Source organism: Lonchura striata, chromosome 9 (genome assembly GCF_046129695.1).
Source record: "Lonchura striata isolate bLonStr1 chromosome 9, bLonStr1.mat, whole genome shotgun sequence".
NCBI lineage: Eukaryota > Metazoa > Chordata > Aves > Passeriformes > Estrildidae > Lonchura > Lonchura striata.
In genome coordinates, this window is record NC_134611.1 from 25506871 (window position 1) to 25764055 (window position 257185).

At 38.1% G+C, this 257185-nt stretch overlaps 2 long non-coding RNA genes across 9 annotated transcripts; one reads left to right on the forward strand and one right to left on the reverse strand.

Annotated features, from left to right (window-relative positions):
• Nucleotides 1-7001: 7001 nt before the first annotated feature.
• On the reverse strand, nt 7002-161002 carry LOC110479824 (uncharacterized). The gene is made up of 7 exons (XR_013340481.1): nt 160923-161002; nt 101386-101474; nt 33327-33466; nt 20332-20397; nt 17617-17722; nt 11319-11433; nt 7002-7175 (listed from the first exon to the last, which is right to left on the reverse strand). It is a non-coding gene; the product is annotated as an uncharacterized LOC110479824 (long non-coding RNA).
• Nucleotides 159814-221552, forward strand: LOC110479805 (uncharacterized). 8 transcript variants are annotated; one of them, XR_002466995.2, is made up of 9 exons: nt 159814-160255; nt 189957-190068; nt 195809-195927; nt 207252-207572; nt 216503-218277; nt 219715-219803; nt 220458-220532; nt 220616-220687; nt 220772-221552. It is a non-coding gene; the product is annotated as an uncharacterized LOC110479805 (long non-coding RNA). The 8 variants fall into 8 exon arrangements; XR_002466994.2 differs by having other exon boundaries at nt 220458-220687; XR_002466991.2 differs by having other exon boundaries at nt 220616-221552.
• The last annotated feature ends 35633 nt before the right edge of the window (nt 221553-257185 follow it).

Below are 257185 nucleotides of genomic sequence, written 5' to 3' on the forward strand. Positions count from 1 at the left end.
CTCTGCTTTTTTTTTTTTTTTTTTGGATGCTGCTGTTCTATGGTTATCTGTTGCCTCTAAGGGCAATTGCTCCTCACATGCTATTGACATAAATCATCTTGTGATGGAGATGGTACAATGCTATACTGAAGGTAACTGGTACAGTGGCAAAAACCATGGGGCTTGTCCTGTCTCACTACCAACTTCATTAAATTTCTGTGGGATGGATAGTTGAGTGAAATCAATGGACTTTTTAATGCACTATGAATGTTATTGACAACAAACTAGTAATAGAGAGGCTCCTCCTTCTCCTCAAGTTTCAGCATTATAGAGAAGGAGTAGGTAACATGGCCTGTTTTAAAACCCTGAATATCTTGGAATATTTTATTATTTTGAATGGCTGTAAACTAATAAAACTTCAGCTTTCTTATATGTCATTGGAAACAATCAAACCAGAAATATTTTGTCAGAAGGAACGTTTGCAGACAGCAAGCTAAAATATTTGCTTGGTTGTCTTTGGTACTCCTAGTATTTAAATGTGGGGTGTTCCAGGACTGTCGATATGCACAGGACTCTTAACAGGAGTTATAAGCAGAGATCAATAGTTCTTCCTACAGCAGGTCATCGGGCACATAACTTACTGAAATGGAAGGCTCAGTGCTTTTGACCTCCCTCCTACCTCAACAAATAAATCTGGGGTAGGGCAAACATATTGCTTGGGGTCTTCTGGAAGTCCCTGCATTAAGCAGAGCCCCTTGGGGAAAGAATTAATTCGTTTAACCGGGTTGGGCACTGCGTCTGCAGACGAAGCACGAGGAGGCCTCTGGTAACAGATGGTTGCATTCAACAGAGGATCCGGACTCTGCTCTGCTCCCTGAGGTAGATCTCTGCTACCCTTGGGGGCAAAATTAGACTGGGAAATCTAAGAAGGTGTCTTAATACATGGTCTAACATTCAAGAGAATCAGCCTCCGATGGGGAAACTTTCCCTCCTAAAGCGCCCCTTCCTTCTGATGAGCCTTTGGAGGGCCAGCAGAGCCCGTTGCTCAGCAGCACGATGGCAAAGCAGCCATAGGTGCTGCAGCTTTACATTATGAATTCAGCCGTCTCCCGCCTCCGCTGTGCCGCCAGGGCTTCGGCCAAAGCGGCGCTCAGGTACGGGGCAGCCCGGCGGCTCCTTCCTTCTGCTTCATGCGGACACGAGCCCGCCGCTCCTGCTGGCCCGCTGCCTGCGGCGCAGCGCGGCTGCCGGGCCGGGCTCGTCCCGTGGGGCCCATCCCGTCCCCTGGGGTCCATCCCGGGCCGTGGGTTCCATCCCGTCCCGTGGGGTCCATCCCGTCCCCTGGGGTCCATCCCGTGCCGTGGGGTCCATTCCGCCTCGTGGGGTCCATCCCGTCCCGTGGGGTCCATCCCGCCCCGTGGGGTCCATCCCGTCCCGTGGGGTCCATCCCGTGCCGTGGGGTCCATCCCGTCCCGTGGGGTCCATCCCGTCCCGTGGGGTCCATCCCGTCCCCTGGGGTCCATCCCGTCCCGTGGGTTCCATCCCGTCCCGTGGGGTCCATCCCGTCCCGTGGGGTCCATCCCGTCCCGCCCGCCCCGACGCGGGAGCGCAGTCGGGAATGGGAGCGCTGCGGCGGGCGCGGCCGGCAGGGGGCGCTGCCAGCCCGCGCGCCTCGGCTCGGCCCCTCGGGAAGCGGCCGGGAGCAGGCGGGAATGGGGAGTGGGGAACGGGGAATGGGGAATGGGGAATGGGGAACGGGGAATGGGGAACGGGGAATGGGGAATGGGGAACGGGGAACGGGGAACGGGGAGTGGGGAGTGGGGAACGGGGAATGGGGAATGGGGAATGGGGAACGGGGAATGGGGAACGGGGAATGGGGAACGGGGAATGGGGAGTGGGGAATGGGGAACGGGGAACGGGGAGTGGGGAGTGGGGAACGGGGAATGGGGAATGGGGAATGGGGAATGGGGAACGGGGAATGGGGAGTGGGGAATGGGGAACGGGGAACGGGGAGTGGGGAGTGGGGAACGGGGAATGGGGAATGGGGAATGGGGAATGGGGAATGGGGAATGGGGAATGGGGAATGGGGAGTGGGGAATGGGGAATGGGGAGTGGGGAATGGGGAATGGGGAGTGGGGAGTGGGGAGTGGGGAGTGGGGAGTGGGGAATGGGGAACGGGGAGTGGGGAATGGGGAATGGGGAACGGGGAGTGGGGAGTGGGGAGTGGGGAGTGGGGAATGGGGAACGGGGAGTGGGGAATGGGGAATGGGGAATGGGGAGTGGGGAGTGGGGAGTGGGGAGTGGGGAACGGGGAGTGGGGAATGGGGAACGGGGAACGGGGAATGGGGAGTGGGGAATGGGGAATGGGGAATGGGGAGTGGGGAATGGGGAGTGGGGAATGGGGAATGGGGAATGGGGAACGGGGAATGGGGAATGGGGAGTGGGGAATGGGGAGTGGGGAATGGCTGCATCCGCTCCTCCCATCCCGCATGGGCCTGAGGAGAGACACGAGCACCTGGACTTTAGTTCCTGATGAAGAAAAAGGTATCGAAGAAATAAAGTTTAGAAGGATCCTGACCTCCAATTTCTCTGAGATATTAAAAAAGACCTGTCCTGGAAAGATTTTAGTTGTTTTTTGTACAAAATGAACTGCCATTCTTCGATTTTCTACAGTTTGCGATTGGCCATGGCTTGCCCAAATAGACACTAAATTCAAATATATTTTCCCCCCTCGGATTTTCTTTTCTCCTTCAGCTCAGAACTTTTATTTTTGTTTGCTTTCAGGGACATGCTGAATTTCTCATTCTCCCCTTTTCTGTCTCCCCAAATGACTCATTTCTTTGTTTCCTACTGTGCTTTTGTGGGAAAGGGGGTTTGAAAAGGGAGGGACCCTTTTTTTCGGAGCTGGACACATAGGGTTTTTTTCCTAGTTTGGTTATTAAGAGTTGAAAATAATCCCTTCAACCCACAGCATCTCCCAGTCCCCTGATTTAGCAACCTCTGGGGGTCCTGGGTGCTTTCTGTTGCAGATCCATTTAAAATATTACATTTATAATATTTCTATATTCTTTGATTCCTTAATATGAAAGAAACTGAATGAACCATTTAGGCTTACCTTTCCATGCTTAAAAAATAATGAAATACGGCAGCTTATGGCTTTTCTCCTCTGGATGGCAGTAACTCCTGCTTAAACATTCGTGACCTGTGACTGCAATATCCTGCAGCAAGGGATTTCCTTTTGTTTGTCGGTGTGCTATCCAAAGTAAACATTTAATTTAATTCCTTTCATGTATTTTTCAAATCTAAATTTGAAAGCTAAGTAAGCTTTCAAAGAAAGAATCTGTTTAATGTAAACATTTAATTGCACAGGTTATGTATAAAACCAGAATAGGAATCAGAAGAAAAGGATTGGTGCTGCACATTAGCATTTACTGTATCTAGCTGCCTGTTTCATAAAAATTACCCGATGATGTTGAGAAAATCAAGTGCCTTGACATTAAACAATGAAACAATACCAAAGAGACAGAAATGTCCTGAGAGGGTACTAGAACATCTGCCCCTTTAAAATGCTCTGATTGTAACAGCACATCTGGATTTCTTGACTGTTCATTACAACATGAAATTTTAAGACAGAAAATACATCTTGTGAAGGTGATTTACAAAGACCTACTGTGCATTTATGCAAGTTAAACAAAAGGTATGAACAGGAATTAAGCCCTCCTCCCTCAACATCTGAGCAAGTAACACTTCTCCAGTAACAAAGCTGGACTTATGTGTAGGACTTGTGTCTCCTCACCAGCCAGGACTAACTCTACTGCCTTGTTTTACTGCTGGTGCAAAGGAGGCAGTTCAGAGCAGCAGTTTTCAAAGATCAGTACCTGTATTTATGCAAGTGAATCTGCACTTCCTGCTGATGCTGGCCAGCTGAGGTCTGTCCTTCAGAGCCAGAGCGAGCAGCCCCATTTCTGGGGTGCTGTAAGGGCAGTGCTCCCCAGCTCCTGGCTCAGCAGCAACACCATATGGAACTTCTGTATCCATATATAGATATATATAAATCTATCAGACAGCAATTACTGATTTTAGTTGTGCATTCAGTTTCTAGTCTGTGGACTGAGATGGCCAATGGGCCTCTGGTTTTTGGTAAGTGGGTGTTTTTCTACCAGGAGATTAGTGCGGCCAATTCCTTTGACAAATTATCTGTTTTCATATGGAGAAAAATTCCTTGACTCCTAGAAGTAAGGAAAATATTCCTGCTCACTTATTTTTCAGTAGAAAGAACCAAATTTGGCAAGTTTACATTAATATTTCCAGACTCAAGACATTATTTATATTTTCCCTCCAAATTGCTAATGCTCAGGAAAAGTAACTTACCTTAGACAGCCCTATTTCTACAGCTATTGTCCCAGTCTTCAACAGCCCAGTGCTGCCCTTTTGCTTGTCCTGCCTACATCTGAATGAGGAAGCAAAGCAGTTCTGTGGTACATGAGCCAATCCCATAAAAGGTCCTACCCAAGCACTGGAAGCTCTCTTTTGTGACAGAAACATCAGTCCAGCACTGGAAATGAAATGCTTTGGGACGACGTCTTGTCTCCTGAGTTTCTTCAACAGACAGGGGAGCAAACTTTGTTATGGTCCTGCTGGAAAAAGAGTAGCACCTACCTGGTGACATGAATCCAGCTCCACAGTCCAGAGGGAAATGGAATCACAGACACACCATGTTTGTACAGCTTTGTTGGGGTCATTTTCTTGAGGGGTGTAGCAGAGATGCTCATGAAGGTATCAGTGGGAGATTAACTTCAGATTACTCCAAGCTAGTGACTTGGGCTCTCTTTTTGGAATGTAAGGAAACCTGAAAAATAACAAAGTGGGTGCAGCTAGAAAGGTGATTTTACAGTTTGCCGCAAAGCTGAATTTTCAGCCTTTCAGAAGATGAGCAAAAGTAGATAAATTGTGTTACTCTGGTTTCACTGCAGGTCCACACCCTTGAGATCCCCAGATTTGCTGAAAAATTTTCTCTGAAGACTTCATTAAGTTCTGGCCCTGACACCAATTTGTCAGCAAAAGATAAAGCATGTTGAGAAGCCATCCCAAGAGGCTCCTCCTTAGCACATTTGTGAAGGCCAGTTGCTGCTCATACTGACTTCTGAGCCCAGGGTAAAAGAAATAGCAAAAAGAGGGATGGCCCCCACCATGAAACAAGTAGAGGGAAAATACGTGACTGGTGTCATGCTTTTTGTCCTATGAAACACTGCTCTGTCCCACTGCAGTGCCCAAGTTTGCCTCTGTTCACCATGGTAGTAGATAAAGGAGGGACAGGCATGTAAAAAAAAAAAAAAATTAAATTTGATTAAATGGTCAGCTGCAGATTCATTTTCACTGTATAATTTTCTAAGTATAAGCTTTGTCCAGGATGGAGGAGGAATGCTTCTGCCATGCAACAGTGGCCTACCAAACACCTCTCTCAGCCCTGTGAGCAATTTGAGCAGCATTCTGCATGGTCTGCTTTTGAAAAAGATGTAGTTCATAAACCCCCCCTTTCCCTCAGCTCCAAAAAATATCTGTACCAGTTTCCTAGACAGTGATGTGTACACATGGTGTAGTAGAAATAGAGACAAAACACACGCAGCACTGCACGTGTTTCAAAAACCTGTGTTCTTCAGCTCCCTGGTATATCAAAATGGAGTCTGATGGAAAACCAGGATGCTTTCCTGCGTGGTGCTGGGAGCCACTGCGACAGCTGAGGTCAGGAGAGAAGGCATACAAGAACATTTCTGGCTGAGTTCCAGAATAGAGAGATTTCAAGTTTCTTGTCAGGACAGAAGAGCACTGTGCACTTGTATTTCTAGCTGCTGGCACTCCAACTGTACCCAGCTAGTCAGAAGGACCGGTTATAGCTAGAGCTCAGTTTGAAAGGACATTTCAAATAGATTAAAAATTCCTATTCATTACAAGCTTCTAAACTAAGTAAAACTCACTGAAAGATGGGTTTCCTTCTGAATATTGAATAATTCTTTACATTGTGATCAGGAAATAAGGTTAATTTGGACTCTCAGTTTAGAAACACATGCATGGGATTTATGCTAGCACTCATAATGCCCAGAATTACAGAACTGTCAACAGTTTGTCAAGAAAAACACTCACTCTCACTCACTCTGGACTTTTTAAAGAGAAAAACAATTTAAAAATCTGTTTGGGACAGCATCCCTGTCTCTCAGACTTGAAACATCTTGCAACTGTAGGAGCACAAATATAAATGCGAGATGACCTGCACTGTGTGCAAGGTATGTGAAGTTTTTCTGAAATGCCTCCTTCTATTTCCCCACACTAATTAGCACGTGCAACCTTTCAACAAGGCTTTCTTGCTTTCTCATGCAAATGCAGTAGCAGCAGTGATGTACAGCACAGCCCTGGAAATGAGAGCAGGGCTGCCCTTTCGGGTCCCTTCTAGAACTTGCTGTCTGTGTGTGCTGCATAAAGCTCCTGCAGTGTTACATGAACAGACAGCACAAATAAACTCCAGCATAGTTACCACTATTTTCAGATTTGATTTACCTGAGCAAGGTCTCCTTGGCTTGTCTTTCTGTGTAGCACCAACTGCTGCTTCGACCTGCAGGAAACCAAAGGGAGAAAGTTTTCTGTGTGGGTTACACACTTTTTTCCAAAAGAACCGTTGTATAAAACTCCCTATGCTTTCTGTGTTGCTGGAGTTGCCTGAGGCAGCTCTGTCATTGTTGATAATACATTAAGCACAATACATCAGCATGCCAGAGAAAGAGATTTCCCAGGATCAGCTATGTCCTTTGTGGAGCAGTAAGCAAGAATGACTAAGGTATAAAAGGGCATACTGTGGCGAAGCTTTTATGTGAGTGGGGACTGCAGGAGCAGAGAAGACATTAATGCCTTCTGCAAGCCATGAAGAAATTAGCAAGAAGTATAAATGGGAAATCAAAGACAGTAGAACAGTCACACATCCAAAAAATCACCTGGACAACAGAGCTGAGTAATTGAGAAGCAAGAATCCTGCTTTCATGTGATGGCCCAACTGGCTGCAGAGATGGGGTTAGTTTGGCACTCATGGGCTCCTTCCTGCTGACACTGTTGAATCAGAAGAGTTTATTGCAGAACAATCTGAGCAATATCTTGAATCTTTAACCCCAGTTTTGCATAATTCAACCACAGTGGTTCAATGGTCAGGACTGTAAGTGAAAAGAAAGGATAGAGTCAGTTTGCAGGAAGCAGATGTCCTGTGACAGATGACCAAATTATCTTTAAGCTGATACATAAACTGGTTCCTTTGCAAATCAGCAGAATACAATACCCAGCTGCTATAACCTCCCCAAGTGTAATGTGTGCATCTGCATTTTCTGCTTGATTTCCTCTGCCCTGTCCCCTGCTGTACTCTGTGAACTTTCTTAAGGTTACAAAGGATCTTCCAAGTTACAAAATTGTCCCTGACAAAATTGATACCATAGTGGTACATTTTGATGAAGCTATTAGTAAACCCAAATATTCCACAGTTCTTGTGTGTTCCAGCCAACTCTTCATGACTAAGACTGCGACAGATGAATTTGATATAATAAAAAAACCAAACAATCTCCTCCTTCCCTGCCCCCCTACTTCCCCCACGCCCCCCAAAAAAAAAAAATCAGGCCTATAATTATTCTACTATAATTAGACTGGTGAAGCATCAGACTGGTGATTCAGTAGATCAAAGACATGAGGATGCAAAACTTTGTGTGGGCAAATATGCCCAGAGTCTTTAAAGTTATAAACTTTGCAGTAGCAGTTAAAATCTATTTAACAGTTTTTATTTAACCAGAATGCCTTTGTAGAACTTCTTACATATGGGAAAGCTTCACTTATTTGAGGGTAATCAGCACATCACCTTCTCCTTTTCACATTGTTTACATTCTTACAAAATTACTTATCCCAGTATCATTCCAGTTAAATTTTAAAAGCATGTAATTGCTCCTATCTCCAGTACAGCAATGGTCCCTCCATCTCAGAGAGGTGCATGTAACAGGGTGTCTTGAGTTGCACCCCTGTGGCCAAGGCTTTGAAAAATCATTTGAAAGGCCAGAAAGTGCCAAGGTATATAGAGACTGTCAAGGTTGGCTAAGGGGGGTGCCACCCCTTTGCTTCAGTAATCACTCAGCTTAAGGGTGTAGGGGCTGCTAGGGCAACCCAGGGCCATCCATCAAATCCTTCCTGAAAGGTGTCTGAGAGCTAATCTGCATTTTACACAGCAGCTGCAAAAAGGAGCAGTGATGCTAAATCAAGGATCAGCAAGCCACTTATGTATCTAGCAAACACCTTTCTTAGAATTTTCTCCAAGATTAAAGGCTTTCCTTTGGTCATCTTTCTTGGCAATACAGAGAAATTAATGTAATTTTAAAGAATGTCTTTTGTTTAAGAATTACTCCCTTCTGACTGATGGAAGCTGTTTGCTGCATAAGGATTTGAAGGAAATGACATGATTTGCTTAATAATAATTAACATGGGAGGTTTTATAAAAAATAAGGGATTGCATTTTATTTCATATTCTTACATAGCATTAATCAAAAGTATCTAGAGGCTAAATAAAATCATCCTTCTCCTCCCTGAATGTGGTTCCCTATTGAAAGCCTGGGAAGAGAAAATTGCAGTTGAACATCATGCCAGAGATTTGTCCCCAGCTCAGTCCTGATGGCCTTTTTTCTACTGTTTCTGCCAGAGTGAGATGATTCTCTGCAGGGAGCACCTGAGAAGCCTTCAAAGGATTTGCAGGGCTGGAGAAGAGCAGCTCAGAGCACTCTGCCCTGCTCACATCACCACAGCAGCTACAGAGGGAAGACACTCCTGCCACGGCATTTCCTAATACCCAGCTCTGTGGGGCCAGCTTCCAACAGGTGAGTGAAATGAAGAAAGAATGGGGCTTTTTTCATATTGATAAATCCAGATGCATTGTGAGCATTCCTGAAAGTGTGCAAGGCTCTGATAAGAGCTTTATCAAGCATGTATTACATCAACTGGCTGCCACCCTGGCCCCCTGATCAGCTGCTTTTCCTAGCAGCAGTACCCAGACAATAAGCTCACATCTCTTGAGGGAGCACTTCACTGTCAGGGGAGGTGCTGTTACAGTAATTCATGCTTGAGACCAGGTGTAAAGAAGGACAACCACACCCCAGGCTTATATACACAAAGATGCTGGGAGAACTGAGGATCTTTTAAAGATCCTCTTCCAACTCAGACTTCAGTTCTGCCCATCTGAGAGTCCCTCCATCTTCATAAGCAGCTCACTGGGGAGTCAAGAGAAATAATTGTTGATAATTAAACACCAACTTGTGAGAAATGTAATTTCCAGATGTGTTTTTAATACAACATGTAATTAACAACATTAACAAGGTTTATTCAGCTCTATAAGAACTTTGCAGAAAAGCTTTAGTGGGAAAGTAGAGGACAGAACACTTGATCTAGAAAATAAAAAAATGCCCATGAATATTATTTCTTTTGTTACAATGAGACTGAGTTTGTAATTTCTTGGATTAAACTCGGGCAGACTTTGAGAGTCTGTCTCTCAAAGAGCTAAGAATTCTGAGAGACTTCAAGCATTCAGATTTTCATCACTGACAATATTAAAATCCTGGCTAAGAATGTTCCTTGTCTTGTACTTACATGAATAAGGACTAATTCCACTTAGGAAATACAATACCTTGATTTAAAGGGAATTAATTTTGACCATAAGAAGTGGTAGAAGAATATGCCTCATATTGGAAATAAAAGCCAGCTGCCCATGCTGCTTTCCATATCTGTGTACCTCCTCTGAAAGAGGTATGATGTTTTTTCCTGAAGCTATCCTGGGATAATTGTATCTTTGTCCTTTATAAATTCACATATATTTTTATAAGCAAAGCAAGGGTCCCAGTGGTGCCATTAGAAATAATTCTTTAAGAGATTTCCAAAGATATGTCTTGTTTAACTTCAACAGAGAGTTAACTAAACACTCTACAGAAATTTTGTTTTTCCTCCTAACCAACAATAGATCCCTGTAAGTGTCAAAGTCAGTCATACACAATCAAATGTGCTGACATAAAAGTAGTTATGCTCTCACTCCTATAAAAAGTAAATAAATGATGCCAATAAAGACATGCCAACATGTGGGAATAAACCTTTTGTTTTAAAGCACATGTAACCAAAGAACATAGTATAAGCTTTTAAATTCATTAGACTCAGGTCTTGGCTGTTTGGGAGTGTTTCTCAGTGACTGGATCACCAGAAGACTATTTGTGGTGAATTTTCATGCACAGATGCCACAAAACACTAAAATGCTTAGTTTCCCTTGAAAGTGCATTCTTACTGAGTTGTCACAGGAAAAGAACAGGAGTAAATTTCTCTTAGTCTGTCATTATCTTGCAACACTACCCACTGCAGCTAGCACTAGGAAATATTTGCTTTTCCAAGTCCGAATGCACAGTATCAGAATGTAACTGAATTATGCTTACCAGGAATGGACTTATACTTCCCACATAATAAAAATTACTTGTCTCAAAGTATCAGAAAAAGGCTGCACACCATGCAATACCTGGATAGACTTGCCAAATCATCTGAACAAGGATTATTAGTAGGAAAAAGGTGAATGTAGTGCTTTTAGTAGAGACTTCATTACCTCACAAACTAAGCAACAGTTGTTTCAGAAAATCAAATAAGCCCCATGGCTGATTCCTCCATTTTTTCCATCTGCATCACTTTAAAATAGTCACATAAAAGTGACATATTTGAAAAGTTGTGGTATTTTTTAACAGAAGAATTTAATTCTTATTCAGTGTTCTGTGAACAAAAACTTCAACACTTCTAAGAAATTTAAAAAGAACGTGGTGAGCACATAAGGTTCTTGCTACATCTGTTAGGAAGCAGAAAAAAATCACAGAACCCCAGAAATGGGGGGAGTGGAACAAGAAAAGTGGATAAAAGAGTGGCATCCCAAGGACAGGTAGATGATGACTATGAGTCACAAGAACTTATTCCCAAAAAACCTCAGAGTGCCTTATAATGACATGATAAGTAAAGGATGGGCTGTACCTTTCTAATAAAGTATTTCAGAAAGCTCCACTGAACTTTTTCCTCCTGAAATACTTTTTTCAGGGTCCCTAGGCAAAGGGAATGATATAATCTAATATATTTCTCTGCCACTAAGACAGGGTGTAAGACATGGTGTTCAGCCAGCGGTGCATTAAGAGGATCCTGTATCCAACTGATATAAAGCAACTCTTATTTCTCAGAGGACAGAACCTCATGGCTCAATTGTGAGAGTCGAGATTAAAAGATTTACAGTACATAAAATCATTATAATACTGTCTTACCTGGAGTGTGTGTCTTCCTCCATGGCTTCAGTGATAGGATTTCTGTCTCTGGTATTAATTTCTACTGGTTGGAGCGGGGAACATTTCTTGTTGAGCTGTTTGGCAAATACAGATCCTAGATATTTCAGAAAACAGTAAAATATGGTTGCTTCATAAGGGATATGCTGATTTATTAATCTAAGTTTTGAAGAATGTCTATGTCTAATAGTCTCTTATTTTAACATGTGGAACTATAAAATAATTTACTCAGGCTCTGAAGGCTTTATTTTCTACCTGGGTATTCTTTGCAGTGCTCAGATCTGACCATGTATTGTTATATGTTTATCCACCTTGTGAACTTCTCCAAAATAATTAGCCTGGTTGGTTTTGGCCTTTTTCACTTTGCAAACCTCTAAATGATTCCAAGTAAGATTATGAACCCTCTCTGCATTCTGAATTTGAGGTAATGGGTAATAGCATTGCTTTCTTTTGTTACTTTGGAGGGATTACTTGGAAATGGTCCCTTTGCAGTGCTTACAGGCCAGAGGTTCAAAACTATGTGTAATCTCATGGCCAAATTCACAACTACAATAACTTGGCATAATTCTGCTGATTTCAAAGGAAAAACCTTCTGATAGCAGCAGTTAGAATAATGGCTAGTTTACTGTACATGAGCTGAGGAACTTCCCTTGCCTTTAGTCCTCCTCTTAGATTTCACTGTGACTAAGATTGAGCTCCACCTCAATGTCATTGTATCTCCTTTGTATTCCTTGCTTACTACTCAGACTAGAACACACTGAAGAGCCCAAGAGGAATCTTTACAAAAATTTGCACAGGAAATCTCATCAGAAAAGTCCTACAGTTTTGTGTTATGCTTCGTCTCAGGTGCATCCTAGATAGCTAGTTTTAAAGATGGCTCTTCATTCAGGAATTACCTTCCATCTCAGTGGTGCAGTGTAACACATGCACAATTCTGATAGAAATTATACAGTTAGTACATAAATTATACAGTTAGTAACATATTTTTTTCTTGATTTCTCTCTTCAAGTAGTTCTACTGTAAAATTCTTGAGTGAGGTATTTCTGAATAGAGTTATGCTGATTTATACCAGTTGATCTTATGCCCAATTTTTTGAATATGCTTCAGGCTCTTCAGGAGTGAATGCAAAGGAAATAATGTTCCTGTTTCTTCTTATGAAAAAGAAAAGCACAAATAGTTCAGCACATATTAAGAAAAGTAACAGTTAGGTCTGAAATATTTATAACTAACTAATCTTCTTTTCTGAAGATAGAAGTATTTACATTTAAAAAACAAGAAAATCTCTGAAAAAAATAGAGAAAAATGGAAAATTGTCTCTTATGCTGTTGCTGTGTAGCTCACTTTGCAGCTCCATCACATGACAACAAATAAGTAAAGAAAACTATTATTATGCAAACTGCTCCAGGACAAAAGGGTATTACATATCTCATACAAAAGGGGGTTTCTTTAAAAAGCACAGCACATTCAGTGTTTAGGGTTTGCAGTTGAAATTCATGGCCTTGCTTGCCAATATTATCATGCAGCTGGGTATTATGCTATTGCTTTACTCTGAGGGGAGAAAAAAATCACAATAAACATTTTCAAATGGGCTCCTATTAAACATTTGTATTTTCTTATGTGACAATATCAGTTTTAATGATTTTTAGTGTTTCTTCTCTAGTGAAAAGGTTACAATAAAGACTACCATAGAGAATTTGATTGCAAAGAGAAAATGCCAAAAAGGTGCTTCTTTTGACTTACAAAAATTATCACTGGAAAATGAGGCATTATTAGGCATTATTTTAGTGTTGAGAACTGATGGGACTAATCCTAATTTTTCTCTTATTTAACAGCTCTGAGATAGAAGTCCATCTTTCTGTAGAGAAGGCTGCTCACAGAATCTCTTGTATTTGTTCTGCAAAACAAGAGTTTATTTTTAAAATTTTAATTCAAATTAATTTATTATCTTTCCAGAAAGTCTCTTCTGTTTAAGTAAAAACAAATCAGCTGACTCAAAACATTCCTGATGAATAAAAGATTAAGTGTAGTATCAGAAATCTTAATTTCTTCATGACATGATTAGTCAAGCACTAATTTAGATGAGTAAATCACATCTATCTTTACATGGGTGGGTGTTTCCTGCACCTTCTATATGCAACTTTAGTCATATGATTATTGTGAACTGGCTTATTAAGCATCAAAAGTTTTTCCTAAAACTCTTCTAAAGGAAAATAATAGCAAGTCACAAAGTCCAAGTCAAACAGTTGCAGAAGAACAGCTTAAACTGTTTTTCATTTGCATATGTCACATTTCTTCTCTGGCTCTTAGATGCATCCATCTCTGGGTATCTCCAGCTGTGTTTTCAAGTCCTTATTTCTAATTTTGTTTTCTGTGTTTCCCTGAGTTGCCTGAGCTTTGTCATCATAGACTACTGAAAGATATGTACTCTCAGTGATGATATGCACTAAGATACAAAGGAATGGCACAATTCTGTGGCATAGGAAAAAAAAAAAAAAAAAAAAAAAAAGAAGGTATAAAATTGTTGCTTGGCAGGAATTAGTACAGAAGCCAGTCTGAGATGCTGAGCATGCTATGGCATCCAAACACTAACTTCATATTAGCCCTGGGTGTGCAACAGAGTTAGCAAAACAGAAGATGTCTTTGAAAAGCTCTGTAGCAGTCAATCTACAATTTGAACATACCTTATTTTCCCTTTCATTAATCAAAAGTACAAAAGATGCCACAAAATACTGCCCCAATCTCACTTACTTACAAATAACTGTTTTTTTTTTTTTTTTTTTTTTTTTGTTTTTTTTTTTTTTTTTGTCTTTTTAGGTATCAGGTATGTTAGGAAAAGTAGTGGTGACAGAAATCTAATCCCAAATGAACACCAAATGGTGTACTGAGATGTGTCCAGGATCAGCATTGAGATAGATGTTATTTGCACACCATTTTAGTCCTAATCTATGTATAAAGAACAATTTATTGAAATTTACTACACATGATTAAACATTTTGATATTCTCTCTTCTATTTTCTTTACTAATGGTTACTAAAAATACAGTACCAAACTTATGTGTCAAACAGACATCAGGAATAGACGTGTGCATTTTGCAGTCATCAATGGCATGGTACTTACGCTCTCTACATCACTGCTCATTGACTGAGCTTCCAGCTTTCAGAAACTAGAAGGAGATCAGCAATACAGACCTGTATTCTCAGAACACTGTTCAGCACCGGGGCAAAATTCCATAGCCCTTTTAAAAGAGTCAGACAGATTATCCCTGTTTTATCCAAGGGAAGATTTGGTCACAGATGCTTGAAGAAATTCAAGGTGTGAGGCAGATCTTTGCAGTGCCATAGCTGCCGTATCACCATGTGGAAAGTCTGCACTGCTCCAATGATTTTGATGACTGAAAATTTTTTTTTTGCTTGTAAGACTGCTAGAAGATGAGCCATCCTGACAGTTTTGTTTATTGGCTTTAATGGAATGTAAAAATTATATATCTGTCCATAATGGCTGAGACTCCTTCTGGGGAAATACTGACTTGCCAAGATTTCACTCTGCTTTCACTGTGCCATTCATAGGATTAGGAGAAGAAGAATTTTGTCCAAGAGGGGAACTGGTTTGGAAACTATGTTTTCATTCAGAGGGGAGTTCTGCTGACACATTGAAATCTCTTTTCTTTCACTGAAGAAAAAAGTCTGAAACTTAAAAATTTAAAATAACAAAACTATCCTAAACATTTGAGTACAAGTAACTAAAATGAGTCATTTGATTGTTCAAATGATAAAATACTTCTGTAAACAGTGAAGCTGTAAACAGTGAATTTGTGGTGCCCTGATACAATTTGTAGCTGTAATAGTCTCACAAAATTAACTTAAAGCAGTAATGTGGGAAAGTCAGGCTTGACTTTTTACTGGTGGCACTCAGACAAGTGGTACCATTAACCACTTTAAACAAGTGGCAATTTTAGCAAATCAAAGAAAATGTCTACAGGAGCAGAATCACCTATCTTCACTTCATGAGTTACTGAGACATCTCCGAAATATTTACCAATCACTTTCAGAATTCATATCTTGGAGGTGATACAAAGTCTTCCTCCTCGTGCACGATAGTCACTTTACTCTATTGTCCCATCACATTTCATGAAGGAGGGAAGGAACAGATCCACTGTGCTTCCTCTGCCCTGTGCACCACTTTGTGTAGGACAAGCTTTGGAACATATGACTTTGGGAACGCTGTAGAACATTCCATGAGACTGGCTGGATAGTGCCCCTATACAACCTTGCATAAATACTAGTTTGTTAATGCTTCCATTTCAGTAGGATTTGTGGTTTTTCCACATGGAAACATTTTGGGTTTTTTTTAAATTCCTGTTTTTTCTGGAACAATCTGAACAACAATACAAGATTAAGAAAATGCATTAAATGAGACATACAAATTGCTAGCTGTGATTAATTCATGATTGTAAGCCCACCCACATACATAGCTTCAATTGCTAGTAATTTACTTGCATAAATTCAATAGAAGCAGACAAATTTCAAAATACCTCAATCACTATTATTTTAATTGACAATTTCTCTGTTGTAACTGCTGCAAAAAACATTTCTTAAATTGGTAGGAGACACAGTAGGATCCTGTTGCCTAGACCGATAAGGGGCCTGAAGCCTACCCAAAGACGTTTAGTCAACACTCAAAATAGCTTTCCTTGCTACGTTTTGCTTTCAGCCTCCCAAAAGAGTTTCTCATTTACTTGTCTGTAGCAAAGGAGAGGATTTATTGCTTTGTTTTCAAGCATTCTTCAGTTCCAATGACAGGAAGCCATTCAAGGCCTATGTCAGAGTCTTGACCACTTGGGGAACTCTAATGTGATGGCTTCCTAGGGAATTAAGCCACATGAGCTTAATGGCACTTGGGCTTGTGGCTATCCCTGGTAGTAACTCAGGACTGAGCTTCTCATGCTACACTGGGACACTTCTGCCTACTGCAGCCTCATGCTCTTGCTGCTCCCCTCAAAACAGATCTGTCAGACATATTTTTGCTTCAAAATACAATTTTAAAAAATTCTTCAAATCTTCTAGGCCATGTTCTTAAAAGTCTTTGCGTATTGTCTGTTAATTGTTTTAATTCTGCTGAAAGGTGAAGGTCAATTCTTACAAAACAGTATTTGCAATTACACTATCACTACTTAACATTAACCACAAGTATTAAACCAGGGCATGTGAGTGAACATAGTTTATCCTTTCCTTAAACCATCAGTGTGGCTTTTGAACATGGTTTTTAAATAGCATTAGCTAAAAAAACCTCAATGTTATTAATCACTTCTTACAAGACCTTTAGAGTTTCTCCCTTTTCCTGTTCATAAATCCTCAATCTTTGCATTACATTTTCTCTCAGACAGGAAACAGTAACAATTGATTTACATGGACAAAATCAGCTTTTCTCTGTTTTCAGTCCAGTTTCCTCTGAGATCTCATTGACCTCTAACGTTCAACTTCTTCCAAGAAAGTTTTCTTTGGGATTAATAGCCTTCAGCATCAAGTCATTGAGTGCCATAGACATTGCAGTGCTATAAGTAAAGCTTCAGCCTTTCCACATAAACTCTTTTGGAGGTTTATAGTTTGGCTACAAAAATACAGTTTTATGCTGAAACTTAGTTTAAAAAGTTCAGTCTGGAAATTATTTCAGTTTCTGAGAAATCTGCACAAGTGTGGTTGTTTTCAGACTGAAATTCTGACCAAGACTATGACTTGCAATCTACATCCCATTGGTGCCTGACTTTCTAAAAGTGCAGACCCACTCCTGAAAAATTATGGAAAGGCAAGCTAAAAGGGTGTTTTAAAAATGGTTATCCCATATGTTAAAGATTTGCAAATTGGATCTAGTCCCTGCTTCTCTGGAAGACAGTCTAATCACTTGAACACCACAGCATTTTTCAGAGTATTTCAGCCAGACTGAGATGTGAGCCCAACTGCTCCGCAGTGATGGAGGGCTCTCAAGGTTTCTCTGAGTGCCTGCATGCAGAGTAATGGAGGAGCCTGCTGGTCCTGCAGCAGTTGGAAATGCTGATGAATTGGGGGATGAAAACCTTGTAGAAAGGATGCTCAAGAAAATCTGAATTGGCAACTTTGGGGAAACTGGTTCTTCCTGCTTTTTCAGGAGCCATGGGAGTGCTCTGATGGCTGGGGCTGAGTGCCAGGAGACACAGGTGAGGGAGAGAAGGAGGCAGGCACCTTTCCAGCACCCTGAAACAAAATCTTCACCATAATTAGAGATGAAACCAACAGAACTAACTTACATGCTGGTTTGCACAATTGCCTTCAGAAGGGATTTGGAGGCACCATCTGGAGGGAAGGATGACAGAGAGATGCTGTGGAGTTTCCAGTTTCCTTTGTAGGTAATTCCTGTAAAGGGATGACTTGGTCCTGAGTTAGTGCTGCTGGAGATGAGAATACAGACACAACACACCATGCCAATGTGTTCGAGGTCAAAGCTGAAAATGTAATTGCTTCAAAGCAAAATCTTCTCATCTGAGATGGTGACCCAGTGAAATACTGCTTCTTGTGACCACTCATTCTTTCCACAACAGAAATTTGAACAAGGCAGAGGCAATATTCTGCCCCCAACTTCCCCCAAACTTGTCACCACAATTAAAACTATCCCATCAATATTTCCACAAAAGTACAGCACAATTTCCTATGCTACACTTGCCATATGAAGGAAAAGGCAAAGGCACCCTCCCTTATTTCAGACGTGTTGCTCCTAAAATCCAGACATATCACCCTTATATTCATCCCGTGTTTTCAAATGGAAATATATTTCTGCCCAACAACAGCAAGGGAACATCCTCTGAAAAATGAGGCACCAGTAACCATGCAGAATTTACAGTGTAGCATCTGAGTAGGAAATACCAATCTTCATCTCTTTGGGAGTGCTCCATTTGAAGCTGATCCAGAAATCTTTTTTTTGGCAACTGCTCATTATAACTAGACAAATTCAGTCCAAACTCTGAAACTTCTTTTGAAGGCATAATGGCAGGGGAACCTCACAGACAGGATTAGAAGGAAGATAAGGAGGTAGCTTTACAGATGTCTGAAGGAGCACTTTCCAAATGTAAGGAATGGCATGAGATAAAGCTTCAGACGGAGAGACTGAAAATCTAAGAAGTCAATGGAGGAGGCTGGCATCATGGGCTAATCAGTGAAAGAAGTGATTTCTTGATCCTGCATGAGAGATGATAGGTATAATGAGGTGCAGGCTTTGAAGGTGAAAACAATCTGCTTATATCTGATAGAAAAAGGGTGTTACATTTGACAGCCAAAGTGATGGGCTAGGCAAATGATCTCTGCAGTGCTATGATGTATAGAAGCATGCTGCAAAATTACATTTTTCAAACGCAGAGGAATGGCTGTTGAAATCATCAAGAGAGCTTGGTAATTACATACATATATATTATTCTTACATAGCAATAATCTCTAAGTTCAATAACTCACTTCCATAAGTGAGTTAAATGATGCATTTTATATATATTACATTATTTTAAAGTATATTAAATTATTTTGATTTTTTTTTAAACTTGAACAAAACATGTTGCATGGGAAGGTGGGAATTTTATTGGATATTTCAAATAACATTGTTATTTCTAATATCATTGTTTTGTGTCAGCATTTTCATTATAGCATTGCTTTAGAATTTCTATTTTATAAGAGGAAAAAAAATTACTTACTAACAAGTCCTTTTTACATGCAAGTCTTTTTGGTTTTGACTAAATCTTTTCATTTAAACACAGCACCTGAGGTCATTGAATGCTCATATCCATGGCAATTACATAACGCCTTAGCTGGTGGTCTTGGTTTATTCCTCTCTGGGCTTTGCTAGCAGAGGAGAGCTTGTCCATTACTTGGAGATGACTCTGGAAACTCAGTATGCTGGATTACACAGACATCAAGTTGCTAAATGCACCACACCTCTGAGACATAAAGATTTAACAGCACTTCTCCACTTTGTCTGGCAGTATTACACTGGAGTGGTTCTTTCCATAATACATATTAAATTAATTTTATTCCCTGTTGTAGCGTATCCTTCATTTCCCCAATGCAGACTGGTGCATACACATTTTTCCAGGGCAAGGCTTTTCCTATTAATAGACATTTTGGCTCCACACACTGAGATGAACGAACAAGGTTTGGAGTGCCTAATTTAAGGGACCATATGTCATAAGCTATAGCATCCTGTTAGATTGGAATGAAATAAAGGGAGAGTGAGAGGAAAAATAGCTTCCTACCATTAGCTGACCTCAGACTGAAATTTTTGAAGATGTTTATCTAAGTGGGCTTAGAACTATTTACTTACTCTGTGCATCATATAAAGTTTTGCATATTTCTAATGTATTCTTGATGGGGGTCCTCTTCTGCCTCAGAAAAAGAACTTCTGACCATTACCACAAGACAAAAATAACACAGTGATTCTGATTTTTTTTTTTTCCTGGAACTGCATTCAAAGTGTGGCTAGATTCACATTTTTCTGCTTTGACTTTCCAGCTTGTAAAAGCTGGAATACAGTTGTTTACTGTTTATTTAGCGATCTGTGTTTGTAAGATATTGCAATTTTTCATCTGCTAATGTAAAATACACTGGTGGATGAATGTTCTTTCTTTTAGGAAATTGCATTAATTACTATTATTGTTTAACCAGCCCATCTGAGCTGCACAGTTCAAAGAAATGTGCTCTTTCAGACACTCAGGGTTGTTATATAAGCAACAGTCCTCACAAATATTTGAATGATTAGAGCTAGAAATCATATTTTTCTGGCAAGTTGTCCACTTTTGGGTGCAAACAGAGTCAGAAATAGAAAATGTAAAAATCAGCATTTTCATTTATTTCCTCCTGCTCATCCCATACATTTCTACTTCTCCGCTTAGTCTTTCTCTAAATATCTTTTGAAAAGTAACATTTCCAGATTGTTTCATTCAGGTAAGGGAATGGGTAAGACTGTGACCAGCTGACAGGCATACCTGTTGCACTTCTATTTTTAGGATGTGCCATTCCATACTTCCAGCAGAGTTCCAACTTCCATTCTCCTTATGATCCAAATTGGCAGTCACAGGTTTGTGTTGGCATGAAAAACAGAAAGGGAAGACATTTCTTAGCTAACATAACTCACAATTTAATTGTTTTCTTCTTACACTCCTTGTGACCAAAAGCAGCAGGATAAAATTACTCTATTTACTGTATTTATGAAAGGGAAAAATGTTTGGAGAGAAAAAATTATTTGGACTGAGGAGGAATTTTGTGCACATATTTTAACCAGTGATTATTTGGCTGCCTTATGAATCAGTAATGCTGAATATTGCCTGCATTCAGATGCTCAAAAAACAGAAATTAATAAAACTTATCAAATAAAAGCCACATGCAGGGAGAAAAATATCATTACAATAACTTATTCACATTTGCAAGTAATACAGGCACTCCTCACCTTTCTTTTTGTCTTAATTTAGTTGGCAACATAGAGTCAAAGGTGATGTCTGGAGTTAATAGCCCAACAGCTCTGGGAATAGGGAATAAAGCTGATTTTAATCAACAGCAAAAGTTATGCAATACAAAGGGCTGTGATGTAGCACACTGCCCTAGAGAAAACATTCCACTGCCCCAATTCAAAAAACCCTTTGGTGCTTTGTGCCTGTGGGAGGTGTCCATGAGGACCAAACCCATGTCTGTGGAAACCTATCTCTAAGGGGAAGAAGAAAAATCGAAATGCAATCTTTGACTGCAGGTTAAACATCTCAGTCCTGCTGTATTTCAGTGGAATACAGCACCCTATGACCTGGGAATTTCTGGTCATTTGGCTGTTTGGCAGCTCACCAAAAGGTAGATCCTCTCTGTGCTCCAAAGCAGAGCTCAGGGCCAGAAGTCTGACACTCCCCAGGCATATATGAATAGGTTCACCTGCATCTGTGCCATGGTTCCTGTACATTTGGCCCACGCTGCCCTTGGGCTTTCCAAAAGGGAAGGTAAATATTTTGGTATTTGTGTTTTAAAAGGTCAGGAAAAAGAGTTTGTTGTTTAATGTTTTCTCTTTTACTTAGAATAGTGGAGGTGTAATTTAAGGAATCATAACGGCATGTGTCACTGCAGTCTAGCAAACAAGGCTCTGGAGTTGCACTGCTGAATATGTTCAATGCAAAAGTAAAACTGAAAAGTCAGACTCTGGCTAACTGTGTGCTCCCTTTGAAGAAAGAATTGTGATTATTGGCAGAGGAAGTAAGGAACTAGAACAAAACAAGGAAGGGAAGAAGTTGTTTTTTTCTCTCCACCAGTCAGTTCCTTAATTTTTGCTGCCAATATTATAAGTCTAATTTACAAGTTAAACATAAATCTATTTATATATTATTTCAAATTAAATTACAGAAAATTACACTGCTTGTGTGTTGAAATCTTTGAGTATTGAGAGAGGGGAAATGAGGCAAATAAACATATGAAGCAAAGGTCATTTTGCTGTCAACAGAAAATAGCCCCAGTCAGAAAGAAAAAAAATTCCATTCACATTTAATATATTTTCAACTCAGTGCATATTTCATTCCTTTGTAATGTCATTTCTTATTACAGAGATATAGGCATAAATGTAAAATACTTAGGTCTACAACTTTGGTGTTTCAATCTCTAAATAATTAAATACACCAAAAAATATATCCTTGATAATGAAGAGTGAAGGAAACCTCCCTGTAGTCCTTCTTCAACAGTAGATTTTGGCTATAACGTGGACCATAAGATATCGAAATAAAAGTATTATCCAGAGAAATGTGTTAATTGCCCCATTTATTTCATATAACATTTCTTAAGATTCTTCATGGTACTAAAAGGATTGATGTTAAAAGCTGAGTTGTTTAGGATCTTTTCTGCAGCATCTCTTACCATCCCAATAACTATGAGCAAATTCTGAATATATCAAAATAATTTTCTAATGTCCAGCTGAAAGATATGCTTATTTTTTTAATAATGAAAGAGAAATTACACAGGGATACCCTGTTACAAAATGTAACCAAAAAATTATAACTTGTTTCAAAAATGAGTTGGGCAAATTTCTCATAGGAAATAAGGGAAAAAATATTTGCAAGCATAAAAAACATTGCACTACTTTAAAGTTGTCACATTATAGTTATAGTTCTCACCTCAAATAAAAGTAAGAATTCAGACTTTTGTATAAACAGTCTCTAAAGCAATGGAGGCCTCTGAGATTTCCAAGAATCACTTTTAAACTGAAAATAGAAAGAATCCACTTCTGCAAAATCTGTCCTTCCTGCAGTAAAATTGCCAAAATAAAACATTTACAAATGGGACACAGTGCAGGAACGCAGCTAAGAAACCTGTAGCAAATTTAGGTAGAGGTAGAAGATAAAGTTTCCATTTGACCCCATTTCCACTGATGTAATGTCTTTCATTTATTGGAAGAATAAACCCTTCTATTCATTACATAAAAATTCAACCTTCCTTCTTTTTATTACATAATTATGGTACTGATTCTAAAACAAATCTTTTCTCAGCCACTAAGGAACACAGGTGGAGTAGTGGGCCCATGCCTAGAAATATATTATGAAAAATCTGTGAAAATAAAGAGTGAACCTTAGGAAATTAAGTAACATTTCAAAGAAAATAAAAATTAGGCAGCTGGACCTTGTCTTTAAAATTTTGGAGTTTTGTTAAATTATATCCCAATAAAATCACATGATAAACCAGATTTTGGAGTAAGCTGTAGTTTTAATATTTAGGCTAAAAAATATATGTGACTATAAATGTAGTTCAAAACCTCACATGAAATCATATTACCATAAACATTAAGGTGGCCCATTCTCATAACCAAAGTGCAAGTAGGAAAGAAATCATGTCAGTCACTGAAATCTTCATTTCAGTTGCAAAATACCCTCAGCTACAACTTCTTTGAAAGGGCACTGAAGGTATTGAGCCCTCCACAGAAATTAGTCCTTACCCAGGACTAAAAAAAAAACCAGTGCTGCAAACATCCAACAGGCTTTTCTGTAGTTTCACCCAATTTCCTAATGACAGTCAGCTTTATTCTAAACCTCTGGAAATGATTGCGATCATCAACAAATAAGACACTGGGATTTTACTTGGTATGAGTTTCTGCAGGGTGAAGAGCCTTGCAGGATCTTCCAATGGAAGATTAAAATGAGTGCATGTTTATTGCAGTGTTTTTCCTCAATAGGATAACTGCATTACTTGGTTGCAGAGGCTGTGATGCTGCTTTGCTAAGTGGTGCTAAGCACGAGCCCGAAGAAAGAGCAGCTCTTATACTTCCATGGTGTTTCTTTCTTGATCCAAACAGAGGACAGTAATCTCACAAAGAGAAAGGGATCAAATCAGTATTTGATTTATGGTCTCTCTGGAAAAAGGTCATCTTACTGTGGGATCTGAGATTGAATCAAGGAGTATTTAATTTTTGGTGGGAAAGAAACAGCCCTCCACTTCTCCAATACATAAGAACCTAGCTGAAAAATCCAGTTCTCTGAAATATTCAAGGGTGTCAAATCTGTAATTAAAATATTAAATCTTTTCTCTGATCCTTTTTGGGCAAGTATCTCCTCTGAAGACAATGTCTGGCACGCCTTAAAACCTGTACAGCTCAACAGCCAAAGAAAACAGGAGTCAGCAATAGCTGAGAAACTTCCTACTCCTTTTCACGTGGTGGGACTTAGAATCCCACAGGATCAGGTAGTCTCTGAGGAAAGCACTGCGTGGTGGAGAAAACAGGTTTATATTCTTGACATTTTTGTCAGGAAAAAAACACCCACAATTTTTTATTATTACTTGGGACCATTAAATTTGAAATAATTAATTTTTTAGACAACAGTGTTTCCCAGCTGATGTGTATCCATCAGGAAAATGTCCTGCCTTTGTGTGTTTTACTCGACTGGCGCTGTCAAATGGAAAACTTCTGCCCTGGTGCAGTCTGAGGACTGAGTATCTGATAGAAAAAGATTTTGGAGGCAACATCCAAGTCTTAATGGCTCTACCAGAACTGATATTTGAATAAATACATAAAACCTAAATCCCTGCTTGGAAGAAGGGATTCCTTTATAAGGAATCAGAACTTGTAATGCTTGTTGTATGTTTTTTTCTTTCCATCCCAAACCCAGATTTGCAATTTTACCCTGAATCTGACCAGTGTCTGGAAGTATCTGGATGCTCATGTCTCTTGTTCCTGAAAACATATTTGTTCAAAGGTGATTTAAACTCCTCCTTTTTAGTTACATGAAGTTTCATGAGAAACCTTCTGCTGCTGTACACAGACCTATTAGGGAAAGTGAAAATTGAACAAATGCTCATGATGTGTAAGTCATTGACAGCACATTTCTGTTTTTAACCTTTTCATAAGAGGAAAACCTAAGACATGAGTCACAAGACATTACATTTTAGTTTTTCAAAGTATTTGTCATTTAATGAATATTTAGGTCCAGTCAGGGCCAGAGTCCTGGTGAAGTTTCACTGAAACCCTTGCTAGCAGCTGAGAACAAAGCCATGGGTGGGCTGGTAAATCTTTGTTTGGGGCACTGACTGTGACCAAGAAAAAGGGAATTACAAGGAGCATATGGGATCACTGCAGTGTATCTAGCAGGGCCTGTGCTTCCACACACTGTTCTTACTGTAGAAGCAGTTCAGTAGCAGCATATTAGGGACATTTCCTGAAATGAATATCCACATCTCCATCAATAGGGTCCTGAAATATTTGGAAAAATAACTATTAGCTGATCTTTGCTTTATTTCTGTCAGGTCTGGACAAGCTCACTGCTGTGATGTTGCCTCTGGATTCTCCTATCGCTGACAATAACCGAGGCATCAAACCCCACTGCTGTGTGTTCTGCAGGGGGCAGTCTGAGCAAAGCTTTTGTTTTCTCCTAGGAAAGGCTGGGAAAAGCTGTTTTGCCAAACCAACATGTAGAACATTAATGATCAATGTCCAAAATGTTTTCAGTGCTGGTTAGCTAGAATTATTTTAAAATTTGTCTAGCAGAGTATTCAGAATGAGTCATGTAGGAATGACTATTTATGTTCCCTCTGACCTCAAACATTTGTGGCCTTGTACAAGGTCACATAAGGAGACTGTGGAAAGCTTCCACATAACTTCTGGATAATTTCTCTTCTTAGTTCAGCAAGCTGTGTATGTGATATACAACACATGGTTTTTGGTGCATTCAGAAGCACTTTAAGTTCTCATAAAATTCAGTTTATAGCTATTTAATTGTGAATGATGATAACTGAAAATATAGAAGGAATGTTGGTGCAGGGAGACAAATTGCAAGGGACAGCATTTTGCTGTTGCTGCTGAGGTTATTTTTAAATCTGGCAATGATTCAGTCACTGTTACACACACTGTTTTACCCAAAGATATTCTGAAAGCAGCATAAAATTCCCAATCCAAAACCTAAGAATTTCAGAAAAATAAAATGCAAAGGCAGCTGTCTAAGTTTTTGAAAATTTTCTTGGATCTCCTAAAATTATTTTTCCAGAGTGACTGTCTTCTGTGTTTTCCAGACATATTTAGAGTTGTAAAAATATTTCTGTGTGGTGGTTTAACCCCAGAAGGCAGCTAAGTACCACACAGCCTCTCATCCCAGCCGCTCATCCTCTAGGAGGAAAATTAACTCTATCCCAGCCAAACCCAGCACACAGATACAAAACCACATATTAAAGAGCATGATTCAGTTCAGAAGGACTGATCAGTCAAACATGCATGCAGAAACATAATGAAGCAAATGACAGGAAAAACTGAAATGGCTGTAAAAGGATTGCCTTAAAGCCTGATTATGAGAAACTCAGATTACACTGAGTATTGTGTTTCATACAGGGAGTTATTTTGCCACTTGAAAATGTGGACTAGCAGGCAGAACCTAGAATGATGAAATTCCAGTACCTAAGAACCACAGACATCTCTGGAATTGTATGCAGTTCTTAGCAGCAACATGAAGAAGTTCAAAACTCACAACTTTCTAGCACTACATTTTCAAATGTCAGACTGAAAAAAAACTGTCCTGCTACAGAACGAACCTTCAAATACATGACTGTCTAGAGTGAGAATAATACAAATACCACTGGAACGAACATTCTCAGATAAATGAAACATTATGAAAAATATAATAAAAGTTACATTGGTTGGAAAAAATTGGGGGGATTGAAAAGGATGGAAAGCATTAATTCACCTGTGTTATCTTGGAGGACAAACGTGATGTTCTTTGTTTATTAGGTTCCATTATGAATTTTCGGTTGCTCTATTAACCTGAGGCCAAGGCAGTAAACAAGTTTTTTTTTACTTTCTACTTTTGAATCAATTTTTAAAGGCCAGTAGGATTGAGTTAAGTAGGAACTACTCCTAACAGGGCTGCACCCATTTATACTGGCACAGAATTTGGCCCACTGCTGGAATAATCAATTACGTGATGACTTTATTAGTCAGAAAAAAGGGTGAAAATGGTGTTGAAACAACCTCAGGATGCATCTTTTATTTACTTAGGGGTGGGAGTTTTTGTCTGGGGGGGTTTCTGTTTGGTTTTTTTTTGTTTGTTTTTGTTTTTATTGTTGTTGTTATTTGTTTGTTTGAGGTAAAGATAAAAAAGGAGGGATTTGATTGAGACACTCACTAACAGTGTGTTTGGGTGGTCTCCATTCAGCAGCCACAAGAGAGAACTCTGCTCAGGAGCCAGTTGGGACTGAGGGCAATTTCCTGACTGCTTCCTGAGAGTGACAGTCACAGACCTGGTGTAATTGTGTCACTGTTCATGTCTTCCCCTCCCGACTGATGCAGACACAACATCAGCAGCAGCTCAGGGTTCTGCAGGGCCATGGATGGGCATAAAGCCTTCCCTCTTCCTTCCTAAGACATAGTCTGGGATCTTTTACTCCCTGAACAACTGCTCCTTCCTTCAGGAATAAATGCAGAGTCAGTGGAAGCACCTTACATACTGGATTCAAGATTTGGGCCACCAGCTAGCCCTGCCCAAGTCTGTCATTGAATAGAAACCTGATCTATTGATAAAAGTCCCATTACAAATGCAGAAAGGATCCCAGAGTGGGAGGGAAGGGATAAAGGAGGAGCCGAATCCTCTTGGTACACTGACTGAAACTGAGCCTCCATTTGATTAGCTGCAAAAGAGGGAATTCCAAACTACTTGTTTCAGGCAAAGTATTTTTATGCCTGAAACTACAAATGTTTTAAACCATGTAAGATACCTCACAGCTATTAAAAAGACTTCTGTTTTCTTCCACATTCATAAGGCCTATGGCTATCCACTGTTCAGCTGTATTGCAACTCTCATTTGTATTCTTGTTATAATCTGAATCCTTGTTATGCCTAACTATTAATCTGTATCAGCATAAGAATTGCAAACTATCGTGTAATTAATTTGTTCAAGTGAGATAGTTTTCCCAGCTCATAAAAACCATTACTTATAATGGCCATATTAATTACCTACAAGAGCAAGACCAACTTGAGGCTTTGTTCGGCATTCACTTTTCTAAGAAGAATGTTGTCAAGTGCTGAACTCTCAGGATCCTTTTTTTCACTGTGATTTCCTACTGCTTTCAGCATCAACTAATCTTACACGCCTTCACAGACCCAGAACATAAAATGACAGTGCTCCTATAGGATGCCCCTCTGTACCACAGTTCCCTGAGACTGCCAGGTAGGTATTACAGTTTCCCTTTTTTAGAATTCCTTTCAGAGAACTCCTACAGATTTCTAGATATGAGATTTTTATAAAGGCTTACTGAATTTAGGAAAATACACTAATCTTCTAAAATTGGGTCATTTCACTGAAATATGCTTGTTATAGAGTTATCAAATCCATCTTCCACGAAAATTGTCAGGTCTCAATAACAGCACTTAGTCACTCTTTCACAGCATGACTCCCACCCTTAATCATCATCAGCAAAGCTGGGGCTTGCCTATTTGATCCTGCTAGAGAAGTTATTAAACCATGTTATTTCAGCTGAGCAATATCTTAATGGGGAAATACCACAAAATGGAAAACTGAACTAAATGTTTTCCAAACTTAAGGTTTTAATATAATGAAAGAAAGCTTCTAAATAAAAAGAATGGCCCAAAATTCAAACTGGAAAGTAGAGTCATTCTTATTTATTCCTGTGTATCATCAACATGGAAGAAATAATAAATGGCATAAAAGCCTGAAGACCTGAAAACAGGGTCAACATCAATATTGTCAGATGCTAAGGAGTGCGACTTCACCAATGAATGCTCTCATCGTCCGTAGCCTGCCTGGGCTCTTGCCTGACCAGTTAATGGCTGTGCGTGGCTAATGGATAGCAGGAGAGGCAGGAGGGGACCTGGCACCTCGGCTCTGGCTCCCAGGCCGTGCGGGGCCCGGCGGCTCGGCCACGCCGCCCGTGCAAAGGCGGCACCTGCGAGGCCGCGGGAGCGCGCTGCACCCCAGGGGGAGACTCTGGACGGTGGATGGGTGGCTCAGGGGTTCTGTAAACCATTTTCACATTGTTAGTTTTAATGAGGCGGTACCCCCTGCATGTCTTCACACAGCCCTGCCCTTTCTGGCCTCTTGGAGCACAGCATTTCAGGCTCTCAACCAGGCACTATTCTGTAGCTAATGCTTCCTCTACACATCCCTCATCCTGAGCAGATCCAGGACTCCAGCATGGGTCTCACAGAAGCAGATGGCCTACCAAAGGGCTAGTGTGAAATGCTAGTGCTCTTGTTTCTCAAACAAACACCAATGAAAGGAAGCAAAAACAAAACAAAACAAAACCCACTCAAATAACCACCCAAAAACCCACCAACCCCAAAACCCAAAGACAAATGACTCTGACTTAAAACTAACATTGAACAGAAGCAGCATCTGATCAAAACATATCTAGAATAGGAAAGAAAGGTAACACTGACTGAAGCATGTGCTAAGCAGTTCATAAAGGCACTGTGAAACAAGTAAACAGTGTGCAATCTGAATATTGTCATCTGAATGTCATTGTGATGCAGCAAACAATGAAATAAACCCACTGCATCAAAACAAAATAAGAACCAGACAATCATACTATGTAGTTAACCCCTAGTTTTAATCTAGTGATAATTGTGGTAGAAAGCATAGGTATTCTCTGAAAGAGAGACCAGTATACATTTTTCTCCTTTCTTTCCTCTGTGTAGGCGAGTGCTTTGAACAGTAAACCTTAGAGTCATGTTCCTTCTTGCTTCCTCCTATCTGTCTTAGTTTCCTTTCTGCAAACCCCATCCAGGACTTGGAGAAATAAAAAAGTCATAAGTGCCAAGACTGAGGACAGAACTTAACAGCTTGAAAAGATGGAAAGTCCCTTCTTACATCTTTAACTGAAAGCATAATTGTAAATTTATCTTCCAAAATGTTAAAGGGAAAATGTGGTGTGTTTTATTTTTTTTTTCTTGCATAGGTTTTCCTACATCTGAAGACATTTTTTCCTTTCACTACATGTTCAAAAGTAGAAAGACAAGGGAAAAAAGCCCAACTACTATTTTTTTTACTAGCATTTGCATTCCATTGACAATATTTGCATTGGGCATGTTTAGACATCTCCTTTTTTTTAGTTTCCCAGTTCTCAGAGCAACCACATTCAGCTGTTGCATCAGTTCAAGACTAGGTAAAAAAGATAACTAAAATCTGAAAAAAATTTCTTCTCACTTGATTAGATTAACTAGTTAGCTGATCTGATTGATACAAAAGTATTCAACTCTTTTCCCCCTAGTTTCCTACATTCTGCTAAAGAAATTTGTAGTGGTAGTAGGTGAGAATAATTTCGTTCTGAATGCATGAGTGTAACTTCAATAATACAGTAACATTAATTTTTAAGAATAGCTGTATTAAATTTAAAGCTAAATACTTTATAGTTCTAATATGTTTAATAAAAGTAGCTTAAATAATTACAAAAAACTAATGGATTAATATTTTCTTCCATATATGCTCCTGGAATTGAATATTACAACAGAATTAATATTAAATTGGATTTTATATATTATTCAAGACAAGTCTTTGGCCCTTTTGACTAGATAGCAAGCAAGCTGTGGCTGGATGCTGTTTCCTCTTAGAGGGTTACAGCATAAACAAGGATCCGGTCACAGTGATTAAAGGGATTGTGAAAGTTACAAGAAACTTTGCAATCAGGCATGAAATTAATTGGTAGATCAGCTACACACTGACTCCATAGGAGAGCAGAAGTCAGCTTCTAGCAGCAAAACAAAAATCAACTAGCTCTGGGAACTAAATCCTGGTGATTTCAATACCAGTTGTTTCTGGAACAAAAGCAATTACTGCCAAGAGGGGCAAAAGAAGACCTGGACCTGCAAGTTTGGCCTCCTGTTCATATCAAACACTGGGATGGCATGCACTGAGCAGGGTCAGGGGGAAGAAACATTATTCCTCCCATTCACAGACAGCACAGAGCCTGTGGGAGAAACTGTCCACTTCTGCTCCTAGTGAGTGCAGCAGAAGAGCTGCTTTTAGTAGCCAAACTAAATTCAGTCTGTCTCTGTGCCACAGACATCTCCTAAATGAATTTCTTAGGCAGGGACAGAAAACAAACCCAGTCAGATGGTCTCCAAAGCCACTGCCTTAACCACAGCTCCCTTTCCATTGCCCAAATCTGCTGTTTCCTGCTGCCCCTCTCCCTCCATGGCCATGCTGTCAGAGGGGATTCACACAAGAGATGTAAAAATGTACTTTGTTAAAAGACCATGCTGTGCAGCTCTGTTTTCCTTGCTTGTGGATCACTGGAGTGTTCAAAATTCTGCTTTTATCAGATTCAATCATCCTCTGTTAAACTCAGCAGAATTCCTCTAAACTACAGAATGACATTTCCTATCAGTTTCTTTATGTTTCACTAAAATAGTATAGCTACTGTATGGAACGTGCAATTGGAGATTATTGAGGCACATCCCCAGAAGCCAATTAGAGAAAATACCACACTTGGCGATCTCTTTTGGATATAAAGAGAGATTGGTTCTGCCATCTTGCTGTAGTGGGGTTAAATATACATCAATATACATACAGGAGACACTCATGGCTGTAACAATAACAGATCTGAGTGATAAGCACTGCAATTCAACAATATAGCACCACTGTCATCTTTTGAACTATGGATGAAAAATATCAAAGAGCATATTTGCACTCTATTATGAAATAATGAACACATATAATTCATTTCACATCTCACAGCTAGAATAGTGCCTGTCAGAAGATGCACTTTGATTTTTAAGTGCAAAATCCACATTTTTCCTTGTATGCCTTTTAGGCATACCAAGCCATAGCACAGGGTCCACTGGGAGCTATGTTGTTCTAAGAGAATCATGCAAAAAGCAAATATTTGTGTCTTGGAGGGTGTGGGGGTAGGAATGGGGTTTGGATTTCCTTCTCACCATTCCAGGTCTGATCACTTTAAGTAAAATAAACCAGAGCAATATCCTTGTGTTTCCTTGCCCTGTCTTGATAGGGTTGAAACAGGGATGGAAATGCAAATGTTACCATTTTTTTTTTTTGCTGCTTACATAGATCCTGAAGTGGCTAACAGCTGGAATCTGAGATTCTTTTTTATTTGAGTAAATTACAGTAAAGAGAGCCAGACTAGACACTTGCTCTGACTCTTTGCTCTGTTCAGAAGATCCCTGTAGGTGGCTAGGTCCATAGTCACTGGAGTGTAAAGGGTACCAGCCTATTTCATGAGCCTTAACTCCTCTTGGCACCACCACTACAGCATCCTCTTTGAGACTTTTGGCAACCAGATAATGTGAGTAGTTGATCTGGTCAGGGATGCTGAAACAGCTTTCCTTGCACCTTCCCTCCTCCTCAATACTTGAAACACAGAAACTCCCTTGTATTCAGACTAAGTTTTATGATAATTAAAACAGCTAGACAAATACAATATTTAAATTCCACATTTAAAAAGAAAATCACGATTGTCATATACAGACAATCTTGAATACATGGTACTCAACCAGCATTTCTGTTTCTCTGCACTTAAATGTGTTGGTCATAAAACCTCTACAAGAGAGAGGATACAGGTGCTATAGATGATTGCCTGTATAGACAGAAATAGGCAGGAGCCTGCACATTATATTTATTGGCTTGGCTGTTTATCCTTTAGGCTAAGGTCGTGTGCATTAACCTAACCACTTCCTAGGTTTATTTTAAAAGGAAAAATAAAACACACGCCTAGAAATGCTAAAATGTAAATGATTCCAGGTGTGGTGTTCAGTGATCAGTCAGTTAGGCCTTTGTTAAATCTTTTGTAAGAGATTTAACTTTGTTTCTGCGAGGCATTGGTGGCTGAGCCATCTGCAGAGGTGCAGCTCTGAAACGGATGAGACCTGCACAAATGGCAGCTGAAAAAGTGACTTCACATGGCACTGGTACAACACACGTTCACAGGCTGTTATAGGAGCAGCTCTGGCTCTGCCAGGGAGGGCGAACCAGGGGACTGGAGCAGGGATGGGAGTCAACAAAGGCACCAGCAAGGGACACAGGCCCAGGTCATGTTGAGAGGAGAGTACTGCAAAGCCTTGGAGGACAGGGCCGTGAAGAGAGCAAAAAAGGCTATGTTAGAGAAGAGCTATAAGGAACATTTAGGAAATCAGGGCAAGCCACACCTCTTTCCTTTCCCTGAGCCTCTTTGGTAGTGCTCAGCTGTGTGACAATGATGGCTCAGCAACAGCAACCACTTGGTAGAGGGCTGCAGTGTAAAAGTAGGGCAAGAAACCAGAGGAGCCTGTTTGTACTAGGGAGAATCCTTGAGTTATTTGCAGTAGAAAGGTAGATGTTTTCAAGATGAACACATAGAAAGAAAACATAGGAATTAACTGAAAGAATTGGAATGAACGTATCTGAAAGGAGTGGGAATTGCAGTACATATTGATAAATATTTTAGTTGATATTTCATTAATTTGTTTTTGCAGGCTTGGACTAGACATTTAGAGGTTATTTAACAGCAGTAAATGATAAGGTATACAACTAACCTCATACTGTATATGTGGAGAGAGGTTGGCAAATGGTCATAGTTCCAGTCTTCTGCCTGTGTTGTTGGCTCAGAGACAGCTTCTAATTGGTTGTGTAAAGCATCAGTTGCATAAGCATCATCACATAAGAAAAACTGCACCTGAATGTTGTAGAAAGAAAGAGTGAGACATGGAAAAGATCACAGGAAAGAGCAAGCATTTTAGAGAAGACAAAATCACAGGGTCCACAAGAGCATGAATTATAATGACATTTTATTTTGTTTGTATAAACGACTTTTAGACTAAGGCACTTGTATCAGTTTTCCCAGAGCTGTATTAATTTTCCAGTTCTGTCACCAGCTTCCAAGGTACCTTTGAAAACCACTTACTCTTCAAGAATATACAAAATATATGTTACTGGTTTCTAGAAATAAAAATGAGATCATCAGAGTCCTCTCCTCCCAAATCCAAACTCCATGACCCTCCTGGAAGTAAAGCTCTTTTTGAGATTTCAGTATTCTGAAAATTGCTGAGCACTGCTTAAAATCCACGCTATCTTCTCCTCTGGTGCCTGGGGCCATCTCTTCCCACCCAGCTCACAGCAACATGAGGACAGTGCTTGTACATTAGTTTGCTACTTTCACTGTGGTGGACAGAGCCTCACAGATACCCTCTAAACAAAAAGGTTGAAAACAAGTTGCATTTCCATAGGTGTGGCTAAGGCATATAACATAAACAGACCTCATTTTTGTCTGCTTTTCTTTTATCCCTAGGAAAAATACTGCCAGGTTATATTTAGTATTCTAAACCAGTCACGAGAAGAGCACTGGGCGGGGCTCGTGGTTTTTCAAGCACTCATCGGATCATACCATCTTGGACAACTCATTTATTCTGTGTATAGTGAATTCTCTGGGTTTGCTTCTATTTAGAGGTCAGTAGAACTCCTTTTCTCTGTTCCCCAAGACAGAAAACCTTACCTAGCATGACACCCAGACTCAGCCAGGACAAAGCGTGCCTGGCAGGTCTTTTGTTCTCACCTCCCAGGCCAGAGCTCCTGCACAGCCAGTTCTTCAGACAAAGAAGATCAAAAGTTTGGCACAAGTTCTTTCCCATTTTAGCTACTCTCCAGCACACCCAGACAACTATATAGGAAGCAGATACGTGGTCTGTCCCCAGACAGTGCAGCAGGACTGTTGCCCATGGGCAAGGGAGCTACAGGGGAAGCACAATGACACCAGGTGACCCTTCCAGGGTGAGGTGGCTCCAAGGGCACCCACAGCAGCACTTACAAGCCAAATTTATTCAGGAACCCTTAATAACATTATTTAAATGTAGAGCTAATGAAAAAACAAAAAAAAAAGCCCTAGGGATACATCCCATACACTGAGGTTCCTCAGGCTCGCAATCCTCTAAAGGGGATTCCTCACTGTTTGTATCAGCATATTTCTCCCAGCAGATGGGCCATCACTGCTATAGTTTAAGGGATTCACCTGTAAAACCAAAACAAAGCCTGTTAAGGGATTAGAGAACTTCAAGAACAGAGAAAAGAGCAGCTGTTTCCCTTTGTAGGTCAAGATGAGAAACATATTTTTACTTTCAGGAAATGAGATTAATTTCTAAATACCAAGGAAGAGTATGAATCCTTTTGTGACCAAAAGCAGGCTAAATATCTTTCTGATGTGGTATATTGGTACCAATAAACCAAAGGTACATTGGTATATTGGTAGAGGTAGTCTCAGTAATCAGTACAGGGCCATCTTAATTTTCTTTCTTGGAGCAAAAAAGAACTTAATTATCTGTAGTTGAGGTGGAATTTCTTGAAATAGACATCAATAACTACTACACAAACAGGCCAAAAAAGAATGAATCTTGGGGAATGGGTTGAAATAGTGAGATACATCATGAAATGTGATTAATGAAACCAAGGGAAATATAAAATAACATGTTTCCCTGGAAATGGACTGTAAGTGCACAATGTCTGCACAATATTGTACATCTGCAGTTCTCTGTCCTGCCACCTAATATCCAAATTGTCTGCCAGTATAAACACAGCTGCTAAATGTCTTCTACAACTGCAAAAATAACAAATCTCCACTATTCTCCCAGCTATTGAAGTATATTTTTACAGAGACAAATGCAATGTTTACCCTTGTTCAACAGGAGAAAATGCCAATGCCCAACATATATGTCTTATTAACACATGTTGAGAGTCAAATATCATAGATCAAATAAATGGGATGGTTGTTTTCTAGTATCTGGAGATGAGCTGAGATTTAATGGGTTTGGCCTGAGCAGTTTCTCATCTGGTTTCCACATAGACATATGCCTACCCATGAACATAAAATCACCATTTTAGTTGGTTTTGACCATCACTACAACAGAATCTGGCAGGATTGCAAAGGATGAGAAATCTTCTTTTTGTAAACTCTGCTTTCCACATTGTGGATTGGCCTGCAGACTCTGCTGGGGAAGAGCTGTGCTCAGCTTCTCCCCAGCCTGGAGACATAGGTCTGCAGCAGCTGGGGGTGTGGGAGACTCTAAGTAACAATTTTCATGTTATAATACTATCCTGGACTGTAAGAAGTAATTTAAGATAATTTACTAGGTTGCATTTACTGAAACAACTTCTTTTCAGAAAATATAACTAAGGAAAACCCAAGTAAAGGGAAAATGATAGTCAGGATTTTCAAACTGTACTCTGCTTGGACTTTGCATAGATGAAGAGAGCATAAATGAGAAAAAGAGAATGAGAGAAAAAAGAAAGAAAGAAGGCTCCATAAACCTAGGAAGGGTACCAATCCATTTATACACTTCCTGGAATGCTGAGAACATTTAGTCTTACTGGCCACAAGAAACCACTTTTGTTGTGCAAAAGGTTTCACACATGGACTGAAGCCAGAAGTTTTTTCATGGCACTGTGGGAAGAAAAAAACATTACTGTACAGTTTGGTGAACTACAGACAGAAATTGGTCTGTAGGCCTGCCTGGTAAAACTTTATGAAGCCACTGTCATTCCTCTCAGCCTCCTTCAAATCACAGGCTTGAAATGTACTTCTTCTCTTACAAGAACAGAAAACTGGCACCTACTCATGATTAGGCAAGTAAGCAAGGTATTACTGCTATTCTTGATTAGCTAAAAACTATGAACACACTTGTTTTTTGGCAGTTTGTCTCTCCCAACCTATATTCCACTTTTATCTTATTCATCTGTTAAACCATCAGCTGGCATTCTGTAGGGGAAGGAATATGCTTTTCTCTAGGCATGTACAAGAACTAGCTTCAGTCCACTTTTCCCCTGGCTGCAATAGAAATGCCAAGGACACTAACCAAAGCATAACTGTGAAGGTTATAATTTTTATCCTGTGAGAAAGCAAGATATAGCATAAATTGTAATAAAATTATAGAAAAAAATTACATAAGCAGTCATTAATGACAAATTAGGAAGATTCAGTTGCTCAAACCATCATGATAAGGAGTAGGATGCAACTTTGATCCTTTGTTCAAAATTCCAGTTTTCTTTCTCAATTTAAATTATTTCTTCCAGATATTTAATTGCAGACATTTTCAACCTATTATTCTGCCAGGCAGAACACAGTTTTTGGATATTACTTTGCCAGTGATCCCCTGTGATCTGGAGTTGTGCTTGACAAAGCTGTGATGTGGATCAGACTGTTATATTGGGGAGAGGGGAGGTCTGAGACCTCTATAAACAATCTTTACAGCAGGTAAGTATTTCTGCACCCTTGCATCTGGATCATGGAGTACTCTCTTTGACCATTAGAAGAAAACAAACTGAAGTGGAAATCCAGACTCTCTTGGTGCCAGACTGCAAAACACAATTGGATCTACAAACCCAGCTCTCCAAGCTAGTTAGGTAGGAGTTTGAGCTCCAAGTCTTTGTATTTCTGTTTAATGGCTTCACATTTTAAGTAAAGGCTAGAGCAGAAACAAACAGTTGCTCCAGCTGAGAGGCTGTGTTTGCATGCTGTTCCCATCCTCTGGGCTGGCCCCAAGGAGCAGAGCTCAGCAAGCACGCAGCACTGCTCTTCCCAAGCAGCATGGCTTGGGATGCTGCCTCACAGGGGTGGGATAAGGTCACAGTGCTAGGTACAGCTGTCAGATGTGCTGCAGTTAAAGCAGGCTGATACCTTTAAAATCTGTGAATTTCTTCTATCCCACAGTTATTCTGGCAAAAATCACAACAGCCTTTTGACTACAGCAGCAATATGGGAAGAGGTGGGCACAAAATACAATGAGGACAGACATGCTGAAGACAGTGTGTGATATTGTGCCCCAAAGGGAGGCAGGAGAGCACAGGAGATGAACAACTCAGAGCTGAGTGTCTCCTTTGGACATTCTGCCTGGAAAAGCAGCAAGAAGTGGTCAAGTACCAATAAAGAAATATAATTGTGCTCTCATGTTTTTTACACAAGACGCATCCATATCAGATCATGAAAGAAGTGGGGAGGGTTGCCAGCCTCATTTATATTTCCCTTATTCACTCTACTTTAAAAAAACCCACAAGTTTCCCACGTTTATGAATCTGCTAAAACACACGGCATTTCACAAAAATAGACAAATATGTTTGCAAACTCTAAAGGTAACAAAGAATGCTTGGATAAGGATGCTGGTCACTGGGAAGGCATCACTTACTATGAAAATGTTGCAGAGGAAAAGATTACCAAATGCAATTGAAAAAATTAAGTGGCCTGATCATTACAAGAGATCAGTGTGTGCAATTCCCAGCCACTTCAGTGTGAGTCACTCATAGGTAATGTCCTGTGATGGTTGGACCTGAGGGATTCTAAAGAACCATGAACAGAAAACCAAACCCTAGACCTAGCTCTACATCCCTTGTAAGGCTACAGGAGAAAAACAAAACAAAATAGGAGAAGTAATTTTCAACAAAACTGTCCTCTTCCTGCCTTAACATCATTCTTGTTGCCAACAAAACAAATCCAAGTGATCACCACAAGCACACACCTCTCAGGAAGTCTGCCCTCACTGCTGGCTTCAAACATTTGCTGGGTTTTTACAGTGCTGAAATTATTCCTGCATCAAATCATGGAATTACAGTGAGGCACCACCCTGTCTGTGGTTACAGGCTGCACAGACAAAGCCTTGAAGAAAATGCTGGGTGCTTCCTCTGGTGAGGCAAGGGAAAGGGGGCTCCAGCTGTCCTGTGCCCCCCACGCGTTCCATGGATTTGCCCTCCTGCCTGGGAGTGCCCTCCAAACCCCAGGGCTGCTAGCCTAGGCAGCCAGGACGTGCCAGGGATGTGCGTGCAGCTCCTTCCTCTCCACTCATCCTCACTGCAACCTGTCATCTTTTCCATGTAGCCACACAACATTTGAAAGAACAGAACTGTGGGTAGGATACCTTTCATAATAATAAATAGGAATAGCAATGCTTTTGTGAATTTAGGTCAATGCATCACCCTTAGAGCGCATTATAAATTCATCAGAATCACAGCCTGAAGAAAATTTTATTCCCTGGCACCAGCTGCTTTTAGCCATGCCACAGATCTTTAGCAGAATTTAAACTCCAGATTAAGTATTGATTGAGTTTAAATAAATTATAATATGTTATAACAAGAGCTAGACTCTGACTGGTATAGATGGTTTCCCTGTTTACCTCCTTTCTCACCTCAAATATTAACAAATGTATTCACTGCACTTTAACTGCACTGAACAGCCAATTCAGATATGAATAATACCAAAGTACTAATTTAAGCAGCACCTTCACATACTTGGCATAGGAATGAATAGAAATTTTAAACTAGGTACAGAATAAACATATCAACTTGAAGGATTATGTGAATAGGAATGAATTCCTAAAGAATTAGCTACAGGGGGAAAGTAAATGCAAAACTGCAGCTTATATTAGCATTTGATTGTATTTCAGATGCTTTGTTCCTTTTTTAAGGTTTGAAACTACCTCTGTAGTGATGGCTACCAACAAGCTGCAACACTACGATCCACTCTTGTGTCGTGCTCAGTAGCATCAGCTGCTTGTATACCCAGCATGTTATTTCTGGATGCCTAACAGATAAGCCTATCACTTTAAACTATATTTAATAGGGAATGAAAACTTGCATGAGCAGGTATTCAAAATGTAACTGTGATACAGTTACCATAGCCAACTAAGAAACGCAATTCCAAATTTTACAGAAAAGAAAACAACAACTATCTTCTGTACTGCTAAAAGAGGACAAGAGGACACATAAGGACATATAGTTTTGTGTTTGACCTATTTTGGTTGATTTAATTTTCAGATTTTGTAAGCCAAGCTCCAGTGAGTTCCTGAGGAAAAAATTCTAACTGGCATTTTACTGTGAGTCAAACCTCACACAAAAAGTGCTTTGTGAATCAAGATAACATTAGAAGCTGTCTAGCTGCACGTACCAAAGTACCAGTCTGGACGAAAAAACAGAGCTGTAATGGGCTTCTAACAGCAATAATATTTCACACTTCTGAATTATGTTTCAATTTGCGATCTCTAAGTGTTTTGCAGTGTGTGACAATTAAGTTTATCATTTGGAAACTTCAGTAGAAAACAGTTGTCATAATTTTACTGATGAAGAAACTGAGGTATAGAGAGGTTGAATGATGTTTATAAGATCTTACAGCAAACAGGATGTCAGTGCACCATCAGCAATGCCAGGCAGCATTTTGGAACTCCATCAAGGGCACTAACTCCTATTTCCAAACAGCTGATCTGCTGTATGTTTCACTAATATTTCACCAGCTTTGTGAACAATAGAATTAATGTCTTCATTTAGAGGTAGCTTATTTCCTGGTGCTGTTCTTACCAAGCTGATGACAGGAACAGTAATTCTTTTAACAAGAGTGCAGACAGTTTGGGATATGACAGCAATCCAGATAACGTCCACTTTGAGATGAATGAGTGCCTGAAATTGCACATAGCACCACACTGCATATAGACATAGAATGATAAAATTGAGTCTATTTAACATGGTTAGCAATCATCCATTTCAAGAGACAACCTAGAACTTTACCAGCAATATTGTCCTCAGAATATGCACATAGCAGGGTCATGATAATCTTTTCTCTCCTAAGTTCTCAACTGTGAATAGACATAACAAGCTTTGAGTCTGACTGTTCTTTTCTAGTTACTGAGCAGCTGTGTTATTTATTGCTTTCTTTCCATTCTCTGCTAAGAATGATGCAATTGCATTTTTTTTCCTGAAAAGTATGAGAAGTAATGGAGGATTTCTCCAAATGCCTCGTTTTTTAGTTAGACTTTACACTGATATATCAACACTGCAGTTAGAATAACCCAGCCCTTCTTTGAGGCACTAATAAAAGCAAGAGGCAGTGGAATTAGATTTTGCAGTGCTGTACATTTTCACCTGCCTACACCTAGTTAGCTACCACTGAAATCTTCTTGGTATTTAGCCCTGGATATCTAAGCTTCTGTCTGGCCAAGCAGGGTTAGCAGTGGCAGTAGTCTGTGTTAAGGGCATTGCTGCAAGGATATATCCAAAGGCCTTCAGGGATTAGCACAGAAATGCCATGAAGCTGAACGCTTTGCCTAAGCCCCATCTGTAGCAGGGCTGCAGATCCCCTGTCCGGATGTGGCAGCCCTGTGTGAAACTGAGGAGCAGTGACAGGGAGGTGCGGGATGGAGTTCAAGGACCAGGCAGTAACCACACGGGGTGAGCAGTCCTACCTGTGACACTGCCAGACCAGGGAGGATGCTGCCATGTCAGTAGGCTTTCTTTAGCATTAATCCTGAATCACTGCTGTAGCATGGTTATCTGGGAATATGTGAGGGACTTCCTCATGGCCTGGATGTAACCAGTTATTTTAGGGGAATAAAAGGTTCACATTTGGTACTCCCCACTACAAAACCCTCTATGCATCTTATGCTACTCTATGGTAGGTGCATTCTCTACAGTCAGAGAAGGAGGTTCAGGGATTACCTGTATGCATTTCCCATAATATCTCTGTCAGTTTGTACACGGAAACAGTCAGGAAGAAACAATAAAAGGTGTGGCTAATAGCAGCTGCAGTGCTAACTCACTTGGGTCATGGTTGGGTAGGGTAAGGATGGCTAAGACTATCACAGCTGTAGAGCATAAAAATATTTTCATGATTCCTAAAATTGCTGTCTTACTACTTAAGAACACTCTAGTTTTTCAAAGAAAATTCAACAGTATTCAACACATTTTACAATACAACAGTATTCAATACATTTCACTTTGTTCCTTCTCCTATTCTATAGAGGCACAATTATTTTCCAAATCTTTGGACGGACAATTGATAAAATGCATGAAGCCAGTCCGTGCAGTGGTCACTGTATCATACAGATCTGCTACATTAGAGGTTATCTTTTTCCATGCATTTATGATTCTGATCTGATAGCTTTATATTTGCATGCTGTTGTTTTGTCTTTGCTTGAAAAACAATTGAATTTTAGATTCATAAAATAACAGAGACTATGCAAAAACCTATGTGATGATGGCTAGTTACATCTTAAAATTCTTTAGTCTGAAAGCCTGGCAAGAATCTGAAGGGAAGTGTTAAAGCAACCTGACAGAAATCCCCTGCAGTGCTTAAGAAAAAAACTCAGCTCTCCCTCCTCCCAGCTAAACCCTGAAACAAGGTCAATGCACTAAAAGGCTCTGGAAATAATTTTTTTATAAATAAATATCCTGGGGAATTAGTGCAGCAAGTGCCACACACTCATGTCTCTAAAATAAAGGTAGCTATGACTATGTAAGCATTTCCTTTACGTGCTAGGGATGGCACACATCAGTCAAGGTGAGATTAAATGCATCTCTGATTATGCTACAGAAGAAGGAATTTTTTTTTTTCCTTAGGAAGAAAACTTTGATCATAACCTTGAATCAGCAAGTTGTTTAAGTCCATGCCTAGTGTTAAGTCTGTGAACAATCTTTGATATGCTGGAGTCACAGACCCCTGAAAAAGGACACTTGTGGCTCTAACAAGTAAAATGCCGGAGAAAATACAGAAGTCTCCCAAATATGAGCTAGTGCTGACTTTCCAAAGCTTTGGTGGCTACTCCACTGATCAGATTCTGACGCCCTGATATTCACCTCTGATTGAGTCCTGCGTATCATGGCAAGGGCCTTTTTTACCCATCTCATCTGTTCAGATACTGCATTATGGCACAGCAGTAATTAGTTTTTCTTCCAAAGGGATCAAAAGTTTCAATCTCCCATGACTGCAATCAATGGCAACCATTTCCCTCATCAACAGGGCATGAATTATACAAATATTCACATTAAATCTAAATAAGAAAACTGAAGAAGGTGAAAAAATTACATTATTTGGCAAGGACGTAATAATTTGGGAATTTACATATTATTTGGTGACATCGATGGGACACTTTGCCCTAGCTTGGATCAGTTTTTTGAAAATTATTTCATCTCTCCCTCCTTCCACTTTAATTTTATCCAGAAAGCTTCTCTTTCATTTGCTGAAAGGAGAATGTGGAAGAAAGGAGATCGTTCAATCACAAATTCACTTATCTTCACTGCATCTGTGATGTTGTTCCCTAAGCAGTAATCTCCTACATTCAGGAAACCTGTGCAGGTTTCTCACAGGAAAAGCACAACATCTGAGCCAGTGTGAACACAGCAGTCAAGGGCTGGAATAAATAAAAGAAATTAAAACCCAAGCTAAACAAAAGTCCAACCCAAAACCTTCTTTTTCATCAGAATATCAAGTAGCAGACATTTAAATGAAGAAGATATTTATGCCTTCCTCTTTTGGAGGAAATTTCCTAAGGTTTAAAATGCAGATAAAAGGCTTACGATTCTATATTGGCACAGCCTGATTTTCAGTTGTGCTTATCACTGCCTGCCATGCAGCTGGCTTGCTTTCTTTCTTTGAAAGTTTGAGGTTCTTTACACAGAAATTATGTTTTCAAAATACAGTTGAGAATCCTGATGTTATAATAGTTTTCAGAGCCACTGTGTACATTACTAATTGTGTACATGAGTCCCTTCACTGACTCCACTGAACATGCCGAGACTACCAGCTACCAAAACATAAGGTAAGGCAAATCAGGCCAGCTTTATATTCCTGACTTGGTGAAAGTATTGATAGCTTGTAGTGAGTGGAAATTCTTTTAAAAATGAGGTTGGAAAATGTTCTTTTTCCTGAACTGTTAAAATGATAAATACTAAATAAACAGCTGCAAGTGAAATGGTTCCCTGCTGTCCAACAACTACTTTTCTAAATACCTAAGAAAGTATTCATAAATACAGCCAAGTTTAGGTCTGATATCCAAAGTAAATAAGATACACAGAAAGTATTCGTAACTTCATAGTTTTTCCAGTGTATTCTTTTAAAGTGCAAGCAGGAAGACCTCTAATAGTCCACAGCTCCCAGTTCAGAAAATATTTGCCTGGATATTTTAACTGGACATTACTGGAACCCTGAAAATTACTATAAATAGGATAAAATCAGCAAAATGCTCAGCCAAGAAGGAAATGTATATGCACAAGGAGATACGCTCCATTTTTATATCTCACAGAAAGAAGACTGAACTCCCATCTTATGTTGCCTTTCCACAGTAGTCCAAACATTTTGGGAGCTGAGTTATGAACTAATACAGATTTCAAATACTGTGAAGAGTGGTTGAGGAAAAATGAAACGTAGATGCATTTGGCTAATTTAAAATGTACAAGCAAGAACTTAGAGTCATTTAAATATATACAAACCCTCTCTTATCTTGAATGTGATCATAACTGTCGCCAGTGAGTAGACAAGAAACTTCTTGGCACTCTGTTTCTGTTAACTCCTTCGAAGAGCAAACATAGTTCACATTGCAAAACTTGTGGGATTCTTCCCTTTATAGAATAATGTAAACAAACATTTTCTTATTTAATCTGTTTAATTAAGTGTTTTTTATTACCAGTTTCTGAAGCACTTCAGATAATAAAGCCTAAATCCTTGATCCTAGTGGGAATTTTAAGTGTTTTTTTTTTAAAAAATACTGTTACCCATTAAATGTTTTAACTATGGCTTTAGGATTTTTAAGAAAGTCTCATAATTTTTAATGTCTTGATTTCTAGGTCTTAAATGGGAAGTAATTTTTTGACCTATGTTAACTGTTTCAGACTCTTTTAATGGAATATGCAATCAATACATTAATAACATCCCATGCATTAGCACTGAATATAGCAGAAGGTTAAAAGGGGCACAGGTTTTCCATTAAGCCTTTTTAATTTTTCCTTTTCAGGATTTTCCTGAATCTGGGAGTGGGTAGATCCAGTCCTACATCTACTACACCAGTCTGGGGAATGATGCCACAAAAGCATTTGTAACCCCTTAAATATAACATGGTATATACTTTTTCAATTCCTGTACATTGCCCTCAATCCCACCTCAGAAATTCATGCTGTGTATGACAAGGGTCTCAGTCTGCAGGAGAGAGGCTGCAGATGGGGCATGGGAGTCTGGCAAGGTATCAGGAACTCGATAACAGAACTGGAAAGGGACTTAATTCTGGTTTAGGCCATTTTTGAAACATTTTTTTTTAAATAATGTGCAGCATTTCCATAAATGTTACCTCATCCTTCTCTGAGCAGTTTCATTATGAAGTCTATTTTCTTTCTTTTTTTTTTTTAAATGAAATAACTTTACCAATTTTAAATTCAGATGGAACAGGAAGGGGAAAAGTGCTTTATTTCTTGCTCCTCCTAAGATTATTTTATCCATTTCTAATTTTAGTTCTCTTCACGTTTTGTTTGTTAGGCATAACTGGGTCAACACTTTCATTCTTTCAGGTTGAAAATCCTGTCTGAAGAAAAGAAGTTACTTGTCATGAAGCAAAGCAAATGACTGTGAATAATTTATAAGAAAGTAAAAATATTCTGCTTTTGAGATTTTAACAGGAGAACAACCCTGATTTATAAATTATTACAATTACACTGGAATATGTTCTCCATCCTCTTATTCTTTTGCTCAGCCATAATACTTCTTGCTGAAATGGGTAACAATCTCTTCAGCAGCACAGTCATGGGTCCCCCCGGGTTTGGGGACAGTGCCCTTTGGACCATGAATTTATCAGCACTCACAATCCCGCTCCACACTTCTCAAGATTTTTGTTAGTAGAAAAATTACTTCCTCCAGGTTTATCTCCTTATAGAGGATAAAATGCAAATACATATCGAAGTCCAGTGGGATGTGATGGGAGGGCTGTCACAGAGCTGGGGGCTCCAGAAGAAAAACTGGAGCTTGCAGGAGATTCTGGCAGCATTATTAAACCACATCACAGATCTGCTCCCTTACTGCTCAGTGCAAAGTAACACTGAGAGATAGGTAGTTAAATTCTTGGGGTTTGTTTAGTTCTAGCTCCTAAAGGCCACAGTGTTCAAAGGTATTTGTTGTCATAATTATTGTATGCATTTCTCTGTATAAAGATGGTAAAGTGAAGAAATACAGTATATTTAATGGAAAAGTAGAGATTACAGCAACTTGGTTTGCTGAGAAATCAGTTTCACTAATGCTCTTATTAAAATGTCTGAAATGAATGTGTCAATTCTCTGTGGCTCCAAGGGAAGAAGATGAATTACTTAATATCAAAGTCTGTCACCTCTTTAAATGTTTTTTTATACACTTTCTGCAATACAACATTTATAGTGTACTAATACTGGTGTAAACTACTGCGATTTCCAGCATCTTGTCCTCAATAATACACTTTTTATTTTTAAAACTAGTGTTTAGAAGCACAAGTGGAAGAACTAAAGCATAGCAATGCATATATATGTAACAGCTTCCATGAAGTTCATGTAACTGAGTCAGTGAGCTCCTATGCCCTCCTGTGCCAAGCAATCTTTAGTGATCCTCATCCACTTCTTACATGGAGACCAGATTGGCAGGAGAGGGGAAGGACAGCCAGCCCACAGGTTCTTACACAGCAAGATTTCAGCCATGAATTCCATCATTTCACATAAGGTGTGGTCACATACACAAAGACTGCTGCCACCAATGTGTTCCCACAGCAGGGACTCAGTTTGAAAATCCTACGGGAGGAGTTTGAAGTGTGGAATTCCCAATGCTCATCCTGCTGGCCATGTTGTGGGTCAGCCAATGTTGGTGACAGTCTGTGCCTTGGGGGAAACTGAACATGTCTTTTCTTTAACCTTACCACTGGCTTATGACAGGTATTAATGTGAAACCTCTGCCCATGAAAAACGAAATTCCTGACTGACACACATTTTCCTCCCTTTTTTATCAGTCAGGGAGGATGTCAAAATTCTTTGATCAAAAGTTGGTGGGGAAGTTGGCATTCATTTTAAAGTGGAAGACCTATCTAAGGAAATAGTGTAAGGGGCCCGGACTTGCTGGACACAGCCCTGCTTTAGATTTGCATTTCTGGGACACTAATAATTTTAAATTTAAGTCCACAAATTTTAGACTTCAGAAAAGTCAAAATATCTGTGAACTGGGATACTCAGATCTGGGATACTCAGAATCCCAACTGATTGGTCCCAGACACACTGAGTTCTACGTGTGTATGATACAGTTTATGTTTTTACACACTAATTATATTAGACCTTATCTGACCTTCTATTCTAGGCTACTAATTAGATTTCTCTGAGCTTTGCAGTCATTAACAATCTCAGTGGAATTGCACTTTTCCACGTCAGAATTACACCTCCCACTTTACTTATTCTCTTCGCTACCTACAAGCTTGCACCAAAATATCCACACTTCTTGTATTTCATTCTTATCCAACCACTTGTTATACATTAATGAAAAAGCACTAGTGCAATTGAGCGGTTCAAATCTGTACATCCTGGCTGTGTATAAAACAAGATGTGCTTTGATTCTTCCCCTCAGAAAGGTGTACTAAGCACTAGAAATAAAAGTTTATTAGTGGCAGTTGTACTAAGAATTAAAAATAAACTGTCCCAAGCAGGTTACTACTGAATGGAATCCAATATATGAGTGGTCTGCGGGATTTCAAGGAGAATAATTTGCTGACTATCTTCTAAGAAACTCTTGACTAAGTAAAAGCAGTCTTGGGTAAGTGTTGATCACCCTTCTTGTGATTTTCAAAACTCCCTCTGTGATTTTAATACCCAATTCCATTAACTTCAGCACTAGGCCTGCTAATCCTGTAGGTAGGCTAGAAAATCTTTAGCTGTATCCAGGTGTTTCAGAGATTATAATGCTAATCACTCACATTTATCTGCTAGTATCAATATGAGAAGGAAAACAAAGCAGGAGATAGACAAGCTTGAATTAACAGACATATTTATCCCATATGCTTTTTGCCTTTTTCTGAGCAAGAATAACTCAGTCTTCTTCTCTCTGTCATTCTTATCCTAAAGCTTTGGACCCCAAAGCACCCCATACCTTTGAGAAAAGAATAGTATGGAGAACAAAAAGTATTTTTGGGGAAGGGAATTCTTTTGTTCTCTTCTTTGGGACATTTTCTTATTATAATATAAAAAAAAAATACCAGTTTTATTCTGGAAATTTTCCTAAAACTGGAACATACTTCTGCAGGAAATGTGTGAGATCTATTCATGTCATATAATCTCTGGATGTGATTCTAGTGATCTTTCACTAAACAAATGTTCACCTGAACACTGATAGTTGTTGAACTCTCCTCACTTACAATGCAATGGGCCTTTAGAAAAATGATAAATGATCACTTGTAATTTCAACAGATTTTACTCCAAGGAGGTCAGCTGTTGTGCTTAGTTAGCATGTATTCTCCTCCTCAGGAATGAATGGAGGAGAGAAATGGGGCATATTCTGTGATTGTAACTGTATTTTCACTTTTTTTGGTCTTGGTTTATGGATTTTTCAGTGTTTTTCTTTAAGCAATTATATCCACATCTTTTTGTGTTTGGAAATGTTTTCACATGGGAAGGTGGCTGTTGCAGTCAACAGCTGAATTACATAGCAGAGACCACTGAGAGCTGCCAAGTTACAGCCAGGGCTCACTGAGAGACTAAGGGAAATCAGGACATCTTGTATGTCAGACTGAGAATATCTTTATACACTCAATAGAGAGTCAATAGAGAGTCATGAAAAGCTTGAATTTTCTAGGTTTGGAGTGAAGAAAAATGAAAAAAGCAAAATTCCTTGATTTTATGAAGACTTTTCTATGCTGCTTATTTCAAAGAGCTATTTAGGAGAATGTAAGACTTATACATGTTAGTGCTCTCCTGTGGAAAGAAGACATCCCTGTCAAGTGAAAATTAAGTCCAGAAAGCTTATGTTTGATGCAAGATTTATTGGTACTGTTGCCAAAGATTTCCCACAACCTCTTGTCTTTGTCAGAAAAGGTTCAGGAAATGGCTTGATGCTGTCTCTCCTCCTCTACACCTGCTTTTCCAGGGCTGCATTTGCTTTTATACTGTTCAGTTTAGGATGTTACTGCACTGGATTGACATCTACTTTTTTCTTTTTTTTTTTTTTTTAAGATATTATTTTATTTACTTTATTGAAATAATGCCTCATACTGTTTGGATTCTGTTTTTTGTGAGCCCAAAATGAGACTGGTCTGACTCTCTGTAGCCTTGGAGCTGATGTCATAAAGACTGAGAGAGAAATGGGTGGGCCACTGTGAATTTGTGGACATCTACAGTTAAAGTTCATTTGTAAAAGTACAAAGGACTGCATGTGGTGTAAGGCGGCCAAGAACTGAAATATTTACCATGATAAATTACTTATTTATAGCATATACTTATTATTACTTATTTATTATGTATACTTATTATAGCCATATTGTGGGGCAACTACCGAAATAGCAATAATATAAAACAGTTTTTGCTTGTGGATCTTACATTAATAGTATTGCTAACAATTTAACTTCATCCTAAAAAACCTATTATGGCAGTTTTCTGCTATAGGCGAAAAAAACCATAAAAGCTCTCAGTATATTATGGTTTGAAATAAAGGAGAGTTGAGGGAAGCTAAGTTTCCTTTGAATGAGTTTTTTCAAATTGCGTGTGGAAAACCACATGAGAAAATATATGAGTATACACTTGCAGAAAAACCACTTTTTCTTTCTGTAATGCCAATTAGAGAGCAAAGACTTACTTGTTTTCCTAAGACTGTGTGTGTCTTCATAGCCAGAGTAGGAGAGAAGATGGATGCTGTAGATTGCCCTGAGCAGACATCTAAATTTATTCCTGTCAATGTTGAAAAAATGATTTGAACCCTGTTTCCCCAGTGAAGAAAAAAGAACCTGATAAGAAAAGGCTCCAGACCTCCCTGGATGAAAAGCGGTTACTGAGAGAACTAATAACAGAACAGTGAGAAACTCAATAATAGAAATTTCAAAGGGAATGATAATTTTAACAAAGAACATTTCAACCAAGGGTGTTGGAGTGGAAAAGGACAGGGAGGATCACAGGATCATTATACATCCCTTGTAATTAATTTGTGAAAAAGGCAAATGCAGTCCTAATGTCCTAGGTGCAGTATTTGCAGAGATGAGTAAATACACTGCTGCCAAATTGTGTAGTATGTACAATGATAGTTCACTCAGAAAAGCTTTGTTAAAATTTGTGACAGATGAGAACTACTGAAACTATGGGGAACCAGGTTCGGCAGTTCAGGGAACGCCTTCTGTCTGGATGGACCTGCACGTCCTGACTGTGACAAGGAAATGAAAAGGCAGAACTTGTTCCCCATCTCTGACACCAAGACGTGCTAATCACTCCATCCTGTAAGTGGCCCCTCATCAGTTCAGAGCTACAGTTCCCACAAGAGCCAGACCCTTAATTTGGCTAGGTGTTTCCACTGGCCAGCTCAACAAACTGCTCAGTGCAGCAATAGTCAGTGAAGTGTGAGCTCTGCTGTGCAAACCCATCACCTGCTGCCCGTGTGCCTGCTCCTGGGAAGCCACTGCCCAGCAGTCAGCCAGCAGCTCTGTTGGCCACACAGACAGAGCTGCGGGCAGCAGCAGCAGTGGTTTGGCAAGGTGCAGAGTCAGGCTGGTGACTTCCTTATCTGAAAACTCGTGTTGCTTGGGACTACTGTGATACAGATAATCCTTTTACTTAATTTAGAGCTGCTCAACAGGCTGTTTCAGCTTCATGAAAGAGAGAGTTCTTTCATAAAGATGGTACAACAATAAGAAATGTGATATTTTTTGACTGCTGTTCTGATTATGCTCATATGCTTGTCCAGCGTGCCCACGGGTCATAGAGCTCATGACTAAGTTCCTTTTCTCTCCTACATGATGAGTCTGTAACCAGTGAATCTACAAGCAGCAATCCTACATGAGACAGAGCCAGCAGGAGACAAAATGAGGCAAAGAGGATTGCATCTGACAGAGCTGTTTAAATAAATTGTTAATTTTCTTAGAATACCAGGGGACCTGTCTGTAGCACCAAATCTCCATAGCTTGTAATCTTATGAGCCATCTGTCTCCATGTATACTGGAGAAGGCTATGGACTTGGGAGGATGATGAAATATTGGGATGTACATATTGAGGGGGGTGGGAGATTATTCCAGTATCTAATCTTGCATCTCACAAGATGATGGGCTCCCCAGCCTCCTACTGTGGTAAAGGAATACAGGGCACTCACAATTTTCAAGGTTTGAGCTCTGAAATGCACACACATTCAGCAAATTTGGTAAATTTTACTGTTAGCTGTGTGTGCCTGAGTTTTATTTTTCTTTTAAATAGATAATCTATCCACTAAAAAGAAGAATGTTATATTAGCATTATATGTTGCAAATAAGAATCCAAAACATAGAAAAAACAGTCCATTCAATTTATATACCTTTAAGACCTACTACAAACTAATGTTTTTATTCACTTTGCAAAGAATAAGGACTAGGTTAAAACTAACTAGTACTTGTTCATTGTTTTATAGGAGGGATGAGTCTTGGAGGAAAAGAGCTCATAAGTTCTTAATGGTTTAGGACATATATTACATTTGCTTTCTAAAATTAATAAACTCATTATGTAGTGGTATCCTGGTTTAGAGCAAATCTGGGAGGAAACCTCTGAATGGGGTCCCTCTAGAAAGCAAATTCAAGCTTCCCTTCCCCTCACCAGTTCAGGAGACATAAACCTACTTTGAGAGAAGTGGAAGAAACTGTTTCTTTAACAAGCAGAGTACTCACAAACATGGAAAAATGAATAATAAACAATGGAATCTCTCATTGTTCTGAAGAGATGGCAAATTCAGAGAGTTCTTTTTGTGGGGTGTAGCTCGGCTTGCCCAGTCCTGCCTGTGCTGGAAAATGCCACGTCCTGGGCCCTGGTGGGCTGCAGGCGTGAGCTCCCAGTGTTTTCTGGGTTTTCAGTCCAGAGCAGGGCTGATCAGTTCCAAGAAAAGGAGAAGCCACAGTTCAGGGAACTTCTCTGTCTCAGCTAGCAAAGAAAACGAACAGAAAGCAAAGGAGATCTCTGCTGCTGTCCATGCTGCAGGCAGCACAGGCCGGGAGGGAGAATGCAGGGGAGCGAGCACAGTTTGTGCACACAGACTCAAACCGCGCCCTTCTCTCCCAGAACCAGCCTTAAACCAGTGCACAACTTAATATCCACCATCAACAGAACAGACCACTGGAGATACAAGCATCATAAAGTCACCCTAGGACAAATGGGAAGCCTTCTTTTTAGGCTAATTTAAATATTCAAAATGAGGTCAGGTCTGTGGCCATGAAATGAATTTATTTATATATCCCTCTACTGAATAATGATGTGACTTCTTTGAAAGACTAATAAATATCAACTTGCAAACCCTTCAGTACAATAATTCCTGTCCCCTGTGGCATTATATCTCAAGGGAGACAATATATTCTTATGGTAGAATACAAGAGCTGTGTTTAAATTCTAGTTTAAGAACTGAGAGATTTGAAAGAGTAGGAACCAAACTGTATCTTAAGAACTATCCTTCAGTCACCTTTTGTTGAATTTCTCCACTGTAGCAGTATTTACATGCCTATGTAAAGCAATTTAAAATTCTTTGCCTGAACTGTATGTATATTTTAATTGAAATCTATTATGTATTAATTATAATTTACAAAGAAACTATCACACACTTCAAGTTCTTACAGTTATTTTTAGATTCATGCTGTGAAATACAACTCCTGCATTTTAATAAATATTAAATTGAATACCTTCTCTCTAACTCTGAAGATTATTGACTGTAAAACTCAATACAAAATTGCTCCATTCGTTCTCCTTTAGCCACCTAATTTAACAAAGCACCAAGCCTTCTCATAGAAAGTGAAAATAAGAAAGACTCCCTTCTCCTCAGCCCAAATCACCTGAGCCCAATTTTACTTCCTTTGCACTTAACTCCCAAACAGTTTTTTATATACAAGAGATTAATACAACTTTTATAAACCAATTATCAACAAGTCTATAGATGAAAGAAAAGCCATATATCAACTTCACTGAATAACATAAAAAGTCTTACAAACCAGATGAGAAATATCAATTTTCCCCTTCTGATTATCCCCAGTGAAAGCACATTGCACAGATGGACTGCCATCATTAAAATCTTTATATAAATATATACATATATATATACACATATATATATTGGCACTTAAAGCATTTCCAAACTTTTCAAGAGTTCTGTCTCCTGTATGGAAGGTTTTTCTTGATGGAATTCCTAATAATACCTTAAAAAATAAGAAATTCCACTGAAGGAAGATGCCAGAACAGTAGGCTTCTCAGCTGAACAGCACTAATGAATATTGACAAAGATGAGTGTTTTGGTGTGATCCAATAATATGCATAAACAAGTTTAGCCAAAAACATAGATAGAATAATCTTTATAAAGGCATGATGAAGTAATGCAGAAATCTGCAATGTAATAAATTGGCCAATAGCTAAAATAATTTTTCAGTTTTGATAATTTAGAAATAAATTATCTAAGGGATATTAACAATGGATTTCAGACATTTGTTAGAGAATAAATCGTGCTGTAATTGCTAAAATGGTTCCAATGAACTAGAAAGCACATGGCAGCACAGAGCAAATGATGTTACCAACCTTGTCAGAGACTCCAAAACTGCAGTATCTGCGTGTCAAATAATAGCACTTTCATTTAACCTTTTATTTGCATACTCTGGAAATGAAAATCACTTGCCTTTATATGAGAGGTATCCATTTTTAGAGCCATTAGACTATCTTTTTAAAAACAATGAGTGTGCAACTGAGAATACAGATTCTTTTCTTTTTACAAATGCTGGAATATTGTATAACCTCTTTCGTCTAAATGAAACCAACGACAAAGTCAATCAAAATACCCAGTACAAAAAATAGATGTTCAATTTTAAAAAATCTACATTTGAAAATTATATAGTGAGAAGAGGCTTTTGAACCATCAATACTTCAATCTTGCTACTTGAGAGCTATAGACACCCCTTGAACACAAATATTAACTTCAATCTCACTATTTTACTGTGGAGAGAAAATTGCTTTTTAAAAGAACCTCAGGGTACAGACAAAAAGAAGAGTTGGGAGGAACATCTTTATATTCACCTTATCAGGAGGTATTCAAGCTAAATATAAAATAGCACATAATTATCTTGTTTGTTTGGTTTGTTTTTGGCATTTTCAGTAGTTGTTTCAGTGGGAGGTTGGTGGGACTTGAGACCAAAACTTTGGTGCATAACCCTAAAAAACTTCCACCTAGAATTAGGTCAACTCATGAGACAGAGATGCAAATTTCTTTTAATGACTTTGGGTCTCTTCTAATGGGAAAGCATAAAATACATAATATCTTATGAATTGATATATACATATCATAGAAGTGTTATACCATTTATAGAAGAATAATGCCCTTCCCTTTTCACATTGGGATTTTTCTGCAGAATAACCCAAATAGCAGAAGATTTATTGGCTTACTTTCCTCTTTTCTGTCCTTTGTTTTAGGCAGTTCAGTAACTCAAATTACTGACCTTATTTTCACACTGTGAATAACACAACTGTGGCTTTTCATTTTTTTTTTTTCCTTGTAGTTCAGGTATAGATGTGTTTTAATGGCTACACATTAGCAAATGCTTCCAGTTCAAGCTTCCATTAAATTAACCTTTTGAGAGCTGAAGACAAATGTAGTCTCAGCCTGGGATTGTTACTCACCAAGGCCCTGCCAGGACTGGCAGATACAAGCAGAACTCCCAGCCGAGGCATGCTCAGCTGCAGTGGCAGCTGGGGTCAGCCTGGGGCACCCCACACTCAGCTACCTAAATTGTCATTCTTGTGTTCTTAGGAACAGCTTGCATAAAAGCTTCTGGACCAAGATACATCACTGATTTAAATGGTGGCATAAGAGGGCAAGCAGAATAATTGACATTTGTCTGCCAAGTTCCAAGTGCAGAATTCTGCTGGGATAAGAGTGCAGTGAATGAAAAAAGATATGGTGCTTTGCCCTTATATTTGTCCTTTGGTCATGAAATGAATGCAACACAATTTATTTTGCAAGTGATGAGCCTGTTTCATGGAACCAAACTATGAGGAAAACTTTTGGGATTTTTATTTCTTTTTTTTCACCAAATATGAATATTTTAGTACACAACATGCTTCAGATAGGATTTCAGTTATGACATTGGCACTGATGCTCTGCATTTTCCTGTGCAGAGGATTTGGGTAAAAAATATCTTGCCTTCAACCTATAGCAAGGTTTTGGTTGTTTCCTGAACCACCTTTGGGTCCTTTCCCTCCAAAACACTGCCCATAAAACCTTTGCCAATTTAAATTTCTTGGGAAATTAATAAGCACTTTGCCATGTGGATTCCAAATGTATTTACTTCTAAATTCCATGGAAGCCTCCTTGTTCAGCATGTGCTTAGCTCAGAAAGAACCCATGTTATGTTATCCACACTCGTGATTATACACTCAATAGTTAGAGCTGATTGCGGCACATCAGCACACCCTGCCAGTGAAGGGAACCACATGGGACCTGTATTAACAAGAGTGAAGTCAGAAGGGGAAGGAAAGAGATTATTCCCCCTCTGTCTGGCACTTGGGAAACAATATCTGGTGAATGGCATCCAGAGCTGGTTTGCCCAGTAAAGGAAAGATTCACATGCCAGTGAGAGTTTGGTGGAGAGTTGGTGAGCGGCTGGAAAATGTGAGGAGGCAGGAGAGGCTGAAAAGTTGGTTTGTTCAGCTCAAAGAAGAGAAGACTCTGGGAGGACCCTACCATCAGCTGCAGCTCTCCAGCGGAGGGTGCAGCAAAGATGGAACCAGACCCTCCTCACAGGTGCTGGATGATAGAACAACCAGCAATGGACACAACTGACAGCAGATGAATCCTCATCAGGTACTAGGAAAAGAACATCTTTACCATGACAGATGTGAAATGGTGGAAGGGACTGCCTGAAGAATCTCCATTCTTGGGGACAGGCAGAACTGGTGGGCATGTTGCACTGAGAACCTGGCCTGGAAGGGTCTGCTCTGAGCTAGGGGGACTGGCACATATACTCAGAAAAATATATGTAATTATATTATGAAGGGGGCAGTTAGACAGGTTCTGCTTATTAGTCTCAATAAGGCAAAGTCATGTGAAAACAGAGGAGAAGGTGCTGGATGGAAAAAAAAATCAATAAGAATCCCTCAAATTCATATTTTTCAGATGTTTTCTTGTGGTTGGCTTTTATCTTTTATTAACTTCAACTGGTTCACTTGAGAATATTTAAGATTATTTTGTGCTCATAAATGACAGCAGCATGTAGAGTAAAATGTACCATATATATAAAGGACTTCTTATAAAATGTGTGCACCACAGCACAGAATTGAGCACATGAAGAATAAAATGGTGGGCCTCTGAATTCTGGTTTTAAGCCTAAGCTCTGTGGATCCATCCAACAATGTAAAAGCAATTAATCGCACACACAGGTCTGGCAACTGTCGTAGGGAGTGACAATTCTGAGAGCTGCAGGCACCCTGCACTTCAGGATTAATATCTATATCTATTTTAAGTTTTGTAGATACTTGCAGTGGGGAAAACACACCAAGTGACTAAAAAAATTGTTATGACAGATAAGATGCTCTTGTAGTCATCAACCAAATGATAAAAGGAACAGACTCTCAATCTCTCTTACTATAGAAAGTACTATAAAAATCTTATTTTTCTGTTTATAGAAGACTGACATCAATGCAAGAAATTACACTTTCTTATGCAACCTCCTGTCTGATTTTTTTAAAAAATAAATTATCTCTGCATTTCTCCAAGCTGCCATGCCTGTACCTCTGTCAGGAGGCAGTCCACCTCAAACAACAGATTGTCAATATCTTGACAGCGATGTTGGTCCCACTTGAAAACCCAGCATGTGTGGCTGTAATATTTTCTTAACACCACTAAAAAGTGCTGGTTTACAGCAGTTGAAGGAATTTGTCTCTTGGTTTTTTGGTATAAAGAGGTTGTGTCTAAGTGGTATTTCTTGTTTTTTTGGTGAAGACTTATGTAAAAGGCAGAAAATAGAACCAAAACCTCCCAAGCAGCCCCTTGTTACACCGCTTGTCACCACAACAAACAGCCTGACTCTGTTGTCTTTGTTGCTCCTCTTCAAGTAGAGTTTGGCTGCTCTAAGCTTGGCCTGAGCCTCTCCTTCAGCTGAGTACGCTGGCCTGTCCTACCACAGGCTCAACTGCAGGCCCCACTGTAGGGTAAGTAAAACATAGTAACACCTTCTATTTAACATTTAATAGCTGAATCATTCTTTTTGCTGTTCTTTTCATTTATAGTCCTGAACAACAATCAATGTAACCCTCTGCCCAGAGCATACGTGTAACAGTAGTCTTGCTAATGGGTGATTTTAAACTTAATGTTCCTGTTTCTAGTAAGAGCACAAGAATTTCATTTTAACTTAACTATGCTGTCAATACCTAACGGAGCTCCTTGCCATGGGCAATAAATGCTGCTCTTTTGTAATTCTATCCATAAAAATGCTACATCTCTGAAATACCATCATCAGTAGTTGACATTCTGCCATCTTACTCTTGGAAGCATTATTTCTCTGATATATTATAGAATGACATGATAGCAAATGCATGGTTCCAAGAATCCATGAGTACATTAAAATAAATCTTACCTTACATCAATGTGAATACAAAGCTCTTTTAGTGTACCTTGCTATATTTTCTGTGCTGCTTTTGGATATTACAAACTAAACTGGATAATGCTGGATTAGGACTTTCAGAGATTACCAGCAGCTACATTCTTCATGTACTGGTGCAAAAGATAACAAGCTGAGAACTTATTCCTATATGAATATCCCTAAATCACCCCAAGAAAGGGTGTGATATAACATGCTGCTATAACAAACTGCCATCTTTAGGAAGAACATAAAACAAATGCCCAGCTAAATCTGATTGCAAGTACTATGACATTGGTAGCTTTCCAACTGGGAGGTTGCTATTTTTAACACAAAAAGTAAACAAAATAAAATGTGAAGGTACAGTATGGCTCTGTTCTAAAGAGGAGTTTCTCACAGCTTTTGTTCTCAGGGTGCAGCACTGCAGGAATTAATAACAAGATGCTTTCCTGTCTGTTGATACCTGCTGAACTGACTATGGAAGGGCAGGGCCTCTTCTGCAAGGCAAGACCCTCTGCAAAAAGAATCCTCCATTTTTGTGCCACTTTTTGCTTTCACACTTTATCTGAATTCTAAGAAAATCTCTGCAGGTCTAAAAAAAAAATCTGAGGCACTGTTATATATATTAAAACTACCCGATTGCTACAAACTGCTTTAAAAGAACTTCATTTAAATTAATGTTTTATTTTAATAGAGAGACCTTCTAAACTATGCATGTATGTCCATAAGAGCTTTGAGGCAGGCCTGAGTAACTGTGGGGAATTACGAGTACTCTGTAACAGCAGCTGCCTTAAGATTCCCCTCATGCTTGGCCAAGGCTATAGAGAGGCTTTCAGGTCCAAGCAGGCAGGAGAGGTGAAACCCTTGGCCAAGGCTGGGCAGGGCAGGAGTGGCTGCCCCCCCTGCACAGGGTGGCTGTCACAGGGCAGGGTGGCTGTCACAGGGTGCTGCTGCAGGGCAGGGTGGCTGTCACAGGGCAGGGTGGCTGTCACAGGGTGCTGCTGCAGGGCAGGGTGGCTGTCACAGGGCAGGGTGGCTGTCACAGGGCAGGGGGCTGTCACAGGGTGCTGCTGCAGGGCAGGGTGGCTGTCACAGGGCAGGGGGCTGTCACAGGGTGCTGCTGCAGGGCAGGGTGGCTGTCACAGGGTGCTGCTGCAGGGCAGGGGGCTGTCACAGGGCAGGGGGCTGTCACAGGGTGCTGCTGCAGGGCAGGGTGGCTGTCACAGGGCAGGGGGCTGTCACAGGGTGCTGCTGCAGGGCAGGGGGCTGTCACAGGGCAGGGGGCTGTCACAGGGTGCTGCTGCAGGGCAGGGTGGCTGTCACAGGGTGCTGCTGCAGGGCAGGGGGCTGTCACAGGGTGCTCCCCCCTGCACTTCCCCCTCCTCAGCACTGGGCTCTCACAATGTACTCCTCACTACAAAGGCTCTGCCCTGCTTCTGTGAACAAGGACACAATTCAAAAAGCAAAGAGAGCCATCAACCTGCACAGTGCCAAAGTGCTGCTTTTTATTAATGTAACAAAATCAATCACAGGGAAAAAGTTTGAGAAACTTTCATATGCAATGCTCAATAAACCCAAAAATTTTGGCAGGCCCTTGGCAAATAAAAATGTTAATGCTATGCAGTCACTGTAGTGATGTAACAGATGGATTTTTCTGTTTAGTTTTCATCACATTACAGACATATTGTTTGTATATAGCTTCTTTGGCATATCTTTCCAAGAGAAAGAAGTTGCTGCCTTTACAGAGGAGGCATTTTTTTATGACTGTCTGTGCCCATGGGCAATCACTGCTTACCCTGGATCATTTCTGCTCATGATCCTTTATGACAGTCATAGATTTCTTCTAAAAAGGAAGCTGTAAAAATCAGAAAAATGTAATAATCTCTCAAATTCAAAAGCAGCTGACTGAAATCCCACAGTAGAAAACAGATGCAGAGGATAAACCAGATCAGAGCATGGTGGTGAGTACTGTAAAATGTTTTCTTTGTAAATCAGACAAAACATATGTTTATTTAAAAAAAAAGGAAAAAAGGAGAAAGGCTACATAATATTAATTTAGCATACTAATTCAAACTGAGCAGCGATTTATTTGCTCTGCTGCCTCACTGAGAAGTACTTTAGCCCCCAAGCCAATACTTGGGCTTGTCTTTTGGGATTGAAATATACTATAGCAAAATATATTTTCCATATTCTTGGCTTAAAGTTGTTTCTTCCTATTGATATAACTCTTTAGTCTTCCTTTTAGTTAATTTGAAGGGTTTTTTTGACTTCCAGTACTAATTTATTTCTAAGTTTCAAAATTCATTTTAGTAGAGTTTTTAAGAAGTAATCACTATGGCAATTCAAATATCATCTATGTTAATCCTAACAAACTGCATTCAGATAATATTAATGGGCTGATTTATAAGAAATAAAGCAGAGATGGGACTAGTCTTAATTCATCATGCTGTGTTCAGATATTACCACACATATGGCAGAGAAGATTACCAGCAGTTCTGAGACCCCCATGATTCTTCAGGCATAATAAAGCAGATTAATGACACAGTAATAAGGTCAGCTCAGGTATAACACAACCTTTTCTCCTGGATTAGTTAGTTCAAAGCTAAATTTGGCCCAACTTAACACAAAATTTCCTGTTACTTGTTGATATGGTTAAATATTTGAGAGCAGAATAGTTGTGAATTCTGTGTCTGAAAGAAATGAAGGATCAACAACCCAGGGGATTAAATTTCTCATTTAGTCTCTCACTAGTTAAAGTTCTAGACAACAAAAAGTAGCACGTGCTTTCACACAACTTGGTGAGAAGAAAAGGATTTGCTCTCCAGATTTAACAGCAGCGCTTGTGAAGTATAATGAAACAAATTGGAGAGATAGTACAGAGCGTATTTCTGGTGAATTTTGGGTCATTTGGGAAGAATTAAACCAATCTCATGTGCAGCTGAAAATAATTAGTCTAGCTGCTTAAACAGACAAACTGCTTATTGTCATTGTGAGAAAGAAATGAAGACAGTAAACAGTAGGTGAAAAGAAGTTAATAGTGTATCTGATAACACAACTCTGTCCCAAATTAATTCACTGTTAAAGAAGATATACTACCTTTAAAATTAAAGGCTATAAATAAAATGTAAATTGTCCTTGAAAAAAGCTAATATATGGCCAAGATTTCATATACAATTTCAGGTTGTTTTCTGACAGATTAATTACCTCATAATAAAACCATTAAAACATTTAATTAAGTGTAAAGTAAAAAGTCAAGTACTCCCATGTAATGGAAACATCAGCAGTTTTAAATGCTGTACAGCTGTAGTAAATATTTTGTTATACCTGTGTTTATTGGAAGGCAAAGAGAAACAGGTGTGGTCCGTGGGGTAAGCAAGGGATTTAAGGTAAAAGATCAGGTTTCTAGGTCAGGGATATTCCTAACATTTAATTTCTTTGTTTATGGTCGGACTGATTTATAAGCCTACATAACAAAAATAAGACTCCCTTCATGGTCTTGTGGGAGACTGAATTCCCCATACTTCAGAGTTAGTGCTCTGAAAATTAACCTTGTTAGTTTACATAAAATCCTTTATTATCTGGCTTGCAAATGAGTTCTGTTCCCAGTTTTCTACATGATCAGGTAAAAGACAACAAAAAATGAGTTCTGAAGTTAAAGAGCAGACCCTTTGTTTTCCCACTTGAGCTTTACTCCCTCTTTTCTCTTGAGACAGGCAGGCACACAGTTTTCTGACCATAGGATAGAGACAGCTGGCTTGGGGCAGGGCACCTGCCTTTCCATGGAGCGACCTACGTGAAAACCCAGACAAGGATGCCCTGATAGCACCATAGCCTCTAGTGCTTATTGATCACAGGTGAAGTGCTGTTGCCTTCTGCATGTTCTGGCCAAGCCAGTATGATCAAGCATGAGAGCAAAGAGAGGCTCTGACAGGGTGGGCACAGTTCTTCCCATATGTGCCTATTTCATTAGTGTTTGCTCTCACTAGGAAAGCAACTGCCCACTATCAGTGCAGGAATTGAGGCACCCTAATTCTGAAGCCAGGCACATTGAGTTGGAGAATGGGATAGGGAGTGGAAAGCCACAGTAAAGCATCAGGGAGCTCATGTTGGCATCATCCAGGGAATGCTGACTGCCTCACTCTATTGCCTGTGGCTAGGAAACCTGCAAGAACACAGAGCCTTCCTGCAGGACTCTGAAAGAAGGGCAGATCCTTGTCATAAACAGAAACTTCTTAAACCAGCTGATGAACACTAATACAGAAATCAAAATAAATCATAACAACCACAGATACTGGAAGCCTTTTACCACTCTGTTGTCACACACATGAAGCAGTCAGAAGGCTGCCTAGAGATTTAAAAAGGGCATCATATTGTAGAGACTTCTGCTCCTGCTACTCCAGCTGGAACATCTAAGAATACCTTTCTGTCACCATAACTTCTGCAGCCTTAAGAAAACATTCAAGAAGCATTAATGTCTCTAACCAAAGCCTTGAAAATATGTCATAATATTTTTAACCAAGAACCTTTTAGGAAAAATTGTTGCTCAGGTTATTTAGGACATTTTTAGTTATCTTTACAACAATTTCATCTTTTACAATTCATTCAGGCGTGAACAAAATTGTTAGATACATGAATTATTAATTGTAAAATGCAGAAGATTTAAACACTGCAATGCAAACAACACATCATCTGCAGATTTCTTATATCAATTTCCTGTGCTTTCTGCCTTAAATCTCCCAGGCCACTTGAACTTTTATCACAACTGACTCTTTAGTCAAAGATGGTACCTTTGAAGGAAGGGGCCTTTCATACTGGGACAGGACAGAGAGGAATGTCTATTGCAAGAGAGGTGACAGGACTTCCTGAAGCAGTGTGTGTGGAGCGAGCCTAAATGCTCACAGCATGTGAAAACTCGTGTGGAATGGTTCCTGATGGGCTTGCTCAAGGCAGACAGGAGGATGGGAGATGCTTGGAGTTCTGGGCAACATTCAGCTCATCAAACAGACAACTCAATAGTCAAACAAACTTTTATGGATCATATTTTGTTTAAATCCAAGACAGAGACATTTCTAAGATCTTAAAAGGATTGATTATCACTAGCTCAGTGCTTACTTATGACCATAATGTGTCACTACAATTCTGTTTCTTTGGCATAACAGAATAAAGAGCATTGATTTTAAATAGGTTGTGGGAGGAGTGAAAGGGGGAAAAGAGAGATGCAAATAGAGGATAGACTTCACTATGTCATCTGCAAAAAATGTTGGCTTAGAATTTATAATATTATAAATATTAGTCTTAATACAAAGTAGAATACAAGTAGAATAAAATGGAAAGATGGTTTGTCTAAAAATTCAGAGGCCCCACCAGTTGATATTTCTCAGATTGTTTGATGAATCCTTCCTTATTTAACTCCTTTCATCTCCATGCTCAAACATAGCAGTTCTTAAAGCCAGCTGTCCAGACACAACACACTGATGGTCTTTGCCAAAGCTGACTCCTACACTGCACAAAAAAAGGACAATGTATATCTACAGTTTTCTAAAGGGATGGAACACAAGCAAACTTGAATTAGCACCATATTACAGCGTTTAGCAATCTGCCCCAGTTCTGCGCTGAATCCCTTCACTGGCATTAAGAAATGTCTTATTGTTAAAGGTTGCTTCTGTGGACATGGAGCAGCATAGCACATTTTATTATTTCTGTTACTGGATTAAAGATTTTGCAATGTATTTAAAAGCGCTGGAGGGCTTTCTTATGAAAGAAAGCTATAAAAGTGTATTTGAAGTTTCTCTTTTATGACAAACAGTTGTATTAAAATGGAAAAACTAAAGGGTATGAGATATAATTTATTAAGCTTTATTATGTTGAATAATGTTTACATTAATAACAATTAGGTAGAAAGCATTATGTGAATGTGACTAAAAAGAAATGCTTAAGCCACGTGTTAGTTATTAAGTCAACATAATTTTTGACAGCAATCCCAATATCTTAAGAACCTTTTACAAGTCATAGTCACTCTAGATGTAAAATCTGTATTTATTTAAATAGTGCATATCAAAAAGAAGATAAATATGCAAAATCTAAGCACCAAAATATGTGTATAGTCTAATGAAAACAAGTTACCCAATGTGAAAGTCAGTGGAAAGTTTCTTTATGGTACATTTGAGGGATTTTTAAAGATTCTTGTGTGCCTAAAGATACAGATGGATTTGTACAAGAATTTTTTTAATGTTCTGAAAGACCTACAGGATTTGTGTACTTACAAAAAATAAGTTCTGAGATAAGTCCTTGTCTATGATCTATTGTGCAGTTACTTATTATGAACTTCCTAGTTCAATTGAAGTCTTAAGTTCTAGTCCAGCACTCCACTGATTTAACCTCACAAGCTGTTTACAGGTCTAGGGACATGGCACTAACATACAAACTGAATAATAAAACTCACCTGTCTACATTATTCATGGGTAATTTAAAAAAGACAACCCAAATGTCACTGATATTTATGAGAAGGTTTGGTGAAAGGCAGCAGAGCTCTCAGTATGGACACGAGCTACCAGAGGCCTTGACAGAGAAGGCTGTTTTTAAGTGAACAAATTTAGCTACCAATTAAAAATAAATAACCCAAATGTTAAGCATGGCATCTGTCCTTTTACAAAATGTTAAATATTACTTTTTCATTTGTTATGTACCTCAGCATGACCAACTGAAATGTTATTGTTTTTGCTGTGCCAAAAGTCTGTTGATTGATTACAGAACAGAAACTTGCACTTGTGCAATACCACCTTATTGACAAAATTTACTTTTTAGTCACATGGGAGAAAAATAAGTCATAGAAATAATAAGGAATAAATTTAGTCTTTGAATGCATTAGTCTCAAATGTAGAGTAAAACCAATTTCTACCAATTTTATGTAACTTGCTTCAATATTTTTTATGTGAATTTAAGAAATGACTGTTTGAAATAAATTGCAAGAAACTTCAGCTTAAGAATACATGTAAACACACACTTTACACATAAGTTTAAATTCCATAAAGTTCCAGCTATTTATATATACCCACAATAATGGGCATTCTCTCAATGCCCTTTCTGATGGAGTATATTTGTTTCCCTTTTCTGCACAGAGTGAGTTCCTTTTTCTCCAAAGGCTACTGATCTTACTGACAACTGCTGCAAACCATGAACATTTCATGCTGGTGTCTTATTTTCATCTGATTCAGTGTCTGAGGTACTGGTGGCTGCTATCGTTGTCCCCCAAAATAGTGCAGTAAAAGGCTACTGCACTCAGGAAAAGAATGGAGCATTGACATGAGAAAGCAATTATGTGGGAAACATTGAATCAAGCATTCCCAGGTGGTATATTTATATTGAGAATAAACTGTAAGGCAGCCAAGTTGGAAGTCTGTGCAACTTCCACCATTGTTAAAGAGCCACTGTCCCTTGGACTGGAGCCCCCAAACTGCAAGGGAATTCTAGAAAACTTAAGATGAAATCCAAATATAAATTAAAACTCAAATCAGTAATTTTATGTCTTTTAATATAAACTTCCATCTCAAGTATTGAGAAGACTAACAGTGCTGTTATGCAGGGGTAAATAAAATAAAAGAAAATAAAAGTGGAAGTGGGAAGAAATCATGCTCAGTGTTTTCCAGTGTCACACAGCCTGGGTTTTGTGAAATACAGAAAACAAACAGTAAAGGGGTAGATCCAAAAGCAAGTATGTTAAATTTGTTTTCTTTGTGGTAATCTTCATACACAGGTCGGCATTTTCTATTTTTTATAAAAAATCAGCTTGATTAACTCAACTGCTTCCATTTAATGTCAATGGAAAGGAATGAGTAACTGCTTAGATACAGAAACCCCAGGAACCCCAGCAGCAAGGGCAACCAAACCAGAAAACAATGAGATGCAAAAATGAAAAATAATAAGTGTAGAAATTTTGTACCCGCCACCAGCAGTCATGTTGCATGTGCTTTTCCTTTCAGCAAAATTTTTGAAGGCCAGAAATGGATTACATTTTTGACATTATGGTCTTTATTTCAGTTATCCAAACTTATAACTGTTTCTCTCAGGTCTTTGGTCCACTTTCACTTCTTACAGAAATGAGAAGTCTCCAAATTTTTATTTGTTTAAATTTGCATATTTCTATATGCACAACAGTTTTAAAATGTAGGCTAAATATGCACATTTTCTTGTGCATGTTGTCACAAATTTGAGCAAGAATCAGAAGAAACACTGTGAACATGAAAACTGGAGAGAAAATGCTTCTCTCGACACCCTTAAACCTCCTAAATATCTGGGTGAAGCTTCAAGTCAGTTAATTCAGTTGAACTTATTCATGCATATTGAGACAAACCTACTGCAAATCTGCATGGAATGAGTTAGAAATCAGGAATAAATGTGATGAGCACAGCCATAGTGGATGCGTAAATACGGTAAATAGTGTTTTAATCCTTAAAACAGAAGTTGGTTAACAACGGAGAATGAAATTTGAATAGAAGCAAAATCAGAGTGACACTATCATAATCTTGGGACTTCATATATTCTTTTCAGAAGTCCCATTGAGTTCTAGTAAACATGCAGAATTATCTGCATGGCTGGGTATGACTTGATACTGCACTTGCAAGAGCCCTGTAGGCACTGCAAAGCTACCTGCTGCCTGCCATTATCTGCCTTCTTCACACAAAGGAAACGCCAGGCACAAATTCCACCTGACAAAAAAGTGTGTGAGTCACAAGATGTGAAACGGTCATTAGAGAAAAGGAAGATGACTCCGGTGAATAGCCAGAGCCTGGGACAAGTTGAGTTTTGGACACGAAGGACATTACTCATTTAAAAGCCTGGACTTGGCTTCCCTCAGGAATGGGCAAAGTTCCCAGTTCCTTCAAACATCTGTTTGATATTACCAGACTCACTGGGGAAGGACTGAAGAAGTGCAGAGCTGGCTCAGAATGTCTCAGGCATGGAGGCTCAGTCCAATTTTCTGGCAAAGGGAGTTTAGAAGTTTAGGGGGCCAGAGGGGAAGAGGAGTTGGAGGGGTCATCAAGCAGAAATGAGGAACAAAGCGGTTCTAGGGCAGGAGGGATCTCCAAGGTTAGCCAAACAGCACGATGCAGAGAGGGGAGTGAAGTCTTAGGAAGCTCTAGAGGCAAGCAGGAAGACATCAGGCTGGTCTGGGTGGAAATAGGCCAAAAGAGAGCCATGAGCATAGCAGATACAGCCACTGCTCCCTCTCTCTGTCTTCACTACCTGTACTTCTCAGTCTCTGCTTCCAACTTATATGTGAGCAGGAGCGGCCCCTTCCTCCCTCCCATGTGCCTGCTGCTCACTCCTAATCCTTCCCCAGCTCCTGTGCGGGGGCCAGTCTGGACCCAGCGCCTGCAGTGGGAGGAGGAATACGGATGGGCTCAGGAGGCAAGGGCAGGTGTTGGAACAGCTTTACAGCCATGTGCTGGGAATGGGAGTCCCCAGGGTGGAACCCCAGCCTTTTCCTGTGGGGGAGATGGTGGGGACACTGCTTGGGGTGAAGAGGCCAGTGCTCATTGCCTCAGCTGCAGAGGTGGGGGCAGATATGGCTCCTTCAGAGGCTGTCTAAAAGCTGGTGGGGACTGGAGGAATTGCAGTGCTGGGCCAGAAGGAAACCTGAGTAAGAAAATTATCCTAGTAAAAAAAACTTATAGGAAATTGTGACAACTAAGGAAGAAAATGCATCAAAATGATTGTACAAATTCCTGGAATAGAATGAGGAAATGGACTAAAAAAAATTGTGACTTTGTCCATGAATAGGAGGATGCTTTCTGAGCTATACAGTGTGAATAAATAATTTCAGGATCCAAAAGACAATATCATAAGCTCATATAATATCCTGAGTCAGAAAGGACCCACAAGGATCATCTAAGTCTAACTCCAGCCCCTTCACAGGACCACCTTAAGGTGAGGCTGTCCCAGTGCAGAGTGGGACAATCCCTCCCTTGCCTGGCTGGCTCTGCTGGCCCTGATGTCCCCAGGACAGGGATGTCCCTCCTGGCTGCCAGGGCACTGCTGACTCGTCTCCAGCTTGCCATTCACCAGGACCCCCAGGGCCCTTTCCACAGTGCTGCTCTCCAATGTCTGTACCTCCAGCCAGGGTCCCTGGGTCCCCATGCAGAGTGATTCTAGAACAGCCATTTCTTCAGATGTTCCCAATCTCAGAGATGCCCAGACAAAGCACAGTGCTAGGGAACACAGTCAGTGGAACTGCAGGGGCATGGCAGTGTACCTGAAATTGCTTTCATTTATAGAAATAGCTATTTTGAAGAAGTTTTCTAGATATTTTTTTGGTTCAGAATCCCAGCTTTGGAGACACAAATATTGCAATAGTTAGCTGATTTGGACACCCTTGAAGATCAGAGTATATCAAAATTAATAACGGGTTGATTTGTCTAAGCTGGCAACAACAACAAAACTTGTGGTCCAGGGACAGCGTCCAAAACGTTAACACAAATTTTGCCCACAGCCAGGCCTGTTTGGGTTTCATCAGCATTCAGAGTCACTGCTACAGCCCAAAAAGACAAATAAACCACCAACACCTGAACGAGGGAAGAACTGAAATAAGCTTTCTTTCTCCTCCTGCAGGGTGAGCTCACAAGTTACCTTAAATCCACACCCAGCATGCGGTGTGTCTGGCACACAGAGCTGCCCAGACCTGGCCCTTTGGAGCATCAGCTGGTGTGTGCTGGCCCGACTGGCGCTGCCCAAAGGCTGCAAAGGCGTGCTCAGGCCACGCCGCGGGCAGCGGGGCACGGCTGCTCCAGCAGCGGGCACAGGCAGAGTGGCAGCGGCCAAGGCTTCCCACAGCTCGCCAGGACTCCGCTGCATTCAGCGGCCGCTGTACGAGCAAAGGCTGGGTGGCCTCTGCGACGCAACCCAATAACAATATTGCACGGAACGGAGAAGAGGAGAATTGTGGTAGCACACAGCAAATAAAGTATGCAAAATATCTGCATCTGGTTGAAAGAAAATACAGCAGCAGAGTCTGTTATCTGCATAATTTTTTCAAACAAGCTATAGAGCTGCACTCAGATTTCAGACCTGAGATCTGGGTCTTTTCTAGCTGAAACAAATGGGGTTTTGCCAACTACTTCAAAGGAAACATTTAAAAAGGAGATTGTTAAACAGCTAAGGGAGCTGATGTAATCATATTTTAACCCAATTATCCTTTCCAATATGTATTTGTCAGCATTTAATCCCATCTGCCATTGTGCTGCCCAAGTGCCTAAATTGTATTGGTCCCTCAAGAGTCCTCTAGTCTTGGCTAACCTAACAATTTCTGTGCCATATGCAAATTTTAATTTGCAAATGTTCTCCCTCACTTCCAGACGCTATTAAACAACCGGTCTTATTATGGGCACTCCTCAGTTAATTCTTTGCCATTTTGGAATTTTACCAATTTTTCTGGTTTATTTTCTACTACTTTACCAATCCCTAATCTATGCCAATGATTTATCTCTAAACCTTGAATACATAGATACTCTACTACCCCTTCTGAGAAACTTAAAAAAAAAAACCAAACTAAGAGAGTAAAAATTACTTAAACCAAACAGTCCCTTTAGTAACACTTTGTTGACAATAAATAGTAAACTTAGGTGTTTTTTACTTTTCAATCAAATATTCCTTTTTATTGCTTTTATGTGTTGCTTTTATTTATGCAGATAATTCATTATTATCTCTAGTTATTATTTTAGCCCATTTTCCTGCAACTTCAATGAAGTCCCCTGGTTTCAAATTATAAGTGTATTTTTAATTATTTTTCAATAAATAGGTCCAATATCTGCTATCCAAGCTAATAAAAGTTCAGGTAATAGTATATCTTCTGATAGGAAATAATCTGTGCCTTAACAAAAGTGATTTAATTCAAATGTAAATAAAACCATAGTAGGGCAAAGAGTCAGCTAAAGCAGTTACAACAGTGTAAAAACTTATGAAGTTTAATAATAAATTGTATTTCTGGTTTTATGCTTTAAGATTAAAGGTCCATAATGTGGTTTTTCTCTATAACTCTGATTTAGCAAGGCATTTTAAAGTGAAATATTCTAATTTTCTTTACAGACTTTTTAATAACACTCTTGTGCAGGAGAAAAGAATCTTAGTGTACGTGAAAATAGGTCTAATTGGATTATACATATGCTCGAGTCCTATGTTGAGGTGAAGCTTGAGAGGGAAAACTTTATATTTCACTTGCATGACAAGTCTATTGATATAATCCAAAGTGGAAAACAGTTTTCTCCTGCATCAAGCAAGCTTCTTGCAGAACAGTAACTGAAATGGTTATTTCCGTTGATGGATATAGGTAGCCAAATCCGTTTGAACATTTAGACCCTGTGTTTCAGAGACAGACCCATGTGAAGAGCAGAATTTAACATTTGGAGCCACAGGAATGGCTCATTACTATAAATGTCTGCAATATTAATCAAGAGAGATAATATTCTAGTCAGGATAATAATTATCATTTAACTGTATTGCAAATGGAAAAACCAGGACTCTCAAAATCCAGACATCTACAAATTGAAAGAAACAGGCATTACTTTTTTAACCACTTTAGTTCCTCCCCCTAGAGGACTACTGCAATGCTCAAGGGGGATGATTGCACATTGCAGTGCAGTCAACACTAGCTCATCTACTGAATGGACACTGTACCTTCTGCCGGGCCCGCTACAGCTTTTGTACTGAGAGCCAGCCAAGTTTACTGTATCCACTTTTGAAAAAAAAAAAAGTAGAAGATTCCATCAAGAAGCTCAAATGTAAGTTAAAAGCAACAAAGTGACTATGGTGTAATCCTTACTGCTTATATATGCCAGAATAATATCAACAATCTTTTTCCAGTACAACCGCTAGCGAGCAAGGAATAGTACTAGACTAAACACAGAATGTAAAAGAGCGTAGAGAATTGGGGTCTGTGCTAAAAGAAACGTGAAACCCCAATGAATGGAGCAGAATGAATTGCAGACCATTCAGAGCAGCATTATAGCTTTCCCACGTGGGCACTAACAGCTGAGTTCCACAAGGTTTTGGCAACAGTACAATTTGCAACAACAACAAAAAGAGTTTGCTGAATTATTTAAGCATGAGATCAACATACCTCAGACAAAATTAGCCAATGTATGCTAAGCTAAATAACTTAAAAATAAAGCACCGAATCTGAGCGGGAATGCAGTGAATTTAATTCACCCCACTTGGTACACTCTTATTTCTCTGGAAATGCAAGGGCAGGCTACCCAAGGCAGTGGACTGCTGAAGAGCTTTCCGTGCAGTGCGCTTACTGGGGTAGGCTGGGAGGGGGAGGAGTTGTATGAAGATGTACACCTCCTTCTCCTCCCTTCCTTTTGCTCTGTTTATCTTTCATAAATTCATAGTGATGTGATCCCTGCCATCCCTAGTCTTATTTGCTGGTTCATGTTGCTGTTCACAGAGCAGAGGTGCCTGTTGTTTTTTGGACAAAAGACAGCTTTGCAAGAAATGCATATTTTCCTTTTCTCCCTCCACTGATTTTCTTCAAAGGTGAAAAGAACAATCACCTTTTGCTGGGAACTCAAATTATTTTTGGTTTAGGCTCCCCCCACTTTTCCTGCACAGTAATCATGGTATAGCACATACATTTTTTTAGAACTTCTGTTTCATATGGCATGGCCCTGCGTATGCCTCACACAGAGAAGTTCTGGGAGAAATGGGGGGTGATAACAGAGGCTGTAATGTATTCATGGGCCTTTCAGGATGCTTGCATTGTAAGCATCACACACTTTCAATGATGCAGAAGCACTGCCCAGACCTTCAAACAACAGACAGGTAGAATAACCAAACTATCAAACATGCACAGCCATAGGGGCAGAAAACATGCAGCAGGTTTGGGTCTTTTTTAAAAGTAAAAAATTCAATTTTAGAGGAATTCTCTTAGATGAACATTCTTGGGAGGTACAGAATCAGCCAGGAGCATTTTAGACCTCTCTCCTTTGGGTCGGAGGAAATGTTCCTGGCTAATTCTGGTTCCTTTTGGCAGGAGGTTTTTCAGCCAGGGAGCATTTACCACGTCTCAAGGGCAATGTAAGCTGCAAGCAGGAATGTGGCTTTGCCTTTGCCACAGCTGGGGCAGTGCTGCCTCTCTGATACTGCAGCTGGGAGGGGAGGAGCCCTGAGGCTGCCCTGCCTACTCCCTCCTCAGAAAAGAAGGAGTTGTATGTGTTGGTGGTGACCCATGACACCCGTGAGGGGAGTGGACAGTGAAGAAATTCTGCTCATCCCAGTTCCCAAATACAACCATCTTTTGGAGGTGCTGCAGAAGGCAACCTTCTCCAGAGATGGATGGTGTTTCCTGCCAAGCCTTGCTGAAAGGGAATTCCACGGTGGTGAACAGTGAATCAGTTGTCAGACATGGTGAAATCTCACAGCTCATGCTTCATTAACATTTGGCATTAATTGCTTTCTGTGGACTGCACAGAAATTAAGCTCTCTTATCGACATTGTGACCAAGAAATAATAACAGCAAAGTCTGAAACAGAACAAGATGCAGTAAAACTATCCACTAAAGACAGGAGATGATTATCATAAAAGATTGAACCATCGTTTAATTACTTTAGTAATAAAATGAATAAATTTAGAAATGAATGAATGCAGCAATTTCTTACCGAGAAGGGTCCCTCCTATAGAAATAAATATTGTATTCAAATGTGAAAATAAATTCCTTTATTGCTCATTCCAAAAGTATTTGGAAATACTTTTGAAAGGAATCTGAATATTAGAATGAGGAATCAAATAAAATCCCAAACCAAACTACGTAAAAAAAGATAGCCAGTTATAAGACTGAGTTCTCAGCTAATTAAGGAGGAGTCTGGCATCAGAAGATCACATTCTAGTGATATGACAGAAGAAAAGAAAAAAACTTTTGTTTTGGACATTGAGAAAGTCAGCTCTTTCTACTGCAGCAGATCAAACATCTCATCTTTAAAGAATGACAGAAAATGAATCTAAAACAACAGCCAAAACCCAACTTGATTCTATGAAAATAAGCAGCAGCAAAACTGCAATGGTATGTCCATTTTGAGATGGCAAGATCTACCCCTTCTTAGTTATCTAATTCACCAGAAATACTAATCAAAATTTTTCTTTATCAGCACTGCTTCTACTAATATACACACACAAAACATGGTATAGAGTTTCAGAAATTCTTGGATACTAAGCCCTCCACTCCCACAGACTTCACTCTCTAATTCTCCAGGGGGCTATATAGTGAAGGAGTGTTTATTTTTCTACAGTGGTGCAAAACGAAGTCACTGAAAACAAGAGCTGGGCCTCGATGCTCCTCTGAAATTTGCTGTCATACTTTGCAGCTGTGCAAAGCAGTAGGAGTGGGAAACTGCAGAGCAAGAGGTCATCAGTGCCAGCAGTGCTCCTCAGAGTGTCCAGAGGGGTTTGAATTCAGACCACTGTAGCATGAGCTATTGTTTCCACTGTTGTTCACCTCGTGGTCCATGAAGACTGTTTAATGTGCTGTGGGAGGAGGGGTGCACTGAAATAAGAAGGGGAAGCTAAGGGCATGAGAAAGATTAAGGCAAGTGCTTTGGTGAGGATTTTCAGTGTGGCTGTTTTCTCTGTAGTTGCAAACCAAAAATAAAATTGTCCCTAGATTTTACATATTGCACAATCCCTGAGACTTTCTATTTATTGTGCCTATGCTATTTTTAAGACTAGCTCATACCCCACCTCAACACTCCATTTGAGATGCACTACATGTGCACTCACAGGAGCTACAGTGGCACCAGTGCTGTACTGGATGATAAAGCCCCAATGTTGCTGTAACTTCACTGGAAGGTAAGGATGTTCACATTAAGTATCCATATTTTCTCCTGAGATGCCTGCAGTGGTGTGGATTCTAGCTGAATTAATAGTGTTGCAGTCCTCATGTGCACATCCAACTGCTGGAAAAGTTATAATCTGAATCACATATTTTTCAGTGATTGTATGATCTGTATAAAATGATTTATACTAAATTTCATTGCAGGCGAAAGTAAATAACACGAAATTTTACCAGTGTCAAGAAGGGATTTTACTTTATTTTAACTTAAAGGCTGTTCTTCCAAAAATCAGTCACAGTTAGATGAGACTCTGTTTTTTTTCCTGCTATGCAAGAATAATTGTCTGTCTGATTTCAAAAAGGTATAATGTAAGTTAATGTTTTTTAGTAATTTTCATCATTCATTTTCCTGGGCCACTTTTGCATTAAGGATTGATCTGTTTGGGACCTTTTTTTTTTGTTGTTTTCTCCTGACATCCATAGAATCCAGATGACAATGGCATCAACTCACTTCCTTTATATGACAGAGAATTTTTCCCAGTTTGTACTTTATGGTTATTCATCCCCAGTGATCGAGGTCAGAGGCCCTTTTGGAAGTCCAGTCTTGTGCAATTCTATAATACCTTGTAAAACATTTAAATATGTTTTTAGAATTATTTTCCCTTTCTAGGCTCAGTGCCACTTTCCAGTGGATTTAAAACTAACAATAAAACTTGTAAATCTAATTTAGCAGAATAGTCTACCCTAAAACAGTTGTTTAATTATTTCCTCCTAGGAAAATGAGCAGACATTTTGAACACTACTTATCAGCATAAGCATCAGTATTATATCAAAATCAGTACATCAAAGAAAAGGTGACACAAACAGTTGTGATGATTTTTGGATCAGCAGACTTCCAGCTGCATGCTGAATTGTACACCTCGCACTCATTAAGGGGAAGGGAACACTCAGATACAGATTCACACATGCAAAACTTCAGGTCTTCTATGCGGATGGCATTACTTCTGCCACAGGAGCCTGCCTAAGTCCCATCCTACATGTAAAGCCATCTGGCAGGATCAAGAGCTCTACGTCACCTCTGCACTGCAAACCAGAGGTAAGACTTCCCCCTTAAGTACACAAAGGTGGAACTATATAGCAAAGCATGCAACATATGTTCTGGTATACAGCCAAGCCTGAAAATCCATCTCTTAATTCATTTTATGATTGTTACTTAAATAAGTGGAGCCGAAAGAACACATTTAATATTTTCAGACTCTTGAATATAAAAGACATAATGGTCTAAAATAAAATCAGACACGATTTAGGTCAAGAATATTGGCACTTGATTGCCTTTATGTTGACATATCTAAAAATGAAATATAGATTCTAAGGCCTTACATGTAAAACAAATGGGTTGTTACTTAGTACTACATTTAAGGAAAAGGATGAGATGCTCTACTGTATCACTCACTTATTACTTGGGATACTCAATGCAGGGAGAATCAGAGCTGTGCTGCACACAGAAAACACAAAGAGAAACCTCTCCACAGTAACGGTTCAAACCAGATTATTGCTCCTAGCTGTACCTCATATTTTAATCTCTTTGTATTGTGTTATCTGTTTGCACTTGGACTTTAATTGCTCAAAACAATTTCCTCCCAGTTAACAGGTACTCAAATTCCAGGCCCCCGATTTTTACTAATTTTTTTCTGTTTGAAAAGCTCAGCTTTACCTTTTGGCATGAAATCTCTCGTTTTTGTCAGGCCTTTGCTAGTTTGCAAGGCCTCTGCAAAACACACCCTCGTTGGCGTGAGTGGGGAGGCACTTTAGGAAGGTGGCAGCACAGCTTTCAGTGCCCCTTGCTAATGCAAAATGGAGGCTCATACCCTCATTCTTCCTGCTGGAAAAAACTGCAAGAAGGGTAAGAGAAAGGCAATAGGCTGATGAATCTGGTTTTGTTTTGGTCTAGCCCAAAGCAGGACAATTTTCCTGAACCATGGGTGTGCTTAAAGATCGGCCTAATTTTTAAAATTTATTTTTAGGAGAGATGTTTGCCAAGATCTACAGTGTGACTCTGAAGTATTTTTGCTTTTCATTGAGCCAGTCTGAAACTACTGTGCAGTATTTGCAGGAGGTAGATTAGAGAAGGTCTCACTTTGAAGAAATACTATCATGGGCTTCCCTCTGTACTTGTATATAAAGGGGTGGCATGCAAAGCAGTGTGTGACTACTGTGCTGTGCCTTTGGGTTAGCTTACAGAGAGCATTCACTGCCGAAATCCTGATCACACCATCCATCAATGAGAAAGACTCCATTATCCAGCTCACAGGGATGCTGGGAGATTACGTAATGTTTGCACAGCTATTTAAAAATAAGAAGTACTGTGAATTAGGCAGTATAATTGCTGAGAGCAAAGACTTATCCTCTCTAAAGAAAATGAGAATGACAAATTCTAAAGAAAATTATTTTGGAGAGCATCTTTAACTACATTAATCTACACTATTTATCTATTTGCTAATTAAAATTATTTTAGTCTGTTAGAACAGATTGGAACAATTTACATGAAAAAAGACACCTGACTGTAGTTGTCACTGAAGTGTACTCAATCCGTTGAGAAAATCATTAAAAAGTTAGCACTGTACTTTCGAAAGTTCCCCTTATTCCACGCCACATCTTCATAAGCTACTTAATAATTTAATTCTTTCTGTGTCTGTGTTTCAAGTTGGTTAAATCTGGGTTGCTAAGTGGTGCTTTCCTTTCAAGGGATTCATTTACTGAGGAATCCTCTTCACTGATTTGTCTTTCATCTTGCATGGGTGCTGCTTTACTCATCACTAATTCACACCACACATCACAGACTACATCAACATCTGCATCTTCTGGATGGAAAGTTTTCATTTCTTTCCCTTTAAGAATATCTGTCATTCTGCAGTCCCAGTCATCAGCTCCTAACAACCTTCCCAGCTGTACAAAAATGCATTCTGAATAAACATTGGAAGGAAGGAAGCATAAATATTTGACAGCATTCACAGTCGAGGTTATTAAGCACTCTGCGTTTCAGAAGAATACTCAAGACTGTCTTCCAATGAAGTATTACAAGTGATACTCCAAGTATTTTTTAATCTAAGTAAGCTTTTACTTGAGAAGAGGCTAGTAGTGCCTGGATATGAGAAGATTGTGGGCACATAGAGCATTTACAATTTCATTTTAATTTTGTCTGGTTTTGTGATTATCATATTCTGATCTTTGTTACTTGGAATTTTGACCATGCCCAGAACAGACATGGTAGCAGAAGTTAAAATCAGAAATTAATTACTTCCTCCCTGTGGAGTTACTTAATGCATATCCCATAGGCCAAACTTTAAGTGATTTGGTCATCTGAAAGACAGTTTGGTTCTCTCATTCTCCATCTGGGAGGTGTTTAATGCTGTGGTGCTGTAATATAAAAACTACAGAGGAAAGCTTTAAGAGGGAGAGGGAGTTGCTTTTATTCTCTCTCAACACTTTCACTAGAACTCTGACAATTTTCCCAATAATGTCTATGTGACTGCCCATTGGAGTATCAGTGAGGTAGAACTGAAGCCTAATATGAACACATTATTGGAAAGCCAGTCTAAGGTGGGTTTTTTTCCAAAATAATATTTTTAGCTATGAGATGCAACAGCTTCTTAACAGAATTAATAGATTATTTCAATCTGAATTCTACATTTTCTAGCTTTTCTTAGCAGGCTGATTTCAGAATAACTTCAGTCACCTAATCTAAATTTGGTCCAAGTACATTTTATTAAAGGATTAGCACAAATACATGTAATTCTTCCTATATTTATATCAACACCATTCATCTGTTACAAACTTCCTTGTCCACACCTATATCATAGTTATCACTGCACTGTTCTAATCTGTTCTCCTAATCTGGGGCCTATTTTATTTCTGGAAATCTTATGTCTGGGCTGCTGGAAGCCAGGAAATCCTTGCTCCAGACCCCTTACACCTGTGCAGAGCTCTACTGCATCTGCACAATTAGTCCAGCTGGGGCTTCTGGCACAAGTGGCTGCACTGGCAGAGCCAGTTCTTCAGATTATAAAAGATGTAGATTAGCAAGATTTTTCCAGTGATGTCAGTAGAACACTTTTGGTGTTAAAGCTTGGCTGGATAACATTCCACATTAAAACATGTATTTTTGACCAGACATTGGCCTAAATTTAATCTTTTTTCCAAACAGTCCCAAACACTGCAAAATACTGAAAGAAGTTACTTACACACTGGATTTTTTACAGAAATCAAACATGACCAAATACATTTTCCCATCTGAATTCCTATTGCATGCTTCCTTTCTTTTTAGCTTACTGTGAGATTTGCCATAAAGTAGGGGACACAACTCCAGCAGATGGTATATACAGAGCATCCCCTATACATGAAATTTTCCATTTACAGGAAAATACTGGATACATAACCAGCAAATCCATCCTGCACTTTTTTTTTTTTTTCGAAATGAGGGCTTCATCTTAGCATATTCTTCAGAATATGTGTGTGAAGCACACAAACCTGTATTGTATACTGATACTGCACTGACAGTAAAATACAGCATGAGATAGTACAGTCAACCTGACTGTACAATTATAAAGCTTCATAGAGTAAGAATTATCTTGCACATGCAAAATTGTCACATGCTAGCCAAAAAGCAGACACATTCAGCACTGAGCACTCAGTATTTAAGTACTTAATTCCTGTCATTGAATAGAGCAGCTCTAACTACAGGGCACTGCAAGAGCAGACATCAGAATAACCAAGCATGTCAGTTCACACCATAATGATAAGTTCCTGACAGAAAAGGACAAAATTTAGATAACTCACACTCTGAATTTCCTGAGGTATAATAACTGTTCAGGCTGCAATCTAAAATGTATAGTAAAGTTTCAGCTTTAAAGTTTTTATAATGGAAATCCATATCATATCCTAAGCTCGGCTATTTGTGAGAGCAGTTTTAGAGAATATGACTTTGGACATTAGCATTTGTGTGCAAATGCTTGAGGTTATTTTACACATCACACTGTAGTACATAACTGACCTCTGAGAGACAGAAAGCAGCAGGAAAAATCATACTTGCTGCCTTAAAGAAAAACACTTAGAACAACATGAGCACAAGTCATAAATGACTTGTAGTACATCAGTATTAAACTGATGAATCTGGCTTATAGCAAGCCAAATTTGGACTGCACAATCCTACAAAATACTTCAGCCTGTAATAGCTTTATGAGCAGTACTAGACAGCACAAAATTTGCCCAGGAACATAAATACTAAGAAGAATATAGTCAAATATGGAAGCTGTTTCAAACTTTATAGAAACAATTTAATTGTGGATGAAATGTAGTTAGATAAATAGGGTTTATTTGTTAGCTAGACTCATATGCCCTGAATGTACATACATTTGAAAATCTTGTTTAACCTCATTTTTTAAAGTATCTTGTTCCATTTAAACATAATCTTTTAAATGTGTTACAGCAAAAAGAACTCATATGTCACATATATTCAGCATCTTCAATTTGATAAGCTAACTAGTACAGAGGCATAAATTGCATTTTTCTGCTTTGAGACTAAGCACATTATTTTTGTCTAATCCTCTATTCTACACCAGACCCTTCTTGAGAAATTTTAAAAATTCAGAGCAAAGAACAACATAATTTTATAATTTCAAAAGGGGACATGTAAGTGGGCTACACCATTACCTGCAACTACCTGAGAAAGGCACACAACTTGCAGACATACCCAGAGTGGATAATTAACGAGTCTTGATGTGTCTCCAGCTTTAGTGGCACGTGTTACAGGCCAGATAAAATGGCTAATAAATACTTATACAACTTGCATCCAAAAAATTAAAAGCATGCAAGAGACAAAACCCTGGTCCAGTTAAATGCAAGGGACGTTTTCTGGCTGCCTTCAGTAGGTTAAGCCTGCATGTACCCTGCAGTGCTGGGACATGTTAGAAGGCAATGCCTTCCTCACTGTGCCCTCATAAGCACATGGCTGGCAGCTACAGAAGTGTAGCACAAGCTGTAGTGCAGCCTCAGTGATGCTCTCAGAGCTGCATGCAGAGTCTAGCACCATAACCCCAAGTGTTACTGCAAGATCAAGGCTTCAACCACACAGGTTCAACTTCCAGTCTGTCAGAAAGGAGGCACTTGGAGTTCGGTACAAGCTGTGTTTACCTATTCTGGTTGTTAAGCCAGAGACACCAAGCTCCAATCACTAATTTCATATTTGTTCCTCCAGAGAAAAAAGTAGATCTCACTCTAGGCTGAAAAACCCCCTCACACCAAAGCACAATTCTTAAGCTGAACTGCAGAGTGAGGCCAGGAAATCTGAACAGGAACAGTTAGGTGGTCTCTAGACATTGGTTTCATTGGCAATTGTTCCACAGAGAATCTGTGGTGCTCGTAAACGTTACTGTGAATGCAGGGTTTGTTACAAGTGCATTTTATATAAGACGTGTCAAAATGCTATCATTATGCATGGATGGACAGAAAGTATAAATTAAATATTTCAAAAAAGGATCAGGGAGTTCAGTTCAGAAACTGAAGTCAGCTGGAAAATTAGTCCTGCTGTCCTTGGAATTTCAAAACTATTAGGTGAGACAAGCATTTTGAGGCAAATAGAGGCTACTAAGAAAAAAGTTTTTTTTATATTCGAAAACTTCATCTTGATGAGAAAAAAATTATGTCAGTTGTCTGTAAGAGAATCCTGATTCTTTCTCCAAATGAAATCCAATGCCTCAAGATTGGTTTGGTTGTGTTGGGCTCCTCAAATACAAAGAGGAAAACTCTTACTTCAGTCAGAATACATTTTTTTTTTTAAGACTGAACACTACAATGTCTTTTACTGTACATTCCTCCATCTTGAATTAATTTCTACACTTCCCATAGCCAATAAACAAACTCCTAACAAAAACTGCAGTATATGAAGCATAGAACTACACTATTGTATCTATGTTTTCATAACTAAGGAAACTAACAATACTATAAACTAAACCCAACCTAAAATAGCACATCCCAGATGGAACAGAAGGGATAAAAATATCTGTGAAGCTTTCCAAGGCTTACTATGCATGAAGCCATTTTTATGTGGTGGGTTTTTTATAGCATAGTGTATTTAAGTTCAAATTTTCTCTCAAAGAGCTTTTGGATGTCATAGCTAATACAGAAAGATGTAGAAGCTGTGGTTTTCAAAACTGTACTCCATCATTTAGGGGCAAGAAGGCAAGAAAGTAGTTCAACTCATACTTACATAATTTTATCTCTGTGATCTAAACACCCTGTGAAGTGTTTCAATCTTTTATAAAGCAGTCCAGGAAAATATAAGAAGTACCCTCCACAGGGTTCATGATCATCTTCACCATGCTTGCTATGGACAGTTAGGGTTTTATTTGTTTTATACAAAATCTCTCTTAGAAATTATCCAGTTTAAGTAGGATTTAAAAGCTATTCCAGGTCTGATCACTGAAATTAAAAATCAGGTGTCAGCTCCTGACCAGCATCTTTTTCTTTTGTTTTAAATTACTGCAGCATGGCATGTAAAGTTGTTCTAAGGACTGCCAAGTAAAAGTGAAGTAGTTGCCTGATGGTGGTGATATTTGCAAGACCTTTACAGAGTTCAGAATTAGCTTCTGTACAGGTGAAGGCTGTGAGATGTAAGAGGGATGACTAAGGTACGTGCTGGCCAGTTGGTGAGCGTACCAGCATTGGCTGATGTACTTTGAAAAATCCTCTAAATGCTCATGGAAGCCTCCCTCCAGAAGGCATGAGTAAAGAGACTCATCACTGATGAGAATCCTAAATAATTTCCATCTGATACTGAATAACTTGTCCTTTTGAGCCTTTCAATTTTAGCAACATCCAAATCTTCTTTTGGATTCAAAATGTATTGATATATTTTTAACCATGAAACCTGGATTTGGATGAAAGAGGAAGTGGGACTCTGTAAGTTCAGATGTTCAGTGGCTCATGCTGGAGAAAAACATTGTGACAAGACCCTGGACAGACTTCTGTTTTGTCACTTATTTTAACTCATTCAATATATGTGCCATGGCAAATTGATTTCTCAAACTTTTGCACCATTCTAAGTTGAAAGCTTTATAAAGCACTATTAGCACTATTTTTAATACAGCCTCGTAAATAAACTGATCTGACAAAAACTTACTTCTCTCATCCTCTGTTGAGCAATATTATTTACAGTACCATGGTTTCAACCTGTATTAGAGTTTTAAAGGCCATTCCCTCTTTTTTCCCATGCCTGAAGTCAGGTGAACAACACTAATAATTACTTGACTCACCCCTTTTAACATTTTAAACAATAGGACGTGAGATTTTTTTCACCCCAGGCTTCTGAAACTTTCTCAGTTTTCCTGGATTTGTTAAAAATAAATACTAGTCAAAATTACTCTATGAGACATATCTCCTAAAATACTTGGGGTGAAATTTCTGTTGAATGTTGACTTTGGGGATGTTTAAAAATTCTTCTGAATAACTTAAAAAATGGAAAATATTTCATCCCATTAATATATGATCTACTGCTTTCCTAGTTATAGAATTGAAATACTTATTGAAAACATCTACTCCTCCCATTACCTGTTCATCTAGTAATTGTATATAATTGATTTGATATATCAATTTTAATATATTACCATTCTCTAATGACTATATACTTTTTATAGCTTTTTTCCTCCCTTATAAACCTTCTATTAGTCCTACTTTTTTCAGTTTAATTTGCTGAATTATCCTTCTGGATTTAAATACTTCCCTCCTACCCTATAAATTTCTTTTTAAATCAGTATAAGGTTTTCTTTCCTAGATTTGAGGTTTTGGGTTTAGAGATAGAAAAGTAAAATCTTGTCAACTACTGCTCAAGTACAATCAATATTTGTATTTTCCCCTTATGACCGAACTCATAATCAATTACAGATTTATGAGTATTAGGTGAGATTTTATTATGCTCATATACATCTCAACTAATCATTTAATAATCAGGACAACCACCAATATTTAGTTCCAAAATTAGTTCCTACATAAGCATTAAGATGAGAATTACTATGGATTTCCCATGGAAGATGTAATGCTTATCAAGACAGGAAATGGATATTTATAACTTACAATTTTGAAAGAGATTCCAACATTCTCTGGCACAGAGGTTAGTGTCTGAAGGTCTGCGATCATCCAGTCAAACATGTTACACTATGCTCACAGGCAGGTTTTTCTAGGCATGCTCTTTGTTTATGTTGGTGTTTGCCACAGGTCCCCAAAGCTTCTGCATGCTGCCAGCAAGAGCACTTGGATAACTTATCTATCCTCAGGAATGTATTTTCCAGCTACGGAGGAATTTGGACCCCTCTGCCAAGTAGCAAGTTCTGATCATACAGATTTAAGTACTAGCACACAAATCTGAACATATGCTCACCAATGACAGATTCCAAATTGTGTTATTACTTAAACCCATAACAATGAATTGCTTCTCACATCACGATGCCTTAAACAGTTTTGCTCCTAATACTTTGAACATAAATATATAAAATAAAATCTCTCACACCCCCTAGGCAAACTCCCTCCAAAATCTCTTCTGTTGTATACAATTGACCTCCTTTTCTCAATCGCACTGAACAGGTAAATTACTGAAAATTTGTTAGAAAAGCTATTAGAATGAGAATTAAAATTATTTCATCAGCAGTTACAGCTGCCCAAAACATTGAAAAATTTGGTCATTAGCTTTGTTGCATTTCGGTTAACCCATCCATGTAAAAACCTTTTCCTGTCTTTGTAAAATTTGTTATTTTCTGTGAATTCAAAGTGATGGGTAAGCATAAATGACCATTAAAGTAATTTCCTGTTCAGCTTGGTTTCAGACTTCAGATTAAGTGGATCATTCTTTTCCATCCCAACCTGAATTTTTTTTTTTAATCAATTGCTACTCATTTTAGAAAAAGGAAATTTTTATAAGGGCTCTCCTTTACAAAGACTTATCAAAATTAAAGATCTCAACATTTTGAACATTTCTCATTTGTAACTAAAACCCGAATAAAGGGGGATGATTTCTAATGACAGTCTATGTTTTGTTACTCTTGCTGCTGAATTATATTAATTTTATTGCTATAATCTATGTACTTTCCAGTGACCCATATGACATCTAGGTCTGCTGCAAGATATACAGTAATTCCAGATCTTATCAAATATGTAAATCTTCATTTTAACTCTGGGAACTGAAGTTCACATTTGAATGTTTCACAGAAATATGCACTTCCAACCATGGCTGCAGGCTAGTGCTCCCTTGTGTAAGTCATCCATTTTTAGAACTAACTGTACAATTAGGCAGTTCAAGTCACGCAGAAGATCCATGGAATTTGTGCATATTGCTCATACGAGGTTTTTTTATGTTTTTTGTTGTTGTTAAGCATTTCATAAATAGATCTGAAATGCAGATAAATAGCTGTGTTGAAATGATCAAGGATTTCAAGGGAGGCCATGTCAAAGGACATTTTCCTTGGGTGACTGAAAGTCAGCATGGTACATAAAACTAAATCACAGAAGGCTTTTATAATCAGTAAATTGCAGTATTTCTTTTGTTACCACAGCATTTGGTTTAACATTTCTCACATCAGGCAATTAAAAAGAAAATAGCACTGTTGTCTGGTAACTTTGGAAGCACTTAAGTTCAAAATGGCGAATTAAAACAAAGACTAGAAATAAAATAATTATCTTTTGTTGCTTTTGACTTCTGGTCTCACAATCAGAAATCAGGGATGCAGTGCATCAAAGCTGCCTGGGGGTCACTAAGCAAAGTGATTTAAATTAACAATTGCATATGAGCAGCTTCTACACCCAAATGAAAAAGGATACCAGAACACTTGTTTATGAAATTGGAGGATTAAAACTGTTTAATAAATATTACAGTCTCAACAAGTCCTCCTGAATGATATTTGAAGGAACAAAGCTGTGCTGTAGCCCTGTGTAGAACCCTGACAATATTCAAACCAAATCAAATTTTCAAATGCAATGTGGAATATCAGTAAGAGGAATAATCCTGTTTTAATCCTGTGCTAACTTTTGTTGATTATTGATACCAAGTATATTCTAAATACAAATAGAGAAATGAGTGTAGGAAAATAACTCTTTTTTTTATACAGTCTCTAACCTGAGTAGTTTTTGAACTTCTGGCATGTCCTGCTTCCCTAAAAGATCCTTTGAAAGTTCTTGGCTTTGCCAACTTTGTTTACAGAGCCCCTCATCCAGTAAGATATTAATTCCATTTAAATGATACCTGAGAATTTCTGAAATATGTTTGAATTCCTGTAAATTATGGCAGTGTAGTTTCAGATAACTTGGAAAATTGTTTAGGATAATTGCCCTCAAGAAGCCAGACATTTAACTGAGTCTCCAGAACAGCCTTTCTTTGTTGATTTTATATAGCAACCTAATGCTAGACTCAAATTTGATTATTCAGCTAGTTTAATTTTAAAAAACTATGGATCACTGTGAGAGTACCTGGTGCTTACTTGTTTTGAAAGTAAGGGCAGTAATTAGAATGCAAAAATTTAGCTGTCTGTTTTTTAACATAATGCACTTAAGCCTAAAATTTTTGTCACATCTCTCCCAGGAGTGAGCTTTCTTGCATTTGTACTAATGTCTTCTCTTTCCTTGTGGCCTAAAATACAAGAACAGTCACTACTCTTAGTAGCTAGTACTTTTACTTATTTATTGGAAATAGAAAAATAAAAAGAAACCCAAACAAGAAAAAGTATTAAAAATGTTGTTTCCATCCTTCCTCTCGCCTTGCTCCTATGAGCAAACCATTCTAAATCAAAGCTTGGGTCAAGAGCCCTATTTCATCCAAGCCAGGTTACCATTTTTACAAGCCAACTCAACAAGGTGACATAGTTCTGGTCCAGGCCACCAGAACTTCCCAGAACACATTGCAATTTATTAAACAGATGGAGAGAGCCTGATGGGGGAGCCAACCACGTCCCTGAGTCCTGTCTGCTGAGCAGTTTACTGACTGAGGTTGTCATATCAAAAATCTCTCCCCTCCCGGAGCACTTGCCTGGTTCAGAGAACACAAGAGGATGGACAGGTTTGGCAGCAAATGGGCACAGCTCAAGCAATGCATTGTGACTTATTCCATTTTTCTTCACAGCCCCTGTAGCTCTTCTGCAGCAGCAGCAGCTCTTTAGAGACTCTTGAAGGATTTCAGTTTTCACTATCATATTTTCCCTGTCCTGCAATCCACAGTACTTTATTTGCCTCCTATTCACACTGAGCACTCAAATTCTCTTACTCTCAATTTTTAACCCTTTTCCAGCAGGAGACTCCTGTGGATGTCTTTTCCCTGCCTAGGTGCCTCCTTCTTTTTTATTGGTTAACAAAGTCTGAACCTCAAGGTGAGTTTTTTTCCCTTCCATTTGCTTTTAGCCTGTGTAATCCCAACACAAGTCTAATAGGGAAATGTAAAACCAGATCTGAGCTGTTTTTAATACAGTGTTGAGAGGTGGAGTTGGCTGGAGTTCAGTTTTGTGCTGAACAGCTCACTGTAGCTCAATAAAGACTTGTGTCTGTGTTTCTGTTTATATGGCTGGAGCAGAGCACAGAGTATGCTTTTTCATTTATAATCATACGGACACAAGACAAACACCTCTTAGCTTGTAGAAAGACAGGTCATAAAATGAACTCCCAGGAGACTGGAAACCTACATTATCATTCCTTTTTCTACTGGAAGCAACCCAACGCAATGGAAGCGTTGTTAATGGAAGTTTAGTTTAGTCTTAGCAGAGTCTAAGTGACCTGGGGCATACTCAGCATCATGTTTACTCAATGCAACTATTTTACACAGGAATCAGCCAAGTAACACGAAAAAGAAAAAAGATAAGCCATAAATCAGGAGCCTTACCTTACTCCACAGCAGTGTTTTCTACATATATGCATGGGGAGGAAGGATGATTGGGACTTACAAACCAGATTTTCATGCTTAATGCATAAGGCCCTGCATATTGCTGTATTCAACAAACACAAAAGAACTTCCAAAGCGCATTCCATGTCTGGTTTCAACACATAACACAGAGTTAGAGTCATAGGTAGTTATATTGTGGCCTTGTCTGTTGTGGCCCACTGCAATCTTGTGCTACCCTGTCCCATAAAAACACCCGCCTTACTCCCACTCTGCTTTGTGCCAGTCAGAGTCACTTGGAGTCACCCCAGCTGCCACAGCCAGACTGACCCTTGGCAGATGGTACACCTGGAACTGGAGCGGCCATAACACACATTTCAGTGTGTGGATGCATACACATATGTATTCCACAGATTACTTATTAACATGTATTTAAAGCATTGTAAGATATGGGTTAAACCCCTTTTTCTTATTAATAGGCATTTCTTTCAAATCCTGCTTAAATTTTGGGCAGAAATGCTGAGAAATGGCGCAACACAGCAAAATTATTTTGCTGATTATACTTTAGGACAGCCTCCCACAGTCATGCTGGGCTGGCAGAGCAAACTGTGCCACACCTACAGAGGATTACCCAGGTCATACCAGGGTACGAACCCACTCAACACTTCTCAATTTGTCTTTGGAGCAGGTTGTGCAGTGCAGCCCTCTCTGCTCTCATCCATGTTAAACACAGACTCTGCTAAGAATTCCTAACACATGCATATCTGTCCTGAAACTACCCACAATAGGGATTAAAGAGATGTACAATTTAACCTCAATTCATAATCCTGCTTAAATCAGGAGCAAAATAAATCACTAAGAGCAATGACAGCACTGCTCTCAGCGCTCTGTATGTGACCCAGGCAGATCCCTTTGGAAGTACAGGAAAGGCCTCTGCATCCACTAAAGGAGCATGCTGAGTACCCACAGAGTCCTGTGTGCTTTCCATGGATCCAGGATGCAAACCATGGTATGGACAGCTATCACAGATGCACTGAGCTGACTTTCTCGAAGAAATAACTTACTACACCAAGTTGACTGTATTCCAGATATATTCCATATGCTTGATAGCGCAAGTATCTTTGGAGATACCCTCAACAGCATCTGTAACTGTAGCTTCCTTACAGAGCCCACCCCTCTTTCTGCTTTTTCATTAGCAGTGTTAGCAGTTTATTAACCCTGATTCTGGGTGCCAGCTGTGTCAGGATGCTCTACAGTCAGGATGCTCCATTTACTGGGAGAATTTTAAAATAGAGTGTGGCAGTCATTTTACAGCTGAGATCACTAAAAAGCTGAACTACAGGAATTCCATCCTACTGGGAACATCTTAACACTTGCAGTTTACTGGGCACTTGTGGTCAGTTCATATCCTTATTCAGGTCACAGCTGACAAAGGATAGGATTTTTTTTTTTCAGACAGTGAATACTTTCTCCTGTTTTAGTGAGGAGATGGGATTTCTGTAGTATCCATCCAGGCCAATACTAAGCCACAAAGTTATTCTAGTAACAGTGTTTGTATCTAAACAAAAAGAGGACCAAGGCAGACACTGTGCACCATTTCCCACCATGATGAAATGAGTTCACACTCAGACTCAGTTTTTATAGCTGCCCCCTCTTTGCTTTTATATTAAAGAGCATCGTCTCCTTGGGAGAGATAACTGGAATACTATTCCCTGAGAGAAATGTATGGCTCTGGAAAAAAAAAAAGATTTTAAGGAAAAGCCTAATCCCATTACAAGGTCTGATGCAGCTGCAGGAGAGATAAACTGGACAGCCATTTAAAAAATTTAGGTTGGTTATAATGGCCCAAGCTAATCTGTTTCTTACTCACTGTATTTTCTAATTCCTTTCCTAACACATTGCCTACAGAATTTCATGGCAAATTATTTTTCTTAAGCAACATTATATGTTAGCAATAACCAGGATGCTCAGATCTGCACTTTCAGAACACTTGAAGGCATGTTCAGAAGATGAGGTTTTGCACCAAATTTGTCAGATGGGGGGATGGGTACAAAGTTTATATTGATCAGATTTATTAATAAAAATAATTTCTCAGAAATCTGATACATAAGCTGATTTCTAGAGTTTTTAGTAATTATTATGAAAAAAGCAAACCCAAAGTCACAAAGTCTCTTTCATTCCCTCTCATGCACACTCAGCTGGTGTAGGAAGAAGGCTGATCAGCCGTGCTCTATTTTCACACTGAGGATGTAAATGGACAGGAGTGTTTGCGTGGCTCGGTGCTGGCTGTATCACACAGCTGCCGCTGCTTTGGCGTGCACGGGGCCAGAGCAAGGTCCCTGCTGTGCCAGGGGGTGAGGAAGGCTCTTCCAGCTCAGCCCAGGAGCTCTCGGGCAGCTGAGCGGGTGGCCCTGGCACGGCTTTGTGCCACTCCGAGCGCCTCTGCTGGGGCTGCAGCACAGCTCGGGCTCTGCCCTGCCCCTGCTGCACACGGATCAGGGAAAAGGCCATGCAATTAAGTTACTTTTCCAATGTATTCTGTAAAAGCAGGGAGTCTTATTTTACTTCTTTAATTCCACGTTACGCAATTTTTGATTTATAAAACATTTGTAGGAAAAGTTTGCCAGAAAATGCAACTCCTTCTCCTGCCCAAAAATGGGAGCATTTACATTTTTTTTTCTCAGGAAATTTTTGGTTAATTTTGATATAGCCTTTTTACATTTAATTTCCAAGCAGAAACAGAAGTCACAACAACAAAAAAAAAAAAAAAAAAAAATATTCTCATCTAAAAAAAATAAATTAATTACTACTTTTACCAGAAAAAACTTCTGGTTTTGATTTAGACTCCAACTTTTGTTGGCACCAATTTTTCAGGCAAGACATTCCAGACAGCTTGAAATTTGAAGATAATTTGAGAATTATAAACATGACCACCTACCAGATCTGTAAAAGTTACTTATTTAAAACTTTAAAAATGTGAATATCCATCCATGCAAGTAAATGCCCATGGGGCAGACTTCTTTTTATCTGACATAATGTTGACAACAGCTTCTTAAACAAGAAATCTCGGGCTCCCAGTAATCCCACAGGGAATGCACAGAGAGCACTTTGTGCAGAGAAGCTGGAGTCAGCCTTGCCATGCAAAGGTTTCGGAAGCTCCATTGAGCAGCATGGACATACCACGAACAGTCTGGAATAAGAGACCCACTGGCTCTTGGGCTTTCCTCATTTCCATGCTCAGCTTTTCCTTTTAGGCAGTCTACATGTCAAGGGTTAGCAGATCCATCTTTTGTAAATATCACTCCTACCATGCAACTTTCAGTGTTATTTTAAATCAAAATACATATTTTCATCCAGATGCAGAACACAATTTAATGAAAACCTAGAATCCTCCATTTTAGCAGACACATTTTAGTCTCCAAAAACCATAGAAAATAATTGCCAATGTCCACCTCAGTGCAGATACATTTCACTGTAATCCACCCCAATGCATTTAATTTCTTTCCTTTCTTTGTTCTGCCCTAGTGCCATTTAACTGTCTCCCTCTTTACACATAGCCACACTGCTTTTATATATCCTTCATCTTATAAAGTGTGCTTCACCAACAGGCTAAGTAAACATTTACAGTGATATATAACACTTACTGACAACGTCAAGCCAAATAGACTGTGATCCAAGAACAGGCTTGATTTCCCTCAGTCTCCTCTCCTCAGGCAAAAGCTTCAGTGAATAGATGAACCCTATTCTGCACCTTGAAGGTCAAAAGAATAGCTCCGACAAACCAACAGGGAAACAAATTCTGGGGCTGACAGATTTCCTCCATGAACCGTCTGCCTCCAGCATCCCAATAACTGAACTTAAAGATTGCTAAGAAAATAATCCATTTATTAGGTGCTATCACAGCACAGAACAAGAAAAAATCACTGACGCCCAGATAGTCGGCATGCAAACCGCAGCCCCATGGCTTCTAACTAGCATTTCAAATTAGGCTACTCGGAGGCTTGGCATTTGAGAGCAGCTTCTTGTTGGTGTAACTGGGTTTTCATGCAGTTCTACAGGCTTGGCTGCTCTATTACAATTTTTTTAACCCCTTCAACAATTCTGAGATAATTAAATATCAACTTGAATTAGCAAGTTGCAAAATAAACAATCCCCTGTTTTACTTTGCCTTAACAATCACTTTTAACTCTCCTTTGGTTCTTCCTTCTCTCAAAAAAGGAAGAATCTCATTCTCTCTCAACAGTTCTCACCTGACTCCTCCTGAGTGACTTTACACAACTAAGGCTATGGACTCCAGGAGCTGTACTGGGCGCTCCAGAGAAGCTGCCACTCCTGCCGTGCCCAGCGCCGATGCGCAGCAGCCCCACACGGGCAGAGGCACAGATCCCATGGCACAGCCTGTGCTGCTCCCTGGCACCGGGGCACAGGGACACCCCCTGCCACGTGTCACACGCGGAGCCCCGGTGCCACTGCTGTGGCTGCCCAGACACTGCAAGTTCAGGCTGCCTTCTGCCAGCAGAGGTACTGAAGTGAGAGTGTGAGGAAGAAAAGCTGATGTAATGCCTTCCAGGAAGGTGATGAAAGAAAGAGGAAATAAATGTTTGGCTTTTTGTCCTCGTCTCGTCTCAGAGTCACTCATTTATATTATTAATATAGTTATTTAAAACTGTTTAAGAGACAGTGCATCTGCACTCACTTCACGGGTTTCAGAAGTAAGGGATTTGGGTTTTTTTTTTTTTGGAAAAACTAACTAAGAAACATTTAAAAATCATTCAGAAAGATAATCTCCTATTTCCTGTCCCCATGTCTCTCTTCATTTGCATGCCACAATCTTATGTCATAGTGGCTTGGTTTTTTTGAGTTTGTGTTTGGGGTGTTTTTTTGGGGTTTTTTTTGTTTGTTTTGTTTTGTTTTTTTGGTTAATGAGGTAAAATAATATAGTCCTGTACAGAGAATTCATTATTTCAAGTGTTGTTGTATTTTCACTTACTGCTTAAAACAGTGAGAACTGAGAATCTGAGTCTTTTCTGCAGTATAAATAAACTTGTATGAATCTTATGCAACTCTAGTCTTTTATTTACTTTAGTTTATTTCTAAGTCTGCCATTTTCATGTTTTTCCCTAAGGTAGTAGTAGATGAACCATAATTTTATTACAAAAGATGTTACCTATACATCTATAAATTATTTCCACATTGCTAGCAAGACAGCATGGAATGAGAGTAAGAGATGTCTGCTGTAAATTTAATATAGCTGATTATTTTCAAGCAGATGGACAGAACAACAAATGCTCCAGCAAACATCCATCTAACCTGTCTGTTCCAAGTATTGCATTTCTGCACCTCAATTTTATTTAAATGTTAGGAAATTCTGCTGTTCTCAGTATGTGCCAGAATGCAAAGCACTGATCATTCCAGAACAACCATTAATCCAATCTGTGGTCAAGGAAAGAACATTGACTTTCAGCTAATAATCATTCTGGCATTACAGATAACATGTTTATAAAATGAGAGGGAACCATGTCCTTGTATCTTGGTCAATGAATCCTGCAGTTTTATATTTATTATGGTCTTAAAAATCTATATTCAGACTCTTTTGTGAATCACCCTCCTAATTTATTTTCTTTTTAAAACAAAACAAACAAACAAAAACCAAAAACCAACTTTATCTCCTCCAGTGACTTCTGCATTTATTTTCCAGAAAGTGTATGAGAAAAAAATACCTCTTCAAAGCACTTGGGACATCACTTAAGTGATGTTATCCAAACAATTGACCCACTTCCTAATGGCATTGCTTTTAATGATATCAACTTTTTTTTCTTTTTCTTTAAAAGAAGACAGCAAAACAAAAATAACAACAAAAAAAAAACACTAAAAAAATACCCTTCCCAAAAACCCCAACCCAGCTTTAGTTAGGAACACACTCAAAGAGTTTTCCAGGTAGTGTCTGAAACTTTCTGGGTTACTTTGAAAGTCCAACTGCGTTTCAAGTTTTGGATTTTTGATTTTCATAACAGGCATTTTTTGCACAGTCCCCGCATATTGCAAGGTTAAGAGCCATTGAATTTGCACCATGTAAACAACTCTGGGTTGATTGCATGGAGGCTTGAATGGCATTTCCTTCAGCTTCACCTCTGTAAGGTGGATTTACGCCCTTCCAAACCCTGATGGAAAGAGCAATACAAACTTGCCAAAACAGACTGGTACAGCACGTGCAAGAAAACTACAGTAACACTTTGGTCAAGCCTGCATTCTCAAATTCTTAGGGAATCTATACAGCATTGGCTTTTTCACAGTATTTACTGCATTCTTTACATTAATAATAAAAAAAACTATTTTCAGGTCTCTCCATAGCAAAGGTAAATGAAAACAAGATCTAAGTTCAGCCTAACTTAGTTTTTTTTTTTAGAAGTTAATTTCAAAATCGTGTGCCTAGTACATAGCTAGCGTTTTGTCCTCATTTTTATTTAGAAGAAGTATACAATGCAATCTGCTGGTATTGTAAAGCTGACAGTCAAAAACTGCCTCCAGTGGTCTGAAAATTTCTGTGATATCTTTCCCCAAGTTAAAAAAAAAAAAAAAGGGGGGGGGGGGGGGAGGGAGAGAATTTTGCTCTCTTATTGCTCTGTTTTCTTGTCGAGGACAAGAAAGGCCTTCTAGAGTTAATGAACGTGGCGCTGCGCCCGCAGCAGCACCCAACCCGCGCAGCTGCGCCGCTGCCGAGTGCCACAGCCCGCGCTGCGCACGGCGACCCGCTGGGGATGGCCTGGGCAGCCGCTCCGCACCGGGATTGCTCAGCGCAGCAACGCGCCGACCCCTCGCTCCTTCCGGCTGCTGCAGCCCCCCACGGCACCTCTCCCCTGCCCTGGCCTGGCCAGCGGGGGCTCCTGCAGCCTTCCTGTACGGATCTCCCGCTACTGCGTCCTGCCCACCGCACCCGTACAGAGCCGCAGGAGAATGCTGCCCCTGCCCGCGGGCTGGGCTCACACCGCTGGAGGAAACCCGGCAGCAGCACGGCCGGCCTCACAGCGCTTCATGGAACTGCCGGGATATTGGCGCTTGGAACCTGACTGCGAGGGGAACAGAACCCTCAGGGCTTCCCTTCTTCTCCAGGGCTGTTTTCAGACAGCTTCACACATAACCCGAGGAGGGGGAGGGCAGCCCGGCCAGCCCATCAGGAAAGATTAGTGTCACCGCCCCGCACTGCAGCATCTCGGAGCCGCCTGTGCCTCTGCCCATCCTCCTCTCGGCCCACCTGCCCTCCCCTCCCTGTCCTTTCCCAGGACAGGTTCCTCCCTCCTCTCGGCCCACCTGCCCTCCCCTCCCTGTCCTTTCCCAGGACAGGTTCCTCCCTCCTCTCGGCCCACCTGCCCTCCCCTCCCTGTCCTTTCCCAGGACAGGTTCCTCCCTGCTGTCCCGCTGAGCCCTGTTTGCAGCCCTAATGGTGCAAACAGCACTTGACAAATTCAAGGATGGGCCTGGAGTGTACTTTGGGTTTTGGTGAGAGTTTTCTGGTACTGCTGCTCGAGCAGTACTGTGACAGCCATGTGACCCTCTACTTATGCAAATCTGTGGTGGAAGAGAGATATAGTATCTTCTGGTTTGGCTAAAAATATCCTATAAAAATGTACAAAGTTATTCATGGTGTCCTGTGTCAGGACTTGGAAGAAAACAAAATCACAGACACTGAGATAAAAAAAAAAGTCAGAAGTTTGTAGCAGTATTCATAAGTTTTTGGTCTCCAAAATTGTGTTTTCCTCACTTTATGGAAATACTTTCTAGTTAATTTATTTAATTATCTTAGCACTGTCCACATACCACCTAGATTTCATTTCTTACCCAATCAAATTACTGATAAGATACAATACAGAGACTGAATGTTTTTCAGTCAGCTTTTTGAGTATTTTTAAGTATTTCAAAATGAAGTACATAAAGAAAATACCTTAGTTATACTCATCATAACCCCATCACAGGTTAGAAGGCTTTGCAGGTCAGATTCCAAATGCAAGATAAAGACACATTCAGCTTATTTTTCTACATTTTTTCCCTTTTCCTTTTGTTTTTGGCCACACAAAAATAGGAGATCTCCATAGTGTATCAGGTAAAAATTAAGTTCTGGTACATATTCAAAACACTCATCACTCAAAATTTCACTTTAGGAGAAATTCTACTATGTAAGCATGTCTGAAAAAATGAAAAAAAAAGGTAACGGTATTTTAAAAAACAAAACAACAAGTCAAAATCTGCACTATGTGGTATAAACACAAGCCATTTCTGCTGAGGATTTGAAAAAGGTACAATTGTGATTTATTTTATGAAATTGGCAGTGCAATAATGTCATTGACACAGAACATGGAAACCTCTCATGTTAGTTCCTATATTAAAATTGTCCTCAGTTTATTACAAAGAAAATAAAGATAGATGAAGGTCATGGTTTCCTAATGATATATATTATTTTAAATTGTTCAGTAAAGTAAGAATCTGCAAGAATTTCTACCCATCTCCTTGAGTAATTTGTCCTTTTACATTCTTCTCCTGCTGTATAAAAAATGCATAAAGTTTCTCTCTACTAAGAGCAGCAGTACTTTTAGTGGTCCTTAGGGATCCCTGAGGGCAGTGGAAGGTGTAGAGTCCTTTTCCCCTTCCCACAGACTCTGGGGTACACCCTGTAGGGGTTCACATGCAGGTGAAAGCTGTATTGGCAATATTAACTTGATTTTGCACCTCAGGCTCAGCCCCTGGTGTCTGGGGCCAAGAGGAGGAATGGAACCTCTCCTGTTCCTGAGCCCCACGCTCGAGTTCTGTCCTGGAGTGGGGGAACCTGCAGCCCCCCAGCCAGCCCTGCTGTGCACACCCAGCAGCAGGGAAACAGCTGCCCTCCACTTCAGATCCTTCTCCTGCTAAAGCTCATGCAAGACCCAAAGAAATTCTACTCCAGATTTTAGGAATATGGCAAATATGAGTCCAAACAAAGGTATGGCTCAGAAAAAAAAAAACAACTAGTTACTTAAAATGGCTTCTGAATTAAAGACGAAAGAGACTGTGTCAAAGTAATATTTACAGCTCCAGTGTGTTTAAAATTGCAATAAATCAGAGACAGATATTTTGACAGAAGAAACTAGAACTACTGTAACATGGGAAATTTTACCCATGTTATTTCCCCATCCATGAGACTGTTAACTTGTATTCACTCATTTTGTTGAATATTACTCATTCTACACAAGCTCACAATTTAAATTTATGTCATACCACCAAACAAACCAACAAAACAAACCAACAAAACCCACAATCAAAAACCAAAACCCAAACCACCAAATTAGGCAATCCCCATCTGAGAGGAGCTTCACCTTTTTTGACCTAGTTAAGTAGAAATAGTGAGAATGAACTGAACTTGGAAAGCAAGAGAATTGACTTTATTTCTAATCTGTAGCTTTGCCAGGGCTGAGAAAGGCAGAGGCAAAATACTCAGAGTTACAGATGATAAATGGCTGTGAAAAGGAATCTTTGGCATCTGAAAAGATGGAAATAGCTAAGGAAAAAAGGAAGCTGAGGTTGGGAAGAACTTTGAATGAGATAGTGCCTTTCCTTCAACACTAAAGTAAATATTCTTCTGGAAAATTAGAAACCTGTTCCTTTGTCCTCTCAATGGCAGAAAACATAATTTTATATAATTCCTTGGTCTCTGATAGATCCTTATCTGAATTCCATGAGGAGGGCTCTGAATGCGAGAGGATGATCTATTTAACTCCAGAATATTTTAGTGAAACAGGGCAGATAGAGAAGACAGAGAAATGAAATTACTGACAAGATGTAACACAATCATCCCTGGTAAAACACAAACTGAAGCCCACAACCTAGATTATGTTACTGACTGCTGCAAAGCCATCCTTTCAAAGTCAATTATGCCACCAGTTAAATACACCATAATGAGAAATAGATCAGCAGCTTTGGACGTTACTTGCCTCTGTCTTTGTTTTGTTAGTACACTAAACATCTCCTTAGCATGCAGGACAGTTTGGGGAGGAGGTTGTGACTGGCAGGATAAGGTACTCACTCTGGTGAACAGCTGAGGTTACAGTGCACATCTTCATACCAGGACAAGGATGTACAGCTTTGGTAACACAATCTCAGGAATCAAACACCAAGTGGGAAATGAATTCTTTCCAGCAAGCATAAGCAGGCTGTATTCTTTTTCATGAAATTGGGAGTTAAGACAGTTGCCTAAAATACTTTACAACACAATCTGATCAACAGGTTTAGCCCAACGCTGACAACAAACTGAATGATCTCTCTTATATCTCTGTAAGGCTCAAGGGCAGCGAGGAAGCTAAGTGAAGAACACTTTTGTCCTACCAGTCCTTAAAAATTAAAGGGAAAATTTAAAAAATGTGATTCCTACCTTCCTGGACCCTTAATTAAAAAAAACCCAAAAAGTCCAAGCAGAAGGAATGCACTAAATCTATCTGAAAATACAGATTTCAAAAAAACCAAAACACTGTCACAAAGACGTGTATAATCTAGTTAACATGTAAATATACAAAGCAAGTAAAAAAGCTTGAACAGACAACTGTGCATACTGCCAACAGAACATTTCAGCATACCATACATACATCTTCAGTATCTTCAGGACTCATATGACAAAGTCACTGTAGCCAAATGAAAAAGAACAAATGTATAATTCATGAGGAATAGCTTTTTAACACACCAGAGCTTTTGGCTGTCTAAAAATAGAGTTGTGAAACATAAAAAGCAGTATTATTGTCTCTAAAACTACAATAATCTTTTATTTTATTAATATTTTCCTCAGTAAACCCTATGGTTTGGAGCTCATTCCTATCTTTTGTAGACCCTTTTTCTCCTGTTGATTTATGTATCTTTACTGGAAGGCTTTTGAAAGGAGTATGTTTACTAGTAAAATTCCTTTGAGCTACATTTTTTTTTTTATTATGGCACATATTTGACACACAAAATGTGTGTCACATAATGATCACAAAAGCAGAAAAACATATCCCCCACAGTCAAATATTTCTATGATGCACCCTGTATGTAAGATAAGGCAATGGTTGAAAACGAATGCAACATAAAGAGTGTCCAGCCTGACCTTCAGATGTACTTTGGATACATTTTCAGACATCCATCACCTTTTGCTTTTTTATCCATTCAATGTAAACATCTGGTATATAAGTGAATTGCAATGTTACTACAAGAAATAATCCAGTTTTAAAGTTTGTGCAAAAAATTAGAGGACATAAGTGCCAAATGACTGGACGAAGCTGGACAACAGCAGCAAATACCAGAAAGGAAATGCATTTGCACACTCTGGTAAAATAAAAATGCAGTACTTTCAAGATCAATTATAGATGATCTCACTTTTTTTTTAACATAGTTGGCAGGTAGCTTTGAAAAGGAAAACAGATGTCATCTAGCTGACAAGAAAGCACCTCTTATAGAAGATAAGACACAAGTATCCCGTTAAAGTTAAATACTAGAGACTTAAATCTTCATGGTAATACACATACTCCAAACCTGCTGCAGCCCGATGGACACACAGTAGCTCAACCCCAGAACTGTCAGGCTATATTATTTTCAGTACAGTAATTATTTCAGTGACCTACTTTTTCTGTGACCAGCTTCCTACTCTAGGCAAGAATCAAAGCGTAAAGCAGGAAAGTTTTATTAATATTATCAAAGATTCCCCCTCTAGTTTAGACTCTACATTTGAGTCAACAGGAAGGAAACTTGATGTGGACATTCTTGGTGAAAGTCTATTGCACACCAAAACACAGAGGTTACAGAGTCAGTGGTTTCCCCTGTAAGAAATGTGTTTTTATGTTGATTCTTCCTCTGTTTTTTTCCAGGATGTGGAGCAGTGCATATACTTTGGCCAGCTGAGGACCCACAAAAGAAAAATTGTGTGACTTAACCCAGCTCATTACTTTAATTTTAAAATGTATCTTCAGTTGGAGAAGAAGGGCAAATAAAAGTGGTCTCAGCATAAATGTCCTGCACTTATTAGCATAGGTTTACATTTCACTATTACCCTAGTTTCTTCCTCACTTCAGGGGGAAAATATTCCATTTTTGGTGCCATGTAAGAGGCAGCTTGTCTCCCAATTGCACAGGACCTCTTGAACTAAAAATATATTTGGGCAAAAGAAAGGATATGGTTAGGCAAGGCTCTATCCTTTTGTATCATGGAAAGGATGAGATTCCATCCCAGCAGATCAGTTTCCTACCAGCAGCTGGTGATCACCACAGGAACAGCTGGAATATTCAAACCTTCATCACTTTTCAGATTGTGAAAGCTAAGGACCAAACCTGTCCCTAAATAAATATTTTGCATATCTCACCAATATAAGTATTAGTTTATTATTTATCTTCCTAGGTGGAAAGAAGCCGCTTTCCCAGCTGCCCGGAACCATTTCACCGTCAAAACTGTCACTACTTTTAAACTTGCCAAGGGCTACTTCTCTGAGCTCTATTGTCACTGACTCATCAAATCTGAAATGATGTCTCTGACCTTTGAATCAGTTGTCTTATTTCTCTTTTGACACCAATGACAACTAGAGGAAAAATGTAGATGAAACACTCAGAAAATAACAGTGAAAGCAAGCTGACAATGCCAAATCCATCTAGGAAGGCATCAGTTCTTAAAGATGCTGAATGCCCTGTGTGAAATAAAGATGCTCTCATCAGTGCTGCCTCTTTGGAATTCAGTTGTAAAGCTCTAAATATTTTGACTAAAAAAATTAAAAAGCAGAAAGATACCTGCAGCCTTCTCCAGTGACTTTCAGTGCACACAGGAGTGTCAAAGACCTTGCATAAGAGCCAGTTTTACATAAGGCTCAAATCTCCTGTACACAGTGAGGCCAAGGAAGGAAATCTTATGGAACACTGGGGAACAGCCAGTCCTTTTCATCTGTCTCCCACCACTGTTGTATTCACTGTACCTAGCTAATTGTAACTCTCAAAAATCAAACTGTGAGGATGCTTCCCCAGGCAAAATAATTTGATCTGTCCATGTCCAATATATTTCCCCTTTTGGATCAGTTAAAATGCAACAAAAAATATTCAAATTGTATAACATAGTGCAATTCATAATTAACTTTGCACAAAGCCCAAAGTTTTAAACTTGAATGCCGATAAATGCTAAACTGGTAAATCCCAATTTGGGATTATCCAGCCTGAAATGCTGTGCTGAACTTTAAACAGTCAAAATTCACCCAAGCTATTGATCTGTATGATGGATCTCCTTTAGGAATTACGGTCCCTTTCATGAATCCCTTTGAGCTCTCCCAAATGGAAAAGCAAATGGAAGACTTGCTTTCATACATTTAAGGGCTAATATTAACCAGGAAGGAAGGCAGCTCTTATATTTGCTCACAAATCACTTCTGAATAACTCTTCCTCCAGTGTCTGTCTCTCTGATCTTTGGTCCCCTTGCAGTGTTTCTAACATGAGGACATCAACCCTCCTTTTTTATTTTCCTGTTTTCACTGGCAGAGATTATCAGAACATAGTAGCAAACATTTCAATAGAAAATAAAATACAAAACTCAAGGGACAGTGCTACCCCAAACTGCCAATTGCAATAAAATGTGAGTATGTAACAAATCTCAGCAAGACAAAACCATTCTAACATACTGGCAAAAACTGAGTGCTGGAAAAAAATGGACTTTGGTCTTATGAAAAAAGGAGAAATGCCAAAGGAGGAAAGAATTACTCTTACTTCTATGACTTCTTGAATAAATGACCTATTTCTAATTTGAAGCTGAATTCTCCCAAAAAACTCCCATCATTACAGATTTTGTACATCAAAGTTCAAACTGCAGGTTATTCTGATATTACTGTATATATTAGAGAGGAAAATTTCCTATAAATAAGCAGACATAAGTATTAAGATATTGATGATTACTAAATTTCAAAAATTAATTCCAAATCGTAAAACAATATATTAAAAGGATTATAACTGCATGATGCTACCTCAGAATATGCAATTCATGTACAGAAATGGAAAGAGTTTATTTCTGAATGAAAGAGTTGTACTCCAAGCTAAATTGGGTACCAGTGCATTCATACAATGTGGGGTAAAATCCTAAAAGATAATCACTTGCTTCAAACAGAAATTTTTCTCACACCCTTTTCTAAGTAGTCTCAAATTTGTCCTTTCAAGTATCCTGTCTGTGCTTGATTTTGGATTATTTTAATTTCTGCTCTTTGAGTGAGGGTGGTTTGGTGAGGAGGTTTTACTCACCTGTTTATAGGCACTAAATTATATTTTACTTGATTTCTTGTGCTTCCCTTTTAGTGATGTAAATCTGTCTAGTTGTTTCTAACAGGAGATTTAGGATAGGTTTTGATGGAAACAATCTAATTATAACTCATATTTTCAATACAATAAACTATATAACAATGATATTTTTACCTCATACAGCCTAAGAAAAGAGTGACAGTGAGCACAGTTTCCTATTTGGTCTAAAACAGTCTATATTTAAAAAAAAAGAAAGAAAATCACAAACCAAATTTGAATATTTATTTTATTTAATTCTCTCCATTTAAAAGTTCTCAATACTCAAAACAATCATTCTGCACATGTATTTGCTCTAAATTTAATACTAGTGACTTCAGGAAACGTCCATCAGGCTAACAACCACTGTGGAACTGCAATATCTCATGTTACTGAACAAAACAAAACTCAGCAAGCATGTGTTCTGTACTCTGAGGGGATGGTACAGATATTTGTGATGCATTACAGAAGGGAGTTTACTCTTGCATGACTTTAGATTTTTAAAATATATTTTTCAGATTTTTTTAGCATATAATATGTGGTTTCCTAAACACCATGAATTCTTCCTTTACCCTGTTTCTGACTTACCTGACTTTAAGTACTGAGAGATCTCAGTTTGTCTCTCTAGTCACAAGAGACCCATGTCCAAAGAAACAACCACAGATAACCATCTCAATAAAAAGAAAAGCTAAAGCTTTGGACATTACATTATACTCGATAATGTACTTCATCCAAGGTGAAACTGTGTTATTACATAGGCAAACTGAGATTGCCTAATCTGTTTTAAGGACATGTACACCACAAGAAGGCATTCAAAGCTCTTGATCATTAGAAATATTATTCACTCAAGGAACAATTGGGACAAACATTGGTTTCCAGAGATAGTTACCACTGCATTACAGTTCTTAAGGTCAGTGGCATTTTGCTTTCCAGGTGTGAAAAGAAAAAATCCTATAGGAATACTCTGTTTAAAGCATCCAGATAATGCTAATTTAAAAATTCAGTTTAAAGTTACAGAATTATGCAAAAGAAATAGCATCTACTTACCAGTTTGTTGGGATAGGAATCACGCATTTAGGATTCAAATATTTTTGGTAAAACAGGTTTCCAAATATGTAAATACACATTCAGAGATTCTGTGGAGAAAATAGCAAGGCAACATTAGTGTTTGTGCAGGGTCTGTTGTTTAGGAATGCTACAGAATACAGTTACAGTATTCCAGTGTTATTATATATTAGCCTTATGGAAAATTTGAAAACCTCTTTTAATAAAAAAAAAATAGGAATTTTGCTGTAAGTATTTTTTATTTCATATAGAGTCAGTCTTTGTCTTTTAGGAACACCATGTCCTGGAAAAAAACACATTTTTTTTTAAACAAGAGAACAAGAATTTTCTATTCATCTACAATAATCGCTTTACAGTTAGCACATTCATCAAAGAATGAGCAATTCACTAGGGTAACATATGCAGGAGTTTGCTTGTATATATTCATATTATCTTCTGCCTGAAAAGAGTTAAATAGAGCATATAAATGATGAATACAGAGCGTCTTGGGATACAAAACAACTAAAATGGGTTAATTAGTGAAAAACATGCATCAGACTAGAAGGCTCAACTGTAAATGTTACGGTTTTTTTAAACCTGTTATATCTGCTGCTAATATTTGGGATTATGGATAATATATATAACAAATGTTAATTTCCAAAAGGAGTTGAGTGGAAAATATTAAAGAGTAGGAAATATTCATTGTTTGAATAAGAGTTCAGATGCATTCACATTAAACATACATTAGCGAATACATTTCTTTGACATGCTCCTCTATAAGCGTAATACGTAAGTGACCTAGAAAATACAGACATTGTATAATCAATGACAAAAATATTGAGACAGATAAGCCCTGAGATCTTTGATCAAATATATTCTTTGGCAAACAAACAAAACACGTTATCCTGACAAATAATACTCTTGGGAGCAGTGGCAGTGCCTCCCCCAGCACCGCCCTCCGAGGCGCTCTGCGCCAGCTGCATCTCTGAGCTCCAGTGCCCCTGTGCAGGGCAAGACTCGAGCTGCTGGCTGCTGCCAGCCTTCTGAGTGAAGCCTGTCTCACCCTTTGTGCTTTGTCATGTTACACAGAGCTCACCCAGCTGCTGTCATTTTGACAAACAAGAAATACACTCTCAGGTTGGTAAGAAAAGATTAGTTTTATGCAGAGAAGAAATGCTGTGATCTCTAGTCAAGTGGTTTTTTCTCTATCTAAAAGAGTCCTGCATGGTGCTTTTGTTGCAAATTTTGCTTCATACTCTTCTTTCTGGAAAATCAGTGAGATTTGCAAGGTGGCTGAAGTGAATACTAACATGCCATTGGTATTTAACTGAAAATGCTCTGAGTTTTCTCCTGTGATTCCCTGCTTGGTTTGCTGTGTTTGTGTCTGTGGCTTCTGAAGAAAGAGACACCAGAATAGAAGGGATAAATCTCCTCCAAGGTCTGTAGTTGAAGAGGCTCCTGAAATACACTAATTCAAGATAATAATAGTCCTTTGGTTAAAACAATCTTCTGGAACTGAGAAAATCTGCAGTCATAATAGTGTTTCATAAAGTCTTTGAAAACCATCATGACATAGATGTGCAGCTCCCTGTGACCACCCTGTTAAATTTATATGTGCAATGTGCTCGTACAGAACCCTAAACAGGCGAGTGCAATGCTGATAGAAAACACATGAACTTGTGACAGAACAATAAAGTTTGTTCCAATTAAAATAAAACAATTAGTGATGCATTTAAAAAATACTTGTGGTTTTTAATATCAACATTAAAGTGAAACTGTAAAGTCTTCTTTCTAAGTTATGCATTTTTTAAGTAAAAATGACAAAATTCCAAACATATAGACAAAGTCTTTTCATATATGGATGTTCTCAATTTGGGTTAGGCAATTGACATTTTAAATATGGGTTGGAAGAGGATATACATCAGAGTATGCAGATAGAAATGTTAAAATACATATTTTATTTTGACAAGTAAAAGCTCTGTCAGAAGGTCTTTGATTCACAAAGCTGGAATACATTCATAGTTTTGAAATATGATCCTTTATCATATTCACTTCTTAGACAAGTTAATGTCTTAAATACAAACAAATGCACATCAGACAGAATCCAAGCCTGATTTGCTTGAGGGGCTGTAGGAATAATAATAAAAAAACTATCATTAAGTAGATTTAGCATGAAAGGGAATTATTTTTTTCAGTCTTGTATTATTTGTCTGAAAAATAAATTCTACCATTTTAGTATGTAACACATGAGGTATCAATTAATATCCACATTCAAATTAACAAGTATTTCATTCTAAGGTGTTGTCTAAATATTTCCTATTGTCCACATATAACTGAACAGTGGCATTCCAAACAAATGCATTTCAGTAAAATACAAATAAATTTGTCTGACAAAGAAAATAATTATGGTTTATACTAAAATATTTCCATTGAGAAACCAGATTCCAGCTGACACTCAATAAGAGGCTTTATAAAGAAAAGCACTAAATCTTTGCATCTTCTGGAATTGCCACCTTTTCAGCACTAACATTATTTCAAGCTCTTTATAAATGCTGCAGTAGTAGACTATTTTTTTTTCTTTTACTCCTTATTTTCTGCCATCTTTGATACCATCCTGATAGATCCAATATAGAATTTAGGTTGGACATTAGGAAGAAGTTTTTCCATGGAAAGGGTGATTGGGCATTGGAAAAAGCTACCAGGGCGCTGGTGGAGTCACTTGTCCCTGGAGGTGTCTAAGGAAAGACTTAGGATGTGGCACTCAGTGCCATGGTCTGGTAGCCAAGGTGGTGTGGGGTCACAGGCTGGTCTCCATGATCTCAAAGGTCTTTCCCAACCTAGCTGATACTTATAGAGATAAGTATGTATAAAATCCATATAAATTAGGAGTGTAGCAGAAGTCTGACTTTTTTTCTCCTTCTCTGTAAGTAAACACCTTTCATTTCAAATTATTGACTATCTGCCACCCCCAAACATGGCCTGCAGTTCCTTATTAGACCCCAGGACACTTCTTATGTGTACAGTGGTGTGGGCTTTGTACCATCAGCACTAGCTAGGAGCTCTTCAGGGCCTTTACATTTAAATAGTTGTATTCATTGTTGGTCCCCTTGGATATAATTTGTCATATTCACTAAAGGGTTAACAAAATCACATAAAAGGCATTTAAAAGCTTCTTGCAAAATTGGGCTGATATATTAATAACAGGGTCTCAAAGCTACAAATTTGATGAACAACACACTGAAACCAGAGGTGAAGCTGCAAAGTTCCTGTGACTCTGATGTCTGAACAAGATGAAGCAGCACAGTATTTTGTGATGAGAGCATGTAATAAAAATGGATACAACGGAGCAGAAATCTATCCATGGAATTTGCATTCCCCAAGAATAAAGTCACCAGATACCACAACACCTGTGGTACTGTCAACATCATCTCGCTAAACACCAACATTCTCACCCATGACAATCTTTGAACCAAACACAGATAAATAATAGCCAGAGAATCCACCCATGTAAAGTTTCCAATACAGTTTTCTGTATAAAACTTAAAAAAAATGGAATTTTCTGTCAAAAATCTGTATTGCTTCCAGCCTTTAACATGACCTGTCTTAAAGCAAGATATGTTTTATTACAGTATAAGCAAATGTGCACCCAAACTGATTAATTGGTGAAAGCCATCCCTCCTTCTGTGCTGTGTCCTTGTGTAGTCAGTTGCGGACTGAAATAAAGTACCAAGACTCCCCAAAAACAGAGCAATGAAAAGGCTTTCCCACTGCTCATTTTGAAGGAGAAGGTAAGTTTGATCCCTCTTTAAGTCAAAACTAAAGCCTTTTCAAATATTTTAAAGTCACAAATAGATTAGAAAGGTAGCCCCAACAGCAATATCTCCTTTATCTCTGGTTTCTACTGCAATATTGTATACACACTGGAACTGCCACAAAGCTTATATAAAGACTCCATTAATCTGATAAAAATATCAGCAAGTGTAGGAATGAAATCAGACAAAATATGAGGTGGTGTGCAGAGAGGTTCCTGAGGGTTTATCTCCAGGGGCAGGGAGACAGAAGGCATGTGGGCTCAGGTTGGATCAAGCCCTTGTTGCCGTGCCAGAATGGCTGGGGACAGCTGCCAGAGGGGGTGTTTTAGGGAGGGCTGATATCCTCAGGGTGGTTGCTTGACTGGAAACATCAGTTATCACCTTGAAACCACTGCCTTATAGAAATCAAACTAGGCAGAGCTGGAGGAGGATCTGAAGTGTGAACATACAGAAGCTTCCCTGCTGGTAGATGGGCTGGTGACAGTAGGTTATTTCTGCAGCCATTGGAGGAAGGAAAATTCCTGTGTGCTTTCAGGAGAATTTTTGGATGTAGAGCCCTATTAAGACCTTGAAGCTAAATCCTGTGCCTGCACACACACAGTGGTTCTTTGGTGTTATTTCTCAGGCAACTCCCATACTAAATACAGTGTAAACTGAACATTTTCCAGAGTTATCTATGGTCAGTGAGCAGTTGGGTTTGCTGTGCAATTGCACAGGAACCAAGATATGCCCTGGCTGCACATGAGAGCTCCTCCCTGCACTGCAGCACATCCAAACACAGACAGTACTGGTGATGCATCTCTCAGTAGATGGCCAGGTAAAGCCTCAGAAGGAGACCCTATCTTTTTGAATCAGTGTTTTGGCTGTCTTGCTGTCTAACACTGCATCCACATAGTCATTATCTCTGTCTCTTAGAGTATGTTTCCTCACTTTCTTGGTCCAGTAAAACTAGTTTAAGTTATTAACTTGATTCTCATCTAACAGTTCTCCTGCTCAAACTGACAGCTCCCTGCCTTCCTCCTTTGGTGACTGAGTCTATGAAGTGGCCACTGAGATTGCCAAAGAACAGGACAGCCCTCTGCCACAGCTCTTGGTCTTCATATGGGCATGACAAGAAATTTTTCCTATTTGCTTGTATCTCACAGAGGCCCCAGATATCAGTAACAGACCCATTCACATAAATAACTGCTTCTTTAAGAGACAACTAAGTCTTTCTGGAACGGATTAAAACTTTATTGCAGAATAAAAAACCTAAATTACAATAGCTTTATTCTGTCCTTGGCTAGAGACTTCCTTCAAGTATCTGTTCCTACATTTACCATTCTAAATGGAGGAACAAAACATAGCAGCCTACATAAATTGTCTTCTAGAAACCCTGCAATTAAAAATATGACCAGGAATAACCCTGCATTAGAAAAATAACTGTGAAGTTTGCCTTATTGATATTAAATGTCTTAGCCTACAACCACAAAGAAAGAGTCTGCATTTTCATAGTAAAATTTCTGTTCCATTAAGAAAATAGTTCCTATATTAGAAACAATTGACTTGCTGCAAAAAAATTTCACTAAGTTTCTTACTAAAAGAAAATGAAAGAATCAATTAAATGCTAAAAAAAATAAAAGAAACAAATAGGAAACCAAGATGAAATGCTAGCAGCTACACACTCTAAAGTTTAGACTGTTCTTGTAGATAATTAATATGGTCACATTATTTAAATGAAACATCATGCATCCTGCCACATGTCATTCCTTAACAAGTCAACACATAGGAACTATGCTTACAGGATAGAAAAAAGATTGAGAAAGATGAATTTTGTAGTGAGATGAAAATGACAGATGCCTTTTTAAGTGAGGAACAGAATATAGGATTGCGGAATTTGCAATGGTCACTTAAGCTAAAAGGATGGCCATATCAAGTGTTTACATTGCACAAGGGTATTATTAAATATATTTAGATAAATGCCCATGTTCTCACTTTTTATGCTTTATCAGATTGCATATAAACTGTAATTCAAATTAAAAGATGTAAAACCTTGCAACCACTGCAAACAACCTTGTAAGTAGCTGAGTAATTCCATCATCTCTCAAATCTCTCAAATTTAACTTTCCCATTAGTGCTTGTGCAACCTGATAAATTAGGGGGGCAAGGTAGGTAAGACAGTTCAGCTTAGTCTAAATAGAGTGTTAATTAGAGTTAGAAAATATAATTAAATCCCAGGATTAATTCTAGTAATTATCGTGTCTGAAGAAAAAAAAAAAAGGTTTTTTTTTTATTTATTTCACAACACTTGCCACTAATTAGAGTAGGTTTTCATAATTTATATATCATAAATATGGACCCTTTTCTAGGTACACAGCTACCTCAAGAGAAACACTCTGCCAACACATATCCAGTATCACAAAATCACAGAATGGGGCAGGCTGGAAGGGAGCACAGCAGATTGTCCAGTCCCACCACCTGCTCAAGCAGGGTCATCCCAGAGCACACAGCACGGGATTGCAGCCAGAGGGTTCTGGAATCTCTCCAGTGAGGGATACTCCACATCCTCTCTGAGCAATCTGTTCCTTTACATGGTCACCTGCACAGTAATTGAGTTCTTCTCGTGTTAGCTGGAACTCCCCATGCATCAGTTCCTGCCCTTTGCCTCCTGTCCCACTGCCTGGAACCATTGAGCACTCAGCAGAGCCTGGCTTGTGCTCTGAGCCTTCCCTACAGACACTGACAGACCCTGATCAGGTCCCCTCTCACTTTTCTCAAGGTAAACAGCCCCAGCTCCCTCAACCTTTACTCCTAACAGAGATGCTCTAGTCCCCTTGTCCCACTCTGCTGGACTCCCTTCAAGAGCTCTGTGTCTCATGCTGAGGAGCCCAGAACTGGGCACAGCACCCCAGGGCTGAGTAGAGGGGTAGGATCACCCCCCCGTGTGATGTCTGCTCTTCCCAATGCACCCCAGGATCCCATTGTTCTCTTTGGCCCAAAGACAAAGCTGGCTCATGGACAGCTTGTTGTACACCAGGACCTCCACATCCTTCTCCACAGAGCTGATTTCCAGCAGGTTGATGCAGAAGTATGACTTGAACTGCATGCTCAGGAAAAGGACTAAATAGGCATCTTCTCTACTCCTCCTCACACACCTTGGGCATGTAACTCCTTCTCACAGTGGTGGGATCTCTGCATTCACTTCCAAGTGGGACAACGTCTATCTACCTTTGATAGTCCAGACAATACAGCCTGTTTATTAAATGCTGTTGGTTAATGCAAAGGATCTTTCAGAAAGCTCTATTAGATTCACCCTGTGAAGACACTTTTGAAAAAATGCAAATACAATAAATGGAATGATCACATTTTAACTTGACAAGGGAAAGATTTGGTGTTTGCTACTAAATTTACTACAAAAAAACCCCAGAGGTCTATTTTCTTATTCTCTTTAGAAATTTTTTTGTTTGTCTAGACATACTAAGAATTTCACTGTCCAGTTCCACTAAATATCAGCTTCTGTAACTGTGAATGAACTATTCCCACAAGAAATAATCTCTGAAAAAAAGTTTTACATTTCATTGGTACCTGACAAGCCAGGAAACCCTGTATCGACCTGAAATAGGTCAGTAAAGATGTAAGAGTTGGAGAGAGGACACAAAGAAGAAAAGCAGAATTAGCAGAAAGAAGTGTGCTTTGGGTTTACCTAAAAGCAACAAACCAGAGAATAAAATCCTGTTGACCTGCAGTTTTCTGATGCTTGGAGAGCACCACTTGTGTCATGTAAGAGAAGGGAGGCCCTAGATTTGGTTGTAACAACCACTATTGTAATAGGAATCAGGGACAGTTAAATGCACTTGGCAAATTTTAAAGGATATGAGTATGTCCTGAGGGTTTCCAATTTGGCCTAGTAATTTTATAATAAACTGTAGAGAACCTTTTATCTGTGCTTTGTGTTCAGTGAAGTCACATCAAAGGAAAAGATGGATCATTTACATCCATTTGGAAGTTACTCACCATATGCCTGGGAAAAAGGTACTACAGCACTGCTTTAACACATTCTCCTCAACCCCTGTCATTGAGATTAAACTTGTACATATAAGAAATCAAGGTCTAGAAAATTCAGAGGCTGGCCATGCTCCCCTTCTTTCAACTCTGTTCAAAGCCTCTAGAAGCCCTCACACCAATCTCCATGGGTTTTGCCCCCAAGCATCTGCCCAGCCACTTCAGCACTGGGCTATGGCAGAGTCTTTACATGACAGCAATGAAATGCAGCTGTGAAATGGATACCTTTGATAAGACAACTGATAACCTTTGTACTGTATCTGGACTCACCAAGAGGTCACTAGTCTTACAAGGACCTTCTTGAATCTGCATGCAGCTCCATAGGAGAGAAAAATTAAAGTTTTGGCAGAAATTTCTCTTAGGAAGAAGTTTAAATTAAGCTAGTTCATAGAAAAGCTTTTGATAAACCAGACCTGAAACTTCAGCTAAAGACCTGAAGCATCTAATTCCCTTAGTTGTGAAGGTTACATTCAAAAATTCAAAGACAGTGTTTTAAGAGACAGATTGAGAAAATGATAGCTCTGAGTCATTAACTTTGTCTGTTTACCAGAGGGAAGAATTAGCTTCAAATCCAATTGATCAGCTGAAGTAGTGATACTAAAATTAAAGAAACTTGGAGATTATGCTGCTCACAAGATCTGCATGGATTTTTATTGTCATCCTTTTCTGATGCACTGAAAATGTTTGGAGACATTTCAACATAATTTTCATTTTTATAGCCAATTCTGGAATAAAATAGAAGAAATACAATGCTCAGCACTTGAGGACTGATATCAAATAGATCACTCTGGGGACAACATCTACAGTAACAGAGCAAAGATGATGATGGCTGAGATGATTAAATGTTTGCTGGTGGAAAGGTAACTACAGCACATTCTCTCTTCAGAGACATGCACAGGGTGTAGGCTTTAAGAGCCACAATGGTCTCTTCTAGGACTAAGTGGGAAGGGAAACCAAACACTCCTGGTGCATCTTTCAACATCAGCTCATTGCAGACACTGCTGAATCGCTGACACCAGAGACATAATTCAAGGGAATATGAACACAGATCCTCAGAATCCAAACCAAATTTCATTAAAACAAACAACCCCAAAACAAAAAACAACCCCAAATATACTAAACTAAAAGTGTTATCCTTATTACAAGGTTATCATTCTCTGCCTGGAATCCCTTCTATACCTACAGTCAAAAGTTTAGGCGTCCATCTTTCTATTCAGGTTCCTTGGCAGTTTTCAACTGCAAATTATTAATAAACCTTGGTCTTTATCAGCCTGTCTGACAGATTATATGTAATTAAAGTTCCACAGTCAATTTCATATCTCTCTTCAAGTTATACTTCTTTACAGCCCATAATACGTTTTTTATAGGTTATAGTATTTTATGAGCTACAGCAAGATCTTTCACAAGGGTTGGAGACTTCCAGGGACAGAGAATATTTCATACATCTGTAAGTAAAATCACCCAAGGCTTCATAATAAAAGTAAGGTAGGGTCAATTTCTGATGTAGGAACATCTATCATTATGAAAATAGGAATCTAAAGAATCAAAAGCTACAATTTCCATTTAGATATAAAATACCAGTCTGTGTAACTTTAAAAAAGTAAATAGGTATTATGCTAAAGCTGATTAAAATAAAACAAACCAAAATAAATCTTGATAATTATTATTATAATCAGCTGTGACTTCCCTGAGATTCACTCTTTGGATATAAAAATATAAATTAAAGGTTTTGAGAATTAAGAACAAACCATGGCCAGAAGTGTTTTTTAAATATTTCAAGACATTTCAGAAAATGGTACATACGACATTTCCCCTAAATGCCAAATAAAACCAAGTATGACTATGTATATCCATAAAGTAAGGCCCATAGTCTTAAAATCCAACATCTATAGTGAAAAAATGAGCTTCTCTAAAATAGCAACAATTTAAACTGTGAACTTATTTGTCACTGAGCACATGAGAAAAAAATAAATCTCCAGCCATGCCATCAGTGTTAAATTTTCACAATTTGGAAATGCAGTCATCAGCTTTGCTGAAAAACAGCCACCGAATCAGGCTGTACAGAATGGCGCCTTTGTTGCACATGGTATGCACTGACAAAAGATTAATTCTTTGCATTGTTAGAAGGACTGACTGCTTCTGAACAAACCACCACTATTCAAACTTGTCAGAACAAGCTTGGAGAAAACTAGACGAGCACTTGAGGGATCTGTACACAGAGACAGTTAAACTGGAAGTGAAGTTACATACACGAATTAACTATTGTGCGGTGCAGCTTTAATTACTTCAAACAATTCCTTCATCTTGTTTGTAGCAATGATATTCCATTTTCCAAAGTTCTTGTTTCATGTATGTGTCAAAGAACACAGGTTGCGTGCTTTTCGTCTTCAACAAAAACTATACTGCTGGCATGTAGTGACAGGTACTTCACATGGAAATATTAATTTCCAAGCTTGTTCAGATTTAGTTTCATTTTAAGTGCAGTAATTTATGATTTTAAATAACTGTGTGACACATTAATCCTGTACAACATGTGACATCCAGGAATGGCTACAGATAGAGCTTTCCCATACAAAAAATTGATGATTATGAACTGCATCTGCTTCTACCAGCCAGACTATCTTGCACTATAAGTCTTACATTGCACTAATAATTATCAGATTAGTAATTAACTGTTCTTACCCAACAGTTGGTATAAACTGGGGCACACACATCCCTTGAGATCTGAACCTGCAGCAACCTAGGCACATGTGTCACCAACACACTCTCAGCCCCACTGCGCTGTCAAACAAGCTCGGAGCATGAGGGGAAGGTCAGTTCATATGATGAGGAGCCACCTTTGGAACTCTGAAGCTCTGGCTAAAGAGGCTTTAAGGAAAAGTTTCTTCTCAAAGAATGAGCTAAGGGTGGAGATGGTTATTCAGGTGACACAGAAAAAAGAAAAACTGAAAGAAGAACTGCATCCATGCTGATGCTCTGAATCGAGATTAGAAATTAAGATCTAGAAATAAAGCATAATGACATTCACACAGCCAAAGTACTATGCCAGGGAAGCTGAAGTGAAATTGAACATATATAATTGAACAACATTGAGATGAATGGAAATGGCCTTTTAGGGGACAAGTTTTGCAATAAGAGAGATTTAAAAAATCCAAAATAATAGCTACTACTACTCAATTAATAGGCTTCTTGTGATATTTTCTGAAGTTTACTTACTTCAGTAAAAATAATGGCTGTCTACTCCTTTACAACATTTTTTTAGTGTCAAATCATTATAAGTTTTTACTCTTCACCAAGTACTAGCTTAAATTAATTATATATCACACATATCTATTTAACTCTGGTTCATATTTATCTGAGTAAAATATATATCTTTCTACTATTTGGGTATTGACACATGCAATTGGAACAAATACTAGTTTTCAAAATACATTAGCATTTCCATAAAATTGGCACTTCATACTTATTTTCACACTTGGAAAAAGACTAGAAATGTCACTCGACTCTCTGAAATGTTACATCAGTAAACTTCTGTAAATAAATGAATAACTCTGTATTATAGCCAAATAGGAAGAGTCCTGCCCACGGAAGAGTGACATAATTAAATCTGCTATTAAGTACATTCTGTGTTGGATGTTTCTATCCCAGCCTTAGGAGATAACGTCAGACACTTCCAGAAAAGATTGCTGGGTTTCTTAAGTTCTTGAGGAACCCTGATCTTAGCTATGAAAGGGTAACTTCTTCACATGGTATTTTTTAGTATTTGTCTTACATGCAGATTGCTGACAAATACAAGGGCAACAGCACAATTAGGTGACTGCATTGCTTTTACCATTATAGCTATTTTAACAATGCTGTAAATGAATTAATATATTTTTAAGGGTAAATAATACTATACAAGTGTTCAGAATTCTAGATTCGTAAGAGAGGTGTGCTTTACAAAGATCCAATTGCAATAGTACAACTTGAGGCAGAGGTAGGTACACTAATTTTTTAAGGTGAATCTGTGTCCATATTTAATAGTAGTAGAATTAATTTGTTTGTTCCACTCTTACATTTCATACCAATTTCCTCTTGTGATTGTAATTTGTTTTTATTTTGGGGTTATAGTAACTGACAGCTTATTCATGAATTAGGTCCTACATACTGTTTGCGACAGCTGTAGACTTGAATCATCCCCTGTGTGAGCAAAACACAAATTTCATAGACGTGCATCAAACTGTGTTCAAACAAAATGTGAGTTGACTGTTAAAACCACAGCCCCCAAGTCTTCAGCAAATGTAAAGCCTGTCATGTGAAATTCAATGTGGATCTTAATGTGTGGTGTTCTATTGAGCTACTGTACTTGATTCAGAACTAAATTTAGGTGTTAGCAAGAATAAAGTGATCTATTAATATAGTGGGAGTGAAGAACCTTTCCATATACAGATAATGTCTTTTTGTTGTTGCTGTTGTAAAAGTCTATGACCAAATTTATTTCTGGTATAATTTAACTGATCTAATTTTTGCTGCTCCTACAGCCCTATCTGACATTGCGAGCATCTACAGCCCTAGGAAAAAAATGGCATCTTGGTTCAAACACAAAATGAATTGGCTTAGACAAGAAAGAAAAAAAAAAAAAACCTCACATTATTTTTGTCATGGTGGACAAAAAAATCTCAGCAATCAAAAAGTTTACTGTAAAGCAGATTGGAAAAGTGCTCATGCATGAGAAACCCAAGTCAATTTTCTAAAAAAGCTTGAGGGCTTCCAGAATATCACTTGAACCTGAGATACAGTATACAAACTTAGGATATGGTATAAACTTCCATTGCTTTATGGCTAGATTAAAACTCACAAAAGTGAGCCTTTGTAAAGCTCTGCTGAGGCTGAAAAAGTACCAGGACTTTTATATCAAAGTTTCCTCATTCTTTCCAATAAAGGAGGAGAACTTAGGTGCTTTAATATCACCCCCAGCAGACATTTTCTCTAAATCAGCCATTGCTGTTAGGTGCTGCAGCAAACTATTTGCTGTTTAGTTTTCCAGTATTCTCAGCTTTCACAACTCTGATTCATTTGCTCAGAGCTGCTATAATTTAAGATCTGGATGCACTGCAACAACCACAAAGATTGTGGGGAAAAGGCAATTTAAAACCTGACAAAAACTGTAGCATATTTCAGTTTTTTTGGTATTTGCATTAGATTTTTAGAGATGAAAACCTATACTGTCATTTACATTACACTCACAGTTACCAAATACACCAATAATTCTACAGAATTATTTTCAGCCCAGAAAGGTGAAGAGATTTTGGGATACCTGGCAGCATAGCAAAGGGACCAGGGACCATAGCAAAGAAGCAGGGAAAGTGAAAGAAAACAAAAGATAAGGGCAGAAGGAGTTTAATGATGTGGAATGTAAATCCATTGGACCAACAGGGTTCATAAAGTTGCACTCTGGTGTTTGTAGGAAAGCTTGTTTGGGTAAGCCACATACTGGATGGCACAGCTTCCAATAAGGCAATCCTTTAAAATGCACTGAGTCACACTGGATTGATGCTAGTTATAGCTGTGCTCCAGAGTTATTTCCATCAAAGCTCAAGAATCACTATCTTTAGAAGTGGAAAGCAGTCACAGACTATTATACATCATCCAACTCCAGTTGTAGAAGCCCAATCCCTCTCAAACATTAGCATTTGGCCTTTATTTCTAGAGTGGGTAGAGCTGAAATCCAAGGAGAGAGCTTCTCACACTGGGACAAGTCTGGATTCAGAGCTGACCTTCTGGGGTTTACGTAATTTGTGAGGTAATGTGGAGAGGACATAACATTACTGAAGACAAGGATCACAGTACTACTATTTTTCAGCACCACTGAAAGGGTAATTCTTGAACATAGTGATAAAAACATTCCTGTCTGAATGTAAACCCACTAAGTTCTACAGCAATTCATATGGGAAGTGAGAGGATTAAGACCTGGGAACTGCCAGGCCTGAATGGACTGGAGTAACAGAGCAGTTGATTTATCCAGCAGCTCCATCACCCTTTGGCACACAGTGCACCAGGAATATTTCCTCTGCACCCCTCTGCAGGATGCTGTACCCATCAGGCCCATACTACTAAGTCTGATTTAAAGTTTTCAGGCTGCCAAACGACATTCACGCTCTGAGCATACACACAGAAACTCCCATCTCTGTTTCTGCTCAGAAATACACCAGTGTGGGGTTTATATAAGGTTGGGATTAAGAGAGTTGGATAAAACAGCAACACATCCATCAGAAACTGAAACTAAGCCTCTTTGAACATCTTAAGCAGAAAGGAAGTGGGTCACTCAATTATCTATGCTTAAAATTAAGCATTTAACTTATTTCACCTTATATCAAATTCTTTAAATAATTCATGGGAATTGACCAATTATTCAAGTTAAATATCTGAAGTAATGAGAACCAGGCATCTAGAGACAGACACGTATCAAAATCACACTGCTTAATAAACAGGTCTTAATTTAACAATCAAAGAGGCATCAAACTTTTTAAGGGTAAATTCAAATTACCAGTGTTTTGGTGAGAAAGGCATAGAACCTAGTAGGATGTTGTCTTCTCAGGCCTGTGCAGAGAGCCTGGCCGTGTTGCTCTATCACAGTCTTGTTACCACATGTTAAGAAATAGGAATGCAAAATGTCAGGTATAAAAAGGCACTCAACTTCAGTGTTAATGCTACAAAAGTGTTGTTCATAAAGGCTCAGTATATGACCTTCTCATCTGTTTTCTTATAGTTCAGAGCAGCCATTATTTATTCTAAAACAGGACTCTCAAAAATATTCATGAAGCAAAATACTTAATACTTATATATCTTAAATTTGCAGTTAACATTTATTTTTAGCTTTTTTATTACAAGAGTATTTTGGGAAGTGTTTAATGGGGAGCCTGTCCTAATAGTACAAGTGTTCTTGAATTCTGTTTTTTGTTTCATTTAACCATAACAGAAGCCAGCTGCTGATGTTAGATGTGGATTGGCTTTGATGTTCAGCAAAACATAGAAAATCCCCTTCCCACTTCTCTTTCTTGTCCCATACTTTATGGCCACAGCAACCAAAATCCAGAGAGCCTCATATGTCTGACCTAACTGCTTGGTGGGGAGGGGTACTGAGCAAGAGGCACCTCTCTGCAGACAGAACGCATTTTTCTAAAACCACACAGTTTGTTAGTATATCCTGTGAGGGTGGTGACAAAACGGTTCAATAGGACCTTTGTATTAAGCTTGTATTCCCCCTTGCTTCAGCACTCTCACTGATTGCTGCAGGACCTAGCAGCTTTTCTTTGTCACCTATTCTCCCCCAGCACTTTCCCCAAGGTGACACACTAGCTAACTCCTGGGGTATTTTTCTGAAGAAATGTAGCCGTAGCTAGAAATAGGAACAGAACCCTTTGGCTGATATAAAAATCCCTGAAGTTTGTGTGATGCTTGGCTCAGGCACTTAGAGACTGGCAGATTGCAGCCAGGAAGGCATTTCCCCACAGGAGCACTGCCTGGCAGAAGTGGGTCTGTGGGACTCCCCTGCTCACACAGACCCAGCCTTGCATCTGAGGCTCTCCGAAATTTCACTCAGCGAGTCCCTGCTACTGCCATGTCCTGTGACAGCAATAAAGCTGCTGAGTCTCCTGCCTTCTTCCTGTGGCACACTGTAATTGTGACCACACATCTTTTATCACGGGTTTAAGCTTGTTACAGGGTATTACAAGTGCTGTGCAGTCTCTGAGAGGAGGAGCAGATGATGTCCCCCGGGCCAGCCTGGATTAACTGCTTGTTACACAATTGTCAGTCTGACAAGCCCAGTTGGTCCTTCTCTTGCTCGAGTTTTGAACTTGTAAATTGGGAACCTACCCTCCTTACAAGATAAATATACATTCTCAATGTTTTTATGATTACTTCCTTGTTCTTGATTTTTGTTTTCTCTTGGCAGTACCTTCTATAGATCCAGTTTTTTCTCCTACACAGCTGCTCTCTTCAGAAATAAGGTAGAAGTAAAATCAGGCTTAAAACCCCAACCCTTAAACAACTCATTCTGTTTAAACAGATGCCTTAAAACCAATAATGCCTTATTAATAATGCCTTGTTAAAATGCCTTACTATCCAATGTGAAACAACCTTGTTAAAAGGAAGAGCTTTATTTCCTAGCATCACACATATAATTCACAGAAGCACAGGATTTGAACATGGAATCCCATCACATAAATTATTCATTTGTTGCCAAGGCAGTTCCCTACAATGTAAGTTTTGAATAGTTGAAAAGTTAAAAAGGTTTTAAAGTTTGAAAAGTTTAGAAGTCAGAAGGGTTTTAAATACTTGTAAATGGATGTAAGGAATCAAGCTTTCCCTAGCTTCTCAGCAAGATAAACCATATGGATATTAAAACACGTTTATATTTTTGTCTGGAACTGTGTTCTTTTGCTAAAATACCGTCTTAACTCTGAAAAACTAAGACTAACTTGTGTTGCTTTTTCATAACAATATAAATGAAATATTTGTATTGGATAGATTTATGCTGACTTCTAAAATGTAGAGGTGGTTTGGACATAGAACCTGAATACAGGTGATGGAAAAAATACTGACTTGAATGCAGACTTTCCTACTTTAGATAAGAAGACACATCATCAAAGGACATGACATGCAGTTTCCTGTTTGCTCCATTTCAGCGAACAAAGAGAGTGAAATATTTGTATATGTAATAACACAAGCTTAGCCATCCATGATAAAATGTTTTCAAGTCACATGACAATACAATGGCAAAAATAAGCTTGTAATAGTCAGCCAGAAGTCATTATACTGATCTTTCCTTGCTACTTACTCCCTTTGTACATAAATCCATAAATTTTGGTCCATCTTTAGAACATGCATTTCTGCACTGAAAAACCTTCTTGCTAAATAAAATTCAAAATTTGTCTAGTGAATAATAAAACTATATGTTCATACTTTATGCAACACAGTGGAGAAAGAAATTCAATTTGGGTAGCACTACTACAAAAGATTAATTGTGAATTTCTGTATCTGAAGAATGTTTCTAAAAGGTCTCTGAATGTAGATTTAGAAACTATGGTGCAAAGAACCCATTCCTCTGGTTAAGCAGTAACAGTCTACAACCAAAATGCAAATCACTTTTATTTGGCAAATACCACTTAGGATTATCATTTCAGACCAAACAAATTAATCACTGTATACTACTGGTAAACAATGTACACCTTACGTACTACTCTTTCAGCAGAGGCTACGCTGCACTGCAGTGCAGGCTGCATAAGGGTTTCCATTTTGGATGCAGAAAAGCTTCAGAAAAAAATGTTCTTGAAGCCAATCTAGGCTAGAATTTTCTAGCTTGATCTACACAAGTAAGATTCAACCCCCTGAAATGACACCCTGTAAAACCCAGAGAATAAGGAAAGAGAAGAGCTGGCACTGCTGCACATTTCTCCCATTATACATGTCACGTTCTGGTGAAGGTGTGGCTGCATGGTTTATTTTGTGGTCCCTCTGCCTCACCATGTGTTTGGTCAATGCTCAGCCACAAGGCTCATCCCCTCAGGCAGCACAGCAGGTGACCACCAGTGTCTGCCTATAACCAGGTATTGAAACTTTTCCTCCACTTAATTTGTGCAGAATGATACCAGGATTATTCATTTTCTTTTCCAACTCTTTCCATTTAGAGTATCAGAACAGGCACTTCATGTTCAATATTAATTATACAGCAGAATTTAATGGTCTTCCCAGACTTCTTACATGCTTGTTATACTAAAAGAGAATTTTATGCTTGCAGTCTTTTGAAGGGTAAGGAATGCTGTAGGTTAGATAAAATACGAGGTTTCATTTAGACAACCTCTGTCATTACTTCCTAACACCAGTGAGCATGCTCAAATACATCCAATAATTTCCCTAGAATTCTCATGAGGGTAAAGAGGAGTTTTCATGCAAATGCAGTGGTTTAAACACATGAAAGATGTTTGATTCCTTTTAGAAAAGATAGCAACTCTCTTTTCTGGATTTTCCTTTACAGACTATTTATAGTACAAATGTACTTTCCATATTCAGTTATTTAAAAACAGAGGTTCTAGCAAAAGGAAACAATACACTGGGGAGAGGCACCGTGCTACATAATGAGTTTTCAGCTGGGACTTCATTTACCATACTGAACTAGTTTCACACAGTAAGGCAACCTTATGACCAAAGAAGACAAAAGAAAATCCCTTGTGGGTATGTAGCACTGATCAAGGGAGCTTCTTTTGCCAGAAAAGACAGTTTCAGCGTGACAGTTAGGGGGTTTCTGACTAGAAGGAAAATTGTGTTGGACAAACAATTCTGCTAGAATTGCATCTACCACATTGTTTTGACAGGGAATTAATTTATTTTGTAGTATACTCTAGTGCAGCCCTACATAACAAAAGAATATATTAGGGAATAGACTTATATTTTAGTATTGAAAGGAGATTACATCTTTACATGAAATGCTTTTCAAGTTATATATATTATTTTATTCCACTTTGATAAACTAATGGTATAAATCATTCTTTTCTTTTAAAAAAATCTTTCAGTCCTTTGTCTTATAATGCTAGATTTAAATAGATCCAGACACAAAGACCCACAAAAAATCTAAGTGATCCCAAGCTTTGTGACAGAATCCTCCTTTACAGCATTCCCATGGTAGAAGACAGACACGTGTTTAGGGTTTATCATTTCGGGATGCTTCAAACTTTGCTGCAAAATTTAGTAAACATTCAGTTAAGTTACTGACGCTTTTTTGGGGAATGGGACATACATAGACACACTTAGCATGACCAACAGGGGAAACTTTTCTTTCTAATCTTAATGGAAACACAATCTATGCCGTGAAATAAACCTGTAAAAGAGAACATATGCATTTTCTTGTAGGTCCCATATTGTTTCTGTAGCTATATCACAACAATTCTCTCTGTATTTCTCTCATCACAGCATATTATCATGCTGATTCTAGCTCTTGGAAAAAGGGAAATGCAGAACACATATGTGAAATAAAAGAAAACACATATGTTTTAGATTAAGCCAATCTCAAGATGTTAAATCCCAGACCTGCTCCACAGAACAGTGAAATGGGTATTAGCACCATATGATAACTATCCAGTTCAGCACTAGGCTGTAAATTGTAACTTGTTTTTCCTAATAATGTGTCCTCATTTGATTGTATCTCACGCCTGAAACACCATCTCACCAATGTTTGTTCAGAGCTAGAGTCACAGCACCAGTAAGAATTGCAGCTATTTTTCTGGCAGCCCTCATTTTATCCAATGCCAAGTGAGATCATGGCTCCCATTTATTGAGAGCCAAGCAGTGAGCTTCTTAGTCTCTTGACCTCAAAAATTTATTGGGCTACAGAAGAAGTTGTTTCTGGAGACACCTTTGGTTTGGGCATTCAATTATGATGTGGAAGATTTAAACATTTGACTCTTCCCTAGAAAAAGGTTTGTTATAAATTTACTTTGCAGTAACTGCTCCTTGTCTACTTTACTACAGCTGAAGAATGAAATATATGAGGTTTTCATACCTATTCTTATCCTATGTCTATCTACCCACAGAATATAACAATATTTATGCTTTTCATTGAAATTCTCATGACAGTTTTTTATATTTTTGGTACAGACTTTAAACTGGCTAGATCACCATATATATTTTATAAATGCTTTGTAACACCACCTCCTCAGCCCAGTTTTGAGTGGAATAGAAGTAATAATTTTCATTAAATATTTGTGAAATTGTACATACTTATGTACGTACCTCTTGAGAACATATGTTGAAGTAATTAATAGACATTCCTAATTAGAATGACATAATTTCAAAGAAATATCATGAAACAATTCTCTAGTATAGTTAGGGAGAGAAAAGGAAATAATAGTACTACACAAAGTCTAAGGTCCAGTTGAGTATGGCTAGCAAGAAACCAGGAATTGCCAGGTTTACAGCATTTTTTTGATGTTCCATAATTATTTGTTGCTATCAAACATCAAAAACAAATGGACCTTTCACAATCAAAAAACAAAAAAAAAAAAAAAAAAAAAAAAGGAAGATTAAGAGAAACAGGTCACTCATTTTCTGGATCGAAGTTCAAACCTTCACTTGTGTTATCACATGTCAAGTAATTAACCCAACTACCTGGGTCTTCTGGGCTCCTCTATTCCCCCTCTCCTTAATTCCAGCATAATTCACCAAAGGAAAGAGCTTTGGCAAAGAAGTTCAGTGTTGAAGTAATTAAGACAAGTGGTCAGGGTAATGTTTGGTTAAAAACCATCTCATACATAATGGTTTAATTTGGAAAGTAGTTCTGAAGATCATCTGGTTCAACTTCCTGCTTGAAACTGCATTTTGCTATGCTGGCTTTAAATATAGACCTTAATGACATTTTTACAGACTTTTCCCATCCTGTGTTTGATAATTGTGTTCACCTCCTTACCATTTAAAAATCACAGTTACAGAACGGGGCAGGTTGAAAGGTACTCCTGGGGCTCCTCTAGTCCAAACTCCCTGCTTAAGAAGGAATATTCTCCTGACTAACAGTAAATAATTTCAAACCACCACCTGTGTAATTCCAATTTTTATAACAAGTACAGGATTCACTTTATTTCCTAAAACATGTCAGCTAAAAGGGAAGTGTCCATAGGTCCTAGACATATGAAAGCACACCCATCAGCTAACACTTTACTAAGATCTAGGTCATGTGACTTCCACAAAAATCAAACTTTTTGTGCAATCACAAAAATCAATAGAAACTATAAAGATATTATTTTTCCAGTAACAATTTATCACCATTTCCGTCACCAGGTTTATTAGAATTATTAGTGTAAGCCAGCATTTTTCAGTCACTCAACAACTCTCCAACTGCTCCATTGGGGGTACTGTGAGGAACAGCTTGTACTGTGTTCAGAGGGGTCTGTGTAAAGAGGAAACATTGGTGAAATTGACTTCAGCCCTGTGTTCTTATCTTCTAGCTCAGAGCTGGCCCAATGTTTGGTCAGTGCTCTACAACTTTATTACTCCACAGTATTTATATAGCATTAAAATATATCAAATTCTTCCAAATGCCACCATTTGTACTGGGAAAGTTCAGAATTTTAGCTCTGTATTTTCATATAGATCTAAGTATCAACAGAGAACAACAACAAAACAAATTTAACTGCACAGACTTTATGAGCAGTTTGCAAACAATACAAGAAAACTCTTTATCCTACCCATTTGGTGACATTAAGGAATAATAAATACATATGCAAAAACAAGAATACTTGTTTTTTTCAAGAAGGCCTGTTGAAGTTTTTATGTTTAGTATTGGGGGATTTTCTGTTTTGTTTTGGTTTTGTTTAACGAGTAATTAACCAGTCTTTTATAGTATCTGTGAGATTTTAAATAATGTGTGTTGGCAGTTCAAAATGAAGAGTCTGTCTGACAATCCAGCTACCCAGGCTTTGAGAATTAAATATGACCTGCATTGAATTTAAAAAAAAAAAATTAAAAAAGCTTCAACTACTGAAGTGTTGTCATTGTTGTTTTAAACGACAGTTTAGTGGGATGGAATTCAAGACACTTAATTATCACATTACTTAGCCAGATGGTTTATTTGAAATCCCAGCAGACAAGTATCTGAATTTTACTTTAAGTTGGGCTCAACGAGTTAGCAGAGGCAAAGGACAGCAAGAGTATGCAACTCTCTTTTGCTTGTTTTAACAACTAAAATTTTGTCTGCCTACACCCTTGAGCAATGTTTCAAAGGGAATGTATAGAAAAAGTGGCAGCCAAAGGAATATGAGTACTCCCCAACCTTTCAGATATCTGTGGTCACTTAATCTTGTTACTCCCTTGACATTAAACTTCCACCAGTTTTTCAAAGAAAGGGATTTGAAAGCAAACTTCCATAAAAACAGAGACTTTTCTCTAAACCAGAAAAAAATGGGGGGTTAAATACTATGCATCATCTTTTTTTCCTTCCCTAAGTGTTTTGGCAACAAAGAACATTCCTCATTGGATGACTTTATGGGTGGTGGGGAGGAGAGGAGTCATGCATCAACAGCCCCAGAGTTCGAGCTGGTGGCTTGACTTGGCTGAGCTGTGCTGTTGCAGCAGTCAGCTCTCGAGCAGCTCCTTCAAATGGTCTCAGCACTTTCACAGGAGTTTCCATTAGTGTCTGCTCCAGACGTGAGAAGAATCCATCAATTTCATTTTCAAAATGTCATAGCATGTAATAACTGCTTTTGCTCAAACTGTTTCTCTTAATACAGAATGTTGAGTTCTGTCTGGTAACTGCATCCTGAGTAAGTTTGTCTTGGGGAACAAGTCATTATTTTTGGAAGATTTTCAGAAGTTTTTTGGCTTTCACAGGCTGCCTGAGCTATGGACAGATACCATCTGCTCATGTAAGAATATACATCTCTAGTGTGTCATCGTACTCATGTTTGAAATACACAGACACAGAAGAGCATCACCTCCCATCCCACCCCCACTATTGAAGGGACAAAAATCTTGGTACTCATTTTTGTTTGGGGGTTGAATTAGAAAAGTTAAAATGATAATGACACAGAATTTCATTGCCTTTAAGATATTTCTCAGATGAGCCTTTCAGAACAGAATTTGCACCTGATCTACCCACCAAGGTGCAGACCTCAGCAGAACTCTCTTCTCCAAAGTTAGAATACTGGTTCAGAATGCAGAAACAGTGTTTTTGGAAAACCAAAGGCAACCAAAGATAATTGACATACAAGCATAAATACAGTGGCCTCTGAAAGGTAGTATTTCCAGAGAACTACCACTTCCTTTCCTTACTGTAGATGTGAGGAACAGAAATATTAAAAGGCTTGTTCAAAATGACATTGGTATCTCTGGCAGAGAAGAGAGTAAAGTCTTGCTTCCCACATATCAGACCACATACCTTTTGGATATCTGCCTAAAGAAGTTAAATCCCTTGTTTTATGTACTGCTCTGATGTAGCAATTGGTGAAACTTGAAACAAAACATAACAACCAACCTCAAAAATTCAAATCCCAATGATTTTCAACAAGACTAAAATTTTTCAGCAATGAAACACAAGCACTTTGAGGTGTTGCCCAAGAGGAACAGCACATGGAAATATTAACACAAGCAAAACATTTACTAGGATTTCCAGTAAAGACAGCATAGTCAATTTGGTTTTTGGTATCAAATAGCAACATCTGTGCTATGATAGGTATATACTAGCCCCACTACTTTTCTCCTTCACATAAAAAAACAGATTGCCAGTATGAGAAAGAGTGTTTCTGGGTCACGACATTAAAGTCAAGCTAATGCATACCAAATGCATCATCATGTATGTATTTTTATAGTTCGGGGGTTGTCTCCACTGTAGAAAAGTTGCTTTTTCTAAGATTATTCTTGTAGAGGCTACATATCATAAAAAACTGCAGAGTTTTCAGTGTTCTGCCTTATCCTGGGTCCTTTCTTCAGCTGAAATACATGTATTTAGATTTGTCTCATCATGACAAAGCTTTTTGTATCACTATTGCCATTCAGGAGCCTTTTTCTAAACAATTGTACCATGGTCTCCCCCTTCCAAATGATGCCTGAGCAGCATAATCTAAAACCCACATGTGCCTTATTTCCTATGACTGTTAATAGGAATGACCAAAGTAATCTACAGTAGAAGTACAGATTATTTTGCAAACAAAATTACCTCTAAGTTCCTGCCTATTACTGTCTTGAAATACTGAATACCAAAGATGATCAAAATAATCCTGTCTGCCATCATTAGGTTTCTCTTTCTCAGTTAGGCCCCCCAACTTCTCACTGTAACAGTTTGCCAGTTTGTGCAACTTACTATGTGTGAACTATCACATCTCTACCTTCTTCTTCATCCTTTAGCATATGAAATTATGCAGATTGCTCCTAGATAAAATGTATACCTCTTAAATTAGAAACATTTATCAATCCAGGATATCACAAGCAACTCAAACCCATCTATTATAAATTAAGTTATGGAAATACATAGCACATAGAGAAACAGGAGGTTTGCACCACAGAGGAAGCATGAAAATCTTAAATATTTGAGACTGCTATAGGCTTAGAGGATAGTTAGTTTTTGGAGACTATTTTTGGGACTTTTTTTCTTCAGAATATGTTTAAAAACATGCCACCCCATGTGCACCTCAGGTTTTTTTGTCACTGAGGAGGAGAAGCTCCTGTATGCTTGAGAGACCTGGGTTTGGGTGTCTCTGAGTTCAATGGGTCATGGATTCTTCTTGGGCTTTGGGTGTGGACAGGATGCTTTCTCTAGACAAATGTCACTCTAATATGTTGCAAAAAAACCTCTAAATTCTGCAAAATTATGACAAAAGATACGACTGCAAGACATGACATCACACATGAACACACATTCACTACACAAGACTGAATTTACTAAATGTTGCTTCAAAATGTACAGATCCAAAAAAAAAAAAATCAGTGACCACCCTTGCCTTGGAAAGGGCAAAAGCAGAGATGAAATATCTTGCCTATGGTGATGTAACAGGCCAGTAACAGAAGTAGGACTATAAAATGTGCCATCAGTTAAGTGAAACATGTACTAATCTTATAAATTATAATATTGCTTCCCTTAAATCTCACTTGAAAGAAAAATATTGGCTTAAAGCGCATGCTGGTCTGCTTTGTCTCCAAATGCATACTTCAAAGAAAAGTTGATAAATATTTATTCTAAGGATGCTAGTGGGCAATCTTTTAGAAGTGGAATAGCTACCAACAATATGTCATGAGAAATAAGTGAAGTAGTTACTTGATGGCAGGACACTGGACATTTATATGGGAAAAATCGTCTAGTTTTTGAGACAGTCTAAGGAAAGTGGGACAAGAAAGTGGGTTCACAGTTCACAGCTTCTGAAGATAACTGAATGACTCCAAGTCACTTGGAAATTTTGCCCAGCCCTTAATGTAAAATAGCTGAAAGAATAAAGAAATTGTGTGACTGGGGAGGGGTAAGGGGAGGAGAAAGTTAATTACACTCAGAAATTATTTTAAATGTAATTTTTCAGAAGTTTCACTAGCTGCTATTTATTGGCAAGCAGGTTTGTAATAAATTATGGAGCCATAGTCTGTTTCAAAAATCAAAGATTCATTATTTCTTTCATATTTTGTGTTTTTCATTGCCAAGTTTGAAGGCCATCCTATATAAATTTGATTACACATTTGCAATTTATTGTTTCCCTACTGTTAAACTCATCTTTTCTGTGAAACTGCTGAGCCTTTGAGAGGGAGCTGTTAAAAGGCTGCTGCTAATCAGTCCTTTTTCTGGAAGGACTCTCTCAGCTAGAAATGAGGTATAAGATCTGTGGCTTTCAAGTTCTACTGTCTAAATTGTTCTTCCGCAACAGCTGGAGAAAATGCTTTCAAGAGTTTTGTGCTTCTTCCTGTGCGGTGATGCAGCTTTCCTCTAACGACTATTTCCCATCAATACCCACAGACACCTACCTTCTTAACCACTGCTTTAACGGTCTCTCACCACTTCCACCTTTCCAGAAAGAAAAAAAAGAAAAAGAAAAAGAAAAAGAAAAAGAAAAAGAAAAAGAAAAAGAAAAAGAAAAAGAAAAAGAAAAAGAAAAAGAAAAAGAAAAAGAAAAAGAAAAAGAAAAAGAAAAAGAAAAAGAAAAAGAAAAAGAAAAAGAGGAAAAAGAAAAAATTAATCTGGGAGAAGGTTTATAAATATCTGCATACCAGGCTGTTGAAGGAGATAATATCTTAAAGAACTTAAATTAAGTGTACAATTCTTGTCTAGAGAAAAAAATCCAAAACGGTCCTGAGTGTGTGGAGGCAGCAGATGTGACCAAATGTTCAGTGTATACCCTTTCCCATGCTAAGATTACAGTGATCTTTGCTGAAAACTTCACAGCAAGGAAAAAAAAAAAGTGTTCTTTTTCCATGCAGTATAAGATGAATAGCTAATACAGTTATATACAGTCCATTTTTCTGAATGAATCCCATGTTCTTTGAATTACAAGAAAGTTTAAAAAGTATTTCTCAAAACATGAACGCTCTCTTTTTTCCAAGAGCCACTATCTGCTGACTTTTCTAGGAAATTTAATGTTTGTTTCATTTTCCAGAGGACTCTGGTGATACACTGAATTGATAACTTAAAATCACACTGCATTAACAACAATATATTTTAACCTTATTAGGGTAATTATTCACCTACACAATTAGTCAAAATTACAGTTAAATATTTAACTAACTGGTGTTTCTTTAGATAGTAACTAAGAGTATCAGAACAGCTCAGAAAATCAGTGTGTATTGACAGTGACATATACTCTGAATTATTAGAAATATTGTACACTTGCTCGTTTGGTTTAGTTATTTGTTAGAAGGAAAAGAACAAGGACAGCTGCAGCAGAAAAACCTGTACATGACACAGTCCAGTAACTGGTCATACAGACGATTATTTTATGGAAGATTCCCAAACTTCATTTGGGGTAAAAGACGATTACACGATTCAAAAATTCTAAACTGCCACCTGGCTTTAGACCTGTCTCTAACAAAAATACAAATCAGTTTCCACACAGAATGATAAATGTTGCCATGCCCACCCTGAAAAAGAGAAGTGCTTTTATTTAAATCAAATCATGAAGATAGTGATGACAAAATGTCACAGAAATGCATTTAAAAAATCAGTTAATCAATAGCTAAATCTGAAAAAGGATATCATATGAAGTCATTGCTGATATCCTCTGACCTCAGAAATCACAGGTTAACATTACTGACAGAATAAGTAGATAGCCTGCAAGGACTAAAGTTGAAAAGTGCTATAGAAGTATTTACTGCATGTAAGGACACTGCAATCAAAGGGAAAACAAACATTAAAAGACCTATTTTAAAATCTTTTTTTTCCCCACCCAGCTGAAAATAGAAGGCTGTTCACAACCACAGGATTCCACTCAGTCAAATTAATCATAGAGTGGAGTGGATTAAATTTAGATTAAAAAGAAAATAATTTTTACCAGAAAGGTTTACTCTGAGGTATTCATGAACAAAATAGCAAAATGAATGTTGAGGGTTTACAGAGAATCATCCAGGAAGCTCCATCCAAACAGCCCAGTGCTGTTTGGCACTAAACCCATCCCCAGCCAAGGGCCTCAACTATGGTTTGTGTGGCAGCCAGGGGTGATCTCAAGGTTGGTTTCTGTGGCTCTGAAAGACTAGGAGGAGGAAAAGGGCACTCTAATCAGGTCGTGTTTATTAGCAATCCTTGATTATGGAATGGTTGTGCCACCGCACAAACAGACAGCATCTCCCCTCCCTCCAAAACAACCCATTACAAATGCATTAATAATAAGATTAATAACACTGTTTTTATGTTGCTAATATTAATAAGTGTGCTAATTCACATTTGGGATTTTATGTAAAAGGTATCCAAACTTTTGAAGCGATATGTCTTACCTGAGAATGAGATGTTGGAAATTCAGTTTGTGTTGCTAGAGTATGGATTCAAACGTATTAATTTCATTTTTCCTAGAGGTTCCCTATTACATTAGTACAGAAAAATAAAAAATGGAATTTGTAAAGAAATAAAACAAGATCAAAAATTAGGTGAGCAGTTAAAATCTAAGTGGAAATTCAGTTAATTCTAATATTAGAAAGCTTTTTGTGGTGTAAGAATAAGAATCATTTGGGCTTACGTAACTGCTACAGCAGTTTAGAAAGGTGTTTTGGATGCTGATTTGGGAGAGTTAGAAAGAGACAAAAGAGTGAACTTAGTGTAGGAGGGAAAAAGGAACAGTATTGAGAACCACTCATAATAAGATGCAACAAAGACAATACATAAGTAGGTGACTATTTTTATTTCCTCGACTTATTTAGGAGAGTTCCTCAAATGAAAATTCTGAAATCCTAAGTTGTTTTTTTTTTTAACTGATATTTTAATCAGGTAAAAATCAGAAGAGGATTATCAGCAATGTCTTTATAGAACTTAGTGAAAATAGCTTTACTTCCACTGCCAATGCATAATTATAGTGTTTTTATTTTGATGTTGAGGCTTTTCAGGCACTTAATGTTTGAGTTTAACTCTCAGACAAGTTTATCCTATGGCTGATGTTTTCTTTTCACTTTTCTAATTCATAAAACATCTCTTTTTTTAATGCAAGAAATTAAAATGAGATTTGAATCAAACATTAAAATGTAGAACATGCACAAAATTTTGCTATTGCAAAAACCTGATTTTTTCAGCATTTCCTATTCTCAAAAAAGCAGTTACTTAATTTTTGCCAGTTTTATATTTTTACATCAACTAAAGCTATGGAAATGACCTAAATTCAAGTAAAAATTTTAATTTAGATGCTAAGAACCTATTTAAACATTTTGGTTTAATTAGAATTTTTATTTCATCATATGTCATTTAATAAGTATATTCACCAATTATAATATTTTAAAGACTATTTTTCTTGTAAAAAAAAAAAATCTTAAAATTACCACATCTTAATTAAACTCTGCATGCAAATAGCCTTATAAAGAAACAGCCATCTTATACATTTTAGTTTCATTTTTAAAAATAGGACCATGCGAAACACTAAAATTAGAAATAGCTCATTGTTGGTAACAAGACAAGAATCAGATTCCAACATGCTTGTTCTAAATCAGAAGTAAATATGTGCCCTTATCAGACTGTAAGCATTTGATTGTTTATTTTTATGCATCACTAAGAGCTTGTTTGGAAATTTCACATCCCTAGCTATACATGTATTTGTCAGTGTGAACACCAAACTCCAGCTTGTCAGCTATCACACTTTGCTTCTCTCCCTTCACGAGAAAATGTGCCCTGAAATGAAGGTCCCTGTCCTGTCCCCAGCTCACCAGTGACACTCCACAACCCGCTGTGTGTCACAGCTTTCATCCTGCACTTCCGACTTCGTGCAAACCCATTCTGCAACATTAAGACAGAGTTTAGATTTTTGCAACCAATATTAGTACAAAAGCAATAAGCTTCTAAACCAAACTTATCTAATTTCTATGTCAGCAAGTGCGGCAAGATGAGGAGCTTTCACTGACTGACGCTCCTTTCAGGCCTCCCTCGCTGCTCCCATGCACTGCAGTATTCAAAATTTATCACTGCTTTCATGGGTCACAATAGCATCAGCTGATAATATGCCAAACCAATGGAGTCTTATTTCATTCACTTCAGGGTAGCTTAAAGTCTTAGCTTGTGGGATTTTTGGTCTTGGGCTGGGAAAGCAGGGTGAAGACCGAGTTTTACTATTCACACACTTTCTTTTGTATAGGTGACGGAGCATTAGCAGAGACAGAGATACATTCATTTTTTGAATGTAAAAAATTAACATACATAATCCAAGGAGACAACACAGTAACTTGAATAGAATCCATTCACACACAACTGAGTAAAAATAATCTGTCCATATTGCAGCTATTCTATGCCACCATCTGTACTTGATCTTTATATAGATGGATGATACATTGACTCCTGCAGCACTGCTCCAAAATCTCACAGCAGAGACAAAACTTTAGTTTGTCTTTCAACTATCTCATCACAGCAGCCTTCAGCTAGCTCCACACCTCCAACACCCCCAGAAGATGCCTGACAACATCGCTGCAGTTTTAGGGTGATTTATCTGAATAGTACTGGAAGAAACATCCATAAACAAGGTGTGCTACTGCATCTCACAAGCCTAGGATATAAATGCAAGGAATTCAAAAATAATTTGCTGTTAAGCTTCCTTTGAATGCATAATTTACAGAGGATGAATTCAACTCTTGGTCATTCACATGGGTAGCTGCCACTTTCAGCCTTCACTCTGTGAATCAAGTCAGGGTTGAAGCGTCTCATGTTTCTGCCTGGCACCACAAGAACTGAAATCCAGAGGCACGAAATTCCTAGCAAGGAGGGTCACAAAGTTTCTGCTATTCTACTGTATATTTAATGTTAAATTTTCTACCTCACTTAATTTATCCATCTTTGATGAGAAAGGGGGTCACTGGTAACATTTCACTAATTTGCCCTGGTTGCCAGGTTGGCATACACAGCTGAAAAAATACAGAGTTGCTTTTTTACCTTCAGTTTTTTCTTTCCTTTCCACCCCTTTTAAACATAAACTAAAAAATATTACCTTTGTAATGCGCATGCAATCCCTTTCCTGCACAGTCTAGAGTTTTAGGCCTTCGAACAGTCTTTTTCACCACACTTTTAAAGCCACTTCAGCATTAAGGAGCTTCATAACTGCACAGCAACTGGCTGACTGCCAACCAGCTGCAAAACAAACGCCCCTTGTATTGACATTAGAGGTTCCTTGATCATATGCAATAAAGAACCTTTGATGTTAGCACTATTGACTAATATCATCTTACAGGGTCTTAAGGGAGAGTTTATCAAATCTGTAAGACAGATCATGAAGAAAAAAGGACCCTCTGGTTTGAGAATACAACAAAGTTTGTGTTTTGCGAGGTAAAAATAGTATTTATAGATGGGAAAATGTCAAAATACACACATCACCTATGATTCACCATTTTTTTGTGTAACATGTGGTGAACCACAGATCTCACCTTGTCTGGCAAAACCCAAGTTGTATTCTCTTGTTATCCAACCTGAACAGTGAAGTCCTCCATGGGACACTCAACAAACCAGCCATGCTTGGGTACTTTTCTGTCACTCCATATCCTCCCGACTGCCATCCCATATCCCCCTGGCCTTCCTTTGCTACAGCCAGGCTGCTGCCTCCTTCTTCGCCTTCCTGGCAGACTTGCTGCTGTCAGAACCGTCTGTCACCCTGCCCACAGTGTGGCACTTCAACACTTGGCAAGTTCAAAGAAAAACTTCTAGTGCTCTAGTAGTAGAGCTGTTTGGTTTAGTGAGACCTCTTTAAGTACATGAAACCATAAATGCAGAGACTGACAGGCTGCCTAAAAGGTTCCAAAACAAATGGGACACAGGCCCAGGAAAAAAAAAAAGAAAGATGGTGCAATATACAGTGCCTTGTTACAAGTGCCCCAAGAGGAATGACCTGTGGAAGGGTAGAAATCTTTCCACATCCTTTACTGAAATATGGAAAGTTTTGGTGGTGCTTTTGGCTTTTTTACTCCATTGCTTCATCTTTTTCTTTCATCTTTAGTTTTCTGTTACACTGTGAGAAGTACCATAGGAGACCCAGCTTCTTGTCCTTTTTTTCAACTACTACAAAATTTCACCCTTCCCAGCCCTCTAGACACAGAAAAACGCATGGCTAAATGTTCTGATCTGGAAGACTCCTTCCAGTATTGAGCTGGATAAAAAAATCTTCCCTACATACCAGCCATCTCCTTTCAGTCTGGGTGGGACAGGTCTGTTTATAAGCAGGTAAAGTGACCCTACTGTGGGGTTGGTGTCAGTGGGTTGTGGTCTCAGGCTTGCCTCCAGCACTGGTTATCAACATATGCTAGTGAAATGCATAAGTACCAAGTAGTCACACTTTTCTATTATACTCTTCTAGCTTGCAATAACCTGAGGTTTATTAGCTCACGGATTTCTAAAAATTTCTCTCCCCTAATTTTTTAATAATAGAGGGGAAAGGCAGAAAAAGGCTATCACATATCACTTACATGAGAAAATAAGATATTCTGTTTCATTTTTGTGAAAATACACAGGCACAGATGGAGATGATGATCATCATCATTTTTTGAATGCTGGATTATGCTCTCATATTGGCCTGGCCTACTCAACAAGGTACAGTCATTCTGTGTCATTAGACATAGACCATATGAAATAATTGACACTACTCTATTTCTTGGGCCAGCTCATCCCTCTTTCTCCTGTTTTGTCTGCCCAGCTCAAGGACTGCTGCCTCTTCACTCCCACCACCAGCCCACATTCAGGGATATTGTCACTTTAGGCTCAGCACCTCATGCACTCTCAGCTCTGCTGCACCCCCTGCTCTGGGAACATAGGCTGGGCAACACTCCCTGGTTATCAACACCAGTGGGAAAATCCCTCAGCCCTGCTTGCCCTCTAGCTCATGTCAAGCACAGAAGCACTAGAAATAGGCTTTCAATAATACAGATATTTCTTACTAATCTGCACGCTGGCTGGAACACCTGTATGTTTATTTACCAGTTTCCTGTGTGAGATGTTCAGCCTAATTGATTACATGCCCCGAGGCAGATATTTTATACTAATTAACAGATGTATGAACTTCCTTCAGATATAAACTGTTCAGTTTATCACATTGCATTGAACCAATATCCAAAAACCAGCTCAAAATATAATCTTAGCAGGGAAGAACTTTGCAGTACCACAGCCTTCAAAAGAAGTAACATTTCTCCTTCCTGTACTTTTGTATCACTGTGCTCCTTTTCCAGCTACTTTCTTCAGGTTTTTTACAAGCTTTTTACATTCACTTCAACAAGCTTCTCTGAAAATGTTATTGTTTCTTTGAAAAAGGAAACTGAATAAAAGAACAGACTATGACCATACTTTGAAAAAAACCCCATAAATGTGTAAAAATTCTAATTTGTGAATGAACTGATTAGTTACTCAACTCCCCAGAGTTAAAAGTGTAAGATCACCCAAATGTTTTATACCATGACTATGACTCAGTAGCCTTTTCACAGTGTGTGTTCATTAAATCATTAAAAGTTGTCAGTTCTTAAATTCATTTGTCTGTGTATATAGATACAAAAAAAAAAGGGGGGGGGGCTGATATATAAAAAGAAGTTTCTTTAGGAAAGGAGGAAAAGCAACATTAAGAGTAGCCAGAAATTATGTATATGAAAAGAATTCAGACAGACAAGATATTGCTGTCCAACAGCTCTAATGCTCCCCAAATAAACATTACATTTTAGTAAGCGATTTTCTGAGCATTAGAAAACACTTTCAGTATAGAGAGTAGCCTACAGAAGAAAGTAGAGAGAGGCAGTTAAGCTATAGCAGAAAAAAAGATAAGGAACATGAATCCCTCAAAGTGTCATTTTCAATGTGTTTAGGAAAAGCTGTAGAGGCATAGAAAGGGAAAAATTTGATACAACAGTATTGAATTGCCTGGAACAGCTATAATCATTAATGATTTTAACTGAAAAAAAATCGCATGTACAAAATGATGTCTCAAACAGTTGAAGTTTTAAACAAAATGAATGTTCTAAATGAAATCAAGAGTGATTGTATTATGTAACTGAAAGAACATGAGTTACTAATTCTAATTGTCAAAGGTGATTTGAGATCCAAAGAGCTGAAATGTCTAAAGAAGCCAAAGAATAGTCCTTGCAAAGATAGACAGTTTCCAGACCAGTCAGTGAGAGAAGAGAGGTTTTTAAAGAGCTGAAGTCCTGGGACTTCTGAACAACTTAGTAGATTTGGGCTGCGAAAAATAGAGCAAGCAGTGTGTTTTCAACACTGGATGAATAGAATTAGATCTTTAAAGGTTTCCTGCATTTTTGCCCATTTTCAAATCTGATTTTTATTATACACTTATATTTTCATATTTTTGTCTTTACATATCTGAACTCCACTGCTGCTAAGACGGAAAGAAAAAAAAAAGATCCTCCTCATGATAGGTATTATGTAGATAAAGCATTAAAAACAAAAAGTTCAAAAAAAGTTAACAAAATGAGAGAACCACATTGTAAGCCATACTATGTCAGGAAATCCAGAGATGTCTCTAACTTTTGTGACACTTGCCTTCAATACAGGTATTTCATATTGAGAATAAGATGCCTACTTTGATTTTTCTCTTCAAATCTGTATGTCTTTTTTCTTTCATTTCCTTTCAATAATCCTATAAAATCAAAAGGTCACTAGGGATTTGCACATTTCTCATATATGACAAAAATTAATATTAAAAAAACCACAGAATTTTTTTGAAAACTGGATGCATAAGAGAAAGATTAAAAACTGGAAATGTTTGCAGAATGGACACTTAGTTCTTCTCGCTCTTGTGAACCTGTGAATTTCCTTTTTATTGCTGCAAGTTAATATGACAGTTAAATTTATGTCCAGAAACTATGCTTAAGTATTAAACACTAGACAATGTTATTAGAGGAATTTTAAAAGATAGCACAGTTCTGTTAATTTACACAACATTAAAGGTGAGTATTTTTGCTTCTTCAGTGTGAGATGACTTTTTGATTTTGCATAATAAAAAACTGAAGCCAAACAACCTGGGTTTTCTTTTCAAATCTACCCTATGTTTTTTTAAAATAACAAATTTAACCTTTAGAGATGTGTATGGCACAAAAGAGGTAGTCAACTGGTAGTTTACTTTGCTTTTTATAGCCACATTACTTTCTCTTTTCACTGAAAAAGGCCACACATGCTATTTTAAAGTCTGATGACTCCAGCCTTTTTAGTGTAAAGCCTCAGCCCCTCCCCGCCTCCTCCTCAAATCCTCAGACTGTCCAGTGACTTGAACAAGTATTGCTTTTTCTGCTCAAGCATCTCCCTCCTAAATCAATATACCAGGGTGAAGGCAGCTTGTCATTTCCTGTCACAGGATACCCCTTCTAAATTACCCTTTTCTTTTTAAGAGTTCAGCAAATCATGTTTCAAGAAATGACCATTTTTATTTCCTTTCTGATTTAACGTGTTAAAAATAAACACCAACCATACTGCTTACAAAGTCCAGAGCCAGATGAGAGAATTGTAGATCTAAAATAAACATCAAACTATTTCTTCTCCCATCTAAAACTAGTTATATTTGAAGTCAAAAAAGAGAGCAGTCTTTAGGTGGGATATTTTTAAAGATATTTACAAGAGTAGAAAAGGGATCTGAAGAAATTACAGCAAATTCTTTCCCCTACTTTTAAGATTTGATGTTGGAGCATGCAATCTTGATTGATAGAAAACAAATGTCACAAAAATACTTAATATACTTCAGATTTAAACTGTAATAATCTGAAAGGTGTTGAAATTAAAACCAGTTAAAGTTACAGGATTTCACACCACGTTTTACCTTGGAGTTCATGTTTTAGATGAGGAATCAACACACATGCTGTACTGTTAGCACAGTTCTCAGAGCAAGAGTTACAGCCACAAATTACATGCAATGACATTAAGAATGAAACTCTGAAAAATGGGAGTCTTATTTGAGTGGCCTAACCAAAACCTTTGAATAAATAATAGGCCTAGATCAAATGATAATAGAATATTTTATTTGATTTGCAAACCAACCTTTATTAAAACTTCATTTTGATTATGAATAGTTTCAAACTATTCATAGTTTGAGTCTAGTTTTAAGCATGGAATAGGGGCTGGCCCATGCCAAAGGGTCGGTGTGGAAACACTCATTTAGAATAGAATCACAGAATGCTTTGAGTTGGAAGGGGCCTTAAATACCATCTAATTTCAACCCCCCTGCCATGGGCAGGGACACCTTCCACTAGCCTAGACTGCAGACAGAAAAGATATTTTATACAATCCTAAAAAGCTTAGCACAGCAAATTGAGGTCTCCAGTGCAACTTCCCTATCTCTGTAACTCCACTCATGCCAGCACATGTTTAACTGCTTATATGTGAGCAATTTTGTTTCACTCATTTCCATACACCGTTAATTTTATGTCTGTTGAGATAATTTTAGAAATATCTAAGGTTTAAATCAAAGAAAGTCATTATTAATCATCCACCCAAAATTACAGCTTTTAAATGTTTGTTCTGAGGTTAAAATAAAAACACAGGGTGCTCAAAGTTCTCCCATTTCTTAAATCTAACCAATGCTGAAAAAAGAAAACTAAAAAGTCCTTTTTTGTCTACTAGAATTCCTTAATTTCTTAACTTCATTATTTTACATCTGTTTTATAGCAACCTTTCACTGCACTTGAGACTCAAATGCGGTGGGACTATAGCATTCTTCTACTTTAAATTATATGGCAAAGCATTGACTCTGCATATCTTCTTCTGTATCTTTTATTTTCCTTTTGGAAAAGATGGACAGTAAAGGTTAAAAACCCCTCTACAGCATCGATGCAAAAAGCAAAATGACACGTGCCAGTAAAATCTAGCATACATTTAAACCAGGGATATTCTGCACAGTCCCTAATGTACCTCATAAGCTTAACCAACTTTTATTGTTAAGCTGCTTTAGTGTTTTGGTCAGATTTTGAGGTCTCTAACCAGATTTCCCATGACAAGAATGTATTTTTTTTTTTCTTACATATGTTGAAGGTTGTTGAACATTAATCTGAGTGTACAAGATTCCCTGTTTTAGACAAGCACACAGTTTTTGGAAAGTTAGCAAAAGCCTGGCTTTGCCACATGTTGATTAAGGTTAAGGAAACCTGAAAAAGTCCTAAAGTTAGACCATGACTGGCACTGTATTTTCCACCCTTACTGGGTTTGTCTGGGTCTCACACATGACAGATCTTCATTACATTAGCTATTCCTTAATTATTAATGAACACTCTGATTTTATCCCCTTTCTTGTATAAAGAGCCTCACAAAATTGCAGAGTCTGCTTTTCTTCTCTGAGGTACCCAAGGTCATTATTAGCACACTGGAGGGAGTAAATGCAGTGCCCTGTATGCTTACTGCTGCTGCTTTTGGTAGTGTTGAGATTTCAGTAAAAGCATTACTGCTGCAACAGTGAACTCAGCATAGGGAAACTTGATCATTGGTGTTTCTTTTCCTTGCAAAGTAAAAGAAAAGCTTTAGGGTAAAATATGGCTTTTCCATTAAGGTCCTTTCTCAGCTATACAAAATGCTATAAAAGCAGCAGTGCTTTTACTTATTTGGTGGCTGTTAACTTACAATCAGATCAAAAGGTATGATTAGGTGTTTGACTTTCCTCTTTCCCTAGTGCTGTTTTAACTAATTCCACCAAAAACCCTCAATCTTACATTCTTTAAATAAAACTAACAACTTGCTAATAAAAAAAAAAAAAAAGAAAGAAAGAAAATAGTTATATAGTTTTCTATCTGCATCCAAAGTACAATGAGGACAGTAAAAACAATCTCATTAAGTTTTAAGCAGGCTCTGGCTCAGACATTTTTATGGTAATAACCAGACAACCAAGAAATATGGATGTTTTCCACAAGGCTTGGAGTATTTTGCATCAGGTTTTGCCATTTATCATGTTAACATATGATATCAGTGACTTGGAATACAAACAAGAGGCATTACAGTATTTCACTGAAGGGACTAATAGATATTGAAGTTCTTAATTGATTTGATGAGGGGCCTGCACTTTAAAAAGTCAGGAAACCTAAACAGATGAAAATCCCATTATAATGTGCATGGATAAGTATGGATTTTAACTCAGAATAATACATTCAGAGACACTTCATATTTCATCTCTATCTTTACCTCAAATGTATCATTTACCTCAATGAGAAATCTCAAATGTTTTGGTGGTTGTTTCTGCCCTTCCCTGTCCTTCCCCTTCCATGTTCTTAGCTTATCCTCTACACCAGTCAAACATTCATTCCAATCAATAAGTGAAAAGTCCAAACTTGGGTTTTTCTTTTTAAATTAATATCAAAGAAAATCCTCTTGGATTATAGTAACTTTTCAAATATCAGAAGATTTTAGATTTAATTTGATCCTGAACCTATATAGTTTTATTTTTAATTTCTTCAAGAGAGAACTTTGTAAGAATGTTTTTTAACCAAGTAAAAAAATTCACATGCCCCTTAGTTTTAGATTTGAAAAATGCTTTTGACTTTAATGAGATCCAACATGCCATTAAGACAATTAATGTGCATTAGACATCCTAGATAGTTCATAATAAAGTTTCATCCTAGTTCTGCGTCCACAGCAAGTCACTTTCCCACATTGGCATGTCAGGTTACTGTTTTTTATTTTCCTTTGCTCATGCATGCACATACAGAATCAGCATTTTTGAACCAGCACAATCCTTTGTCATAAATATGTAACATTTGCCACACTTAAAAGCCAAAGAAGCTGTCAACGCAATATTAGTGGATTCCTTCTAGTGTGGCTATAAAAATTTCTGAAATTACAGCTTGTGCATCAGTGGGTATCTCTGGCATAAGATAGTTACAGGTAGAGTGAGCAGGGGTTTGGACTGCACCAACCAACTCTGTTTACCATGGGCCAGTTCACCTGCTGCTAGCCCCACACCAACAAAAATCACTAACATGGGAGCCAGACTTCCAAATCCATAGCACTTCTGTGTAATCCCCTTTTGCACTGCCAGCAGCATGCAAAATAAATAAATAAAAAGCTTGCCCTGCTTACCACTAGTCAGATGAAAAAATTATGCAGACTTGGTAGGCCAGAATAAAAAGGGTTTAGATTTGGGATGCTATGTACAATTTGCAAAATGAAGTTTTTTATTTCAATTGTGTTTTTAAATTATGGTTAAGGAAAAAACAATCTGCCAGTGTGTTCCTCTTTGAAAAGGTTCCATATACCACATAAACACTCGCTCAAAACCTTTATTCACTGCTATCCACATTTCCCTTTCCTGGCATGTTCATTTTGTAGCTCTCCTCCATTTTTCAAAACTCCCACTTTTCCTTTTTTATGGCTATAAACACTCAGCATCCTGACACTTTCTTCCTAGTCATCACTCTTTTCTCCTGAGAGGTTCCTCATTACCTCTGAGGCTCACTGTGCACAGACAGCTTCCATGTTGCCCTCCCCACCCCAGTGCCAGTCAACTGTGCTAAATCCAGACATTCCAGATGCCACAGATACTTGTCCATTACATTATCTCCCTTCAGCCCATCTGCTAAAATCAAATTTGCTGGATCGGGGACTAAACAAATGCTTCCCCTTCCCTGGCCTCTGGTAGCACTAAGCCAGCTTAGGGTCAGTAATAACAACAAAACTTTGAACTCAGGACTTTTGGTTTTGCATTAAGATAGCCAAGTCAACAAATGAAATGTAAATGAACAATTGAGCTCTCTTGTCATATTAAAAACTGTTACAGTATTGAAAAAATATTTAGAGAAAGTAATCTTTGCACTATTTTAAACCTGAAAGAACTAACGTTCAAGCCCTAGAATGGAATCGGAACTTGTTAACAAATAAATAGTAGCAGTATTTATCAATGCTGTTATCTCTGTAGTCCTCAATAGCCACACTACTATTTTGTATACACATGCACTGCATACCATCTGCTGATGTTTATTTTAATTCACCAGGAAAGGCCTGTGTTTAAGTTGGAATTTAAGTGACAGAATCAGAACAAAAGAAAAAGGGCAGCAGAATAAACTGAATAAATTCCAAGTCTGACTTGCAAAGGCAGTCAATATAAAAGCTATAATCTTAGTTTAATCCTCACACTTTTTAAACATAGTAATTACTAGACATCTGCTAGTAACACAGCCTTGCTATTGGATAACCTTAATTACCCTGTAATATTTCCTGACACTCCCCAAAATATGCCCTATGGATAATAATTCATTCACGGTTCAGCCCATTATTAGCTACTAATTCAAACAATCAAGACAAAGACAACGAACAGATGACCTTGAACAATTACCCACTCACTGAACAGAATTTATTTCATGCTTTTCAAAGACTTTACTGCTTTCCTGGCTTCATGAGCAGCACTCAAAAATTAACAAAACTCAAGCAAGAAAGGAACTGCAGAATAAAAGGAGATTTGCTGGGGTACCCCAGCTCCCTTAAACATAATTTGCTTGCATTAACAACATAATGGTTTCTGCAATACAGTTCATTTTCTAAGATTAAATAAGGACCCAGACAGACTGGGTGCAAAACCTGATACAATTGTTTTAATACACTGGATTTGTAAGCTGTTCAATTATTTGCAAGAAATGTACTGGAAAACCTGGAATAAAACAAAATAAATACATACAGGTTTAATGAATGGAATTCATGCTACTGTTGCAGAAGTAGAGGAAGTGTCAGTGACTTCAGTGCTGAAGTAGATGCTGTGAGTGCCTGAGGCTTTGCTTTGGGCTGCCCAGGAAATATTTCAAGTCACAAATCATGCATTGCCCTTGTTTGAGCTACCATAACCTGGCATTTCTGATTGTACAGGTAAAATCAAGTGCAAAAGATAGACCATTATTGCCAAATAAACCAGTCTGCACTACTTTGGGTGATTGTGTTGTTCATTTAGAGAAATTATTGTTGCAATGAACATAAAAGGGGCTATTGCTTTTAAAATTATCATCATATCAAATTTTAGACATTTTGTCTTCAGATTAAGGTAAAGAGAAGGTACACAAAGGAGTGTAAAATGCTATTGCCCTTCTCTCTGTAACTCAAGTCATTCCTTCTGAGAGTCTAGGAGGTCGTTTGCAATCTATCTGAAATTCAAAGTATTCAGGTTGAGCTAGAAATGAGACTAGAATTACTGAACGGCTAAGAAAATAAGCTTGAAGGAAAAGATATTAAAAAAATAATGTTAATGAAAATTCAAAGTCAAAATTAAATCTGTCTTTTCTGAGGTGGTTCTGAGAAAGACATCACTGTAGGAATATAGTTAATTCCTTAAATACCTGTGGAAGTGAAGGGCAGAAATAAGATAATGTGAATAAAATAAAAACATAGAGATGCTATAAAATTTTCCCCCGCCAAAACCAGAACTATTATAAAAATAACTTCTAAACACAATATATTTAAATTCCCTAATCAAAATGACTTTAAAGATACGATTTTTAAAAATTTAAAGTCCATAAGCATGAACAACCTTGTAAAGTTTAGAGTAGGATGTTTAGCCTTAAGTCCAGACAAATAACTGGAAAGCCAGAGATAAAAGGACAACTTTAGTTTTCCTTGACCTTAAAAGGTATGCAGTCTGCAAATATACAGCACTTCATGAAAGGTGGAGGGCGAAAAGGAGTTTTATCCTCCAATGGAAAGCATGAAACTGTGATATCTTAAAAAAAATATTTCTGTCAACACAGCTCTACAGGGTACTTGAGGTTTCTTGTTGAAGCTATGCCCTCTGAACATGCTTTGCTTATCAATAATACTTAATAAAACTTCTGAGATTTTAAAGTTCACATTCCAGAAATGAAGTACACATGATGAAATTTCTTATTCTGAACAGATTTTTTCTGCTTTTGCACACCCGTCAGAATTTTCTCTTCGAGGATGGCATTGAAGTGCACATGTCCCTATAATAGTGCACTTTTTCAGGGTAGTCAGTGTAAGAGGGAGTTCATCAGGAAATCCTCACTTTGAGACATTTATCCAACTAGTTTTGGAAGCAGTTTTAAAAGGAATATCCTGGACTAACTTTGGTATAGTCTCTTCTCATTTAAAAAAACCTATTAATTACATCAGCATTCCTCCTTTTCTTGTTTTTCTTTGACCATTACATAACCCACAACCCAACACCTGGGATTTTTATTAGGGACTATGCTATGTCTGCTAGAACTTTTGTAGAAATGAACATTGGACATTTCATTTCCAAGATCAAGAATAGTCTCTCAAGTCATAATCAAATCTCTAGGAAAGAAATTGGTGACCAAGGCTTTGTAAGAACTGTGTGTTCTGTTTCTGTTCTAAAAGTCACTCATGTAATGACTTATCAACATAAAATATTTTCTTGGGGATAAACCAACAAAGTAATTTCTTGGCCAAGGGTCAGAAATGGCCTTTTCTTATGCATAAATATTAAAATTATTATTTTTGAAGGGAAAGTTTGAAGTACACTTGTTATTAATTTCTGTAGAGATGAAATTAATGCAACTTGCCTGAAGCTCATGTCCCTGTTCATTCAGGAACTGAAATGTCATCTAGAGCAAGATAGTCTTTTCTCCTAATTAATGTGGTCATGAAACAAATGAAACACAATATGCAAATAAGAGCTATGATGACTAAATAAAATGCTGTCCCTCCAGGAACAAAGCATTCAAAATAAACTAGTTTCATATGGTTGGTTTTGAAAGGCCCATCTGTTAAAATGGAAAGTATTTTGCTTCAATTACATATGGTTACTAATAGGTGCTGTGTTTCACTTATTTCAGGGAAACTTAAAACAAGTTTTTGCTAGAGCTGAGGTCCAGAATGAACTATGTAACTGGGTTATAATGTGTTAATCTTAGATGTTGGACCAAGCTCAAAATTAAATTCACATTTCTATTCACATCTGAAAACCTCCAATGGGAATCTCTGAACATTATACAACCAAAAGACATATTAAAGATTACAAATTTAACCTCTTAATCTTAAAATTGCTACAAAATGCCATAAAGTCAACACAAAGAAACAAAGAAACCAAACTTATTTACAGAGTGAAGGTGTCTCACAAAAATATGATTCTAAGAAAAAACACTGTTTTCATTCAGTGGTTCCATTTTCTTATAGCATGTTTAAGCTGATCTCCTGGAACGCACAACAGTATCTGGCATTATTACTTTAGAAAATATACATTTATTAAATAAAGGTTAGAAATGGAAGAAAAGTGAGATGATTCACTAAGAGGAATTCTGTTCCAAGCATTTCCTTGGCCATCTCATTCCAACAGAGGATGGTGTCCCTTTCAGACTGAAGAAAGTGACCTAGTTAAGTAACACCTTCATAGCAGAAATTAAACCTTTTTAAACCTTCCTCTCAAAACTCCAATGCGAGTTTTGACACTGGATCTACAACCAGTTTCACCTGCTGGAACCTTGTGGGGCCAAGAGTCTGTGACAGCCTAGATTCATTTCCTCTTCACAGAGTGTGCCCCCTTTAACCTTGGAACATTGGAAGTTATGTTATTTTTTAAAAAAAATATTGTGTTCCAGCTATCCTGGATAAGGTGAAAACAAGATAAAGAAAAGGTGACCATTTCCTCCAGAAAATCCAGAGACCAGTGCACTTGTCTGGCAAGAAGGAAATCAATATTTCCTGGAATGAATCAGGTTCAATTATTCTGACCACCAAATTGTGATCTTAATTAGTTTTGTCCATTTGGACACAAATCTTTTCCAATAAAATCTCCATTAAAACTCTGAGACTCCTGTGAGAAGTCTTAATGTCAATCTCTTGCTATTTTTCAGTAACAAAATCTGCTTAATTTGATTTTTCAAATGAGAATTTAAAGTCCCAGTAAAAGTTACAGGTACAGAAGGCAGTGTTACTGAAGAGATCTCCATCTGTTATAGGCAAAGATGACATTGTGACAGAGTAGACCTTCTAGTGACAAGAGAGCTGCCCAGAACCAGAAGGAACTTAAGAGAATCAGATTTTTCTTTCTCGGTAACACTGTTCAGGAACCAAGACTTCAGAGCTTCTAAGGCCTAATCCACACAGTCAGTGGAAGAGCTGAACTTCAATTGCTACCACCTGCTTTTAATTTCTTGTTGGTTTTTTTTTTTGGTTTTGTTGGTGGTTTTTTTGGGTTTGTTTTTTTTTGTTTGTTTGTTCGTTTATTCCCAGCTCCTCTACACATGAAAGCTTATTTTTATTTCTTAGACTGAATGCTTTTTCCTGCTTATGTTTTCCCTCTTCTTCCTGAAGTCATGACTGCTTTCATCTTCAATGTAGTCAATTGCAAGTCCAAAGACTTTGTGTACAATGTAGTTTTAAAAACTGATATAAACAAACCTACCTGTTTTTTTTTTACTTTTCTCTGCTTCTGATACCTTCTTGATGCTGCCTAATTCCTACTTTCTATTTTCTTAGCTTAACCTCTACTTTTATACTCTGCAAAATGCATTTGCTATACTATTCATACCATTATTCCTTACTCTTTGTCTTCCTACCTTTACATTAATGAGCTGTCTTCAAAATCTAAATTTTTTTTCAATTGCAAAGATTTAAGGATTTTTTCCCCAGAAATAATACTTTCATTCCTTAGCTTTAGTATTAAGCAAAATATATTTGGTTGTTTGAAATAGCAAGGATCATCCCACCTCCTACATGGTGAATACCAACTTGAGTCATAGGATCTTCTCTCACTGGTGTTGAGTGATAAATCCCTGAAGCATTTTTAGAACTCCCATCTTTAGTTTTGTCACAGATGTGTTACATCAGTCTGTTTTGTAGTTTCCCGTTTGATAGGAAATCTCCTGCATATTGTACATATGTAATTTTAGTTTACTGCAGTCTCACTTGAACCAGCTCTCCTGAATGATTTTTACATCTGCTCACTGCAGCATAACCTGTATCTCTGCAAGGGACAGAAATCATCATTTCCACATTTTTCCTTCATAGATTTTCTATGTGAATTTGAAACTATAACTACGTGAGATGCCATTGTTGGTATAAGGAGGCAGTTTTAGCAGAGCCGGTGGTTTTTCCATTGCTATGTTGCCCACGGAAGCTCAAACATTGTCTGGCAACTATCCTCAAGGGCAATTGTCTGGCCAACTTAGCAGTGGGCCCCCTGCCATCCTAACAGATGGGCACCAAGTGTAAGTAGCCATAAGACCATATAAGTGCATTTAGTGTGAAACTTGGGGCATAATTCCCAGCCTTGATCACCATATGGCTTTTCCATACAGAGTTTGTGATAAATGGGATGTGCAGTGCAAATTTAACTTTGAACATGAACAGCATTAAGGAAAATAATGAGAATAGTTCCCACCATGTGATAAGCAGCAGGTAAGTCTGGAATTAGCAGGAGCAGTAGAGGAGTAGGATTATTATGCATCAACATCTTCCCCACACTTCCATTACTGTTGATCCATTAAGCTTTCTATGACTGAACTTCTGAAAAACAAGGAAATGGGCCCCTTCACTCCTCTCCCACTCCTCTACAGGGAAGGGGGGTGCAAAATTGTGAAAGCCTGTGCCTTCAAGGAAAAACCTTGAACTGATTCACAGTCTCATAACTGAACTGAGCCCACATTTCACAGTCACTTCAATACCAAATTCTGCAGGACTGTTTTAGAAGAGAGGCTCAGGATTTCATAGACTCATTAACCAGGAACATATTAACACTTTTATTCTATATTCTTACTGGACATGGAATGCATTTCACCTCCCCTCAGCACACAGTGTATTCAACATATCTGATCTAGTGCTCAAGGAAAAAGGGAAGCCAGTGGAACCTATGAGTATATTGGTGGCCACCATCTTTATTGTAATTGTAATGGTGCATGCCTCACTGCCCATGGATTTTAGTTATTGCAGCAAACTGTGTTTGTGTATGCTAACAGAAGGGATTGTACACAAACAGTAAGTACTGAAATACAGGCTTAGTTCCAAGAATGTGGATCTTAAAAATTCAAACATAATTTAGACTATTTTTAAATAGTACTTATGAGTTTTAGTTATTGGCAGCAAAAGTTTAGTTATTGTCATGCTGCTTGTGACCTTTGAAGAGCGAGTCCTGAAAATATGAGAACTCTGAAGAAATAATTAATCTAATTTTAAGATTTCAAGTGGTACAAAACCATATTAAATAGAATTTACCTGGTTATGTTTTCTCCTCTTCTATCATACTCTAAGGTGAAGTTTATGGTTGATTTACACCACTCTAAAATGATACGTGAAAAGGAAAAGTCCCACCTCTCCCATCCACAGTTATGTATTTCTACTGGAAAGGGCAGTGCTATCTTTCAGTGAGGCAGGGATTGAATGGTTTGAGGTATTTACAGAATAATTGTATTAGATTAAAAAAAAAAAAAGGGAATTTTAATGCTGTATAAACCAATACAGGTTTTGCTGGAAACAGTTCCAGCTGTGCAGCTGAAAGTCCAAGACAATATAGCTCTGTACTCTTGGCTCCTAAATCAGAGAGAGGAATACCTTTCATGAATAGATATTTGAATTTGCCTGCTTTCCAACTGTATTCAAATAATCAACTCTGCTGACAGGAACTCTTGCAGAAAGAAAATGTCAAAGTTGCTTATGTTAACTTTTCTCAAAGCACAATTTAAGTCTGGCCCTCCAAGAATTTCAGTAGAAACATTTATCTAATTTGGAAGAGAGATAACTGACAGGCAGTATTTAATCAGAATCCTGAAGTAAGCATAATACAGAATCGAACACAATCATGCTTTTGGTTGAGATATATGACCCCTTTCTGAATTAACTTCCTACTTACCTGAAATAAGAAGAGTTTAAATTAGTGTCTATTTATACATTCATTATTTAGGCTACCAATAGCTTGCGCCATATACAGTTAGATATTATTAGAGACCATTATGCTAATTTCCTCTTAAGATTGGATATTTTAATTTTGGTTTTAACTATTAACATAGAAAGTTTGAAGCTGAATCAAACTCAAAAATCAGGGAATTAACTGGTCAATACAGTATATTTTGGCAGAGCTATGCATTCACAGGAGGCTCCAGTTTATTCACTACAACAGGTGAGTGACACAAACCAAACATACAAAGAGAACATGTCCTAGTCAGCATCAGAGTATAATTAAGAATGAAAAATCCCCTTGGAGATACAGAATCTACCACAAGTATTAGGAGATCAAGTTCACAATAGAGAGAAGGCCTTTGTGCTTCAATTGTGCCTCTGTTAAGAAAGGAGTTTAAAAGTTGCACAGCTTCCTGTTTATGATCTTTCAGAAGCTTCCAAGTCTGATTCACTCAATCTATCTGAAAAGTATTTTTCTCAGTTGTCAGCCCTGTGAGACTGACCTTAAGTAGAAGTCAAAGAATGGGCTCCTTGTGATGCCTTAAGTTTTAGCTTTTATATTTTCAGATCAGTACTGCTTTAGGATATAACTCTAAAACTCCATGGCCTGTCAGCTACTGTTCTCCCATTTTATTCAGACAAAACAATTTTTCTCTAGGCCTGAAACTCAAGGACACCTTACTGTCTCAGGCCCCAAAAAAATGTGAACTTAAAAAAAAAAAAAGTGAATTGGGGGGAGCAAACTGAGGGAATGTAATTGTATTCCCTGAAACTGTAATTGTACAATTAACCTCTGATATGCAAATAGATCAAATTTATAACTGTCTGAAAAACTTGTGACTGTTATCTGTCTTAAGTGTAGTCTCTGTGAGACTCCTGCACTGCCCAGGTATACCCTATGAAGGTCTTTCAATAAATACCTGCCTTTATCTTTTAACTCTGTCTTGCCTTCCTTCTAGGTAGTCTCTCCAGGCATGGCTTGTGATGAGTGCAACTATGAGCACACCATTAAAAATGGTAGGTGGAATCATCATTACTGCTTCTTGTGATACAATTCACTCCATAACCTGTCCATTGTGAAGCCTTAAATATGCAAAATCCATAATGTGGAAAGAAGAAAAGGCACTTGAATAAGATGAAACTAGACATGGGTGAGGTAAACACAAGCAGCAAAAGTTGTCTAACAGACATTTATCGTCCTATAAAAGCCAAAATACTAATTTTGCTAAAAGAAGTTACAAAAGTTCTCTCTTTAGGTTACAAAGAAAGAAATACATTTTCACAACAAAACTAATCTGCAGAACTCACTACCTGCAAGTGATTAGATAAACCAAGAGTTTCACTCATTTAGTGACCCAGATATTTGTCTGGATATTGAAATTAGAGGGGGTCTTTATGACAAAAGGAAGATGCTTATCCAGCCCACTGCTTCCTGCTGTAAATCACAAGCTTGTGTGAGGGCAGGACTGTGCATAAATTTCCCCAATGGACAGCTGACTTGCAGAAGTTTCCAGTGCTGGCAATTCTAAGAGGAGTGAGAGGCAAACAATTCTTGGCTAAATTTACACTCTTCCCTTGCTTGAGGTGCACACTTCACTGCTGCACAGGCGGTGGTGCAGAGCAGCCCAGCAGGGACACAGCTCTCCCTCTGCACCCTCTTGGTGGCTGGCTGCAAACTGGCACAGCACACAGGCGACACCCCAATACCCCGAGGCCTCAGGGACTCCACTCAGAACAAAAGTTAAAAACCTGTTACAGAAGTAAATTATGAAGTATTGGTGCATCTTGAAAGGAAGTCAGTTCTGTTTTGCAGCAGGTGCATTCACAATCTTAGCTATATTTTCAGGATTAAGAAGTAACCAACTGTTAGAGAAAAGCTTTCTCTTTTAGAAGAAGGCTTTGTTCACTTGTTCTACAGTACTCACCCTGGGTCATGGTTTTATGTAGACTTCTGAAAAACTTGATGCCCATATTAATTTATAATAGGAATTAAGTTTTCTAAAGCTCTTTTGAAAAATTAATTAAATATAATTCCTTTTTGTCTACCTCATAATAAACTGGTAATATTTTAAAATGTGTCAAGATTTTTCTCTAATAACTCTTGCTTTAAATCTTTAAGGACACAAAACTGAGAAATTAATTCAATAGAAAAATTTTTCTATATAAAAATTCTGTATAAAAATTTTATTTTAAGTCTTCCTCCCAAAATATTTCTAAGGTATCAATAATATGTTCAAAATTGCAAACTGGATAGTGTAGCAACCCTTTCAGATTCCACTTTCATAATCCACAGAATTTTTGCATTTAATCTTTTGTTAGAAGACCCTGAAGTTCTTTGATGCATGCACATTATTTTCTACTGATTGCCACCACATGAAAAGGGTGTTAATCCTCTGCTAATTAACAACTTGTTGAGGTCAAAGGGGGTCAGTACTTTACATTTTTGGATTTGGTGAATTTTTTGTTCATTGGAAGTTCTTGTTCTCATCACTTCAGGTATTCTGTAATTTTGTTCCATGTCAGTGACAGCATTCTCTGTCCCTCTTAGGCCAGTAAAGAACATACTAAAAGGAGATTTGACATGAGATTCAGTTTGCATGTATTTTTCTACTCTACAAGTCCTCTTATTACACACACTGTTCCTTCATGCAGTTTATGCGGTTTATCAAGACAGGACATGGAGTTCCACTGCTTTTGATAGTCAAACTTCATGTTAACAAGTGAAAAGATTATAACAGGTATTAAACCAATCCTTGTTGATGGGGAAAACAATTTAAGGTGATCTTGACACTTTTATATATTCAGTATTTATATATATACATATACACATATTTATATAAGTAGTTCTTCACTGCCTTAATTTGAAAAGTAGATTCATTAACTCCAGAAAATTTTAACTTCTCTCACTGAAATACAACTCTGCTGCTTGATCTGTGCATGTTCTAAAAAAGGTTCTGCAATTTGAAGAAGAGCAGCGACAAGACAATAGATGTTTTGTTTTGCATTTATCATTGTAGGAACAGACAAACAAAACGTGATGGGATTGGCAGAGACTATGAAGAAAAAAATGCAAGGGCATCAATCCATTTGATATTCATACAGTAATTAAGACGGATCTAACCTTAATAATCCCGATAGTGAGTTCTATAATTTTATGACACGTTGTATGAAAAAGCACTTCCTCTCATAACTAATGAATCTGCTCTATCTTTTTCTAATCTCTCCAGATAAAGCTGAATCATCCCTTGTGAGAGGTTAAGAATGCAGACATTCCCAAACTCTCTTCTACAAGCTTCAGTACTTATAATTTCTTTAAAAATCTATCATAATCTTTGCATTTTCCTGACTCAGGTAAATGCCCTGCATTTACTTGGCAGTTTTCAGCACGATTTGAACAACCAATATTTTAAAAATACCCTAAAAAATTTGAATAAATTGTCTTTGGTAACACTGTTTCTTAGCCTAGTTTAAAATTAAATGAAACTACTTAGAAAGACAAAAGAAAACCACAACCACAGTATAATTTTAACTTCATTGGAAATTCTTTTAATAAGTACAAAACCATCTAAACTGACATACAGACTTAGCCACGCCTGTGTAGACCCTGTCACTTATACCCCTTTATATAAACAGTATCTCACAGACAGCACTGTACAGATCAGAAACCATTAGCACAGTTTACAAAGGGAAGTGAGTGATCTTATTCCTTTGAATCTTGATTAAGGGGAAAAAAATTACTGGATGGGTTGCTTGGTTGAAAATGATTTTTTTATCTGGAGCTCAGTAGAACCTCAGCAGAACAGAGGGGATTCACGATCCAGGATGTGCCTATATTTTTTTTGACAAATGAAATCCCTCCAGGGTGCTGAAGTTGTGCAGCTCTTCCTCAGCCATGTGAGGGCTGAGGTTTCCCTGAGGTGCCCTCAGCGAGTGCATACCTTCGGCTCCTGTTACAACAAGGCACTGCTTATCTCCAGAATCATTTTTTAATGGTTTTAACTGTTGAAATGAAGCAACTTCTGACATTTCATATATGCATATATGTTATGTTAAGGTGAAACAGCTGAAGAAAGAACACTTGTCTTTCTTTTCATGAGTCTCTTTTCAAGACTTAAAGAATTTTCCATTTTTATTAAATTATTAAGACCACTTTTTATTTGTTCTGATATTAATTGCAGTAATAGATTTCCATGCAGATAAACTAGTAATTCACTTGAAATTCTACTCTTTCTTTAACATATTAACCAAGTAAGGAATGTGAGTGCAAATGTCATTAAAACAGTTTTAGTTTCAGCATCTGAAGCAATTTCATTACTTGAGGAATTGGAGTATTTAGATGAAGTTAAATTAGGCCACAAGAAAATATATTTTTTAAAAAGATGATGACCTAAATGGTGAATTGTGACAGCAGCCAAGTAAATAACTTAACAAGAAAAAGCTTTGCAGAATATTGATTTAATGCATCACTTAAGCAACAGAATATCTCAAACCCGCATTATCCATGCTCTATTTCCCTGTACCTTGGACAGTTTATCTATTCACCTCTCTCAAAGGAACAAGCACATATTTCTACATGGATTGTGTGCCTATGATGTACAGTTTTTAACACTATGATAAAATTAATCTTTAAAGTAATTCTACTTTCATGAAAGATACTAGTTGGTAGAAATTTTAGAAATTTACTGGAATTAAAGTTAGAGGAATTTGACCAAGATACATTATCGTCTTTACTCTGGGAAAATCCATCACTGCAAAGAAAAGATTTTTGCTTTTTTTTAAAGGACTGCAAACTGCATTTCAGATTCATTGCAGAATTTCTAAAAGAGTATTAAAAAATACCAAAAATCTGATACAAAATTACACTGATTTTAAATTATGGCTTGAGATGTTATATTTAGTACAAAGACTATAAAGGCAGTGCTTTCTCTGAGAAGGAGGGAGAAAAGGCAAGCAAAAGTAATGGGGTTGTGGTTTTTGTTATGTTTTTCTGTCCTTTTAAAGAAATGAGTGAAAGAATCAAAAAATTTTTAACAACATTCTGTTTTATTACCCAAAGTAAAATCTGTTGTAAAGACTATTTCAGCTAAAATTAGACTTTATCAGTGTTATGCCATTTAATATGCATGAATGACATCTTGATGGATAGATGGATAGAGAGGCATTGGATCTGAATTTTCTGATTTCCTCTCTGAGGCTGCAGAGCTGGAGCTGCCTGACTCCATGTGCCCCAGCTGCCACAGCAGGTTCTGCACGTAGACTGCCCTGTTCCTGCAGCACACGCTCAAACAGTTCTACCATGGTCCTACAAGAATTATGAATATTATGAATGAGGGCCTTCCCTACATGCCTGTCCTCAGGAAACACTCAAACCACTTTTTCTCCAATACTTTTGATTTTTCCTCATTAAGAACACAATGTTTCGGGAAACGGGCTGAGTACCTATGCCACTCACCAGCGTAAGAAAATCCCAAACAAAATTATGATTTTCATGGCATTTTTCAAGAATACAGATAGTCAGAATACTGTCCCCAGCATAGGGTTTCAATCACTTTTTATTCATATCTTCAGTATTTCCATCACTGTTACTTAGTCTCAGAGATATCTTGCCACAGCCCAGCAAAAGATATGGAGGTAAATTTAATACTGGGAAAATAACCAGAGTGAAACTCCTTTTTAGGAACACCTACTTCACCGACAAAAAGAACTGGTTTTAATTTTCAGGTCTCTTTTCAGTCTTGGAGGGCCTGGCCACAAACTCACTGATTTCCCTGCCTCCCTCCATGCTGTGGAATAAGGTCCTAAGCTATTTACAGTCTACACTTCGTAATATCTGCAAAGCAGATTTAAGGAATCACAGAAGTTACCTCCTGGCCAGTTTTATTTATCTTTTACAACTAAAGAAGGTTATAAGAGCATTGTTGGAGCTAATTTGACCACCCCCTTTGTAATCTCTCCATCTGAGCAAGGCAGGGAATAAGACTCATGTGTTCACCTCATGTCGATTTGTCATTTGACATCTGTGTCAGAGCAACACCCTGTAAGAGCAGACACTTTGATGCCACTGCAGCTTTATCGCTGTCAGGACTAGAGCTGGGTGCACTATTTACTGGGAATAATTTATTCAGCAGATTTCACCCTTTTTTCAGTTTAAGAGTTCCCTATACATGTTCTGATTAGAAGAGATAATTGGCTTAATACTCAAGCACTTCATTCTTACTTGTTCCCTTTGTCCAGAGGTGTCCTGAATAAAGTCAGAGTGAAATCCTGGTGCCACTTAAGGCACTGAAACCCACTCTCTTTGATTTCAGTAAGGTCAGGATCTCAGTCAAGGTCCTTCAAGCAAGAAACCTCCAGTTTAGATTGTGATATTACCATAAATGAAGTCCATAATTAAACAGTGGGAAGGAACAAATTATACAGAGCAAGGGACAGAGTAGTAGAATATTTAGATATCATGATGGCTCTATTTAAAAAGGGGTAAAAAACACAATAGAGATTATTTTAGAGTAGGATGACATGCAGGAGTGCTCAGGGCAGGATTTTATTCCCATACAAGGATCAGACAAATATGCAAACATACTTTTGCAACTGGAAATATTTGAACAAGTGCAGTTTGCATTGACATGCTCCCTCTGCCCTGTCACTTTTGTCCCCTCTGTCTACACCTTGTTCATTAACCAAGATCAAATCCCTCCCGGTAAATTAATTATTTGCTCTGTAGAGTATAAGAAATTCATTAATCAATACCAAATATATAATTAAAGATAAAATGTCATTCCAAGAGTAGCAGTTCTGTTCAACTATACAATAATCTATTTCTGAAAGCATCTGTACCCTGCATGCACCTAGTAAGAATCAGTGCCTGAAGGCAGTATTGAACTATATTCTCTGAAATGCCTTGTGTTTTGCTAGCAATTTCAAACTCCTCTGTTCTTCAACACTCAGTCACTAAACTATGCTGCTTAAATTATTAAATCCTTTTAATTTAAATTTTCATAAGCTACCAGAGGAAAAATGCACTTCCTTAAAGTAGCAGGTCTGGCTTCTTGTAAGGAAAACTATGGTATTGTTATTGCTTTTATGCAGTATTAACATCCTTTAAGCAAATAACAAAATAAATTATTTCATTAAGGAGTAAAATGTGGAAGGCAGATGGTTTAAAGAAACAAATCCTTTTGAAACTGTCCTGGTTTAAGACCACCCAAAACTGTAACAGAAATGGGTGTTACTATCTTAATCTTAATAGACTGAGATACCAGACAAGAACTGTGAATTAAAAATGGGAAATCTCATTGCATCAAAATTATCGACAAAGAAGAAAAATAATCTCCAAGATTTATTATCCTGGTCCACAAAAACTATATTACTTTGAAAAATCTGGAATATATATTTTACTTTAGTATATTTTTACTGAAAAGATGTTGCAACTGCTATAGGCTTGTGTCCAAGTGATGCTTTAATCTCACCTAGAATACTGCAGTACTGTGCAGCCGGTGCTGTAGGGGTGGGAGTGTGCAGGGATTATTTAATTTAGTGAATTCATAGCTTGAAATACTTCAACATTTGCTATTTCCTCTGTGAAGTATGAGACTATTTATCCCAGGGAATAATAGATTCAATAAAAAATATTCAAAATCAGACCATGGTGGATTTTTTTCAATGAAAATGCTTCTACATTTAAAACATGAACTGCTAAATACTATCATTCTTCACCAAATACTGGATTGTGCATAATTTGATAAATTCTAGATTTTGAAACCAATATTACTTTACAAGGAAATTAAAATATGAAGTGCCAGTTGCAGACATCTATAAGGAAATAACAGTTTGATAAATAATTTATAAAAGATATAATATATATTACTATGGGTTAATTAGGGATGAAACAATTTTCATCTGAAACCAGAAAAAGCTGCATAACCTTGTAGAGTAGTCTGAGGGAAAAATTCCTGTCATGGTCACCAAGTCTGACTGTCCCTATAAAGCCTTCATTTTTTAGGATGAAAACTGAACCAGATGAATAACAGGCAAGCATTTTTTAGGGAAAATAAATTGTTTACTCTGAAAGAACTTAAGAGAACAAATGATCAAACAAATGATTAAAGAAAATGATTAATTCTTCCAGAAAGGGAAGAATTTTTAAAAATTAAGGAAATTACTCAGGAAAAGAAAAATAAACCAAACGTTATTCAAAAGAAATGACCAGGTTTTCCAGAATACACAGATGTGATCTAGAAACCCTTTACCTAACTTTCATTTTAAGGTTTGTGTGATCAAAAGCATGGTTGGTTCTAGCTTTATTGATCAAGTGTTTCTGGATAGCCTAATTCTCTGGTGATCTCATTTGCAGCCAAGCTTTAAAAGACTCATGTCTTTTAAAGACTCGTGTCACTCAGTTTGATCTGAGGTATACTGCAGTTGCCAACCTACTGTTTAAATAATATTTCGTTTTATCTAGAATTTTTCTTTTACAAATACAATTCTAAACAGATTATTTTAATTTTCACTTGAATAAACTAATAAAAATCTTAGGATCAATTAGTTAACAATCCTGGATTTTTTCCTGTTGTATTAATTTCACTTGAATGAGGTCAGAATTCCTCACTAACAGCCCTGTAACCAAAATCAGGTTTATAAATAAACAACAACTACAAGCTCAACATATGCATGAATTCCAGTGCATAGATCAAGATATCAAGATCACTTTTTTACAGTGGTTAACTTACAGCCATATTACCTAAGCTACCCACCAAAAAGCTGTCCCTAAACAGACAGAAGACTTGCAGAGGAAAGAGGAGTAAGTCCTTCTGACCTTCACTAGTGAGGGGATACCAGCTTCCTCTCTGACTGTTAAAAAACCTTCCCAGTACCTCATGTGGTTTCATTCACTTCTTCAACAGAAATAGAGGAGACCAACGAATAAGACTCAGTTGGAAAAAAACAAAAGCAAAACAAACACACCCTGCCCCTGCCCCCCCCAAAGCCTCACAAAATCCATTATGATATTAACAGCTAAACTCATTTTTCTTTGTGGCAATGGTAGATATTGCAGCCTGCCCAACTAGGTCATATACAGCAAAGATTATTTGCTCAGACATTTCAGCTGCTTTCACCCCTACTGGTGCAGGAGATGAGAATAAACCTTTACTCACAACCCTCTTGCACCAGACACATTTGAAAAACTCCTCATGTTAGCTTTGGGCTATTCTTTACCAGGATATAGAACATTTCCAGAATATGTACACACACTGCATGTGCATATTTCTGGGCTCTGGTAATTTCTCTTCACGAAATGGCTTTTAGGTGGTGCTTTCTCTCAATTATTTTCAATGACTTTTTCTTCTTCTCTGACTTTTTCCAGCTTCTCCAGTATCTCCCGAGATAGATTTTTTTTGTCTGATTTCTTCTTTGCTTATGCACTACGAACCTCAAGGGATTTTACTAGCAGTGACTAATAATATAAGCTTGAAACTTTAGCAAATACCACCTACTGCTGAATTATAAAAAGCAAAGGTGTATAGAACAGCAAGAATTCTCTGGCAAAGTTTTAAGCAAATACACAGTCTATGAAGTTCAATTACTTTCCACTGAAAGAAAAATGGGAAGGCTTAAAAATGCTGGGCAACATGAAATCTGCATCATACACATGATAGGACTGCATTTGACTGTCTAAAGTAACAGTAAAAAAACCCCATATTTTCAGAAGTATCCATGCAACACATCAACATGCAAGCTGCATTAGTACCTTTATTGTTTCTGAAAGTAATTTATCTCAGTTTTTGATTTTTGTCTTTCTAAATGTTGTATACCTTACTAAGAAGAAGCCATGGGGCAAATCTGCTTCTCCTCCAAAGTAGACATTGAGCTTATTGTGGAAATTCATATTTCCACATGAAAAAAAATCAATAGCTGTTTTTAAAAGTTATTTGTGAAGGCACCCTGTACAAGATGTTCAAGCCCATCCTACTTTTCCTCACCCTCACACTAACCATCTGCTCTCTAATGCTTCCAAATATTGAAAATGCTCCTTTAGTAACTATAATTTCTAACTAACTTTAGTCATGTCTTTTCTTTCCTAGTGTTCCTGTCCAGGGAAAATCAAAAATTCTTAGGAACAGGATCTCTACTAGACAGGAGTTAAGCATCCCTACCAATCTTTGCTAGACTGGGGGGAAAAAGCTGCAAAACCAAAACAGCCTAACCCAAACCCAGAAATGGAGATTTATGGTGTTAAAGGAGGACCACAGAGCAGTAGGATCTCCAACCTCTGACAGCCCAGTTCAGCCAGCATCTTATCTCATGTATTAAATTTCATCACAATGACAGAATCAGCAAAGCAATGTTACTTTCCACACAGTGATAATCTCACGATGCTCTTATTCTTTGACTGTTACAAATATGAATTCATCTTTACCAACAATAGGGGTAAAAGCAGCAGTTTATTATTCAAGGAGAGTGAATATGATGTAGCCTAAATCTTCATTTTGTTTTCTTTTCAATGGACATGAAAGGGAGAATAAAATGTCCATTTAGATGTACAAATACATTTAAAGATACACTTCTCTCTAGAAGCAACAGTGATGCAAAGTATTAATTTGTTCTCCAAAATACTGCGAGTCATAAAAATATCTGCTTGTATCATCTAGGTCTTTCATTCATGGCTCAAGAAATGCAGGTAAATAATCACTGCTGCAGAGTCCCTAGACTTTCCTGAAATCCACTCTTGAGTTATTTGAGGAAAAAAGCTAAACAATAATAAATGAACCCAGATGTTTATTCCTTTTCTGTAAAGAGCTTTTCAGCATTTTAAAATCAGAAACTGACATTCATGAAAAAGATGTATTTAAGACAAGACCACGTATTGGTCTTAAAGCCAAAGAGTTTACTGCTCTCTAGAGTAATTTTTCTTTTATTAGTATTTCTTCCCTCTTTAATTGAATTACACAAAAAAAAAAAAAAAAAAAAGCAACCAAAATTATGAAGACCACCAGCACAGTGAAAAAAAGAAAATGTCTCCCAGGGTTTTCAGTTCTCTTCCCTCAGTGTTCTGGAGTCCAGATGTGGAAAGCCTAGTAGAGCTGAAAACATTTTTGAAGGGTGGAAAGAAAGTTTGGATGCTACTGCTGTAGCCTTATTTTATCCAAACCAGACAATTATCGTTCTTTATGAAGATTAAAAAGCCAAACAACACACAAACCATACCTCTTATATATTGTTACTAAAAATTATTTATAAGTGAGCCTGCTGAAAAAAAATGCTACTCTGCATCTTCTTAGTACTTAGAAGCAAAGATCTTTACAAGGCCTTCTTAACTCAGTAGAATATTTATTGCCTTCATAGTCTTTAAAATCCTGTTTGTCAGGTGTGTCAGTTTATTTTTAAGAGATGTATTTTTCCTGCTCACATATCAAGCAAATACATATTGATTTGCTGCAGCCATACCAGGTCACAGAATATGGAGGAATGTTCCCATATCTTACGCAGCTACACCTGGAATATGGTGTTCAGCTAAGTGATGACAAGGGTGGTCAGTGAGGTGATGATAAAAGTCTATAAATAGCTGAAGAGGGTGAACTCTGAGGAGGGAGAAGCATTGGTTTAAGGTGGACTGAACAAGCCTGACTGGAAGAAACAGAAAGATGCCTTGACAGCCAGGGCCAGGGAGAAGCTGCTAAATAGGATCTCACATACACTATGATTGCCAGCAGAGCAGTCTGGGCTTGGCCTTGTGTACACCACAGACATATAATGAATTTACTATTCCAGATTAATTATTCTGGGAAATTTCCAAGCATATTTAAGCACTTCAACTGCTAAATTTGGCCCCAAGTTCAACAGTCTACCAACAGGAGTCACATGCTGGGTGTATTTAGAACTACACTCGACATCGCACTGGAAACATGTAAGAGGAAATAAATCTGCCCAGAGAGGAAGATGGACACAAACCCTGCAAATCTGTCATACCTCTGTTTTCTGTAGTTCTAGGAAAACATGCATATGGGATTTGGGAAAGGTCTTTTTAATAAGGGTTAATTGGAGAAGTATGTCACACATGACTGAGTACCGTTTCAAATTACTGCTCATGCTGGCATAACTAAATTAGACAAATGACAGAATACCAAAATAGGGAATAGTCAATCTTCTTCCCTCCTACTTAATCTTTATATCTTCATTAGTATCAAATATCAGCAATTACAACTTTTCTGGAATTTGTTGCTTCTTTCAAAATATTAGTATGACCACATCATAATTTTCCCCAGAGATCCAATAATTCTGTAAAAATCTTTCTTCTGTTTTCAAATTATCAGTCTAGGCTCTCAAACTGCTGGATTTATCTGGTTTATCTGATGCAAAAGTTCAGGATACATGATATTGATATAACCCTTTCGGAGCTTGAAAAAAAAAAAAAATCTGAAAGGGGAAAAATAACCAGCTAGTAAACCAGATTAGTTATTCCCATGAAAATCACTGTACTGTATGTAACACTGTGTTGCTCTAAAAGTCAGGTCCCTAACCCTGAACCCAAAAAAGTCCCTTCAGTTTCTCTCTGCTGTCCAAGTTAATTGCAAGTATTTCCTGACGCTGAGAATGTAGGCAGAAAAAGGAAAAACGTCGACTTGAGAAAAGCACAGCTTCCAATCCCCACCCACCAGCTTCAGTCAAAGGGATGACTTCAGTCTCTTTCTTAACTAATCCTGTCACTGTAAAATCCTACAGTCATTCTTCCAACATAAAGGGAAAACGGACTCACTAGGAGGACCTAGACTCTTTCAGCTTGAACTGTTAACCAATGGTGGAAATGCAAGAATGCTGAAGTTGTGCCTTCAGAGCCAATAGAGTGGATTTGTGTGTCCCACATGACTGTGTTTCCCCTGTCTTTCACATGGGCAGTATTTAGTTCAATTCAGAACTGCAGATAGTATAGCGTGCAGAACAGCAATGGGATGTCTGAGCACAAGTAGCTGACTTCCAGGCGACTTCAGGAAGCAAATTTGTACATTTCTCCTGAATTATCTGGGATTCTGCACCCCTGACATTCTCCAACCCTCCTTTTCGCTGCAGAAGGAGACAGCGACCTGCACAGCACAACGAAACTGTGAGTACGGGCTCTATTTCTTTTTATTTTCACCCAGAAAAGCAAATCTCTTAAAAATGTCAAAATGCTATGTGCCCTAAATCAGTGATTACTTTTCTTATGAGATGAGCAAGTATGTAAAGTGTTATTCAAATTCAGAAATATTTATTGCATGCTTCAATAAAAGAAAGAGAAAAAAAAATAGCAAAAACGACTTATCCTCCAGGGCAGTGCCTGCATGCACGCTGCATGACACACTGCTTCCTGACATAGCCAGCGTGCTGCTTTGTTCATAAAGAAAAACAAAGACAAAAAGCCCTACACACGTATGTTGTTCACTTTTATTTGTACTCTGTGTCTAATCAGGCCTGATCTGTCCCCAAGGGGAAAACATAAAGGCAAACTTTAACTCCGCCAGCAAGGGCAGCCCAGACTTTGCAGACATCTGACAGTTATTATAATTAGCTATGAAAGACAGCAAAGACACTTTGGGGCAAATAGCTCTTACATTTGGAACAATGAAGTCGAGCAAGGTTCCCATCCCACCCCTTCCACGGGGGGAGGGGGAGAGGCAAGGCAAGGGGGGGAGTGTTAGGAAAGGGTTATGGCTGGACTGAAAACACACAACTAGTGTATAATATCTGGACTCGCTCAGCATGAGGAGAGGCTTTTTGATAAGCAACTTTACCTCTAGATTGCAGCTTGCATTCACTCAGATTCCTGATGGGGTGGGAAAGGGTGTGGGTCTCTTTACGGTATAACGTCAGAAGGTCGGTGTGGAAGGGGCAGTGGGGGCGAAGGGGGCAGAAAGAAGAGAATATCCATAGCAGGAGACATTGAAATTGTTTCCCAGAGCTTTACTGGCCAGATCTCCTTAAGCCCAAGTTGCTTTCTGGGCAAGATTTATGAGAGTTCTCAAACAGAAGCAACAGACAAAGCAGCGCTTTTTTTCTTCTTCTTCCTCAGAAAAGAAATTCAACCCAAACGAATAACCGTGTAATAAACAGCACTGATTTGTATTTTTGCTCTGTTTTCCCCCACCACATGCTTGTAAGACCTTTAATAAGGTCTTTCCCCCCTGCCTGCACGATCCTTCCCACCCCCCTTCCCTACCAAAAGTTAGATTCTGAAAACTACAATCGGAAGGGAAAAAGCAAAGACAATAGAAATCTGACTCAGTCCTGGCTGGGCTGGATCTCTAATAATGCATGAAGTGAAAACAGTTTCTAAGTGAAAGATGAGCAGACTTCTTTTAAAAAAAAAAAAATTAAGTGCAATAAGGAGAAATTGTTGAAAGACTCCAGACGCTACTAATTATGGCTTAAATAAATCTTCCTGGACAGATGTTTGCTTGCTTCCACTGCAGGGAAAGGAACGTTAAAAGAAGCATTTTTTAAAATAGGATTTGACATGAATCTTGTACATATGATTTTTTTTTTTGTAAATACACTGTTTTATTCTTTGTCTGCCCTCCTGTTATCTCCCCCTCCCCCAACCGCCGCCCACTGTGAGCTGAGACACCTGAAGGCTAGACACAATGATCAACAGAGCACTGCGCTCGCCTGTCTGGATTCCAGCCAGATTTTTTTTTTTTTTCCCTTCCACAATCAAGGAGCCTGCACGCAATGCACGGCAAGCCCCTTGCTCTGCTATGTGCAGATCAGACAGAAGTCTGAACCGTGCTGCAGAAAAGATTAAAGACAAACACAAGCCTTTCCTCCTTATGTCGGCCAGGCTCAGTTTCAACTTTGTTATGATTTGCAAAAAAAATACAAAATAAGCAACTTTGTAAACATATATACACATTATTGTGCAAAGCATATGCACACGCACACACACTTTCCAACACAGCGTAACTAGGGACATCCAGTGTTTCCTGTTTTACTGTGATTTTTACTCTAGGCTTACAGTCAATGCAGGATTTTATGTGAAGTTCATGCATCACTTACATAATTGCTGTGTAACTCTCAAATATATGTAAAGATTTTCTATGCGCATATGATATATTACATAAAGCCAAGAGGCTACTGTACAGATACCTGTTCCTGAATGCCCATCAAGCTGAAATCTTACAAATTACTTGCGTTTAGAGAATTAGCAAGAGCTCCTAGACAGTTTTATGATAGTTTTAAATGAGGCAGTAGCAAAATGCTTTGTGAATAGGTTGCCTTCAAACCGAGGAAGGGGAGCATGGCAGGGGACTGAGCTGGCCCTGCACGCCCTGGCCTTCCTGGTGCACAGCCCAAAGAAATGCCGAGTGGCCCCGTGCCATCGTGCCACAAAGTTGGGCTAGAGAATGCAGTACTCCCCAAAATAGTTGCTCTCCATTTGGTGTGGCTATGGGTGGGGTTACCAGAGACATACAGGGGAAAGGCAGATTCAAAGCCTGTATTCTATTTAATTTATAAACATATGCTGTGCAGATCGACCTATTTTCTAAATTCTTTGGAATTTCATTGTCTTGCGGTACAAATTATGGGGTGATAAATACGATGACTAATATTTGCTTTCCAATATGAAATTTGTATGAAAAAGACCTAAAAGAAAACACATTTTAAAATACACAACCACATGCACACATGTACAATGTTATTTTACTCCTGAAAATGCTTAAACTATATTTTAATCACTCTAACAGGTATCCTAAAGGAAAGTGATAAATTTTTTTAGATTTTTTTCTCTGATATTGCTTAGAAACACTATGAAAAAAGAAAGCCAGCATAAGTATCCCATAAATTTAATCTTAAAAAAAAACTTCCTTTCCAAATAGCAGCGGAGACATGCAAACAAAAGATTGCATGTACTGGCAGCAATATCCACAGCAAAGTAAAAATTCCTGAATAGAGATGTCAGAAAAATTAAGTGAATGAATCAAGAGCTGTGGTCAAATTTGTATTCCTGCATTTTATTTCTTTGTAAATAAGGGATTTAATGCTTTTCTAAAGGAACAATTTACACTGCTTATATGAAATATACAAATAAACTACACAACGGTTATACATGAGGAGTATATATTTGTAAATTATATGCATGTACATGTGTTCATAATATTAAGGTCATAATTACTTTTCTATTTTTCCTGGCATATTATGTTTTAAAACACAATTTTTCACTTGTTTTAAAGAATGTATTTTGAAATAATGCCTGCAGCTAAATTATGAAGTGTTCACTTTCATTTTCTTAAGGTAATGACAAGGCAATCATATTTTTATCCTTTCCTAGAGGCTGAAATCCTATGCAAATCAATTTCTCTAAACTTCAGCAGTGATTTACACACTATTTTGTCTTAGAAGGGTATTTCAGTTGGCAATTTATGCAATGTTTGTCAGTGTAAAAGTAATGTCTAATCACATAAGAGATAAGCATTAAGCTGGAGAATATGAATACAGGGTCCTTGCCTCCATGTTTAGTTCAACACTCTCCCCTTCTCCCACCAAGGTCTCTTGGGTTTTGTGAGTTCTGGTACAAAAACTCTGCCTAGAGCAGGGAGGAGATACCTGACCGGTGTTGCTTTAAAAATGGCATTATCCTCTCCTGCTGTTATTGTCCACATACCTGAAATTTGGAGCTTTGTGTTTTAGTTTTTTTACAAGAAGAATTTGTTTACCTTGTGTGAAAATTGCTGTACTCTGTTTTTTTACTGACTTCTTTAAACTTTTTAATAGTTGATGTTGAAATAATGCAATCATGGAAGCTCATGCATATTTATGACTCCATTCCTTGAAAATTTGATATCTATTACAACTTGTCTCTTAGCCTGTGGCCTACATTTGATTGTGCAAATTCCACGGTGCTACTCACACAAACTTCAAGTTCTAATTTCCTTTTTTAAACTCTCCTCTCCTCTCTTCCCCCCATGCTTCCTGTTGCATTTGATTGTTTGAGCCTTTCCTAGTTCAATCAGAAGTGTGACTTTTAGTCCTAGGAATAAAGTGCTGAGAATTACATCCAAAACTTTCAAAAGATTGGTGTTTCACTTATGCCTCTACAGAGCTGAGGTAACTTGAGAACCTACCAGAAACACAGACAGTCTCAATAAGGTAACAGGGTCAAAGGAGCTCATGCATTACAGATAGGAAGACAACTGTACATTGCATTTTTATAGATTAAAAACACAGACTGTTTTAATGTAAACACATTTCTGTTTGATATTTTAGCAAACTGTTGCAAAGCTCAAACTAGAGCAAAGTCAAAACTACTTTCAGCATGGTACAGTTAGACCAGATGGCCACGTGTTCTTTTCTTATTTAGATGAGACTTTTCCTTTCAATAACATCTTTCTTCCTGACCTGCTTAAAAATTCCAGCGAATGAAATCAGCACAGGATTTTCAATTCTAATTGACCATGTGCAGAGGAAAGGCCAGTAGAGAAATCAGTAGGACCATTGTAAGGCACACTGCATCAATCTCTCCTTTGTCCTCAATCTTTTCTAGTATGAGCTAAAATAATTAAGTATATTTAATGTATTTTATTTGTACAGCAGCAAATGTAGTAGCATTCAGGCAACTCATAGTGAGTTCCCCTTTTAGAAATGCATGTAACAAGGAAGATGTATGTCTGACACCAGACATGCAGGTACTTGACATCATTTAATAGCCAAATATTAAAACAAAAATACATGAAACTAGAAACAAACCTCCCAAAACAAACTCAAGGAAAGAATGACCAAAAAGACTGAAAGATGTGGCTGAATTAAATCATGAAGTGCTTTACCTTTTCTAATGAAGGCAGAAGTTTTGAAAGATATGGTACTTAAAAAAATTTTTGAAAAGCACATTTTAGAAGAGTCTGAAAAATCCATTTTTCCACTGTCCATAATATTGACCCTTAAAACATCTGTAATCTTCAAATGTTTCAAATTTACCTGCATTGATTTTACCCACATGCATCCCACCTACACTGCATTGGTTGTGATCAGCCTCAATTGTGTCTGTGTGATCTACATGTGAGGTACAGACTGTAAAAATTGTGTGTATTACACACACAAACATTACCTATAGAAATACACACCCAGAGAACATCATTGCAGCCTTACCTACTATTTTATTTGCATTTAGTGAGATGTGTGTGAAACAATATAGCAATATTTGAGATTTAACGAGTATGCAAAGGATGCACAAAGTCCTACTTATATGTTTATGTAGCCCATGGATAAGGTAAGTGGGCAAAGGAATCCTTCAGAAGAAAAGGGGGTGGGGAAAAAGACTAATTGAGAGCAATATAGAGCAACTTTGGTTGGTTCAACAAAATAGCAACAGACTTATGGCTGTACTATTTTGGACAAATTCACTGTACTCACAGTTTAGTTTAACATTATGCTTGAATGGTTGGTAGTTTCATACTGTCACTATAAGCTTAGATCAATAAACAACACCTGTAGAATATAAATTCTGAAAAAGAGTTATGAAAATGGTTTCATTAGGAAAACCTGAAGAAAAGAAATGGTTTCATTAAAATTACTATCATTTCTGAACTTAAGGTGAAAAACAATCCAGGAGAAAATTCAGTGGGCAGCATGGCCTTTGCTATTTGTCAAGCATGCAGCCCAAATAACGTGCATGAAGAAACATGCCTAAGAACATAAAACAAAGCACAGACCTTGGTTCTGGCCAGGCAGACATGGTAAAAGGTCTGATTTCAGCTCTCCAGCAAGATGCTTCCTAGCCTTGGGCAAGTCATTTAAGTGCCTGGATTCTCATCTATGTCACATTATCAGAATTTAAGTTTTGAATGTGTGATTATAATTACGAGGTCAGCAAAGAGATACCACAGAAAAGGATTCAGGAGAGACCTCAGATGCTTGAAAACAACATAAAATACTAGACTGAATAATGGTTTTTTGTTTTTGTTATTAAGTGAGATCGTTTTTGGTGTGGTATTTCTACAACAAGAAAGATACAAAAAGACAAGATACATAGCCTCTTTCTCAAGAGATCAATGTCATTCAGTTCTAGCTTAATTTTCTAAAAGTTCTTCATGTACTTGAACATTCATTTCTTATTTTTTACTAACTTACAACAAAATATCAGAATATAGGATAAATGGAAGATGCTTTTCCATCTGTAAAGGTGCTCTAGATTCAACACTCGTCCAAGGCCTACCACTAAAACTGACCCCAGTAATGGCTTATTTAAGAGAGAGTCCCAGGGTACCAGTGAGACAGAGCAGGTTAAATACTGCACTGCATGAGCAGAGTTCAATCCTGGGCCCTAGACACGCGCTGCCTGTGGCCTTCTGCAGCCCAGAGGTGATCCTGGAATGGCCTAGAGTGTATTCTTACTGATAAAGTCTGAAGGCCACCTAGCGAACCACCTCGAAGTTCAGCACGTGCCCGAAGCATCATGCTGAAACAGGTCTTAAATATCTACAGAGCACATTGACCTGAAAAGTAAATGCCTCTGCTGGGTTCTGCCCCCATTAAACTGTGTTCCCACATTCACCTTTCTGTTTCTATTGATGGTTCTTTGATTGCCACCACCGAACAGACTAAGTTAGAAACCCTTCAGCAGCAATGCTAAAAATCACTGCGCATGAACAGAAATCACTGAGTCTGCACTGGCCAAGAGACTTGACAGGAGACCTTTTGAGGCCACCATTTTGTGACTGTGTAATGACCATGTCACACATATGGAACTGGAAATTTTGCTTTCTCTCCCTGAGGAAATAGAAGGGATCTCTGTGCAAAACAAAAAAAAATTGAAATATATTCTTCTTAATGTTGTTACTAACCAATATTCATGTACGGCATGAAAGAAATACTCAGACTTTCAGCTATCTTGCATCAGTGCTGCTCATAAGATAAAAATAATTAATGAAAAAGGCAATGTGACAAAGCTGCTGAACATCTCAGTAGGTTTACAGAAAGGGTAGGGAAGTGAAAAGCGGGTGAGAGGAAAATATCCTGCATGGAAGTACAGCCTCGTGCAATGCTCAGAACAAGGAGAGGAAGTGAGCAAAATGTGCACGGTTACATGCAACCCATGGGCTGTATTTCACCAGCCTATTTTTACTGTCAAAGCTCCAGACTATATTAGGAGTCTATCCAGTCTCTTAAGCCATGGGATGTGGATAATGGGATCAGATAAAATGATTAAAATCAGTTTGGTCTTATGCTTTCATCTACTAAGTGTAATAGATGCAAAACTGAAAGACTTAATTGTACAATAAAAGTACAAACACATCTTTGTTTTACCTCTGCACTTTTCCAGTTTATAGAAATTGATGAGGTTTGTTTGATTGAAAAAAACAATGGCAAACAAGATGATTCTCCTCTTGCAGCATCCCAGCTGAAACTAGTTTCATCTATCCAAACAAATAAGCTCAGAAGTAGTTGCAGGAAAACAAAATTATACCACATCCCATGGGATATTTTACATAGAGTGTCTGGTTAATAAGCTTCAGAAACAAAGATTGCTTTTAAGTAGTTTACAGAGTTTAATAACTGCCTTTTGTTAGGCAGTTAAAAATCAGTATAATCAGTAAAAATCAGATAATTCCCAGAATGTCTTATCCATACACTGAGTTTGTACTACTATTTTCAAGCATTATTTTTTCAGCATATTTGAAACCATTTTTCTAAAAGAGAAATTCACAAAGAAAAGGATTTAAACAGATAAGTCTAGCAAATGACAACAGTGAAGAAAAGCAGTTCCCAAGGTTGATTAAAAGACTTGGAAAGGGTTAAAAATTCCAATCTTTATGTAAGAATTATAAATGAAAGAAGAGTTAAAAAGGGGGAGAAGCGGGGGAAGAGCTAAGCTGCTGGTGACTTGAGTGTATTTATGGATTACTATGTCCTGAAAAGAAGAAAACCAGAGTTGTAAGATGACACTGCAGGGGTTGTCTGGACTTTTCACCGAGTGTAAAGTCTGTTTAGTCAGTGTCTTAATGCCTAATGCTGACCTTTGCCCTCTTCACTCCTCCCTGCTCCAGGTGCAACATTTTTGCAAGTGCTTTAACATTACTGGAAGTTTTTGCAGGTTTCACACACTGCAAAGTGCACAGAGCACTTTACACATTCATTACACCCACCCAATATCAAGAGTTAGCACATTTTTTTATCCTAAGTACACACAGTGATTTCTTTTACACATTTTTCCTTATTAGTATTAATGCATTAAATTAATAAAAACAAAAGCTTCTTTGTAAAGGTATTTAATTTACATAGTTCTGTACAACAAGATACAAAATTAAATATAAACTCATCTCATGCTTCCCAGCACTGAATTATTCCAGGAGTGTGCAACATATGCCAGCAATGCTATTGATCTCTCTTAAATTAATTCTCTTTGCTATGGAAATGGAAGACAAAAACAAAACCCATTGCTACAAAATAGTCTAGGTAATAAAGCTCATTTTCCTCAGGAAAAAAAAATTATCTCTTGTAGACTTATTAATGAGATTTGAAGTGATAAAAATTTTAAAGAAAAACAACAGTTTTAGAATAATAATTAAAAAGCAAAATTACATAATGTCTGTACAATTTCAGCTTTGATTTACAAAAATAAGAAGTCCCTTAAATCTATTAATTCTACAGTTTTCAGTAATGAAGACAATATAAAAATACACACAATTATTTCTCTATGCTTTATGTTTAGTAGATAGCTGCCAAGATTTTTGAGGTCTACAATTTAACTTCTCTGAGGAGAAAATATAATCTGGGTACCATCATCTTCAAGACTACTAGAGATGTTGTGTTGTTTCTGGAAAGGGTACTGTGGGCATTTCTTGCTACCGTGGGCAAGGAATCCATTTTCCCCATGCACCCAATGCTGCTGGACTTCTGGCTCCTTTGGGTCTCACCTGGCATTGAAGATTTTCACTGTGTAATACCAGGCACTGAAACTCACCCAATGGCATAAAGCTTTCTGCAAATCCAAGACTGTCCAGTCATGGTTCCTGCACTTTGTGATCCACACCAGCTAACTATGGCCCCCCAAAATTAAAAATTATTTAGAAATTTAAAACTTTTAAATAACTGACTGACTTCCCCACATTCCTGCCTCACTGAGTTATGCTGAGAAATGTTCATTACATTGAGGGAAAAGAAAGGAGGAAAAGGACTAGTTTAAAAGAGGTCAATAGCAGCAGGTAGGCTTTATGGAAAACCCTACTGGTCTAGCCAGAATAGCCCAGGATAATACATCTTCTATGTATAGCATTACTTCAAGGTGAGACTTTAATAAAAAAAAAAAGACTTCAGATGAGGGTTTATATTTAGGGAATTGCTGTGACAGAGATGTGTTTGCATCTGGACTAAAACATTTATTCTACTGGATTACCTTTCAGATACTCTTTAAGCAGCTATACTGCTTACAGGACACTCTGCCTCTCTAAAGAAATATTTTAGTGTTTTCCTATGACATCGCTAAATAAAAGTTAGCTTAGGTCATCTTTATTACCTAGATAGTTTTACAGGGTCTCATTTTGGGGGAGATTTTTCTTTAAAACAAAATATGGACCTTAATATAGTAGTTTATTCCAGGAGTAGGCAGAGGTTAAAGGGTCAAAATATTGTGGAAGTGTATCCTGAAATAGATTTCTAATGTTTTTCAATTTCATTTGTAACACTGAAACTACAAGAGAATAATGGGGAAACAAAAAAAAAAGGTTGTTTCTTGAATGACAGACTATTTCTAGAGCTGGGTAGCTTTATCTCAGCACAAAGAGTGCTCCTGTTCACAGTGCAGCTGCTAACAACTCATCAGCACTCCTTGTTTAAGAGTAGGGTACAATTAGAAGTCAAAACTTTAAAAACCTGAAAAGTTATTACTGCAGTAAGCCATGCAACTGGATTTGATTTCTAGCCAGACTGTATCCCTTTGCTCCTGACACTGTTTACAAGACATATTTAGTGCAGGTGGTACTCTCCTTAATTTCACTGAAGGTCAAGTGTACTTGTCATAATTGTATTTTTTGCACAGCTGAGAATTCAACTACTTCTGCAGACTGAAAACAGACATTGTTTCTGTAAAGGAAACACAGAGCACTGAAGAGTTGGACTTGAAATAAACAGAATGAAGTAAATTCTCACAGTTTTCACCTACTATCTCATCAAGATCATCACTTTTGTGTCTGCTGTGTATCAGCACAAGCAGCCATTTGGGTCCTTCACTGCCAGAACATCAGAATCCTCTGTCTGGAAAAGTGGTTTCATTTATCTGGCTTTAGGGAGGGGGCTATTTTCAATTTTTTTTTCAGGACTACAAACTAAGATGAAGGTTTTGCAATATTTGGAAATAACTGACATTACAATGATTTACAATAAAACTGAAATTAATCAAGATGCTAATTTAAGTAAATAAAAACTACATTACCAAAAATATAAATTCATTTTCTTCTCTTTTGGAACATCAAAATTGTGGCTTTCAGAAGAGACTCAGTCTTATTTCCTGTAAATTCTAAACTGATATGTTATAATTGTCAGACAGAAAACTAAATATGCTGAAAAAAAAAAAAAAAAAGCATGGCAGAAATAGGACACTGTTCTTGTGCTTTGATTCATTTACACTTATGAATTATCAGTCTCTCCTATGTGCAATATGTGCACTTAAAATACAAAGCATTGTCCACTGAATCTTCATTTTCCTGTGAATAGGTTTCCCTCATCCTCTATCTTACAATCATTGCTAGTGCCTTCACTATGCAGTTTACTTGAAGAAAGGAAATTAAAGCAAAACATCTCTGAATTGTGCTTCATGTTTTTTTCATGTCAGTTGAAAACAGCTATAACGAAAAACCCCCAAACAACCAGGTGTCTCCTTTTGTAATTCTTATGTAATAGTTCAGTCTTGCATAATACTTAAAAAAGCCTCCAGTTTTCTTCAAGTAAATGATTTCCTAATATATCAGGGACAATGAAGAGAATCATCCTTCTTTCCAGATTCTCTTCATGTCAGGACCAGAGCTCAGGTTTGCGTCAGAGTATCAGCTCACAAAATTCTAAAACTAGAGACAGATTCCTCTTGTGAAATCCATTTGCTGATTACCAGCTTCTTACCCATCTCTTCTACCCCTATCTAATCTGCTTCGCTAAGCAATTCTGACCTGAATCACTGTATTCCTCTGCAAACAGCAAAACATAAGATATAAAGATTTGAACTAGTTACATAAATACACAATTGTACTCTACATACGATGAGAGTTTTTAAAACTTTACTTGAAAGCATAAATGCAAGTAAAATAGTGCCCTTTAATGGAGCAGTTTGAAGATACAGAAATACTTTTCTTTAAATTGAAACGAGAAAGATCAGGACTTCAAATCTACATTTCCATTATTGTAGAAACCTCAAAAACCTGGGTTGCAATCTGATTACTTTCTGTTATTTCCTCAAAACACAAAATACTACACTAAAGCAAGCAGCAGAGTCTCATGGAATTTCACTAAGTCAACTTACAGGACATGTGTATTTCAATCTGTGGGATTCACTTGACATTTTGTATGTAAATCCAAGCTTCCTCTTTCCTCACCTCATTGGCAAACTTATTTTTTAGTTTTATCTAGTTGAATTATCAATTTTTACTGCTTTATTTTATATTCAAATCCACAAAACATGGAATTTTTTGTTTGGGTTTTTTTTTTCCTAAAGAGAAGAAAGAAAATATCCCTCTAACCACTATTCTATGCCAGCTTTGTACTTATATTCAGGGAATAAATTTTACACAACTTCATTTACAGAATCACTAATTAGGACTATTCTTTCAGTATCAGTATTCTAGCTGAGTTTTTCAGGCTCAGTATTAAATATGGGGTAACTTAAGGTCTTTTCCATGAAAAAAAATTAAAATCTATCGTCCTGCTAATGAAGGAAGTGAAACCTAAGTTACTTAAAAAGCTGATGAAGTTCCTGTCCTTTTTTAGGAGGAATCAAGAAGGTTTTTGCTGAAATACTGGTTTAAATTTATACCACAGAAAAAAAAATCCTGAACTTTAAGAAATAGTTCAAAAGGAACAGAGACTAGCACTGAACAAGTATCGAGTTCATGAATCTACTTCGATGCACAACTGCATTTTTTTCTCTGAGGAGATGGCAACACACTTGTACCTTTGTAGCAACCAGCACAGGGAATCACCTCTAGCCTCATCCCAGCAAGCTCCAGTGGGGTAGGCCTCCATCGTGTTCCAAACACATTCCTGGAGAAAGGAGAATGATGCCTTGCCTGCACAGGTTGTGAGAACATCAAGGCCATTGAAAGGACCAGTGGGACTTGGCTGAGTTCCCAACTTTTATCAAATTAAGAAAAGGTTTCTACTCCTGCAATGCTTCTCTGATGAGTAACTCACCATGTAGTGCCTATATCCTGTCCTTTCCTTCTTAGGGATTTACACAGACCAGACAGCAATGATTTCCTGCTGGATGCCCTCAGGATTCATTGCATGTTTTGGATGTTGCAAAGGAAGAGGAGACAGTCAAGAAAATTTGAGACTTTTATGGGAGAAGGGTTTGTGGCCTTTGGCTACAAGATCTTAATGAGCTTCCTGCTCCTTTTTTCCATAGCTCTCTACAACAGGAGGCAGCAAGCATAACGAAGACTAGAATTGTGCACCCCTCCTTGCCAAGGATTTGTCATCCAGTAGCTTTAAATTTAGAAACTTAAATTGGCTGTCATTTCTTTTACTGCACAAATGTAAAATAAATGATGTTAAGATAGCATTAAAGAGAAATGTGGGGGAGACTTATCAATTGTTCTGTTTGAAAACTTGTACTTTATTTAATGACAAGCAGTGAGATTCACTGGAAAAGGCATTCTGCACTGAAAGATACTACACATACTTCATTATACGAGAATATTTCCAAATGAAAACCTGAATTGTTTTCCATTTCCTTAAAGAAGGCCTCAGACTGTACCACCTGTCTAAACATATTTACAGTCTCTCCACATGGCTGCAAGCTCACTGTAGTGGAATTTTTCTAAGGGTCAAAGGTAGCACAACTGAAGAGGTTTTGTTTTTTAAGACACAAGGAGATATCCATGAATTTTCTGCAAATCTTGCTGCAGATATAACTGGCTTATAATAGAAACATTTGTTAATCTAATCTAGAGACACAAACTATTGAGTGGCTGCTAACCATTCGATAAACTTTTTTAAAATTTAGTACTACATTCTGCAGTATGCTTTTGACTTACCTACTTTGTTCTCTGCTGCCCTCTTTTTCCATTTTTTTTGTTTGCAAGATGTTAGTTGAACCACAAAAGCAAACCCTGTATCTCCTAGCTTACTTGCCAAGTTATTTTACTTTTGTTTCCTCATTTAAGGGGAAAAGCAGGGCTAAGGGTGAATAAACATTATGGATCAGGTGATGCGTCCATACCTGAAGACAGGAGCAAAGATGAGAGATCAAACTTGCCTAAGAAAAGATAAACGATTACTGAATCACAATTGTAATGTATTTATCACTTGAACAAATTGCTCAAAATTTGATGGTTGCTATCTTTTCTGAAATTTCTATTTGGAGGATCCCTCCCCCATTCTCCTAGAAAGACATCTGGCTACCACTGAATGGAGTTTAATGTTTGAACATCCCATCTGGTTTCATCATGCTAACACATGATTCCAAGTCATTCAAGAAGTATGAACAATGGATATTGTATTCCATATAGTGCCATGTGGATTTGATCTTTAAAAGATGGTGGCACTGTAGAACTCAATCTTTTAGTTAGAAGTCAAAACATTTCACGTACAGAAAACTCATTTCCCACAGCCTTGGAAGCCTCACATTTTATCCTGCTCTAAGAATGACAAGGAGACAATGTCTCCCTCATATAGTGCCATTCCTATTGTTACCTACCAGAATACCTATCTTGAGAAATCAAGAACACATTTCCTAAACACGGCAGTTAAAAGCAGCATGAAAACAGATTTTTCATGAGAATACATATTATTTTCATACTCAAATTACTTCCAGATTGATTAAAAACAAAAGCAGAAGTTTGCTGAGGCAAATAGAAGTTGTGCGCTTTTGCCTTCCAGAGCTGGTACCTTTCACTGACATTAGCAAAATCTAAAAAAGTCCCTCCAGAACAAAGTGCTTTATGTATAAGTGCTTTCCTCAACAGACCAGCACTACTTTATCTCAGTGATGCTGAAAGAACATCTCATTTCTCTATATACTCTCAAACTAAAATACAGTTTTCAGTTAATAACGGTTCTTACTCAAACAGTTCTTTCACTTTATTTCTTCATAAGGATAATTGACTCATGGTCCTGTAACACTGATCCTAATATATTTTTTGTAATTCTTAAAGGGTGCCTAGTAGGAACAAATGTTCAATAAGTATCTTCTTATGAAAACTTAATAAAAACTTATTTCAGACTAAAAGAGAATTATATAAACTTCAAGTGTAAACAGATATTTAAATATTTTCTAGCTGTCCTTTAAGCCACATAATAAAATGATATTGCTTCATTAGAGCACTTGGGAAAGTGACTTGTTTTACCTGCAAGTGTGAGAAGATGAGGAAAATACAGATATTTTGGAGGGAAACACCTTTTTGGTGGAATGAAGCAGGGCAAATATGCTTTATATCTCTGGAACTGGATCGTGAAGAGTGACAAGTTTATCCTCAAAACTCTGAGGTCAGACTCAGAGTTGGGTAACAAGATATTATAGTGTGCTGATAAGAGAAAACAATTCTGTGGAGATTGATAAAGGCAATTACACCACCCAACTTTTTCCAAACTGTTGATATGTATGTTTTATTTAGCATCACCATTTCACCAGCCAGCTCAAAAGTTAGATAGATTAGATGTGTGAATCTAATCTAAAAGCTGAAGTTAGTTAGATGTGTGGATGACATGACATCAAAATTTTCACAGAAACACCTAAATCAAAAGTATTTAAGAGGCTACTGTTGATGCTTAAATGATCACTTTGCTTTGTCTGGAAAGTTTCTTTGCCTAGTTTACCTGCTGTGTTTCAGCTAACAAAACCTGTCTAGAGGATAGGGGCTACTATATTTAATAAACAGAAAGGGCAAAGAAAGAAAAGATGTGCTCAAATTTATGGAAGTGAATTAATTTCTGTGTGACAAATTGAATAAGCTCCCAGCAAAGCTGGGTTGAAGGCTAGCTCTCAGTTGGAAATTCTTTTAAAATCTGTGGAGATCATACAGACTGTAAAGACAGCGGATTATATGCATTGAAGAGAGTAATTCCTAGCTGATTACATCAGGGAAGCTACTGAATTCCCTAAATTCAGGATGAGAACTATAAAATGCAAGATTGGTATAGAGATGGGAAAGTGGTGATTTTAACTGTGTTCCACTGTTCCTATCACCTCTAATAACTAAATCCTTAATACAGTAGTGACTATGTTCATTGATGAGCACCTCAGTTTTACAGAGCTAAGAGAATTGTATGTTTCATTTGGCAGTACTTCTATTGACTCTTTTCAAGTAATTCTGGTTAAGTATTCATTCAGCACCGATTTATACAAGCTATAGCAGACAGCCTGTGTCAGAAAGTCTTCAGAGTCTGTTTGTCTAATTCAAGTACTCTGTCCAGAAAGGCATTGCTTTTGAGTACTCAAAACCTATTCATTCAGTTCCTTATGCTGGCAGGCACAAAACACACAATACTTTTCAGTTTGTAATCCATCTGCAACACCTGAATTACTACAAGCACTTGTCATACACTGAAGAGAAAAAGGGATGCTGACAAAAGGAATTTAAGGAAACCAGTCCTAAACTGAGTCTTCCTGAAAGCATTTTAAAAAAATATTTCTGTGCCCTTAAGCTGTGCATGTCTTAAAACATGCAAGATCCATGCTTATAAGGAACTAAAATTCTGTCTTCTAGAATTTAGGTAGTTAGTTAAAACTTGTTGGTTCTATGTAAGTATTTTGTACTAGTGGAAAGTCTTGACTTCTCAAACAAAAACCAGAATTACAGTTGGTTCTACTCACAATCAATTTCACTTAAGATGTAGCAAGAGAAATTTAAAGACATAGCAAGACTTTCCCAGGGAGATAAAATTGATTTTAATGCTTTATTTCAAGATAGACTGTGCTGGGCTAGCTAGACCATATGAAATTGGTGCCAAGTGATCCTCACTCAGATTAGCAATACATCCATTTAAAAGGACAGTGATACAGCGCCTGATAAAGCTCTTGTTGTTACATCACTTTTCTAATTTACAAAAATGTGTGGGATATTAATGCTTATTTTTTAGTTCTTGTATAGCATAAGGACATTTATTTTCTAGAACATTGTATTCCATCTTCTTGTACCTACCTATGGTGTTTAACTTCCCAAAACTAAAGCAGAATGCCTTCACAATCCCATCCTTCATTAGGGTAGAAGAACAGTATCTAAGCAGTTTGATGTAAGTTTCAGTATTAAAAGAAAACTTGAGTGGGTTTACTGAATCTATCCATTCTTTCTGGATATCACACAGTTTCCACATTAAATGAAAGTAATGGGTGGTCCTAATGTGAAATCTCACAGTGGCAGTCCGAGTTCTAAGTTGGACTTTGGTTATTTGTAACTCATATTTAGCCTTACAGAAGAGCTAAGTGCACTGTGATCCAAATAACTAAATTCAACTTTAAATCTCTTCTCATTTCAGTAATCTAAGTCAGAAATTTGTGCACTGCAGACATTTGATATCTCACTCTCTCCCGCTTGCTAACACAATCTTGTTTTCCACATATAAATGGCAAGCTGCCAATTAGGGAAGTACACATGCTGCAATGCAAAGGAAAATAAGTAGATATGTCTGTATATATTAACTACAAGTCAGAGTATTGTCTAGTGCAGCTGGAGTGAAAAACACTCCAAAAAAGCTAATTACAACTCCAGTCTTCATTATTATAAGCAAAAGCTTTTGTGAGATAGGGTTACAGTTCTCATTGCAGTATATTTCTTTTTTTTAAGTCTTTGTTATTATTTTTCCATTGATTCAAACTCTTAAAAATAAAATTGTCTCAAAGCTATTAAAAGAACAACAAAAATCTTAAAACAAGGCAATTTATCCAACTATGGTGCAAAGCATAAAATTATCTTAATTCATTCCATCACCTCTATGGCCTTATACTTGCTTTTATCCATATGTAGAACACAATTCAAACAAAACCACCAGAATGACAAATAAACAAAATCCATTAGTGTAGGTTAAAACATTTTTATAAGCTTCCTTAAGGAAAAACAGGTGAAGCCAGTAGGAAACCAGGTTCATCTGGGCTCCTGTTCCAGGTTCAGAATGATGTAATATGAGAAACTCCTCTTTGTTTATTCCCTGATTCCCAAGCTGTGAGAAGCTGTGTTAGGATTATTCCCTTTATTCATGCTACTATATACCAAAGCAGACCATCTTTTGGACACAGCTATAGAGTAACAGAGAAATCTAGGTAGTTCTGTATGGAACAGAGTAATATATTGCCCTCAATACCCAAGCAGCAATAATGTAGATTGGGATACTAAATTTAACAAACCTAAAAACTCCCATATTATCTCTTTTCTCTCTGTACTTACTGTACAAGTTCTATAAGTATACTGAACATCTATAAACCTGCTAAAAAAATATAACTAATTATATTTTATTCATTTGCCTCTCAATTTCAGAAAAAGAGACTTAGCATAACTAAATTTTGTGGGCTCTGTAATCTCCACGTGACTGTGCTGCATTTTCTCCTCATGAAATGCCTGGCATCTTCTTGTGCCACACTACTCAGCATAAGCTGCTTTTCTGTAATTCATAGGCCACTTCTGTACAGGGCTGTTGCCATTTTTCATTTCCAAAAGCAACTATATGAAGTGATAGAACTCTCAGAAATGGAAAAAACGTGTCCTACTTTTAACTTAACAGAAAATGGCATTTCATCTTATAGCACTGCCAGTGCACTTGCTCGTAATGTGATGTGTCATGTAGGTTGAAGTGAATTTCTTTGCCTCAAGGATCAAGTGCCACTTCTCACCAAAAATGTAAGAAGATTTCACTTCATGTTTGACTCCTTATTCACAAGTACTGCAGTCTTTGAATATCGGCTTTTCTGTCAAGCTGGAGGATGGTGATTCATAAAGTTAAACTTCATGTGGAGTGGTATCATCTTAAAAGAAAACTCCTTCAGAAAACATTTCCAGGGATTAAAAGGGAATTTATAGTCAAAAAACAGACACACTGACTCCAAAATAGCTGTTTCACATTTAGCAGTAAATCGACTATTTCAGACAGATCTCTTCATTCTTTCCAAATTTCACTGAAATTCAAAGTAGAACAGGACTAGTTTTGAACTCAAAGTTTTGTGGGCTGGAAAAAGTGAGTTTTCTGCTTACCTGTGGTCATGAAATATTTATCAGTTTCCCATTTAAAAAAATAGCAATGAATGCTATACAGTGATTCATTTCTTTATATGAAGGACTTCATAAAAATTAGCAATCTAGCATTCAGTGGTCACATGTATTCAACATACTGAGTAATGCTACTTTATCTCACCCTTATAAAAGCACAACGTGGCCTCCCACTAAGTTATTTAGTGCTTAATGTCGTGGGCCAGAAGTACCTCAAAGTTGTTCGGCATAATTAACAATTAAAGATAGAACTAAATACAAAATTTGCGAGGAAATTTGCAAGCAACCTTAATGTGCAACACTACCAACCTAAATAATTTCTAATAAAAGGTTTTTAGTCCATTTTGGACAAGTGCATCTACTTATTACAACTTTTCCAATTAAATATCCAGTAAAATCATCTAACAAAACATAAAAATGCCCTAAGATCAATCCCCCAGATAAAGTATATTTATCACAATCCCAGATCCAAATCGACTTTTCAGGTGTTTTCATAGAGAATAGCAATTGCTATGAGTTATGCAGATTTATTCAGGAGAGGGGAAGGAAGGCTTTTGGACTTTGATTATTGCAGCTTGGGGGAAAAGAGGAAAATAAATGAGATTCAGCTCTGTTTTAAAAATAATTCTGCTGCCAGAAGATTCCACCATCACAAAATAGGTGATACCTGTAACAAGCCAGAGAAGATAAAGACCTTTTCAGCCTCTGTTTATGACCACAGCTAAGCAAATGTGCAGCTAAAACAAAGGTACCTGAGACCCTTCTGCTGGGCCTTCAAAACCTTCATCATGGTATTGTAGATAAGAATGTTAAAGAGATGCTTCTCTTTCTGAGAAACATCTTCAGCCTTTATCAAAATTACAGCAGGCTTTCATTTACCAAGCCATGGTACTGATTGCAGAGGACTTCTCATGGAGAAAACTCCATGTTTCACAGGAATTCAGCAGAAGAGTGTTTTACCATTGTCTTCCATTTTAAAGCTATGAAGAGGGCAAGGTATACACATCAAAAAAATTTTTAAAAGGAGAGAAGAATGTTTCAGAGGGTCTTCAAAGATTTGACTGAGTTGTGGAATTAATAAAAAATACAAATTCAGAACTTATAAGTATTTTGAGCAACCATCAAATTTAGGGCTAATCTCTTAAGAGAAATTTCTCACTGTGAATTATGTGCTGGACTTGTTTTTGTTGGTTTTTAGCACCAGGAAGTTGCCTCCCAAGTTAAAATGCTGGTTTGTTTATTGCAATATTGTAAAAAAAAAAAACTATCCAACAAAAGAGGCAGTTATTTCTGTACAAGACACAATACCATTCCATTAGAAAGGTTTATATGAGTAAAAGAGGCATACAAATATTTAACAAATATGTATCTTCCTTTATCAAGTGGAAGCCAAGTACATGGCAACATGCTTGGGATTAGAAGGTGGAAGATGACTAAAATTTCTTTCAATGGAGTCTCATCAAGGTTAGAGCTCTCCAGATTAAAAACAACAACAAACCCCACAAAAACCTCTCCAAAAAAACAAAGCCAAACACCAGTAAAACCTTAATGCACCCTACTTTATATACCTCAAATTATTCTGGGACTTTAGCCCATCAATTTTTACCTTACATGAATTTTTACAGAAGGCTCGCCACACATTTTAAGGCAGAAGGATCAGTGTAACACTTCATTTTTAAAGAAATGAATATGCAATTCTGCATCGTTTTGTGATTAAGAGGAAAAATTATTTTGACAGTCAATCAGAAAGAGCAACAAAAGGAACACAAAGGGGGTCTCAGTTCAATAAGTACTGCTTATCTTTGCAGAGAGAAATTTTGTCTGGAAGCATTAAAAATGCAGAGTCAAAGCACTCCTCTGCAATATCAGAACTCAGCATCATGAGGCAAAAAGTTTTTGCAGGATAGTGATTTAAAAGTTTTCCTCCTAGTTGAAAAGAATTAAAATGTACTGTTGAAACCTCTTCAATGAACCAACACCACTGGCCAGGCTGTAGTATCTGCCCAAGGCATGCACTGCTCTGCTGCCTTTACCAGGACAACTGGTGGTGGAAGAACAAACAAAAAGCCAAACTGTTTCAGCCAGGCAGAACCACCCCCAGAGTGTCCCAACTATGGCTTTACTGCAGGTGAGAAGCAGATCGAAACTCTCAAAGTGAAGCAAGATGTAGAAGAAACTTCGACAAGTACAACCTGCCCTAACTTGGAGGCAAGAAGCATTTAAATGTTAATGTCTATATATGCTAATTTAATTAGTGAAATGAGGTATTGTATGTCATACTACTTCGAATAAAACAAGACTCACTGCATACACCAAAATATTATTTGGCATATTGTATACTTATGAAGTTTGCCATCTCTGTCCCCCTTCCTATAATAACTCCAGGGAGGAAGTACTGTACAGAACCTGGCTAAAACAGGGCAAAAGTTATTTAACAGAACTCCCTTTTGTACCATAAATGAAGGCTTCTATTACACCTATGTCAAGAATACAATCTAGTAAAAAATGAAAACTTTAAAAAAGTAAAAAAGAAAAAGCACTGGATACTTACAAAAGAGAATAGTACTTGTTCTTTATGAGAATAGAAAATTACCTCCTTTAGGGAAAAAGGAGTGGAAGAGGAAAATATCACTCTCTTGTTCTACTTCCCTATATGCTTTACTACAACAAATCCAAAAATGCATCTATTTAACTGGTCACATTATATTTAGGTCACCTGAAAGAAATAATGCCTCTGGAAAGGCGCAGTTCAAGGTAGCTACAAAGTCTTTTACAAAAACATTTAAGTAAACAAATAAAAATCCTGTTTCATCCTCTCATATTCCTATCTCCTGGCTTTTCAAAAAATACAGGTAGCTGTGTTTAAAGGAGTGAGAACATGAGACACATTGATTAAGTGAGTCTGAACTTAAACTAGGACATCAAGAAATAATAGCTGCAGGTATTCCCTTACTCCTGTGCTGCCAAAAAAAGCAACTCTGCTATTTCTTCCTCTGATTACAGCGGTGCATTTGAGTTTCTAATGGTTAAAGAGGGCACTACAGGATTTTTTTTTTTTTTCAATTACTGTTCCGCGTAAAGCAAAACTTTTAACTTGCAGGATCTGTATATGAAGTATTGAAATTTCTCTCCATTTTTGACTCCCAGTACTGACTGTCACAATAGTGAGAGCACAGTGAAGACTCTCAGGGCATTGCTCCCCCTTCTAAACCCCTTGTAAGATGCATAACAGAAAGACTTGGGAGAGCCAGGAGGCCTCTCACTCTACAGCATCACTGAAATAAATGCAGCAGCAACTGTCCCTTTCAAAGATCTTCTCTAATGTTAGCAGGTATCTTCTATTCCCTAATTTACAAAGAAGAAACTGAAAGTCTAAATCTCTTTTTTCATTGACTTTCTAAAGTGAACACCTCAAAATTAAATGCCTGAATTCACATATCCTGTTGGCTATCCATGGATTTTATTACCTGATGACAGTTCAGAGCAGTTTTTCTATTTCACTTCTGTTCTGCTCCCCGACAGCCTGCAGAGCTTTTGCACACAGTAGGCCAAACTTTCTGAGAGGCAGCCAATAGCAGTCACACAAAAAGGAACTTTGGGGCAAATTCTTTAAGTCTTAATATATCTGCATGCTTCTACTTTAACACCTTCACAGTAAATTACAGTATTTTTGTCCATACAACCATTATTTAATTTAAAAGGAGGATGAATAGAAATATCTTCTTTAAATTGTATGCCAAAGTAAGTTTATTGCTTAAAAGAAATAAGCAGAGCTTCCCAATTTCTGTGAATTAAAGGGATTTTCAAAGATTTCCTACAGTAAATGTGAAGCACCCTAAAATATATATTCTTAACATATTTCAGTAATGGTATGGAATGTAATTAAAAGCTTTTATATTTGAAGTTGAATGAAAATTCATTTTTCTTTACTTTCTTCTAGTTAGGTTTCTTATAAGAAGCTTGCTGTTAAATCAGAAACAAATCTTTACCTTTAAAGTAGAAAAAAATTTAAAATTATGGAGAAGCTATGAATCAAGTCCAATCACAAGCACACACACAAAGGAAAGTATGCTAAAAGTAATTAAAAATCCTAGAAGAAAAAAAGATTGTTGTATTAAAAGGTGAGGTATAATCAGTAATTGCAGTTACTTTGAACCCTGCAACTTTAACAGAGTAGGGTTTAGATAATACCCTATTAAGAAAAGTCTTCATTCTTTTGGAAAAAGGCACAAGATGATCCTTACAATAGCACATAAAGTAAACAGAAAATCTAGATAATAACCTGGAAACTGCTAGTTATCAAGAATTCCACTTGGAAACGATGTACTGTAAGACTAAAGATAGCAAAATGTTGCCACCAATACCTAGTTCTGTTAGAACTGTAACATTTCATATCAGCACCTTTAGATTAAACTGAGGTTATATCAGTAATCTTACTCTACATTAGTCTAGTATTTACTATAGTCATTAATCTCTCTGAAATATGCTTTAAACAACTTACACATACCAGTGCACACAGCACTGGTAATATATAATCTGACAATTCAATGAATTCAAACTGTTCACTGATGGATCACCTTTCTTTCTAAAAGAAACACCCTAAACATGGAAATCTCCATCTTTTTTATGAAAAACCACATCGCAAACTGAATACAAAGATCAGGCTCAATATAAGAGTATTTTCTGGGACATGACATTGAAGATATTAAAGTTTGGTATTAAAGAGACTTGTATATTGTTTCCTTTTTAATTAGAAAAATTTCTAACCCTATATGCTGCACATAATAGATCTAGACACATGATTTTCAAATATCCAAAATAAATGAAAAAGCAATGCAATTTTATTCACAGCTTTGCTGCGTATGGTAACTTTTTTGTGGCAAAGAAAATGCCATTTCCACAATAAACTTCATTCAGAGCTCAGGAGTTATTACAGCTCTGAGCTAGGGAAAAAACTTGATTAAACTCCTTATAGGTACCCTGAAAGTACATCTTCAGCTGTTGTCTGACTGTTACAATAGGCATTTGCAGTGACATCTGAGCTACTTATTTTCAGTAAGAAGCCAAGCACTTGTGTCAAGTAGCACCACATTCCACAGGTTGTCTCATTTAAAAGCTGTAAGTCTAGCTAGATATTGGCATGCATGATTCAAGGGGACAGAACTCAGTACTTAACAGGGGAGGGAAAAGCTTTTAGAAGATAACAGAAACCAATTATAACCTGTGAAAATATAGAAACTCATTGAGGAAAATGGGAGTAACCTATGCTTAAGGTTAGATACATGTGCTCAAATATCTCACTTAATCAGTCAACAATGAAAGAGCAACTGCCAGGAAACATTTTAACCTGACAAGGTATTGTAAAGAGCGTGGTCCTCCTTTGGGATATAGTCTAAAGCTTTAATAGTACAAACTACAGTCAGTGGAAACAATGTGAGATACAAATGTTGGGGTGTCTTTGAATTTACTGAATTCCTTCCAAAATGCCTTATGGTGGACTATTTAGTATTCATCACCATGCTTCTGTGGAGCAACGGCTGTTAATCTTCTAAAATATACAGAAAAGGAAAAAACATCAGCTCTACAAACAAGCTTATTTTGTCCTGTCTTGTCATTTTTTAACTGAAAGCACAACAGCTCACCTATGGGGGGAATTATATAGCTAAAGCAGGAATTTACTGTCCAAAGTATCTAAGAATCAGTTGAAACAAATTCACTTTTCTTCTCTTTTCAAGGTCAGCAAGAAGATGACAAACAGTCTGTATTACACAGTTGTATCATATAGTCAGCATGCCAGACGATGAACCCATAATTCAACAAGCCCAGACTTAAGGTCCAGCACAAACACAGAGTTAAATGTGCTTCCCAGTACTTCTGAATATTGCATTCAGTCATGGCTGCTCCCTAGGAAAACAACCAATCCCCCAGCCACGCAGACAGAAACCTCCTCCTTTTCCTGCGCCTCCAACCTTCCCCCTCCAGGGTAACCCAAAAAACCAAAGAAATCAGAAGTATGGCAGGCAAGGGTAAGGCTGAATTTTTGTCTGCACAATGTGGAGTTACTGAAATGTGAGATAAATAGCACTGCTCTGGTTTTACACTGGTACAGAAGAGATGAGGGTCTAAGTCCCCTTTTGTTGTTTAACTGATTTTAACAAGAGGAATTGGGAGAGGGAGAGAAGGGTTTCCAACTACTTTCTCTGAAAAGTTATCTTTGAAGGGAAAATGCAGCCTTCAAAAAGGAAGAAAATTGAAAGATTTTCCTCAAGTTTCCTTTCATTTCTTGTCATCCTAAAATACATATATACAGTTTGTTCCAGGAAATGTCTGAAATGCCTTCTGGTAGCTTTTACATAAACATGAAAATCTTCTTTTGAGTTCAAAGAATTCCAAATAATGACAGGGGAAGAGATCTTGGACTGTAACACAGATGTAAACAAAGGTCACAAATCACTCTCAATAATTACAATGCATTATCATTACTTTTTGAGTTTTAGTCTGCTATCACATTCAGTTGAATTAGACATGAGCAAAGCTCTGCTGTGCCTCCACAGCAATCTTTTCCTGTACACTAAAAGCAGCAGACCTCAGCTACATTTCTCAGTCAGGAGCTAATGTTTCTGGGTACATGTTACTGTTGCTGTTTCATTTGTCAGTAAAGCCTTATTTACTTGCTTCCTGTTATTAATTATGGGAAACAGGATCTCTTCAAACTGTAGGAGAGGCTCTTTTAACTCCTGTCTAGACTTTAAGACAAAATATTGATGAGCCCTTTAATGTTTGTGCAGTGACACAATCTGAGCAAAAAAAACCCCCATCGTTACCTCAAACAGCTTAAGGCTCCTTATCACACGTTCACAAAAAAAAAAAAAAAAAATCCCTTAAATCACTCGGGCTCACATTCTTATTGTTAGTCACTGAAGTAAGGTTTCCTTTCATAGTTGGATACTTTCTTCATCTGTCACACTGATTAATTAACAGCTCACAGTATGAGCCCTGAGCTTAAATAGCCTACTGCAACAAGGAGGAGAGATCAACTTTAATATTCCATAAAAATCTGAAGAGGAAAAATGCTTTCCTTAGTATGAAGGGATCTGTCTTCTAATAATAAAAAAATTAACTAATTTCTGTTCAGTTACATTACGTGAGGAGATGAAAGCACCCAGCTTGCGAAGGGAGATTGCAGGAAAGGATTACGACAAAAATCAGAGAAGACTTAAGCATTTTAAATTAAACTGTTGGCTGGAAACAACCAAGTCTTGAACACCAGTGAAATTATTTTCATCATCATTAAGAAAAGCCAGTTTATCAACTAATAATGAGCAAATCTATAAAAACACAGTACCATTGCCTGTAAAGATCTATGGGGAAAAGGCATGCAATTACATGAAATGGAGAGTTGCTAAAACCTTAAAGCTAAAGCTGGCTTTAGCCAAAGCATTTGTTCTCTCACACACACCTCTTTCCCAAACTGTTACAGTCCAGCAATTATTTCAGGAGTTGGACTTTCAATAACTTCAACTTCTCCCCCTTTTTTAAGCCCCTCCAGTACTGCTGAGTGGGCAAAAATTACAGATGCAAGAAAAGCTGACAAATGAGTGTAAGGCCCCTCCTCTCCAGTGCCTTGACAGTCAGAACCCCTGCCAAAACATGCCTGGAAGCTAGTGAGGGGACAAAGACACAAAGATTCCATTTTTTCAGGGAAAATAGATTTCATGTAAAAACTTGAAAAAACTATTCTTCAGGGAGAAGAATAGCACACAGGCACATATGTAATCTCAAAAGCAGAGCAGGAATGAATGTTTCAAGAAAAGGTGAAATTATATGTGCTTAGTGAGTAGGCTCAAATGCTATTTGACACACGGCTTTTTTTAAACTGCAAAGTGCTACAGGGGGTAGGAGAGGGAAGGCTCCTATAAAGCCAGAAAAACATTTTCAGTCATGGAGAACCTTCCATTTGACATGATCCAAACTAAGAGTTCATGGCTGTTGCTCTAAATCATCTCCCATAACACTGTAGTACACAACCAAAACAAAGTAAATCCGGCTTTTTAGCTCAAAACTGTTTGACTGTGTTTACTACTAAAAGATGCTTCCCCCCACGGTGTCATTAATAAAGTTACAATGAGTTTAAAAGCCTGGTACCTAGGCACATCCAAGTTTTCCAGCTTTTCATAACAAGTTTACTACTTTCATGACTGGCACTCCGCACTGAGCTGGAACAGGTCTGCCTCTGAGCAGGGAGATGCAGCAGTGAGGTGAATGCAGGCAGAGCAGAAGAAAAATCAACTATAGGATTTCTTCTTGAAACTAGTCAAAGTTGGGGGAAAGTCCATTTTGTGGTGGGGAATATTTGGACAGCTCAAGATTGTCACTAATTTAAAAATAAAAAGGATATTCACGACACATTAGAATTATTAGAATCAGCAGATTAGAAACTATTGCTTTAAGTATGATTCTTTAGGACTCAGTGGGAAAAGAAGCTACTGTTAAAAATAACATAACCTCCTACAAGATGGCTAGTTTAGGAAGTAAAGGTGTAAAATGAAGTTTTAGTCATCAGAAAGGTTTTCAAAATGCTCCCAGTTCTGATAATTAGTGCTCATCAACATGTAACAGTCTTACAAGCTTTCCACTTGTAATATACTTTGTCTTATGGGAGGCTGCTTCTACAGAGGCACTCAAATTCAGCCAAAGTCTTTCAGTCTTGCAGCAGAACACTAGTGCAGTATAAACAGAACATAGAAAGTATAATATAATAAACATTATAAAAATGTGATTAATGCCCTGAATCGACAAGTTTGTGATTGAGGATAAAAAAACTGATGAGAGCACTCCAAAAAGACCCTCAAGGGCCCTCTGCCTTGCAGGAAGAACCACAGGCAGAGAGCTCAGCTCTCTGCTGGGTTTACCCTCATGTTCCCCTTCCTTCAGCCCATGAGGATGTGGCACATTTCTGACTCTGAACCCAGGTGCTGCCTCTCTTCTGTCTGCTCCTGAACGCTGCTCTGCCAAAAGACTTAAGAAAGAAAGGGCTGGTAATCCTTTGACTAACTAATAAATCCCCTTCAGGATATCAGCACTGTTACACAAGGATTGGGGATAGTCCAGAACTATTTATTAAAAAAAAAAAAAAACAAACACCAAACCAAAACCCAACCCTATTCTCCACATTATACCTGAGGTGAAGTACCAGGAACATCAGAAAACTTGAACACTGACCATTTAGCTGCAAATCCATGTTTGTTCATGAAATTTCTTTACATTCCTTTGGCTGATCCCACTATACTCTCACTCGCTAAGTCTAGACATATTGTAATATTTCACAGCCAGTCAGTATCTAAATTATTTTGGGGTTTTTTATGCATTTTACCATCCATCACTCAGCCCCTCCTAAATGCATACCTGTGTCCATTTGGTCTCCATTCTCACCAGACCAAACCATCATTTCATTTTGTTAGTACAGAGAGATCCTAGATGTTATCTTATTGCAGAGATGAAAAAAAGTCTGTAGCTCCCAGTCTGATACACCTACTGTCACAATGACCTCACTTCAAATTCTTATAAAATGAATCCCAAACTCTTCCTCTACCCCACCCACCCTGAAAGTAGAACTGCTGTACTTGTACACATAAATCAAGAATAATAAGACTGCCTGATTTCCAGCAATATTCAAAGATAAAAGGAAATTTAGTTCTGAAGTAAAATTCTAGAAATGTAAACAGAAGAGCTATATGGAAGAAAAAAAAGTCTGCAGTTAATGACTTAGGTAAGAGAAACAGCAGAGAATGAAATAAGATGTATGAACAGTTACAAACATGCTTTATCATATACAGCTGGTAAACTCATTCTTCAGAGTATCAATACAAAGTAATCTTCACAGAGAAAACTCAGGTTATATCAGATTATCAAAAGAGTGCAGCAGTGAAAAATATTATCACTTGATTTCACACATGTTCCGTCACTCACCTAACACTATTCCTATCTAAATACTTTTAAAGATTACTTGAAAAACAAATGTTAGCATTATTTCAACCTATAGAAGCTGTTGAAAGTCAACATGAAATTTTGCATCTGTGCCTAATGTCTGTCATTGCAACTGAACTCATTTTAATGGCCGCACGTCCAGGCAGTGTGTGGCACAGGGCTTGAAAAGGAAGGAGACTTATGTTTTACTTGGCACTGGTACAGCATAGGTCTTTAGCATGAAATTTATTAGTATTAATGGACATTGTGTAATTAAAGCACTGTGCTTTAATGCCCTGAGGGTTGATGAGGCTTTTTTCATGTCCTATAAAATAGACAAATAAAAAATGTGAGATTTTTTAAAGCTATTCAAAGAATTCAAACATGCATGTTCCTCCTTTAATCATAATAGAGAAGGCGTAGCTGAACAAGATGGATCCAAAATTCTCAAAATGTCTTCCATGAAACCACAAGATGGTTAATACTAGACACCAGGTTTTTTGAGAACATGCTATGTAATTACAGTATTTTGAAAGGCAAGTTCTTCAAAAAGTAACCATTAGACCACTAAAAAGTATAGATTTGAAAAAAATATTTTTACATCGAATATACTGTACTTACTGGGTACTAAACTTGTTTAAAGGAGTTCAATTTAATAAAGTGCCTTTGAGAAGCAACTCAAATATTCATTACTGGAGCCCTGGCATTTTCTTTCCTGAATGCCAAGAATTTAGAAGGTTTTGAGAATCCCACCAACTAACACACTGCATGTCAGTGACAGGGGGAAGCATTTATGTAGTTCCTCATCTGCTTTTGACTATCACAGGCTGAGATTGGAATAAAATTCAGAGCTACTAAAAAAACACAGGAGTGGTGCAAGTTTCATTAGGATTGATGCATGTCAGCAGTGAAGATCAGACTATTACCTAGACCTGAATTTCAGTAGTTAAGTAGGATTAATTTTCTGTAAGAGAAAATTAATCCAGATTACACTATGGAAGAAAAACAACACACATGGGTCTAGTATTTGATTTTTCAGAAACCTATCTTGCCAGCACTTAGCTGTAGTACTCCAAAATAATACTGGAGCTCATTTTCTGGCAATTTTTTATTGTTTCATATGTCTGAATGATCCTACATGAACAGCAAGTCAGAACAGCATGGAAAAAATACCACTGATGTAACAATTTATGATGTTTAAACTACTGAAAATATAAGGCCTACTGACAGCATTGTGTCACATCTTAATATTCTGAGTAATCTAATTTCACTTAGAGCTGGCTTGAAGCAAAACTTATTTTATCTGAAAATCTGAAGAAAAAGTTAGTATAGATTGTACAAAACCACTAAGACCTTCACAGTGACACTAGTGATTTTTCCTTGGGGAATGTCAAGATCAATTATTGGTTGATCTATTGGACATATCCTGAAGTATCAAACAAAATTATTTATTTCTTTACCTTCTAGACAAATCACCACAGAGCTACAGACCAGCAATGAAGAGAGCTGAGGGCAATTTGACCAACATCATCCGTGTCGGTTCCCCAGAAGTCGATGAAACAAGTAATCAGGTCTCAAGGTACATCCCAGAGATTAGCTGCTGTGTCATTCAATTAGTAAATTATTAAAACAAGATGTTTTCTTCGATTACATTAAGATACTGGCAGCAGGGAGGGCTATTACATTCCATCGAAGAGTCTGCCTTCCTAAATTCTCTTGCTTATTAACACATCATTAACAATGTGCCACCTCAGCCAAATGACCAGTGGTCTCAGGTACAAAGTAAAGATCATTACAGAACATCACCACCTGCCTCATTTGAGCAAATCAAGTAGGTACATCTGAATCACTGACTGCACAAAAATATTCAAATGCTAGTTTTTCATCCTCAGCTTTGTGCCTTTTTGCAAGCTCATAAACCTTCTTCTGAGGAATCAACAAAACCTTGTAGAGATAGAGTTAAACAGAGAAGTTCATGAAACGAAACAATTTTTCTTTTCAAATTAACAGGACCCCAGGTAAATGATGCCTTTTAATACAGCACATGAAAATTTCAATTATGGAAATCATTATTCTAGGCATTACGTGCCATTTTATATTCCCAGCAGGATGTTTTTCATCTCATCAAGAGTTTCCAAGGCTGTTTAGTGCTCCTGTATATGCAAAACACATTTAAGGGCCCCCAAGAAGATGTGTTAATTAAAAAGCCTAGTCAAGTGGTCAGACAGATTGGAACTTGAGGATTATAGGTAAGAGGGATGAAATGAAGGCTTGGAAATTATAATTTCTCTTTCTGCGGTAACAGCCAAAGCAGCTGTTATAAACTGAGCAAATTAAAGATGTGGCTGACTGAGCCAGCAGTCTGGAAACAAGACATTGTAAAAACATAGCAAGTCATCTGCACCCCACTTTTAAAAAGCCAAAAGTGCTGACCATTTCTTTTTTACTCTCTTCCTGTTATTATGATCTGTCACAAATATCCTCCAGCTGCTACCCTTCCAGCCCTTGTTCACCAGTTCTAGTTTCCCACCCCCATCTTAGGGAGTTAATAGTAATTCCCAGGACTGTGGACAAGTGCTCCATAGTGGGAGTAGTCAGCAAACAAAAAAGGACATGTTTAAAAGAAGAGCAGGTGAAATAACAGTCTATTCTATTAAGTTCTATTATTTTTTTAATATGAGAGTTGTTCATGTAAAAACAGTCTTCTCATTGCTTCTCATGAGCAATATTTGTCATTCCTTGAGAGCTGTTTCATCTGCCCAGTACAGTCAGCATCTAGCTAGAGAAAGGTCTCCATTTATAAAAGTCAGATTGCCACCACGCTTTCCAGATACATTTATTGAGTATCTTGTAATTGACTATTTTCGGGGGGGAAAAAAAAACAAACTAACAATCCAACCCTTTTTCTTTCTACATTTTCTAGTCTGTTTTCACAAATAGTCTTAAAGGGGCTAAAAATAGTTTTTGCCATGAGCTAATGTGGCTATACGTATTTTTTCCATATCAGAAAGTGATGAAGGATCTTTCAATAAGTTACTTAAAGACCCCAAAAACCATCCCAGAACAACCCTTTGTCTTTTCTCAACAGCAGATACAGACTTCCTTTTAGAAGCAGAATAAACATTACTTGCTTTGTTTAGACAGCTTTTAGGTCAGTGTTGCCAAGCTAGAATTTGTCTCAACTTATTTTAACATAAACCTGTGGTCTATTTTTGATCTCATTTTATACATCATGAATGAATACCTCCCAATATATTTCCTCTATGTTTATTTGTATTCAAGACAAACTCATCATTTCAGATCTGTGGTAAATGAATTTTTAAGTGTTGCCATTTCAATACTACACTAACGATGCTGTTAATAATATTGCTGCATTGAAACGTTGCATCTGATTTGAGGTACACTCAAGCCCTTTGCAAACAATTATTCATTAAATAAATTTGAAAACTGTTTATGAGATTCATACCATAAATTTTTAACAGACACAAAATTGATACAGGCAAGCTGAGTACTCTATTTTTGATCAGAAATTAGTTTTAGGTGGCATGGGGCCTTTGTCTGATGCTTTTACCTGAAACAAATCAATTGCCATTTTGCATTTTCATACAAGTCTAAGAGCATGAGAGAACAGAAAAAGAATTCTAAAGGTTAAACCCCATATTCAGTACAGTCTCTCCCCCGCCCCTCTGTTATAGTGGGTATTTGAGGAGGTTCTTTACATCTCCTCCCACACAGTTTCTCTGCTTCATAAGCAGAAAGCAGCTGCTGGTTCTTTCAAGTCTAGCGGTTAGTTGACATTTACCAATAGTTTATGGTTTTCATTCTACCTTAGCAAGAAAAAGAGTTAGAATATCAGTTTTAAAGAGTGAATACTAAATCTTTATATTTCTAATCCTCCCCTCATCCCAATCTGGAGGGGTCTGCAGCCAAGATTTTTGGTGGGACTTAAGGAAGGGACAAAAACAATGCTGTGAATCAGCACAGAGAATAGGACCAATGGGTCTTGGTTTTACTGATAAAATTCTTTCCCCTGGAAAACACCTCAATGCAACTCTTGACCAGTAGCACTGATTTAATTATTTCCCTTTCTATCCCACTTTCTAAAAAACTGCTGTGTACAATGCTGGTTACATATATGACTTGACAAACTTAGCAACATTATTTAGAAACTGCCATAAAAAGAAAGAAAAATCTTGCATTTATATCTATGATATGATGTTTGATGGTAGAGATGGGAGGAATGAGAAAGGTCTAGGATGCATCACAGAAAACACTATTTTCCAGAGCAGGGAAAAGCCAGCTGAAACATACAAAGAAAGATGCTATGTCCTGCAAATACTGCCTAACACACTCATGTGAAAGGTTACCCCCTACAGTTTAACCCCCACATCCAGGCACAAGCAGACAGGCTATGACAAAGTCCTGACATCTGACTTCACTCCCAGATAAATGCACTGATATGGCTTGGTTTAAGGTTTGTCTTTCCAAAATTTGTCTTGAAAATAAGGAAAACTATTACTTGTTAAATACATGAAATTATTCTATCCAAATAAAGATGAAAAACTGTACTGTCCTGGCCACTATTTCAACAGTGGAATGCTCTTGCTAGAAATATTTTCAGATTTCCAGCAATTTTGAACTTGTAATAAACAAAATGTAGTCAGAGATGGCTCTCCTAAAAGAGAGTGAGTTTATACAAAAGGGAATCAGGAAAACAGAGGTGATCTGATAAGCAAAATTCCCCCCAAATCAGAAGGTAAAAAATGCCATACCTGTAGTTGTTAACAGCCTGCTAAAACCCCCAGTAAACCTAAACTCAGAGGTCAGTTAGCTGGTAATACAGTGTTTATTTCATAGACTTTTTCAGAGCAGAAATCCAGAGTACAAAAACCTTTTATCTGATAATATTAACAAAGAATTTTAAAGACGTAACATTAAGATGATTGTGGTGGGTACAGAAACGAACTTGGAACATGCAATTGCTGGATGGCTGCAAACTTTACCTAATGTGTTTAAAGCCACAGAAGTAAACCATCCCAGACACCTCAGCACACAGACAGTGCAAGAAAATGCCATATTCTTTTTTCCAGGTGTAGGTCAGAACATTTGAAGACATCTATGATTGAACTGGGTTTCTTCTTCCTAAATCAAGGCTTCCATGACTGAACATCCTGGAGGCAGTTAAAAAAGTCATACTGGCTCACAACATCTGCAGGAACTCGGCAGTGCAGCAGTTTGCTGCACACGTGTTAAACAGGCAGCACTAAAAACTATAAAAACAGGTCAAAGCAAAATGAAAAAGTACTTGAAATGAAGAATTTCACATCAGTAACAGGAAGAAAACATGGAGACAACCTTTTCTACAGGTCAGCAAGCTAAAAGCAGCAAGAGAAAAAGCAGTTTGCAGTAATCCACACACAATAGGTCATGAGCATTACTTCCTTTTATCATGTATTGCACCTATGGAGCACTGGATTTTTCTAAACAGCAACAAAAGCATACTTTCAAGTCCATCCAACAAACATCTGAATGACACAGCAGACTGAAAATATTTCAGAGATCAAATATACACCAATGGCTACCTCTTGTTCCCTTGAATTAAGAGTGAAGAGCAGCTTATCTGGAAAGCAGAATCTAATTTAAAAATATCTTTTCTAAATAAAAAAGGAGAAAACCACCAATTTTTAGGCAAGGTGGAAACTCAGCTGCCAACAGACTGCAGTGTCTGTTTCTTTTTGCAAAATAGCAATTCCAAAGCACATTAAAAATCACATGTAAGTGGCAAACATTAAAACATGAAGTCATTAAAATGAGGATCATGGGAGCACGATCCAAGGACCACCTTTCTTCCCCCACTGATAGAAGCTTTAAGGAAAATCAGATATATCTGTATTCAAGTACATAAAAATGATCTGTAGTATCTTAGCACACCTGCTTTTAGACAGACATTTGACTGATTTCAATTGGCATTTGTACTTCAAAAGAGGTGATGTAACAGTCAGACCAGCTAATATTTTTCATGTTTTTGCATGAATGGAAAAAAGATCTAGACACATCAGACCGATTATTTTATATTCTTTCATAGAGAGTTACTGTGGCTTTATGAAGAGGATTTTTTTTCCCCTCAAACTTGTTTACTTCTGTTTGGTTTTGAATTTTTTAAAGAAGCCCTCATGTTTTCAACATTAGATCACCATGCATAAATAAAGTAAAATAAGTATACCTACAAGTGCACAGACAGCAAGGTGTTTCTTTGCATTACTCAGTAGAATAAACACAAGAATTTTCCATGGCTCCAGAGCTCTTCAGGCAAGCATCCTCCTTACATACACATACAGTTGCTTCAATTTCATTACTAAGAGTAAACTATATCATTATTATACTTTTTTCATTACTAGACAACATGAACAATGGATCTATGCATTACTGTTAAGACTGATCAGAAACTAATATTCCTTTCTCAGAGAGATAAAAATATTTTTGAAATTTTATTATTAGACTAAAGGGAAGAATGTCTAAGTTATTTTAATTATCTTCTGGAAAAAGGAGCTTATCATAAAAGAAAGATGAGGACAACATGTAGGAGCACAATCACTTTCCAGATAAATAATCTGATCATCAAGACTTTCAGAGAAAATACCAGAAACACAGGTTTCCAGGCCCTTCTCCAATGACAGAGCTCTGACATTACAGAGGCACACCAAAACACCAGGCCATCAACCCTTCTAGGGCAGCAAGGGGGCTTTTTTTCTTTTCCTCACACAAAAGGCCTTCCCAGAACTTCCATTAAAATACGTATTTCTTCAAAATCTTCTGCTTTTCTCCCACAGAGGAAAAAAAAATACTAAGTTTTCAACCAGATGTAGTTACAGGTTTGCACAGAACTGCAATTGCAGGGGAAAAACTAACAAAATGAGGAAAAAATATTCTTCTATAAAGTTCTAGTAATACCTTTAAACATATTACAAGCTTAAATTGCATTGCATTAATTTTCTAAATTAACACAGTTGGACTTTTAGATCAAACAGAGAAGAAAAAAAAAAGACTGCAATCCAACAAAAGTGTTGTAAAAACACTTCTGTTCAAAACAGGTCAAGTATTTTCTTGTGCTTGAAGACTAACAAATAGGTTTCTCCGTGAGGTAGTCATTAGGTATTTTGTCTTTATTTTTGCTACCTTTTTTTAATGGTAAGATATAATTTCTACCTCTCTATTTAATACACTCTAATCTGTATTCCTGAGAATAGTAATTTTCTTAAGACATTTCTTTTGCTATTAGTTGTGATAGGATTTCTTTCTCTCATGTTTGCATTTTGCAGACCACAAGATTTAGAAGATCACTGGTGAAGAAAGACACTGGGCCAACCCATTCTGTTGATATGACACAAAGTACAGCACAGTTTGGTATTCCTTCCACTCTGAAGGAGTTTCACATCAGGTAGTAGGAGCTAACTTAATTCTTTGCTGTTGAATGACTACCCATTTTTTCCCCAACCTTCTCCCCTTAGGCAATATTAACATTTTAATATTCTGGAGAACGTTTAAATTACTGCTGTCCAAGGGCCACAATAAGATGTGGGAATTCCACCCAGTCTGAGGGAAGAAGGGGGCTGGTTCTGCAGATCCCCACACTGTCCCTTTCTCACAGAGCCAAGGAAAGCCCACTAGAACTGACAGGGCATGCAGAACGCAGGGAGAGGGCTAATTGAGTTTAAAAGCTGTGTAGCTGCAGTCTCATTTAGGAAATACCTCCAGGCTTGCTCAAGAGTTTAGTAATAAACCTAGACCACAAAGCAGACTGAATGTTCAACTCTACATGCCCAGAAGGGAGAGAAGATCCTTTTCTTCACACTGCTAAGCTCATGTTAGCCCCTCCAATCTTTCTCCCACAAAGTAGGATTCCAGGAATCATCACCATTTTTCTTATCCTGAAGGCAGGACTGCGTATTGTTAGCAGTTTCTATAATCTTGATTGCAAATTTCTATTACAATAAAACACCAGTGTCATCACATGAAATCAAGAATCTGTCTTGCTAAATTTTGTTAAAAAAAGTTGTTTTCAGCCTAAGCCAATTTGAAAAATAGAAATGGCCACAGAGGTTTTCAGAACAGAGAAAAATTCACATTTGATCTTTTCTGTCACAACTGGCAACTGTAGTTGGTACATGGGAAGATTTCTGCCCTAACCAACTGATCACTAAGGCATTTAAATAATCTGTAGAGATGATTTAAAATGGGATAATCCACAACCAGAATAGCCACAGTATTTAATGGAGCTATTAATTGTGAAAGGAACCCAGGATCAGGCCCCAACCCAGTCACAAATACATTGAAGAAATTTGAATAGATGTACATTTGACCACAGTAGGACATATTCTGAAATAATATCAAAAATATGGGAACAACCACAACTAAAGTTGTTCTCACATGCTTTGTTTTTACTGACTCTAAGCTTTATTAAGGTTTTAGTGTCCTATAAAAACAGCTCCATGAAACACCAGGAGAAAAACCAAAGCTGAACATCCAGAAACTCTTACATAGATACAAACTGCAGTCATGACTAGAGCAAGAAGTAGCATGATTTTAAGTGGAGGGTCTAGAGCCCACATCCATCCAGAAGCAACTGAGGGAACTAGGGTTATGAAGTCTAGAGGCTCAGGGGAGAACTTATCACTCCCTATAACTACCTCAGAGGAGGCTGCAGTAGAGGATGTCTGAGTGTCAAGTGCCCTTTTTTCCGAAGTAATGAGTGCTAGGATAAGAGAAAATGGCCTCAAGTTGCACCAGGGGCCATTTAGATTGGATAGTAGGAAAAAAATCTCCACCAAAAAGCCTGTCAAGCACTAGAAAAGGGTTCCCAGAGAAATGAAGTCACCATCCCTGGAGGTACTTAAAAGACATGCACATATGGTGCTCTGGGACAAGATTTAAATAGTAGACCTGGCAGTGTTAGGTTTGCTGTTGGATACAATGATCTCACTTGCCTTTTCCAGTGTCAATTATTAAATGAATGACAGGTTCAAATCACTGGCTGTGTTACCACATATGCTGCTTTAGATAACGGCTAATTCCTTCCTTGCATGATACTTAAAATGTCAAATATATTCTCAAATCCAAGAGGTTCTTGCAATCACCTGGACCATATGAATGCATTTAAAGATTTAAATCCATAATATAGTTTCCTTCCTAATGTTTACACACATTCCTACAGCCACAGTGAAATTATTTCTACAGATACAGCATTATCAGAGAGCCAAACTGTATCCTTGCTGTCCAACAATTACAGCACCGCTCCATAGAGCAAAACAGGAACATCTGGAATTCTGCTCTTATGAGGGCAGCTGGGACTGCACTGCTATTTCAGGAAATGAACTGTGGTCAGGTTATAAAATATACTTGGGGCTGATCACAGAAAGTTAACAACTATCCTGCTATTGAAGAAATTACTTATGTACAAGGTATAAAGAAAAATTTGCCGAAGTGCATAGTGTGCGTTCTTCTGAAACAGAAAAATTGTGCAGATTCACTCTATATTTAAATCCCATTGAGCGTGAACACTTCCCTTTCATTTCAGAAATTATTTCGTAAGTAGGAAAACAGTGTGATAACTAAGACTGATTTTACCAAACCTGCCACTAAGGAGAGTTATTTCATTAACTCATATTCTATCTAACTAGAAACAAGTTTGGGTAAATGCTATTACTTCTCTCAAGTTCTGCTTTGGTTTCATGTTATTCCTCAGAGTTTGTGGCAACAAGTGCAAGACAAATTATTAATTTCACTTCAGACAAAACTGAAAAGTACTGATTAACAGTAGCCAGGAATAGTGGCCTACATAAAATCTTTCTTTATTAATATTATTGAGTGCAGTGGTTTGAAGTGGCTTGGTTTTTGTTTAAGGGAAAAATCAAGCAGGCCGGGCTAGAGCTCAACCCACTACATTGAGAAAGAAATAAACAAAGTTGGCCAATCATACCATTTTGTACTTTGAGTGTTCTGATCAAGATTCCTTCCAAGACCAAATCATTCCTAAGATTCCTTCTTTGCACATATTGGCATCAATATTTTGGAAGAACTTGAGTTGTTCTGTGAATGCACAGGTTTAGTAGAAAGCCATTTTGATGATCACAGACTTGAAAGACTGTGTTTCTATACACTTGAAACACACTTGATAAAGAAAAAGCCCAATAAATTACTTCTGCTAAGACAGACAGTTTCTAACTTAATACAAAATTAATAAGAATAAATTATTTTTTTTCAATTCCATTTACCTTCAGTATTAAGTAGATCTATGTCTACTCTATACTCTTTGAATATTAAGTATTATTTGTTTTTAAGTGCGAAAAGAAAGGCATACCTAACTACTCACATTTGCCAGATTTCAAATTTGAGATTTGTACTTTAAAGAGAAACAACTTTGCTGAAACTCCATACCTACACCTTTAGCAACTTTTAATATTTTGCTATAGTTTAGGGAGTATAAGTTGGCTTTAAGTTTTGTTAATACTGCATGAATATTTTGACAAGAGTTCATCCACTTAGCCAAAATTGGAAACAGCTAAGTATTTGCATGGTATAGTACCAGACCTACACACAGTGAACCAGTTTAAAGGGGGAAAAAAAAGCCTAAGTGAGATTTGCAAAGGCATTCGATCAGGATAAAGAAATAATGCAACTATTGTAACAGTCTCCTGCTAGAAGTGGTGGAGCACTTTAAACAAGTCTTACTTAAACAGCATTTCTTCTCCTCCTTTGAAATATGCTCTGAAAAAAGGTTCACAATTAACATATTGTATACATTTTACAAGGTTTTCAAAGATCAGAAAGTGTTTCTGGAAAGACTCACTCAAATTTGGCAAATAATTAGAGCAAACATTACACCAAGGTGCATTAAATGTTTGACATCTGTGAGGGTACAGAAACAAGTACTTACACACAATTAAGTTCAGTAAGAAAAACTAAGTCAGATAGAATTTTAAATGGAGGCAAGAAAGAAAAAGGAAAAAAGAGAGCAAGGGAAAGGATAAGAAGTTTAAGCAGTAGAAAACATGACAACAGCCAAGTGGAAACAAATGAGATATTATAGCTAGGGTGCAGTCACAGGACTATGTGTAACTCGGTTACAGCTGAACACCAAGAGCTTCTGGTGAAACTAGTTCTGTGTGTGACTTTAGGAAAAGTATAAAGAAGCATATTCAAAAGACAATGAGCACAAAGAAAACACAGTCATGACTATTGACAATAGCGAATTCTGTACTGAATGTGTGAACAGGACATGAGTGAGGCAAAATAGAATCAGCCCTGCTTTGCCTGGGATTTTTGTAGTGACACAAGCCAAGCAATCTAAACAGCAAATGTCTGTGCTAGGAGAAGACGACATAAAACACCACAAAAACAAACTGCTTTCCTCATGGAAGAATGGTAACTTTGGACAACATTTGGCACCACAAGTTCAAAGGGTTATTTCATCTGCATTATAAGTACAGACCCAGAGATTTTACAGTATTCCTGTCTCCACACTATTGTTTTCTGTGCCATTAATGGCATTTAAATTATAGACCTGATGCAGCCATGTAGTCAAAACACCACATCACCCGATGAGACACTGTATTATAATGTCAGTGTGTCTGTGTTTTAGCTGTGCTTTCATATACTCTACTTCTCTTCAATCACCCTTTCTCTCTGCCAAAGAATAGATACAAGAGACAAGTCTATCTTTAGCTCCACAAAAAATTCTTACTCAGGCAGCTGCAACACTTTATTCATCACATATCCAAGACTCCTGTTTACAGCAATGAAATTTTTAGACTTACAAATTGTACAGAGGCAGATTTAAAAAAAACATGGAGAACTTAAAATGAAAATACAGGATATGGCTAGGGAGTCAGAAATAATATACTTCAAAGCAAACTAATTTCTAAACTACATCAGGTGGGATTCCTCATTTCTTTTGGGTTCTTTTGAGTGTTAGGTATTTTTTGTATTTACTTTCAGTAATGTAGTTCATATCTACTGAAACATTGTTTCCCAGAAGCATAATATTGTATGAATTGACCTTTACATACAGTTATTCACAATGACAAATATTGATTAAATAACAATAACTTATTCTTTGACAGCATCTTAAGAGAAAATATATTGACATTTCTAAACACTTGCATGACTAAATCTGAAACATTTCCTTTTCTAAATTGTACTACTAAAAAGCTAAACTGGTCATAGCAAGTTACTGAAGAGCTATGTACCAAATTCAGAATTTTAGCCAGCATTTAAAACTTTGTGCAATCTCAAATGCCTCAAGCTAGCTATTTCAAGGTCACAAAATTCCTGGTGGGAGTGTTGGGGGACATCTGCTCCTATAAGCTGGTCTGCTGCTTGTAGCCCTCAAATGGACAACTCCACTTAAGATGAAATATTTCAAGATGTCATGATTTTCTACTTTCTGCATATGCAATTCATCCTTTCAAGCACTCAGACTTTCAAAATATTCTCATTAAGAAAAAAAATGCACAATATTAAGTTACTAAGCTAAATTTCTTCTGTATTGGCTTATTTTTAATGCCATACACAAAACAGCATTGTTTTTTTTCTTATTAAAGGCATAATCTCAATTCAGAAAAGCTAAATATCAGGAATTCATGAAAACTGTCATGCATGTTCTACACTCGCCAAGAATATCTAGGGCACCTGAATATATTTAATGGTTCAAGTAAACTTTTACAATTGTTTCTGCTGAACAGGGGAAGACACATGAGCCAACAAGTTTCTTTCAAAATCTTGAAACTATTTTACTTTTTTCTAAATGAAAAAGCTTTTAATATCTTACTGAATACTCTTCTTTATTTCTTTGTATTTCTCCTCGATGTGGTGTGATTTATCTTCTCCTACAGTCCACTTTCTACATCATCCCAAGTTACAATGATTTGGCATTGGACAGAGGACTATGGAAGCATAACAAAACTCCACCCAGCTTTTCACGCATCCTTTCTCACAGTCAAACCACAGCAAAAGCCACCACACTATAGGCATTAGAGAAAGTCATGCATACATAGGAAGATCCCAAATGTTTGGGATTTTTTTAAGTGTCAGTAGTCAACAGGATATATTTATTATTCCTGACCTTTAGAACCGAAAGCTCAGTATCATTCAGATACAGAAGTTCTTCTCAAACAGCTGACAAATATTTAAAAGTAAATCTACTTTAAAGTCTTCTGCTGTCTGAATTATCAACAGAAGGGCCCCTGACACAGTTCAGTCAAAACTTATCAATCCACATTCAGCCTGACTTGAAATCAGAGAAACGCTGGAAGTAAGTGAGGTTGGAAGGGACCTCAGTCCTAGCCCAGTGTGCTACTCAAACCTGAGAAAAACCTGGCATTACCCCGTGCTGGGCAATTTGTCCAAATTTGAAGTATCAGAAAGATGGAAGATACCAGCCTCTCCTCACACATCAGTAATAATACAAGGCAAAATTTTATATATGTGATAAAAAATGTACATAGAACCTTATATTAGCCAATGACTGAATTGGCAGAAATATACATTTTAGCTGTAACATTTAACTATTCTTCATGACATGTATTCTTCTTTGTGAAAAGAAACAGCTGTGATATGTCAGATACTACCCATGGTAACTACTGCTAAATGCACTCAATTTAGCCTAGACCATTAGATAATAGTGTACTAGGTAACTTGGTATGATCATTGAATGATATGGATGATCCTTTGCTGATACTTTTAGTTTTTGAATCGTTTTAATCTGACCATATTTATCAATGCCTCACAAATATTTAATTTCTTACCAATTCATGTCATTCACTACAACTACCTCAAAGGCTCTTATAAGGAGTTGGTGGAGTCAGCCTGGACTAGATTCATTCCAAGTACTGATGATTTGTTCTGTCAATAAAACCAGAAAATCCTCCTTGCACAGAAGTAATCATCCTTTCCTAAACTCAGTACAGAAACTTCCATTTAACTTCACTAAGAGGGAAGTAAAGTAACATCAGGCCCTTTTCAAAACCTACCTTGAAGACATATTGTTTAGCCCAGAGCTAGCCCTGGAACAACCCACTGGTTACAAGTGAATGTGACAATCCCCCCAAAATAATCTGTTAAAAGATACTCAGTTTGAATTCTCAAAAATTTGAGATCTTCTACGCAGAGTTCTCCTTTAGTTGATTCAGTAAACTTGATCTCTGACCTTTAAATAAGGGCTAAAATACCAGATATTCTCTTCAAACATGTTCTTGAAATGATGGGGTATTGCCTGACAAACATTTCATTCATACTCAAAATTAGCTGGCTGTAACTTGTGTTTCAGGTATAGAATGAAAGAACTTACTTGAGAAAAAGTTGAATGCTTTTTACTCTACCCTGTGCTCCAAACTAGGATATCAGGTCCATTTTTTAACTTACTGGTATGCTCTATTAATGAGGCAACAGGGAATTCACGGACAGAATAGCAAGGGGACTGAATCTGAACACAAACCAGTGAGAATGATCAGTACTTTCTGCATTCCCTCTTACAAATCACACGTCCCATGTTAGACTACATATTTCCAAGATTTTCAGGGATATTAATGATTGAATGCATTCCATTTTACATCTTCTTATATGTTTTCATAAATTTTTCCTTTTAAACAGAAGGAAAACACCATTTTATTATTCAATATAGGCTGTATCACAAAGAAATGGGTGTACTACTTTTCCAATACTTGCATTCTGCCATACTTGTATAAAACACAAAATTAAATGTTTATGTCAGTATATTTTCTAGCAGATATTGGTGGAGTGGTGATAGAAATAAGCCTTTACAAAAATCAGTACAAAAATATTTTGGTTTTCCTCTAAAAAGTATTTCGTCTGTGAACTCCAGCAAACAGAAATATTTGACACTGTAAAATCCTTTTCCACTCTTGACCATCAGAGAAATGTATTATATTGTGTCTCAAAGACCCTCTTTTATTCAGACCTATTTACACTCAGTCATGTTTTTGGTGACCAAATTTTGAATTTCCTGATAACATATTTCTGTGTATTCATGAGTTACAAGTTTTTCAGCCATTTCCCTGGTTTCTCCAGATAAACTCTTTCAACTACATCTTCCAATTCTAACTTACATACAATGATAGACTGGCTGTCTGCAATACTTCATTTCTACAGACAAAAGTCCAGCTGCATGTGTTTAATCATTTCCTTGCACCGTCAAGTAGCAATCACCTATATTCAGGGACATGTGATAGGACTGAAGGGGACACAAGGAGGTAGAAACTATTCCTCTGTCCACACTTTTCCCTGCTTACCATCACTCAAATGCATAGGGTTGTAGAGAAGCTTGAAGCAGGCCTACCATATCTACGGTTTTTAAATACTGTTATAGATTTAATGATATTAAAATCAAATAAATTTGAGTAAAATTTAAGCTACCACAGTAGAAGGAGTTTCCTTATCAGTTCAATAATTACTTCTTTAATCAGATTATTAGATAACCTCTGGAGTGAACATGAATTCGCATAATCTGGGATCTGTTTTGCCGAGTTCATCCAGACTGCTCTTTTTAAACTGCAGGTTTGGACAAACATTTTTAATTATGTACCTGGCAGATGAAACATTATCAGTTTTCATTATTAAGTGCCTAAGTCTGAGATGAAGAAATATGGTGAGAATACTTGAAGAGCAAAGAAACCAAAACCAACTCCAAAAGAAAAAAGACTTTCCAAATCCACAGAAACATCTATGCCTGCATTCTGGTCCTGAAAAAGTACCTAATATAGGAAAAGGTTTCCGATTATAATTTTCCCAACCATAAGAAAAGTAGGAATCTATGTAAATCCAGTACAATGAAAATGCCAAACCTAGAAAGAATCACAAGTGAACATCCATGAAAATTTTAACAAGAAATTATATAAATAGTGCACTGAATTATCTTCAGTTTATAATTACCAGCTAAGCCACAGACCCCGTGCAATGCAACTGCCCAGCTGCCACAGTTCACAACAGAGAGAGCTCCCAAGGCTATTATTTCCCTTTTTCCAGTGCATTTCTGCAACATATTTTTGAGTTTTATCTTTAGAGTCCAGCTGGAAGCATGCTTCTGTTGCCAGCTAGTTTTCCCCTACAAACTCCCTCCCTCATGAAGGGAAAATGCAGAATGGCAGTGCAGTGGGAGAAGCAGGAAAGTAAAGGGGAGAAATACAATCAAGCAGTAGAAGTAGTAGTTCTACCAGACATGTGTAATAGGCAGCAACTTTTTAGTCATAATGACTCCTCAAATGCACCTCATCATAAGCTATTACATACCACACCTCTCACAAGAATAGGCATGTTTGCCATGTTTCTGTGCTCTCATTTTACATAAGCAACCTTTGTTCTCTCCTTGTCTCAAAGTAACAAATGAAAAATCAAATGAAAGTCAGTGAGATTCATACTACAGCACATTTGTACAAGTAGTTTTCCCAAGTATGCCCAAAAGGCATCTAGAGAAGAGTAACTAAATTAATTTCAATTACCTGATCTTCTGGACAATAAACAAAAATCAGCATAAAGTTTCAGTAATGAAGCAGTCAAATATGAATAAGGAAGCTCAAAACTCAGTTCACTTCTTTCAAAGTCAATTTAAAAGGAAAATATCTTAGGAAATCCCCACCTGAAAAGGAAAGTACTCCTTTATTAGGCCAATTTGAGTTGGTATACACAGAGTAGAAGAAAACTGCACTTTTTAAGGTTCAGCTTTGCGGATAGGAAAGGTTAAAACTCACTTACACTGAAGGTAAATTATAGCATGGAAAATAAAGGTTATCAAAGGAGAAAAACTGCCTTAAAGGTTGTTCCCACTAGTAATTCTCCATATTAATAATCTTTAAGCAAGAAATTTCTCTCAGAGCTGCTTTCCATCTTATCTCCAAAAAAGAACTTGTAAGGTACAAAAAGCCTTCTGTTTTTGTCTGTCTTGTTGACAGATTAATAAACCCTACAGTTTGCTACATATAACTACTATTTTCTTTTATATTCTCAGGTTTAACTTTCAGTGTAAGATGTACCAAAAAGTTAATTTGCATTCTAAAAATCTTTTTCAGACCCTCAAATTCATATGGTAACATTTTCAGCTATCAAAGTCATATGCATAAATACTGGGCTCATGCCTTTATATTTCCAGAATTAGAAGTTGAATCTAAGCTTTTTGGTAATGGAAACAGACTTTGGAGCTCTGGTTTACCTGCTAAACCTCTTCCTAGAAAACTATGGAGCTGGAGAAAACACATCCTGCATGCAGATTTCTTGGTTGTACAGTGGCACACCACCCAGGAGCTGTCACTCAGCAGAAGGAGCAATCTCAGCTCAGACCGATGAGGAAAGCACAACACCCAGCAAAGAATACATTAGCTTCCTAGTTAAGGACAGGAGGAGTCAACCCACAATCATTACGGCCATTTCCTAATTAGAAGGCAAAGGGGAATAGTCCTGGAAATAGGTAAGAGCAACCAAAGGTCTGAACTTCCAGATCAGATGAACACTGCAGTTATATTCCAAGGCCTGATACCCAAAATGTCCATAGAGATTTATATCTAGGCAATACATAGAGCTGCCTAAAGAGCTGCACACATAAAAATACTCTCAGAAGCCAGCAGGTTGAAGATAGTCTTCCTAAACAATTTAGGGTAATAATGAGAGTCATAGGCCTAGAACTGCAGCCTTTAAACTTCTGCTGGCCTTATAACAATATGACCAGAAACACTCTCCTGGAATTTGGCTCTGAAAACACTTTTCTGCCCACTGACAAAGAAGCAGGCACTTGTACAGCCTCTCTCTGAAGAAACCACATAGCCACCCAGGGCACAGACTTGGATTTCAAACCTAAACCCACCCCCAGCTACAAGATATTGTGATTGAGGGATGCTCCCAAATGTTTCCTCAAGAAGCAAAAAGGGCAATTTAAACATTGATTTGGCAATAGAGAATACCCCTGGTAATTGAGACACCATTTCCCATCATGTTTAGGATTTGCTCTGATGCCTGCTCAGAGGAGCAGAAAGCAGAGGGAAAGGGAACTGCACACACTGTCAGCCTGCTGTGCAAGACACGCAGAAGTGAGGCCAGCGGGGCACTTCTGCAGAGGAGGGCTCAGCTCCAGCCTGGCCCAAGCAACAGAGAAGTTATCTGGCAGATATGTTGTGGCAAGTGGCTTTGGACTCCTCCACGGTGAGACAAGCACTGAATGAGCTGCTTTAACCATTCAGATTTTTATTTGGGTGCGTGCTAATTAAGCACCTTAACCCAGCTGTGGAACACATGTAACAGAAATACAGCAGATTGATCAGTCTTACAGTAGGCTAATTTTTTTAATAATTGTTTTAAATGCTTGCTAAAAACTATCTGCATATCTTAAGTGTGATTCAAAAATTAATTCTATTTCTTCTTATACAGACAAATGGCTCTTAGCATTTTTAGAAAGGTCTCTGGATTCTATAAAGACTGGAAATGCTGTGAAGATACATTCACAATTATGAACAAATTTTTTTGCACATCTACCATCAACATTACTTTTTCAGAGTTTAATTTTAATATTAAACAATTTTAATTTTCAGCATGGCAACTGTGCACAAGCATCATCTGGGTGGTGAATGCTGGGGGTAGCTGAACTGCTTTATAGGAACTCTGCTGGGTGGTGTTCTGTGCATGTGCAAGGCAGTGCAATATCTGCCTTTGACTTGACTGCTAGTAAACCAGTTCTTTAAAACAGAGGAATTTCTAAATTCACAGAGCTAAAGGTCTGGCAAGTGAAGAACTAAATGACAAATACCACATCAGCTGAACATAAAAGCATTCCATGTAACAGAAGATACCCACACTTTGAGACCAGAGACCAGTTTAAATCCTTAACCATGCAGGATGGCAAAACATTTGTTACATAACAGCAGCTTCACATGGCATTTTTACATCCTGCCATCTTTTCACAGAAGAACAGAAAATTAGACTTCTACCGGCTCTGAGAGACGGGGAGTGGAGCCAGCAGCAATATTTAGCAGAGTGACTGATTTCTGGCACCATCTAGCTTCTCTGCAACAGGAATCTGGCAGCCTGGTAGGTGCTTTTCAAAGACACTGATTGAATAATTGATACTAGTGCTATACAAAGGCTCAAGACAGCACAAGAAAGAATAAGAAATAAAGTAGTTTTGATGCTTAAGACTTAATTTTTTTTCTTCAAATAAAAATTGTGCAGTAAAAACCCTGGGCAGAATACCAAAGCCAAGAGAATACAGACTCTGTTCATCATTCAGCTTCTCACTATGCAACTCTGCCAAATATCTGTAATATATATGAAAGTATTAGACAAAAAGAAGCCATAATGCAAGCAAGACTATTAATTGTTCATTTTCATGAGATATGGGATAATCTGAAAAGAACACATTTATTTTGACCAGTGGAACTATTCCTAATTCCACTCAGGAACATCAAAATTCCAATTATTATTTGTAACTGTAAGACAGTGAATTTATATTCATTCACTGCACTTAAGGGGTTTTGAACACCAAAATCTTCAATTCCCCACCACCAGCTCTGCATGGAGAACTGCTGACCATTTGAGAAAAACAGACTTGTTTTGTGCTGAACGTCAAAATTCATTAACTGATGAGATATACAGCCTTTGGATGCTTTGCTCTGTAAAATTTTGCAGAAAAACATTTACTTGTCAGCATGAGGACATGTTTACAGACTCACACATTGGTAAACCAGAAAGGAAGACAAATAAGGTTGGTTTATATCCTCAGTAGATGAGGAAATAGCAGAGGAGGAGGAAAAAGGAAAAAAAAATCTTTCTAGACTATACCAGACCAGCAAGTACAGTCTCTACAATGTAGAACTTTTCTCCAATTCCCACACTGTAGCTTTCTTTCCATTTGCCTGAAATCACCTGCAATGTGCTTTAGAAGCTAATCCCTACACATTTGGTTTACTCGGCAGAGGCCCAATAAAAGCAGGGATTCTCAAATGCGTTACAAGCCCAACTCACTTTCTCACTTTGTCTTTTCAACCACATGTGACCACAGCTACTGAAAATAGAAAATTAGCTACATTTATACACAAGTAATACATAGGAGTCTCCTAGATGGAAAAAATGGAACATAGTTACATGCTTTTTCCTATAATCCACTTAAAGTAATATTTCTCTCTCTCAGGGTCATAACATATTCTGTTGAGGCAGTTTCTCAGAAAAGAGGTCTAGGGCATGTCTGCTGTCAATTCATTCATGATCAGCTCTGGTTTTGTGCTATGATCAAATAACTGAAGTGTAAATGCAAGGGAGGCATAGCTGCCTATGTATTTTAATGTATTTCAAATGCTTTTTATTTAAAGAAGAGTCTTACGTTCTCTCCTCTCTAGATATGCAGGTTTTTTAGACTCCACATTTTCCAATACTTTTGGTTATACAAGACTAAGAAGGACCAAGTATTTTTCATGACATAGGGACATGTGACGACTGAAGATTAACAAGTCAGTATTTGGTGTGGCATGAATAAGTGTATCCAAGTGGGAAGGAATTTCAAGATTTAGATCAAAGAACCCAAATTCACCCAATCTGAACCACAGGCAGAAGTCTACACCAAAATTTGAAACCACCCTCAAAGTCAGCACCCGTTATTTGAAGACACTTAATACTCACTGAACAGTTACAGATCAAAATAAAAGAGCAAGCAAAGTGAGATAATGAGAGCAAATGTTCATAGAGGGGAAAGGGAAATTGAGACATGTCATTAACATCAGTCTTGGATGTCTCTTAATGGATTTATATTGAGTTCTATGTTATTCAACTGTGAATACTACAAAGAATGAGTTTTTACATCTCAGAATATTCTGGGTTGGAAGGGACCCACAAGGATCATCAAGTCCCACTTGGGTGAACAGCCCATAGGGGATTGAACCCACGGCTTTGGTGTCAGCATCACACTCTCACCACATCTAGAATAAAAGTATCTTGGGCTATTGCATGGTGTTCACCGGAGACACAAACTGCAGGGAAATTAACAGATTTCTGCAGTAGTCTTACACTCAGATTTCAATCTTCAGTGATGCACAAAAGAAAAGCACTGGGGTTTTCAGTAGCAATTCCCCTGAGTGTCAAGGATGGAGAATTTTTTTAATCCCTTGGTCCTTTTGAATTTCTCTGCATGCAATTTCAGGGTGATGTATTGTTTTAAAAAGCCTGTTAGAGAATTCTCTAGAAAGCAAAAAGTTAGATTTCCTGATATACACATATGCAAGCCTCTGTCTCCTGCAGTCTCATGTACCAAAAGTTTGCAAATTTAGCCCCCCCCCCCAAAAAAAAAAAGTCAAACCACCACAAAGTCCTGCATTTATGTAAATATTTTCAGAAGACACATTATGCAGGTAATCATAATATAATCATAAAGGGCTGAATGAGATTCTAATCCTGACATTAAAGTACCCAAAATAGCTGCTTAAAGATGGAAAAGAAGGAAAAGAAGACATGAGACAGTCAAAGTGCTGAAAGCATTATAGGAACCTTTATATTTTATATTCAGGTGGAGTTTGTCATGAGCAGCCCACTCCCTTTTGGCACTGAATAATTCCTAGTGTTTTCATATCACATCTCAGATACACATATCAAAGACAACTTTCTAATCTTGCAAGTGTGCTTAGAGAGAAGGAAGAAGAGAGGAAGAAAGACCAATAAACTCCCCCTTTCTCCCTTGTCGTGACCTTACTCACCAATACTTCTCATTTTTATGAAATATCTGAGGAATTCTCCTCCTAGACAGAGAAGACTGAAAGGAGATAATTGATTCTATTGTGTGTTTATTTTACAAATTAAGGTCAATCTTATATATCTATATTTCTCCAATAACAGGCAAAATTGCAGTTCTAGACAAAAAAGTGTCTTGGAGCTGCTATTTTATTGGCTTGTTGGATGAATTTTACATTCAGAAATGTAAAATTAAATGTAAAAATGCCAGGATCTCATATCTCAGAATTTTACATTCAGAAATCATTTGTCTTCAAATTCCTCCCAGTTTTTATCTCAGAAGTACGGTGAATCACTAAGTATTTGAGGTGTTTGTTATCCTTCCTCACCTCATTGTGTTTGACATTAGATTAGTAATGCTGTGAACACCATGTGACAATAATACTGAGCTCAAGACAGGGACCATTTTGTCAAGAGAAAAAAAAATTACATTTCACAAAAAAGAAAATGAGACTGGTTGTATCTTTCTTTGCCCATATTCTATTTTTCCTTCTATCCTATTCACTAACTTATTTCTTCCTCAGTCTTGTACTCCATCTCCCAAGCCTTCAGTGGCAGCCTTTGGAACCTTAAACCAGTCTCAATCAATCAATAGGTTGAGGTCAGCTGTCAGATCCATGGGATCAGAAAGATCAGAACACAGTTATCTAAAGTCCAAGTGCAGTGCCTTATTCAGACAGCTATGCTGCCTGCTATTATTGGGTGGAATTGAAAACAAAAGCTATATTAAAAGACAGCAGGATCATTATTTCTCCTTTCTGCCCCACCTCCTCAAGTGCCTGAGGTCATTTTCCACAACAAAAATGAAAGCCCTTCTTGGAAGTGTTCTTGTGCTAAACAGCAGTGGTTAATTTCTTGCAACTAATTAGTTATTCAAGTGAAAGTATAATGATCCTCCAACATGATTGAAAGTGCTTCAACTGAGTTTCCTGCTAACAGCATACTTCTAGAAAAGATGCAATAAATCAGCAGGGTTATGGAAATCTTTAAACAAAAGCAAGTCTATGACAGGAACCCATTAAAGATACAACCATGTAATATTTATGCACCTAGCTGACTTGTGCTTTTAACCCAGCACTTTCAGCTATAGCTCTTTAGCACCTGGGTCATATTCAGTAAGAATGAAACTCACCCTATCTGCTAAGAGCCAGCACAAGGTCTCTGCTTTAGGTGTTCAGAGTATAGGGCTTAAGGGATGGAACTTCTTTCCAAATAGAATTTCATCCAGATATTTCTAAATAAAAATACAAATAGAACACCTTTGAACAGCACAGAAAATGTAATCTGTGAGCCTCAAGCTCTGATTATATTTAGCAAGAAAAAGAGGCAGGTACTGACACAAGAATGGTTTATAAATCCAGGGAGGTATTGATGCAGAAACAAAACTCCTCAGAATAGCCAGTACCACATATGACTGTTCACATTATGATTTGTGATTAGGAGTGGTTACCCCAATGGTGATAGGGGATCTCTTGAGATGTTTACAGAAAGTCCTGACTGCGTAAAATGCCATCCACTTACTCCTAAGCCTATTAATTCATTTCAGAGTTTGTACTTAAATGTGTTGGGTACTGCAGAAAAGCAAGACTCTGTGGTTAAAAAATGCATTTTGATAATGTTTGAGGCTTCTGGGTGCTACAGATGTACTGATCTGTTTAAATCTCCAAAACAAAGAGAAATCTCCCTTTCTTTTTTCACATCAAGCTGTCTGCATATGTGCCTGCATGTATTTTTAAGCTACACATAAGTGCACATGAAGCAAAGAGAATTGTGTAATTTTTAATTTATCTGGCTGTATATGCTTTCCCTCATCCCATTCACTCATTTACTTCATTGCAATCTCCCAGTCAGTCTTCCCACAGTTTTAAAAGACAGAATTTGGATTCAAAAGCCAATTTGTGTTGAGGACTCAAATACAATTTCCTGGCCTACCTTTCCTTGCTGCAGCAAAAGGCTGCAAAAAAGGGAAACCTAGCTGTGGTGAGGATGAAAAGGGGCGACTTCAGGGAAAGATGTAGGAACTCCAGTTTACTTGGGACTCTGGGAGGTGAGAATTGAAGGACAGAGAAAAGGAAACCAGACATCACTCCCCCTTCCCACTAAAATCAACTTTGCCTTCACTATAGGTTTTTGGGCCAATGACCACTTTCAACTTACACCTTCTGCTGGAAAAATAAATTAGGAGTCCAGCTTTATTTTGTCAATAGAAAGTTTAAAGTGGTCACTGGAGCAAAAAGCTTTTCAAAGGGTAGCTGAGCTCAACAAGGACAAGGAGGAGGATGTTGAGAAAACCACAAAAACACAGGCAGATTACAAACCATTAAAGGCTATGCCGTTTTTCAATAATAAAGATAAGGCCTTTAGAACAGTTCTGGTAATTTGTATCTATTTATTTCTTTAGAAGAATATATATTACTTTAAAAACCCTCTGCCAGAGCAATAAAAGGTATTTTGTGCTTGTGTGTATAGGTTTTGATAAAAAAGAGCCACCAGAAAATAGTAAACTAACTAGGCACTTGGTCCCTGAATACATGGGATTATGCTTTGCATTTGTGCTGTAAATCATTGGATCCTGTACAAGTAATTGTACTGCAATGGGTTTTGCTATGCTAAATATTTAAACTGTGTGCCCAGTCCTTCAAAGTCTGAGCTTATTCTGTGTTCAGAGCTTTTTAGAGTTGAGTCAATAGCATATTTGTTTTGAATGGCTGCTTCTAGATAACAGTAACAAAAATCCCAAACTTGTTTACATCATTTAACATGTCTAAGAGCTTAGCCTGAGACATTAAAAAAGCCACACAACAAGCAAGCAGAAAAATGCAATCCTTTAGAATAGTCTCTACTGGCGAAAAGAAGTTACACCATTAAAAAGCAAAAAGTGTGTTTTGCCAACTCTGGACTAAGAATTGCTTTGTTTTTAAACTGGAGCAATGACTGGCATAAAAAGACTTCAAGGAATTTCCTCTTCTCCCTGAAGATAGTCATGAGCCTTTCTACTGCCCCAGACTTCATGTTGTAGTGATTGCAAGGATAGGTGCCTCTTGTGGGTCCTAAGCAGAACCCTTGTTTATCAGAGTGTGCAAAATGTGGAGAAGAGTCAAAACAAAGCAAATCAAGCAATTCCATCAATCCTAGGAAAACTGTTCCCATCTGAACAGCACCTTCAGCTCTAACAGGCCCTAACAGCTGTGTAGCAAATACCCCTGGCCTATTTTCTTAACTTGAATTGCTACCTTAAAAACAAGATGTAAGCACAGACACTCATGAGTGTTCTACACATTTTCAAATTGCATTTGTGGTCTAAATTCTGTAAAGTAAATTGATATTTTTGGGAACAAAGATGAAGCATAATTTCACATCTGTTTCAAATTACACATGAAGAATACCAAGGATGTTAGTAACAAATAGATCTGCATACAGAAATCTCTAAGGAAAAAAATACAGAATGCCAAAAAACAATTACAGCAAAGGAAATAATGAAACCAGGCAATGATTTACCATCCTTACATTTGTAGAATCACAGTTCTAATTGTAAGAATCTAGTGCAGCATAGTAGACACAATATTTGAAAAAACAAGCCTTTCATATCCCTATGCTACCTCGAGAGCTCCCGATACCTAATCTGGAAGCAGACAAAACTCAGAAAGGTGCCTCTTTTCCAGTGAAGACGTGACTTCCCCTCCAAGGGCCTGGGGCACTGTGCCTCAAATGCTAATAGCTTGAGCTGTGTGCAATAGCCCTATATTGTTTATATAGCACTTCACATGTTCAAAGCACTATGAGATATCAGCCATCACTACACTTTTATGAGGCTGTAAGTATTACCCACTAAACATCAGGGTTCAAATGACTTGCTCTTGATCAAAAGAAACTTCGTGCAGCAGGACCATAATTATTTGAATTTGGTAATTCTTGCAGACCATTCCTATGGCAACACAGAATGAAGAGGGGGAAGGGATATTAAAGCCAATTGCTATCGCACTCTGCACTGGCAGTGAGATGGACATACAGAGGACCTCTTAAGCAAACCTACACTCACAGCACCTTTTATAGAAAATTCTAGAAAATTATTTTTAAAATCAGGAACAGAAATTAAACAAAAGGTTTTGAAAGCCCACAAGCATGTTTTTCTGAATGTATCTATTTCACATATTCACTGTGAAGAACATAAAAGACAACATGCAAACGGTACTGAAATACTCCACAAATCCTTAAAGGGCGTTCTGAATTCATTCTCAAGCAGCTTGGGAGTTTTTATACCAAAAAGATTAGTAGGCAACTTAAAAGCAAGTCCATTTACTGCAGAGAAAGAACTACAGTCTCATGCCTTATGGCTGACTACAGTAGGACTCAACTTTTAAAAATAGAGAATGTTTTTGCTTTTCATTTTTATACATACGTTCTTCCTATGAAAATTCAACTATGCTGACATTTAGTCTCATGCTAGTCTCAAAGTATAAAGTCTCTATTCCTGAAAAAGAATACAAACACAAAGGAGATGTTGAAAAACAACAAATGTATCCACAGCATATATGACAACCAAATAAAGGCTTGACATAAATGCTAAACAGGAGAGATGCTGCAGATTCTTCTCTTCACAACTGAAATCACTTTATCCAAAAATCCTAACACTGAGATTGAAAACAGAATAAGAAAACTCTTATCCTCTGCCTTTCCATCCTGTGCCCATCCTATCCTACAATATTGTCTTTCCCACCTCTTACATTTTGCCTCATACACAGCCCTGGTTTCCTCACACACCATATGTTTTTGGAGCACAGCTTCACAGTTATTGGCCTTAGAACCTTGCCTGCAGAATAATGTGGGAAATAGATCATACTACTAAGACAACAATGTAGACCACTACACACAGGCCAGATTCATCAAATAAGAAAGGGATGCCTGTTTAAAGCTGTCACAGGAAGGGAGAGGGAAAGAAGTTCTCTTCAAAGGCAGCAGTGAGTGCAGAGAGAATTACTAACAGAACCTTTTGTGATTTAGACAGGTTGATCCTGTTGCTCTGAATATTTTACCCTCTATCTTACAACTTTCACTTGACATTTTTCAGGTACAGGCTACACAGAGCTAACTCTATGCCAGACTATGCTTGCAATTTCTACTATTTGGATTAATATTGCCTGAAAAGTTAAATTACTGAAATATTTGCAAAAACATTAAAGTTTAACATCAATAGATGAGCATTACTTCATGCCTATTAATGTAAGAACCAGTTACCATACACCATCTACTGATCTAAAGAACAGATGTTTGCATATGATATATGGACACTGAAATATGTGCATATCTTCCATAAATAGCAATGTGTTCCAGTAACAAAGAGTGGAGAATTGTGATCCATAAGACTGGGAAGTTACAGGCAGTATTACAATTTATTTACCATTTCTTGGCTTTAAATAAAAAGCAAATCTCATAGAGTCAGGGCCTGAATCCCATTTGCTGGAATAGTGCTTACAACACCAAACAGGACTAACAACATGAAGTAATAAATTGCAGTTGGACTCAAATGGGCAGATATAAAAGTCCATTTAGAACACGAGTGTAACTATGATTTGTTAAATAAGAGTAACAATATATATTGATTGAGACACAATAAACCTAAACAGTAAGCAAAAAGCTAATATTACTGTGTGTACTTTCACATTAAATATGGGCCTGGAAGTTTCTTTAGTATGAACATTTAAAAATTACTAATCAGGTAAAATTCTAATGGGCAAAGCATAGTTTTGAGTTCTGCAATTAAATTATTTCTGGAAGCGCAATCAAACATTTGATTGAACTAATATCACTGCTGCTCCTCACATTTGTTCTGTTCCTAAATTAGCATGGCTAATCAGTATCCCACCTCATAGCCTGTGTTGTAAACATGTAATATTAGCTGATGGGTTTCACTTCAAGAGCACAGTCAATTTTTGGACAGCAAACTTAAAAACTTAGTCAAAGCCTACAAACACAAAAAGCAGCATATTTGGAGATGTCACAGTTTCTGTGCCATCAGTACTCTGACAAGACTGAGTGAACTTCAGATCATTCTGTGACTGCTATGCATGTCAAGCAAGTTTTGATTTAGTTTAAAAACCAGTTCTATGAACAATATTTCACCTCAAAGTGTTTTCTGTTTTTCCACCCTCTAATTCTATGAGCAAGAACCAGGAATGTACAAAAAAGAAGCCCTGTAGAATGCAGAATTTAAACACAGCAATCGCAATTTTTTGTTCCTGTCTCAGGCTGGCATGCACTAGTGCTTCAAGATGTTTTGCAGCTGCTACTCTTCCCCAGAGATGGCTGTATTCCAGTAAGTGGTGAAATACTCCCTCAAACTCTTTTTTCCAGCAGAGGTTAACAGAGATGTTTCCATAGGTCTCAGGCAACATCAAAACATGGCGATTGGGTGTGTGGCTGGATTTCTTGAGAAACATTAGCCTTAGATTGACTGCATCAGTAATTAGAGCTGATGCTACACTCCAACACACTGCAGAAAAAACTGCAGTTACTGTCTGTAGAACACAGTGAGCATCTTAGATTACAGTGATTGTTATTTGATTTTGTTCTTGCAGTTTTTAAGATCACAAAAGAAACAAATACTTTTCATTTTGGCCTCTTGATAGCTGCACAGATTTTTTTTTTTACTTTCAGCATATAACTCAAAGTCATCTAAGAACAAATTGAATTTCTAATAACTACAGTCAACTGGATTTAATTCCTTTCAGTGGAAGCACAGCAGTGTCAATACTTACTGAGATTTAGTATTAGTGCTGATTTATTGAAAGTAAAATGTCAATACAACATGAAAATGTGTCATTTTAGAAAGGTTTAATAAAAAAGTTGAACACAACACAAAAAATTGAAAATATAAGAACCAATAACTGATCATTCTAATTCACTTCTTTCCAGATGAGCATCCAGGTGTCAGCTGGTATAAATGCAGATGCCACTGTCAATGGAGCTGTGTCAGTTTACTCTAGCTGAGAATCTGATCCCAAGTGTGCTACTGCCATTTTTAGACACTGCCACTGGAATTCACTTTTGCAAGACAATTAAAAAAATAAAATACATCCACACATTGCATTTCTTCCTGTCCCTAAGTGTTTAACTGGAAGTTTGTTGACAGACTGTGGGAGAGGGCAAGTGGGAGGTGGAAGTAGCCAACAACTGCATCCATGAGATAACTATGCAGTATCAGTACAAACACTGTTCCGTTGTCTTCCTTTTATACAAACGAATATTTGGCTTCAGAAAGCTTTAACTCCACCTTCCACTAACAAACAATTCCATGTCAGCGAAAGAAAAATGATGCTGTAAACCACGTGAACTATCTACCTCATAATTTTGCTAACATAGTATTTTAACCAGTACACATTCTGGATAGACGGTTTTAATGCACCATTAGAAAAAGCACCTACAGCTACAAGAGCCCCAAGGCTGAGTTCTGTGTATTCACCTATGTATTTGTACCTAAGCAATCTCCCTGCTGTACCAGCAGGAAGATTGGTAACAGCTCTAAGGCAGCTGTTTGAAGTGGCCTGCAAGCCAGACTTTGATCTGGCTGACATCTTTCATATCTCACCGAGTATTTGTGTGGGCGAGAGAGGAGGAAGAAAGGAAAAGGTGGGGCAATAAGCAGGGCAGAGTAGTACTTGACAGCTCCACCATTTCCAAGCAGGGAGAAGGAGCTTTTGCCTGTTTTACATAAGGCAGTCGTTAACATGAGTGCATTGTATAACAGCTTCCCAGTACTAACCACTGCAATGAAGTTGGAATGTTAGTCTTTTTATTCAACATAGCAAGGTCAAAATGGAAAAGTTAATTAATTAGACCTGAAGATGCTGTTCACATAGTATTGAAATAATTGTCTATTTGTGCAAGCACAACAACCATATCTTCAATTTAGGTCAGGCCATCAAGAGGAGGAAAAGGACTGAAGACTGAAGATGAGATGCTCTACTTCACACAGTTGCCCTCTGGAAGGACTTGCAAAGGCAGTCACTTAAATTAAGTACAGGTCATCAGGCAAGATATCTAATCTATTCCTAAGACAGGCAGCTCTAGCAGTCCAAATCCCTATGGCCTTTGCAGCGACACGATGAACTACTTCCTCATGTACCTCTGTCAATTCATGTTAGGTTGCAGTTTTTTTAAAGCAATATTTCATGTGCATCATGACCCTATTGCTCAAAGCAAGGAAAGTGCTTTGGTTTATTTATGACCTACTAACCTTACATTAAAAAAAATTACATCCAATCTGAATGTTCACATAAGCCTGCAGATCTGAAATAAAATTTAAAATAAAGCTAGCATTTGTAACAGCTAGCTAAGCCCAGTAAAGGATTTTTAAAAAATGAAAACCATATGAAAGAAGATGAAAGCATATTTACCCTGCATAAATTGCACATATCAGGAATCAGGGCTAGAACCCAGAAATACCTTTTGTACTTAGAGGTTTCAGCCCATTTCACAGCCTAGGTGACCAAGGAAGTACTGAGGTTTTCCATGATGGGGGGTGGGGAGGCATTAATAACAACCTGTGAAAGTAATTCCTTCAAAGATGTAATCCACCCAGTCACAAGCTCTACACAGCTCCTCTCCTTCCCCTGCACCCCATTCCAATTGCCAGATATCAGCCAGGCAAGCCCCCATACTGAAATATGAAGTGACAAATGGAAGCAGGGAATAAGGGCATAGGAATGAGTACTAAAAGAAATGGTGTACAGAAAACAAGAAAAATAGGGCAGATCTTAAGCATGAGCATCCTTAAACCATAAAGTTATTTGGCTAGAACAATGTTGAACAGATGCACATGCACATAAGACTGAGTTAGAGAGCCTTATTCTCTCATGCCAGTATGTAGAGGTCTTGTCCTAACATCCATGGAATTAAACCTTGGAAATTTCAGTACAAATAAATGGAGAAATAAAAATAATCACAGGTAAAGTATAATGTGCTGCTATATTGGGAAAGAAAGGTGGGCTGCCACGTTTAATTAAAATGTATTTGATTTAGCTATATTCATTATCAAAGTGGCCTTCACAAACAAAACACATCTAATCCACTATAACAGTTGATTGCATTCTTGTCTAATTCTCCAGTAGGCTATATTAATGACTTTTTATTTTAGTTGTATTAGATGGAAAATACAGTTGAATTAAATGATGCAATAAATACCTCTACATGCAGAGTAACTAGTTGAAAGAAACAGGACAAAGTCCTTGTCATAGTGGTTGTTCACAAAATAGGCTCAGGCAGCACATTGATGAACTCCAGTCCTTTAGTGTGGTTTTCCTTAACACAAGTACAGACAAAAACCCAAAACCAAATTTATAAAGCCCTATAAATAACAATGGATGCAAGAGAGAGAGAGGGTATCTTTAACCAAAGGATAAGATAAACAAAGAAACAGCAATTCATGTAAGTCAATGAATTAGTAATGTAATTTCAGCAGACTTAAGAGTGGACCTAGCAGAAAAGAACTCTGACAAGCTGAGCTTCAAGAACACCTGCATAAGAACTCTGCTCACAAATTAAAATAAGGTAAAATTTCTGGATTACCATGTTTTGCCTTCTTATCCAGCCTCTAAAACTGTTCTGCAACAAAAACCTACAACTTAATTTTTAAGTATTATTTATTGTTATTAATAATTAGGACAATTGAGTTGGAAAGCTCAGAAGATTAGGAAAAATTGCTGTGTTAGCTGTGAAAATCTTTAAGAATAAGGACTTTACTGTGTGATGATCAGCTGGATGTGCACAACATGCTGACACAAAAAAAATAAATATAGGTCAAGCCTTGAAATACAATCACCTTTTTTCCTCCTGAAAACTATCGGAACAAGTTCTGCATGTGTGAAAACTAATAATGAAAAAAAAAAAGGCCTTCTGTCTCAGATGTTCTTTTTAAAAATTAAGCCTTCTTTAAAGAAAATTTATTTTTCATCAATCCTAAACAAGTTTTAATCCAACTGAGTCATGTCAATAGAAGAAATTTCGCTCAGCTGAGCAATCTCTATTTGGCAACACTAATTTGTAAAACTCTTAGCCAGCTCTGTTCGTTTATGGGATCTCACGTTTTGTTTTAGTGTGAAGTTCAGTCTTGTGAAATAACAGACAATATTAATCCACTCATGCCTGAATCTCTAACCTTTATTCTTAAAGCCTGAGTAACAGGAACATATTTTCTTTTCATAGAAAGAAAGTCTGTGAAACTGCCAGCTCCTTGCAGAAAGACTGAAACATGATCCACAGAGAAGGGTGTTGGTGTCGGTAAGAGAAAAATGATTGAAGTTGCATCATCTGTATAATGAAAATCATTGTGTGAATTTTGATTTCCCCCCCACTACTTTCAGACATTTGAGGATGCAGCCAAGTCAATGGAGTTCTGTTGTAGTGGTTGCTTCAGTGAACATTCAACGCTGTCGGTGAGTTTGGAATTAAAGTGAAAACCATCGACCGTTGATTGTACCCTCCAGCTAACCATCCTCCTCCTTACTTCATGCTTTCAGGCCTTAACACCGAAGACAGCAACCTAACCATCATATGATGTTTCTCCCTCACCCTGCCAAGCTTTACAAAAAGGTCACAATGAACATTCATTGCTGTCGGTGGGTTTAACTATGTGGACAAGCTCACTGAACAATGAATGCAACTGTGGCCCCACATTGTACGGTTTCCATTGAGAGGAGCAGCAGCTCTGAAGGTGATAGTGAGAAGCAAACACTTCTTATAAGCTACAGTTTTCTGGTCAGAAAAAATAGTTGGGGTTATCCACTTTTTGATTGCTTGGCTTTGAGTGTTGGTTTAGCCAACTAGGAAAATACCTGCTGCCTTTTTCTGGAGCATCGTCCTCACAGGGGTTCAGCAACATTGAAAATGTGACAATTCTTATTTACTATGTATGCAGAAAAAATAACAGGACAGGAAGCTCTGTATATGCACTCCTAAGGACTCTGAAGAGGAAAGAATATTTAATTGCCATTTAACTAGACATTGTTGAAGAGTTCAAAAGTTTCTATACTTGTCATGACAAATGCAATCGGGAACATATGGGATTTAAGAGTTATGGATAAAAATGTTATATCAAAAAAATTAATTTTACATTAAACTGATTTTAAGAATACAAATACTATTGCATTTGCTATTCTTAGGGATCTGAAAGGTGACAAAAAATGTATATCCAGAAATAATAATGGAAAAGCAGTTAAATTTTAAAGTTACTGTAAACTGAGTACCTATGTCACGCTTTGAGTTTTGTGATAAGAAAATAAAGTGTAAATAAGCTCACAATTGTGTCCTTAGTTCTTTGTAACCCTTTATTAACTTGGTCAGACGCACAAAAGGACCAGTCTACATTTCTCACTTCACAGAATCATCCAAGGTAAGCTCAGCCCTTAGACTCAGTGCAACTCAAATACTCTGCAGCAGGAATTGCTTACAAAATCAGGAAAACTCACAGCATATCATCATATCACGTATATCATTCTTCTCATTATGGGAATGTTTATTAAGAGTACTTTAGTCTGATTATTTACAAAGTTTCCTCAGCACATTAGTCACACAAGTTATGTTGTGTACTGAGCTTGCTTGGTTTATCCATGCTTCACTGTGTAGGAACTGAACAGCAGAGACGTGTCAAGGCTATCATGGGAAAACACATCTATAGTCACTTCTTGAACTGTTACCAGTCTAATTCAATGGTAGAAATGCATTTCAATCATGAAAGAGATCAGTCCTCTGTCACATGTGAAACTAATATTTATAGACTCCTCCCCCAGTTGCTCAGAAAACATAATCACACTAGCAAAATAAATCCTGAAATTATTTGGACATTGTTTAAAATTAATGTTTGGGAAGATTATCTTTTTTCATTCCAATATTCACTGGAGAAGAACCCGCATTCTCTGTTGCTCACTGAATACTACAATAGTCAGAGACAGAAGAGTAAAGTATTAAAGGCAAAGTTACTATGGATAAATGATTTCTCAGCAACTCTGTTCAGAGATAAGCCTGTATCTTTATGTTTACCCATTTCTACAAAAATGGGAATTTGAATTACTACAGAGTTACATATTGCAGGGAGATAAAGATCATATTAAAAGCAAGACTCAGAGAAATATGTTCTGTCTAGAAGGATAAAATTTCAAATTAAGTTGTAGCTAGTATGTTTTTGGGACAAAACAAAGTAGTTTACTGAAACATAAAAAGCAGCTCTTAATTTTGCAAAATACGTATTAATGCTAGTTATAGATGTGTTATGTGTCTTTAACAGAGAAAATACTTATCAAAGCAGAAGAATCTGGAATTTCTCAACACTGGGAAGAACTAATGTCCTGGAACATGAGTGGTTTCTATATATGTTTTCACAGATAATGCCTGAATGATTAGCATTGAGGAGGGACAGACTACACTGCAAGAAAAAGATAAAATTACATCCTTTTTTAAGGCAGTACTTTTCCTCAAAATACACATCTCTTCTGATTTCAATCATCATTTTGTTCCATACACTTACTAATGGAAGAAGAGCTATTCAGACCCTGCTAAGTCAGGGTGCAGCCAGCACTGACCTAGGCACAGACACACCTGACCTAGGCACACCCAGTCTCATTACAAATATAAAACAAATATTCCCACCTGGACTGCAAGTTTTTACTGGTTTCTGAAGAGGAGAATATGTAGCAGTTGTCTTTTTAATGTTGCCTAGCATGGGAATTTATCAGATTTTAGTTACACCGTGTTTTCATATAGAAATAGAAAAATGTCTCCTAGTGCACAGATATGTAGTACTTCATACAACTTGAAATCAACCTCTACAGACTAGTTATTTAATAATATTCATTGGAAAACAACACCATTATTCCACACCCCACAAGAAATGTTGGCTTGCACATGTGTTTCCTTATGCTGTAAAGCCACAGAACAATCCCAATTTGGCAATGAAAACTGTGATATACTGTGGAAAGGTTTCATGGTAATTTTCATGGGTTTTGTTAATAACATACATATGTACTCAGTACAATGCCCAGAGGCCATAGGAACAGTCTAGAAAATTGCTCCTCATTGTCATTGTAAATAATTCACTCACAGCAATACTTTTAGGTCAAGCATATCAAAGTTGCAGTAAATGCAATGGACCTTGACATAATAGGAGCACTGCTTTTACAGCAGTGGAGGAAGAGGAGAGGGAATGCACTTCCCATCCATGAGAGATCAGTTGCTGCTCCCCAGTGAGCCCTCCGTGCTTGAGGACAGCAGAGGTGGTACTAAGGGCTTGTTATCAGGTTTGGAGTTGTTGGGTTTTTTAATTACCTCCAAGTTCTCTTTTTTCTCCCTGGTTTCTCACATAAGATGATTTAAAACATCCAACCCAACAGCTTCTGTATCAATTCTATAACCTCTGCTTAGCAAGTAGAGAAACACACTTAATTGTGCCTCTAAAACTACAAGTCAAAGAATTTCTGTGATAGAAATAGACTGTGATATTCAGGACCATGGCAGGATGAATATGATAGACTTGCCTTTTGGCACAGCTGACACCACCACATTAACATCTCTTGCATTACAGATGGTGAAATGGCACAGTAAGTTAAAGAGTCAAATATAGAAGTCATTTATAGTTGAAACAGAAGCAGTATCTAGACAATTCTGACTTTAACCACATGTAAATACATGGGGTTTTTTTGCTAACTATCTTTTTTTTCCTATTAATGTATATCTTTGTTCCTTGCCAGAGTTACAGTGGTAACCAATTATTTTTCCAAGCAGCTGCATGGTCACACCCATTACAGAATAATTTTTACATCTTGTCTTCTCTTTTATTTAGGTTTGTATAATTTTGTTTGAACTTGACTTTTTTTTCCTACCTGTACATCCTCCTAAGAGTAAAAGCCAGAAACTTAAACCACATTCCAAAGGGCCCAGCCAGGGCTAGCTGAAATAATCTAATATCTCTTTATTTTACAAGAAATCACTGGTCCTTTTCAGCCAAAAAAAAGGACTTGTAATGGCACCACAGTTAACACATTTAAATTTATCTGACATTATTCCATAGATACAGTGTCCACAAGTTCTTTCCTAGTTTAAAATAGATTATTTCATCCCCTTGAAATGCAACACTTGCAATTTATTTAACTTAAGAGATTTTTTTTTTCAAAATATAGCTCCTCCTCCCCCTCCCCCCAAACCATGAATGTTTTGAAAATTAGTGTCAGAAATTACATGGTAACACATAGAAGCAGGGTTGAACTAAGAATACAAACAGAAGTCTATCATGATTTAATGTTTAAAAAGTTGAACTGTCCTGCATTTCCCTCACATTATTTTTGGAGTACAAACTGAAAAGGAGGCAGCAGAATCACAATGGGTAACTTTTCCTGTTGTCTGCACCTAAAGGGTATTTACAAGCTCAGTATTTCCATGGCTGTGGTAGAGCCTTCAATTCACAACAACCAGCAAATACAAATATGTCGGACAAATACACATAATGGAAGGTTTATGTTTGAGTTTAGCAGTTATTGATCTGGGGAGGAAACAGGGTAAACCTTAAAATTTCACAGCTTTCAAATACAATTCTTATGAAAACTGACAAATGCCCAGCTTCTTATGAGACTGCCTTCACACTGCCACTGGAAATGAAAATACCCTCCTCCTCCAAGGTTTGAATATGAACTAAACAAGAAATTTAGGGAAAGCTTCAGGTATAGAAACTAATCCACACAAGCCATGAGTTAGAACAGAAACTGCCTATATTTCATGTAAATCAGAAATTAGCCCTCAAGATCTGCAGACAGAATATAAGTCCATAGAATATATTCTTATCTTTCCTGATTTTACTTCATGAAATACAGCTGCTTCCAAGATAACCCTAGAATTCTTGCTGTTTTAACAAATCTGCTTTAATCTAACAAGTTCACAAAGATTATAATGAGACCCGATTATATAAATTTCTGGGTTGTGTTTTGTTTGATTGTTTGTTTGGGTTTTTTTGTGAGTGTTTTTTTAATCATCATTATTTTCTCCACTAGGAATGTCATACTACCTCTTTAGGATGAAAAAATGTCAAAAATGGAGCAGATACCACAAATCTATGATACCAGTGTTTAAGGTGTTTATCAGGTCAGGTAAAGAGGAGAGAGAGCTGGAAAGCAACATGTGCCTGGCTTTCAAGATAGTGGAAGTTTCACCTTGCATTCAAGAGAAATTACAATACACATTAACTGTATATCTCAGCTATGGTGTCACCTCTGGGTACCAGCAACTTGTCCCACTAATCATACTATTTAGCTAATTGATTGCATGGATCTATTATTTAGTGATTAAACAGTTAAAGTATTTTACCACAGGCATTTTGAAACACTGAAACGAAAAGGAATACAAAAATATTTGTTTTAGCTAGTGAGAGTTGAGTCCAGGTGGTTGCCCTCAAAAGTCAACATCACCATCTGATGTGTAAAACATTCCTAATTATCATAGAGTACACCCCGTGCTAATTACTGTGCTTGCCTGAAAATAATGAGCCATGGTAAGCCTGGAGTTCATGACAATAGATTTTCATTTAAATGCCATCCAGTTCACTCGGTATTAATATGCTGCTGGCTACCAGACTGACAGACATGATGAAATTAGGCTTTCCCACAGACTGGGACAGTGAACACGCTTTAGGAAGGCCACAAACTGCTAGAAGGATAGCAAAACTAAAGGAACTTTGAGAGATATTCAGGATATAACTGTAGGAGACAGCAGGAGAGAAAAAAAAAAAAAAAAAGACATTAGTTTATAGACAGCACCCAGCTGTGGCCTACAGCAAATCTTAAAAGAAATCTTTGTAGACTCTCCAGAAATATCTGTGTACATCCCCAAAACAATTGCAGGAGATTGTTCCAGAAGTTCATATGGATCATGGACTACTACCTAATGAATTCAGATTCTCTGCTGGTTTTAGAGTCAACTTACTTCTATCAGTTTCAGTGAAATTATGCCAGTTTGTACAAGCTGCTGATTTGGTAAACCAACACACAAGAGAACTGTAAAAGAAGTATGGTCCCACACATCCTACAGTAAGGGGAAAAATGCAGAGGTAGATGTCACTCTTGGGGGAGGAGGAAGAGGAGAAACAAAATAACATGTACTTGAAAAAACACGTTTCCACCTACAGAGAGAGCATTTCTGCCCACAGACAAACTGGGGTGCCCCACACAAACAGCAACTGGACATTTCACTACTCTGTGCAGATTACTGCTTTACAGGTACAAATAAGGAGCTTCAGAACACAACAGGCAGAAGAGTATTTTTGGGCAGAAACATCTCACCCACATTATGATAATCTGGCCTTTGCCACCACATGACAGTCTCCTTAGCTTCATAAAGCCTGAGCTATGTGGGTGGGAAAGAGCTCACAGCTTATTTTTGGCTGACGATGGCTCCCACAGCACAAGTGTATATATTTGAAGCAATGGCAGGCTGTTTCCTCTCTCCCTTCACATTGTGCACTTTCCAACATTTCCCATTATTTTGACACAGAGCTAGCAAAGCCCCTCACTGGTTATATTTGAGAAAAAATCCAAGCAAAACAGTATCACATCTTTTAAAATACCTCCTGTCACATTACCCAGAGGCTTCTTTGTTTTGGGTGCTTATTGGCATCCCTCTCTGGCCTAAAGCTACATATGGACTTCAGATGTGTATCAGCCTTTACAAGACATGATTTATGCTACACACAATTTAGCAATACAGGTACATGTACAAATGCTGGTAAGTGCTGACTGGAAGTGCCTTCTGGAACTAGCTGACACGTATCAAGAGGGAGATAACCAAACCACAGGTCTGCTCAAAGTGAATACCACAAACTGACTGTTAAGAGCAAATTCTAAAAACAAAACCAACCAACCAAAAAAGCCTCCCCTTCTTCATCTCTCCATTGCTACACCACCCATCCCATCAATGCCTTTTGTGGATGCAGACAAGCACTTAAGACACTTCATTCTTGCAGGAGAAAAATAAACCAAAACATTACATTTTCTTCCTCCTTATAGAGATTCCTGTCTATATGGGAACAGGATTTCTGCTTTAAACCTTGTATTGAGATCCTAAGGCATTGCTGTATCTATTGGTAATTAGTCAGGAGCATTGCTGAGGAGTAATCCAAGTCTGAGACATGCATGCCTGTGCAGAAGAGTTTGTTGCTTGAACTTAGGCATGTGCCTTTCCAGTCAGTATCTTATACTAGAGGTTCCTCTCTACTTAAGTGAGTACCAGAATTATATTTTCCCAAAACTGAAGTCTTTCTACCTTATTAATTTTCTGCAAGGACACCATCAGATTAGCTCAGGATACTTACGACAGAATTATTTGCCAGGAGGATATACTATTCTTTGATGAACTGATACTAAAAACTAATTTAATCAAAGTGCCTACAAATAATATATTATGTTTTAAGGATTTGTAGTTCTCAAAACAAGTTATTTTGCCTTCCTTCTACCACAAAGTGTTACATATAACAAGTGTTTACATATATATATATATATATATATATAATAAAATTTCTACAAAGAAATTTTGACTTGGATCCCAAATCAGTAAGATCAAATTTGCAGCTTCCTGCACTTGAGCTCACGGGTGCTGGCATCACTATCCTCCTGAAAGAGGGGGACTCACAGCTGAACAGGCAGACCCTCCACACTTGCTGAGAAAATAACTTGGTACCTCTGCTTGGCACCCAGCCATTGGTGGGTTCCTGAGCTGACTGCAGCTGATGTACCTGCATCATCATCAGAAGCTGTAAGAGCCATTGTTAAAGTGAACACAGAGCCTGCACAGAACACTGCAGTATAAGCTCAGGGTCTGTGTTCACTTTAAGACTCTTGGCTGGTACATTTTTTCAGCTCTTTTGGAAATAAGGCTGCTCAGTAACTGCTTTCCAAGCTTTCACATATGTACAATTCCCATCAGCTACAAGTGTAAATTTGCAAGCAATGGGAACAACACACACACGGTCTGATGGAATCTGAGAGAAGGTAGAGCTGTCACCAGATGGCATTTTTAAGTTTTGTAGAGCCAGATATTCAGAAGCAGCATCTGAATTTTGAATGCTTCATTGTTTTGGGTTTTTTTATTTTCTTAAAATCTCCCAAAACACAGCATTTGCTCCTAGAAATAATCTTGTGATATTCTGTGGCTAAACCTCCAACAGATCATTTTCCCTAACTACATACCTAGTCTATAAGAGCCCTAAATTAGTACTTGGGTACAGACTGCTCAAAAATTCGGTCTAAAATGTCAGTAAATAAAATTCTTATGAATATAATTTTCAGTCAGCCCTAACAGTAGAAAAAATAAGTAGGTTGCCTGTTCCTTTCCTACAGGGAAACATTGCCAAAAATACATAACTGTCACTTTTCATCTTTGGAATAATGTTAGCTACTGAAAAAAAAAGATTCACAATGAGCAATTATGTCTTCAGCTTTCATGTCATTTTACATCATTCCACTATCAGCCATGCTCAAAAGCTTAGAGGCAACATTCTAGGTCAGTGACTTTTGCAGGCAGTGTATCCACTGTTTGGTAATTAAATTAGATACACTTTAAATAACCAGATTCTGAAACAGACAGCCACTTATAAACATGTGACCAAATGTATCACTGCCACTGATGACACTGGATGTGGAAAATTATGCATGTTAGCAATCATTAACTATCACCGAGGATTATAAATTTAAGGATTATGATATTAAGAATAACTGGATCAGCAAATCACTGCAGAGAAAAATCTTTAAGATGTAGCTAAAAGCCATACTGAAGGACTGACCTACTTTTCATCACCAAGTTTTATTTATACATGTATAGAATTCTTTCTTATGGTTAACAAAACATCTCCCACCAAGAAAGCTCTCAACTACTAATAAAGCTAAATAGAGAATGAAATATTGCAGTAGATGCTCACCTTTTAATAAGGTTTTAGCCTGCATCTCAGGCCATAGCCACAAGTGCTGTTTCAGATAAAAATTTAAACAGCAAAATGCAGGCACTAATTTTCAATTTATGTGGATTTTTCTGGATAAATGATTAACTCTTGACATAAAATTGGAATGCTAAAAAACGATTTCATATCAAACATGGCTCAGAGGCACCTATTTTGTAAAAAAATACATAGCTTTGCCACTTTTTCAAACCTTGAATTTGGAAATTAACATTTAATAAGTCAGAAAAAGATGTGGCAGGGGCTATAAGACATGTTCTTTGCAAGAGCAGATCCTATAATTCTTCAAGGGACAGACCTTTAAAAGAAAATCTGAAAAACCAACAACACATCAAATTAAAACAACCAAACCCACAAACATAGTAATTTAGAGCGGTACTATAAGAAGATAAGCAGGTATGTTAATGGACCAAGGCACAGAAATGATAAGAACACAAGCTCAAGCCAGCCTGGTAATTCATGTGTTTTCACTTATTTCTCCACAATAGCAGAGGCTATTGCTATTTCATTATTTGAGCAAACATTCTGCATCCACAAGGTGCAATTCACTTTTTGTTACCTCAGTTCCCTTGCCCCTAATAAGCATTCATATGAAAGTATTCATTTGTGACAACTGTGCAAAAAGGTCTAATTTTAAAAACCCTTTTTTTTCATCTTGAGACTGAACCATTGGCTTTTTATTTCAAGATGGACACAAGCCACAAGATACAATCCACAGCCACAGTTATTAAATACCCTGTCCACTTTTGCCTGCAGACCACTATGAATATTGAAAGCAGCACCACAAGCTAAAGATGTCACAATTCAATTGTAGTATTGCCATAGTTACTACCAAAGTCCTGAACTGGAAATTTATTCTGTTTGCAGGTCTTGTGTTGCCTGAAACACATGGAAAAGCTGTCTTCAAGGAGGAAAATGCAACCCCAGCACGTGTATATTTCTGACTATTATAAAACATGAGGCCAAACAAGGAGTTTTTCTGTGTCCCTTCCTGTGCCACAGGTAGAGGTTTGCAGGGGTGTCACACTCAGCTGCCAGCAGGTGTTGCACTGGCCAGCAATGTAAAGCGCCTATTCACTGAACTCTTTCACTGCAGTTATGTGCTCTTTATGGCAAGGAAAACAGAGAAAACAAAGAGCCTGTTATACTTTAACTTCAAAGCCTCATACCCCAAGCTTCAGCGCTATACTTCAGGCAGTGCATCCTAGAAGAAAGGCAGCATAGTCTCAGGTAAAGATATTTTTCTGCTCTAGTAGCCTAATCTCTGTAGTATTTCTAAGAGATTTGGCAGAGTTTTTTAACTTTAAATATAAGCATAGTAATAGCAGAAGGTCATCTGACATTTGTCATTTGACTGACAAGTAAATTTTACTCTGAAACTTTCCAAGTTCACAGGAAGGTTTTGTCTGAAAGGTCATAGAGGAACCTTGTTTACCCACAAGTGCTGCAAGAATCTTGCTGCACAAGAAGTTAGGAGATAGTGTTCTTCCCAGTTTACAGTTGTCATTTTCCAGTTGCACCAATTTCCTTTCCATCAGGGGTAGAGCTTTTATGAAATCCCTAAAGCTTGTGTGCAATATTTATTCTGTTAGTCTAATTGAAGGTATTACTATGTACATAGTTACTGAAGCTGTCCCCAGTGGTGCATCACATCATAAATAACAGATGTGAAATGTTTTCCTGTTGGGACAGGCACTAGTATCACTTCTTACTCTATCTCTTTAACTATTACAGCACCTCACTATTTCTTAGGATTTTTCTTAAAAGGAGAGAAAAAAGTACCATGAAAATATCAGTTTGGGACAATTAAATTTACTAAATCTTCACAGATCCACATAAAGACATAAGTATTTTAATAATGTAAAATGAAATAGTTTTGCAACACAAGTGAGCAGTACCAAATTTATGATGTTTAATTGCATAGGACTGTGTCAAAGACTAGTCCATGAAAGATGGGGGAAGGGCAATATGTTTCCCCAACATACTTGCAGCTGTCTTTTCCCAATTTTATCCTTAATTCTAAAGTCGGCCAAGATACTCAAATACAACATCAGGTTCTCAGTGAACCTGTTGAATAGTCCTGATTTGGGACAAATGCTTTCACACCCCACTCAATAGCTTTTTGTTTGGAGGGCAAATAACTGACAACTGCCTCGAACCTTACTAGGTTACAAGGCTACATTATTGCTTCTCTCTTTTCTAAAAGACCTATGATCCCACCGTACTGGAAATTTTACAGTTTGCTCCTTACAAATCCTCAATACAATTCATTCTCCTCACATCCCAGGAGATTTTTAAAAGTTGGACCATTTATTCCAATATTAATCAAAGGAATTTAACTTCAGCCAACAGACAGATGATAGTGTGACTCCCCTTACCCTGTTCCCACTTCTTAAAGATGCAAAAGATTGCTCCTCTTTCCAGGCAGCATCAGTTCTCAACTAAGCTTTTCAATCTTTCCTTGGAACCGCATTTTCCAGGAAAAAGTTTACAAGAGAAATTGGAAAGTTTCACATGTGATTGACACTGTCAGCACCAGGACACTTGGCAGTAGAAAAGAAAAACTCCTTGAGCAGAAGCATATCAGAACTGAAGAAAGACTTGTAGACAACAATGCATATCACACTTTCTCACTGCAGACCAATAGGGGACTGGAACAAGTGACATGTCCCATGGTTGAGCCTGCAGGCATCATTGCTGGTCTCTAGGCAGCCGTGCTTTGGGACAGCAAGGACGTGCTCAAGTGACTCGGGCACTGTGGACAATGATGGCACAGGTGGATGATCGTGTGGATTAGGTCAGGCAGAAATGGGAGGAGGAGGAGGGATGGTCAGGATTAAGGAATTGTGGCACTGATAGATGAGAAAAGATCAATTCATAGACAGATTCCAATGAGAAAAAGTTTAGAGTGGTTGTGTGAAATGAAAACTTGAAAAAAAAAATACTACAGAAGCATCAGATGGTGTCTCAGAATAGATTAAAAATAAAATTCAACAAAAGGAGGTGCGACATTTTGCAGGAATGGGGAAAACAGGCCAATACATGTCTCAGAAAAAAGATCATGGAGGGATACCAATGGCATGCAGCTGTTGTACCTCTTTTCCTGCTCACTTCCATATTTGATAACAGCCCTTTGCAATCATTAATCCCCTTGGTTTAGACAAAGATGGCATAATGACAGCCAGCTGGGCTTACCTCTGCAGCAGCAGCCCTATGAAGCCAGGCACTCATCTTTTCCAGACCCTCATTTTTCAAGCTAGCAATCTGGCCCCATTGTCTGGCTGTGACTCTGGACTGGAGTCCACTCGAAGGTAGGTTTATAGTGGATGAGAGACTGGCAGTGTCTGGCATTTCACTGGCCTTATTCCCTTATGCACAGCAAAAGGCACCTGTCCTGTGCTCCCTGGAGAAGATATTAGTGGTGTAGCACACAGAATCTTTTCTAGCTTACACTGAAAATAAGCTATCCTAGCACTGCAATAGGAACTGAGAGTTCGAAGGATCAAAAATGTCAATATATTTTGCTTGTACAACCACCAGATTTTCTTCCCCTCCTCGTGGGTATTTTTCAAATTTGAAGGAGTTGGCTGTTTTGAAGGAAAATGTCTGAGAAATGCATTGTGAATTCTGGCAAATCAGTATTCGTTCTTTTGTAGCCAGACCAGGATAAAAAGCCCTAAACTTTACATTGCTCTATTTATTTATTGAAATTTTTTGTCTCTGGGTGGAGTTTTTGAGGATGAACATCCCATTCCTGCCAACATGCTCAAATGGCCATGTCTATGCAGAGCTGTTGATCCCATGTCACACCAGGCAGTTGTCTGCACTGCCGTATCAAAATAAATAGCCAATTTTTTGTTCTCCACTTTGGTTAATCAAGATTACTCGTTTCTTCTGTTTTAAGAAACATTCACAAATTATAGTGTAGCAACTCTTCTCTGTGTGATGTTTTTATATGCACAAGAGGATGAGCCTGATCCAAGAGGCTTTAGACAACAAGTCACAGCAGTACCTGGCTAAATTCTTTCATCCTCTTGAAATACTACTTTGAAGTCACTTTGTCCTAAAACAGCCATAGTCAGACTGATTTTTCTTTCGGCCTCAAAACTTAGCAAAAACATAGAAACAAATGAACAATAAAGGCATTTGTGATTTTCTTAAAAGCAGCAAAATCTGTTTTCCGGGAGTTAATTTTTTTCATCTCAGTTCTCTTTTCTTTGAGCCAACTTCTTTTTTTCCCAGACTGTTAGAGTTCATAAAAAAATCTTCTGGCTTCTAGCAAACTTATGTTCTACTTTCATCTAGAAAGGCATAAATGTGTTGAGCCAAAACCACAGTATTCACCACTATTCGAAACACTCTGTGTAGGTTTTTTCATCCCTGTTTGCAGCATCCTGTACAAAACTCAGTACATAACCACAGCACTAACCTTTCCAACTGTCCACACACATTGTGCTCTGGGTAAACGCTCATATGTAGCAGCAGTCTGTGGAGGGGGTTTCTTATGACTGGGATCAAAATAGCTCCCTCAACTTGTATGTGTGAATATTGCCTTTATCATGTAACCAAGGCTCCAAAATTAGAATTACAGTGGGTATTTCTGCTGATCTGAAAGATTTAGCATCTCTTTTCTCATAAAAAATTCTATTTGAAATAAAAAATTAATGCTCCCAAATCTCGTACTACTGTACACAATGCAGGAAAGAGACAGTAATTGGGTATCTCAATTTTTTTAAAAGAATATTAAGCCAAAAATCTCAATACCCACAAATGAGACATTGGAGAAAATTTTTAAAAGGCCGTGTGACAGGTTCATTTTTTGTATTGCTTTATGTGGACAGACCTGACATTCAGTGAAACTCTGGTTTAGAAATCATTCTTTCCTCAGATCCTCTATCTTGAAGAATCTATAACAGCACTTAAACATGCAATAAAGTCCAAAAATTTTGTGTAACTGGACTTCCCTGTTCCATTCCCCCACAATAAAATAATGGATTAACCATAAAATATTAGAACAAGTCTTTTGTGATTTCCAGCTAAACTGTATCACCAATGGATCAAAACAGGGGGAAACTGGGATCTCAGACTAATTTCATTCAGTATTTTCAAGCAAACACATTGAACACGCTAACCTAAAAATCTCTCTTTTAACACAGATTAAACAAATATAAAATAATTCTTAAATTAATACCTTAATTTCAGACCATGTATTTGAGTTCACCCAAAAAAACTGATAGGAAAGCTAAGCCCCACCTTCTTCCATCTGGTTTGGCTTGTCCTGAAACCATTTCCCCTCTCCTCCTTTCAAATGCATTAATTCAATCACTGAACTGTAAAGGTCTGGCTTTATTTAACATCTGTGCTCTGATGCACGTATATAACTGGAGGATTGTAAAGCTTTTTGCTAAGAAGTGTTTCTATTGCAAAAACCAGCTTTAAATTTGTTAGGACTTTATTAGCTGTTGTCAGAGGTCACACACCAAACTGATAGGCTGGGGACAGAATCCACACTCGTCTGTGCACACCACTGAAGAGAAATTCTGATGGGAACAAACCACTTCAGGGACCTGTTGTAAATTTCAGATAGACCTGAATCACTTTCTTCTTCCTCTACACACCTTGCACTCCAGTAAGCTTGACTGCTGCTTTCCACATTTAGAAAAACTAAATATTAAATTCTACAAGCTGTTTTGTTGGATCCAAGGGCTACAATTGAGGAAAAGGAAATAGGTGTCTGTCTGATTTAAAAACATTACATACAAGCACAGGAACATGAGCAAAAAGAGACAGTGTCCACACAGAAAGCATTTCCTGCACTGCTTCAACTTTCCTTCAGAATGAGGCATTACCAGAATCTATGGATTTTTGTTCTATACACAAAAATAGTATTTAATCAAAATAGAGTCAAAAACGTGCAGGAAAGGTGAAGATATTACTATAAATGATGGCACTCAATCATACTCTTCTTATTAACTATAGTTCTTGCTCCTGAAAATTTCCAGGCATTTTGAGAAGCGCCTCCATTCCTGAGGGAATCTACATAAAATCTGAGTAGCCTGATCAACAAACATAGCATCTTTGAACAATGCTATATAGCCTCAAGGTCAAGGGGACGGTGTGTGGCACTAAGTGATATAGAGAAGCAGTTTTATTCATTTGCACCTTGCTCAACATTAATTTGTTTCTTATATTTGCTAATTATAAAAAGTTGGTCCTTATGAAATTGAGCTAAGCTTTTATCTTTCACACAAAGCAATATAGAAACATGCCTTACAAAGGTATCTGTAGGCAACTAGGGTACAGCTGTGTTAGATACAGAATGAAATAAAATGTTGTGGCATATTAAAAAATATTTTGGCGTGTAATTTCAACTGTCTGTGTGAAACACAGAAAACTTGCTATTAATTTGTTCAGTTACTGTCTGAACTTTGACTTCCAGTGTTTTAGGAGTGAAAACTGAATACATGACTTAGTCACCTTTGAACATTCCAAGTAGTAATAAAACAAACAAGGAAAACTAGCTAAATTAAATCCATTATTTTAGCTCCAAGGATCCAATATTTGTTTTCTTCTAGGTAACTGCTCAGGTACTGGAAACCTGGTGGCATGAGATGCTTGCTCTTCACTACAAAGGAAAAAAGTCCACCTTATTTAGTCTCATTCCAAAGCTGTTACCTTTTACCCTAAGTTTGGAAACTGACATGTGATCAGTAATATTTTCATCACTGTTTCTGGAAAAGGATTTTTTCCTTATGTGCAATATCCAATCCAATATTCTATCTAAATACATTTGATATGAAATTGCCAAATGATAGTGCATACAAGCACAGAACAACTAAATCTGCATAGCAGAAGACTATGCAGATTTATGGGCTGGCATAAGAAACCCAGACTGGAACGTGCATCTTGGTTAATGTAACTTGCAGTTCACTTTTCAGGGGTGTGAAGTTGGTGGGGAGAGATGGTAAGAAGTCGGTGTGTTTTTAGGAGTTTGAGGGTTTTAAGATTAAGTAATGAATGAACATGAGACTGCAGGTACAGATTCTTTGGCAAATGTAAAAGCACAATGGTTCACAAGAAAATAAAAAATCTTAGTTTCTAAACACATCCTTATACGTAAGATGCATGTAACCAAGCAGAAGTCAGACACAAACCTGGGTGGCAATGAAGAGTTTATCATGCACAATATGTCATTAAATTAGCTGTAAAGTTCTCCAAACTAATACAGGATAACATCTTTAAAACACTGATAGCTGAGACTCTAAGAGTGGCCCCAGGCATGAGAGTGCCTGCACTGGTTTTACCTGAGGCAGCTGCATCATTTGACACCCTGCCTGAGCTCACTAAGTCAGCACCCAAATACCCTGGGCACACAGAGAAATTAAGGATGTAAATTTGCAGTTTAGGCCACCTTAATGAATTTGCAAAGGAAAAAATGTATCACTCTGGGATCACAGCAAGCAGTGACCTTATTAGGAAAGGGGCCTGAAAGAACCTGATGCAGGATGTTGCATGCAGGCACCCTTTAGCTCTATCACAGCTCCCACATGAAACAGGAAAGGCTTGTGCAGAGCCACTGTTTCAGTACATCAGTAGTGCCTCAGCACCTCGGGGGTTGCTGAGCTTCCAGGCAGCTCTCAGACCACAAGAGGTGAGGGTGAGAAAGCTGCCAGCTTGCCCTCCAGACTGGAGAGACTCCAAAGCTCTTTAAGCAGAAGCCGCACAATTGTGTAACGTGGATGATGCTATTGTGAAACTTAAATGAGTCACAGACCTATCAACAAAAGAGCAAATAGCAAATTCTGAATGCTAATTCTGGAAACAGAGTACCTGTAGCATACACTATTCTTAAGCCTATATTTTGACATGTTATTGGTGAAGAAAGATGGTCCCAAACAATCTTTCTGTATAGAGCGGCCTGGAAAATACACATAGTAAACAAAGTTGAAAAGAGAAAATTAACTTGGAGGTCTTTTTAAGTATCAGCTACAGCAATTTTAATACTATGCATGGTTTAGGGGGGAAAAGTTCAATTTCCAAGTTGAATTAGTCATATTAGGTTCAATAGGGTATGGAGATTAAAGTCTGAAGTCTCCAATCATACTTAATGATACATAAGGCTTCCTCTTAAAAAATAAATTACTGCTCTTTGATAAGTCTAAGAACCTCCCAAGCAAGAAAATGACCCTGTTAAAACACAGATACATTACTGATCACCCAGCTTTCAAGTATTATCTAAATACATAGTGGGTTGCACTGGTCAAGTGGGAAGCCAGCTCTTTATCAAATTGCCCCCCAGCATTCAAATGAGCATTATTTAAAGTAAATAAAGAAATAATTAGTAATTGTTAAGGCAAAGGACTACTGATTATTAGCCCAGATATTATAACCCCAGATATTAGGATATGCAACACTGATAAACCTTTATTTAAGGGCTCACTGGTTCCTTATCAGGCATTCTGAGTTAGGTGCTAATCAAGTAAGTCCTCGCTAACAAACCAAGAAGTGTTACAACTTTAAAAAAAGGTCTTTAAGAAGAGAGAGTTCTCACTTGGTATCTTTAGGCAGCTGTTAAAAACAGGGTCCCATTTCTAAATCTGTGCTCTCAGCTCTCAGAAACAGCCTCTGGTACTTGTATCCTACACTAGAAAACTTTAGCCCTTCAAGCAATCTTTCACACATTGCTTCCGTACTTATCTATAAATATAATGAGCAATCAGCCCCCACAGTGGTGCCTTGCTGTCTGTCTAGAACTACTACTCTATTGTAAAATTTTCAGACAGTGTTTTTGCCCATTAATAAACAGAGCAGCAAAGCTTGCCTCTGAGAGTTTAATCTCACAATATCTAAACTGCACACATACCCATATATCTTTATGAGCAGATACTTGGAACAGAAACAAGCTTTAGCAGAGATCTGCATTTCAAGCTACAAATCAGAAATGCACTTTTTGATGACCTTTCTTTATATACATAGAACAAAGTACACTATTAATAAACAAACACATGCCCTAAATTCCCAGAGTCAGCTTTATAGCAAAGCTGTCCTTATGAACACGATGTTAGGTCTCCCTCAAAAACCACATTTGCTTAATAAAGAAAACTGTGTGGCAGAGTACATCTGCACCCATACCACCAGAATATACATATATAAATTGGAGACTATAAATGCACATTCATAAGCCTTGTGAGACAATACTTCATTTCAGTTTAGCCACCTACCCCATAGGGACATAGCTGTGGATCTCCTGTTTCTCTTGAGTTTTTCCATCTGTGTTCTAAATCCAGCACCTGCTTTAAATCATGCTGTATTTAGTCTACTAGAGGTTCAGAAAGCTGTTAGGAAGACCCTTTCAAGCTTTAACTGCTGAAGCTCTCATAGGTGGCATATTAAAGAGTTACAGTACTAGACATGGACACAGTCCTAAATCAGAAACTGGGACCAGCTACAGGAAGATGCTAATGGGCAGCCAATGCATCTGGATTCAGCAGGGCAGACATGTATTGCAGCTTTCCACTCCTTGCAGATGCATTTAGGAGAGGTACCACTTGTTTGGCCAGATGCTTACATGCTCCTTTCACAGATAAATCATCAACCAGCCAATCAACCCTGACTGTGTTATGAGAATTTTACAATTAGTGGATACTCCACACAGAAACAACAGCCAAACTTATTGTATTTCATCTAGCCACAGTAACCCCATCAAGTTGGAAAACTTAAGAGTTGCATCCATACTTAAAGGAAATAATCCCGATGAAGCACAAAAGGCTCCAAAATGAAAATATTGAAATGTTTCAGGAAAGCTTGCTCCCTGTAAGTTATTTTACAGCTTGACCCCCTTTTTTTCCAAAGGGGTTTCTCAACCCCAAGACAGGCACTGCTCTGTTGGTTTTACAGGGACAACAATCGCACTATTGCAGTCACACAGCCCAAACTCTGTAACGTTGTTCATAGCTGCCCATTTTCTTAGTTCCTGGTATTAAAGGCAAAATAAGTGTGATATAATGGAGTAATAACCTTGCCTTACATTACTAATGTAAGCAGAAATACCTAAAGAAACTTCACCATGGATCAGCTAAACAAATCTTAGGCTTGCTACACATAGTTCTATTAAAGTACCACTTAGGCCAAAGTTTGAGAATATTTTGTAGTTTAGGAATCCATACATATATTTCCAACTTATATAATGAAACAGGCAACTTAAAAACAGCTATAACAAGAGCAAATTAATATATAGATAATTGTAGTTCAAACACTTTTTTTAGCTTGTAACAGATAATCTAAAATGAACTAAATGCATTGCTTTCCCTTTTAGGAAACAATAATACCAACAATAATTGGTATTTGGCTTAGGTTATTTTTGTATGTGTTGATAGATGGGTTCAACTTCCTGGTTAAAGCTTTTTGACCCTCATTTACTAGAAGGGGCTTGCAGGCTGACACAAACTGAATGCATATAATTTCCTCTGCACTTATTTCGTATGTTTGTAATCAGTTCCTAGTCGAAGGGAAACTAACAACAGTTATTGAGGAAACAGATCATTTTCTGTCCCAAAAACATGCTTTCACAAATACAGAAATACTCCAATTGCCTATTTGTGTGGTTTTATCCCTGTCCCCTATATTTTTAGAACCCTTTTCTGTAATTTTTCAGGAGCTAGATTCTGCTAAGTGGGAAAGAATTTATTTGGTTCTACATTTGGGTCTTTAAGAGTCTTTTTAAGGCCATAATTGCCAAAGTGAGCTCAATGCTAAATAAGAGTTAATTCCCAAAAACATATATTTTCTTTCAGTTTTATATTAAAGACCCACAGATTTAACACACAGTGGTTGTTTGTCTTGCACATTACACACAGCAAGGCCTTTTTTGAATGTTTATGTCATATGTTGGTTTTATTTGTTCCCATGGCATACACACGCTGATGGCCAAGAGCATAAATTATTGCAGTTTTCTCAGACTCAGAGCTCCCTCCCTATGTCAGTAACTACCATATTACTGTATTCACTAACTCACACTGTAGCCAAATTCTTCTATCAGGAGAAAGTGATCTTCCTGGGAAAATAGTAAGATGTGGATAAACATCACCCATTCAAGCTTTTGATAATTTCAAGACTAGGTTCTTAAACTTAACTTTAATTTGACCTTAGTTTCAGTGTATAAGAATTCCATAGACAGACTTAACTTCACAAATTGAAATAAACTTTCTTCCCCCTCCCTACCACCCTCAATCCAAGGAACTGCCACTAACTAGTTTCAGGTGCAGCTCTATTGTAAAGTAATTGCACATTTACATTCTCTTTCTTTGTCAATGCTGCAGAGGGAAGTGATAAAAATTTCTGATTTTAAGTAGAACTGGTAATGAAAAAAAAACCAAAACCAAAAAGCCACTAGTACCAAGAAAAAAAAAAGAAAAAAAAAAAAAAAAAGACATGTATAATTGGATTGTCAACAATACACACTTTCCAGAAGGAAAGACACACCACTGAAGATTTGTCCTCCTTAAAAGGCTTTAATCACTTTCACCTACTTCTCTGAGCCCATTTTGGCATAAAAATATCTTACCTGAGCAGCACCAGAAAAACAAATCCTTGTGAGACAACCAGGGATACCAAGAGCACATACAGGAGGTGAGGGCACATTCAAACTTCCCTCATGAACACTTGTTAGGAATCACTTCAGCCTACCATTTCCTTTGAAAAACCTTTCCCTAGTTTCCCTGTCCACACCCTTTAAAAGCCGAAGCCTCCTCTCTGTGTCGAACATATGCTTTCCAAAACAAGCATAGTTCCCCAAAATGCAAGCGCAGTTAAGTGAGGAGCCTGAGGCAGGAGAGCAGACTGGGCTTACCCGGGGAGGCTCTCCCAAACACGCACAGCAGAGCCTTATCCACGTGTAAAGCCAGCGCCTTTAAAACCTCACACTCCAACTCCCTCCAGGAGGAAAAGAAACCTTCCCCTCGCCTGCTCCCACCACCCACGCAGATACTCCGCAGCTGGGCAGGGCTGTGGGGGAAACTAACAGGAGCAGCCTACCTGAGTGCACCAGCTCTTCACGGGACACCTCCACAAAGAGCTTGCTGCTGGCTGGACACTGCTCTGGAACAGCTCCTGCCGGAGCCTGAGGGTGGGCTGAGCGCCGGTGCAGCCCCTCGGGCTCCCAGTGCCGCCCCTCAGACCCCAGGTGCATCCCCTTGGGACCCAGGTGCAGCCACTCAGATCCCAGGTGCAGCCACTCAGATCCCAGGTGCAGCCACTCAGGTTGCCATGCCACCCCTCAGGTCCCTGTGCCACCCCTCAGGTCCCAGGTGCATCTCCTCAGTTCCTCATGCCACCCCTCAGGTCCCCGTGCCTTCCCTCAGGTCCCCGTGCCTTCCCTCAGGTCCAAGGTGCCTCCCCTCAGGTCCCTGTGCCTCCCCTCAGGTCCCCGTGGCTCCCCTCAGGTCCCCGTAGCTCCCCTCAGTCCCAGGTGCCACCCCTCAGGTCCCCGTGCCTCCCCTCAGGTCCCAGGTGCATCTCCTCAGTTCCTCATGCCACCCCTCAGGTCCCCGTGCCTCCCCTCAGTCCCAGGTGCCTCCCCTCAGTCCCAGGTGCCTCCCCTCAGGTCCCCGTGGCTCCCCTCAGTCCCAGGTGCCACCCCTCAGGTCCCCGTAGCTCCCCTCAGGTCCCTGTGCCACCCCTCAGGTCCCCGTGCCTCCCCTCAGGTCCCTGTGCTGCCCCTCAGGTCCCCGTGGCTCCCCTCAGATCCCTGTGCTGCCCCTCAGGTCCCAGGCAGCCTCAGCCCGGGCCATGCCGTGTTGCACACCTGTGCTGCAGCTCCTTCAGGCTCTTTGCAGGGGCACAAAGAGGTCTCAGGGTTACCCCAGGAGCCACAGCAGGTGTTCCAGTGGGTGCTGGTGAGGCTCTTCCAGGCATCACTCTCAGTACCAGGCTCATGCCAGGGTGGTCGATGAGGATCTATGCCCTGAGATGCCTCTCCAGGCTGCAGCTGTCAGGCAGCAGCGCCTTGATTGACCATAAAGATTTTTTTTTTTAAATATCTTAAAGACCATGACAAAACCTAATGTCTCCTATATTGGAAACTGTTTAGCTGCCACACCCTTACTTGTGCTCCTGATCTTGCCAGGAGCAGCTTTTCTCATAGTGGCCAGCTAAAGGCAGCTAATAAGTCACCTTTTCACAATGGGAGCTCACTTCTGATGTTAAACAACAAAAAGAAATTACTTTGTGCAGTAATCTATGGGCATAGTGTGTTGTTAAAAGTTTTCAGAGTACTTTCCAATTCACAAAAATAATTTTATAATTCTGCCTCCTGAAAAACTGCCTGTGGGGGCAGTTTTTTTGAGTGGTGTGATCAATCTTTTGCGTTACATAAATTCTTAATTATGTTTGTAAAGAATCTGCATTGTCTAGCAGCTCTGTCCTACTGTGGCTTTAAAAAAATATCAATTCCAAATTTCTTGAGCACTGCAAAAATGTTTCTGCATCTAATACTCAGCATCTGCCTAGAAAACATATCAATCATATGATCACAAACAGCTGTTGCATTAGACTTTTAATCAGCCATGATTTCCAAAGGAGACAAAGAATGTTGGATGCAGTGATGGAAAGTTATTGCAGAGAATGCCCTACTTGAGAACTAAAAATCCAGTCTCAGGGACTCAGCTTTACTAAGCATTGTAAAACTCTTCCTGTATACAGACAGTAGTTACCTGATAGAAATTGAAATAAAATACTATGACACAATGCACATACAAGGTAGTGTAGAAGGTGCTCCAGGCAGGTATTAAATGTAAAAGGTATGTACCACCAGCTTGCACAGATTGCAAAGACTAAAGTTGTTGCTCAGCAGTCTGTTTTCTCTTCAAGTTTCATAAATCTCGTTAATGAGGAGTTACAAAGCCCTATTGAAGATACAACATATATCTTTACTTAAAAATCATTGGTGTCCAAAAATGGCCAAATTCTCCTCTCAGTAATGTTAGTGTAAATCTGCATTAGCTCTGCTGGATTCAGGAGGTATTACAGGGTAGTTCCTGACTCATTTCCACTAGAATATGCCAATTTGAAATAGTAATATGGCTAACTCTGTGTTATCCATCTGATGCAGAACCACAACACTGAAGAAAATAAAGGCTACTTCTAGAATTGCTTTGGGGTTTTTGTTTGGTTTTGGTTTTTTTAATCCCAAACTCCTGGCATTCAACCACTATAAATAGCTAAATAAAGTACAAGAAAGGATATATAATGCAATCCCTTTAAAATACTTGTAAGTCCAGAGCCGTAAGGCATTCTAAACACATCCACACTGGGAACATCAGGCATGGTGTTTGCTCCACAATCATCCTGCATGAGCTATCCTAGTCTTTGACTTGATCCTGCCTCACCTCCTGACCCCTGCCTGACTTAGAGGTTACCTGCTGATCCCATTGTTTGCCCAGAAACAGGGACTGGGTGTCATGCCATCCCTCTCCTGGGCTGCCTGTGCCTGCAGCAGAGGTGAATTTTGCAAAGTCTGGTGCAGCTTCTCGGGAGCTGCTGTCTCTGAGTGAGGGAGAAATCCTGGAGCTAAAGTCCATGGGCAAACCAAGAGCTTTTATTTCTGTCAGAGACCTGTATTATTCCTTCCTTCCTTATAGGCAGGTGAGGGTTTTCCTTCATTTTGGGCAGCCCAGGCTGCTTGAGGGAGCTCACAGCAGACATTTCTCTGCCTGCCTTTTGCCTCCTTCTCCAGCTGCTTATTCTTGCTGTTCCCAAAGCAGTTCAGGGTCAAAACACCCTGAATAGCAAAGGCTTTTTTTTTTTTTTTTTTTTTTACGAAAGCTTCTGTGAGATGGGCAGTGCAGACCCAGCATAAAATTGTATCCTGCAGCAAAAAAGTTTATTCTGTCACACCATGATTTGTGGATCCATCTAAAAGAATAGCCATGGGATCATGAGGTTCTGCAAGCCTAACACTGAAACCAGAAACAGTCACCCATTACAAATGTTATCTAGCAAGTATATGAGAGGAAAGAGTAGGAAGTCCTCTACTGTTTAACTACCTGAGACATTAGCAAATTCTTTTTAAGTGGTCATGGACATATGTGCAGTGGGTTGACTCTGTCTGAGCACCAGGTGCACACCAGTGCCACTCAGTCACTTCTCTGCTTGGCAGGGCAGAGAAAATGTAATGAAAGTCTCCTGGGTCAAGACAGGACAGAGATCACTAGCAGTGAGCACTGTGACAGGCAGAACAGACTTGACCTGGGGAAATTAAATTCTTAGTAATCAGACTGGAGTAGGATAAGGAGAAATCTTAAAACTGCTTTCACCCAGCCCTTCCTTATTCCCTTCACTCCTAATTTCTCCACCTCCTCCCTGCCAGCAGTGCAGGGTGATGGGGAACAGAGGCTGTTTTCAGTTCATCACATGTTGTCTTGGCTACTACATGCTCCTCAGGCCCTCAGGGGGAGGACTCCTCACACTCTTCCCCTGTGTCAGCATGGGTGTCTTCCATGGGGTGCAGTCCCTCAGGAACAGGCTGCTCCAGCATGGGCCCCATGGGGTTCAAAACTTCAAAAGTCCTGTCAGCAAACCTGCTCCAGTGTGGGCTCCTCTCCCCATAAGGCCACTGGTCCTGCCAGGAGCCTGCTCCACTTTGAGCTTTCTTTTGGGCATCCACCTGCCCTGGTGTGGGCTCCACTATAGGCTGCAGGGTGGATCTGCTCCCTGTGGACCTCCCTGGGCTGCAGGGGCACAGCTGCCTCACCAGGGGCTGCACGGGAATCTCTGCTCGAGTGCCTGGGGCACCTCCAGCCTCTCCTCCCTCACTGACCTCGGTGTCTGCAGAGTTGCTTCTCTCACATATTCTCATTCCTTTTTCCTCTTTCCATATACAACTGCACAGTGTTCCCCTCCCATTTCCAAATATAATGTCCCAGAGGCACTACCACTGCACTACCACTGTTGCTGATGGGCTTGGCCTCAGCCAGCAACAGATCCATCTTGGAGGTGGCTGGCATTGGCTCCAGAGCTTTCAGAACCTTCTCAGGTAAGATACTCCCAAAACACTACCCCACGCTCCCACTAGCAACCAATGCAACACAATTGTAATTTAATTTCTAATGCTGTCTCTTCCCCAGAAAAAACCACAGATACAGGTTCTATAGATTCCTTCATGTTGCAAACAATCATGTAAAAGACAGACGGAAAACTCATGGGAATGAATGTTCCTGTGTCCTTGAGAGATTTTTCTTAAATAGGTGCATTTCCAAACAGTTCCCAGGCACAATGTTAATTAACACTATAAGTCAGATACATAAAATCATAAATTAATAAAACCTGTAGAATTACGTAAGTGTGGAGTATGGAATGATTGTTTAAAAAAAGCAATAACAAAAAAGCCCACCAGCATTTGTTCAAGGCTGATTACCATGGAGCTGACATTACCTGATCTCTTTGGCTGGCAGAGTTCTGCTACCAGCACCAATGACTGACAGCAGTTTCTGGAAAAAACACTTTGTGCATTTCAGATGTGATCTGAGGATTTCCATTTTCAAAGTCTGAGTTGCACCATTTTCACCTGCCTTCATGCCCTGCTTTTTGAATGGCTCAGCTCTTTATAATTACCATGAAAACACTTCTTTAAGGTACCAGAGAATGTTTTTCACAATTCAGTATCATGAATCAGTCTCACATCTTTGCATGCCATAAGCACAGCTAGGAATGGGGTTGCTTGTTGAAAAGAAAGTAGCCGAAGTGTCACTTCAAACTTTTCATTATAAATATTGCCAATAATAAGCCAATTGGTAAAATAAACATTCTTGAACCATGTCTCAATGTTTAGCATCAAACATTTTACCTTTTCTCTTCCACCCTTACTAAAAGTTCAGCAAGGTGAAAGGACTGAATGTTTTACTAGCAAGATACCTAAAAGTTATTAAAATACACAAATAGCTGTTTTCCTCTATGTCATGTGCTTAAATGTTCTACCACTGCAGATCATTGGCTACTGACTATAAGAAGAGATAAGTGAAGACCAAAATTTTTGAAAGTCATGCTTAATTCCCATTTCTGCTCCTCAAAGCAGCCCTACTGAAATAGAAAAGTAGTTTTCTCAGGCATCAGTCACATTCAGGAAATAAAATCCTATCAAGTCTTTGGTTTCCTATGCAGTACAAAAATGGATCCATAAATTAAAAGAAATGTAGCACTCAGAAAATAAAAGTGGTAATAGAGCATGTGCATTTTTTTCCCAGGGCAATTACAATTATTATAAAACATATCAAAAGAAAAGCAAATAAAGGAAGATAGGAATTGCCATAACAAATCTGATCCAAGATCTGGTATCAAAGACAAATGCTTGACATGGAAAGCAAAAAGTTTTGCAGTAGGAAAGTGTGAGGTGGTTTTGGTTTTTCCACTCTCATCATTCCTGGTTCTTTTTTTTTTAATCAAATCACTTGTTTGGACCCCATCATGCCATTTATGTGTTCCCTGCTAACGGCCATTACTCTGCACACATATCCTGAATGTTCTTCACTTCTACCTGCAGTTCCCACTTCCAGTTAAGCCTCCATATTCAGCAAGAAATTAGAAGTGCTTTTATAGCTGTTAGTACTCACTAATAGTCATCTTGGAAATTTGTTACACCTGGGTTGCCAACACTGTGAAACACATGTCTCTGACAGCCTCTTAATTTAGGCATGTTCTCAAGAAAAGCATGTCCCAGCAGATCTTTCCCTCTCCACGGTTACTGCCTGCCCATATTAATGATATGAATCAGCACTCCTGTTAACATGTCCCCCCGTTAGTGCTGCTTCTCATAAAAATATTTGGGTTGTTCTTTTTCTGCATTTTACAGCATATTTTTGCACAGAAAACTGCAGACAGTATTTGCTCCTTTCTGAGCTACCTAAATCTTACCTTGTATTTCTCCAGGGATTCTAGTTGGGATCTTCAGTCTTGGATTTTTATTCCATTAACTGAATTGAAACAGGCATGTAAATTTAATGGATAGCTCTGGAAGTCCTAATTCCTATTCTGTACCCACTCTGCCAAACTACAGCAGCATCTGGCCCTGAGCACTTTGTAATGCAGCAGAAGAAGCTGTGTCATATATAGCTATACAGAAATCTCACCTGTGAACACAGACTTTGTTGTAGGATCAAGCAGTAACTGTACAGTATGGAGGATGCAGTCAGGGATTAGCCTGCCAGAGCAGTGCCTATCCACTGATCCCATCAGTTATAGGTATTTATGTGTATATAAAATACTTTCTCATACTCACATTTTTGTTCTGCTTCCTCTTTGACTGTCACAAAAACAAACCACATAACAGTGTGGGGTTTTTTTCCTAAAATGCTTGCTTGTTCCCCAGTTACTGAAGATAACTTCACAGTCTTTCAGTGGTTTTTTTTTTTTTTATCTTAACACTTACCCCTAGTTCAAAGTATTATATTCCTCACCTTCCAAATAGCCTTTGTGTCTTATTTCCCAGTGACTTGCCCAAAATCACACTGAAGACAAGGGCAGAGGAAGGAGCTGACTCCTCCACCAGTGTTCCCTGGGGAGCAGATAACTCTCCAGGTCAGTCCTTGCTCATAGCTGGGGTTACTGTGCCTGGCAATAACAGCTCATATACACCAGAACCCCATTAGATTAAAGGCTCACATTACCTGGAACGGTCTGAACATCAGATTAGGTTCCCAAATTCCTTTCTCCTGGAAGCTAATGAATGTGACTCTATATCCTTAACTATTAGCTGTGCAGACTTCAGGAATAAAATAGAGGCATACTGTTTGCCAAATATTCATTTAAAGGGTTCTACTGAGTAAAATTGAATTATTATAGATTAGTGAGGGTATGGATTAATCTTGGAGATCTCTGATACTTTAATGCCTATCTATGTGTTCCTACTTCTACTTCCATCCCTAATAGATGTACTTGCATATGAGATGGGAAAAGGAACTGCTTTACTATAACATAACTTTTTTTGTTGAATTCATAGAGAATGGTTTTTCAGACTCTTCCCTCTCTTGAATGTGCACCAAAAAGGAAAAGCATAGGAGCAAACCTGTTTTAGATACAGCCTTCTGCATATGTCGTTGAGACAACTGATCTAATAAACAGTGTGATCTGGCACCATTTAAGTCAGTACAATTTTCTCAGCACTGACAGCACTTCCGTATTGCTCCAAATAAACTGGCTCAGGTATCAAGCTCTATAGCTGCTCTGTCTGTGCAGTCTGCTCAGGCAAAGTCTGTCCTGCCTCTCAGCCAGGCTAATTAATTCTGATGAGACTGCTGGAATAGCAGTGCTACACTGCATCCGATTCCTGAGCTCCGAGTGCACCGGCTTGGCATTGGCTGGGGAGCCCCTGTGCTCTGCTCCACTGCAGGACTGTAGATACTCCATCTCATATTTCACATACAATATACTCAGACTCCTAATAGCATTCAAGATTTTGGCATTTTTTCTCAATTAGATGGGAAATAAAAAGTTACTGCAAATCAGTGAGTGACTCATCGCTTCCCCTTTCCTCTGAAAGAGTTAACATCAGGTACATCCAGGAAGCCATGAAGGGTTTGGCACTAACACTGTGTTCTCCTCCTCCATGGCAACAAAGATTAAATAAATATTTATTTATGTAAAAAATTTGCTTTAGTAGTACATTCTTGATATTTTTTAAATTTGGGGGTAAATGTTAGTGAAGTTTAGTGCTCATAAAAATGAGAGATTAATCCTGGCCAGAACAAGGCCTGGTGCAAGTGGACCCTGTGTAAACTCCCACACATTTCTGTCAATGTGCCTCAGTCAGGAACAGCAGTGAAACGTGGCTACTGTCCCAGTGCTCAACCTCTCCCGAGGGGAGAAAGCCAAATCTGCTGAAAAGCTCACTGGTTCGCTTGATTGCAAATAGGTTTCGAGCCCACCAGAACAGCACATTTAATTACACTTGCCTGGTTTTGACACCGTAACAGGTACTTGTGTGTCCTCCAACTACGCTCACGTAATTGGCTATATCCAAAAATAAATCACGAGGCACCAGAAGTTGTATCTGTGAGGTGGGGTTAGGGATTTTTTAATTACATGAGAATTTTTAGTCTACTGGTGTCAATCCTGATGTAACAGAAGCCACTTCTAAGAGCAAATTCTGGTTGCCTCCTGCTTTGATCTTTTACAGGCAGAAAAAATAATCGCAAAGAACAACTAATGCAGAGTAAGAGAGCACTGAAAAAGAGACAGGTGTATGACTCTAAAAAGCAGTATAAGCAGGTCAACAGGAATTTCCCACTGGCTGTTCAAATTGCATGCCTCTTTGCCAGGTAACCAGGGCTAACCACATTGAGTTTCTCCCACTGTGTACTGCTGGCAAGGAATCTTATCACTGAACCAAATTAGCAGGAAAACATATTCTTAGATTGCCATTGGCCAAGGACCAATTTAACAGTGGGCCCCAGGTAAAACTTGAAACAGATTATTATTTTTACATTTTTTTTTCCTTAAAGAAGCAGAATATAAAAGCTGAGAGAGTCCACTACAAGTGTACCCAGATCTGTTCTCCACTTACAGGACAGCAGAATCCAAGAACTGAATTGTTTCAAGACAAGTAGTGTGCCAAATTATGTGGATGACCTGTTTCCCCCTTAGTTTTGGGGAGAATAAAGAACTTATTAAAAAAGGGAAACTTTCTGCATAGAGGCAGTATTTGTATCAGTTTCTCTTGTACTGAGGAAAAAATATGTTGAATATAATTCATTCATACTTGCTTCTCTTATTCAAATCCCAACACTGCACAGCAAAATTGTTGGAAATGATCCCACTAATTTCAGTTGATATAGGACAGAGTCCTGGCTCAGAAGAATGCTGTGACCATATTGACATCACTGGACACTTCTAAGCAATATTGCAAAAGCAGTTTGCCAATGGAACTGCTTTCCCCATGCTCACAATGTGCTTTATGGAGCAAAAACCCACACTGGAAAAATGCAGAGAAGGCTATAACTCAGGGAATTGCTTACGCATTATCCTGTTGGGTCAAAAATTTTGTTTTTCAAGAGAACGTGAAATGCATTGGGTTTTAAAAGCTCTCCCTTATATAACAGTTGCCAAAGGGCAGCCTATTCATTAGCTAAGATATAAAAGTAAAAAGGCTGCTCCAAGGCCTTGAGGCAGCACAGTTTCTTGAGCTGTGCTTCAGAACAGCTGCCCTCCAAAGTCTGGTTAACATCATTGAAAATGCTCTTTAACAGAGGACTAGGATGACACACTTAATGTCACAGCATCCCCTCTTTGGACAGAAAGAAACATCTTCTGTTTCCAGAGCTCTCCTTTCCAGTGCTGAACTCTGACATACTGGGTTTGTCCTTTACCTCAAAGTATTCACAGCAGGAAAATTTGCTCTTTTCTTCTTTAATATAACCTTCTGCTCTCTTTAGTCCTTGATAAACAATGGATGCTCAGATATTTATTGTAGCATGTACTGCTGGCCCTGTACAGTTCAGTCCTCTATGAAGAGGCTGCTTTGATCTTTTGAGGATCAGGGGCAGCTTTACAGAATATTTATGCTTCAGCTTTACAGGACAGCAAGTAGGGAGCCAGTTTGAGGGAGCAAAGGGAAAGAATGTGTTCCCTCCTATCAGATGATTTTATTAATTCGCCCTAGAAATAAATAGTGCACACTGCAGTTTTTCCCTTAAATGCTGCTATAAAATGATATAATTTGCTAAAAAAAAAGAGAACTCTTCCTCTCTAAATCTTGTGTGTCATTTTCCAGTCTAGAAATCCAGCAGAATAGCTGGGCACCTGCATTTATTTCTTGCATACAGTCTGATACCCTGCCCAGAGACATACCCTATTCTCATTCCTGGGCTGGGTTATCCAGGCTACCTTCTAACTGCCCTTCACATGTGATCTCAGCTTGTGAACCACTTCAGAGAAGCCATCAGCACACAGTTGTAGCTGTTCAGAGCAGTTACCATCACATGGGCACTCGGTTGTGTTTGTGATGTCTCTCAGCCAAGAGTGTCAGGTTGCAGGGGAAAGTACTGGCTGGGATGTCTACTGTAGATCAAGGTCTTGCCAAGGAAACCTGAATAAACCTTATAAAAATATTCTCTCCTTCCTATTTATCTGAGATTTCTGAAGTTTTAACTACTTAATTTATCAAACTTGATTTATTTAAGTATTTACCTTGGATGCTGTTATACTTGATGGTTTTGAGCAAAGAAATAACTGATTCATAATGACAGTTGGATGCAAAAACTTGCAGCACCAGGAATTAAACTAAATAAACTCCTGATTTATTTATATTTTTAGCTACTAGCAAAAGATTAGAGTGCTAGATGCAATTTTTTTAAAATGCAATGCAGAAAAGAACTAAAAGAAAACAAAAAATCCATAAACATACAGAAGACCATACCCACCTGCTCCATCCACTCTGGAGGAGAAAAGGGAGACGAGATTGAGCTGGCTGCTAATGACATTCATCTGATGCCTCCAGAGCATTTCTTTGTGAGTGGGGCCACTTAAGTTCAAGCTGCCTTTCTCCTTCTCCCACAGTGCCTCCTGCCAGGAGCATCCTGCCATGCAGCTGGCACCACTGCTGGCCTCAGGACAGCTCTGCTTCGGTTTGAGGAAGTTGCTCACTAGGAGGAGGTGCCTACAGGAAGGCTGTGGAATGTATGCACCAAAGATGATGTTTACAAGTACAAACAACCTTGTAAATGGGTCCTGATGTCCTCAAAGCCAATCTACATTCATGGTGCTCAGCTGCTGCCAAGCAGCTTGATTTTCAGAGCTATTGCCATGATAGCAGAACAGATTTTTCCCATATGAACAGGACTGAGACCACAATTTCACACATGTTGTCAGTTCATAGCTGTGCCTCTCAACTCTCTGCTATTAGACTAGAAGAGCAGCCTAGGCTTCAAGGCCTTTAAAACTCAATACAGATTAAGACCAAAATTTACTGTAGCCCAAACTTAAGCACCTGCTTGTAGCGTAGCCTGTCTTGAGTTGTGATGTTGTCTGGGTACATGCATCTGTTGGGACAAGGAACCTTTTCCTCCCTCTCTGGGCATAATGAGGAAAAAAGGAGAAGTAACTCATATCCTAACTCTCCCATTTGTTAAAGCCAAAAAACGGTTTGTCTTCTTCTGAGACAGCTGTCTCGGAAAACAACAGCATTTGTTGCTATATAAAACACATTATATAGCTTTGAGCTTCAACAATAGACAAGAAAATGAGATGAGGTGCTGTTTAATGCATTTCTGTGCAGCAATGTACAGTTCATGACTTTAGAATTTTGAATTAGGAATTCAAAATTAGCAAGCCTGAAGCTGTAGCTCTCACAAAACCCCATCAGAAAGCTGTTCCTGCATGATGGAAATGTAGAGAACAAGATATCTACTTTGTGGCTATTTCCAGAATAAAACCTCAGCTGACCAGATGGTAGAGAGGCAGAAGACACAGATGTAACTCTGAGTGGAAATGGGCCTTGAATGAAAATATCCATGAGTATCATATCTGTAAATCAATAAATTCAGCTGACTTGCTTCTTTCTCACCTCTACCTGCACAGGTAATCCCAAGTTAATATTTTTTTCTATATAAAATTTGGAGGTTTAGTCCAAATATTCAGTTGGTACTTGTGGCACTGATTTTACAGGAATCAGTAGATTTTCTGTCATCTACACATACACGAGCTAAAATATCAGCACTCTTCAGAAGCAGTAAAGCAGGGCCCATGGAATCATGCACCATGCCACAACTGAGGCTGGTCACTGTCACAGTCCTGCTCTGCCCACCCTGCTAAAGCACAGTGAGACTGTGTCCATGTGGAGCTGTCCCTCTCCTGCTTTGCTCTCGAGCTGCAGGGCAGACAGCTCTTGCAGCTCCCTGGCACCCAGGATGGGGGGAAGGGACAGGGAGCATGGGGGACAGGGCTGGGCTGGGAGATGGAACAGAAGGCTGTTGTGGAAAACAGATAGCTCTTCAAGTCAGTGAAATGCTAGAGCTTCCAAATCAGAACAAAACCTAGCAAGCTGATAAAATTATTCAGATAGAACGAGATCAGAATTCAGTAACTGAGCAAAAGCTACAGAAGGAAGAGTCAGAGTCTTCAACAAATTGAACTGTGAAGATGAGAGCAGAGCTGTCTTTGAGGGGGCTGTGAGCCTTGTCTGCCCTGCACTGCCACAGAAGGAGTCTTTCCTGTGTGTGGAGCACAGCAAGGTGCTACTTGATAGTGGAAATGCCTTGCTCTCTTTGAAATAAGACATAACTCTTTATGGAATAATTTATTAATGCCATTTAAGAAATTGAATTCCTGTTCTGTGAGAATTTTATTTATGCTAAATCAATATATGAAGTCAGAATTTCATTTTATTGCTGAATAGAAATTATATTAAGAAAGTAGTCTTTAAAAAGGAAATACTTAACGATACTGAACTGTTTTAGTCTTAAAGTGGTTTCAGTGACATAATGATATATTAAAAATAATATATTTAAGTATCTATGAAAATACCAGGAGTAAAAGGAACTATAGTGCTAAACATAGAACAAGATATTGTTATTCTCAAAATGACATATTAACATTAAAAACTAGGATTAAAATTATTCATTATTCTTCATGAAAAAATATTCAAAATTGTTATTTTTTACACACAGATTTCTATTGCAACATCAGGAGAGAGGACAAATATGTATTTGGTAGCCTCTGATGCCAGTGCTGATTTAGTCTGTGACAACAGGACTGCTCTGTAGCCATGCAGTCTCCTACACCTCACCTGTAATCTACGTTTTGCAAATTCATTTCTGAAAACCATTCTTACAGAGACCCCCAGCTACACTGCCCCACAAAAAAAGTTAGTACGGGATCACCATATCATCCCTGTTACTTCAATTTTCCTTCCTTTAAGCCAAGCAGCTGCCAAGTCAGCAGCTCATGGATGTCTGGCTGGGGATGGAATCTCAACTTGAGGCAATGAGCGATGCATGCACACACACGCACACCCTCTGAGTCTGAACTGGAGCTTGGTCCTGGGGAGACACAAGCTCTGCAGTGCTGCATAAACAAATGCCATCTTCATTACAAATGGCTCCATGTTACTGAAATGGAGCAAGCTGGATGCACTGCAGGAGGCTCGGAAGTGAGCAAAAGGCGTTTGAAGAGTTTCAGCACAGCCTGCCGGGAATCTCTGAAAATACACAAGGGACCCCCAGGGGCTCTGTGGAGCACTGACATGTGCAAGCTCTGACTCCCAGCTGACTGCCAGGCAAGGTCAGGCTATCGGGAGGGTTCATCTCCAAAAGCAAAAATTTGAATCTGAGTGCTGAAACTGATCCAAAATAAACTTCCTTTTATTTTTCCCTCTGTGTGTCAGACAGTCATACTTATGGCTATATTAGTACTTCCTGTTGTGGCACTACAGATGTGGGATGGAAGAGACACCCAGCTATAAATGCCTAGCCCTCAGAAAAAGATTTATTACCTTAATTTTATGAAGTTTAGTAACATTATGCATTGCTGATGCTGGTAATTCTGAGTCTTTAAATAACTATTTAAAGCTAAAATTATTTAACTATATTTTACTATAATTTGTAGTAAGTATCCTTCCTAAATATTTTTTTTATCACTATAAAGAAGATCTTTGAGCATCAACTTGCACAGTACTTTTGGAATCATGTTCCTTCCTTTTGCGTTGAAAAGACAGATTGACTTAGGCTTTTGTTTAAAATATTCTCTATTGCCATACCTTTCAAATAATTGGATTATATTTATCCAAAGACTTGAGGTTTTCCTGAAGCAAAGCTGATGTACATAGAAATGTTCTGTATTCTGTAACTGAAACTCCCTTTTCTTCTGTTGTGGTTCTCCCAAGTCCAAAACCATCACATTGGTCCTTGGCAAACAGTTGCTTTACGTATGGAAAAATAGCTGTGGTTCAGCTGTGTAGAGCCCTCAGGTAATTTCTGAATTTCTTTTTTAGAGGCAATCTGTAGAATGTACCATGTCAAAAAAACCCTGGGCCTTTACAAAAGCAAGATTCAGATTCCTTGTCAAAGAGATAAGCATTGGTGCTGGAGTGTTCTGAGGAATGTTAAATAAAAGATATAACTTCTTGCTTAATGAAACACCTATCTGGAGCCACCACTCACTTTACTTTCTTTGCTATCTCGCACAAACAAACAGCTCATGATGACAGGATGTTTCTTCCCTTTGTAACTCTTACCTTCAGCACTTTCTGTGGCTCAGACCCACTACCTAGCACAGTTTGTGCCTCTCTACCAGATTATTCCACCCAGCTCTCCTGGCTTGCACAACGCTTTGCCCGCCTCGCTCCCCCAGCAGCCCTCCTGCACAGGAGGTGGCCTCGGGGTGACAGGAGCACAGGGCTGGGACAGGCAGAGACCCTCCAGGCCTGTCCCGACCCTCGGCTCCTGCGTGTGGCCACCAGCTCTGCCCAGCCCATCGGCTGGGGGCAAGGGGCAGAATGCCCTTCCTTTCCCAGAGGGAGTGAGCTCCGTGCCACTGGAGCATGTGCTGCGGCAGGACCAGCTGGCTCGACGGGGAGAGAGCGAGTTCGTGGGCACTGCAGAAGTGTGGGGGAAAGGAGTGGGCACAAACATTCCCTCAGAAGCACTGGGAGCTGGGCTGTGGGAGAGCAGCAGGGCTTCTGCCATATCCCGGAACCCCGACTGCCAGGACTCTGTGCTGGCCCTGTTTTGTTTTGCATCATAATGTACAGCCTCTGAAAAGGCTTTAATATAAATGCCTTCTTCATTACAGAGCACGAGAAACAGGAAATAACTAAACAAAAGCACACACTCACAGCCCACTCCTCACTGCAGTTACCTGACTGAGCAGACTCTTGTGTAGATTCTGGGGTCCTTCCTCTCCTCCATCTTCCCACACCAGATTCCACTAACACAGCACTGTAATTTTTACATACCTACCTTTATGTCAGCATCTACCCAGAAAATCATGGGAGAAACTTAGTCCCTCTGGTCACATAAGCAATTGATTACCTTTATTTGTTGCTCAAAGTCCTCTCTCAGCTCATCTGTTGCTTAGTTGTTTTTATCCTGGACTTCACATTCTAAACCATTCTCCAAGAGTGGTTTGCTCAGCTTCAGGCAGTGGTTGGCACATTTTCTGTGGTTTGGCTGTACTTCATGAGATAAACATTTTTCATCTTACTTTGAGACTCTTTCTCAACTTTCAGGCTATGCAAATCCAGTGTGCTACACTATTTTTCTTGCCCTGACAGAGCCAAAGCAGTTCCTATCAAAGCTTTCTAGCTTGGGCTTCGTGTCTCACCTGTAAAATGTTTCACCGTGTTCCTGGGGAACGTGAGATTAATCCTACAAGTGAATAATCCAAGTAACTGGAGCATCCAGCATAAGGACCACCTGCTACGGCTCTGTGTCAACCACCTCATGGATGTTTAGGAAACAAAGGACAATAGAGAAGGCAAAAAAGCATCCCTGGCACAAACATGGAGAGTTCCTGGAAGCAAGCAGAACTTCAAAACTGTGTTAAAACAGCCTCCTTCAATCACTGAACTGGAATTCAATGAGGTTTAATTTTACAATCTGTTCTTTAATTTCAAAATAATTAAAAGCCAAGAGCTCAATTCACATCCTTGTGACTGTAAGGAACTTTACTACAAAAGTGGTTCACACTAGGGCATATGAGGGCAATTTTAGTGTAAATCTCCATTTCTCTAATAATGAAGACATGCATGAAGCAAAATTTAACTGAGTTAAGGACTTCTCTTTCAAAGTACATGCACAAATCAAGAGGTAACTTGGCATTCTTCTCTTTTAAAATATACCAGCAAAAGAACATTGAAATCATTCTAGAAAATAGTTAAACAGATCGAAATCACACAAGGTTTTTACAGCCTAGGTGATGCAGGAGCCTAAAAAAACAGGAATCTTTTTTCAAGGAATTGAAGTATATA